Genomic DNA, 233,490 nt, shown 5'->3' with positions numbered 1-233,490 from the left:
AGACAACATATTGTTGGGTTGTGTTTTCTGATCCATCTTCCTACTCTGTGTCTTTTAATAGGTGAATTCAGGCCATTCACATTTATTGATATCAAAGATTGAAGATATTTTAACGCCATTCTTGTAGAGTTTTAGAGTGTTTTGATATATGTTCTATTTGTGGTGGTCTGGTTGTTTATAGGAAACCTTTCAGAACTTCTTTCAAGGCAGGCTTGGTGATGGTTGCTTCCTTCAACTGTTGCTTGTCTGAGAAGGTTTTGATGCTTCCATCTAGTCTGAATGACAGTCTAGCAGGATATAGTATTCTTGGCTGAAAGCCTTTCTCATTGAGCACTCGATAGATATCTTGCCATTCTCTTCTGGCCTGTAGTGTTTGTATGGAGAAGTCTGCTGCTAATCTTATGGGTTTTCCTTTGTAGGTGACTCTTTGTTTTTCTCTTGCAGCCTTGAGGATCCTTTCTTTATCCTTATTCCTTTCCAATCTAAGTATGACATGTCTTGGTGTCTTTAGGTCTGGGTTAATTCTGTTTGGGACCCTCTGGGCTTCTTGAATCTTTATGTCTTTGGTGTTGTCTAGACTAGAGAAATTTTCAGCTATTATGGCCTGGAGAACGCTTTCTTCCTCCCCTTCTCTTTCTTCCTCTGGTAAGCCAATAATGCGTATAGTGTTTCTTTTGAAGTCATCCCATAGGACTCTGTTGTTGTTTTCAGCATCTCTTAATCTCTTTTTGAGATCTCTTATTTCTTTTTTAGTTGTCTCTAATTCATCCTCAATCTTGCGAATTCTGTCTTCAGCCTCATTGATTCTATTCTCTCTGCCCTCTACTGCTCTGGAGTTCATCTATTTTGTTGCCCTGCTCTGATACTGTTTTAGCTTGTTCAGCTAGTTGCCTTCTTAGCTCAGCAATTTCAGCTTTCAGCTCTCTAATAACCATGCGATTATTAGAATTTTCTTCCATATTCTCATTTGTTGTTCCTGCAGTTCTGATTACAATTTTTTCAAATTCTTTACTCACTCCTGTTATTATTTCCTTAGCTAATGTTTGGATGTTGAACTCATTGTTTTGTGCTTCGCCCTCTGGAGGACTTTTAGCTGGACTCTTGTCCTGGTTCGAGTCTCCATTATTTTTTCTTGTTGTTTTAACCATTTTATATAAGTTAACAGTTTTTTCAATCCCTGAGTTGGAGTTCAGTGGTGTAAAAGCCTTCTTTTTTTCCCCCTGTAGGCTATGGTAGCCTGAGGGCTTTTAAACTATCAATAGGCTTCTTGGCTTAATCACTGACTCCTGACCAAGAGATAAAGCAGGGTGTGGCAGAGATAATCCAGTGGTTATGCAAAGAGACTTTCACAGCCCCTCAGCTATGCCACCGAGGTATAGGTCTTCTCCTGAGTTTCCCGGTTAGATCTCTGTACCCTGGTGTCCCTCCCTGTTGCTGCTCCAGATTCTGAGGGTAGTAGCAATGGAGACTCAGAGTTGCACTTGGTGAGTCTCTGGGGAGTCCTTTCCTCCCTTCAGCTGTCCCCTTGTTGGTGGAGCAGACTGGAGGTGGTGTCTTCACTGACAAACTGTCAAACTGTTAGCAGTCACTTAATCTCTCCTTAGGCCCCTCTCTCCTCTCTGTCTCCAGCCACGCGTGTTTGTACTCACGGGTGATTTACTGGGTTTCTGTGGTCATTCTAGTCCTGTCTTGTTTCGGTCCGGGTGGTCTCCTTTGGTATTCCTAGTTGATCCAGGAGAGGAGAGGAGAGGAGAGAAAGCGATCTGCTGCTCGTAGCTCCGCCTCCGGAAGTCTTGCTTCCAATTCTTGATTATTATAAGAAATGGTGCAATAACATGAAAGTGCATATAATGTTTTAAATTCATGTTTTTGCATTTTTGGAGTAAATATCTAAACAATTATAGTATATAATAGCATCTCACCACGTCTTAATTTACATTAAAATTGGGGGGGATTTGGGGGAGACTCATTAATCTGAATCTCATTCATGCTGGGAACTAAACCCAGGAGCTTCATCCATGTGAAGTATATTCTCTACCACCAAGGTACTTGTCTAAAGCCTGGGTTGTTCTTTTCCTTACTATGGTAAGCTTTACATAGGGAGAGGGTTCCATTCCCTAAACCTGGCTGATGAACAGGTTTGCCAGCAAAGGAGGAATCTCTCCTTATGGGTATCTCAGGCATACGCTACTGGTAGAAGCTTCACAAGTGAGAGTGGAGCCTTAGTGTCTCACCTTCTATCTGTGTCACTAGTTCTCTCTGTGTCTCCCACTGTCTAGAGAAAGAGGAGGTGGAGCAGTAGCAGTGAGCACTTGGAGCGGTGGAATTGTGCAGACAATAAGTTCCAGTGATAATACTGGTGGTAACAAACAGAGGAAAAATTGTACTATGAAACACACAATAAAATACAAACATAGATAGAAGTAATCCCAGTGGTATGTGGACTAACTATAATAAATACTATTTTAGCAGCAACAAATGCTGGAGAGGATGTAGGGACAGAGGAACCCTTTTACATTGCTGGTGGGAATGTAAATTGGTACAGCCTCTGTGGAGAGCAGTCTGGAAAACTCTCAGAAGGCTAGACATGGACCTTCCATATGATCCAGTAATTCCTCTCCTGGGGTTATACCCCAAGGACTCCATAACAACCAACCAAAAAGAGGTGTGTACTCCTATGTTCATAGCAGCACAATTCATAATAGCTAAAACCTGGAAGCAACCCAGGTGCCCAACACCAGATGAGTGGCTGAGAAAGCTGTGGTATATATACACAATGGAATACTATGCAGCTATCAAAAACAATGAACCCACCTTCTCTGACCCATCTTGGACAGAGCTAGAAGGAATTATGTTAAGTGAGCTAAGTCAGAAAGATAAAGATGAGTATGGGATGACCCCACTCATCAACAGAAGCTGACTAAGAAGATCTGAAAGGGAAACTAAAAGCAGGACCTGATCAAATTGTAAGTAGGGCACCAAAGTAAAAACCCAGTGGTGAGGGGTAGACATGCAGCTTCCTGGGACAGTGGGGGGTGGGAGTGGGCGGGAGGGATGGGTCACAGTCCTTTGGTGGTGGGAATGGTGTTTATGTACACTCCTAGCAAAATGTAGACATATAAATCAGTAGTTAATTAATATGAGAGGGGGAAAATCAATTGTATGTCTCAAAGTTTCTCAAAAGACAAACTGAATCTTTTTAATATATAGGCTATGTATTTGATATGCGGACTCTCTCAAAAGCCTAGACCAAGTAGACTAGAAGCATCCAATAGCACAGCTATATACAAGATACTGGATACTGTACAGCAAACAATAACAAAGGGACTTTTCAAAGTTAACCCAATTAACAAACAATGTGATGATAATATTAACTATCGATTGTCTTTTTGAACCCTAAGACAGCAGGGACCTCACATCTCCACTATAGAGCCCCTACTTCCCCCAGTCCTGGAACCCTTGGATAGGGCCCACTTTCCCATATGCATCTCCCAGTCCAAACCAAATAATACTGCATCCGCCAATCACAACCTAACCAACGCAACGATTGCCACCTCAACATGCTTCACCTCAGACTGTATCCAGAGACTTCACGTGTGGAATGACAACCCTTCAGCTTCATTACTCGGGTGAGACCTTTCCTTTTATAGTACACTCTAATTTCATCTCAGGTAGTTCACTTTCTAACAAAGTCCCAAAACCTAGATATACACCAGTTTCTGTGAGAGAGAGCTTATGTGCACACGTATCCATAAACTACTGCAAAATATATACCTGAAAGCAGAAGTACACTAGAGTTTGCAGTGAGTACCTCCCTAACACTTCCTCTCCACTATTCCAAGCTTGGGATCCATGATTGCTCAACAATTTGTTTGGCTTCATATGTTAACTCTCTTTTCAATCACCGGGTTCCAGATGCCACCAGGATGCTGGCCAGGCTTCCCTGGATTGAAGACCCTACCAATGTGTCCTGGAGCTCTGCTTCCCCAGAGACACACCTTACTAGGGAAAGAGAGAGGCAGACTGGGAGTATGGACCGACCAGTCAACGCCCATGTTCAGCGGGGAAGCAATTACAGAAGCCAGACCTTCTACCTTCAGCAACCCTCAATGACCCTGGGTCCATGCTCCCAGAGGGCTAGAGAATGGGAAAGCTATTATGGGAGGGGGTGGGTTATGGGGATTGGGTGGTGGGAATTGTGTGGAGTTGTACCCCTCCTACCTTATGTTTTTGTTCATTAATCCTTTCTTAAATAAAAAATTTAAAAAATAAATAAATAAATACTATTTTACCCAAGAAGGGTAAATAATTCCCCCCCAAACCACACATCCCTCAAATGTCACAGTAGAAATTCCACCCAAAGGAATTTAACAATTAAGAGCACTCTGTGAAAAATGATGTCCCTTCCTACATAATGTTTGCCTATGCTTTAGGTGCCTGCACCAGAATGTAAGCAGTGCATGGGAACATCCTTTGAAAAGTACCATAATTGGGAACCAGCAGTGATACACCACGTAAGGCTCACATATTACCATCTACAATCATCAAGGTTCAAATCCCCAGTCCCCACCTGCAAGTGGCAAATATCAGGAGTTTGCAGCAGGTGCATGTATCTCCACTTCTGTCTTCCTCTTTTCTCTCTTTCTTTTTTTCTCCTCCATCTTTCCCTTTAAAGAAAAAAAAAAAAAAACGCCACCAGAAATGGCACAGTTGTGCAGGACTGAGCCCCAGTGGTAGTCCTAGTGGCAAAGGCAATAAAGAAATAACTATTTTACTAGCTCACTTAATAATAGCCTTTTTGTCAATACCAGACCACCCTCTCATCTAGGGGCCTAGTTAGGGAATCCTTGGATTCCCACACAAATATGATGGGCCTAGACCTCTAATAGATCCCCCTCTCCACCATCACTGGTCACTTCCATCAGGAACATCAGCATAAGCCCTCTCCTGGGCCTCTGTAGAACCTTGCACTCACTATAAAGTAGGAATGGTAGAGACTGCCCCACTCTCCAAAGGGAGGCTGGGTCATCCTACCTTGCCACTTGAGGAATACTGGTCCTGAAAGGAGTGCAGCCTAAAATGTTCACAGCTCTGACTATAAACTGGGAGCTCCAACCAATGGAGGACACAGGGATTACGCAGTCTCCTGTACTGAATATAAATATATATGGGACCTGAGTCAGGTGAAAGAGATAAACAATTAATTTTGCTCATAGATTTTCTTCAATATTGGGAGCTACTCTGCCCTAATCCAACTTTCTATCCTTTTTCTCAACTCTGACACCATCTTCTCAGACAATATTTTTGCCTAACTCCATATGAGCTGTCAAACTCCAGCAAAAACTACAACAGCCATAGGCCCCTAAGGAGCACACCAAAAGTAGACTTCCACATTTCTTTTCACCCTAAGATCCCTACTCTCATCTACTATATTCATCTACTTTTCATTCCAGTTCATTAATCATTTTGATCTACTTTATATCTTACCACCTTTCAGCCACAAAGTTGCAGGTGCTATCATGATTCCACCCTGACTTTCCCAGGAAGACAGCCTCATTCATGTGCCCTAGACCCTCACTTCTACAGTGCCCTACCCGACTAAGGAAAGATGGAAACAAGCTGGGGGTATGGATCAATCTGCCAATGTCCATGTCCAGCGAAGAACCAATTACAGAAGCCGGATCACCCACCTTCTGCACCCCCCGAAACAATTTTGATCCATATTCCCACCAGAGGAGAAGTGATTTGGGGGGGGGGGCGGCAGAGAGAGAATGACCAAAGGGCTCTGAACTCCATCAAGACCAGAAGAGAGAAGAGAAAAAGGGAGGGATATTTGAAATATTTATTCATTCCCTTTTGTTGCCCTTGTTGTTTTATTGTTGTAGTTATTATTATTGTTGTCGTTGTTGGATAGGACAGAGAGAAATGGAGAGAGGAGGGTAAGACAGAAGGGGGAGAGACACCTGCAGACCTGCTATCACCTGACTCCCAAAGGGAGGGATATTTGAATGTAGTAATAGGTGTATGTGTGACTTGGAAAGGAAGATACGATCTTGGGGGGAAAAAATGGGCAAATATATACAAATATAGACAGTTGTAGAAATAGTTGACCCATTTCTGCAACCTAAGAACTTCCAATGGAGGGTAAAGGGATTCAGAACTCTGGTGGTGGGAACTATGCGGAGTTATACCCTGCTATCTTGTAATTTTGTAAATCAATATTAAATCACTAATAAAATTTAATAAATAACTTCTAAAATACTGTAATTCCTGGGCAGACAACTCAGTCTCTTCAACTGGTTTCCCAACAAAGGCTAAATGTTGGATTAAATTATAACTTCGGTGGGAAAAACACTCAGCCAAATGCCAGGAGCAAGTTCCAATAGGCCGCCTGGAAATAGCAGCAGGGTAGTGGAGCGTGGGAGCAACTTTTGAGGTTCCACAAGTGCATCCTGAAAGACCGGTTGGCAGAGGAGGTGTGGCTGGACACAAATAAATTTCCTTAATTGAAGACTTTGAAAGTCTGGGAGTAGGTGGGATGAGGACCAATTGCGAAGGTAATAGGAAAAACTAGAAGGCTCAGCTCCTACGCAGGCATGACACCCACCCAGCCGCCCCGCCCCCCCATGACGCAGCCACTGTTCCAGCGCGCGACGGGATTGGCCGCTGTAGCCCCGCCGTCCTGGTGACCCTGCCCTCAACACCAAGTCGGGATGACCCGGAAGTGGTTGTGAAGTGTCGCCGCGCGGCTCAGTTCCTTTTTCCGGTCGGCGTGGTTTGCGAGTGGATCGTCCGTGGTGCTGGGCCTTCCACCATGAGCGTCCCGGCCTTTATCGACATCAGTGAGGAAGATCAGGTGTGCCCCCGCCAGGGCTGGGTGGAGAGAGATCCCAGGGGTATGAGACAGGCCGAGTCCGGGCCGGGCGGCGGCGCCCGGTGGATCCCACTCCGGGGCTGAGACCCGCCGCTCTCGTGCAGAACTGGGAGGCCATGAGGCTTGTGTTTTTGACCTGGAGTTGCGTCAGCCTGCGTGCCAAAGGCCCCACCGCCCGGCTCGAAGCTCCACAGTCAGCTTTCTGCTTGGTGTCGGGGGTCTTCCAGCCCGGAGTCACTGCTGACGAAAGGGCAGCTTTTTACTGAGTGGAAATGGCATCTGCTTCCGTCCCCCCCCCCCCACCTCCAGGCACCTACATCCGGAAGGGGGGAGTGGCGAGCAACTTTCTTCACTTGGGTTAACCTGGGTAGTTCGGAGACTTTTAGACGCTAGCTAGATCGAAGTGTTTTTAATAGTATGCGATTACGAATGTGCAAATAGTTCTGTTGTCTTCGTAGGTCGTATTCTCTGTTATGCAAAAGTGAGATTCTTTGCCTTGAAAATAATGGCAGTTCCACCCCTGTACTTGCAAGTTTGCACTTTGAACCTTCCTATTAAGAGTTTGACTAAAGTGAATTTTAAGTTAAATTGCAGAACGGGGAGCATTTCGGTGAAGTTTTATGTCATTTTGTGTTATTCTGCCACACCACTAACAAATTGTAGTTGACCTAACAGAAAAGCAGATTACGTTTGGAATTGTATATGTAAATACTTCTCAGGTAAAAATTGTCAAATCATTAGCCTTGAAGAGCAAATTAAGAGAAATGCAAATCGGGCGGACAAGGTGGACAGACAAAGAAAGGAAATTCTGAGGATAAAGAGGGAAGTGCTGCCTTAACTAGTAGGATCTTATAGTCCTTGACTGTTAGGTTACCGTAAAAAAAATAAGTATTTTGTTTTTTCAACAAAGAAACAAGATTTGTAAGCAGTTCTTGTCATTGACTGCGCTTTAAATAGTGACGTCTAGCTAGGTTATGCTGTTGTTCTTTTATCGTCCCATAGCCACTTAGTCATTTGTGACCAGAGAGGATAATTAGATAAACTGTTGACTGAATGGTTCTTAGAAACACTGTCTTTGTGTCTATGAAGTAGAAACTGAACAGGTGATTTTTTTAGTCTTAATGTTACCATATTTTTGTGGTTTCTGGTATGGTGACAGTTTTATGAAATTGATGTGGAATCACTGACAGTTTGATCATCAACAGGTTCGATAAACTTCTAGGTGGTCAGACATTTGTGCATCGCTGCTGGACCCTATTTTATCTTTTCTTTTTAATTAGTGATTTAATATTGATTTACAAAATGGTAACAGGTAAAATGCCACCTCTCCCAACTCTGGAGTTCTGTGTCCCCATTCCCTCCATTGGAAACTATTAGTTCTCCTGAGATTACAGATATAGATTGACTATATTTATATATATTTGCCCCCCCTTTTATGGTCCTGCCTTCTTTTCCTAAGTCACTACTACTTCTAAGTGTCTCCCCCCACACACACACACACACACATCCTAATGGAATTGCAGTTCAGAAACCTCGGGTCATTTTCTTCCAACATTTACCCCTCTGGAAGTATGGACCAACATTTTTTTTTTTTAACCAGTGCACTGCTCAGCTCTGGTTTATGGTGGTGGTGGGGGGGGGTTGGAGCCTCAGGCAGGAGATTCTCTTTGCATAACCATTATGTATTATCTTAAATGCCATCTGTTTTCAGGTTTGATGGCCACAAATACCTTGCTATAGAAAGTTGTTGAATATTGTGCATTAGAGAGGAAAATATTCAGATATCTAGATGTGGTACTCTTTTTAACTCCAAAGATATGCATTTGGGTTGGTTTTTTTTAAGTTTTTATTAATATTTATTCCCTTTTGTTGCCCTTGTTGTTTTTTATTGTTGTAGTTGTTGTTGATGGCGTTTTTGTTAGGACAGAGAATTGGAGAGAGGAGGGGAAGATGGGGGGGCAGAGAAAGACACCTGCAGACCTGCTTCACCACTCCCCTGCAGGTGGGGAGCTGGGGGCTTGAACCAGGATCCTTACGCTAGTCCTTTACAAGTTTTTTATTCAAGGTTACTTCAAAGGCATCATCTTTTTATCTTTGTGCTTCCCAAGATGCTTGTCTCTATTGGTTCTCAAATGATTAACCTCGTCCAAAGTAACTGATATATATGGGGGGGGGCAATAAGATTTCGCTTCTTTCAAACAAATTTATCAAATCAGTTATTTCCTTTACCATATTAAAGATTTTTGTTATATATTTAAAGTCTGATAGGCTAGGATATAGGTTCTCAGGGGGATCCATGTGCACCATAAAGGGCCTGTTAAAGCAGCTGAATTTTAGAGGAAAAACTAGCTCCCGAGAAGCTGTGAGAATGAATGAAGTAGGGGGAAGGCAATACAATATGATTGAAAGCTCTTGAAATACAGTCTTACCTGGTTTGAAAACAACTATGGATTGGATTGTGGTCAGTTTTGTACATAGGTGGTAATCTTATTTATTCAACAGGCTGCTGAACTTCGAGCTTACCTGAAATCTAAAGGAGCTGAAATATCAGAAGAGATTTCAGAAGGTGGACTTCATGTAGACCTAGCTCAAATTATTGAGGCATGTGATGTATGTCTAAAGGAAGATGATAAAGGTAAAATTGTGTGAAATTTTTTACTAATCACAGAGGACCTGCTTTTGAACCTTTGTTGTGGATTATGGATTTTTTTTTTTTAAACTAGAACTTAAAAAAATGTTTCTTTTAGTAATGATAGAAAACAAGGACATCACTGACATGTGATGCTGGGGATGGAACCTGCCAGATACTTAGATACATTATTACAGTATTATTATTGTGTTGTTCCGTACATGTGTAGATGTTGAAAGTGTGATGAACAGCGTGGTTTCCCTCCTGTTGATTCTGGAACCAGACAAGCAAGAAGGTCTGATTGAAAGCCTATGTGAAAAGCTGGTCAAGTTTCGGGAAGGTGAACGCCCGTCTCTGAGGCTTCAGTTGTAAGTTGAGAAGTAAAAGAGAAGTTTCTCAAGGGTAAAAGAAAGAGTCCTATAACTTGTCGATGATGGCTTTTATTAGCTGTGAGTTCCTTTGTAATATTAATAGCATCTGTCTCTGGTTTGTTGTGAAGGCAGCTAATCTCAACCTAATAGTTGTAGTTACTGGTCACATGTGTTTCATTGTTTGTTGATCAGGCTAAGCAACCTTTTCCACGGGATGGATAAGAATACTCCTGTAAGATACACAGTCTATTGCAGTCTCATTAAAGTGGCAGCATCTTGTGGGGCCATCCAGTATATTCCAACTGAGCTGGATCAGGTGAGTTGCACATGTGGAGTATTTGTTCTGGTTATAAGAAGTCTGTTTTTTAGGGGCTGGGTGATCATGGACTTGGTAGAGCACACCATGTTCAGCGACTTGGGTTCAAGCCCCTGGTCCTCACCTGCAGTGGGAGAGTTTTCATGAGCAGTGCTGCAGGTGTTTCTCCTCTCTCTCTTTTTCACTTAGTCCCCCCCTCCAAAAAAAAGTCGCTTTAAATTAATAGCAATTATGTGTTCTTGATGTTCTAAGTTATGAAAATCTAAATTTTGTCAATTTCATTGTAGGTTAGAAAATGGATTTCTGACTGGAATCTCACCACTGAGAAAAAACACACCCTTTTAAGGCTACTATATGAGGCACTTGTGGATTGTAAGAAAAGGTATTCAGAACTAACTGAACTAACAAAACTTAACAGGCCTTATAAGTCATTGTGCCTTTTAAAATTTTTAAGAGAGGGAGAATATGATTTTTTAAAAAAGAGGTCAGCATACTGTCCAGTTCTTGTATATGGTGGTTCTGGGATTCAATCTGCGGCCTTTAGTATGCAAATCCTATTTATTCACATAGAGAGTGAGAAGACCAGAGTGTCATTCTGTCACATGTGATGCCACGTATCTTACCTGAGGACCTCATATGTTAAAGTCCATTGTTTTCTCCTTTGTGCCACCTCCCAGACCACACTGCTTTTTAAAGATACATAGGGTGAATGAGTTTGTTTCTCCTGGAGTTACTATACATTTAGTTCTGTAAATCTTATTAAATTGGGGTAAGGCGGTAGCACAGTGGGTTAAGGGGATGTGGCGCAAAGTGCAAGGACTGGCATAAGGATCCCAGTTTGAGCCCCCAGCTCCCCACCTACAGCGGAGTCGCTTCACAAGCTGTGAAGCAGGTCTGCAGGCGTCTCTTTCTCTCCCCCTCTGTCTTCCTCTCCTCTCTCCATTTCTCTCTTTCCTATCGAACAACGACGACATCAATAGCAATAAAACAAGGGCAACAAAAGGGAAAATAAATAATAAAAAAATTAATTAAAAAATCTTAACTAAATTGAAGATGACTGCAGCTTGAAATAACCCCCTTTAATTTTCTTGTTGAAAAGCAAGATGTATTTTTGTCGGAAGAATGTAATGGGGCTTTGACGTCTTAGTATGAGGTCATGCTGTTGCTTTTTATTTCATGGTGGCCTGGGTTTATCAGAGTTTCAAGAGTCAGTGCAGTATAATGTCCCTGAGATGAAATTCTATAACAGGATATAGTAAATAAATGTTAATTAGGCTTCTAGGTCTTAGATTTCTGAATTTTTTATTCAGCCCAGCATATGCTTGACATAACCAGTTTTAGGATGGCCTCAAAGCAAGAGTTTTGGCCCAGCTTTGAGAATTTGTGTTGAAAAATAATTCTTTTTTAAATTTCTCTTTTTTACAGAGTGGTTACTCTTAGAAAAGTAATTGGGGCTGGGTGGTGATGCGCATGGTTAAGTGCACACATTACAGTATACAAGGACCTGGGTTCAAGTCCCTGGTCCCCAATAGCAGGGGGAAAGCTTCACAAGTCATAAAAAGAGAGAGAGAATTCAGTTTAAGAAGTGAATTGATTCAAATATTGGTGTCTAAAATTTTACTGGGGTACAGTCATGCGTACATATTGTTTGGCTGCTTTCATTAAGACTTGAACAGTTGCAGTGGAAATTAAATGTCCTACAAAGCCTCGGCTATTTACTTTTGGTCTGGGTGGTGTTCAGGCTCACTTGTTAAAATGCGCAAGGACCTGGATTCAAGTGCCTGATCCCACATACAGGGGGAAAGCTTTGCAAGTGGTGAAGCAGGGCTGTAGGTGTCTCTCCCTTCTCCTCCTACCCTCTTGATTTCTGCCTGTCTCTATCCAATAAATAATGGGAATTAAAATTTTTTAAAAATTACTTAACTATTTACTTTTCTGGCTCCTCGCTGAAAGTTTAGCTATCCTTGGCTTAGACCTCCACCCAATTCCCCTCCCCCCCCCCCTTCTCACTCTGGGTCCTGATGGAATTGGAGTTCAGAGCTCTCTTGTGATCCAATTTATTTTCTGTTGAGACACTACTCCCATATTTGGGTTGGGTCTTTCCCTTCTCTGGCACTATGTATTTTTAGAATAGCACTTGTAGTACTTAATACCTTCTGTTGAATGGTTTACTTACCTAGTAAGCTTCTCAAAATCTCAACTTGAAGGAGTGCAATTATTTTGTGCTCTTTTATTGTGGCTATAATTGATCATTACATATTTTTTCAGGACAGTTTAATTGGAAAGACTTTAGTAGAATTACTTCAATACTTGTTGACTCAGCTTTAGTTAGACTGTTGCTATGGCGCAAAACTTTTCCCATGGTGGACCTTTGTGCTTGGTCTTCCCTCTAAAAGGTCATTCTACTCCCTTCTTTTATCATCAGCACTGTTCATAAAGAATTAGTTTAAATAGTTTATTTCTTTCCTGTCTCTGTTCCTGTTACTGTTAACATCACTATTTCCTTTATGTACTTGTTATTTTTCCTTAGTTATCTCTTTTGAAAAGAAATTCCATATCTTCCCCTAGAGAGGACTCTGTGTGTGTGTTTTTGGGGGGGGTGATGGCCAGGTAGTGGTGCACTTGGTTAAGTGCAAGGATGCAGATTTGAGCCTCTGCTCCGTACCTGCAGGGGGGAAGCTTCACAATTGGCGGAGCAGGTCTGCAAGTGTCTCATCTTTCTCTTTTCCTACCTCCCCCATCTCTGAATTTCTCTATCCTATCCAATAAAGAAATGGAAAAAATGGCCCCAGGAGCAGTGAATTGTGGTGCCAACACCAAGCCCCAACAATAACCCTGGAAGCAAAATTAAAGAGAGGACTGTGTCTGTATTTGTATATATTTGCATTTAGTAAATATTTTGAAAACTGTTTTCTTTCCAGTGATGCTGCTTCCAAAGTCATGGTGGAATTGCTAGGAAGTTACACAGAAGATAATGCTTCCCAGGCTCGAGTTGATGCCCACAGGTAACATTATACACTGCTATTGTAGTGGTGACTGTCAGCAGCTGAGAACTATTTGTATAACTGTAATCATGTTTGTATTCATCAGTAATCCAAAACCATTTGGTGCTGCATGCTCTGTAGTGATTCCAATGTGAATATTAAAAGTCAGTAGTTAGTAATGGAAGAACCATAGATTGCATATAAAATAGATGCTAGTGATGATTTCAACCTAAGAAGTAGAAACTAATTTTGGTTCTGTTTTGCCTTAAAATTTAAAAATATGTGGATGATATTAGATACTTAGGTAATATTTTCTTGAGAAATTGATGCCTAGTAAAAATAAGGGCTTTAGGACTTAAATCTGAGAATTCCAAGTAAGAGCAGGTATTCCAGGCCAGAAGGAGAGAAAGTATAGGGGAAGGGACAAAGAGAAACCACAGTGGAATATTATAACTCAAGTATAAATTGGCAAAACAGTGCTGAAAATAATAAACAGAGCCTAGTGCCACCAAGTTGCAGCTGCTACTATGATGCATCCTGACTTCCCCGGGCAGACAGTCTCAGCAATGAGTCCTGGAACCCCACCTCCCCAGAGCCCTATTTTACTAAGGAAAGATAGAAACAGGCGGGGGTGGGGGGTTATTGATTGACCTGTCAATGCCCATGTCCAGCAGAGAAGCAATTACAAAAGCCAGACCTTCCACCTTCTACACCCCATAAAGATCTTTGGTCCATACTCCAGAGGGATAAAGAATAGGAAAGCTTCCAATGGAGGGGATGGGATATGGAATTCTGGTGGTAGGAATTGTACCTCTTATCCCACAGTTTTGTCAATCATTATTAAATCACTAATTAAAAAAAAAAATCCTGACTTTAAACAGTTTTACTTAATAGCAGTAAGAATAAAATTTAACTTAAGATGACTTCCTTATAGGGTTCTTGTCAGCCTGTTAGTACAGATGGGTAGTTAGATGGAAAAGATCTTTGATTTCGAGTGCAGATTGCCTGCATTCAAATTATTTTACTTCAGTTAACTAGCATTTATCAAGCAAATTATCTTTCCTGGCTAATCCTGTTTTCTTATTGTTAAAATGAGCATGATGGATAATAATATGTATCACTGTAATATTAAATGAGAGAATTTATATGTCAAGCACTTAACTTGCATTCTGGCATATGCCAAGATTTGTTTGTACTTAGTTTCTCCTTTGATTACCTTTATTGTGCTTTTTCTTTTTTTTTCCTTTTTTTTCAATTTTTAAAAATATTTTTATATTTTCCCTTTTTGCTGCCCTTATTTTTTCATTGTTGTAGTTATTATTGTTGTTATTGATGTCATCGTTATTGGATAGGATGGAGAGAGGAAGCGAATATATCTGCAGACCGGCACCTTTTGTGAAGTGACACCCCTGCAAGTGGGGAGCCAGGTGCTCAAACTGGGATCCTTATGCCGGTCCTTGCGCTTTGTACCACGTGCGCATAACCTGCTGCACTACCGCCTGACTCCCTGTAGTGCTTTTTCTCTAGTAGTTTTTGTCTACGACTTTTATTTTGTTAACTGATAATATGGTTTTGCAAATTGCAAAAAAAAAAATAATAAAACCTGAATTTCAAGACGCTGACTTGGGTTTTTTGTTTCCTAATTAAGGTGCATTGTACGAGCACTGAAAGATCCCAATGCATTTCTGTTTGACCATCTCCTTACTTTAAAGCCCGTCAAGTTTCTGGAAGGCGAACTTATTCATGACGTAAGTAGTTTATCCTTAGTGTACAATAATTGTCCTCTGTTCCTAAACCTAATCTATTGAAAAGTTCTTCTGTTAATCAGCATGATTGTTGGAGTGATACAGAAAGAGATCTGATACAGCTCTGTATCAGATAAGACCAGGTGTGCTCAGGGTGATATGCCATGGAGGCTCTATCTATATCAGAAATAGACTGAAATGTAGAAATAGCTTTTCTCCAGCTAGTGAACACTTACCTCCTTTTCTTCATCTCCTTTCTTGCTTGGCTGTTAGGAACGAAGAGTACAGTTATCTTTTTAATGCCTAGTATCAGTTGGCCCAGATCAGGGCGGCAAGTCTAATATTTAAATGGCACATGAACATGCTTTCCAATCGCAAGTATAAATGTATTTTGCATTATTTCCCATTTGTGCTCTCCATGCCCTCTTTCAGAGTAGATCATTTCAAGTTCACTGCATTATTTCATCTGTGTGAGCCTAATGAAATCAAATAGTTTAGATGGTAATTAAATCAATCTGAATCTTTTTCACACAGTGATAGAAATGAAGGGACTTTTATTGTAGGAAGCCATTGTCTTAAAAATATCACTGCAGTGGGTTAAGCACACATGGCGCAAAGCACAAGGACCGGCGGAAGGACCCCAGTTCGAGTCTCCGGCTCCCCACCTGCAGGGGAGTCGCTTCACAGGCAGTGAAGCAGGTCTGTAGGTGTCTATCTTTTTCTCCCCCTCTCTGTCTTCCCCTTCTCTCTCCATTTCTCTCTGTCCTATCCAACAACAAATGACAACAATAATAATAACAACAACAAGGGCAACAAAAGGGGGGGGAAATGGCCACCAGGAGCAGTGGATTCATGGTGCAGGCACTGAGCCCCAGCAATAACCCTGGAGGCAAAATAAAAAATCACTGTAACACTGCCAGGCTCGAGTAGTGGCTCTACCTGTGGACTCTGAGACAGACAGAGCTTTCAGGTTCAAAACCTGTCCTTCCCAGAAGCTGGTGGTTCACTACAAAAAAAAAAAAAATTATATATATATATCACTGTAAATTTAAATTTGGTGTTAAATAATGTATTTTTCTCCTTTATCTGTATAGCTCTTAACCATTTTTGTGAGTGCTAAATTAGCATCATATGTCAAGTTCTACCAGAATAATAAAGATTTCATCGATTCACTTGGTAAGTTTGGGGTATATACTTTGGAGGGATAGAAAAATGTGAATGTATTAGTCTACAACTATTGTCTACTGTGCGATCTAGCAGCTAAGATGGTGACCCAGTGTGTAGATTACCTTAATTGATGATGTATGATGAAGGAGCATCAAAAAATAGGTAGATGATGTGAAAGATTACTCAGAATGAATTGAGAATTAGAAATTTTCCATATAGTAATTGTTATCCCTATAATACCATGATTTATCGGAGGTAAAGTTACAGCATGAAGCAGGTGCTTCCTTTGGCCTTGTTTTTTTTTTTTACCCTCCAGGGTTATTGCTGGGCTCGGTGCCTGCACCATGAATCCACCGCTCCTGGAGGCCATTTTTTCCCCTTTTGTTGCCCTTATTGTAGCCTCATTGTGGTTATTATTATTGCCATTGTTGATGTTGTTCGTTGTTGGATAGGACAGAGAGAAATGGAGAGATGGGGAGAGAAAGATAAGACACCTGCAGACTTGCTTCACTGCCTGTGAAGCGACTCCCCTGCAGGTGGGGAGCCAGAGGCTCGAACCAGGATCTTTACGCCAGTCCCTGCGCTTTGCACCACATGCGCTTAACTCACTGCGCCACCGCCTGACTCCCCCCCTCCCTTCTTGGTATTTTTAAAGTTTCTAAATGCAGGAATGAGCAGAAAAGACGGGAATTACTTTTGGCTACATTGTTGTCTTTTAGACAAAACGTGATCATTAAGAGAAAAACAAAAAAACCTTATTTGTTTTATTCGTTAAAGTGCAATGGTAATGATGTGTGTGCACTTTTTCCTAAAAAGCTCTAGTCAAATAATTTTAACAGTTTTTTCGTCTAATGTCAGATTTTATACCCCTTTCATAAGCCAAACTGACAATTATAAATGTTGCTAAACACAAATCTAAGTGAAGGTAAAATTATCAATAGAAATAGAGATGTAATGAGTTTACGTAAAAGGAGAAAAATGTTTTTAGCTCCATGACGGTATACCTGAGTTTTCTTACTAATGCATCTTTCGTTAACACATAGGTACAATTTCTTATTCCTTCATGATAGATAATCTGCTCACTCCCACCACCAATTTAATTTTTCACCTTCATGCACTGGGTCCCCTACGCCCTTTCTATCTTTCTGTCCCCCCCTCCCCCGTAATCTTGCTTTGCTACAGTGCACTGAACCCAATGCAAATTTTGCCCTGTGTTCTTCCTTTTTTTTCTGCCCTTTTTTTTAAGTTTTAAGTGGTTGTATTTTCCATGTTAAAACTGGATTGTTAGTCTTCCTGGTTTTTTTGAGATGTAGATTAAGAACACATGTATAATATACTTGATTGTATACTATATTTATTGATTATACTATTAGTCTTTAATAATCATTAACTCATGTCACCTCTAAAATTTGTATTGGAATTACAGGAAGATGGACTTATTTTAGATTTGGTAAGGCATTTGAAATACACCAGGATAAAGTAGCTGCAAATATATTTCTGTAGAATGCTTTGCCAGGTGCACTAGACCCAGAACACCACATTCTGTCCCAGTTAATTTGTTTTGTGGCATGAAGCTATGTGATGGAATGTTAATGTCAGCAACCTCTTTATTTACGCACTGAGGAAAAAGGAGTAGTAATTAACACTTTGACACTCCCCCTATTGATGTGTAATTGACTGTTTCAAAGGAGCAGTGGTTCATAAGCTATTGCATGCATTAAAATTGCGTTTTCTATATTGCAGCATTTTAAGGCAGGGGTCAGTGACAATGCAGAAATTGTTCAATGATGCACATTTTTTTATTGCTGCATTAAGGTTTTGACATATTAGTAATGAATAAATGTTTCTATAAAATTAGACTTTTTATAACTTTAGAATTGAAATATGACAGAACATTGTGACTTCCACTTTGAAGGAAATGTTGTAGTTTAACAGAACAAAGCATAGCTTCCTATAGGTCTTAACTCATACTTCAGTAGGTTATTAGTTTGTTTCAGAGAACAAGGATCCTTGAGGCTTTAAGTGTCTTTGGGGAATGTTTGTTTTATTTCAAAGTTAGTGTCTTCATCAGTTTGAAACTATTTAAATGCAGGTTTCTGTTAAGATCAGTAATGGTTTGATATGACTTGTTTTAGAACATTGGGTTTTGACTTATGGTAAATAATTGTATAAAAAGAAGCAGTAAAAAATTTCAGTGGTGTTTTAAATTATACTTAGAAATTTTGGGAGCTAAGATGATATATGCTTCTGCGGTTAAGCTAATAAGGCGTTTCTTGTATTCAAGAATATCAAGAAAATTATTTAGCATTATCTGATAGAAAAAACACATTAGCACCTCTGTTATTATGCCAAATGGAAATTAAATCTTCTTTTGTTTATTGAATATTATATATATGCAAATCAGCAGTCATTAGAAATTTGTGATACTTTGGGGGAAATGTTTTTGGTGTATTGGTTTTTTTTTTTTTTTTTAGTTTTGCTGCTGTTTTGTTTTTAGTAAACATTCCTTAGAGATGAAATTCTAGATACAAATTTCTATAGTCAACAGGTGGCATCAGTTTATCAAGAGTTTGTTTTGTTAGCACTGACAGTTTGACCAGCGTTATTACATGTCAAATGAATTGCCCTAACATGTCCACATGTAATCTGATGTTACCCACTTGCTACCTTCTTGCTTCAGAAAATTAATCAGTATCTAATTTGCATTTGTTAATTAGGGTTAATGTGCACTAATTGATTTTTTGATGCTTGTAGATTTCTTTGTTAGCAGTACTTACTTGGGTACCTCATTCATTTGAGTTATGATCGTGTTTTGTTGAATCTGTGCCAAGTAGAAAGTCTGCATCATAATTATAGCTAATTAACAGACAATTATGACCTATAGGAATGTCCTTCCCTAGTCTCCGCTAACATGTAAATGTTATAAATACTCGATTTTTTTTTTTTTTAAACAATACAAACTCAAGACTCTTAATAGAGGGTATGCAGAGTTTTCATGGTTTGAAGGTTCGGAGAAAAGGAACATTAATTCTTGATTAATTTTAGAAACTTAAGCCAGCATCAAATCAAGTATGGATGATTGTAAGCTATGATTGAACTTCTACTTAGGAACAGGTATTGATTTGGGTGGTCAGGATTTACAAGAATTAGTTTTTAGTTTATAAATGAACATGTGCCTGTTGATCATGGACCTGGCAAAGCACACATTACAATGCTCAAAGACCCAGGCTCAATCCCCCCACATGCTGGGGGAAGGCTTAATGAGTGGTGAAGCAGTGGTGCAGGTGTCTCTTTCTTCCTCTCTGTCTCAGCCTTCCTCTCAACTTCATTCTCTGTCCAAAATAATAAAAAGCTAAATAAATGGACTTTTTTTTCCCCCCCAGGCTTACAGCTCAGTGCCAGCACAATGAATCCACTGCTCCTGGCAGCTGCCTTATTAAACTACTTTTATTCCTCTTCTTCCTTGTACTTATCCTTCTACTCCTTTTTAATAGGATAGAGAAATTGAGAGGGGTTAGAGAAGATACAAAGATAGGTAACTGCAGCCCTGCTTCACTGCTCTTGTACATGAGGAGCTGAGACTCGAACCAGGTTCCTTGTGCATAGTAAGGGGTGTGCTCAACTGAGTACATCACTGCTTCGCTTCTGAACCTGTATTTTAGGCTGAGTGTGGCCACATGTGATAGTTAAGTCACTTAATCTCTCTGTTCCTCTATTATAAAGTGAAAAGGTCAGAACTAGGCAATTTGTTTCCTTTTGAAGTCTAAACTATTGCTTAGGACCAAAGTAGTTATTAACAGTACAATGTTAAAATGTAAAAATGATAAAGCAGAATTGAACTATTTGTACAAGTTTCTACTTCTGCCTCAGAGAACAGTATCTTTAGCCTCAAACTATTAAATGAGAAACGCATTTCTGCCTTTTCATTTTTTAAATATTAAACCTAGAATAACCTGAGAGGAGCTAGAATATTTAACTGAATGTGTTTATGAAAATATTTAGGCTTGGTGAAATAGCTCACTGCTTTGCCATCTTGTGCAGCTCAGATTCAAGTCCAGACCCCACTGTGTAGAAGGCTTTAGTGTGTGGTCCAGGTGGTGGCACAGTGGATAAAGTATCAGACTCTCAAGCATGAGGTCCTGAGAGTTCAGTCCCTGGCAGCACATGTACCAGAGTGATGTCTGGCTCTTTCTCTCACCAATGTTTCTCATTAATAAATAAAATCTTTAAAAAAATAAAAAGAGAGAGAGAGAGAGAGGAGTATTCGGGCGGTAGCACAGTGGGTTAAACACACATGGCGCGAAGCGCAAGGTGGCATAAGGATCCGGTTTGACCCCCTCCCCCCCGGGCTCCTCACCTGCAGGGGAATCGCTTCACAAGTGGTGAAGCAGGTCTACAGGTCTATCTTTCTCTCCCCCTCTCTTGTCTTCCCCTCCTCTCTCCATTTCTCTCTGTCCTATCCAACAACGATGACAACAACAGCAATAATAACTACAACAATACAAAATGAGCAACAAAAGAGAAAATTAATAAATAAATATTTAAAAAAGAAAAGAAAGCTTTGGTGCTGTAGTCTTTTTCTCCCTCTGCTTCTATCTAAAAAATAAATATTTAAATTTTTGTATAGTACTGACAGAACAAATAGATAAGGAATACTCTGTGTAGGTTTTAAGAATAAACTTAAGTAATTTAAATAGAAACTGTTCTTATGAAATATACCTTGCACATTTTATCTCCTAAAAGTATAAACTACAGTCCATTGCTTAAAATCTGAGCCTATGGCCTGTAATGCTGTAATAAAGAATGTAGTTCTGTGGGTGGGGAACCTCTAAAATATTCCTTAATGGATGGGGTTAGTTAGGTATGCAAATAGAAGTTTTGCGAAGATTAACTCTATAAAGTTGGTGTGAATACTCATTGAGTTTCACCATGTTTTTCAGGCCTATTACATGAACAGAATATGGCCAAAATGAGACTACTTACTTTCATGGGGATGGCAGTGGACAATAAAGAAATTTCTTTTGACACAATGCAGCAGGAACTTCAGATTGGAGCTGATGATGTTGAAGCGTTTGTTATTGATGGTAAGGCAGCTGTTTTTTGTGTTTTTTTTTTTCTTCTATCACATCAAATATTAAAATAATTTATGTGGCACTGCATGTCCAACACAAGGTTTCACATATGAACTCTATTGCTAACCCCAGCCAAATCTTCTTTAAAAAAAAACCAAAAAAAAAACCACAGGTGTACAAAGACTGAGTTCTATTATTTTGTCTTTGCTGCTTCCTTTGGGATTGGGTATTGAGCCCAGGCCTTATGCATGCAAGTCTTATTCAACTAAAACCTAATTCCTTTTTAGTAGAGACATATGTTTTAGATGAGATTATATTTGTTGTAGTGAAATTTTAATGGAAATACAGATTCTGTTTTTGGAGTGGTTATTCTGTCACTTGAAATCACACAGAACAAACATCTTTGGGTGTACCACAAAGTAGTTAGAACATAGATTTTAGCATCGGTCTTGGATTTGAGACCAGGTTATTTATGAAACTACTATTGTAGTGTAGTTTGTGGTTGTGAGGATTGAATGCATAAAAACAGATTAAAGGGGCCAGGCGGTGGCGCACCTGGTTAAGCGCACACATTACAGTGTGCCAGGACCCAGGTTTGAGCCCCCGGTCCCCACCTGCAGGGTGAAAATTTCACGAGTGGTGAAGTGGGGCTTCAGGTGTCTCTGTCTTTCTCCCTCTCTGTCTCCCCCTCCCCTCTCAATTTTTCTTTGTCTCTATATGATAATAAATAATTTAATACAAAATAAAAACAGATTAGCCATTTTGGTAACTGACACATAGTAAACTAATCAGCAATGATTATGTTCTTAGTCCTATAAAGATAATTTAATAATTTCTTATTTAAGAAACTAGTTTATTCCCTCATAAGTGATTTAGGGAAGAAGACCTAGAGTTCTTAATTAAGAATTGTATGTGTAACTTGGGGGAAAATAGCATAATGGTTATGCAGAGAGACTTACCATGCCTGAGGCTCCAAAATCCCAGTATCAACCCCCCCCATACCACCATAAGTAGAGCTGACAAGTGCCCTGTTTTTTTGCTTTTGTTTTTGTTTTCCTTTATGGAGTATTAATGGTTTATAATCAACAGTAAAATACAATAGTTTGCACATGCATCACATTTCCACATAACAATACAACCCCCAAGTGCCCTGATTTAGAAAAAAAAAATTATATGTACTATTGAATATTGATTATCCTAGTAGCCATAGGAGAACTGCATGGCCTTCCTGTTTGTTGCATCATATTGCTGTGCTTAAAAGATTCAGAGCCAGTTTGTAAGTAGTGTTGAAAAGCTATGTTTTATTATCCTTTACTTGGTCATAGTTTCATCTGTTAGCTGCTTTCCTTGGGAGTTTTGCATGTAATATACCGTGTAAAAATATCTTTTTCAGCTGTAAGAACTAAAATGGTCTACTGCAAAATTGATCAGACTCAGAGAAAAGTAGTTGTCAGGTAAGATACTTTATACTTTGATCATTTTATAAAACAATTTACTTCTGATTATTTCATGTAAGTATTTAAAGAACTAAGGTGTTCATATCAGTTCACTGTAGTTAAGTAGTTGCTATTTATCATGATTTTATTGAAGTTCAGACTGAATGTGATTAGCTTATTTAATGAAAGTCCTATTTTCCAGCACATTTCATTTAATGGCTGAGCATTGGCTAGAATACTAATGACTTTTGTGTTTGGTTTATGTAGTTCAGGAAAATGAAAGGTTTAGGATCAGTCTGGTAAAGATTATTTAAAACAAGCTTCTAATTTTTCTCTTACACTTCTAATTTTTTCTTATGTATATTTACCTTGCTTTTACTAGATGCAATTGTGTAGTATTATAGAGCAGTACCAGATGATTAAAAGTTGACTAATACTTCTAATTTTTTAATTTTTTAGTCATAGCACACATCGGACATTTGGAAAACAGCAGTGGCAACAACTGTATGATACACTTAATGCCTGGAAACAAAACTTGAACAAAGTGAAAAACAGCCTTTTGAGTCTTTCTGATACCTGAATTTTTATGCTTATGATTTTGTGCTTTTGGGGGGTGAAGAGGCTTCAAGTCATAGTAAAACATTATAAACTGAAATTTGACTATAGTCTGGGTTTATTGTCTCAATTTGACAAGAAATCACACATAATCCGTATTTTGTAGTGATGGGTCTAAAAGGTAAAAGTGTTGATGAAAGGATACTAGAATGAAAGTAAGGGAATTGAATGCTGTCTTAAACGAGCCATTTGCTGAACAAAAACAATAGTGATAGTATCACATCATCCCATCAGAAATAGTTGGGAAAGGGCTACAACTGCACAGTTTAAAATCCAAACCACACTGGTATTTTAATCTGTTGTTTTTTCCAGCATCTCTTCTGCTTTTCTCTTTTTAGCTTGATTGTCATTTTCTAAGCTTACGAGCTTTTCGATTTTGTTTATTTGATTTGTTACTAGATTTTGCCAGTCATCTTTAGTAAGTGATGCAGTGAAATCAGTAGTATCTTTAGTTTGAATCACCTGACTTGATTTCAGAAGGTTTGTTTTTACCTAGGAAAGACCAAAAAATTAATGTATCACTAAATTATTATTCATCTTCTTAAGTGTGAATCACTAAGGAAACCATCAAGCGTCTGTGATTATGAGTATATAGCAAAACCACCATTTTCTTCCATGGTTATCAACAACTACCATTGTCATTTTGACACAAGAAATTTATAAAATGTAAGTTTGTAGGCTTATGTAGTAACTCTTTTAAGATTACTAATATATTCCAAGGATCCTACAAAAAAAAAAAATTAAAGGTCTTGAGCATTCTACATTGAAAAAAAAAAAACAACATACAGATAAAAATCTGTTCTGTCTTATACTCCCCTTCCTTTTCTTTCCCAAACATGCCTATGTTTTGTATCTTCTTTGAAAGCCAGGGGGAAATTAAAAACGTTAACGGAAATAAACTGCCATATAAAACTGCCTTTTACTTCATGCTTCCTCTCATGTATCAGAGCACCATTGTTGAAGAAACAGGAAAGAACAGTGACGTATTTAGAAATTGGCATGTTTCCAAGGCACTGCACTGGTTCATACTTTAAAATATATATTTTTATTTTTAAGGTTTTTTTTTTTAGTAGGAAATATAGCATATAAAGTAACTGAAAACCATAGTAATCCAGAGAAGATACCTGTTAATGCTTTCATATTATGTACTGCTAGTCTTAACTTTTTCTATTCTTGGCATATTTGATAATTCTATAAAATTTGATATTTTTTCCTCTGAGCTGTTTCCTGGGTCATTAAACTTTCACAGACAATATTTATTGGCTTAAAAATAAACTCCTTTTATGGATGTTTGATAATTTATCTTCTACTTTTGTTTCCTCTATATAAGTTTCTTCGGGGGAAAATGTCTGTGACAGTATTCAGATAAACTCCAGTTAAATGTGAAAATTACATTTTAGAAACAGAGCAAGCAGGATAAGGATGAAAGTCACCTAAGATCCAAAATACCATTAAAATATTTTCACATGGGGGTTGGATGGTGGTCACCAGCAGAAAAGCATGTTCAAGTGAGCAGTACTGCAGGTGTCTCCCTATTCCTTTTGTCCTCTATCAAAAGAAGGGGAAGTAAGAGGGCCCCCCCCAAAAAAAAAATACCCAGGCTGGCTAGATAACTCACCTGCTAAGGTGCCTGCTTTGCCCAGTGTGTGACCCAGGTTTGAGCCCACAACCCCTTCACTAGAGGAGGAAGCTTTGGTGCTGTCTTACCTTCTGTCACATTTCACCACCAAAATGGTGATGCCCCCACAATGACAAAAACTTACATATATTTAAAACATTTTGGGGGGCTGGGCAAGTAGTGCATTGGGTTAAGCATAAGGACCGGCTCAATGATCCCGGTTCGAGCCTCCAGCTCACCACCTGCCAGAGGGTCACTTCACAGGTGGTGAAGCAGATCTGCAGGTGTCTTATCTTTCTCACCCTTCTCTCTTCCCCCTCTAGATTGCTCTCTGTCCTATCCAACAATGTTAGCAATAACAACAATAAAGAACAAGGGCAACAAGAGAAAGCCTCCAGGAGCAGTGGGTTCATAGTGCAAACCCCCAGTAATAACCCTGGAGACACAAAAAATTTTGGATCATATATCATTTGCTGGTGGTTTGGGAGGTGACCAGTGGTTAAAGCAGGTGGGGCTAGATAGAATAATGGTTATGCAAAGAGACTCAGCCTGAGGCTCCAAAGTCCCAGGTTCAAACCCCCCACAAGCCAGAGCTGACCAATGCTCTAGTAAAAATTTAAAAAAGGGAGGATTGGGCGCACCAGGTTAAGGTCATATAGTGCAAAGCGCAAGGATCCCAGTTCAAACCCCCAGCTCCCCCCACCTTTGGGGGGGGGGTTTGCTTCACTGTCTGCAGGTTTCTATTTCCCTCTCCCATCAATTTCTGTACAATCAAAAAAAAAAATTGAAAAAATGGCCACAGGAGCACTGGATTTGTAGTGCCGGCACTGAGCCCCAGCAATAATTTTTTTTATAATTTTTATTTATAAAAAGGAAACATTCCAACAAAATCCCAAAACCTAGATATAGACCAGGTCCCATGAGATAGGGCATATGTTCACATGTATCCATAAATTAGGGCAAAATATATACCTGAAAGCAAAAGTACACAATAGTTTGCAGTGAGTCAATACGCAATTCATAATAAAATAGTGTCTACTTAGCTACCCTCCACCTATTTCCTATTATACTTCCCTTACTCCCAAGCTATCTTTATCAAAGCAAGGACTGCAAAAGCTGAGTAAGGGCAAGAGACTGGCATACTTTAACAATGACTCTGTAGTCACTATCAGGCCACCCCATCAGTTGGGGTCCTATTTGGGGAGTCCTGAGATTGCCAAACAGACATGATGGGCCTAGACCTTGACTAAAGGCCTCTCTCCATTGTTATTGGTCATCTATATCAGGAACAACAAAGCAAACCCCTCTGTGGGCCCCCATAGGACCTTGCCCTCAACTTGGATCAACAATGGTAGAGAATGTTCCATTCTCTGAAGGGAGGCTAGACAACATACTCTGCTACACCTGAGGAAGATGGGTCCTGATATTAGGGCAGCTTGGAATGTTCCTACTCATGACCACAGAATGTGAGCTCAGATCTACAGGGATACAGAGGTCACATAGGCTCCTAAGCTGAATATGGGCCCCAGATCACATCAAATTGATGGGGTTTACAGTCAACAATACTTATGCACCTTCATATTTGGGAACTACTCTTCCTAGATCCAGCTTTCTGGTCCTTTTTCCAGAAATTTCCAAATTCCTAAGAATAACTATTACAGAAAGAAAAAAAAGGTTTTGGATTTAGTTGGGAGAATATGAATTTGCTCATGTCTACCGGGATTTAGCAGAACTTGTATGGATGGTATGCATACAAATATGCTTAAGTATATTCTGTAAACATAAATAGAGTTCATTTATAATAAAGGTTGGGAAGTTTTATGTGACAAGCCATTTAGAATAAGCCATAAAGAGGCCTCAGGGGGAGCCAGGTGGTCCACACAGTATGAAGTGCAAGGATCCTGGTTCCAGCCCCAGGCTCCCCACCTGCCAAGAGGGATGTTTCACAAATGGTGAAGCAGGTTTGTAGGTGTCTTTCTCTCCCCCCTCTCAATCTTCCCTTCCTCTCTCAATTTCACTCTGTCCTATCCCATAAAAATGGAAAAAATCCGATGCCAGGAGCAGTGGATTTGTAGTGCCAGTACCGAGCCCCAGTGATAACCTGTAGCCAAAAAGAAAAATAGAGCCCACTGAATTGGATGTGTGTCTTGCTATGCATTACAGTCCAAGTTCAAATCCCTATACCACAGGAAAGTGCTGGGGTACTGGAGGGACCTCCAATACTATGGTGCCTCTATCTGAATGACAAAATGGTAAATCTTTCATGTGTTGAGTCCCCAGCTTGGAAAAAAAAATTTTTTTTAATGTCTCTTGGGCCAAATTACTTCCCTCATAAATTGCTTATTGTGTTGCAACACAAAAGCAGCTACAGACAATAGGGAGAAGGGTAAGTGTAGCTATACTGAAAAAAATATATTGCTAAGCAAGACAGTAAACTGCTGTTAGGCCTACCAGTTGCCATTTTGACAGCTGGTCTAAAAAAAAACTAGTAAGTGGGGGAGGGAAGGATGGGACAGTAAGTAGTGCAGCGAGTTGAGCGCACATAAGAATCCCGGTTCAGGGGAGTCGGGCTGTAGCGCAGCGGGTTAAGCGCAGGTGGCGCAAAGCACAAGGATCGGCATACGGATCCCGGTTCGAACCCCAGCTCCCCACCTGCAGGGGAGTCGCTTCACAGGCGGTGAAGCAGGTCTGCAGGTGTCTTTCTCTCCTCTCTGTCTTCCCCTCCTGTCTCCACTTCTCTCTGTCCTATCCAACAACGACAACAACAATAATAACTACAACAATAAAACAACAAGGGCAACAAAAGGGAATAAATAAATAAAATATTTTTTAAAAAATAAGATTAAAAAAAAAAAAAAGAATCCCGGTTCGGATATGAGGGCGATCTCGCTGCGATATGTGTCACCCCATTGTTCACCAGGGTTGATTCTGCTGATCTGGCTGGCTAGGTGGGTGTCCCCTTCCTCCCTCACCTCTCCATGTGCGTCCCTCCAGAAGCTGTGCCCTCGGTGGAAGAGGACGGCCTTCTCCGAATAGAGAGGGACCGGTCTTCAGTAGAGGGAATACGAGTAGCTGTGCTCCCCTGCTAGAACCTCCAAATAAGCTCTCAAGTATCCCGGTTCGGAGTCAGGCGGTAGCACAGTGGGTTAAGCTCAGGTGGCAAAGCACAAGGACCGAGTAAGAAAGAATCCTGGTTCCAACCCCCGGCTCCTCACCTGCAGGGGAGTCCCTTCACAGGCGGTGAAGCAGGTCTGCAGGTGTCTTTCTCCCTCTCTGTCTTCCCCTCCTCTCTCCATTTCCCTGTCCTATTCAACAACGATGACATTAATAACAACAATAGTAACTACAACAAAAAACAAGGGCAACAAAAGGGAGTAAATAAATATTAAAAAAGAAGAAGAAGAATCCCAGTTCGAGCCTCAGGCTCCCCACCTGCAGTGAGGTCGCTTCACAATTGGTGAAGCAGGGCTGCAGGTATCTCTATCTTTCTCTCCTCGTCTCTGTCTTCCCTTCCTCTCGATTTCTCTCTGCCCTGTCCAACAACAAGACAGTAATAGCCACAACAACAATAAAACAACAAGAGCAACAAAAGGGGAAAAAATAGCTTCCAGGAGCGGTGGATTCGTGGTGCAGGCACTGAGTCCCAGCGATGACCTTGGAGGCAAAAAAAAACCCCAAAAACTAGTAAGCAACATGTTCACAAGCTCCCTGAAGCGATTAGACTGGTCCAGGTTAACCCAGGGTTGCAATAGTACTTGTAAGTAGAGGCCAAAAAGAATGAACTTGCCCCACATTAGAAGCTAATTGCTGACCAAGCTTAAATTGGGACAGCGCTGCTCTGCTTGCTAAAGGGTTTTTTTAAAAAATATTTATTTTATTTATTTATTCCCTTTTGTTGCCCTTGTTGTTTTATTGCTGTAGTTATTGTTGTTGTCGTTGTTGGATAGGACAGAGAGAAATGGAGAGAGGAGGGGAAGACAGAGAGGGGGAGAGAAAGATAGACACCTGCAGACCTGCTTCACCGCCTGTGAAGCGACTCCCCTGCAGGTGGGGAGCCGGGGTTCGAACCGGGGTCCTTATGCCGGTCCTTGTGCTTTGCGCCCTCTGCGCTTAACCTGCTGCGCTACAGTCCGACTCCCTTTTTTTTTTTTTTTTTTTAAGCACTGCTAAATTCAGACTTATGGTGAAGCTGAGGGTTGAGCCTGGGACTTAAAATGATTTTGAAAAGCTACTGTATATTGTGTACTATTTACTCATCTGTAAAATAGCTGTACCTTACAGGCTATTATAGGAATATTTTGAAAACATTTTAAGTTCTCTATAAATTCCTCAAAATAACATTTAACTGCAAAAGAAGCACTAGGACTCTATGCAAAACAAAAACCTATTAAGCTAATTATAAAAATAAGCTTCAGAAGATATGACACATCTCAAACTGAAAATACAACTGTAAGTATTCAACTTAATGATGTCTAGCTTGAATACTCAAGGTTTTTTGTTTTTGTTTTGCTTTATTCTACTAAACCAGTGGGGCAAGGTCAAAACAAAACAATAAACAACTGCTTTAATTACCATATGTGGAAGATGTGTATATGAACATAGAAAGCTAAAATATTTGGAAGTTTGTCCCATACAGTTTCTTTCATAAATAAGCTTTCCTGATTACAGCTATCTGTTGCAGTTAACACTGTAATTTTTTTGGTTTTTAGACTTTGGAAAGTACTATCCAAAGTTTTAAAGACTAAGATTTTTAGAAACAGTTTATGAATTTTACTAAGTAACTTGTTGGTTATACTTGTTTTTCATATAACAATTGGACTCCTGGCATCAAAATGTAAATACTTTGCTTAGTACATATTCATACTTACTATTAATGAGCCTTTCACATACTGTAATCTGAAATTTAAAATAAACTTAATCCTTCAAATTAGTTTCCAAGATAATAGATCTACTACCTTATAGCACTACTACTGATAGACACATTATCTTAAAAAATCTTTTATTAAAGTGAAATTTTTAAATGCTAATTCCTATGTTTAGGTGACTTCAAAAAATGTATAATACACTACCTCACATTCTCCTTCCCAAAACAGGCTGGATTACATCTATTTGATTTATACACTGTGACTTTTTCCTGCTGTTTTCCATCAACCTTAATTGTGAAAAATGGTGCCATGTTGCCCTTTTGATATTATTTTGGAGACCAGTTAGGCCTTAAAGCATCCAGATGCATACAGTTCTACACATATCTGTAGAATTAGCTCACTAAGGTCGGCTCTGCAATATTTTTAATTGACTTACATGTTCTGTGGGAAAAGAAGAATCATAAAAAGTCTTTGCAATTGCATTCCTCTCTTCACTGGACTCTCCCTTGGGATCTGGATGGATACTTGAGTTATTCAAAGTGTCAGCAACTCTGTGAACACTAGTAGTATCTGTTTAACAAAAAGGAAATGGCAACCATTGAATTTTTATTTTCCAGGTTCTCTTTTTGTGACTGAAATGCTTATGTACCTAGAGAATAATTTCTAGTTTTACTTTAAATATTTTCATCGACTTTGATCTTGTATTAGGCATTTCACTTCAGAAAACAATTTAATCACTGCTATTTTATAAAAGCCTACTGGGCAGGGAAGATAACATAATAGTTATGCAAAGAAACTTGATGCCTCAGGTTCCAAAATCCCAGGTTCAATCCCCTGCACCACCATAAACCAAAGTTCAATAGTGCTATGAGGAAGGGGGGGGGGGGAGCCTGCTGATAATATTGAGGTGAATGAAATAGCATTAATTTACCCCAAAAGACTCACAGGAAGTATTATCCTTACTGTACTGATTATTGCATTGCCCACACATGCAAACATTTATACAGTGAACATCTCAGTGATTCGATTTAGTGGAGAAAATCTAAATCCACTAAAAGTTACAAAGTATATTTAGGGGTGTGGTTATGGAAGGACTCATGCCTGAAGCTCTGAGGTTCCAGGTTCAGTTGCCAGAACCACCATGATCCAGACCTGAGCAGTGCTCTGGCCTCTTTGCCTCTCATTAACGTATTGAATATATGTACATATATATGTGTGTATATGTGTATTTTTAAATTGGTCATGATGAGAAGGCAATTAAATTTCTAGTAAGGGATCATTGGGCTTTTTTTTTTTTTTTTTTTTTTTTTACCAGAGTTCTGCTCACCTCTCTGGTTTATGGTGGTGCGGGGAATTAAACTTGGAACTTAGGAGATCATTGGACTTTTAAAAATAGATTATAAGGGGGTCGGGCGGTGGCGCTGTGGGTTAAGCGCACGTGGCGCAAAGCGCAGGGACCGGCTTAAGGATCCCGGTTCGAGCCCCTGGCTCCTCACCTGCAGGGGAGTCGCTTCACGGGCGGTGAAGCAGGTCTGCAGGTGTCTATCTTTCTCTCCCCCTCTCTCTGTCTTCCCCTCCTCTCTCCATTTCTCTCTGTTCTATCCAACAACAAAGCAATGTCAACAATGGCAATAATAACTGCAACCAGGCTGCAACAACTAGGGCAACAAAAAGGGGGAAAAAATGGCCTCCAGGAGCGGTGGATTCATAATAACCAGCAATAACCCTGGAGGAGAAAAAAAAGAAAAAAAAATAGATTATAACAATTTAGAGGAACATGTCAGCTTTGAAGGTAAAGAGGAACTTTATTTTACAAGTTGGATTTCCACAGATTACTAGACTTATACCTTTATATCACTAAGGTCTAATGTAGAAGAAAAAAAACTCCAAGATTATAAAGATGAGATCAGCCAATCACTTGACTAAGAGCACATGACTTTCAAGACTCAAAATTTATGGGAAATCATTAGTAGACTTTATTAGGGAAATATAATTTGCAAAGTGAAGTTTTGCAGTGTTTTTGCTGTTTCCTATTTTCCCTACATGACTTTGCCATTCATGCTAATCAACAAGAGACTTACTTTGCTTTTAAATCCTAGTTTGTCTTTAAAATTGTTAAGTCTGAGTGCCATCAAAACATTCTTTGTAGTCTGCATTCCTGCATGCAATCCTGATCAAGTTTTCATCAGTGTGAGACCACGTATACAATGGTGGTCCCTAAAAAGAGGCTGCAGTTTAGTAGGCTATTACAGTTAGGTTTGTGTAATACTGGTGTTTGCCTCCTGTTGGATTCCTCCAAACTTACCTGTCAGTCATTAAACATCACACAACTGTACTGTGGAAAGTGTAAAAAAAAAAAAAATCCATTAAGCTTTAAGAATGTCTTTTAAATGGGGGACAGGTGGTGATGCACCTATTGGAGCAGGTTCAAGTCCATGGTCCCCACCTGCAGGAGGAAAGCTTCACATGTGGTGAAGCAGTGCTACAGGTGTTTTACTCCCTATCTTCCCCTTCCCGCTCAATTTCTCTTTGTTTCTGTCCAATAAATAAATACTTTTTATTTATTTATTTATTTCCCCTTTTGTTGCCCTTGTTGTTTTTTATTGTTGTAGTTATCATTGTTGTTGTTATTGATGTCGTCATTGTTAGACAGGACATAGAGAAATGGAGAGAGGAGTGGAAGACTGAAAGGGGGAGAGAAAGATAAGACACCTGCAGACCTGCTTCACCACCTGTGAAGCGACTCCCCTGCAGGTGGGGAGCCGGGGGATCGAATTGGGATCCTTACACTGGTCCTTGTGAAATAAATACTTTTTAAATGTCTTTAACAACCTGAACAACTTAGACTATGAGATTGCTGTTAAGGAAAATATTTTCTACATGTTCATATTTCTTAAACTAGTGTTCATTGTTATCAAGCTAATTTGTACACCTCTACATGATACACACAGTATATTATTTTAAAATATTTTGGGAAGTGTATGAACTGCGATGTATCAATCATCAGGCTTCAGTGTCTGTCAGTTTTAAATCAATAATAAAAGATGAAACATTAACAAACTAAATCATATATTTCAGCTATTTGCCCTTCCTGTTTTTTTCCCCTTAAATCACTTTACTGGGGGACTAGGGTTAGAGTACAGTTGTTGATGTATTTTTTGTTGTTGTTCTGTAGTATTTTTAAAGCAGAAGTTAGACTTTATATTTTCCATGTGGTGGTTTTAAAACAGTAGTTTGTTACCCAAAAATTTTAATATTTGAACATGGTAAGCTAGGTATGTAACACAGACTTTTAAGTGTTTCAGATAGTGACAAATATTCATGGCACACAGTGTTTTATGCTATATATCTCAATATTATTTTTAAAATGAGAAAGTTATAGATCTGTTCAAGAGATAAAATGAGAAAATTAGGAAAAGAGGTAATTAGGGAAAGGTGACAATATTATAGAAACTAAAATGGGTCCTGAAGAAATTTTTTTATAGATAAATAAGAAGATACTGATAGAAATATATATATACATCCTTTTTTTTTTGAGAGAGAAAGAGAGACATACATAGAGACTTGAGCCCTGATCAGCTTTGATTTATGATGCTAAGGGAAACCTGGGATCTTGGAACCTTGGGCATGAAAGTCTTTTGCATACTAACCATTATGCTGTCTACACAGTCCCTGACAGAGAAGTCTTATTAACAACTTCATTGCATTTGGTCTAAAAATAAAAATCAGTCTCAAATTATGTATGTTTCTGAATTTAAATTAGTGACCTGTCCTGTGGTATTTTTGTTAGCTTTAGTTCCTAAATGATGAGAATGTTTTAAATTTACAAAAGACAACTGTAGCTCAGTGCATGTTGATAATGCAAGCTCAGGTTTAGGTGAAAAGATATCAGGCCACTTCTGTAACTAAAACCCTTCTTTTTCAAATGCAAATACTTGTAGAATATTATAGCCATCTGAAGACTTTTACAAAAATTAAATGTAGAAATACAGACAATGAAAAAAATTAAACATACACTGTATTTTCTTACCTGGTCCAATGCCTTTCTTGCCATCACCTATACCATCATTTTTACAAAATGTCATTGAAACAATCTTCTTGTTTTCGGATGGACCTACTGACCTCTCTTTTAGCAACGAAGTAATGTCACAAGCTGAAGTAGTCACTGTTTGATTTTCAGTTTGATTTACATTTAACCAAGGACTAGGACCTAAACACTTCACATGTACTGGAGTTTTCTCAGTTTTTTTATCAGAAGCTGAAAGATCAAAGGTTGACCTTCCACTTCTGTTTACTACATTTCCAGATGGCTCTCTGTGAAATGAGCATGATTTTTCCAGTTGTACTTCACTGTCATTTTTTCCTAAGACAGCATCATTTAATGTCTCTTTTTTCTCTGTGTTATTTAACAATGTACTTGGTCTTTCATTAACGTTCATAAAAGAGAAGATATCATTTTTTATGACTTCTGTTATCTGATTCTCATCAATCTGACTCTCTTTGCTGGAAAACTGTAATTCTGTGTAAGTTTTTGTGTGAAGTGCACTTTTCTCTTCTTTGGTTTCTGGAGTATGGATATTGTCATTGTTAACTTGAATATGGGAAATAGATGCATTGTTTTCTGAATATCCTAAGAAGTTCTTAAAATGACAGTTTTGTATATTATTCAGACTTTTCCACATAATGCTTTCTCCAGAGCTTGAGTTGGGCTTCAGCAACACAGGTGTAATATTAACATTTTTATACGAATTTTTAAGTTCTTGCAAATTATCACTGAAAGCTGCAGATGAAATAGGCTGGTCGTTTACTGTATCACAGGAAATTATCAGTTCAGATTTCCCTGAAGTTTCCTTACAGATGTGAAAGAAATTTGAAGTTTGTTTAAATGGCAATATGCTTACTTCACTTTTTTTATTTAGCAAGCCCATTTGCTTTATTTCACACTGTTTATTATCTAACATAGCATTGCTCAAATCCTGTAAATTATATTTCTGACACTGAACAGGGGCCTTTTTTACATTTTGAGATGAATTCAAATCTGCTTTTGTTTGGTCACTATTTGTCATCGTCTTTTCTGTATTTTCTTGAATCCCTGGAAGCAGTCTGGATTGTTGCTTAAATGGCTCACCTTCAGAAACATTTTTTTTGTGATCTGTATTGTGAGACATCTCATTTAAGATGCTATTTTCACCTTCTGGACATACATCTACATGATGATGACCTAATCCTTGTATTTTTTCTGTTTCTATTGAGATACTCGCCATTAAAAATGAGTTATTTGATGATTTAAATTCGGTACATTCATTGTCTTTGTCCAAGAATAGCTCATCTGTGATTTCTGTAGTAACTGTTTTTTGAAAGTCAGTAACATTCAATATTTGTCCTTGACTAAATAATTCTTTTTCTATAAAGTTTTTGTTAAGGGAAGTTTCACTTTGATTTTCATCTTGAGGTTTAGTAGTCTTGATTTCATTCTTGGAGCATTGTCCAGAAAGTTGTAAATCTGTCATGATGACAACAGTAAAAAATTATATAGTAAAATAAATTTTTTTTAATCTGAGCACTGTTCAGCTCTGGCTTGTGATGATGCAGGGAATTGAACCTGGGACTTTAGAGCCTCAGGCATGAGAGTCTCTTTGCATAACCACTATGCTATCTACCCCTGCCCCTATAATCTATTTTTATTTTATTTTTATAATCTATTTTTATGAAAGACATTCAGCCTTAAATATTTCACTGCACAATTATTATGCATGTATGACATCAACTTTACCTAAATACCGAGTTTTCCTTTTCACAAAAAGTATGAATGTAGTATGTTAAGATTTAGCCTGATCCACACATTTTTATTTCATAATAGCAAAAATATTTCTCTGATTTACACAGGAGGAAGTTGAGCATATTACACAATAGTCTTTACAGAGGGCTCTGAACTCTAATCCCATCAGGACCCATAGGGAGAGAAAAAAAAAGGTGGGGGTGGGGGTAGGGAGAAAGAATACTCAAAAGTAGTAGGTGTGACTTATAAAGGAAGAGAAGGTAGAACCATAGAAAAATAAATATAGATAGATAGCTATAGAAATAATAGTGTCATATCTGTGGAGAACTACAGCAATTTCCAGTGGAGGGAATGGGGAAGGGGACACAGAATCTTGTGGTGGGAAAGGTAAAAGGTATAGAATTATATCCCTATTATCTTATAATTTTGTAAGTCAATATTAAATCACTATTAGAAGTTTTAAAAATAAATAAAAATTTAAATAGGTTTTTATTTCATTAGTTTGTTGCTACCTTTGGGTCATACAGTACAATTCTATATAAAGACATAGCTGATTAGATAAAAACTAAACCATTTATACTCTGGCATCTACTACCTAAATTCAGATATTGCTAGTCTTTTCAAAGCTGATAGTCAAACTTTAATTCACTATCTTGTGAAAAATTTTAAAATTTTGGAATAGTTTTGCCCAAGTGTATCAGAATAGGTACTTAATGAGATTAAGTCAGAAACAAAAGGGATGATCTCACTCATAGACAGAAGTTGAAAAACAAGATAGAAGGGAAAACACTAAGCAGATCTTGGACTGGAGTTGGTGTATTGACCAAAGTAAAAGATTGTGGTGGGTGTGGGGGACGGTTCAGGTCCTGGAACATGATGGCAGAGGAAGACCCTAGTGAGGGTTGTATTGTTATGTGGAAATGTTACCATATACAAATTATTGTATTTTACTGTCAACTGTAAATAATTAATCCCCCAATAAAGAAATTTTTAAAACAAAAAAGAATAGTTACTTAATAGGGCCAGGTTGTGGCACACCTGGTAGAGAGCACATGTTACAATGTGCAAAGACCTGGCTTAAACCTCCTGGTCCCCACCTGCAGGGAGAAAGCTTCATGAATGATCTAACAGTGTCACAGGTATCTTTCTCCCTCTCTCTTTTTCTTTTTCTAAAGATACAAATTCTATCTTTTTAAAATTTATTTACTGGGTAGAGACAGCCTGAAATCAAGAGGAAAGGGAGTGATAGAGAGGAAGAGAGCAGCCCTGCTTTCCCCCTGCAGGTGGGAAGTGGGGGCTCAAACCTGGGTCCTTGCATATTTTAACATGTGCACTCAACCAGGTGCGCCACCTCCGGGTCCCTTTTTTTCTCTTTTTTCTCTCTTTTTCTTTCTTCCTCTAACCTCCCCCTTCCCTACATATTTCTGTCTGTCTCTATGCAATAAATAAAAATATATTTAAAATTTCTTCTTTAAAAAGTTACTTAATAGGGAGTAGGGCTGTAGCACAGCAGGTTAAGCGCAGGTGGCGCAAAGCACAAGGACCGGCATGAGGATCCCGGTTTGAGCCCTGACTCTCCACCTGCAGGGGCGTCACTTCACAGGCAGCGAAGCAGGTCTGCAGGTGTCTATCTTTCTCTCCCCCTCTTTCTTCCCCACCTCTCTCCATTTCTCTCTGTCCTATCCAACAACTACGACAACAATAATAACTACAACAATAAAACAACAAGGGCAACAAGAGGGAATAAATAAATAAAATAAATATTAAAAAAAGTTACTTAATAAAGACATTAATTTTGTTCACCTGATTTCTAACCATAGTTTTCAAAATTTCTGTATAGTTAAGATAGTCTAGAATAAATAGTTCCTTTTTTTTTTTTTTTAAAGTTTCTGTTTTAAGGAGATTTGTTTTTGTTCATTTTTTCTACAATATCACCACCAAGTGGCTGTTCAGCCTAGAATTAAACATTTCATTCAGTATCATTATTAAGCAACTTTTTAATAAAAAAAGATGTACAGGTTAGTTGAATTATTTCAGTATCTGTAGAGGGTTATTTGAACTAAGCAAAGTCATTGGAAGATTAGTGACAACCCAGCGAACATTCTCAGTAAACAGTGAAGGCAGAAATTACAATGCCCAGAGCCAAAAAATAAGTAATGAGAAAGGAAGGCAGGAATGTATTTTTTTTTAAAAAAAATATTGACTGTAAGGATAACTCAAACAAAGCTTTTTTTAAAGACATACAAGTAGAAAGCATTTCTCCAATTGCACTATAAGATCCTCAAAGCAAAAGTTATGATTAATAATCCCTTTAATTCCACAGATGGTATATACAGTGCAGCTCTTAGGCAGATTCTGTATGGGAAGCGGGGGAAGGTCAATAATGAATTTGAATCTTATATTACCTTCTTTGATTGTTTCTTCTAGAAATGGATCTTCTTTCTTTTCCTCATTTTCTCTGTCTTTACCATCTAAACAAAAATGCATGTCATTTTCTTCCCTTATTTCTTGCCCAGGATTATATTTATCTCTGGTGGTCATTTCTGATATTTTCACTGACAGCTCACTGTTTTCACTATTTACTTCTGGAAATTTCTAGTGTAAAATGAAAAATAATCCTTTTTCATTATATATATACATATAAACAGATTGCTAAAAAATAAGTTTAAGATTAACCAAGTGACACTACTCTTTGTAGGAAAATCATTTGAAGTTCATTTGGCATAGTCTACCATATTTAAACACAATGGAGACCTTTAAGATGTTTTCAAACATGTGGCTCAAGTTGTATCATACATCATATATGTTAAAATAATTACTCCTTCATTAGATACAAGGGAGTTATGGCATGAAAACTATTGTTTGTATACTTAAAATAAATAATGTCAGTTCAACGTCCTTCCCTCTCCTCCCATATACTGAGCACATAATAGAGAAAAAGGAAAGAAAAAAAGAATGAACAACAAAATTGTAGGGCTTAATATTCAGAGTTATCACTGGGGTTCAGTGCTGGCAATACAAACCCACCGTTCCCGGTGGCCTTTCTTCCTAATTTTTTTTTATTAGATAGGTCAATGTGTGAGAGAGAAAGACACCTGCAAACTTGCTTCACCACTCGTAAGGGAGCTTGAACCTGGAGCCTTGCGCTGGATAACAGGTATGCTTAACTGGGTGTACCACCACCAGGCTCCCATATTCAGGAAGATTTGAGATTTCTTATAAAGATACACTAATGAAGACATTGTCACATTGGCTTAAAGATAGACATATAATCAATGGGACAAAAAGCAGAGTTCAGAAATAAACCCACATATATTTAGAATGACTTATTAAAAAAAATACAAAGATAACTGTGGTCTGGGAGGGCACAGTGGATAGATACAGCATCAGACTCTCAAGCATGAGGTCCTAAGTTCAATCCCCAGCAGCACATATACCAGGGTGATGCCTGGTTCTTTCTCTCTCCTCCTATGTTTCTCATTGATAAATAAATTAAATCTTTAAAAAAATATATAAAGATACTACAGGAGAAAAAACTTTTTTATTTCTTTATTGGGGAATTAATGTTTTATATTCGACAGTAAATACAATAGTTTGTACATGCATAACATTTCTCAGTTTTCCATATAACAATACAACCCCCACTAGGTCCTCTGTCATCCTTTTTGGACCTGTATCCCCCCCTCCCCCCATGCCAGAGTCTTTTACTTTGGTGCAACATGCCAATTCCAGTTCAGGTTCTACTTGTGTGAGAAAAAGTCTTTTCAACAAATGTGTGTAAAGGGCACCTGGAAATCCATGCTCCATACTGTCTACAGAAACTATAAATGTATTACAGACTGCATGTTTATACTTTTTTTCTTTTTAGTCAGAGCTCAGCTCTGGCTTATGGTGGTGCTGGGACTAAACCTGGGACCTTACCCATTATGCTCCTGGGTTGTCAAAAAAGTCATGATGCATTTTTGCATAAAAAAATATGCCAGGACTTTTCCAACCCAGTATTTCCCTAGCACTTATATTCATTTTTTTTTAAGTTGAGAAACTGAAAATATAAAGCAGAGATAAAGTAATCAAAGATGGTCCCAATTTCTTTGTCTGTACTCAGATGATAGTTGAATATTACCTGAAGTTTCTTGTCTTCCTCAAACTTTTTCTGATCACATAATTTGTTATAATGTTCTTGTAACTTAATATGAGTTTCATTAAGTGCTGAAAAGTCATTTTTAATCTCCTTAATTTCTCCATTAAGTTCTTCAACCTAATGTAAAATTTAACCAAAATGAGGTTTTATGTACTGTATGAAAATGCTTTACTAACAGCAGTTTTAGAACACAGTAAGACATGAAAACAATCACAAAGAAATTAAGAACTACCATTTAGGTCCACTTAAGGACTGGGATGTGACTCAGCAGGTAAACCACATGTACCATGTGAGAGACCCTGGGTTTTATCCTTAACACCACATGGGAGCATCAAAGCACCAAAGAAACTCCTTGATGATGGAACAATACTCTGGTGCCTTGCTTCTTTTCCAAAAACACAGAGAAAAATTGAACTAGGAAGACAGCTCAATAATATTAGTATGCATGTGGCCCTGTGTTCCACCCCAGGCACTGGAGTGGTGGGAAGTAAAAAGAACCACCATTCATTGAATTGTGCGAGCACTTAATAAATATAATTTCAGGGGGCCAGGTGGTAGCCCACTGGGTTAAACGCACATAGTATGAAGCGCAAGACCCACTCAAGGATCCTGGTTCAAGCCCCCAGCTCCCCATCTGCAGAGGTTCATTCACAAATAGTAAAGCATGTCTGCAGCTGTCTTTCTCTTCCCTTCTCTATCTCTCCCTCCTCTCTCAATTTCTCTCTATCCTATCCAATGGAAAAAAATGGCCTCCAAGGGCACTGAATTTGTAGAATAGCCCCAGCAATAACCCTGGAGGGGAAAAAAAGAAACAAAACATAATTTCATACTTAAAAATTCTATTTTTCTTTTTTTAATTTTTATATTTATTTATTTTCCTTTTTGTTGTCCTTGTTTTTTAAATTGTTATTGTAGTTATTGTTGTTGTTGTTAGTAATGTTGTCATTGTTAGGACAGATAGAAATGGAGAGAGGAGGGGAGACAGGGGGAGAGAAAGGTTGCCTTCATTTGACTTTTCTTGTTTCCTTGCTTTGCTTATTTACACCATATGATTAAGATCATAGGTATTTTCCTTTTCTATAAATAGTCCTATTACTTTTTTTTTGTCATTTCTGGAGCTTCACTCTCCAGGCTGACTTTTTCAGATACGCAGGCAGAGAGAGAGACAGAGGGAAAGATACCATAATAGCAAAACTCACCCCAACGTATGAATGGAGTCAGGCTCATTCTAACAGTATTATTATTTCTCCAAGAACTGGTTCAGTGGTGGTGAATTTCTTCAACTGTTGCTTACCTGTTAATGCTCTTCATTACTGCTTCAAATCTGAATGATAAGCTAGCTGAATAAAGTAGTTACAGAAGGTCTTTTCCATTCAAAATTTCTGATATATCCTGCCAACCCTTTCTGGCCTTTAGCTTTTTTGTTGGGAAATCAGCTGATTTTTCTGGCTCCCTTGTAGGTAACTCTTTGTTTTTCTCTAACTACATTTGAAAAAGTTCTCTTTATGTTTGATCTTTGCTATTTTAATTATTATGTATCTTTCTTTTCTTTTCTTTCTTTTTTTTCTTTTCTCCTTTCTTTTGGCCGCCCAGGTTATCACTGGGGCTCAGTATCTGCACTACAAATCCACTGCTCCTGGAGGCTATTTTTTCCCTTTTGTTGCCCTTATTGTTCGTTGTTGCTGTTATTATTATGGTTGTTATTGCTGTCATTGTTGATAGGACAGAGAGAAATGGAGAGAGGAGGGGAAGACAGAGAGTGGGAGATATAGACACCTGCAGATTTGCTTCACCACTTGTGAAACAACCCCCCTGCAGGTGGGGAGCCAGGGGCTTGAACCGGGATCCTCGAGCTGGTCCTTGCACTTTGCACCATGTGCGTTTAACCCGCTGGCTACTGCCTGACCCTCTATTATGTATCTTTCAGAGGCAACTGTGGTGTCTTTTTCCTAAAACTATTTTCTTTTTAAAAAATTATTTATATAGCACAGCTATATACAAGATACTGGGTACTGTACAGCAAACCCTAACAAAAGGACTTTTCAAAGTTAACCCAATTAACAAATAATGTGATGATAACATTAACTATCGATTGTCTTTTGGAACCCTAAGACAGCAGGAACCTCACATCTCCACTATAGAGCCCCTACTTCCCCCAGTCCTGGAACCCTTGGATAGGGCCCACTTTCCCATATGCCTCTCCCAATCCATATCAGATAATATTGCATCCGCCGACCACAACCTAACCAACGCAACGATTGCCACCTCAACATGCTTCACCTCAGACTGTGTCCAGAGACTACACATGTGGAATGACAACCCTTCAGCTTCATTACTCGGGTGAGACCTTTCCTTTTATAGTACACTCTAATTCCATCTCAGGTGGTTCACTTTCTTTTTTTTTTAATATTTTATTTTATTTATTTATTCCCTTTTTTTGCCCTTGTTGTTTTATTGTTCTAGTTATTATTGTTGTTGTTGTCATTGTTGGATAGGACAGAGAGAAATGGAGAGAGGAGGGGAAGACAGAGAGGAGGAGAGAAAGATAGACACCTGCAGACCTGCTTCACCGCCTGTGAAGTGACTCCCCTGCAGGTGGGGAGCCGGGGTTCAAACCGGGATCCTTATGCCAGTCCTTGTGCTTTGCGCAACCTACGCTTAACCCGCTGCACTACAGCCCGACTCCCAGGTGGTTCACTTTCTAACAAAGTCCCAAAACCTAGATATACACCAGTTTCTGTGAGAGAGAGCTTATGTTTACACGTATCCATAAACTACTTACTGCAAAATATATACCTGAAAGCAGAAGTACACTAGAGTTTGCAGTGAGTACCTCCCTAACACTTCCTCTCCACTATTCCAAGCTTTGGGTCCATGATTGCTCAACAATTTGTTTGGCTTTGTATGTTAACTCTTTTCAATCACCAGGTTCCAGATGCCATCAGGATGCTAGCCAGGCTTCCCTGGATTGAAGACCCTACCAATGTGTCCTGGAGCTCAGCTTCCCCAGAGACACACCCTACTAGGGAAAGAGAGAGGCAGACTGGGAGCATGGACCGACCAGTCAACACCCATGTTCAGCGGGGAAGCAATTACAGAAGCCAGACCTTCTACCTTCTGCAACCCTCAATGACCCTGGGTCCATGCTCCCAGAGGGCTAGAGAATGGGAAAGCTATCATGGGAGGGGGTGGGTTATGGAGATTGGGTGGTGGGAATTGTGTGGAGTTGTACCCCTCCTACCCTATGGTTTTGTTAATTAATCCTTTCTTAAATAAAAAAAATTAAAAAATATTTATAAAAAGGAAACACTGACAAAAACAGGATAAGAGGAGTACAACTCCACATAATTCCCACCACCAGAACTCCGTATCCCATCCCCTCCCTTGATAGCTTTCCTATTCTTTATCCCTCTGGGAGTATGGGCCCAAGGTCATTGTGGGATGCAGATGATGAAAAGTCTGGTTTCTGTAACTGCTTCCCTGCTGAACATGGGCATTGACAGGTCGATCCATACTCCCAGCCTGCCTTTCTCTTTCCCTAGTGGGGCGGGGTCCTGGGGAATCGGAGCTCCAGGACACATTGGTGGGGCTGTCTGTCCAGGGAAGTCTGGTTGGCATCATGCTAGTATCTGGAACCTGGTGGCTGAAAGAAGAGTTAACATATAAAGCCAAACAAGTTGTTGACTAATCATGAACCTAAAGGCTAGAGTAGTGCAGAAGAAGAGTTGGGGGGGGGGGGGTCCTCCATTCTGTAGATAGCTAGTAGGCATATTCTAGTTATATTCCAAAGGGCCTGTGGCTATACTAGTTTTTTGTTTGTTTGTTTGTTTTTCCCTGAGCCTGAAATCTGATATACAGGTGGATCCAAGTTATCGTATGGGGAAATGACATCATGGCTAGAAAAAGGAACAGAAAGTTGGATCTGGGAAGAAAGTATGTCCCAAATACGGAGAAGGTGTATAAATATTGTTGACTGTAAACCTCATCGATTTGATGTGATATGGAGCCCATATTCAGCTGAGAAGCCTATGTGACCTCTGCATCCCTGTAGATCTGAGCTCACCTTCTGTGGTCATGAGTAGGAATGTTCCAAGCTTCTCCCACTATGAATCCACTCCTGGTGGCCTTTTTTTTTTTAATCGGATAGGACAGAGAGAAATTAAAAGGGGAGGGGAAGATAGAGAGAGGGGGGCCGGGTAGTGGTGCACCTGGTTGAGTGCACGTTACAGTGCTCAAGGACCCAGGTTCGAGCCCCCGGTCGCCACCTGTAGGGGGAAAGCTTCACAAGTGGTGAAGCAGGGCTGCAGTTTTCTCTCTGTCTCTCTCCCTGTCACCCCCTTCCCTCTCTTTTTCTGGCTGTCTCTAACAAATAAAGATTAAAAAGAAAGAGAGAGAGAGAGAGAGAGAGCGAGAGAGAGAGAGAGAGACCTACAGACCACTCTCCCCTGCAGGTGAGGATCTGAGAGATCGAACTGGGATCCTGTGTGCTTAACCCAGTGTGCCACCACCTGCCCCTCCACACACATACATTGAACATTTTTAGAAACCAGGGAGAGGGGGCCACACCAAGCCTGGAGGCAAAGAAAAGAAAAAGGAGGGAGGGAGGGAAAAGAAAGAAACCAAGGAGATAGTAACAGCAATGGCACAACAGATATTCATGTCTGAAGCACCAGAAGCCCTAGGTTCAATCCCTGACACCACCATAAACCAGAGTTGAATGAACCATACTCTAGTTTAAAAAAAAATTTTTTTAGTGTTGATATAATTAATGATAATTTTTAAAGTACCAATCTAGCATATAAGGTGGCTGGGGGTTTAACCTAATATCCCCGTTAAACAAATCTCGCACTCTACTGCTAAGACACCGTCCCATACTTCAAAATACTTTTTGAAATTTGAGTGAAGCTTATCAAAGTAATGAGTGAAGTCTTCATGTCTCCAGAATATGAATTAAAAGAGCATATTAGCTATAGATGAATTTAAAATTCAAGAGCTACATATATGACAATTTATATTAAAGTAAAATAGAAAGAAAAAAAAAGGAAAAAGCTGACTGCCAGGAGTGCTGGCACTGTGTCCCAGCAATAACACTGGTGGAAATAAAAAAAAAAAAAAACAGTGACTTTTTATTCTATTAATTCTTGTAAAATAATTGAAAGACATTGAAAACATATATATTAAAATAGAAAAATCAATTTGGGGATCATCATATACTTAAAAGTAAACTTTTTTATTTTATAACTTAAAAGAAATAGCCATGTTTATAGCATTAACCCATAATAAAATGTTAGTGTTATAGAACTTGACTATACTATGAACATTCTCAACAGCTTAAACACACCTCAACAAAACTGCTGAAGAAAGCTAAATGGGCCTGTTAACAATAGTACCCATAAAATTCTTTCAGTCATTTGTTTAAAAATAGTATGCAATGGTTTTTGAAAAACTAATGAATTTTTCTGTTACATATGAAAACTCAATCAAATTTTAAATATATATGTGTGTGTTTTCATACATTTGAAAATTCTATTAGTTTTAACCTTTAAAAATAGTTCACTTCTTGAAAATATATAGGCAAGAAAAAATGTTGCTTTATTTCTGTATACTTTTTACAATATTTTCTCAGAATTTAATCATGATTTTTAATGTCTAAGAGTATTTAAGATATTTTAACATTTACTATTAATAAACCTACATGCTTTTTCCAAGTTTCTAGTGCTTTTTCTTGCTCATTTTGAAGATTAAGGAACTTTTCTTCGTTTTCTTTTACCTTCTCCCTTTGTAGCTCATTATCTCTTTCAAGGGTCTGCAATAAAATTAATTATCCAAAAAATAATCAATACCACATTAATGAATTTTGATGTGTTTTATGTTGCCTGGACCTTAGCTTCTAACATGCTGAAAGTGCCATACAGATCAGTGATAATGTGCTACCTCAACAATAATTTTCATAAATTAACAGAAAGGTGCTTATAGTTTAGTTAACAGGAAATAGGGGGAGGTTATGAAAAAGAAATGGCTATAAAAGGGCATAAAAACATTGCCATTATTCAGATTCACTGCATAAGTTTTAATGTACTAAAAAATATAAAGTACAGCAGAGAAAAATATAAAGTGTAGCATGATCCAACATAACCCAACTAAAAAAAAAAATTAACTGCCAAGAATACATTTTTAGTATCTACTTTAGTTTAGAAAACAGAAAACACATACAGTTTTAATTTTTAACAAAAATATCCTCTTAATAGTTTCAACATTTACTAACTTACTACTTCATAAATTAACAATTACCACTGCACTACCTTTTGTCTCAAGAAATCATTTAAAATATTTTAAAAGTGGGCCTGGGAGGTGGTACAATAGACAAGGCTTTGAACTTTCAAATATGAGGTCTTGAGTTCAATCTCCAACATCGCATATGCCAGAGTGATGCTCTAGTTCTCTCTCTCTCTCCTTCTCCCTCTTCCTCTCCTTCTCTCTGTGGTCTATTTCAGTAGATCCAAAAGTTCAAAAGGGAAATGAAGGAGAGATTAAAGGGGGATTGAAGGCCAAATGTCCTATGGTGGAGGGAGATGGCACCAGAGAAATATGAGGCTATTTTACCCCTATGACAATAGTCTTGTAAAAATAACCTTTCCTCAATAAAAACTTTAAATATTAAAATAAACATTATAAATGTTTTAGAAGTACAATTTCATACCTCTTAAAAATATGCTACCATACTTACTAACAAACTCTATGAGCCCTTGCTTTACCTGATTTACAGAAGGTGGAGACACTGTCAGTCAAGTAAAATATTCCGACCATGGTTCATTTAAAGTTACTACTGGTTTAGTGACCAGCTCACAGAGTGACAAGAGCTCTAACAACCATTCTTCCCTGGTGCAAGTTGTCTCCAGCACTCTACCAGATCTCCCCAGTCTTAGCTATCTCTCAAACGCTCCAATTTCCTGCCAAATAGTGACTGTGTGGAATAGGAAAGGGAATGTGTGAAGGTCCAATAGTTGATTGTACAGACCTTCTAATTTGGGGCATCAGTTATGTACCCTACTTTTATAGGGGTTTGATGCTTCTAATTCCTGACTATGTCTGTAATCTTTGATTTAGGTTTAGGTAGTAGAGCTGGGGACTGTACCTGGAACCATGGAGCATTAAGCACTCAAGTTTTTTTTTTGAATAATCATTTTGTTATCTTCCCAGCCCCTTTGGTTTAGGTTTATGCTTTCTCACATAAGATAATTAAGTTATGGGCTGGGCAGTGGAGCTCCTGGTTGAGTGCACACATTGCCAAGTGCAAGGACTGGGGTTTGAGTCCCAGAACCCCATCTGTATGTAGGCTAGACACTTCACTAGCATTGAAGCATCTCTCTCTCTTTCTCCCACATCCCTCCAGGATTACTACTGGGGCTTGGTGCCAGCACTACGCATCCACTGTTCCTCGTGGCCATTTTATTGGATAAGACAGATATAATTTGAGAGGGAAGGGGGAGACAGAGAGAAAGATAGAAGAACCAGATGGTAGTGCACCTGGTTAAGAGCGTACATTACAGTATGCAAGGAGTGGGTTCAAGCCCCTGGTACCCACCTGCAGGGGGAAAGCCTCATGAGTGGTGAAACAGGACTGTAGGTTCCTTGTGCTTCATACTATGTGTGCTTAACACAGTGCACTAATGGCCAGCCCCGTCTCTTCCTCTCTATTTCCCCTTCCCTTCTCAATTTTTCTCTGTCCCTACCTAATAAATAAGTAGTCCAAATAAATAAATAAATAAGAAAAAGACACCTGCAGATCTGCTTCACTGCTTGTGAAGCATCCCTGCATGTGAGGAGCTGAGGACTCAAACCCAGATCCTTTTGTGGGTCTTTCTGCTTAGTACTTTGTGTGCTTAATTGAGCATGCCGTCGCTGGTCCCCAGCCTTGGTCTTTCTCTTTCCCTTCCTATCTCCAATCTTAATTTCTCTGTCTTAGCAAATAAAATAGAAAGACAAAAATGAAAAAATGGGTGCCAGGAACAGTGGATTCATAGTGTAAGTGCCATGCCCAGTGATAATAACCCTTGTGGGGGAAAAAAAATTGTATTGGTTGCATCTGGATAAACAAATATGAAAATCAGTTCTATTTCTTTTTCTACCAGTACATAATGGCCTACTTTTTTTTTTTTTTTGCCCAAGGTTATTGCTGGGGCTTGGTGCCAGCACTATGAATCCACTGCTCTCTCTCTCTCCTTTTTATTTTTTCCATTGTATTTGATAGGACAAAGAGAATTGAGAGGGGATGGATACAGAGAGAGGGAGAGAGAAAGACAGATATTGGCAGACTTGCTTCGCCACTTGTGAAGTGTCACTGCTGCAGGTGGGGAGCAGGGAGCTCGAACTCTGGTCCTTTTGTAGATCTTTTCACTTAGTACAATGTGCATTTAACCGGTGTGCCACCACCCAGCCCCCTGAAAATCAGCTCTAAAAATTGCACATTGTAGAAAGCCAAAATAAAGCCATCTGTCAATGTTTTATTTTCACCTTTAAAGATTTATTTATGAAATGGAAGAAGGCACACACACAAAAAAAGGAGAGAATCAGATCATCACTCTGGTAAATGTGATACCAAGGATAAATCCTGGGATCTTGTGCTTCAGAGTCCAATGTTTTATCCATTTAGCCACTGCACCATAGGATAGATGGACACACACACACACACACACACACACACACACCAGTGCTGTTAGTACAATGATATACCTCAAACTAAGCAATTAGATTAGTTAATAGTACTGTAACTATAGAAGCACTTAATAATTTCTGTTAATAATATGAGTAGAGTGCTCTGGAAGGTGACACAGTGGATAAAGCATTGGACTTTTAAGCATGAGGTCCTGAGTTCAATCCCAGGCAAGACATGTACCAGGAAGGTGTCTGGTTCTTTCTCTCCTCCTATCTTTCTCATTAATAAATAAATAAATATTTAAAAAATTATATGACTACAGCAGCATAACTATACTTAAATCTGGACGGAACTATAATTAGGTCACAGTAGAAATTATTCTCTATCAGGAGAATTTACATTTCTGCACTAAATATGCACTGTAAGTAAGACAGATGGGGACGTGATTGCAGACCACTAAAAAAACAGTGGGACATTGTGTACAGGTAGAACTAAAATGCTTTTTGCGAAAACACTTGCAGCATAATCCCCAGCAACAGTTCAATGTTAGCATTTTGTTATATATACCAGAGATTCTCTGACACCAATCTGTAAACAAGTACTGATCCATGACAAAATTTCACAATTCCATGGACAGAAAAATGTCATCATAGGTCATCAAATGTCTTTTCTTATAATAGACTGTCCATTATCCTGATATTGTATCCTTAGGATGTTCTTGGTGTTAAAAACGTTCTCTTTCATAAAATGAAAGTGATTATAGGTGGTATTGCTTATTTTTAATGTCCTTACAAAATACTGATAATTCTATACCATTTTTTCAGTAAATTTTAATACATTAAATTTAATTTCTCTATGTACTATCAAGACTCAGGTAAGATGCTAGAGAAAGGTATTTGGGTTACCTAAGGTACTGGTAGTGATAGGTCCTGAAACCATATTTAGTCTTTAACTCAAGGGTATATATGTCTATACAATTCAACAATACACACACAGTGGACTTAGCACTCATGAAGGATAACTTAAATTTTTTATTATTATCTTTATTAATTTATTGGATAGACAGCCAGAAATCAAGAGGGAATAGGGAAATAGAGAGGGGGAGAGACAAAGAGACACATAAAGCACTGCTTCACCACTTGCAAAGCTTTCCCCCTACAGATGGAGACTGGGGAGCTTGAACCTGGGTCCTTGCACATTGTAATGTGTGTTTAACCAAGTGCACTACCACCTGGCTCCTCATGAAGGATAATTTAAAAGTTGTAGTCTTTATAAAACTTACCTAATGTTAAGTGGCAGGTCTCACTGATCTAACTTGAACAATGTAATATGAAGCTCAGGAGTTGGCACATTTAATAAAGCAAAGAATTCTCAAACCCAAGGTTCTGAGTCTAATACACAGCATCACATAGGTCAAAGTGATACTCTGGTGTTTCTCTCCCTCTCTCTCTCTCTCCCCTTTTCTCTCTCTTCTCTCTCTCTCTCCTTCCCTCCCTACCCACTGCCCCCCCTCTACCCTGCCTCCATAAATGAATAAGTATTTAAAACACACACAGTGGCAGCCCAGGACTCTCAAACATGAGGTCCTGAGTTTGATCTTTGATACTGCACATGCCAGATTGATGCTGTGGTTCCTTCTCATCTTCTTTCTGTCCCTCTCTCCCTCATGTCTTCTCCTCTTCACCTTCCTCACTCTCATTAATGAATATAAATTTTTTACTATTGTAGAAATAGTGCTGGAATAGAATCAGAATGAAGATTTAATCCTAGTATTGCCACTAATTATAAGGTCTTGAGCTACATTGCCGACACTTTGTAGACATCTATTTCATTAGGAAAGAAGTTGGTTGAATGGGCTAAACAATCTGTTTCAAATCTATTAAATTCATGAGACAATCTTGATTTACATTACTCAAAAAATATCTGTATAAATCATATGCTTCTTAGGAGAAGATTCAATGTAGAGAAATAGTTCCAGTTATGCTTCTATATGTAGGGATGACTGAGAAGGTGGGGGAGAGGAGATGCTTGCTTCTAACTGGAAGAAAAGAGAGAGAGAGATCTGCCCCTAATTCCTGGGAACTCTCTGATAACTGGCTTATAATGTGAAAACAATTATTTTTTTACTTTCAGTTTAAAATTTTGACAACAGTCATCTGGGAGGTGGCACAGTAGATAAAGCACTGAACTCTCAAGCATGAGGTCCCAAGTTTAATCCTTGACAGCACATGTACCAGACTAATGTCTGGTTCTTTCTCTCTCTCTCTCTTATTTTTCTCATTAATAAATATATAAAATAAAAATAAAATTTTGACCACAACTCAAAAACAAAGAAAAAATTAATTCAATTTATCATAAAATGCAGTTAATAGAATTGAACATTTAACTAATAATTTAAATGTTTAAAAAACCACTCAGTTGCTTAGACATTGATATACAGCTGATAAAGGAGACCACTGTCAAATTCAAAATGGGGCCAGGCAGTGGTGCAACTGGTTGAACACACATGTTACCATGTGCAAGGACCTAGTTTAAAGTGCCTAGTCTCCACCTGTAGAGGGGAAAGCTTCACAAGTGATGAAGCAGTCCTGTAGGAATCTCTCTTTCTTTATCACCCCCTTCTCTATATATTTCTCTCCATCAAATTAAAAATGATAAATATTCACATACCTATAGACATCTAATTTAAAAAAATTAATATTTATTTTCCCTTTTTGTTGCCCTTGTTGTTTTTTTATTATTGTTGTTGTTGATGTTGTCATTGTTAGGACAGAGAGAAATGGAGAGAGGAGGGGAAGACAGAAAGAGGAAGAGAAAGAGAGACACCTGCAGACCTGCTTCACTGCCTGTGAAGCAACTCCCCTGCAGGTGGGGAGCCAGTAGCTCAAACTGAGGGCTTGAACTGGGATCCTTAAGCCGGTCCTTGCACCACGTGCGCTTAACCTGCTGCGCTATCGCCTGACTCCCAGACATCTAATTTTTGACAATGGGAACCTAAACTATTAAATGGAAAATGGAAAGTCTCTTCAACAATGGTGTTGGGAAAATTGTGTTGAAACATACAGAAGAATGAAACTGAACCACTACATTTTACCACACACAAAAGTAAACTCCAAATGGATCAAGGACTTGGATGGTAGACCAGAAACTATCAAATACTTAGAGGTAAATATTGGCAGAATTATTTTCCATTTAAATTTTATAGGCATCTCCAGGCAACAATAAGATACCACTTCACTCCTGTAAGAATGTCACACATCAGAAAAGGTAACAGCAGCAAATGCTGGAGAGGGTGTGGGGTCAAAGGAACTCTCCTACACTGCTGGTGGGAATGTCAATTGGTCCAACCTCTGTTGAGAACAGTCTGGAGAACTCTCAGAAGGCTAGAAATGGACCTACCCTATGACCCTGCAATTCCTCTCCTGGGGATATATCCTAAGGAACTCAACACATCCATCCAAAAAGATCTGTGTACACATATGTTCTTGGCAGCACAATTTGTAATAGCCAAAACCTGGAAGCAACCCAGGTGTCCAACAACAGATGAGTGGCTGAGCAAGTTGTGGTATATATACACAATGGAATACTACTCAGCTGTAAAAAATGGTGACTTCACCGTTTTCAGCCGATCTTGGATGGACCTTGAAAAAATCATGTTGAGTGAAATAAGTCAGAAACAGAAGGATGAATATGGGATGATCTCACTCTCAGGCAGAAGTTGAAAAACAAGATCAGAAAAGAAAACACAAGTAGAACCTGAAATGGAATTGGCGTATTGCACCAACTAAAAGACTCTGGGGTGGGTGGGGAGAATACAGGTCCATGAAAGATGATGAATGACATAGTGGGCGTTGTACTGTTAAATGGGAATCTGGGGAATGTTATGCATGTACAAACTATTGTATTTACTGTTGAATGTAAAACATTAATTCCCCAATAAAGAAATAAATTATAAAAAAAAAAAAGAATATTCACCAAAGAAGATATCCAAAAGGCCAACAAACATAAAAAAATGCTCTAAGACATTGATTGTCAGAGGAACACAAATAAAGACAACAATGAGATACCACTTCAGAAACAATGACAACAACAAATGCTGGAGAGGTTGTGGGGGTAAAGAAACCCTCCTGCACTGCTGGTGGTAATGTCAATTGGTCTTCCCCTGTGGAGAGCAGTCTGGAGAACTCTCACAAGGCTAGAAGTGGACCTACCTTATGACCCTGGAATTCCTTTCCTGGGGATATATCCTAAGGAAACAAACATACCCATCCAAATAGATCTGTGTATACGTATGTTCATAGCAGCACAATTTGTCATAGCCAAAACCTGGAAGCAACTGAGATGTCCGACATCAGATGAGTGACTGAGAAAGTTGTGGTGTATATACACAGTGGAATACTACTCAGCTATATTCACCTTTTTCACCTCATCTTAGATGGATTTTGAAGGAATCATGTTAAGTGAGATACTCCAGAAAAAGAAGGATGGATCTGGGGTGATGCACTCATAGACAGAAGTTGAAAGATAAGAACATGTCGGGTTGTGTTGCAGGGGACAGAACTCGACTGGAGCCAACCTGGGCTGCTGCTTACTCAGTGACGCGGGAGAGAAACCAGGAACTCTTGGCTGAGAGGGAACGCAATGCAATTCTCTCTATTGATAAGATACAATGCCTTTTTAATATCTCTTTAACCGTAAGTGGCAAGTGGGAAAAGGAAATGGCTAGGAGAGGGGGTGGAGCAAAAAAAGAGTGTGAACATAGAAAGCTTCCATAGCAGCTGTTGCGAAGGTTCTAACCAATGGTATTAAACCAATACCCTGCAGACAGGGAGGGTCTCAGGCAAAACAGTGATTATGTAAATAGACCACAGCATCAAGCAATGCAGGGGACCTGGCGTAATGACCAACAAGAACAGAAGGGAAAACATAAAGCAGAACTTGGACTGAGTTTAGTGTATTGCACTAAAGTAAAGAAATCTGGAGATTCGACTTCCGGAGGCGGAGCTACGAGCAGCAGATCGCTTTCTCTCCTCTCCTCTCCTCTCCCGGATCAACTAGGAATACCAAAGGAGACCACCCGGACCGAAACAAGACAGGACTAGAATGACCACAGAAACCCAGTAAATCACCCGTGAGTACAAACACGCGTGGCTGGTGACAGAGAGGAGAGAGGGGCCTAAGAAGAGATTAAGTGACTGCTAACAGTTCGACAGTTTGTCAGTGGAGACACCACCTCCAGTCTGCTCCACCAACAAGGGGACAGCTGAAGGGAGGAAAGGACTCCCCAGAGACTCACCAAGTACAACTCTGAGTCTCCATTGCTACTACCCTCAGAATCTGGAGCAGCAACAGGGAGGGACACCAGGGCACAGAGATCTAACCGGGAAACTCAGGAGAAGACCTATACCTCGGTGGCATAGCTGAAGGGCTGTGAAAGTCTCTTTGCATAACCACTGTATTATCTCTGCCACACCCTGCTTTATCTCTTGGTCAGGAGTCATTGATTAAGCCAAGAAGCCTATTGATAGTTTAAAAGCCCTCAGGCTACCATAGCCTACAGGGGAAAAAAAAAAAGGCTTTTACACCACTGAACTCCAACTCAGGGATTGAAAAAACTGTTAACTTATATAAAATGGTTAAAACAACAAGAAAAAATAATGGAGACTCGAACCAGAACAAGAGTCCAGCTAAAAGTCCTCCAGAGGGCGAAGCACAAAACAACGAGTTCAACATCCAAACATTAGCTAAGGAAATAATAACAGGAGTGAGTAAAGAATTTGAAAAAATTGTAATCAGAACTGCAGGAACAACAAATGAGAATATGGAAGAAAATTCTAATAATCTCATGGTTATTAGAGAGCTGAAAGCTGAAATTGCTGAGCTAAGAAGGCAACTAGCTGAACAAGCTAAAACAGTATCACAGCAGGGCAACAAAATAGATGAACTCCAGAAAGCAGTAGAGGGCAGAGAGAATAGAATCAATGAGGCTGAAGACAGAATTAGCAAGATTAAGGATGAATTAGAGACAACTAAAAAAGAAGTAAGAGATCTCAAAAAGAAATTAAGAGATGCTGAAAACAACAACAGAGTCCTATGGGATGACTTCAAAAGAAACAATATATGCATTATTGGCTTACCAGAGGAAGAGAAGGGGAGGAAGAAAGCATTCTCCAGGCCATAATAGCTGAAAATTTCTCTAGTCTAGACAACACCAAAGACATAAAGATTCAAGAAGCCCAGAGGGTCCCAAACAGAATTAACCCAGACCTAAAGACACCAAGACATGTCATACTTAGATTGGAAAGGAATAAGGATAAAGAAAGGATCCTCAAGGCTGCAAGAGAAAAACAAAGAGTCACCTACAAAGGAAAACCCATAAGATTAGCAGCAGACTTCTCCATACAAACACTACAGGCCAGAAGAGAATGGCAAGATATCTATCGAGTGCTCAATGAGAAAGGCTTTCAGCCAAGAATACTATATCCTGCTAGATTGTCATTCAGACTAGATGGAAGCATCAAAACCTTCTCAGACAAGCAACAGTTGAAGGAAGCAACCATCACCAAGCCTGCCTTGAAAGAAGTTCTGAAAGGTTTCCTATAAACAACCAGACCACCACAAATAGAACATATATCAAAACACTCTAAAACTCTACAAGAATGGCGTTAAAATATCTTCAATCTTTGATATCAATAAATGTGAATGGCCTGAATTCACCTATTAAAAGACACAGAGTAGGAAGATGGATCAGAAAACACAACCCAACAATATGTTGTCTACAGGAAACTCACCTAACGCAACAAGACAAACAGAGACTTAAAGTGAAAGGATGGAAAACTATCATTCAAGCCAATGGCCCACAAAAAAGGGCAGGAGCAGCTATTCTCATATCTGACATGATAGACTTTAAAATAGATAAGATTAAAAAAGATAGGAATGGACACTACTTAATGCTCAGAGGATCAGTCAATCAAGAGGACTTAACAATTATTAATATCTATGCACCCAATGAGAAGCCATCTAAATACATCAAACTTCTACTGAAAGAGCTACAGCAATATATTAACAGTAACACAATCATAGTAGGGGACTTCAACACCCCACTCTCTCAACTTGACAGATCATCCAGGAAGAAAATCAGTAAAGACATAAGGGAGCTAAATGAAGAGATAGATAAACTAGAACTATTGGACATTTTCAGAGTCATTCATCCCAAGAAACTGGAATACACATTTTACTCAAATCCACATGGATCATTCTCAAGGATAGACCATATGTTAGGCCACAAAGACAGCATCAGCCTATTCAAGAGCACTGAAATCATCCCAAGCATCTTCTCAGACCACAGTGGAATTAAACTAACACTTAACAATCAACAAAAGATTAGTAACAGTGCAGAAATGTGGAAGCTCAACAGTACACTTCTTAACAACTTCTGGGTCAAAGAGGAAATCAAGGAAGAAATCAAAATGTTTTGAGAGTTCAATGAAAATGAAGACACAAGCTATCAAAATATTTGGGACACAGCTAAAGCAGTCCTAAGAGGGAAGTTCATAGCTATACAAGCACACATTAGGAAACAAGAAAAGGCACAAATAAACAGCCTGATTGCACATCTTAAAGACCTAGAAGAACAACAAAGGAACCCTAAAGCAACCAGAAGGACAGAAATTACTAAAGTTAGGGCAGAAATAAATAGCATTGAGAATAGGAAAACCATACAAAAGATCAATGAAAGTAAATGTTGGTTCTTCGAAAGAGTAAACAAAATCGAAAAACCTTTAGCCAGACTCACAAAACAAAAAAGGGAGAAGACACAAATAAATCGGATAGTAAATGAAAGAGGAGATATCACAACAGACACTGCAGAAATTCAACATATCATGCGAGGCTTCTATGAACAACTATATGCCACCAAGTTAGAGAACCTGGAAGAAATGAATGATTTCCTAGATACCTACCAACTTCCAAAACTAAGTAAAGAGGAAGTGGATAACATGAACAGGCCCATCACAGCTAATGAAATTGAAACAGTTATCAAAAATCTTCCCAAAAATAAAAGTCCTGGACCAGATGGTTTTACAAATGAATTCTACAAAACTTTCAAAGAAGAACTAATACCTCTACTTTTAAAAATCTTCCAGAAGATTGAAGACACTGGAATACTCCCTGCCAGCTTCTATGAAGCCAACATCACCCTGATACCAAAAGCAGACAGGGACACAACCAAAAAAGAAAACTACAGACCAATATCTCTGATGAACATAGATGCGAAAATATTGAACAAAATTCTAGCCAACCGGATACGGCAGTATATCAAAAAAATTGTTCATCATGACCAAGTGGGGTTTATCCCAGGCATGCAAGGTTGGTTTAATATACGTAAATCAATCAATGTGATCCACCACATCAACAAAAGCAAGACCAAAAACCACATGGTCATATCAATAGATGCAGAGAAAGCCTTTGACAAAATACAACATCCCTTTATGATCAAAACACTACAAAAAATAGGAATAGATGGAAAATTCCTGAAGATAGTGGAGTCTATATATAGCAAACCTACAGCCAACATCATACTCAATGGTGAAAAACTGGAAGCATTTCCCCTCAGATCAGGTACTAGACAGGGCTGCCCACTATCACCATTACTATTCAACATAGTGTTGGAAGTTCTTGCCATAGCAATCAGGCAGGAGCAAGGAATTAAAGGAATACAGATTGGAAAAGAAGAAGTCAAACTCTCCTTATTTGCAGATGACATGATAGTATACATGGAAAAAACTAAGGAATCTAGCAAGAAGCTTTTGGAAATCATCAGGCAATACAGTAATGTGTCAGGCTATAAAATTAACATTCAAAAGTCAGTGGCATTCCTCTATGCAAACACTAAGTTAGAAGAAATTGAAATCCAGAAATCAGTTCCTTTTTCTATAGCAACAAAAACAATAAAATATCTAGGAATAAACCTAACCAAAGAAGTGAAAGACTTGTATACTGAAAATTATGAGTCACTACTCAAAGAAATTGAAAAAGACACAAAGAAGTGGAAAGATATTCCATGCTCATGGGTTGGAAGAATTAACATCATCAAAATGAATATATTACCCAGAGCCATCTACAAATTTAATGCTATCCCCATCAAGATCCCAAGCACATTTTCTAGGAGAATAGAACAAATGCTACAAATGTTTATCTGGAACCAGAAAAGACCTAGAATTGCCAAAACAATCTTGAGAAAAAAGAACAGAACCGGAGGCACCACACTGCCAGATCTCAAACTATATTATAGGGCCATTGTCATCAAAACTGCTTGGTACTGGAACATGAACAGACACACTGACCAGTGGAATAGAATTGAGAGCCCAGAAATGAGGCCCCACACCTATGGACATCTAATCTTTGACAAAGGGGCCCAGACTATTATATGGGGGAAGCAGAGTCTCTTCAACAAATGGTGTTGGAAACAATGGGTTGAAACATGCAGAAGAATGAAGCTGAATCACTGTATTTCACCAAATACAAAAGTAAATTCCAAGTGGATCAAGGACTTGGATGTTAGACCAGAAACTATCAGATACTTAGAGGAAAATATTGGAAGAACTTTTTTCCGCATAAATTTTAAAGACATTTTCAATGAAACGAATCCAATTACAAGGAAGACTAAGGCAAGTATAAACCTATGGGACTACATCAAATTAAAAAGCTTCTTCACAGCAAAAGAAACCACTACCCAAATCAAGAGACCCCTCACAGAATGGGAGAAGATCTTTACATGCCATACATCAGATAAGAGTTTAATAACCAACATATATAAAGAGCTTACCAGACTCAACAACAAGACAACAAATAACCCCATCCAAAAGTGGGGGGAGGAATTGGACAGAATATTCACCACAGAAGAGATCCAAAAGGCCGAGAAACACATGAAAAAATGCTCCAAGTCTCTGATTGTCAGAGAAATGCAAATCAAGACAACAATGAGATATCACTTCACTCCTGTGAGAATGTCACACATCAGAAAAGGTAACAGCAGCAAATGCTGGAGAGGGTGTGGGGTCAAAGGAAGCCTCCTGCACTGCTGGTGGGAATGTCAATTGGTCCAACCTCTGTGGAGAACAGTCTGGAGAACTCTCCGAAGGCTAGAAATGGACCTACCCTATGACCCTGCAATTCCCCTCCTGGGGATATATCCTAAGGAACCCAACACATCCATCCAAAAAGATCTGTGTACACATATGTTCTTGGCAGCACAATTTGTAATAGCCAAAACCTGGAAACAACCCAGGTGTCCAACAACAGATGAGTGGCTGTGCAAGTTGTGGTATATATACACAATGGAATACTACTCAGCTGTAAAAAATGGTGACTTCACTGTTTTCAGCCGATCTTGGATGGACCTTGAAAAAATCATGTTGAGTGAAATAAGTCAGAAACAGAAGGATGAATATGGGATGATCTCACTCTCAGGCCGAAGTTGAAAAACAAGATTAGAAAAGAAAACACAAGTCGAACCTGAAATGGAATTGGAGTATTACACCAAAGTAAAAGACTCTGGGGTGGGTGGGTGGGTGGAGAGAATACAGGTCCATGAAAAATGATGAATGAAATAGTGGGGGTTGTATTGCTAAATGGGAATCTGGGGAATGTTATGCATGTAAAAAAAAAAAAAGAAGTAGAAACGCAAAGCAGAAATTGTCTGAGTTTGGAGTATGGCACCAAAGTAAGAAAGCAGAAGTATACTAGAGTTTGCAGTGAGTACCTCCCTAATACTTCCTCTCCACTTTTCCAAGCTTTGGGTCCATGATTGCTCAACAATTTGTTTGGCTTTGTATGTTAACTCTCTTTTCAGTCACCAGGTTCCAGGTGTCATCAGGATGCCGGCCAGACTTCCCTGGATTGAAGACACCACCAATGTGTCCTGGAGCTCAGCTTCCCCAGAGACCCACCCTACTAGGGAAAGAGAGAGGCAGACTGGGAGTATGGACCGACCAGTCAACGCCCATGTTCAGCGAGGAAGCAATTACAGAAGCCAGACCTTCTACCTTCTGCAACCCTCAATGACCCTGGGTCCATGCTCCCAGAGGGATAGAGAATGGGAAAGCTATCGGGGGAGGGGGTGGGATATGGAGATTGGGCGGTGGGAATTGTGTGGAGTTGTACCCCTCCTACCCTATGGTTTTGTTAATTAATCCTTTCTTTAATAAAAAAAAAATAAAAAAAAAAGAGAAAAGAAATCTGGGGGAGGTGGGGCCTTCGGGTCCTGGTGCACAATGGTGGAGGAGGACCTAGGTGGGGGTTAGAATGTCTTACAGAAAACTGAGAAATTTGACAAATATATCAATAACTGTATTTACTGTTTACTGTAAACCATTAATCCCCAATAAAAAAATTTAAGCTTAAATTCAAAATTATCTCTAAACTGAAGAGCTGAATGCAACTAAACAGGTAGAAGTCATTAGATGGAATTATATTAAAACATTAAATATATAAATATAATATTAATAAGTAAAATATTTTTAAAGTGTATATGTGTGTATGCATATAGAACCTGGTTCTTTTCTTTTAGCATCTTCAATTCTCCTTCTATTTCAGTATTAGCTTCAGTCTGTTGCTGAAGTAACTGCTGCATATGTTGGAAAGAATTGATGATATCCTTTAAGAAAAAGTACAAATATTCTGTCAGTTTAGAACAAAGTTAAGGTCTTTCCTAGTTCATTTTAATATTTCCTACTCTTAACTTACTGTCTTTCTAGTTTAACTTCATCACTTTAACAAATTATGCCAAAGTGAATTAAAAGTTAATTTACTAATTTCTTTAAGATCTTTATTACATGATTTTTTACAAAACACTATTTTCAAGTGTTCCCAAGTAACTAAGGTTTTTTTTTAATGGACCTTGGATTCTGAGACATTATTAAAAATGTGAAGAGTTCAAAACAAACTTTTGTTGGTGTTGCCCCCAAAGAATAAATATACTGTTAATAAAAATTGAAGTTATTAATGAGCTGAGAATCATGCCCTTAGGATCATGCCCTTATGATCAGGTAGAGTGAAAAGCAGAAATGAAGACATAAAAGAATTATCTTTCATATACCTTCTTTTAATAGAAGAATTATAAATATTAAACAGATTCAAACAAGAGTATAATTTTCTATAATCTTATGGTCTAAGCATATATAATTATCTGCAAGTTTACCATTGGCCTAACCCAAGAAGAAAATTTATAATTGCTTTATTTTTATTCTTTTCATTTATTTTGAGAAGTTAAAACTATTCATTTATGGGAGTCGGGCTGTAGTGCAGCAGGCTAAGCACAGGTGGTGCAAAGCACAAGGACAGGCATAAGGATCCCGGTTTGAACCCCGGCTCCCCACCTGCAGGGGAGTCGCTTCACAGGCAGTGAAGCAGGTCTGCAGGTGTCTATCTGTCTCTCCTCCTCTCTGTCTTCCCCTCCCTCTCTCCATTTCTCTCTGTCCTATCCAACAATGACAACAACAATAATAATAATAACTACAACAATAAAACAACAAGGGCAACAAAAGGGAATAAATAAATAAATAAAATAAATTAATAAAAACTATTCATTTATTTTTATGAGAGAAAACTGGTACATCACTCTGGCATATGTGATGAGGGGATCAAACTTTGATCCTTATGCTTGAGGAGAGTCCAGTACTTTATCTATTGTGCCATACTCCAAATTGCTTGAAAATGTGTTAATATATTATTTTTTCCAGGTTTACTGAGATAAAAATTGACACGATGACTTAATATACACCTGTACTGTATGATTACTACAGTAAGGTTAATTAACATCATACCACTTCACATTGACAATTTTCTGTGTGGTGAGAGCATCTGTGAACTACACTCTTAGCAACATTTAAGTATATAATTATTTTTAACTAAAGTCATCATACTGCACATTGAATCCCCAGAACCTATTCATCCTCTAACTGGAAGTTTGTATCTTTTAATCAGCATCTATTCAGTTCCCCTCTGATTTACTTAATGGTAGTATGTGTGAGACCTAGCCTATAAAAGTACACAGGTGGGGGCTAGGCAGTGGCACACTTGGCTAAGTGCATATATTACCATGCCAAAGGACCAGGGTTCAAGCAGGGGGGATGCTTCATGAGCAATGAAGCTGGTCTGCAGGTGTCTGCCTCTCTCCCTATCTCCCGGCTTCTTTCAATTTTCTCTCTGTCCAATCCAAGAAAGGGAAAGAGGAAAAAAAAAAAAAGCATACACATGTACCCAATACCAGCAATCAACTCCACTTGTTATCTAATGAAGTTTATTACCCACTTTGTGTCTATTTTTTTAATATATTTACTGTCTATGGCCATACCACCCTGAACACGCCCGATCTCGTCTGTCTACTATATTTACTGGCTTCCAAAATATCTTAGGATTGCTTGCCTGCTTTTCTTTTTGAATATTGGTAAGTTCTTCATTAATCTTCTTATTTAGTTCCAATTCCTTAAAAATATGAATAGTTTTAAAGGCATGATATAAAATTTGGCAAATACTACATTCAATTTAGTACTTAACACATTCAGGAGTATCATGACCCATTATTTCTACTGAGTAGTGATATTTGTTTTACTGTGAAAAAAGTGACTCTGGTGAACTGAAGACAGTCTTAAATATTCAATACAGAGTTGGTTGAATAGCTCCCTTCATAGTGTGCTGATTTGCCATGTGTACAGCCCAGGTTCTAACCTGGCCCCCACTGCATCGAAGGAAGCTCCAGTGCTGTGGTTTCTTTCCCTCTCTGTTTCTATCTCTAAAAATGAAAGAAAAAAAAAAACACAAGCTGGTATAAACATTTAAATATTTAAAGCTATAGAATTTGTTATCTCCAAATGTTTTTATGGAGGCATCATTGTATCATAAGATTAAATGATATAGCATAATGAAAATAAAATGGTTATGTCAGACTTCTTTTTGTCTTTAGGTCTTGCTGGTAAGGATAAAAATAACTAGTAATTATTCATCAGGGTATAACTAATAAAGTAGCTAATAAAATTCAAATAAAATACAAAAGTTCAGATTACTTTTTACTATGAATATTAATCTTACAAAGAAAGAATATTTTGCATTGAAATCCTATAATTCTCACACATTCCACCAAAAGCATTAATTTTATAAACATGAATACATTTAATTAAATACCAAGTTGAATCTTTGCTGAAGTTCTTGAAACTTTTGTTCCTTAATTGTTAAATTGTTTTCTTCTTCGATTCTATGTTGAGATGTAACTCTGGATTTTATCAAGTCTGCAGTTACATTTTTTAGCTCCTCAACAGAAGAAATATCAAACAAAAAAATCAGCATACTGATGTCATCAAAGTAGTTTCATAACCAGTCATGATAATTTATTAAATTGCATATATCAAGGTAATTGGACGGTTCATCAAGGCATATTCTACCTAGCTTCCTTACAAGATGGGAATGCTATTTCTGGTCACAGAATGAGCAAAGACAAAAGTTAAAAAAGGGTAGAATGCACAATCTTTACTCTTAATAAGAACATACTAGTAGGGAGGTGACTCAATTATTGGCCCAAGCAAGAAGACTGTGGTTTCTATTCCTATCACTGAAAATAACTGAGCAATGCTCTCAAGTCTCTTTCTCATAAAATAAATACACCTTGAAGAAAAAAAGAAAATGAAGAGGACGAGGAGAAAAGGAGGAAGAAGAGGATGAAGAAGACACTAAATGAACTAACCAATCAGAGTTTTCATTCATAATTCGACAAAAATCTTCTTAGATAAAAGTTAACATGAGGACAGGTGGTGGTGCACCTGGTTGAGTGCATGTGTTACCATGAGCAAGGACCTGGGTTCAAGCCTCCAGTCCTCATCTGCAGGGGGGGAAGCTTCATGAGTGGTGAAACAGTGCTATAGGTGTTTCTCTGTCTCTTTCTTTCACTGCCTCTCTCCCTCTCCCCTCAACTTTTCTCTGTCCTATCAAATAAAATAAAATAAATTTTTAAAATTTAATAAAAGGTAATCAATTCCTATTTTCATTGGCATCTTAAGAAAAAAATTATTCAGAGATATTTATAATACAATGTGTTGAACAGGGATGTGGAGACAGCATAACAGTTATTCAAAAGACTTTCACGCATGAAGTTCTAAGGTCTCTAGTTCAGTCCCCAGCACCAACATAAGCTAGAGCTGAGCAGTTCTCTGGTATGTAACTACCTATATAACTATCTCTCATTAAAAGTAAATAAAATATTTTTAAAACAATGTGATGAACACTATTACAGGAATATATAATAAGTATAAGGAGTTTGAGGTGAGGGGCCAGGTTGTAGCACACCTGATTGAATGCACATGTAACAGTGTACCAGGACCTGGGTTTGAGTTCTCGGCCCCCACCTGCAGGGGAAAGTTTTGCAAGTGGTGAAACAAGTCTCTCTATCTCTTTTCCTCTCTATCTCCCCCTACTCTCTCAACTTCTGGCTGTCTCTATACAACAAATAAATAAAGGTAATAAAAATATTTATTAAAAAAGAGTTTGAGGTGACATAAAGAAAGCATTACACAGAAAAGAGGTATTTGAACTATGTTTTTAAAGATAATAATTGCAAAAAAGTAAAAAGAATAGACATCCTAGGTTAAAGGATTCTATATGTACAGAGACACAGAAACATGAAAAAATGTATTTTTCAAGGAAATGAAACTAGTAGAACTACAGCTGCTAAGAAGTTATAGTAAAGAAAAAGAATGTTGATAATTTTGAGCTATAAATCTGGAAATAATTCTAATACTGAATTTACAGGTCACCTAATGAGTTTTAATTTTGCCCTACAAGTAGTGAGGAATTACCCTCTTAAATATCATAAATAGAAGAATGATAAAAAAAAAGTGCATTTAGGAGGTCAGGGTGTAGTGCAACAGGTTAAGCACACATGGCGTGAAACTTGAGGACCGGCTTAAGGATCCCGGTTTGAGCCCCCAGCTCCCCACCTGCAGGGGGGTTGCTTCATAAGCAGTGAAGCAGGTCTGCAGGTGTCTATCTTTCTCTCCCCATTTCTGTCTTCCCCTCCTCTCTCCATTTCTCTCTGTCCTATCCGGCAACAAAAACATCCATAACAATAATAATAATAATAACCACAACAATGATAAAAACAAAGGCAACAAAAAAGGAAAATAAATAAATAAAATATTTTAAAAACACAAGTGCATTTCAGTAAAATAAAAATAGCATTACTACAGAGTATGTAATTGAAGGGAATTTAAAAGACACTTCTTTGAAGTTATCAAAATAAATTTAGTGGACATCATCCAAATACATTAAAATCCTTTGTTAAGCTGGAACTGCTTTACATGCTCATTCTTAAACTAAACACTGGTATGAGGAATAGATATGACAAAATTATAGAGATATGTAGGATAGTTTCCAAGTTGTCACAATGACCACTATAAAAAATTTACATCTAACACTATAGTATTTATAGACTATTTAAAATATCACTGGCTCTACATTTTAAACAGTACAGAGTGAGGATAAAGAGAGAATTAGTATTTAAGCTGCTTAACATTGAGTAATTTATCTATAGTCTCCGGGTTTCAGTTCTCTTTCCAAGAAAGAGAGGAAAAAGTTGAATCCCATTAATGAGATTCAAACTGTAATCTAAGAAGTCCTAGAGATTCCATGGAACCTCTCCAAGGCTGCTAATAAAGAAGGAAAAACCAATAGGTCTGACTCCATTGTTCCTCCAATTCTCCATAACTTGAAGAACAAGCTCTACATTATTTTTTAATTTAATTTAATTTTTACCAGAGCACTGCCCATTTCTCGCTTATGGTGGTGTGGGGGACTGAACCTAGGATTTTAGAGCCTCGGGCATGAGAGACTCTTTCATACCATTATGCTATCTATCCCCACTACATTATTTGTTTTAATACTGACTTTCCATGACTTAACAATGGGTACTGCAGCTTAAAGAAACATAGAAAGCCATATTAGATAACATGTATGATTTCAAGAAATTCAGAGATGGTCTGAAGAAGATAAATAATTTTGAAAAAGTTATCACCATAAAAAGAAGAGGAGGAGGAGAAAGAGAAAATGATGAGTCAAAAGAAAATGAATTTCAGGGCTGGGTGGTGGCGCACCTGATTGAGCGAACATGTTACAATGTGTAAGGACAGAAGTTCTATAATGTTAATTACAGAAGCACTGTAATCTGTGCCCTTAACCAGGTGTGCCACCACCTGGTCCCCAAACAGACTATTATTGATGACACAAAAGGTTATAGTCAGTTTGTGGAACCAGGCAGTGGCATACCTGGTAGAGTGCACATGTTAAGTTGCATAAAAATGATAGTATAGGGGCCGGGTGGTTTACACCTGGTTGAAAATATGTGTTACAGTGCACAAGGACCCAGGTTTGAGCTCCCAGTCCCCATCTGCATAGGGAAGCTTCATGAGTGGTGAAGCAGGGCTTCAAGTGTCTCTATCCCTCTCTATCTTCCCCTTCCCTCTTGATTTCTGACTGTCTCTAACCAATAATAAATAAAGATAATAAAAAATCTAAAAAAAAAAGATAGTATAATGCTGAGGGTTTAATCACAGATTGGACCAGTTGGTGTCACTTTTCAAGACAACAACAATGAAAGCCCTGTATATCACCAATAAATAGATATTTAAATATGAACAGATCATGTGATTTTTCTCACCAATAATGAGGCAAAAAAAAAAGCTTAACAGATGATCTGTCACTAACATGTTATCTTTAAAAGGAAAAGCAGTCATAATAAGTTATAATAAGTCTGTTATAATAAGCAGTCATAAATATGTGCATTTAAAAATAAGGTAATTATTTTTTATTTTATTTGTGTATTTATTAATGGCTAGAGACAGAAAGAAATTGAGAGGGGAGAGGAAGACAGAGGAGAGAGACAGAGAGACATCTGCAGCCCTGCTTCACCGCTTGTGAAACTTTCCCCCTGCAGATGGGGGACCAGGGGCTTGAACCTGGGTCCTTGTGCACTGTAATGTGTACGCTTCACCAGATGTGCCACCACCTGGCCCCCAAAACAAGATAATTTGAAGTATGTCGTGTAAAGATATCTCACTCTGTGGGTTGTCTTTCTATTTGAGTGATGGTACCCTTTGCTGTGCAGAAACTTTTCGTTTTGATGTATTCCCACTAATTTATTTGTGTTTTCTTTGCTGTTGGGCTTGAATCTTTGAAGACATTTTTGAAGCACAGATTGAAGTGTTCTGTCAATGTTTTCTGGTATGTATTTGATAATCTTTGTTCTAATGTCCATGTTTATTTATTATTGGCTAGAGACAGGCTTTTGTGAGCACAGTGATAATGTGGTGGTCTACATAAAGAACTCAGTAAACTTAGAAAAAAAACTCCAGGAGCTCCAGTTGTGCAATCAGTTAGCGTGAGGTACTTTAAAACAAACAAACAAACAAACAAAACCACACACACACACAAAGAACTCCACTAGAAAATGGAGCAAGGGCACGGACAGAAACTTTACCAAGGAAGAGTATCAGAGAGCCAACAAACACATGAGAAAGTACTAAAATTCACTGATTATCAGAGAAATGCAAATAAAAACAACAGTGAGATACCATTTCACTCCTGTAAGAATGTCATACATTAAAAAGGATAGTATCGGGGCCAGGCAGTAGCCCAACGTGTTAAGCGCACATGCCGCCAAGCACAAGGACCCGTGTAAGGATCCTGGTCTGAGCCCCCAGTTCCCCACCTGCAGCGGGGGGTGGGGGTGGTCGCTTCACAAGTGGTGAAGCGGGTCTGCAAGGTGTCTTTCCCCCCTCTGTCTTCCTGTCCTCTCTCAATTTCTCTCTGTCCTATCCAACAGCAATAATAACAATAACAACAAGGGAAACAAAAGGGAAAAAATGGCCTCCAGGAGCGATGGATTCGTAGTACAGGTACCAAGCCCAAGTGATAACCTTGGAGGCAAAAATAAATAAATAAATAAATAAATAAATAAATAAATAAATAAGGGCAGGGACAGAGAATATAAAGTTAAACTTGGGGGGGCCCAGCAGTGGTGCACACAGTTGAGCACACACATTACCATGCAAAGGGACCCAGTTTCAAGCCTCTTCTCTACACCTGCAGGAGGGAAGCTTCACGAGCAGTGATGAGGTCTGCAGGTGTCAAAATTTACCTCTCCCTTTTTTTTTTTTTTGCCTCCAGGGTCATTGCTATGGCTCAGTGCCTGCACCATGAATCCACTACTCCTGGAGGCCATTTTCCCCCCTATTGTTGCCCTTGTTGTTGTAGCCTTGTTGTGGTTATTATTGTTATTGTTGATGTCATTCGTTGTTGGATAGGACAGAGAGAAATGGAGAGAGGAGGGGAAGACAGAGAGAAAGATAGACACCTGCAGACCTGCTTCACGTTTGTGAAGCAACTCCCCTGCAGGTGGGGAACTAGGGGCTCGAACTGGGATTCTTACGCCGGTCCTTGTGCTTTGCGCTACGTGTGCTTAACCCGCTGCGCTACCGTCAGCCTCGACCCTCTCTTTATTTTTTTTCCCTTTTGTTGCCCTTGTTGTTTATCGTTGTGGTGGTTGTTATTATTGTTATTGTTAACATGTTATCATTGTTGTCATTGTTTGATAAGACAGAGAGAAATCGAGAGAGGAGGGGAAGAAAGAGAGAGGGAGAGAAAGATAGACACCTGCAGACCTGCTTCACCGCTTGTGAAGTGATCCACCCTGCAGGTGGGGAGCCGGGGGCTGGAACCAGGATCCTTACGCTGCCTCGCGCTTGGCGCCATGTGCACTTAACCCACTGTGCTACCCTCTGGCCCCTCCCTCTCCCTTTTATCTCCTCCTCCTCTCAATTTCTGTGTTGTCAAATAAAACAGGATGGATGGATAGATGGATGGATGGATGGATGGATGGATGGATGGATGGATGGATGGATGGATGGATGGATGGATGATGGATGGATGGATGGATGGATGGGAGGAAAAATGGTCACCAGGAGTGGTGGATTCATAGTGCTGATACCAACCCTGGTGGCAATAAAAACTTTTTAATGACTTAAATAGGATAATTCTGTTATAAATTCAAACTCCAAGAATATACTAAAAAAAAAAAAACCCACAGGAACAATACAGATAATAAATCATTCTGTCTCATATGCCACATAGTCACTGATTTAACACATTTATAACCAAGAATTTATTTATCTTATTTACATCATAGATAAATATTAAAATATTGGGAGTAAGCAGTAGCACACCCGGTTAAGCATCATTATCACTCGCAAGGACTAGGGTTTGAGGCCCCGTTCCCCACCAGCAGGGAGAACTCTTCATGGGTGGTAAAGAAGATCTGTAGGTGTCTTTCTCTCCTCCTCTCTGTCTCCCTCTCCCCTCTCAATTTCTTTTTCTTTTCTTTTTTCTTTTTTATTGTAGTCCTTGTTGTTGGATAGGACAGAGAGAATTGGAGAGAGGAGGGGAAGACAGAGAAGGGGAAAGAAAAGACAGACACCTGGAGACCTGCTTCACCGCCTGTGAAGGGACTCCCCTGCAGGTGAGGAGCGGAGACTTGAACCAGTATATTATACGCAGGTCCTTGCGTTTTGCACCATGGGCGCTTAATCCGCTGTGCTACCACCCGATGCCCCTCCCCTCTCAATTTCTATCTGTCCTAATAACTAATGAAAATAAGAAGGAAAGGAAGAAAGAAAGAGGGGGGGAAGAAAGACAGAAAGAAAGAGAGAAAGAAAGAAAGAAAGAAAGGAAGGAAGGAAGAAAGAAAGAAAGAAAGAAAGAAAGAAAGAAAGAAAGAAAGAAAGAAAGAAGTCGGGCGGTAACGCAGCCAGCCCGGCTCCCCACCTGCAGGGGAGTCGCTTCACAGGCGGTGAAGCAGGTCTTCAGGTATCTGTCTTTCTCTCCCCGTCTCTGTCTTTCCCTCATGTCTCCATTTCTCTCTGTCCTATCCAACAACAATGTCAATAATAACTACAACAATAAAACAACAAAGACAACAAAAGGGAATAAATAAATAAATAATTTTAAAAAAGAAAGGAAGGAAAGAAAGAAAGAAGGAAGGAAGATAGAGAAAGAAAGAAAGGAAAGAAAGAAAGAAAGAGGAAATGACTACCAGTGGGAGTGTTGGATTCATAGTGCCAGCAGTGAGCCCCAGCAATAACTAGGGTGGCAATACATTAATAAATATTAAAAACACTGGCTGACACTTAAATCGATTATGGATACTATGGGTATAAACTCACATCTAGAAGTCAGGGGGGTGGCTCACTCCATAGAGTGCACACTATTACCATATGCAGGGACCCAGATGCAAAGCACATTTGTAGGACACTTGATGAATATTTATACTACCACACAGTATTTATTCAAACTCAGGTTCGAGACACTGGTCTCCACTTGCTTCATGAGGGGTGGCTTCAGGTGGGAACTATGCTACCTTCTAATCAGCAGCTAGATTTTCTTTGTGCCAGCACGGTTAGTGTTGGAGCTCTGAGTCTGCACAACTCCACTGCTACTACTCTTGGCAGCCATCTTGTTTTATTTTTCTTGATGGAGGATGAGAAGCAGAGAAAAATAGAGAGGGAGAGACAGAGAAACACTGCAGCACTGCTCGACTACTTGTGAAGCCTTCCCTCATGAAGCAAATGAGGACCAGGGTTATGAACCTGAGTCCTTGTGTGTGATAATGGTGTGCACTCTAGAGTGAGCCACCACCTGACTCTGAGACGTGTATCCATAGTCAATTTAAGCTCCTCAACTATTCTATTTTAAAAAAACAAAACATTTGGAGGCTGGGTGGTGACACACTTGGTTGAACTCACAGGTTACCATGTGCAAGGACCCAGTCCCCACTTGCAAGGGAGAAGCTTCATGAGTTTTGTCCTATAAAGTAAAAAGAAATGGGGGGGGGAGGGGAATGGCCACTGGAAGTGGTGGATTTATAGTGCAGGTACTAAGCCCCAGGAATAACCCTATGGCAAGTGGAAGGGAAAGAAAATAATAAGAGGAGGAAGGGAGGGACGGAGGAAAGAGGTGGGGGAAATACACTAACTGCTGTGGAAGTGATTCTGAGATAAAAGTGCAGAACTTGCAGGACAGAGGTCCTAAATTTCATCCCTGGCACTACATATGCCAAAGTAAAGCTCTAATTCTCTTATTTGGTCTCTCTTACATGCTCTCTCTCTCTCTCTCTCTCTCTCTGTGTGTGTGTGTGTATTTGCCTCCAGGCTCAGTGTCAGGAATCCACTGCTCCTGGAGGCTATTTTTCCCCTTTTGTTGCCCTTGTTATTTTATCATTATTGTGATTATTATTGTTGTTGTTATTAATGTCATTGTTGTTGGATAGGACAGAGAGAAATGGATAGAGGACGGGAAGACAGAGAGGGGGAGAGAAAGATAGACACCTGCAAACCTGCTTCACCGCTTGTGAAGTGACCTCCCTACAGGTGGGGCGTCCGGAGCTGGAACCAGGATCCTTATGCCGGTTCTTGTGCTTTGCACCATGTGCACTTAACCTGCTGCACTACCGCCCGACCCCCATAAATATATATTTAAAACAATGCATTGCTATTAAAAATATGTTCATCTTTTTTTACACAATAGTGTTTCTAAAAACTAAAGTTCAGTTTTGCTTTTTTGTGCAAAAAAATCATTTTAAAGGAAAATTGTAATAATCCTTGAAAAAAATTATAGTAGGGTTTTCCCCATGAAAGATATACCTGTAGTAAGTAAATGAACATTTAAAAATCATTTATAAAGTAACTTATATGACATGCTTTATTTAGTGCTCTGTTATAAATTCACAACTAAAAGTCAATGTCCTATTACTAAAAGTCCAGTTAAACTGAGGATCTGGGTATGGATGAAATTGATATTCATAAAGTGGGTCACAATTCTACAAACTAATAGAGGAGGACTGACTTTCTAAGTTGCTTTTTCTTTCTATCAAGGCTACAATACAACAAATGTATGACTTCCTTTTTAAAAAAATCTTTTTATTTATTATTGGATAGAGACAGAAACTGAGAGTGGAGCAGGAATAGTGATAGGGAAAGAGATAGAGACACCTGAAGCCCTGCTTCATCGCTCATGAAGCTTTCCCTCTGCATTGTGGGGATCATAGACTGGAACCTGGGTCCTTGCATACTGTAATGTGTATGCTTAACCAGGTGTGCCACTGCCTGGCCCCTGACTTTCTTTTTAATAACTGAAGACTTGAAGCTGTTTTAATCAAATAAGTTTTATAGGTGATACAAAAATGTATCCATTCCTATTACAAAAATTGTTATAAAAAAAAAGAACAGAAAAGGGGTGAAAAGGGTTGAAAAATCCAGTATATGGCAGACAAAAGCAAGCATTTCTCATGTCTGTCGTCTTCTCTTAGATATTAATTACTTAATCTTAAGTACATAATAAATTATAATCAGAGGTCTCCATGAAAAGATTTTCCACGAAAAATATGCTTTTGATTTGATAGCCTTTATAGTTTTTAAATATCCTGAACTTTTAGTACATTGTTTTCAAACCATTTTATTCAAAGCTGTTAGTACAGCAAATAAACAGTACATGCTTTGATCTCATTAAATTACAACTTATAGTTCCTAGAGTCATAAATATTGTGCCCTTTCCTCCTTCACCACTCCTTTTCTGGTATGAGGTAGTCTGTTAAATATCACTATCTCCTTGAGTGCTCTGACGTTTACTCAGACAAATAACAGAAGTTATGAATGCAGCTCGCAGATAGCATCGAGAATTTTTCATGTGTGCTTGCCATAATGGTGAGCCCAACATTTAAAACTGTGATATCTAGTTTTATTTAACAGCAAAGTTTGTTCTGTTTAACTGCTCTACAAAAAAAAAAAAATGGGTGGGGGATAGATAGCATAATGGCTATGCAAAAAGACTCTCATGCCTGAGGCTCCAAAGTCCCAAGTTCAATCCCTCACACCACCATAAACCAGAGATGAGCAGTGCTCTGGTATAAATAAATAAATATTAAAAAAGCAAAAAAAAAAAAAATCCATTTTATCACAACCAATAACTTAATTGTTAGGAATAAAGTCACAGAACAGTATGAATCTTTTCTCTAAGAACTACTTGACAGCATGGCCATTTACTAGTTTTCTAGAGAGACAGAGAAATCCACTGCACGATATGACAATACATTTGGATAACCCTTGCCAAGACTCCAAGACTAACAGGAAAAGGAGCACAAATGTACATGAGTAACACTACTTCATTTGTTAATGGTGAAATTATTCACCTTTGTATATACATTTGCAGAGAGTATGCCACCATGGTTTTACATGAGTCCCATTTACAGATAAGTGTTGTATTGTTTTTTCCTTTCTACTCTTTTTTTAGGGTAGAGGAAGAAAATGAAAGAAATGTCATCAGCAAAGTCTCCTTCAGTGCACTGGTGCCAGACATGAATCAGGACCATGCACATGACAAAGCAACACACTATCTTAAGTGGGCTAGTTTGCTGACCCTGAGTGAGTCTTAAAATATATAAAAGCCAAGACCAAGTAGATTAGAAGCATCCAATAGCACAGCTATATACAAGATACTGGGTACTGTACAGCAAACCATAACAAAGGGACTTTTCAAAGTTAACCCAATTAACAAATAATGTGATGATAATATTAACTATCGATTGTCTTTTTGAACCCTAAGACAGCAGGAACCTCACATCTCCACTATAGAGCCCCTACTTCCCCCAGTCCTGGAACCCTTGGATAGGGCCCACTTTCCCGTATGCATCTCCCAATCCAAACCAAATAATATTGCATCCGCCGATCACAACCTAACCAAAGCAACGATTGCCACCTCAACATGCTTCACCTCAGACTGTATCCAGAGACTTCACGTGTGGAATGACAACCCTTCAGCTTCATTACTCGGGTGAGACCTTTCCTTTTATAGTGCACTCTAATTTCATCTCAGGTAGTTCACTTTCTAACAAAGTCCCATAACCTAGATATACACCAGTTTCTGTGAGAGAGAGCTTATGTGCACACGTATCCATAAACTACTGCAAAATATATACCTGAAAGCAGAAGTACACTAGAGTTTGCAGTGAGTACCTCCCTAACACTTCCTCTCCACTATTCCAAGCTTGGGATCCATGATTGCTCAACAAATTGTTTGGCTTCATATGTTAACTCTCTTTTCAATCACCAGGTTCCAGATGCCACCAGGATGCTGGCCAGGCTTCCCTGGATTGAAGACCCCACCAATGTGTCCTGGAGCTCAGCTTCCCCAAAGACACACCCTACTAGGGAAAGAGAGAGGCAGACTGGGAGTATGGACCGACCAGTCAATGCCCATGTTCAGCGGGGAAGCAATTACAGAAGCCAGACCTTCTACCTTCTGCAACCCTCAACGACCCTGGGTCCATGCTCCCAGAGGGCTAGAGAATGGGAAAGCTACCATGGGAGGGGGTGGGTTATGGGGATTGGGTGGTGGGAATTGTGTGGAGTTGTACCCCTCCTACCTTATGTTTTTGTTCACTAATCCTTTCTTAAATAAAAAATTAAAAAAAAATAAAATAAATAAAATAAAATAATACAAAAGATTTAAATATATATATAAGTACAGTTTACTATGTTACAGTGAGGTATATATTTAATAAAAAAGACATGAACTATTAGAGAAATTTGAGATATAATCTTTTATAAACACAAAAACTAATGAAGGATATAGACTATCTTAATACAATCACTGATACTGTGATTTTAAGAAGTAGTGTATAATGTGTGTGCATGCATTGGTCTCTACTTCTTGTTTCCAGAAAAGTTACTAAAACATTAAAAAATTTCTAGAGAGTAAAAGAACTGAATAGACAGTTTTCTAAAGAACAAATATGCATGGCCCACAGCCATATGAAGAAATAATCGGGGGCTGGGAGGTAGCACACCTAGCTAGGCACACATAGTACTAAGCGCAAGGACCCACACAAGGATTTGTGATTTAGCCCCTGGCTTCCCACCTGCTTCATGAGCACTGAAGCAGGTCTGCAGGTGTCTATGTTTCTGCCTTCCTCTCTATCTCTCATTTTCTCTCTGTCCTATCCATAAAATGGAAGAAAAAAAAAAAGTCTACCAGGAGCAGTGAATTGTAGTACTGGCACCGAGCCCCAACAATGATCCTAGAGGCAAAAAAAAAAAAAAAGAGCTCCACCTTACATCATTATAAAAATGCAATTTATTTTTTTTAATTTTTCTTCTTTTAATATTTATTTATTATTCCCCTTTGTTGCCCTTGTTTTATTGTTGTAGTTATTATTGATGTCGTTGTTGTTCGAAAGGACAGAGAGAAGTGGAGAGAGGAGGGGAAGACAGAGAGGAGGAGAGAGAGATAGACACCCGCAGTCCTGATTCACCACCTGTGAAGCAACTCCCCTGCAGGTGGGGAGCTGGGGGCTCAAATCCAGATCCTTAAGCCGGTCCTTGCGCTTTGCACCACCTGCGCTTAACCATTTGTGCTACTGCCTGACTCCCGAAAAATGCAATTTAAAACTGACAGGGACTGAGGTTACACAGGCTCCTGTGCTAAATGTGAATATATATAGGAGCCCTATGTCAAATTAATGGGGTAAACAGTTAATTGTATTTATGTGCTTACTTCAAGTTTGGGAGCTACTCTCTGTCCTAATTCAGCTTTCTAGCTCTATTCTCAACTCTGACACCATCTTACCAAACAATATTTTTAGCCCACCTTACATGTCAACTATTAAGCTCAGGCAAAAATTACTCAAGTCATGGGCCCCATGGAATATACCTAAAAGAGATATCCTAGCTTCTTCCCACCCGAAAGCCCTAATTTCATCTGCTCTATTTCTACCTTTTGGTTCCTGATTATTAAGCAATTTGTCCTGCTTTATATCTTACTGCCTTTCAGCCACAAAGCTGCAAATGCTACTATAATTCCAATCGACTTCCCTGGACAAATGACCTCACCAATGTGTCCTGAAATTTCACCTCTCCAGAGCCCTACTCTAGGGAAAGATAGAAACAGGCTAGGGGTATGAATCGACCTGCTAATGCCCATATCCAGTGGAGAAGCAATTACAGATGCCACAACTCCCACCTTCTGCTCCCCAAAAAGAATTCTGGTTCATACTTCCAGAGGGATAAAGAATAGGGAAGTTTCCAATAGAGGGGATGGGACAAAGAACTCTGATGGTAGGAACTGTGTGAAAATATTATCTTATAATCTTATAAATCATTACTAAATCACTAATAAAAAAAAGAAAAGTGCAAATTAAAACCATGCTGAGATTCCATCTCACATAAGTGAGAATGGCCTACACCAGCAAAACAGGAAATGACAGGTGTTGGTGAGGTTGTAAAGAAAAAGAGGGGGGCTGGGTGGTAGCACAGTGAGTTAAGTGCACATGACAAACACAAAAATGTGAATAAGCTGAAATAGTTTTGCTTGGATTTGCTTAAATTAGATGGCTTAACTTTTTTTTTTTTTTTTTTTTAACCAGAGCACTGCTCAGCTCTGGCTTATGGTGGTGTAGGGGATTGAACCTGGGATTTCGGAGCCTCAGGCTTGACAGTCTCTTTGCATAATCATTATGCTATCTACCCCCACCCTACTCTTCCATCATTTAATCTCTCCAACAGGACATTAATATTATTGTCAAACCTTGCCAATCTTTAGAAGAACGCTGTCTACAATTGGCCAAGAGAAATACTGACAAAACATATATCAACTAAAGGATAATTGTGGTCCCTATGATAACCCTAATTAGAAGCATCAAGTAAGTAAATGCAAAAATCTTGGAGTCAGGTGGTGATGCACCTAGTTGAGCGCACATGTTACAATGAGCAAGAACCCTGGTTCAAGCCCCTGCATGAGCAGTGAAGCAGGTCTGCAGGTGTCTCTCTGTCTCTCTCCCTCTCTGTTTCCCCCCTCCTCTCAATTTCTGGCTGTCTCTATCCAATAAATAAATAAAGATAATTTAAAATTAAAAAAACAACTTTAGGTTAAATTAGACCTCACTAAAAACCTATGTCTATTTCCTCCCTAACTTGAGATCACACTCCGTAAACCTAATATTGGCTTGGATACAACAACTGATATATAAGACCTTAACAACTGGGAGAAAGTCTAAGTTTGTCAGGCAAAGATAGGACTACAAAAACTGCAAAAGAGCAAAAGACTGGCTCACTTAATGATGGTGATTTTGGCTAACATCAGGCCATCCCATTAACTGGGGTCCTAGCCAGGTAATCCGTGGATTCTCCCATAGATAGTAGATCTAAGGAATCTAAGAGATCCCTCTCTTTACCATCAACTGGTCATTTCCATCAGAAATGTCATCAAAAGCCCTTCTGTGGACCCTTCCAGGACCATGCCCTCACTATGAACTGGCAATGTTAAGGATTGTGCCACTACCTGAAAGAAGGTTGAGTCGTCCTATTCTGCCACTCATAGATTGGTCCTGTGGTTGGGTGGTGGCACACCTGGTTGGATTCTTATGCATGAGGTCCCACGTTCAATCCCTGGCAGCACATGTACAACAGTGATATCTGGTTCTTTCTCTCTCTCCTTCTATCTTTCTCATTAATAAATAAAATCTAGAAAAAGAAGAAAAAGAAGAAGAGGAAGAGGAAGGAGAAGATGATTGATCCTGTGATGAGTGCAGCCTAGAATGTTCCCAGCTGTGACCTTGGACTATGAGCTCAGGCTAACAGGGACTTGGAGGTGGGCTCCAAGTCAGATTGATCGATGTTTGTCAGGCAGCCAGCCCCTGCTCCACCCTCCATTGCTGACACTATGGCCTATTTATATAATCACTGTTTCACCTGAAAGATTCCCCACCCATTCCTTTGATCTATCTTCTTTCTACCTCAAGACCCGCCCTGCCTGCAGGGTACATCAATCCCACCAGTTAAAACCCTAGCAACCATTGCTACGGAAGCTTTCTACCTTCCTGCTCTTTCTTTTCTCCACCCCCTTTCCCAGCCATCTCCATTCCGACTTGCCACTTCTGGTTTTACCCTATAAAGCCCATTTCTGTTCCTAGTTTCGCTCTCTTTTCTCTCCCGCATCCCAACCTGGAGAAGGGCTGGCGTGCAGAGCAGGAGGTGGCCATTGCAGTTTGGCGGCAGATGTGGTAAACAATTAACTCTGTGTGTGTGTGTGTGTGTGTGTGTGTGTGTGTGTAATTTTTTTTTCAAGTTTGGGAGCTATTTTCTACTATAACCTGGCTTTCAAGTTCTATTCTGTACTCTGATATCATTCTCGCAGATAATACTTCTAGTTCACCTCCATGTTAGCTATTGAGCCTACACAAAGATTAATAATAAAGTCCTGGACTCCTAGGAACACACCAGAAATAAACATCCTAGCTTTTTTCCATCCTAGGGCTCCTATTCTCATTTACTCTATTCCTGCTCTTTAGTTCCTGTTTATTAAACATTTTGTCCTGCTTTATATCTTACTGCCCTTCATCCACAAGGTTGCAGATGCTATTATGATTACATCCTGACCTCCCTAGGCAGATGACCTTGCCAGTGTGTCTTGAAACCTTACCTCTCCAGAGCTCTATCCTACTAGATAAAGATAGAAACAGGCTGGGGGTATGGGTTGACCTGCAAAGGTCCATGTCCAATAGAAAAGCAAATAGAGGAGCCAGGTTGGTTGAGTGAACATGTTTCACTGCACAAGGACCCTGGTTCGAGCCTCCAGTCCCCACCTGCAGGGGAAAAGCTTTGTGAGTAGTGAAGCAGCTCTATTACTCCCTTCCGTCTTGACTTTTGGCTGTCTCTATCCAATAAATAAAGAGAATTTTTAAAAAGAAGAAGAAAAGAAAAAGCAATTACAGAATCCATAACTCCTTCCTTCTGCACCTCAAAAATAATTTTGGGGGGCTAGGCAGTAGTGCAGAGGGTTAAGTGCGTATGGCACGAAGTGCAAGTACTGGTGTAAATATCCCAGTTTGAGCACTGGCTCCCACCTGCAGGGACGATCACTTCACAAACAGTGAGACAGGTCTGCAGGTGTCTATCTTTCTCTCCTCCTCTCTGTCTTCCCCTCCTCTCTCGATTTCTCTCTGTCCTATTCTACAACAGCGGCAACAATAACAGTAAAAACAACACAGGCAACAAGGACAACAAAAATGGGAACAAAGGGCCTCCAGGAGCAGTGGATTGTACTGCAGGCACCAAACCCCAGTGATAACTCTGGAGGCAAAATAATAATAATAATAATAATAATTTTGGTCTGTACTCCAGAGGGGGGAAATATCAGGTGAATAACGATGAAATATTCTTTTTTAAAATATTCTTTTTTTTTTAAATATTCTATGGGGGGGATTAGTGTTTTACAGTAAATACAGTTGTTACTACAGAATATTTGTTTTTATACCATCACTGAAAAGAGAGAGAATCTGGAAAACCCCAGTGGAAGGTCTGTTTCTTTCTTTTCTTTTCTTTTTAGATTTTATTTACTTATTCATGAAGAAGATAGGAGGAGAGAGAGAAATAACCAGATGTCAATTTGATACATGTGCTGCTGGTTATTGAAATCAGGACCTCCTGCTCGAGAGTTGAAGGCTTTATCCACTGCACTATCTCCTGGACCACGACACTGTTTCTCTCATCTGAGAGGGAAGAGGAAAAAGGAATACTTGTAAGTAGTAATAGGTATAGGTGTGACCAGAAAGAAAGTGAAGGCCCACAGAACTAAATAAAAATAGGGGGAAATATATATACTTAACTTATATATATTGAAGCTACATATATGACCTTGGAGAATCATGGCAGTTTTTGCTGGAGAGGAATGGGGGCACAGAACACTGGTAGTGGGAATGGTGTGGAATTATGCCCTTATTATCTTAAAATTTTGTAAGCCACTATTAAATCACTAATCAAACATAATCAAAGAAGTTATGGGAATCTCTGACTTTGAGTGAACTACAGTGGTTACCACTGGAGAGGTGTGAGGGACAGAACTATGGTGGTAGGAGTAATGTGGAGTTACAGCCTTATTCTCTTGGCACATTTTTTCTTTTTTTGATAGAGACACAAGAATTTGAGAGGGGTGGGGTATATAGAGAAAGAGGAGGCTGGGCGGTAGCACAGCAGGTTAAGTGCACGTGACGCAAAGTGCAAGAACTGGCATAAGGATCCTGGTGCAAGTCCCCGGCTCTTCACCCGCAGGGGAGTCACTTCACAGGCGGTAAAGCAGGTCTGCAAGTGTCTATGTTTCTCTTCCCCTCTCTGTCTTCCCCTTCTCTCTCCATTTCTCTCTGTCCTATCCAACAACAATGACAACAATAACAGTAACAACACTGATAAACAACAAGGGCAACAAAAGGAAAAAAATGGCCTCCAGGAGCAGTGGATTCATAGTATAGGCACCAAGCCCCAGCAATAACCTTGGAGGCAAAAAGAAGAAGAAAAAGAAGGAGAAGGAGAAGGAGAAGGAGAAGGAGAAGAAGAATGAGAAGAAACAGTGAAATACCTACAACAGTGTTTCACCACTCATAAAGATTCCCCCAACAATATGGACTAGGGGCTTGAGCCTGGGTCCTGGCACATAGTAATGTGAGCTTAACCAGGTGTGCTACCGCCCCGCTATACCCTTATCTTATAATCTTGTAAATCACTAGTATAATAAAAATAAATAAAATAGTAAAATATTTATATGATATATATTTCATGGAATACTGCTCTGCAATCAAAAAGGATGATATTGTATCCTTTGAAATCAAATGGATGGAACTGAAGATAATTATGCTTATCAGAATAAGGAAAGAGGTGAAAGACAACTACCTGTCACAACTATGGTAGATATCACTGGGAGTGTGGGGACCTGACTTTTGTGGTAGGCACAATGTGTCACTATATTTTGTAATCTTGTAAGCCACTATTAATAAAAAATTTTTAAAGTTGGGAGTCCAGTGGTAGCACAGTGGGTTAAGCGCATGTGGTGCAAAACACAGGGACTGGCGTAAGAAGCCGGGTTTGAGCCCCCAGCTCCCCACCTGTAGGGAAGTCACTTCACAAGTGGTGAAGCAGGTCTACAGCTGTCTATCTTTCTCTCTCCCCTCTCCGTTTTACCCTCTTCTCTCCATTTCTCTCTGTCCTAACAACAATGACATCAATAATAACTGCAACAATAAAAAACAAGGGCAACAAAAGGGAATAAATAAATAAATATTTTTTAAAAATTTTTTAAAATTTAAGTTTTGAAAAACAAAGTTCACAGAGATTTAAATAAGTTTCCTGAAAGTTAATGTGGCTTTTGGAAAACCCACACGTAGCCAAAGGATGGGAACTGGTTGCCAAAGGGGTTAAGCAGGTGGTTAGAGGGTTGGAATTTTTATTCCAAACCCCCCCACATGGGGGGGCAGGTAATGAGGCACCTAATTGAGCACACGTTACCATGTACAAGGTCCCAGGTTCAAGCCCCTGGTTCCCACCTGCAGGGGGGAAGCTTTGCAAGTGGTGAAGCAGTGCTGCAGGTGTCTCTTGTTAGCGAGCAAAAATCAAACCACCATCCACTGCGAGGAAGCAAAAGATGTTTATTCACGAATTCAAATCCGGGCCGAGTGGTGACTGACAGCAGTCTACCAGCTCGACCTTGAACAAGGCTCAAACCACACAATTTATAGAAATTCAGACTACACTCACAGAGGGGAAACACATCACCTTATCAGCCTATATCTAATAACATGCTATAGAAAACGCAAAATCCAATCATTTCAAACTTAGCAAAAACATGATCCATTCAAAGCAAAGCGCGGGCTAGTTTCAAGCATTGCAAAATCACACAACCAACAGAATCTAGCCAGGTAGGGTCACCACATCCCCCCACCATCAGCTGCCCCTTCCTAAAAAATAATTTCCTAGTGCAAAGGCCCTGATAAGCTCTGCCTGTTTGCAGGGTCTTGGTAAACAACTGGTGGCTTACTGATTCTTGGTAAACAACCGGTGGCTTACTGATTAGGTCCTGTTCTTCAAGGGGGAAAGGACAAAGAATTTTCCATCTCACACTACAAACAACTTATACTAAAAAGAACTTAAAAACTTCTACATAAAAAGAGAACTTCAAGGCTACTGCCTTTTATATCTCTCTGTCTCTATCCCCTTTCTCTCTTGGTTTCTGGCTGTCTCTATCCAATAAATAAATTAGCATAATGTTTATGCAAATAGAATGTCATACCTGAGGCTCTGAAGTTCCAGGTTCAATACCCTGCACCACCATAAACTAGAGCTGATCAGTGCTCTAGATATATATATATATTCAGTGCTGTGGAATGGAATACTACTCGGCTATTAAAAATGGTGATTTCTGTGGTCCAGGAGGTGGCACAGTGGCTAAGGCACTAGACTCTCAAGCATGAGGTCCCGAGTTCAATCCCCGGCAGCACATGTACCAGAGTGATGGCTGGTTCTTTCTCTCCTCCTATCTTTCTCATGAATAAATTAATAAATTCTTTTTAAAAAATGGTGATTTTTACTGTTTTTACCCCATCTTGGATGGAGATTGAAAGAATCATGTTAAGTGAGATATGTTAGAAACAGAAGGCTGAATATGAGATGAAATCGAAAAACAAAATCAGAAGAGAAAACACTAAGCAAAACTTGGCCTAGAGTTGGTATATTGCACCAAAGTAAAAGATTCTAGGGTGGGGGGAGGGTTCCGATCCTGGAATTTGATGGCAGAGGAGGACCTACTGGGAGTTGTATTGTTATGTAGAAAACTGGGAAATGTTATTCATGTATAAACTATTATATTCAGGGAAGGGGTAGACAGCATAATGGTTATGCAAAAAGACTCTCATGCCTGAGGCTCCTATGTCCCTGGTTCAATCCCCCACACAATAAACCAGAGCTTAGCAGTGCTCTTGTTAAAAAAAAAAAAAAAAAAACTATTGTATTTACTCTTGACTGTAAAACATTAATCCCCCAATAAAGAAATTTTTTTTTAATTAAAAAAAAAGATAATTTTAAAAAGCCCAAATTTCACTTCTCTACTCATCTCCTTGGGACTAGAGCTTGAGCTCATTCACTAATGGTCAATGATACTAGTCATGTGCCTATAATGAAGTCTAAAAACTCCAAACTAAAGGTTAGAAGTGTTAAGCCTGGGTGGGGGAGATAACATAATGGTTATGCAAACAGACTCTCATGCCTGAGGCTCCAAAGTCCCAGCTTCAATCCCCTACACCACCATAAGCCAGAGCTGAGCAGTGTTCTGGTGTTTCAATCTGTGTCTCTATCTGCATCTCTCAAAAATAAAATAAATAAAATATTAAAAAAAAAAAAGAAGAAGTGTTAAGCCTAACACAAAATTGACAGGTGGTGTGTTTGGAGAGGGCATGAAACCTTTGCCCATGCACTTCCTTGTCCACTTATTCTGTGTATTCCTGAGCTATATCCTTTTATAATAAACCAGAATCAGAAGTTGGGCGGTAGCACAGCAGGTTAAGCACACGTGGCGCAAAGCGCAAGGACAGACATTAAGGATCCCGGTTTGAGCCCCAGGCTCCTCACCTGCAGGATTGGGGTGGGGGGGAGTCGCTTCACAGGTGGTGAATTAGGTCTGCAGGTGTCTTCCTCTCCCCCTCTCTGCTCCCCTTCTCTCTCCATTTCTCTCTGTCCTATCCAACAACAACCAACAACGATGACATCAATAACAACAATAATAACTATAAAAATAAAACAAGGGCAACAAAAGGGAATAAATAAATATTACAAATAATTTTAAAATAAATAAATAAACCAGAATCTATTAAGCAAAATGTTTCCCTAAGTGGTCTACCTGGGGACTGCTGGGGCTCACATAGGGTGGCTCCAGCCAGGAGGCAAGCAACCGATCTTCCCTCAATAGCTCAAGGGCTCAGTGATTCAGAAAGGAAGACTCGAGTATTTTGGTACAAACACTCGTTTTATTTGGGGGTGGGCTTGGGTTTATATAGAGATTTAAATGAAGAACATTTTTCAAATACATCAGAAATTATAGGTTTCTTAAAGGTCAGCTTGCCCCTATGGTAGGGGGCTGGTATGACAAGAATTGATGTGATACATAAAGGTCAAGACAATTATTCTCCATGATGCAGGCAAGTTAATTATCCAAAGGCAAGGGATTAAACCAGTAAGGTGAGGTAGAGAAAAGAGAAACAAAACTTGATGTGAATCATAGATATCAAAGGACACAAGGAAATAAAATTTTGGGTCTTTCTCTGTCTGGTGTTAGGGGTGTATGATAGAGTGTGTTCTCCTTTGTGATCAAAAGGTGAAGTGGATGTGTGAACTTTGAGTGACTATCATGAACTTTGAGTGAACCTTAAAGCAGGCAGCCATATGGCCTGCTAGCAGGAAGAAACTAAGTGTGAGAGGCCTGTAGGATTTCTGTGAGCTTGAGAGACTAATAATGAGAAATTGAGTCTGGGAGACTTTTCCCTCTTGGCTCATCTCTATGAGGAGAGAGGCTAACAAGTGGGGTGTCTTTCCAGAACTCCATCTGAGGATGGGAGAACTTCCCTAAGCTCTACCAAGCTTTCACATAGTCCTTCAGGGGACCAAGGAAGCTTTTGATTTACAGCCAATCCATCAGAAGCACAGGAAATAGACTGGACATGCATTTTGGTCCCTAGAGAAGAAGTTTATCTTATTAGAATGAGAATAACCCGTGGAATCTAACATTTCTTTTTTGTTGTTGTTGTTTTAGTAGTTATTAATGTTGTCATTGTTGGATAGGACAAAGAGAAATGGAGAGAGAAGGGGAGACAGAGAGGGGGAAGAGAAAGAGAGACACCTGCAGACCTGCTTCACCACCTGTGAAGCGACTCTCCTGCAGGTGAGGAGCCGGGGTTCGAACCTGGAACCTTAAACTGGTCCTTGTACTTTGCGCCATGTGCGCTTAACCCACTGTGCTACTGCCTGACTCCTGAATCTAACACTTCTAATTAATATAACTGAATTATATGAAAAATGAAAAATCACTTGATGGTAAGGGAGAAGGGACTTATGTTAGAATAGGAAACAAAATCCTAACTTAGTTAATATGAATATCACTCAATCATGAAAATCACTAATAAGGATATTTAAAAAAAAAGAACTAAAAAGACCTTACTATAACTGTTATTCTGATCTATTTAGTATTTATATATTTGAAGTTTATATAGATAAAGTTATTTTAATAATTCTGAGACTAGAAATTTTTTTCCCTGATATTAAAAAAAAAGCTTTGTATTATTAAGAAACAATCAATACAGTAAGCCTTAATATATTAACAGCTATTGCCACATACAACTGAACAGTTCTTATTTGGTGAAATGAACATTTTATAATCTATACAAATATCAACTATAAAATTATAGAGCGAGGAGGGAAGAGAGACAGAAAGAGGTGCAACAACGATACCCCACTATCTCTGGAGTTCCTGTGGTATGGTAAATGATGCTCCTAAGTGATACTGGAGATAAACCCATGGCCTCATGCACAGTTTAGGCATGTGCTCCAGTCACTGAGCAACCTCCCAGCTCCCATAACAGTCATCTTTTATTTATTAATTTATTTTATTGCCACAAGGGTTATTACTGGGGCCTGGGGCCTACACAACAATCCTTTAAAGGGAGTAGGAAAAGGAAAAGGAGGTCACTCCCTACAGAGAGCACAAGATCTTACCTCCTTTTTTTTTAATGCCTTTCTGTCAGTGGAGATAGTTTTATTTGTAAATAATGAAAAATTAGATTGGTCCTAACCAAATTGGTTTAATCAATAGGATCTAGAAGTCAGGCAACTGTAGTGTTAGTCACTACAGAGACTCCAACATGTCAACAGAGAACATATTTTAATAGAACGCTTCACCATGTTATCCTTTTTTTGGTTCTAATGGTTATAAAATGACTGTTAGTAACAGAAGGGGGTATATTCTTCTGGTTTAAACCATCAAAGTAATTTGTCTACTTTTTCTTTCTTTCTTTTTTTTTTCTCCTCCAGGGTTATCACTGGGGCTCAGTGCCTGCATTATGAAGCACTCCTGGCAGCCATTTTTTCCCCACTGTTGTTATTGCTGTTATTGTTGTTGTTGTTTTTGGATAGGACAGAGAGAAATTGAGACGGGAAGGGAAGATAGAGATGGAGAGACAGAGAGACACCTGCAGACCTACTTCACTGCTTGTGAAGCAACCCCCTGCAGGTGGGGAGCGGGGAGGAAGAGAGACACAAAGAGAGACACCACAGCACCAGAGCTTCTTTCAATGAGGTGAGGGACAGGCTTGAGGTGAGGAATGAGCTCAAACCTGGGTCATGCACATGACAAAGCAACACACTATCCCAGTGAGCTATTTGTCAGTCTCATTTGTCTACTCCTGAATCAATTACCATAACCAGAGGAATGAAATACATGTATGCCCTTCTGCCTATTTAGGACTTATATCTAAAGCTAGCAACATCAAAACAAAAAAAAAGTCTAGATGAGTTTAGGAAGAAGAAAAGGCATATTTATGCTTCACTCATGATACAGTAGTCTTATGAGACTATTTCTAATTACTCAAATATATTTAATTCTATATTTAATCAATTATTTGCACCTGCTGTTCTCCTAGTCTAAAACATTATTCTATTCCATCTCATTTCTTTCTAATTCCAATGTAATAGTCACTTGACATTTTCTTTTCTTATTTGTTTATTTATTTATTTATTTATTTTGGTCTCCAGGGCTATCTCTGGGGCTTGGTGTCAACACTATGAATTCACTGCTCCTGGAGGCCATCTTTTTCCCATTATGTTGCTGTTATTGTTTTTGTTGGATAGGACAGAGAGAAATGAAGAGGAGGGGAAGACAGAGCGGGGGAGAGAAAGACAGACACCTGCTTCACCGCTTGTTAAGTGACTCCCCTGCAGGTGGGGAGCCAGGGGCTTGAACTGGGATCCTTAAGCCGGTCCTTGTGCTTTGCACCATGTGCCCTTAACCCGCTATGCTACCAACCGACTCCCATTATTTTCTTCATATAAACTAAGTTCACATATAATAGTTAAATTGTTTTACTTATGTGAATTACAAATTTCAAAAAAGCAGGAATATTTCTAGTAGTTTTCATAAAACTATTTTAAATTATAATCTTTAAGTAATATTAAAAATTATATGAATCATACCTTCTTTAAACTGCATATTTCAGATTCTTGTTTTTTATTTAAAGCTGAAAGTCTTTTATTCAACTGTATTGCTTCCTGCACTGTAATATGAAAGATACTTTGGAAAAAAATTTACAATGTACATGGACAGCACCACAAGCATAGACAAGGAAGAAAGCTTCATTGCAATGTATAATTAATTATTACAGAATTTAAATTACTATTCACTAAGTTTCCATTTCTTTTTTTTAAAGAATTTATTTATTTATTCATGAGAAAGATAGGCAGAGAGAGAAAGAACCAGACATCACTCTGGTACCATGTGCTGCTAGGGATTGAACTTGGGACCTCATGGTTGAGAATCCAGTGCTTTATCCACTGCACTACCTCCCGGATCACTAGGTTTCCATTTCTATTACAAATTTCAGATAAGTTCAGTTTATTCACTATAAATAAACATTTCCATATAAATATATCAGTAAGTTTAAGTAAGATAGCACCTACCATTTTGTTCTAACTTCTCATGATTCTCTTTTACCATTCCAAATTGACCTGTGATAGTGGCATAGTATTTCTCAATTTCATTTAGTTGCTTCTGATGATCTTCTTTAGCTAGATGATGTAACTGAACTTTCTGTTCCTATTTGAAGAGTTGTTTTAAATGTTACATATAAATATCACATAAACATGTAAGCCTACATATGTTAATACATATATGTTAAACATATATAAAAGCTTTAAAAATATTTTTTATTTATTTATGAGAAAGAGTATCGCCCTGATATGTATAATGTTGAAAATCAAATTCAGGGGGTTATATATGCAAATCTTGTGCTCTCTATCACTAAGCTACCTCCCTGGATTACTTTTCCATTTTTGTACTGTTGCTATCAACATAAATGTCATGAAAAGTATTCTCTATTCACCACAGAAGAGATCCAAAAGGCTGAGAAACACATGAAAAAATGCTCCAAGTCTCTGATTGTCAGAGAAATGCAAATAAAGACAACAATGAGATATCAAAAAAAAAAAAAAAGAAAAGTATTCTCAAAGTATACCAATGGGAGAGAATCTTAGGAAACCTTTCTAAACCTACGTAAAATTATAAAATTAAAGAACATTTTTTCTTATAAAAATAGTCAATTAAGGTTGTATTTACATATATATATATATATATATTTTAAATCGACTGTTATCTATAGAAAAGTTAGTCTGCAGGGACGGGACGCTTAATGCAGCAGGTTAAGCGCACATGGGACAAAGCACAAGGATCTGGGTTTGAGTCCCTGGCTCCCCACCTGCAGAGGGGTTGTTTCATAAGTGGTGAAACAGGTCTGCAGGTGTCTTTCTCTCCCCCCTCTCGATTTCTCTCTGGCCTATCCAACAACAATAACAATAGCAATAACAATAACAAGGGCAACAACAAAAAAGTTAGTCTGCTCCAGCATTATGAAAAGTTCATTTTTATTGGTGTATTGCCCCAAAGTAAGAGACTCTGGGGTTGGGGAGAAAATACAGGTCCAAGAAGGATGAAGTATTGTTATATGGAAAACTGAGAAATGTTATGCATGTACAAACTATTTACTGTCAAATGTAAAACATTAATTCCCCAATAAAGAAATTTTAAAAAAAAAGGACTCGGTGGGGGGGAGAGTATAGGTCTTAGAAAAGGACAGAGGACCTAATGGGGGTTGTACTGTTATGTAGAAAACTGAGAAATGTTATACATGTACAAACTAGTGTACTTACTGTCAAATATAAAACATTAATCCCCCAATAAAGGAATTTTTTTTTAAGTTCATTTTTAAATGCTTTAGTGCCTCTCTCCCCCATCAATAGTCACTTCCATCAGGAACATCATCATAAGCCCTCTTGTGGGCCTCCCCAGGACCACTATAAAGCAGCAATGGTAGGGACTGCCCCAGTCTCCAAAGGGAGGCTAGGGCATCCTGCCCTGGCACTAGAGAAAAGATGGTCCTGCAATGAGTGCAGCCTAGAATGTTCCCAGCTGTGGCCATGAACTGCAAGCTCAGATCAATAGGGACTCAGAGGTTACACAGGCTCTTATGGTAAATATAGAATATATATATATGGGCCTGGGTCATGTGGATAAGGTAAACAGTTAATTTTACTTATAGATTGTTTTCAAGAATTGGGAGCTACTCTCTGCCCTAATCCAACTTTTTAGCCCTTTTCTCTACAGTGACACCACACCGTCTTCTCAGACAATGGTTTTGACAATTCCATGTTAGCTATCAAACTCTAGCAAAAAAAAAAAAAAAAAAAAAACGATAGTCATAGGCCCCTAAGAACATACCTAAAATGGACTTCCTAGCTTCTTTTCACCCTAAGATCCCTGTTCTCATCTACTCTACTCCTCCATTTTGATTCCTGTTCATTAATCATTTTGTCCCACTTTATATCTTGCTGCCTTTCAGCGACAAGTTGCAGATGTTATCATGATTCCATTCTAACTTCACTGGGCAGAAGACCTCACCAATGGGTGTTAAAACCTCACCACTCTAGAGCCCTATCCCACTAGGGAAAGACAGAAACAGGATGGGAGTATGGATCGACCTGCCAATGCCCATGTTAGTAGAGAAGCAATTACAGAAGTCAGAACTCCCGCCTTCTGCACTCCAGAAAATAATTTTGATCCATACTCCAATGGGAGAAAAGTGATAGGAGGAAGATGATGATAGGCTCTGAACTCCAACTCCATCAAGAACCAGAGAAAGAAAAGGAAAAAGAGAGGAACATTTGGATGTAATAATAGGTGTATGTGTGACTTGGAAGGAAGATGGGACTCTAAAAAAAAAGGCAAATAGAGACAAATATAGACAGATGGTTGTAGAAACAATAGTTAGCAAATATCTGCAACCTTGGGAGAACTGTCATAGCTTCCACTGGAGGGAATAGGGATCCAGAACTCTGGTGGTGGGAGTGGTGTGGAGTTGTACACTTGTTATCTTGTAATTTTGTAAATCAATACTAAATCACTAATAAAAAACACAGAAAAATAAAGAGAGTAAATGCTTTAGTGCATTCATTGTATTAGTAATGATCAATGGGATCACTTGTTCAAGGGAAGGTTTGGGTAATCTTAGGCTTAGAGGAATTTTCAATTCACAACTGTATTAATCTATACAGGGATAGAGCAGCACCTCTACAAAAAATAAACAGAAATAACAGCTTGCTGAATTCTCAAGGAAAAAATACATTATTACTACTTCTGTGCTTACCTATGAGAGATCATGAATTTTTTCTAAAGTTTAATATTATTTTTAAATAGTTGCAACACTTGACTTTATATTGCTCCCCTTCCCAAAGTCCTATCTTGACATTAGTGGTCATATTATTCCCTGTCTTGATCACAAAGTCAAATTACATGAAAGGATAAATTTACTATTTATAATAAATGTATGAATAAAATTCAATTAATATAACTACTTGATGCTGTTCAGTACTTTGAACAAAGAAAAGGTCTGAATCATATAAAAGAGATATAAAACTAATTAGAAAAAAATATTTTTATGTTTAAGCCAACTATCTAAAATATAAAGGAGCCAGATGCAAATAATCCAATAGAGCACACACCCATGTGTGAAGCACTGGATTCAAACCCCACCACATGGAAATACCATAGATGGTACCAGGGGAGTCTCTACTTTCTTCCTCTCTCCCTCTCCCTCTCCCTCTCTCTCTTTCCCTCCCTCCCTCCCTCCCTCTCTCACTCTCTCTCCCTCCCTTCCTCCTCTCTCTCTCTCTCTCTCCATAAAGAAGAAAAAAAGATAGAAAAAAATCAGACCTGGAAGGCTAGTCACTCAGTGCAAGGCCCTGAGTTCTTTCCAAGCACAGCATTAAAATATACATATACGTCCAAAATGAGAAAAACTATTAAATGTGCACATGAATATATATGTATTTTTATGCAAAGTGATTTAGCACACTGTCATAGAATAGTAATAGAATTCAAATACTAAATTAGCAGGATCTTAAAAAGCAGTAAGTCACAATAACAAAATGTTTTAAAGTAACCAAAATTATCATAAGTATATAGCATATTTCCATTTTTTAAAAGATTACAAGTTTCTGTTTGGTCAAATTTTAAAGTGGAATAAAATAAAATGCATTTTATGTTGCCTTTGATCTTAAACTTGTAGCCTTATCTCCCAGGTCAAAGAGCACATTATTCAATTTCACTATATTTTGTGTAAAACCACTGTAGCGTTGAAGATGACTTTCAGTACCAAATGTCATGGTACGTAAAGCTAAACTGGAATCTAGTTTTTCAGCTTCTTAATTAAAATCATAGTTTTAAATAGTTTGACAGTATTGTCTTTATTCTTTCCAGTTGACCAGTGATCGAATTTTTACATCTTTTATTCAATCAAGCTTAGCAATCTTTCTATGGCTCTTTTATTTTCTAATGTACAAAAACAATTTCAAGAAGCAAAATATTTTGCTTTGTATTTAATGTTTAAAGAGTGCTCTCTCATTTGTTACTTCTCAGAAGTAGTGCATATAAAGATCCCTTAAAAATTAGCTTTATTTACCTTACAGTCTGCTCCAAGAATATTGAAAAGCCACATGTGGTGTGTTACACCAAAGTAAAGGACTCTGGGGAAAGAAGGGTAGGGAAGGGACCTTGGGGCCCTGTTAAATGATGATGTAAAAGGACTCAAGATGTAGGTGAGAGTGTTCTACAAAGAACTTTCACAGGAAGATGAGAAATTGTACCTACGTGTCAACAACTGCATTACAAATCATTAAGCCCACAATAAAATAAACAAAATAAAATAAAAGCCACAAACCCACCAAAGATTTCTTTTTTTTTTTTTTGTATTTTCCCCACCCACCCACCCACCCCAGAGTCTTTTACTTTACCCACCAAAGATTTCTAAAGGTTTCAGTGCATATGGGAAAACTTGCTTACTCGAAAAAATAAAATAAAATAAAAAATAAGGGAAAAACATTCTTCTGAACCAAACAATATGGATAAAAAGAGAGAACATCAAAGGAATTATTCCATAAAGTGTTATGTTGTAAAAATACAAATAAACAATTTTAAGGTACTATAGAACTATGTACAATAAATACTTGTTGAATGATAAAGAATGAGTACTATGTCCCAAGTGGAATATTCAAATGATATTTCATATTATTTTATTTTTTTCAGGCTATATTTAGTAACCGATAAATACCTAGAAAAATACTAAAGTAAGAGACTTTTGAGTTTTTAACAGCTTTCTTTTTATAATTTTTAGTATTTTATTTATTTATTGGATAGAGACAGAAATTGAGAGAGAAAGGGAAGGTAGGGGGGAGAGTCACCTGCAACCCTGCTCCACCTTTTGTGAAGCTTCCCTCTGTAGGTCAGGCCCAGGAGCTTGAAGCTGTGTCCTTAAACATGGCTATGTACACTATGTACACATGGCTATGTACAATCTGCCTGGTCTCTGAAACTCCAGAATCTTATTGTTCTTGCTTCTTTAACATAAGACCTCTATCAAAAATTTAATGTATAAAGTATATAATCTGGACTTAAATTCATAATATAATTAAACTATACTTGGAACTGTCATCTAGTCATTTAAAGAGGATATGCAGGGGAGTCACTTCACAGGTGGTGAAGCAGGCCTGCAGGTGTCTTTCTCTCCCCGTCTTCCCCTCCTCTCTCCATTTCTCTCTGCCCTATCCAACAATGACAACAATAATAACTACAACAACAGAGGATACTGATATTCAGTTTCAACTTTTGTTTTATGATTGAAGTCACTTATTTTTAAAACATTTTTATTTATTTATTTATTTATTTATTTATTTATTTATTTATTTATTTATTATTGGATAGAGACAGAGAGAAATTGAGGGGGGATACAAAGATAGAAAGAAAGAGACAGACAGAGAGACACCCGAAGCTCTGCTTTCCTACTCGTAAAGCTTTCCTCTGCAGGTGGAGACCAGGGCCTTGAACCTGGGTCCTTGAGCATTTAATGTGTGCACTTAGTCAGATGCACCACCACCTGGCCCCATAGATGACACTTTTAGATTAACAAAAATAGGGAGTTGGGCAGTAGCGCAGTGGGTTAAGCACATGTGGTGCAAAGTACAAGGACCAGCTAAGGCAGTGAAGCAGGTCTGCAGGTGTCTTTCTCTCCCCCTTTCTGTTTTCCCCTCCTCTCTCCATTTCTCTCTGTCCTATCCAATAACAACAATAATTACAACAATAAAACAAGGGCAACAAAAGGAAATAAAATAAATATTTTTTAAAAAAAAAAAGATTAACAAAAATACTATTTACATTAGTACTAATTTAGAAGGTAGATGTACATTGATATTTCCTTACCATTTCACTCACTTTCTTCTGTAAAGAATATTTAGAAACCTTGAGAAGAACAAAGAAAATTCTCATTAAAATATTTTAATTATGTTACAGTGTTCCTTATATTAAATTTTTATATATAAAATGTGGCATTTACCTTCTGTGCACTAGTTTTGCTTAGTGATATTTTTCCAAAATATTATTTACATGATTTTCTTCCACATAATAAAAGTAATTTATTAATTGTTATATTCAGCACGTACTTGTAGAGCACCTACCAGAGTCAGCTTCCTAGGATCCTAGGATCTAACAGACAAGACAAACTTCTTACTCTTAAAAAGTGATCTGTCTATTAGCGGTAATCATGGAAAAGACAATAAAATGAGTAAAAAGAACATCAGACAGGGAGTAACAATAACTCTGAAGACAAATAAAGTTAGATTAATTCAAGATAGCAGCCAAAAGGAAAATTAATTCATTTCCTCACAGAGGCACAGCATATCTAAAGTTACATAAGGAATTTTAACAATTAAGTTACGCTTCCTTGAGTCCTGCATACGTTGAGATCACACAACAAAAAAAAATGAAGAGATAGAAACAATAAAATATAGCAAGTAAAAATAGAGATAAATTCTTCCTGAGGAGGCTACCCCATCTGAGGAGTATGAAAGAGTAGTGCCATGCATCCAACACTCCAGTCTTTCAATTACACACAGTAAACATGAGTCCCTAGTCCCACATGAAGGGTTGGCAGGGGGCGGTGTACCCAAGAAGAATATGTTTTAAGTGAGAAAACAACTAATGTGATCTTGATCTAGGAACATGAGTCCAAAAGGGATTCTGTTTCAAGCTCATCTGAGCTCTGAGCTCTTTTCTCTATGGGTCTTTCTTTTTTTCTTCCTTCCTTCCTTCCTTCCTCTTCTCTTTCTTTCTTTCTTTCTTTCTTTTTCTTTCTTTCCTTTCTTCCTTTCTTTCTCTTTCTCTCTCTCTTTCTATGTATTTTGTAGTTTTGATCTGTTGATGATATCAAAAGAACACAGGAAATGCTTAATTGCCCATTCACAGATGACTTGTTAAAGAAGTTAAGGAATACTACTCTATGATTAAGAAGAAAAAAAAAAAAGGGAGTCGGGCGGTGGTGCAGCAGGTTAAGTGCATGTGGCGCAAAGCGCAAGGACCGGCAGAAGGATCCCGGTTCAAGCCCCCGGCTCCCCACCTGCAGGGGAGTCGCTTCACAGGCGGTGAAGCAGGTCTGCAGGTGTCTATCTTTCTCTCCCCCTCTCTGTCTTCCCCTCCTTTCTCCATTTCTCTCTGTCCTAGCCAACAACGATGACATCAATAACTACAACAATGTTAAACAACAAGGGCAACAAAAGGGAAAAGAAAGAAAGAAAGAAAGAAAGAGAGAGAGAGAGAGAGAGAGAGAGAGAGAGAAAGAAAGAAAGAAAGAAAGAAAGAAAGAAAGAAAGAAAGAAAGAAAGAAAGAAAGAAAGAAGGAAAGAAAGAGACTTCCAGGGGTGTGGTCATGGAGCAAGAGCAACTGAAAAACCATGTTCAGAGGGGAACTGAGAAACTATGCAAAGACAATTTGGGCCACAGTGGACACTGGGAAGCCATCAGCTTCATTTGGTGTCACAGGGCAGCAGCTGATCCCGAAAATGTGGAGAAAGCAGTACACTTTTCTGAGTCAAAAGCTGTTCTCTCCACTCTAAGTATAAAGGCTGCCAGAGTCTATAATAAAGTCTGAAACATATACATCAATGAAGTACTATGCAGTTATGAGAAAACATAATACTTTGTACTTTATTACAACATGGATGGAACCAGAAGCATCACACCAGACAAGATAAATCTGAGAAGGGCCAATTTTGCATAATCTTCCTTACATGTTGTATATAAAGAAAACAAGTGAGATAACAAAGCCAAATGAAAAGAAGTTCTTAGGCTGTGGACCCATGCAGCTGCAATGCACTAGAATTGCATGTGAAAGCTCCCAAATTTGATTCCTGGAACTCTTAATTGCTGAAACTGTGCATTGCTCCGATTAAAAAACAACAGCAGAAATAGCAGCAGTAGCAGTAACAACAACCACTCTTTGACTCTGAAGATACAACTGACATCACCAAAAAAGAAAAAAAAAAAAAAAAGTGGTGTAATGTACCATAGACCCCTGACTCTCCAGAGCCCTGGCCCACTAGGGAAAGATAGGGACAGGCTGGGAATATGAATCAACCTGCCAACACCCATGTTCAGCAGAGAAGCAATTGCAGAAGCCAGACCTTCTACCTTCCACACCCCTTATGACCACAGGTCCATGCTCCCAGAGGGATAGAGAATAGGAAAGTTTTCAAGGGAGGGGATGGGATAAAGAACTCTGGTGGTGGAAATTGTGTGGAACTGTACCCCTCTTATCCTATGGTCTTGTCAACATTTTTTATTTTATAAATAAATTAATAACAATAAAAACTAAAAAAAAAGAAGAAGAAAAAAGTCTGAAACAAGGCAATATAAACCCATACAAGTGAAAAGATGCTCCCTCCCCCACCACAAAGATATTAAAAAAACAGACACAGTGCCACCTACTGGCTGAACAACAGATACCACATCATGGAAGCTCAAAAAGAATTTGTCAAATTATCAACGGTGGGGTTCAGAGAACTTCTTATGAAGGAAATTCAAGACTTCAGCCATAATATACAAACACAAATTCACAATATTAAAGAAATTTTCACCAAAAAAACTACAAAATTCACATATAGGACAGATGTAGATAGCATAATGGTTATGCAAAGAGACTCTCGTGCCTGAGACTCCAAAGTCCTAGGTTCAATCCCCTGCACCACCATAAACCAGAGCTGATCAGTGCTCTGTTTAAAAAAAAAAAAAGGATTCACAAAGAAACCTGGCAGTATCTCACCAGATTAAGTGCACATAGTACAAAGCACAAAGACCCATGCAGGATCCTGGTTTGAGCACCCAGCTCCCCACCTGCGGTGAAGCAGGTCTGCAAGTGTCTATCTTTCTCTCTCCCACTTGTACCTCCCCCTCCCCACTCTCTGTGCTATCCAAAAAATTAATGGCTACCAGGAGCAGTAGATTCATAGTGCAGGCACCAAGCCTCAATGATAACTCTGGAGACCAAAAGAAAAAAATCTTTGAATGGGAATTCATAAAGTTAAGGAGGCTCTCATGAGAATGAGGGCTAATATTAGAGGTCTTGTAAATTGAGTAATTCAGTGATAAAACATAGTAGCAGGGCTAGAAGATAAAACCACTACACTCTGAGTTTAAGGCTGTTGGAAAGAAAAGACCCATGAAAAGTGAAGCAGTCCTGGGTCAAATAGCAGACTCCATCAGAAAAAAATAACATAAAAATTATTGGAATTCCTGAAAAGTACTAGGAAAGAGGAGCAGAGGTTATATTCAAACAAATCATACAGGAAAACTTTCCACACCTGGGAAAGGCTGAAATTATAAGCATAGAGGAAGCTAAAAGAACACCCAGGGTTTATAACTCAAAATAGCCGACACCATGACACATTATTGTAAAAATTTCCAAAGACAAAGAAAAGCTAAGGTAGACCACTACAGAAAAGAAGAATTTGACATACAAAGGCAGAACCATCAGACTATCTCTAGATTTCTCACTACAAACACTAGAAGTAAGAAGAGAATGGAATGAAATATTCACTGTACTAAAGGAGAGAGATTACCAACCACGGGTTCTCTAACCTGTAAAGGTGATCCTTCTTGTATGGAGAATAAATTAAAACATCCCCAAACATACAGAAAACTGAGTAATTCACCCACCACCAATGCTGTCTTGCAGGAATTAGTGAAAAAAGTCCAACATGAAAAGAAGCAAACAAACTCCAACTCTAAATGAGTTCATCAGTGATAGAGTAGAAGTAGAAGCACAAACAACAGCAACAAGAGAAGAAAAGATATAGGAAAAATGAAGACAAAAGAGACAGAGTGCTTATGAAAAAAGTGGGTGAACCAAAGCCAAATATCAAAAGGCTACATATTAGACCAGAAAATCTAAAATCCCAATTAACCACCTTGCTTGGGACCTGACAGAAAACTGTTGGTTGGGAAGAGAGGGAAGATTTCTGGTTGACTACACACATGGGTAAAACTCAGGAGACAGAGAGAGAACACAGGGTGAAATTTGGTCTGGGGGTGGACTTCTGCTTCAAATCCAGGAACTCTGGGGAAGGAACAGAAGAGAGGTGCTTGGGGATGGGGGCGAGGGATCCTAGGTTGGGGGTGAAAGTGTATTGCAGACATTCATGATATGGAGACAGGAAACAGAGCCCATGTGTAGATAATTGTGCTGTTAACCATTAACCTCCAAATAAAATGGGGAGGAAAAAAAAAGGTCAAAGTGGACAGAACTGCAGGTGATTATGCTTAGCAACATAAGTGAAGAGATGAAAGACAACTACCAGATGGGTTCATTCATTTGTGAAATCTAGAGAACTGGAATATATGGTGAGGGCAAAGAATTTTAGTGGTGGGTGTAGTGTGGAACTATACCCTGCAACCCTACAATCTTGTAACTTACTATTAGTCACAGAAATAAAGTTAAATGAAAATTAAAAAAACAGATGGTGCTAGTCTGCCACTATCTTGACTAGAAGACTTAACTTTTTTTTCCTCCTGTCCTCATTTTTTAAAATATATCTACCCTTGCTGACATATGAATAGTCTTAACATCATAAAAATCAATTTGAAGAGGCCGGTGATAGCGCAGTGGGCTAAGTGAACATGACATGAAGTGCAAGGACAGGCATAAGGATCCTAGTTCCAGCCCCCGGCTCCCCACCTGCAGGGGGCGTCACTTTGAAAGTAGTGAAGCAGGTCTGCAGATGTCTTTCTCTCCCCCTCTCTGTCTTCCCTTCCTCTCTTGATTTCTCTCTGTCCTGTCCAGCAACAACAACCATAATAACAACAAGGGCAACAAAATGGGAAAAATGGCCTCCAGGAGCAGTGGATTTGTACTGCAGGCACCGAGCCCCAGTGATAAGCCTAGAAGCAAAAAAAAAAAAAAATTCAACTTGACCAAATGAAAAGTACCCGGATTAAATACAATTTCTGGGTGCACTTGTGAGGGAGTTCCTGGATGCAATTAGATTTGAAATGACAAACTTAGTAGATAACTCTTCTCAGTGTGGAAGGGCCTTATCCAATCTGCTGAGAACCTATTATAAATAGACAAAATGCAGAAAAAGTATGAATTAATTATATTTTCTATTCTGCAGTGTCTCTGAGACACTAGTCTTCTCTTACCCTTGGACTTAGATTGACATCAGAGGCTCCCCTGGTCCTCACATCTTTAGGCTTTAAAATGAATTTTCTCACCAGTTTTCCAGAGTCTTCAGATTAAGATCATGGCATTTCTCTGTCCTCATAACTGTATAAACCAATGCCTCACAATAATTATATATGTGATAAATTAAATATAATGATAATCACTTACTACTGAAAGTGATCTAGAAATTTAGCATAACTGATACAAAAAAAAATCACAATATAAATCTCTAGAGAACTAGAAAAAAAATCTTAAAATTTGGGAGTCAGGCAGTAGCTCAGCAGGTTAAGCACACATGGTACAAAGCGCAAGGACCAGTATAAGGATCCCAGTTGAAGCCCCTGGCTCCCCACCTGCAGGGGGGTCCCTTCACAGGCAGTGAAGCAGGTCTGCAGGTGTCTATCTTTCTCTCTCCCTCTCTGTCTTCCCCTCCTCTCTCCATTTCTCTCTGTCCTCTATAACAATGACGACATCAATAACAATAATGACTACAACAACAATAAAAAACAAGGGTAACAAAAGGGAAAGTAAATAAATACATATAAAATTTTTTTAATCTTAAAATTCATTTGGAACAATAAAGACCTTTAACTCAAAGAAGTTTTGAGTAAAATTAACAATAAAAAATTAAAAAATAATTCCTGAAGATAGTGGAGTCTATATATAGCAAACCTACAGCCAACGTCATACTCAATGATGAAAAACTGGAAGCATTTTCCCTCAGATCAGTTAACAGAAAGGGATACCCACTATCACCATTACTATTCAACATAGTGGTGGAAGTTCTTGCCATAGTGATCAGGCAGGAGCAAGGAATTAAAGGGATACAGATTGGAAGAGAAGAAGTCAAACTCTCCCTATTTGCAGATGACATGATAGTATACATATAAAAACCTAAGGAATCCAGCAAGAAGCTTTTGGATATCATCAGACAATACAGTAAGGTGTCAGGCTACAAAATTAACATTCACAAGTCAGTGGCATCCCTGTAAGCAAACACTAAGTTAGAAGAAGTTGAAATCTAGAAATCAATTCCTTTTACTATAGTAACAAAAACAATAAAATATCTAGGAATAAACCTAACCAAAGAAGTGAAAGACTGAAAATTATGAGTCACTACTCAATAGGAAAAAGAAAAAAAAGGAAATAGAAAAAGACACAAAGAAGTAGAAAGATATTCTATGTTCATGGGTTCAAAGAATTAACATAATCAAAATGAACATACTACCCAGAGCCATCTACAAATTTAATGCTATCCCCATCAAGATCCCAACCACATTTTGCAGGAGAATGGAATAAATGCTACAAATGTTTATCTGGAACCAGAAAAGACCTAATTACCAAAACAATCTTGAGACGAAAGACTAGAACTGGAGGCATTACACTCCCAGATCTCAAATTGAATTATAGGGCCATTGTCATCAAAACTGCTTGATACTGGAACATGAATAGACACACTGCCCAGTGAAATAGAATTGAGAGCCCAGAAGTGAGCCCCCACACCTATGGACATCCAATCTTTGACAAAGGGGCCCAGACTATTACATGGGGAAAGCAGAGTCTCTTCAACAAATGGTGTTGGAAACAATGGGTTGAAACATGCAGAAGAATGAAACTGAACCATTGTATTTTACCAAATACAAAAGTAAATTCCAAGTGGATCAAGGACTTGGATGTTAGACCACAAACTATCAGATACTTAGAGGAAAATACTGGCAGAACTCTTTTCCGCATACATTTTAAAGACATCTTCAATGACATGAATCCAATTACAAAGAAGACTAAGGTTAGTATAAACCTATGGGACTACATCAAATTAAAAAGCTTCTTCACAGTAAAAGAAACCACTAACCCAAACCAAGAGACCCCTCACAGAATGGGAGAAGATCTTTACATGCCATACATCAGACAAGAGTTTAATAACCAACATATATAAAGAGCTCGTCAAACTCAACAAGACAACAAATAACCCCATCCAAAAATGGGGGGAGGACTTGGACAGAATATTCACCACAGAAGAGATCCAAAAGGCCGAGAAACACATGAAAAAATGCTCCAAGTCTGATTGTCAGAGAAATGCAAATAAAGACAACAATGAGATACCACTTCATTCCTGTGAGAATTTCATACATCAGGAAAGGTAACAGCAGCAAATGCTGGAGAGGGTGTGGGGTCAAAGGAACCCTCCTACACTGCTGGTGGGAATGTCAATTGGTCCAACCTCTGTGGAGAACAGTCTGGAGAACTCTCAGAAGGCTAGAAATGGACCTACCCTATGATCCTGCAATTCCTCTCCTGGGGATAGATCCTAAGGAACCCAACACATCCATCCAAAAAGATCTGTGTACACATATGTTCTTGGCAGCACAATTTATAATAGTCAAAACCTGGAAGCAACCCAGGTGTCCAACAACAGATGAGTGGCTGAGCAAGTTGTGGTATATATACACAATGGAATACTACTCAGCTGTAAAAAATGGTGACTTCACTGTTTTCAGCCGATCTTGGATGGACCTTGAAAAATTCATGTTAAGTGAAATAAGTCAGAAACAGAAGGATGAATATGGGATGATCTTACTCTCAGGCAGAAGTTGAGAAACAAGATCAGAAAAGAAAAAACACACACACACACATACACACACACGTAGAACCTGAAATGGAATTGGTGTATTGCACCAAAGTAAAAGACTCTGGGGTGGGTGGGGAGAATACAAGAAGGATGACAGTGGACCTAGTGGGGGTTGTACTGTTATATAAGAAACTGGGGAATGTTATGCATGTACAAACTATTGTATTTACTGTTGAATGTAAAACATTAATTCCCCAATAAAGAAATTAAAAAAAATTTTTTTTAATCTTAAAATTCATTTGGAACAATAAAGACCTTTAACTCAAAGCAGTTTTGAGTAAAATTAAAAATACTGAAGGCATCATATTTACGAATTTTAATATATTTAAAAGCTAAATATAAACACATGCAAGCACTATGATACTGGCATAAACACAGATACACTAACCTCTGTGGGAAAACAGAATCCCAAATAAATCTATACATCTATAGCCAACTGATCTTTTATAAAGGTACCAAGAATACATAATGTGAATAAGAAAGTTTTTAATAAGTGGTTTTGTAAAAACTGAGAAAACTATGGTGTAATATTATGCAGGAATATTATCTAAGCATTAAAAAGTTCTATAGTAGGAGCAGAGTAGTGACCCAGGAGATAGAGTGCACATATTACCATGCACAAAAACCTTTGTTCAAGCCTGGGTGGTGGCGCACCTGGTTGAGTGCACATGTTACAATGCACAAGGAACCAGGTTTGAGGCCCCGGTCCCCACCTGCAGGGGGAAAGCTTTGCAAGTGGTGAAGCAGGGCTGCAGGTGTCTCTCTGTCTCTCTCCCTCCCTATCTCCCCCTTCCTCTCGACTTCTAGCTGTCTCTATCCAATCAATAAATAAAGATAATAATAAAAAAAAAACCTTTGTTCAATCCCCCAGTCCCTTCCTGCAGGGTGAAAGCTTTACAATCAGTGAAGCAGTGCTGAAGGTATCTCTCTTTATCTATCCCTCTCTACCTCCCACTTCCTTCTCAAATTCTCTGTCTAAAAGAACAAAGAGGGAGCACAGCTGGTTAAGTGCAGGTGGCACAAAGTGCAAGGACCAGTGTAAGGATCCCAGTTGGAGCCCCCGGCTCCCCACCTGCAGGGGAATTGCTTCACAGGCGGTGAAACAGGTCTGCAGGTGTCTCTCTTTCTCTCCTCCTCTCTCCATTTCTCTCTGTCCTATCCAACAACAACAATATCAAGAACAACAACAATAAAACAACAAGGGCAACAAAAGGGAATAAATAAATAAATATTGTCTTTAAAAATCTTTTTAAAAAAGAATAAAGAAATAAAAAGAAAAAAAAACATCAGGAGTAAATTCATCATACAGGCACAGCAATAACCCTGGAGACAACAACAAAAAAAGTTATATTTTTGATTGTTATAAAAAGTATATATTGTGGTCTGGGAGGTGGCGCAGTGGATAAAGCATAAGACCCTCAAGCATGAGGTCCTGAGTTCAATCCCCGGCAGCACATGTACCAGAGTGATGTCTGGTTCTTTCTCTCCTCCTATCTTTCTCATTAATAAATAAATAAAATCTTTTTTTAAAAAAAGTATATATTATACATTGAGAAAAAATGCAGAGGAATTAAACTGTATCCTTATCGCTAACTGCATATCAAATCAATCAAAAATGGATTAAAGACTTCAGTATACAGGCCAGGTGGTGACATAACTGATTGGGTGCACATGTTACAATGTGCAAGGACTGGAGTTCAAGCCCCCAGTGCTTACCTGCAAGGGGAAAGCTTTGAAAGTGATGAAGCAGTATTACAGGTGTTTTTCTGTCTACCTCTCTATCACTCCCTTGCCTCTCAATTTCTAGCTGTCTCTATTCAATAAATAAAGTTAATACCCAAAAAATAAATTAAAAAACAAAGACTTCAGTATAAGACTTTAAACCTTAAAATGTAGGGGAAGATATTCTTGACAATAGTCTGAACAATGATTTTTTAAAAATATTATAGTGCCTGAAAGCAAAAGTATACAAGAGCATGCAGGGAATACCCCCCAACACCTCATCTGCACTATTCCAGTTTTTAGGTCCATGATTGTTCAACAATTTGTTTGGCTTTGTATGTTAACTCTCTTTTCAGCCACCATGGTCCCAACGCCAGCATGATACCGACCAGACTTCCCTGGACCTACGACCCCACCAATATGTCCTGGAGCCCCGCTTCACCAGAGACCCACCCTACTAGGGAAAGAGAGAGGCAGACTGGGAGTATGGATCGACCACTCAACGCCCATGTTCAGCGGGGAAGCAATTACAGAAGCCAGACCTTCCACCCTCTGCAACCCACAACGACCCTGGATCCATAGTCCCAGAGAGATAGAGAATGGGAAGGCTAACAGGGGAGGGGATGGGATATGGAGATCGGGTTATGGGAATTGTGCGGAACTGTACCCCCTCTTATTCTATGGTTTTGTTAATGTCTCCTTTCTTAAATAAAATAATAATAAAAAAATATTATAGTGATATTGCACCAAAGGAAAAGACTCTGGGGTGGGTGGGAGAGAGTACAGGTCCAAAAAGGATGACTGAGGACCTAGTGGGGGCTTTATTATTATATAGGAAACTGAGAAATGTTATGCATGTACAAACTATTGTATTTACCGTCGAATGTAAAACATTAATCCCCCAATAAATAAATTTTAAAAAATAAATAGATAAAAATAGGGAGGGGGGTCGGGCGGTAGTACAGCGGGTTAAGCGCATGTGGCACAAAGCGTAAGGGCGGGGATAAGGATCTGGTTCGAGCCCCCGGCTGCCCACCTGCAGGGGAGTAGCTTCACAGGTGTTGATGCAGGTCTGCAGGTGTCTGTCTTTCTCTCCCCCTCTCTGTCTTCCCCTCTTCTCTCCATTTCTCTCTGTCCTATCAACAACAAACGGCATCAACAATAACAATAACCACAACAAGGCTACAACAACAAGGGCAACAAAAGGGGGGGAAATAGCCTGCAGAAGCAGTGGATTCATGGTGCAGGCACTGAGCCCCAGAAATAACCCTGGAGGCAAAAGGAAAAAAAATAGGGAGCCGGGCAGTAGCACAGCAGGTTAAGCACACGTGGCGCAAAGCCCAAGGACCCGCATTAGCATAGGGCTAGAGCCTACAGCTTCCCACCTGCAGGGGAGTCGCTTCACAGGCGGTGAAGCAGGTCTGCAGGGGTCTTTCTCTCCCCCTCTCTGTCTTCCCATCCTCTCTCCATTTCTCTGTCCTATCCAACAACTACGACATCAATAACAACAACAATAATAACTACAACAATAAAACAAGGGCAACAAATAAATAAATATAAAAAATAATAAAATATTACAGTGAAAGGACAGATAAAAAAAAGGAAATCCTGACAGGTGAGATTGCATAAAACTAAAAAGTTTCTGGGGGTCGGGCGGTAGTGTAGCGGGTTAAGTGCACAAGGCATGAAGCACAAGAACTGGCATAGGGATCTCGTTAGAGCGCCTGGCTCCCCACCTGCAGGGTGGTCACTTCACAAGCAGTGAAGCAGGTCTGCAGGTGTCTATCTTTCTCTCCCCCTTTCTGTCTTCCCCTCCTCTCTCCATTTCTCTGTGTCATACCCAACAACAACATTAATAACAACAACAATAATAACCACAACAACGATAAAAAAATAAAAAGCAAGGGCAACAAAAGGGAAAAAATAGCCCCCAAGAGCAGTGGATTCGTGGTGCAGGCACCTAGCTCCAGCAATAACCCTAGAAGCAAAAATAATAATAATAATAAATAACTAAAAAAACTAAAAATTTCCTGTACAGAACTTTGATAGTGGGTGTGGTGGTGGAACAATACATTGTAATCTTATAATCATGTAAGAAACTATTAATAAATTAAAAATTAAAATATATATAAAATTTCTGTACAGCAAAGAAAAACTCTGCAGCATAATATGACAACCTACAAAATGGTAGAGTTATTTGTAATCCATATCTCTAATTAGGAGTTAATATCCAAAATGTATCAAGAACTCAAATATTCAGTAACAAAAACAAGAAACAGCCCAATTTAAAAAATGGATTGAGGACCTAAATACACATTTCTCAAAAGAAAATACCCAGTGACCAACAGGTAAATAAATATATGCTCAGCACCACTTAGAATCAAGGAGCTCCAAATCAAAAACACAATGAGGTGTGATCTCATAGAATTCTATGATCAAAAAGAGACATAAGGGGCAGGGGTAGATTGTGTAATGGTTATGCAAAGTGACTCTAATGCCTGAGGCTCCCAAGTTCCAGATTCAACACCCACCCCCCACCCCGGCACCAATCTAAGCCAGAGCAAGAGACTGGCATACTTTTGGCCACAGCATCATCCTGGACCCTACTCCGGGAATCCTGGGATTCCCACAAAGACATGATGGGCCTAGATCTCTAGCAGATACCTCTCCCTGCTGTCACTGGTCATCCCCATCAGGAACAGCATAGTGGACCCTATTGTGGGCCTATATAGGACCTTGGCCTCAATGTGGGTCAACATTAGTGGGGACTGCCCGATTCTCCAAAGGGAGGTTGGGTCGACATACTCTGCCAAATGCAAGCTCTGACCTGCAGTGATGTGGAGGTTACACAGGTTCCTGTGTTGAATATGGGCCCCAGATCAAATCGATGGGGTTTACAGTTAACAATATTTGTATGTTTTTCCCATATTTGGGAGCTACTCTCTTCCCTGATTCAGCTTTCTAGTCCTTTTTCCAACTCTGACACCATTTCTCCAGACAATGTCTTTGGCCCACTTGCATGTTAGATGTCAAGCTCAGACAAAAACTAGTAAAGTCATGGGCTCCTTGGAATATACCTAAAATAAACCTACTAGCTTTTTTCAAAATGGAGACCCCAAATCTCATCAGTATACTTTTACCTTTAGGTTCCTGATTATTTAACTATTTGTTCTGTTTTATATCTGAAAGCTTTTTCAGCTACCAAGTTGCAGATGTTACCATGATGCCATCCAGACTTCATTGGACGGATGATTTCACTGATGTGCCCTGGAACCCCACCTCCCCAGACCCCTGTCCCACTAGGGAAAGATATAACAGGCTGAAAGTGACCTGTCAAGGCCCATGTTCAGTGGGGAAGCAATTACAGAAGCCAGACCTTCCACCTTCTGCCCCCATAATGATCCTAGGTCCATGCTCCCAGAGGGATAAAGAATAGGAAAGCTCCCAAATGGAGGGGACAGGATACAGAATTCTGGTGGTGAGAATTGTATGGAATTGTACCCCTCTTATCTGACAGTATTGTCGATCATTATTAAATCAATAATTAAAAAAAAGATATAAAATATTATTGAGAATGTAGATAAAAAGAAGATCCTGGGGGGCAGGTAGTGGCACACCTGGTTAAGCACTCACATTACAATGAACAAAGACCCAGGTTCAAGTCCCTGGTCCCCACCTGCAGGGCAAAAACTTTAAGAGTGGTGAATCGGGAGTCGGGCGGTGGCACAGTGGGTTAAGCGTACGTGGCGCAAAGCGCAGGGACCGGCGTAAGGATCCCGGTTCCAGCCCCCGGCTCCCCACCTGCAGGGGACTCGCTTCACGGGCGGTGAAGCAGGTCTGCAGGTGTCTATCTTTCTCTCCCCTCTCTCTCTGTCTTCCCCTCCTCTCTCCATTTCTCTCTGTCCTATCCAACAACAAAGCAACGGCAATAATAACCGCAACGAGGCTGCAACAACTAGGGCAACAAAAAGGGGGGGAAATGGCCTCCAGGAGCGGTGGATTCATGGTGCAGGCACGGAGCCCAGCAATAACCCTGGAGGAAAAAAAAAAAAGAGTGGTGAAGCAAGTGTCTTTCTCTCTCCTTCTCTACCTTTCCCCTCCCCTATCAATTTCTCGCTGTCTCTATCCAATAGTAAATAAATAAAAGGGAGCCAGACGGTGTGGCAGCAGGTTAAGCACACGTGGCTCGGAAGTGCAGGGGCCTTCATGAGGATCCCGGTTCGAGCCCCCGGCTCCCCATCTGAAGGGGGGTTGCTTCACAGATGGTGAAGCAGGTCTGCAGGTGTCTATCTTTCTCTCCCCCTCTCTGTCTTCCCCTCTTCTCTCTATTTATCTCTGTCCTATCCAACAACGATGACATCAACAACAATAATAACAACAACAAAGATGACGATAAACAACAAGGGCAACAAAAAAAGGGGGGAAAGTAAATTAAAAAAGAAAAAGAAAATAAATAAAAAGAAAATTCTTGTACTATCTTAATCAGACTAAAGGAAGAAAGTTTACCATTTGCTTAACTAAATCCACACTTAACTGAATTATTTAATTTGACAACCATCACAAGTTTCCCTGTACATGTGTGTATGTGTGTTGCGTACTGCTCTTTGTAATTAATGTTATTTACATAGTAATATCTTGAAATGATGTTAATATCTTATCCACTAACAATTTTTTGTTTGTTTGTTTTCTAACAATCTTTAGTTTACTTTCTATCTCATTTTATTGCTAGTCTTGCCTACTAGAAGCACAAAGATAGAGATTTTTGTTCTTTTTACTTATTATTGCATCCCCAATGGCTTAAAACAGTGATTAACACATAGAAGTTCTCCAATAAGTATATACCAATCACAGTTAGCTGTAAATCTCTGTGTTCCTTACGATATTAAACAACTTAAGGGCAAACGTTATGCTCTTTTTGTTGTTGTTGTTGCTGGGGCTTCACCATTCTAGGATGACTTTCTCAGAAGACAGACAGGGACAAACACCACAGCATGAAAGCTTCCTCAAGGTGAGTTAATTTGCCAGGCCATGATGTTTTATCTCATCTCTGTATTTACAGAAAATAATGACAGTACTTAGAAAATGATTCAATTGGGAATTGGGCGGTAGTGCAGTGGGTTAAGCGCACATGGCACAAAGTGCAAGCACCGGCATAAGGATCCTGGTTCGAGCCCCCGGCTCCCCACCTGCAGGGGAGTCGCTTCACAGGTTGTGAAGCAGGTCTGCAGGTGTCTATCTTCCTCTACCCCTCTCTGTCTTCCCCTTCTCTATCCATTTCTCTCTGTCCTATTCAACAATGACATCAATAACAACAATAATAACTACAAGGGCAACAAAAGGGAAAATAAATAAATATAAATGAATTCAGCAAAAAAAAAAGAAAATGATTCAGTTAATACTATTTTAATTCCTAAATACAATATGTCAAGTTATATTACTGTAAGAACTAGGTGGTGGCATACCTAGTAGAGCACCCACATTACCATGCACAAGGAGCTGGGTTTAAGCTCTTGGTCTCTACCAGCATGGGGGAAGCTTCATGAGAAATGGAACAGTGCTGCAGGTATCTTTCCCTCTCTGTTGTATGCTTTACATTGGGTTCTAGTTCTCCCCCGCCAAGAGAATTAGATCAGTCCAGTTAATTTCACGGCCCGCTTGGCCCTGCCCCTAGGGACCCCACCAGAGTTGAAGAGTTCCAGAGTTAGAGAGAGAGTTGCAGAGTTAGAGGGTTCCTGAGTTCGAGAGTAAGAGAGAGTGCTTGTGCCGCCGCAAAGAGACAGCAGAGTTCTGTTTGGTGATTAGTTTGTCTTAGTTTATGAATCGTTGTTCCTGAATAAAGAAATACAGCTTCCCTGCCCAGCCGTTGTCTCCGCGTCTCTGTTACCTGCCCGTGAAGCTAGCCCGGCCGGCTAGAGCCTCCGAATTTTAACAACACCTCTCTGTCTCTCTCTCCACCTCTGTTTCTCAACCACTAAAAATAACACAACCACCAGGAATGGTGGAGCCAGATGAATACATACTTGAGTTGTTGGTATACAGACACCTATCACAGGGAGATAAGAAACAGTATTCATGTATCGAGTTTGTGTTTCTATTTTTTTTTTAACCAGAGCACTGCTCTGATCTGGTTTATGATGGTGCTAGGGATAAAACCTGGGACTTTGAAGCCTCAGACATGAGAGTCTCTTTGCATAACCATGACAATATCTACCCTCTATCCCCATGTATCAGTAACTGTCCTATATCCACTATTTTCCCAATAAAATGGTTTGGGGGGGAAAAAAATATATATATATATATATATTATTTTTTAAAATAAAGGATAAAGTAAAAATCCTACTAAGATGAAAGTCAAGGCCCTAAGGGGGGAAAAAAGCAATAAATTATACATTATTATAAGTTTTTTAAAATAGTTATTTATTCCCTTTTGTTGCCCTTGTTGTTTTATTGTTGTTGTTCTTGATGTCATTGTTGTTGGATAGGACAGAGAGAAATGGAGAGAGGAGGGGAAGACAGAGAGGGAGAAAGAAAGATAAACACCTGCAGACCTGCTTCACCACCTGTGAAGCGACTCCCCTGCAGGTGGGGAGCCGGGGGCTCCAACCCGGATCCCTATGTCAGTCCTTGCACTTTGTGCCACCTGTGCTTAACCTGCTGTGCTACTGCCCGACTCCCAATTATAAGATTTTGAATTTCTGCCAGTTATTGCTTATTAGTCTGCATATTCCGTGGTACTTTCTAATGCAATGCTAAAATACTAAATTATTTTTTAAGTAGCACTAAATTACTTTACCTGTAATTCTTTTAATGTTTCCTTTAATCCTTCTAGCTCTTTTTCTTTTATTTCTGTAGCAAGTTGATATTTTCCCTTTAGGTAGTAAAAAAAAATTATTTTTCATCAATACTATTCAATACAATTGACACTAATTAATCAAAAAATATAAACACTTAAGAACCAAAATCTCCCACCTAATACTTTGCAGGCTCACATCTGCCTACAACTTAGACTTGTATCTGCACTACAAATTACAGTTTTAGTGACTTCAAAGTATCATAAAATTGTAATAAGACACTTTAAAGATAACAAATATCACAAAGTAGAAATTATTAAAATAATAAATCACTATCAGCACAGAATTCCTGAGGACTTATATAAGCACTATATAATTAGGTATTTGATTCATATAACTAGAAATAAATATAATCTATTTAATAAGATATATATAGAGATCCTGGAGTCAGGCGTTGGAGCACCTGGTTGAATGCACACAGTACCAAGCAAAAGGACCCTTGTTCAAGCCCCTGCTCCCCAACTGCAGGGGATGGAAGTGCTTCACAAGCAGTGAAGCAGGACTGAAGGTGTCTTTCCCTCACTATCCTACCCCTCCCTTCTTAATTTCTCTTTGTCCTATCCAATAAAATGGAATGAAAAGGGAAAGGAAAGGGTGAGGGGGGGGGTAGGGAATGAGAGGGGAAAGGTGGGGTCCAGGAGGTGGCGCAATGGACAAGGCATTGAACTCTCAAGCATGAGGTCCTGAGTTCAATCCCTAGCAGCACATGTGCCAAAGTGATGTTTAGTTCTCTTCTTTTATCTTTCTCATTAAAATAAATACATAAAATGTTAAAAAAAAAAAAGAGGGGGTCGAGCAATAGAGCAGCAGGTTAAGCGCATGTGGCGCAAAGCGCAAGGACTGGCATAAGGATCCTGGTTTGAGCCCTGGCTCCCCACCTGCAGGGGAGTCGCTTCACAGGCGGTGAAGCAGGTCTGCAGGTGTCTATCTTTCTCTCCCCCTCTCTGTCTTCCCCTCCTCTCTCCATTTCTCTCTGTCCTATCCAACAATGACAACATCAACAATAATGACTACAACAACAAAACAACAAGGGCAACAAAAGAGAAAATAAATATTATCAATATTATAAATGATACATTAATATAGTAAATCATGTGCTATAAATAAAATAATGGAGATTAATTGCTAGGGTTTTTTAAACATTGCTTCTTTTCCAGTTGATATGAATACAGATACAAAAAATATCAATGTTTTTAAAGGAAATTACATTGAAAAAGTACTGAAATATATACTTATTAGAAACATCACAGTCAAATAGAAGGAGGATTAATTTGGGGACTAAAGAGATCTGGATTCCACTTCCCAACTTTGTCACTTCAAAATGGGAATTTCAGCAAGTCATTTACTTTTGGTAGGTGTCAGTTTTCTCAACTACAAAATACCAGAGGTCCTTTCTGTTTCTAGGGTGTCCCCCCCCCCAGGGTTTTAAGTAACTTAAAGCATACTTAAATGCATTTAATTATTAGTTGTTTCATCACATTAGGATGGAACATTAGTAATAAAGTAATGGTTTAAATTACTGCAAAAAATAATAAATACCTTTTCCTCTTCCAAGGCACACATCTTCACTTGTAACTGAGAAAAAAATTGAAACACAAGCAATTAAACTGTTAAAGATTTACACTGATTAATAAAAATACAAGAGATTCAGAGCTCTTGTCCTGAATATGAGCACCAGACCAAATCAGTGGGGTTTACAGTTCACAATATTTACATACTTTTCCCATATTTAGGAGCTACTCTCTTCCCTGATCCAGCTTTCTAGTCCTTTTTCCAACTCTGACACCATCTCCCCAGACAACACCTTGGGTCCACCTGCATGTTAGCTGTCAGGCTCAGGCAAAAATTAGTAAAGTCATGGGCCCCTTGGAATATACCTAAAATAGACCAACTAGCTTTTTCCAAAATGAAGACCCCCAACTCTCATCTGCTATATTCTTGCCTTTAGGTTCTTGATTAGTCAACAATTTCTTCTGCTTTATATCTTAATGCTTTTTCAGCCACCTCATCCCAGATGCTACCATGATGCCAACCTGACTTCCCTGGGCAGAGGACCTCACCATCGTGTCCTGGAACCCCACCTCCCCAGAGCCTTGCCGCACTAGGGAAAGTGAGAGAGAGATAGGCTGGGAGTATGGATTGACCTGATAATGTCCATGTTCAGCGGGAAAGCAATTACAGAAGCCAGACCTTCCACGTTCTGCACCCCCTAATGTCCCTGGGTCCATGCTCCCAGAGAGATAAAGAATAGGAAAGCTTTCAAGGGAGGGGAGGGGATATGGAGTTCTGGTTATGGGAACTGTATAAAATTGTACCCCTCTTATCCTATGGTCTTCTCAATATTTCTATTTTATAAATAAATAAATAATAAAAAGATAAAAATACAGATATTTCACATGTGCATATTATTTAAAATTCATGTGAATATGCATTTACATTGAGAAAATGAAACAGAAAATATGTAAAAGGAAAAAACCAATCACTAGAAGAAATGAATAAACAATTTAATTCCACTAAATAGAAATAGCAATCATTCCTGAGGTTAATAAATTAGTAAAGAAGGGGACCGGGAGGTGGCGCACCTGGCTGAGCGCACATATCACAAAGCACAAGGACCCAGGTTCAAGCCCCTAGCCCCCACCTGCAGGGGGAAAGCTTTGCCAGTGGTGAAGCAGGGCTGCAGGTGTCTCTCTGTCTCTCTTTCTCTCTATCTCTCCCTTCCCTCTTGATTTTGGCTGTCTCTACCCAATAAGTAAAGATAATAAAAAATGTAAAAAATAAAATAACTAAATTAGTAAAGAATCCTTTTTATGAAATAATATAAGGAAACAAACAACAAAAAGCAAGATTAAGAAACCTAGGAGTATTTTCTCCTCTACCTTATAAATGACTGTATATTCTTTAAACATTTTTTATTTTATTAAAGACAGCAAAACAAAGGCAAGAACATTGCACTATATGTAGTGCCAGGACCTCATTATTCAGGATATACACTTTACTTCTGAGTCACTATCCTAACTCCCTGAGTGTTCCTATCTTGCCAAAAATCCCCTTATGATAACAGACACAAACTTGCTCTCTCTTGACCACAGTATGCTACAGATTTTCCTTCTGCTTACTTACCTTTCAGTTAAAACTATCATACCATTGACATGAATCTCACTAAAAGGAAAAAATTCATTATCTGCTTAAACAAACTCACAGTCCCACTAAAGTGTGAAATACCAGTTGACTACATATATACATACACAGACTTTTTTTTTTTTTGAGGGGCAGGGAATGGCAGTGGCTATAAGGAATAAGGAAAAAAAAAAAGTTCCAGAAGATATTTTCAACAAGGATATTTCTTACACTTATAATTTCTAACCAGGGATTGAAGTGAAATTTGAGATTGTCAGGAACAGTTAAAGAATTCAAAATGGGGCTGGGTGGTGGTGCACCTGGTTGAGTGCACATGCTACAATGTACAAAGACCTGAGTTCAAGCTCTGGGTCCCCATCTGCAGAGGGAAAGCTTTGCAGGTCTCTCTCCCTCTCTGTCTTCCCCTTCCTTCTCAATTTCTGGCTGTCTCTATCCAATAAATAAATAAAAGATATTTTTTAAAAAGAGAATTCAAAATAACTAAAGGACTTGATATTTATTTAATTTTTTCAACTTTTTTCCTACTAGCTTTTCTTAGCTGTCGAAAGTTAATATTTATGGAAATTTCAGGGGGGGGGGTTTGCTTCCAGGGTTATCAGTAAGGCTCTGTGCCTGCACTATGAATCCACTGCTCCTAGAGGCCTTTTTTTTTTTCCATTTTATTGGAAAGGACAGAGAAAAATTGAGAAGGGAGAGGGAGACAGAGAAAGGGAGAAGGATAGATATCTGCAGACCTGCTTCACCGCTAGTGAAGGGATCCTCTGCAGGTGGGGAGCAGGGGCTTGAACCCAATCCTTGTGTGGGTCCTTGCACTTAGTACAAGTTGCACTTAACCTTCTGTGCCACTTCCAGCCTCCTGGATATATCTATATCTATACCGATCTATACCTATATAGATATATATGTAACAAAGCTTCAACACTCTAGCTAAAGAGAGAAATGGAAATAGTAAGAATAAGCACACACACTAAAGCCTAGGAGGTGATGTAGTGGATAAAGAACACATACTAAGTTAATTTATTTAGGAGATCTCTAAGTATATAGTTTCTCCAATTTTTCTCCTTACTTAAATCATACTACTATATTAGACTCTTCAATTCAGATGTGATTCAAACTAACTTTATCCACTTCATGCTTCTAATAATACTTTTTTGGTCTTCAGTGAGTAAAGAATACAGTTTATGTTAATATTCACGAAATGAAATACAATGTTAAAGAAATTACAATAGTTTTCTATCTTTATAAATTACCTGTTTTTTAAAAGCTGTCATTGCTTCTTTGTGTTGCTTTGATAATGTTTCCTTTTGATTCTGAAGAGTTTCCTATTTAAAAAATAAAAAGTTTTGGCAAATTCTAGCATCAAGTAAAAATAAATAAATAAATAAATAAACAAACATAGTAATTGCATATACTATTTTATTCTCTTGAAGTGTGACTTTAAACCATTATTATGACTTGAGGGAAAGAATGCCAGAGATTAAACCCATGTGAGTTATGTGCTTTACCACTAAACTTCATCCCTGACCTTCATGACTTTTTTTAAGTGTCATGGAATCAGCAGACACTAATTTTGCTTTCAATTGCTTCCACAGAATAAAACTTACAGCTTTTTGTTTTTGTTTATTTTCTTTTTTTTTCCTTTATTGGGGGATTAATGTTTTACATTCAACAGTAAATACAATGGTTTGTACATGCATAATATTTCTCAGTTTTCCACATAACAATACAAGCCCCACTAGGTCCTCTGGCATCCTTTTCCAGGGCCTGTACTCTCCCCTTCACCCACTCCAGAGTCTTTTACTTTGGTTCAATACACTTTTACTTTGGTTCAATACACCAACTCCAGTCCAGGTACTTATTTTTTTTAAAGATTTTATTTATTTATTAGTGAGAAAGATAGGAGGAGAGAAAAAGAGCCAGACATCACTCTGGTACATGTGCGGTCAGCAACTGAACTCGGGACCTCATACTTGAGAGTCCAACGCTTTCCCCACTGCGCCACCTCCTGGAGTACAGTTCTTACAGCTTTTTAAATACAAAACTCATGGACTGTTCCACAACTTTATTTAAAAAAAAAAAAAAAAAAAAAAAAAAAAACCTCTTTCATCAAAAAAGTTATTAAAGGTAGTCCTAGCGCAGCAGAGTGGCGGAGCAGAAGCGTGCTGGGCCCATAAAGGTAGTCCTAATAGAGCCAACAAGATGGCTCACTTGAATAGTGTGTTTGCTTTGTAACCAGTACAACCACTGCTGGACCTCAGCCCGGGAAGCACCTGACAGTGACAGAAGCTTTGGTGCTGTCTTCCTCTCTGTCTCTATCTGGAGAAAAAAAAAATACGAGAAAGGGAGAGAAAGAGAGATAAACATCTGCAGGATTGCTTCATCACTTGTGAAATTCCCCCTTGCAGGTGGGAACTGAGAGTTCAAACCTTAGTTCCTGCACATGGTGATGTGTGCATTCAATTCAGTGCATCACTGTCTGTCCCTATGATTCCTTTTTTTTTTTTGCCTCCGGGGTTATTGCTGGGGCTTGGTGCCTGCACCAAGAATCCACTGCTCCTGGAGGCCATTTTTCCCCCTCTTGTTGCCCTTGTTTTAATTGTTGTTGTGGTTATTATTGGTGTTTTTATTGCTGTCATTGTTGTTGGATATGAAATGGAGAGAAATGGAGAGAGGAGGGGAGACAAGAAGGGGGAGTGAAAGACACCTACAGACCTGCTTCACCGCTTGTGAAGCGACTTCCCTACAGGTGGTGAGCTGGTGGCTCAAACTGGATCCTTTGGCTGCTCCCTGCATTTCTCACCATGGGTGCTTAAACCGCTGTGCCACCACCCGACCCCCAATTCCATTTCTTTTTCCCCTCCCTTACCTACCTTCTTAGCAGAAGTTGTGTATTCTAGGCCCAAAAAGGATGAAAGAGGACCTAGTGGGGGTTGTATTGTTATATGGAAAACCGGGAAATGTTATGCATGTACAAACTATTGTATTTACTGTCCAATGTGAAACATTAATTCCCCAATAAATTTAAAAAAGAAAAAGAAGTTGTGTATTCTATGGATCCAAGATGTCTTCTAAATATTTCTTCTTCTTTTGTTAAAATCAGTAACAATTATTGTAATTTAAAAACTAGGTCCAGAAGTGACAATCACTTTCAAATGTTTGCAATTTGACTCTATACTTTTAAAAATATATAATAAATTATCAATTTAAAAAACAAATACCTCTTGACTAATGATAAATCTAAAGTTTTTTTTATTTATTTTATTATTTATTTATTTTGCCTCCAGGGTTATTGCTGGGACTCAGTGCCTGCACTATGAACCCACCGCTCCCGGAGGCCTTGTTGTTGTTGTTGTTTCCCTTGTTGTTGTTATTGTTTTTTATATATTTATTTATTTTCCCTTTTGTTGCCCTTGTTGTTTTTTATTGTTGTTGTAGTTATTATTGTTGTTGTTATTGATGTCGTCGCTGTTGGATATGACAGAGAGAAATAGAGAGAGGAAGGGAAGAACGAGGGGGGAGAGAAAGACAGACACCTGTAGACCTGCTTCACTGCCTGCAAAGCTACTCCCCTGCAGGTGGAGAGCTGAGCTTGGCGCCAAGTGCGCTTAACCCGCTGTGCTACCGCCCGACCCCCGTGTTGTATTATTGTTATTGTTTTTATTGCTGGATAGAACTGAGAGAAATCGAGAGAGGAATGGGAGAGAAAGATACACACCTGCAGATCTGCCTGCTTCACCACTCTTGAAGTAACCCCCCCCCAGGTGGGGATCCTTAAGTCAGTTCTTGCACTTTGCACCATGCACTTAACCTGCTGCCCTACCACCCAGCCCCCAAGCTTAGTTTCATTATATCACTATTGTCCTATTTCTCCTCCCTCTGCTCTTCCAAGATATATATCAAAATTGTGCCTTAATTAATAGTATTTTTATGCCTATGTAATTTTTATTCAATGCTGAGCCATACAATTAAACTATGTTAATATTCAATTCTCATACAACTTAATTTTCTCTGAAGTTAGCATTTATGTTAAAATATTTTTATTCCCATAGCTGTTTTTTTTTTTAATAATACTCCTAATCCCTGGCTATGAACTGACATCTTTGTAGGCAAATGTCTTACAGGTATTGGCTGCAACATTCAGAATGGCCCATCGGAACTTCTATTTCATTTTACAATCTCTCTAAAACCAAAAACTAAGAACACCTAAGTTCAACAGTCCAGCAAAAAAAAAGATTTTATATGAGTTTTTAAGTGCTGCTATAGACATGCATTCTACTTTTTTTTCTTACCAGAGCACTGCTCAGCTCTGGTTTATGGTGGTTGGGGGGTGGGCAGGGGTTTGGGGATTGAACCTGGGACTTTGGAGCCTCAGGCATGAAAGTCTCTGCATAACCATTATGCTATTTCTCCCGCCTCTTTCTATTTTCTATACTGTTCCTTTTTAGATCAAGACTACTTCAATTATTTATGTTTGTCTTGGGAAATTCAAAAATTTACTTGTACAGTTATAACTCAGAATTTTTAATTGTTGCTAGAAAATGTCTTTCCATTTATCCTTTAATTGAAATGCTGGCTTATGTAACTGCTGTCACCTGGTACAGTTTCACATTTAGATAAAATAGGTATTTTTTTTAAATAGGTATTAGCATACCTCATCCTGCATCTTCCACCTTAAATGTCTCAAGAATTTAATGAGAAAACTTAAGGGCCTTAACTTTTCCTTTAACTCCATTCTTTTTTTTAAATTCTTTTTATTAATTTATTATTGGATAGAGACAGAAATTGAGAGGGGAGGGGGAGCTAGAGAGAGAGAGAGACAGAAAGACACCTGCAGCCCTGCTTCACCTCTCATGAAGCCTTCCCCCTGCAGATGGGGACCAGGGGCTTGAACTTGGGTCCTTATGCACTGCAGTGTGTGCACTTAACCAGGTGCACCACCATCTGGCCCCATTTAACTCCATTTTTATACAATAGCTGCATATATTTTTGCTGTGTTCTAAAGAAGAAAGTTCTAAGACTGACTCCATGTATCTGCTTACCATATGAACTTGGAAAGAACATGAAAATTCCAAAGCAAGTTTAGAATTTATCAGAATAAAGTATACTACTTAGGGTATAATGTATACCAGTGTGGTAAATCTATCATTCCTGATACATTATAAACCATTCAATATTTTCTAAGGTTGGTTACTAGGAGATAAGATGTTTCCAGGAGTGCAAGGGTATAGCTCATCCTGCAATGCAATTGCTTTACTAGGTTTGAGAACTTAAATTCAAGCCCCAGAAACTCAAAGAACATCATGAAAAGTAGCAAGGGAAACCCATAGACTGTAAAACAATAGTATGGTCTTGGGTGGCAGAGAGGAGTGAAGGAGGTCTGCCAGGAGCAGTGGGATCCTGTGATCCTGCAGGTGCAGAGCTCTGGCAGCAAATAGTAATAAAAAATTTAAACATGAGCAGGAATTTTGTGACCCCCACCAATGTGTCCTGGAGCTCCAATTCCCCAGAGCCCCACCCCACTAGGGAAAGAGAGAGACAGGCTGGGAGTATGGATCGACCTGTCAACGCCCATGTTCAATGGGGAAGCAATTACAGAAGCCAGATTTTCCACCTTCTGCACCCCATAATGACCCTGGGTTTATACTCCCAGAGGATTAAAGAATAGAAAAGCTATCAGGGGAGGGGATGGGATACGGAGTTCTAGTGGTGGGAACTGTACCCCTCTTATCCTATAGTCTTGTCAGTGTTTCCATTTTATAAATTAATTAATTAGTTAATTAAATAAACAACTCAACAGTTCACCTATCTCCCCCGTCTCACAGGTAGGACTTTCCAAATTAGTATAAAGCCTACTTACTTGTACCTAAGCAAAGTAGCCAGGTTCTTAATACATTAACTGAACATGACTGGTATCATCAGAGCCCAATTGCTGATTACAATCTTCCCCTATATTCAACAACAAACAAACAAACAAACAAAAACCTGCTTCTTGTCTAAGGACAATATTAGTAGCAACCAAACTAGCAGAGGCCTCTCTTGACATAAGGATCTGGTTTAAACTTCATTGCTCTGTATGATGTACAGCTCCTGTTGTTTACTGAAAACACATTTCTCAGCAAGCATGCTTATCTCCTATAAACCTTTTCATTATTTTCTCCCTCACAAATTTTCATTCAGTTCTACTGACTCCTTGGGATTAGAAAACAGCTCATTCAGTAAAGCACTGACTTTGGTGTGTTCAAGGCCTTGGGTTCAAATCCTACTGCAGCAATGGGGACATTATACACTAATATTACCTTTAAAAATAGTCCATGATTTTTTAATACAGTATGAAATAGTGAGAGTTTCTGACTTCATGTAGGATTCCCAAAGTAAAATAGATAACGGATTTAAATGTGTTAATATATCCTAAGGAGATGACTATCATAAAATCATACTAAAAGGACAACATTAATATAAAAGAAAATAACTATTTTTTAAATCTTTATAACATAGAGGTAACATTAGCCAGGTCCTAGTCCCAATGATACCCCAAAAGAGGAATCTTTCATAAAGTTTCAAAGACATTATTTTGGAGTGCTGGTGTTTAATTCAAGTTGTAGACCATAAGATAATCTCTAGCACTTTCAGGATAGACTTGTGCACAATTCCACGGGTCCCCAGTTGACTTTTTCCATATTTTCCATTTGAGGTTGATATATACAGACAGAAAATGGGAGAGACATCACAGCAACACCCCCCAATACACACACACAGGTTATGGTGCTCCTGGGTGATGTCCAAGCTCAGCGTGTATGTTACACATGACAAGACACTTATCTTACCAAGTTGAGTTAGTTATCTACTTACCCCAAGTTTTTAATTTTTAGCTGTAAGACATAAAGAACACCATAAAAATGCTAATGTTAAGATTAACTAAGGTTAATTAACTAAGGTGAGAGAGAGAATAAAAGCTAGTATTTTTTTTGGCATAGTAACAGCAAACCAGGAAAATATGTCACTACTCTGAGGTTGCATTTCTTTAAAAACTCCTTTTGATTCATCATCTTTAACACACAGTTTCTTTTTTTTAATTACATACACACTTTTTTATATATGAGATAGTTCACAGTAGTTTACAGAGATATCCTCAAATAAAACATGAAAATATCCTAACAATGTTATTATTAGTTTTCTGGAAGCCCAAAGTTTTCACTGGAATTTTCCTGAGGTTTGAAATGATGCACAAGGGCGGAGGGTAGACAGTATTATGCTTATGCAAACAGAATCTCAGGCCTTGAAGCTCTGAAGTGCCAGGTTCAATCCCCTGCACCACCATAAGCCTGAGTTGAACAGTGCCCTAGTAACAAAAGTAAATAAAATAAAATGATGCACAACCCCCCAAATAAGTTTAGAAAGCTTTAAATTTTTTTATATTTATTTACCCTTTTGTTGTCCTTTTTTATTGTTGTTGTATTTATTGTTGTTGTTGTTGGATAGGACAGAGAGAGGAGGGGAAGACAGAGAAGGGGACAGAAAGATAGACACCTGCAGACCTGCTTCACCACTTGTGAAGCTACTCCCCTACAGGCGGGGAGCTGGTGGCTCGAACCTCCATGTGAACTTAATCTGCTGTGCTACCACCCAACTCCCTTAAAGTTTTTTCAGTAATGAAATATGTTTTTAAATAAAAGCCAAAAATGCTAATCTTTTTTTTTAGTTTACTTATTTTTTATTAAAAATGCTAATCTGAAGAGACAATACTCACCATTTGCCATTTAAGTTCTTGGGTCTCCACAATAATTTTACCAATCTGTTCTTCATATTGAATTTCTGCTTCCTAGAGACAAAAAGAAGAAGAATCATGGCATTAAAGCTTCCAGTTTAAGTTCTTTTAAGAGAAATATAAAGAGCATATTCCCACGTTCACTACAAGAAAAAAAAAAAAAAGCAGGGGGATTTGGGCAGTAGCGCAGCAGGTTAAGCGCACGTGGTGCAAAGCCCAGGGACCTGCATAAGGATGCCAGTTCAGTACCCTGGCTCCCCACCTGCAAGGGAGTTGCTTCACAAGCTGTGAAGCCTATCTGCAGGTGTCTATCTTTCTCTCCCCCTCTCTGTCTTCCCCTCCTCGCTCCATTTTTCTCTGCCCTATCCAACACCGATGACATCAATAATAACTACAATAAAACAAGGAAAAATAAATGGAAAAATAAATAAATAAATATTTTTTTAAAAAAGAAAAACATTATTTTAAAAAAGCAGGATGGATTTTAAATTAAATAGATGAATCCATCAGAGAACTGAAATACCAAATCAATCTGAACAGAGACACATGCCTGCAGGGAGAAATAACATGCAAAAGGTGAGGGTAGCTAGCATAAGGGTTATGCAAAGAGACACTTGTGCTTGAAGCTCCAAAGTCCCAGGTTCAATCAATCCCTTGTACCACCATAAACCAGAACTGAGCAATGCTCTGGTAGAAAGAAAGAAAGAAAAAAAGAAAGAAAGAAAGAGAGGAAGGAAGGAAGGAAGAAAGATGGAGAGAGGAAGGAAGGAAGGAAGGAAGGAAGGAAGGAAGGAAGGAAGGAAGGACAAACATCCCCAGTATTTCCATACGTGGGACATTTGTCACTGAATGAGGTTAAGTCATAAGAAAGAGATACAAGAAAGCTCAGCTTAAAGTCTTTAAATGAACTGCTAAAGGAAGGATGTAGACTTTTTCAAGAACTGAGTCTCCTGGGGGACCCAGAAATGATGATTTACAAACTCTACCAGCTTCTTTCTAGAAACCCGCCAGATGCTTACAACAAACAATGGAAAGAACCCTCAGAAAGCTTTCCCCAGTGGTACTGGTCAGAGAGGACAAAAGTAGTCAGGAAATATCTGCCACCAATAAAAACTGAACATTGACAGACCCTTCTTCCTTAGCTCTCCTAAGGAACAAACACCTACATATACAAAGGGAAGACAATAAAAAATTAAATCATTAATTAAAAAAATTAAAGAAGACCTGTGGGAACCCACTATGATTGCAAGGGAAAAGCTGGGAAAACAACGCAGCAACAGCTCTGTCTTTGAGGGAGAATCAGGAATGCATGCTCATTCCTGATTCCTGATTGGAACTCATGTTAAGACATCATCCTGGGAGAGGATAGATAGCATAATGGTTATGCAAAGAGACTCTCTTGCCTGAGCCTCCAAAGTCCCAAGGTTCAATCCCCTGCATCACCATAAACCAGAGCTGAGTAGTGTTCTGGTGTAAAAAAGAAAAAAAAAAAAAAGTAAATAAATAAGACATCATCCTAAAGTAGAATTTAGGAGACAGAGTTAGAAAAAGAGAACACAGGGTGAAGCTTGGACTGAGGGTGGTGAACTGCACCAAAGCAACAGACACTGGGGTGGAAATGGAACAGGGAGCCCTGGGGAAGTGGGAGTTTGGGTTCCTTGATGAGGAGGATAAGAATATGTAGCAGACACCTGTCATGCAGAACTGAGAAACCATACACATATATAGGCAGATGTGCTGTGATTCATTAGCCACCCCCCAAAAAATTTTTTTAAAGACATCATCCTGAGGGGCCTGGTAGTGGTACACCAGGGAGAGTGCATATATTACCATACATGAGGGCCTGGGTTCAAGTCCTCATTCCTACCTGCAAAAAGGAGAGCTTCACAAGTGGTGGAGCAGTGCTATGGACGATTCTCTCCTTCCCTCTCCCCACACCTCATTTCTCTTTTCTTTTCTCTTCTTTTCTTGTCTTTTCTTTTCCCTTGCCACAATGGTTATCACTGGAGTCTAGAGCCTGCACTATGCACTATAAGTCCACTGCTCCTGGTGGCCATTTTTTCCCTTTTATTTTTTCCTTTCTATTTTTATTTGACAGGACAGAGAGAAATTGAGAGAGGAAGGGAGATAGAGAAGGAGAGAGAATAGACAGACATATGCAGACCTACTTCACCACTCATGAAACATTGCCCCTAGAGGTGGAGAGTGGTGGCTCAAACCCGGGTCATTGTGCAGGGTTACATACACACTTAATCAGGTGCAACAACCCTTGCCCCACCCCCCCATTTCTATAAAAAAAAATTTTTTTTTTAAGAAACAGATGGCCACTGAGAGCAGTGCATTCATTGGGAAGGCACTGAGCCCCAGTAATAACCTGGATGGCAAAAAAAAAAAAAAAAAAAAAGTCATCCTGAAACTCAGGTATACTTGAGAATGGGACTTAATAATATCAGAGAATACCTCTCCCCTACCTACCTACCTACCTACCTAGCATCTCAAGTCAACAGAATGGGGAGATAATAGCAGAGAGAACTGCAAAGACAGACTCTTAGAAAACAATAGTAAGGGTGCCTGGTGGTAGCACACCCAGTAATGCACACAGGTTACCATGTGCAAAGACCTGGGTTCAAACCTGTCTCTAACTGTGGGGGAAAGCTTTACTAGCAGTGAAACAGTATTACAGGTGTCTCTTATTTTCTCTGCCTCTCTGCGTCCCCCTTCCCTCTCAATTTCTGTCTCTATCAACAACAACAAAAGAATAGAAAGAAACAGGAGCTGGGCGGTGGGACAGTGGGTTAAGGGCACATGGTGCAAAGCGCACAGACCAGCATCAGGATCCCAGTTAGAGTCCCTGGCTCCCCACCTGCAGGGCATTCTCTTCACAGGCAGTGAAGCAGGTATCTATCTTTCTCTCCCCTCTCTGTCTTCCCCTCCTCTCTCCATTTCTCTCTGTCCTATCCAACAATGACAACATCAGTAACAACAACAATAACTACAACAATAATGAAAAACAACAATGGCAACAAAAGGGAAAATAAATAAATATATATATTATTTATTCCCTTTTGTTGCCATTGTTGTAGTTATGATTGGTGTTCTTGTTGTTGGATAGGACAGAGAGAAATGGAGACAGAAGGGGAAGACAAAGAGGGAGAGAGAAAGATAGACACCTGCAGACCTGCTTCACTGCTTATGAAGTGACTCCCCTGCAGGTGGGGAGCCGGGGGCTTGAACCTGGATCCTCACGCCAGTCCTTGCGCTTTGCACCAAGTGCGCTTAACCCGCTGCGCTACCGCCTGACTCCCAAATAAATATTTTTTTTAAAAAATCACCACCAAGAATTATGGATTAACTGTGAGGCACAGATCCCCAGAGATTACCCTGCTGTCATCTCATATTATTATTATAGTAATAATAATAATAATAAATAAAATAAAGAAAGAGCCCCCACACTTATGGACATATAATCTTTGACAATGTTGCCCAGACTATCAAATGGGGGGGGGGAATCTCTTCAACAAATGATGTTAGACAAATTGGGTTGAAACATGCAGAAGAATAAAACTGAACCACTACATTTCACCAGACACAAAAATAAATTCTAAATAGATCAAGGACATGAATGTTAAGACTAGAAACTATCAAATACCTAGAAGAAAATATTGGCAGCACCAGCAGTCTTTTTCATCTAAATGTTATAGGCATCTTCAACAATACAAATCCAATTGCATGGAAGACTAAAACAAAAACAAACCAATGAGACTACATCAAATTAAAAACCTTTTGCACAGCAAAAGAAACCATCACCCAAACAAAGAGACCCATTACTGAATGAAGATCTTTACATGCCATTTATCAGACAAGATGCTAATAACCAAAATGCGTAAAGAGCTCACCAAACTCAGTAACAAAAGAACAAAATGGGGAGAGGACATGAACTGAATATTCACCAAAGAAGATATCCAAAGGGCCAACAAACATATTAAAGAAATGCTCCAACTCATTGATTGTCAGAGAAATGTGTCATACATCACAAGCGATAGCAACAACAAATGCTAGAGAGGTTGTGGGGTCAAAGGAACCCTCCAGCACTGCTGTTAGGAATGTAAATAGGTCCAACCCCTGTGAAGAGCAGTCTGGAGAACTCAGAAGGCTAGAAGTGAACCTACCCTAATACCCTGCAATTCTTCTCCTGGGAATATATCCTAAGAAGCCAAAAACACCCAGCCAAAAAGATCTGTTTACCTATGTTCACAGAATCACAATTTTTTAATATTTTATTTATTTATTTTCCCTTTTGTTGCCATTGTTGTTTTGTCGTTGTAGTTATTGTTGTTGTTGTTATTGATGTTGTTGTTGTTGGATAGGACAGAGAGAAATGGAGAGGAGGGGAAGACAGAGAGGGGCGAGAAAGATAGACACCTGCAAACCTGCTTCAGCGCTTCTGAATCGACTCCCCTGCAGGTGGGGAGCCAGGGGCTTGAACCGGGGACTTGAACAGGGATCCTTACTCTGGTCTTTGCGCTTTGTGTCACCTGCGCTTAAACCGCTGCGCTACTATCCTACTCCCTGCAGCATAATTTTTAATAGCCAAAACCTGGAAGCAACTGAGATATCCAACAATAGATAAGTGGCAGAGAAAGTTGTTATATATATACACACACACACAATGGAATAATACTCAGCTATTAAGAATGATGGATTCATCTTCTTCACCTCATCAAGGATGAAGCTTGAAGGAATCATGTTAAGTAAGAGAAGCCAGAAAGAGAAGAATAAATATGGGATGATGCACTCATAGACAGAAGTTGAGAAATAAGAACAGAAGGGAAAACACAAAGTAGAACATGGACTGGATTCAGTGTATTGCACCAAAGTAAAGGACTCTGAGTTGGGGGGTGGGAATGTTCAGATCCTGATACACAAAGGTGGAGGAGGATCTAGGTGGGGGGTTAGAATGTTATGTTATGAGGAAAACTAAGAAATGTTACACATGAACCAACTACTGTATTTTACTAACTATAAACCATTAATCCCCCAACAAAGAAAAAAATTAAGAAAGAAGAAAACAGCATTAAAACTCAACATCAAGTAGAGTCAAACTGGAAGTAGAAGTAGTTAACTTAGAAAGCTCTTATTATTAAAAATTAATAATAAAAATAAAAAGCAACCAAAGGAAAGAAAAAAGAAAAAAATCTTAATTTTGTTTTTTATTCTTGAAGTAGCCCACACCATAAACACAGGTATCACTATAGAAAGCAAAGATTATGTGATCCAGGAGGTGGTGCACTAGAGAAAGCATTGGATTCTCAACCATGAGGTCCTGAGTTCAATCCCCAACAATACATGTACCAGAGTGATGGCTGGTTCTTTCTCTTTCCCCTTCTATCTTTCTCATGACTAAATAAACAAATTCTTAAAAAAAAAATTATGTTGAAAATTTCAACAAGTAGAGATGAAATCCTAGTTAGCAGGTATTGAACATACGCCCCAAACACACATACACAGAGGCGAGGCCACCTCTACAAAGACTGGGAGTTCACACACACACACACACACACATACACACACACACACACACACACACACACACACACACACACACACACATTTAATTCCAGATACTTAAAATCTCTACCAAGTCACTAACTGATCTTTAAGAGTATTTCTTAGTAAATTAAACTCAGCAACTTCAGTGGTCACACAAAACAAACAAACAAAATATGCAGGGGGCCAGGCAGTAGCATACCTGGTTAAACACACTCATTAAAGTGTGCAAGGTCCCAATTTCAAGCCCCTGGCCCCCACCTGCAGGGGGAAAGCTTCACTAGTGGTGAAACAGGTATGCAGGTTTCTCTATGTCTCTTTCCCTTTCTATCACCCTCCTCTCTCCATTTCTCTCTGTCTCTGTGCAATAATAAATAAAATAAATAAAAATATTAAAATGCGACTTAAAAAATAAAGTTATTTCCAAAAAAAGTCACTAAACAACAAAAAGTACCAATCCTGTAGAGGAAGAAACTCTGATCCTTCATAGTTGCCATTTATTTAAAATGTCCATGTCTAGTTCTGAACAAAAAATTACAAGGCGGGGAAGCAATTACAGAAGCCAGACCTTCCACCTTCTGAAACCCACAATGACCCTGGGTCCATACTCCCAGAGGGATAGAGAATGGGAAAGCTATCAGGGGAGGGGAGGGGATATGGAGATCGGTGGTGGGAATTGTATGGAAGTGTACCCCTCTTATCCTATGGTTTTGTTAATGTCTCCTTTCTTAAAAAAAACTACAAGGCATGTAAATAAGCAGAAAAAGTGTGACCCAAAAGGGGGGGGATAGAAACTTCCGGGGGTTGGGCAGTAGCACAGAGAGTTCAGCGCACCTGGTGCGAAGCAGACCAGCGTAAAGATCGGCTTTGAGCGCCCGGCTCCCCATCAGCAGGGGGGGTCACTTCACAAGTGGTGAAGCAGGTCTGCAGGGGTCTTTCTCTCCCCCTCTCTGTCTTCCCCTCCTCTCTCCATTTCTCTCTATCCTATACAACTACAACAACATCAATAACAATAATAATAATAGCCACAACAACGATTAAAAAAAAAAAAGGAACTTCCCATGAGCAAGGATAAATGGTGCAGCAATGCTGTGGAGTCTCACTTCTCTCTCTTTCTCTGTCTCTCTCTTGTCTCTGTCTCTCTCTTTCTCCTTTCTCTACCCAACCCCCTTAAAAAGTGTGTGGGGGTGGGAGGGAGTGTGTGTGGAGAAGGGGACCTATCCTACTAGAGAAAGGTAGAAACAGGCTGGGAGTGTGAATCCACCCATCAACGCCATGTCCAGCGGAGAATTACAGAAGCCAGACCTCCAGCCTTCTGCACCTCACAGAAATGTTTAGTCCATACTCTCAGAGGGATAAAGAATGGGGAAGCTTCCAGTAGAGGGGATGGGATGTGGCAGGCTGGTGATGGGAGTTGTGTGAAATTGTACCCCTCTTATTCCACAATCCTGTCTATCAGTACTAAATTGTTAATTTAAAAGGCGAGAGAGAAGCTGAAAAATAATAAAACATAAAACAGTGTGGTCCGGGAAGTGGTGCAGTGGGTAAAGCATTAGACTTTCAAGCATGCGGTCCTGAATTCAATCCCCAGCAGCACATGTAACAGAATGATATTTGGTTCTTTCACTCTTTCCTTCTATCTTTCTCATTAATAAATAAATAGGAGCCTGATGGTGGCACACCTGGTTGAGTACATGTTACAGTGCTCAAGGACCCAGGTTCGAGCCCCCAATCCCCACCTGAAGGGGGAAAGCTTCACAAGTGCTGAAGCAGGGCTGTAGGTGTCTCTCTGTCTCTCTCCTTCCGTATCACCCCCTTCCCTCTCAATTTCTGGCTGTCTCTATCTAATAAATAAATAAATATAATAAAAAATTAAAAATAAATAAATAAAATATTAAAAAAGAAAAAAAAAACACAAAGCAGAACTTGGACTGGGTTTGGTGTATTGCACCAAAGTAAAAGACTCTGGGGTGGGGGTGGGGGAGGGTTCAGGTCCTGGAACAAGATGGCAGAGGAGGACCTAGTTGGGGGTTGAATTGTTAAGTGGAAAACTGAGAGATGTTACACATGTACAAACTATTATATTTTACTGTTGACTGTAAACCATTAACCAATAAAGAAAAAATAATAATAAAAGAGGGGTGGGGAAAAAAACAGGGGGAAGGGGTGGGAATGCACTTGGGAGTTTTCTCAGCAATACTGTGCATGCACAAACTCCAGATTTCACTCCCTAGTATAGCATTAAAAATAATAAATTGCTGGGGGTCGGGTGGTAGCATAGCAGGTTAAGTGCACATGGCGCCAAGCACATGGACCAGCTTAAGGATCCTGGTTCAAGCCCTGGAATCCCCACCTGCAGGGGGGTTGCTTCAAGCAGTGAAGAAGGTCTGCAGGTGTCTATCTTTCTCTCCCCATCTCCCCTCCTCTCTCAATTTCTCTCTGTCCTATCTAACAACAATATCAATGGCAACAATAACAATAATGTCAACAAGGGCAACAAAATGGGGAAAAATGGCCTCCAAGAGCAGTGGATTCGTGGTGCAGGCACTGAGCCCCAGCAATAACCCTGGAGGCAAATAATAATAATAATAATTTGCTTTGAGTAGTTAGTAACAACAAATCCCAGCTTCAACCTAGGGTCTCAGACAAGCATATCTATCCAGCCCTCTAACAGTTGAACTATTTCCCATGCATTGAAACAGTACTTTAAAATGTAACTGGGAAATAGATTTTTAAAATAACTTGGAGTCTGTCCCATACATTTTAGACATATTTATCATAAATATTTCATAATTAACTAATTCAAGAAACTATCTACAAAAGTAATTACTATTTTCTGTGGTCTGGGAAGTGGCACAGTGGATAAAGCACTGGACTCTCAAGTATGAGATCCTGAGTTCAATCCCTGGCACCACATATACCAGAGTGATATCTGATTCTTTCTCTCTTCTCCTCTCTTTCTCATAAATAAATAAATTATATATATATATATATATATATATATATATATATATTAATTACTATTTTCTTAGACAACTTGGGAAACTGAATTGAGCAATTTTGTAGGAGGTAAATTATGAGTTTTAAAAAAGTGAATAAAGTACCCTGATACAGTTTTGGCTGCTTGGACATGTCCTTCTCTACTTTGTCCCTAAATCTGTTCAGGGTCAAGAATTGAAGAGGCCTGACCAATACACAGCCCATCTTGTAAAACTACAGCCTGAAGCAAGCACTTTTAAAAAAGCATGACACTTTCTAAAGGTTATAAAGAGTAAATAAGCCATCAAATTACTCCTCTTTTATTGTTTTTATAAAAACACTTAAATCCTTGTAGTCCTAAGGCAGCTAATAAAAAATAAACACTTTAAAGGAGCTATCTTCCTGGACACTTTATGGAAGTTACAGATAGAATTTTCTTACTAAATTTATTTTCTCAATGACATGTAATAATAATTATTAATAACTTTTGAAATAAACTTAAAGAATAAATAGAAGATAAAACATTAGAAACATGAAGTTATATTGAAATCCTAATATAGCAAAAACATTAAAATGTTACTTTTTGGTAATATGGGTAACACTCACTTTATCAGTTTTCCATGTATACATGCAGCCAACAAATCATGATAATTACAAAGGGGTATGATTCCACCTACAGCAAAACTAATTTGACATGTCACTAAGATGCTGCTTAATGTTATTTATACATGTTTCTTAAGCATTATCCAGTTTTCATTTATAATTTCCTTAGAAAATTATTGCTATTTCAGAATGCTCGTTTCCATCTCACTTTTTATTTATTGCTAATTTAAAATTCCAGAATTTACTTCTGTTTTGATATTTAATACATTTAATTTGTCCTTTCTCTGAACTCCCATAATTTGAACATAATTATTTTTCTAGACAATACATACTTTGAGAGTACAGTAATTAATTTTCATGGTATGCTGTGCCTATTAAATTTTAAGTTCTCTTAGGACAAGATTGAGAAGCAGTCTTTTAAATGTTATCAACCAGATACCAGATACATTTTTTAAAAAATATTTATTTCCTTTTGTTGCCCTTGCTGTTTTATTGTTGTAGTTATTATTATTGTTGTTATTAATGTTGTCGTTGTTGGATAGGACAGAGAGAAATGGAGAGAGGAGGGGAAGATAGAGAGGAGAAGAGAAAGATAGATAACCTGCAGACCTGCTTCACCGCTTGCAAAGCGGCTCTCCCCTTCAGGTGGGGAGCTGGGGGCTCAAACCGGATCTTTATGCCGGTCCTTGAGCTTTGCGCCACCTACGCTTAACCCGCTGTGCTACAGCCAGACTCCTTGCTTTTTTTTTTTTTTTTTTTTGCCTCCAGGGTTATTGCTGGGCAAGCGTCAACCCGGCTTTGACCTAGCACGTTATGATTGGGCCCTCCTCAATCGCTATTGAACAGGCCATGGCCGGTGCGCCGCTATGTTCCACCGCTGGGGAGCCAGAGACAACCCGAACTGCCCCTGCGGCTACAGACAGACTATGACCCACATAGTCAACGACTGCCACCTCTCCAGATTCAAAGGAGGTCTTGAAACTTTACATCAGGCTCAACCTGACGCTGTTGACTGGCTACGGAAGAAGGGCAAACACTAGAAGAAGAAGAAGCTGGGACTCAGTGACTGCTCCTGGAGGCCGTCCCCCCCCACCTTTTGTTGCCTTTGTTGCTGTAGCCTTGTTGTGGTTATTATTGTTGTTGTTGATGTCATTCGTTGTTGGATAGGACAGAGAGAAACTGAGAGAGGAAGGGAAGACAGAGAGGCGAAGAGAAAGATAGACAACTGCAGACCTGCTTTAACACCTGTGAGGCGACTCCTCGGCAGGTGGAGAGCTGGGAGCTCGAACTAGGTCTTACGCCATGTGCGCTTAACCCGCTGTGCTACTGCCCAACCCCTGAGTCCAATGTTTTATCCATTTCACTACCTCTTCCATTTCACCACCTCCTGGGTTGTTCCTGTAACTTTTTGACATGATATTTTAAGTACTTCCTTACTTTGTAGCACTATGAGATGCCCAACACTAGAATAAGCCATATTTCCAAGGGGATATATCTCCTTTTATTAGACAACAATATTTAGAACCTAAAATATGTTCTAAACTTCTAAAGGGGTATCACTACTTTTGGGAACTTTTTAAAAATTTTATTTATAAAATGGAAATATTGACAAGACTATAGGATAAGAGGGGTACAATTCCATACAATTCCCATCCCCAGAACTCTGTATCCAATTCCCTCCTTGATAGCTTCCCTATTCTTTATCCCTCTGGGAGTATGCACCTAGGATCATTATGGGGTGCAGAAGGTGGAAGGTCTGGCTTCTGTAATTGCTTCCCCACTGAACATGGGTATTGACAGGCCTGTCTCTCTTTTTCCTTAGTGGGGCAGGGATCTGGGTAGGCGGGGCTCTTGTGAGAGAGCTAGAATATATATATATCTGTATACACCACACACACCACTACTTTTGTGTCTTTCTACTTGTACATAATTGTTACAAATTCATAACACCATCTCCAACCCTAATCCAGCATCACATACTTCAAATGCCCCTTCTAGCATTTCCTTCTGAATTATTTATAACTTCTTCCTTCTCCCAAAAGAATTGTTTTTACCTAGATCTCATTTATAACTTGCTTGTTCAACCCTAGCAAACATGTAAAGTTGTTTCAGAATAACTAACTCATATCCCCATAAGAAACAAATTTACAAATTAGAGATAATACCAATGTACCTTTTTTCTTTTTTTATATTTATTTATTCCCTTTTGTTGTCTTTGTTGTTTATTGTTGTAGTTATTATTGACATCGTTGTTGTTGGATAGGACAGAGAGAAATGGAGACAGGAGGGGAAGACAGAGAGGAGGAGAGAAAGATAGACACCTGCAGACCTGCTTCACTGCCTGTAAAGCGACTCCCCTGCAAGTGGGGATCCAGGGGCTCGAACCGGGATCCTTACGCCGGTTCTTCTGCTTTGCGGCCACCTGCGCTTAGCCCACTGCGCTACCACCTGACTCCCCCTTTTTTTTCTTTTCTTTTGTCTTAGAGCATCTATTGAAAACAGTTTTTTTTTCCCACCTCCTCTTTTTTTTTTTTTCTTTTTTTATTTAAGAAAGGATTAATTAACAAAACCATAGGGTAGGAGGGGTACAACTCCACACAATTCCCACCGCCCAATCTCCATATCCCACCCCCTCCCCCGATAGCTTTCCCATTCTCTATCCCTCTGGGAGCATGGACCCAGGGTCATTGAGGGTTGCAGAAGGTAAAAGGTCTGGCTTCTGTAATTGCTTCCTCGCTGAACATGGGCGTTGACTGGTCGGTCCATACTCCCAGTCTGCCTCTCTCTTTCCCTAGTAGGATGGGTCTCTGGGGAAGCTGAGCTCCAGGACACATTGGTGGTGTCACCACCTCCTCTTTTCACTGCAATTTCCACATACACTGATGAAAAGACTAACTTTCACATTTTGCTTTTCACACTTCCATCTCAGGATTCTCCCCAAAATCTGGTTGATTTTGCACAGACTTCAGCACTTCTGATATAAAAATTTATGGGTTTTAGGGAGTTGGGTTACCACAGCGCTTAACCCGCTGCACTACCACGCAAATCCCTTTTAAATTTTTTTTTAATTATGGGTTTTAACAGAAAAATGATGCCCAACAATGTTTCTAGCAAGATACATGATTCCATAAAAAATAGACCCATAACTACCAAAAATTATCTGTGCATTCCACTAATAGTTAATTCCTCTATTAACCCAGATCCAGTGATAACCTTGGCAATAAAAAATATTTTTTAATTATTAATATCTGGGACTGGGTGGTGGTGCACCTGGTTGAGCACACGTTACAATGCTCAAGGACCAGGGCAGGGGTAGATAGCATAATAATTATGCAAACAGACTCTCATGCCTGAGGCTCCAAAGTCCCAGGTTCAAGCCCCTGCACCAACACAAGCCAGAGCTGAGCAGTGCTCGGGTTAAAAAAACAAAACAAGTGGAAGTCTGGCAGTAGCGCAGCGGTTTAAGGGCACGTGGTGCAAAGCGCAAGGACCAACATAAGAATCCTTGAGACCCCAGCTCCCCCCACCTGCAGGGGAGTCGCTTCACAGGTGTTGAAGCAGGTCTGCAGGTGTCTTTCTCTCCCCCTCTCTGTCTTCCCCTCCTCTCTCCATTTCTCTCTGTCCTATCCAACAACGACGACATCTATAACAACAATAACTACAACAATAAAATAAGGGCAACAAAAGGGAATAAATAAATAAATATTAAAAATATATATGTAAGTTCTAAAAAAAAAAAAAAAACAAGGGAGTTGGGCAGTATCGCAACGGGTTAAGCGCACATGACGCGAAACAAAAGGACCATAGTAAATAAAGATCCCTGTTCAAGCCCCCGGCTCCCCACCTGCAGGGGGGTCGCTTCACAGGCGCTGAAGCAGGTCTTCAGGTGTCTATCTTTCCTTCCCCCTCTGTCCATTTCTCTCTGTCCTATCTAACAATGACAACATAAATAACAATAGCAATAACTACTACAACATTAAAAAACAACAAGGGCAGCAAAAGGGAAAATAAATATAAAAAATATAAAAAAACAATGCTCAAGGACCTGGGTTCAAGCCCCCAGTCCCTACCTTCAGGGGAAACCTTTGAAAGTGGTGAAGCAGTGTTGCAGGTGTCTCACTCTCTCTGTCTTTCTCCTACTCTATTGTCCCCTTCCCTCTTAAAAATTGAGGGAAAAATATATATACATAGTTATAGATAGATAAATATCTAGATAGACGATGGATAGAGATAAACATAGAATTAGCCCATATTGTTGACCTTGGGAGAACTACTGATGTTTCCAGTGGAGGGGATGGGACACAATTCTAATAGTAGGAACTGTATGGAATTATATCTCTATTATCTTACAATTTTGTAAATCACTAGTAAAAATACATCTTCTCTGACACATATTTCTTTAATGTAATGGCTCATAGAAAACCAACTATTCATAGATTTCATAATTGAAGTCAATTTAGCAAAATGGAGTAATCTGAAGCTTATATAAGAAACTCTAGTTACAAACACCCCACTGTATTGTGTTTCTTTATTCTTAAGCAGTGTTTTCTGCTGTTCTTTCACCAGAATTTATTGATAGGCTAAGGACTTAGTTATCATATTTTTCTGTGTATCATGATTTTTACTTCAACAGAAAGAAGAACTATCTCCTAAATGATATGTTTTAATTTTTTAGTATTTTATTTATCTATTTGGGTAGAGACAGAGAAATTGAGGGGGGAAGTGAGAAAATAAAGAGACAGTGATCTGGTAGGATAAAGTGTTGGACTCTCAAGCATGAGGTCCTGAGTTTGATCCCCGGCAGCACATGTACCAGAGTGATGCCTGGTTCTTTCTCTCTCCTCCTATTCCCCTCATGAATAAATAAATAAAATATTAAAGAGAGAGAGAAAAAAGAGATACCTAAAGTACTGTTTCACCACTTGTGAAGCTTTCCTCTTGTAGGTGGGGGCTAGGAGTTTGAACCCAAGTCCTTGTGCATAGTAGCATGTGCACTCAACAAGGTGCACCACCACCTAGCCCCTAATTTTTTTTTTGTTATAAACTAAGAACATTCTCTTTCTTTCTTCCTTTCTTTCTTTTTAAAGATTTTATTTATTTATGAGAAAGATAGGAGGAGAGAGAAAGAACCAGACATCACTCTGGCACATGTGCTGCCGGGGATCAAGCTCGGGACCTCGTGCCACTGCACTACCTCCCGAACCACACTAAAAACACTTTCAAACATTACGGCTATCTATATTTAGTTGAGTGTTATGTGATAATTCTATTATTTTAAAATAACTACGTAAAGTTATAGAATTTGGGTTTAAAAAAAGGGGTGGGTATATAATATAATGGTTATACAAAGAGACTCTCATGACTGAGGCTCCCAAGTCCCAGGTTCAATCCCCTGCACCACAATAAGCCAGAGATGAGCAGCACTCTGGTTAAAAACAAACAAACACACCAGAATTTTGGTCCATACTTGCAGAAAGGGAGAAATGTTATGGGAAGATGATTAGAGGGCTCTGAACTCCAATTCCATCAGGACCCAGAGAGAGAAGGAAAAAAAACACTTAGTAGTAGTAATAAGGGTAGATGTGACTTGCAAAGGAAGACAGGACCATAGAAAAGGTGGGTAAGGGTTGGGTAGTGGCACACCTGGTTGAGTGCACATGTTACAATGCAGAAGGACCCAGGGTCCAGCCCCTGGTCCCCCTACCTGCAGGGGGAAAAGCTTCACAAGTGGTGAAGCTGGGTTGCAGGTATCTCTCTGTCTCTCTTCCTCTCTATCATGCCCTTCCCTCTCAATTTCTGGCTCTATCAAATAAATAAAGATAAAAATAAATAAATAAAAGGTGGATATATATATATATATATATATGTATATATATAGTAGTCAACCCATATCTGTGATGCTAGGACAACTACTACAGTTTCCAATGGAGGGAATGGAGACCCAGAATCTGCTGGTGGGAACGGTGTGGAATTACACCCGTTATTTCATAAATTTGTAATTCAATATTAAATTATTCATTTAAATAAATAAATAAATGGCCTACCCTTCTCATGCGTAATTCTTCTAATGCCTCCAGCAAACTTGTTTTGAAATCTAACAGCTGAATAGAAAACAATGTCTCTGTGGAACTTTGAAGAGAAAAGACAGACGATGATGACTCCATCTTAAAATCACTCTCCATATTAGCATATATTTCCTGAAATATAAAAAGATTTTAAATGAAATATTCATCTAGATTTTTCAAGTAAAAGCAGTTACCATAAAAATGTAAATACATATTATCTTCCAAGTTCAGTACTAACAAGTTTTTTTTATTTTTTTAATATTTATTTATTTATTCCCTTTTGTCACCCTTGTTTTATTGTAGTTATTATTGTTGTTATTGATGCTGTTGCTGGATAGGATAGAGAGAAATGGAGAGAGGAGGGGAAGACATAGAGGGGAAGAGAAAGATAGATAGCCTGCAGACCTGCTTCAGCGCCTGTGAAGCGACTCCCCTGCAGGTGGGGAGCAGGGGGCTCCAACCCAGATCCTTGAGCCACGTGTGCTTAATCTGCAGCGCTACTGCCCGACTCCCAACTAACAAGTTTTGTCATCAAACACTTAGCAACAATGATCCTGTGTTGTTTCTGTATTGCCTTAGTTCCCACAGTAATTAAACTTTCTTCCCCCAAATACCCATCTCCTAAAGGGTGGTAACTTAATAGTGCAGGCAACATATGGTTCTTCTCTAATTGCTTCATGCCAAGGTTGAGATACTGTGTTTCCTATATTTTGCTTTACTATATAAAGCATTTTTTGTTTTGTTTTTTGTTTTTTTCCAGAGCACTGCTTAGCTCTGGCTTACAGTGGTACGGGGGATTGAACCTGTGACTTTAAAGCCTCAGACATGAGAGTCTCTTTGCATAACCACTATGCTATCTACCTCCACCCAAAGCACTTTATATGTAATATTGACAGCTAAAAGCAATATAAAATAAAAGCAATATAATCTTAAAGTCCAACAAAGTTAGAAGCATCATCCCAGGTAACTGCCATTTATTTTATTTTATTTATTAGTGATTTAATATTGATTTACAAAATTACATGTCAATAGGGTTATAATTCCACACCATTCCCACCATCAGAATTCTGAATCCCCAATCTCTCCACTGTAAACCACCAGATTTTCTAAGGTTGCAGGCATGGGTTAACTATCATCTCTACAACTATCTGTCTACATTTGTACATAACTGCCCCCTTTTTCTTCCATATCCAGTCCTCTCTTCCTCTCCAAACCACTCATGACCCAGTTACTACATCCAAACGTCCCACCCTTTTCCCTCCTCTCTCTGAGGGTCCTGATGGAGCTGGAGTTCAGAGCCCTCCTATCCATTTCCTCCTATCATAATTAAGGATGTTATAGAAAAGATCAGGGGGCCATGTGGTGGTGCACCTGGTTAAATGCACACCTTACAGTGAACAAGGACCCAGGTTCAAGCCCCTGGTCCCCACCTGCAGAGGGAAAGCTTCACAAGTGGTGAAGTAGGACTGCAGGTATCTCTCTGCCTCTCTATCTCCCCCACTCCTCTCAATTTCTCTCTGTCTCTATCCAATAATAAATTTAAAAATTAATTAAAATATTTTTTAAAAAGAAGAAAAATCAGTACTAGGCCTTAGATGTTGCCTCACAAAGACTATACAGAAAAAAAAACATTTTATTTTATTTTTTTTATTTTTTATTCCCTTTTGTTGCCCTTGTTGTTTTATTGTTGTAGTTATTATCGATGTCATTGTTGTTTGATAGGACAGAGAGAAATGGAGAGAGGAGGGGAAGACAGAGAGGGGGAGAGAAAGATAGACACCTGCAGACCTGCTTCACCTCCTGTGTAAGCGACTCCCCTGCAGGTGGGGAGCCGGGGGCTCAAACCGGGATCCTTATGCCGGTCCTCGCGCTTGGCGCCACCTGCGCTTAACCCGCTGCGCTACCGCCCGACTCCCAAAAAAAAACATTTTAAAAATAAAATTAGTATGCTTAAAATGTTTACGGGCGAGTTGAGCGGTAGCAAAGCGGGTTAAGCGCACATGGCGCCAGGCGCAAGGACTGGCATAAGAATCCTGATTCGCCCCCAGCTCCCTACCTGCAGGGGGGTTGCTTCACAAGTGGTGAAGCAGGTCTTCAGGTCTCTCTTTCTCTCCCCCTCTCTGTCTCCCCCTCCTCTCTCCATTTCCCTCTGTCCTATCCAACAACGACGACAACAATAATAACTACAACAATAAAAAACAACATGAGCAACAAAAGGGAATAAGGAAATAAAGAATCTGTCGATGGAACAAATATGTGACTAAGAAGTCATGTGGTTGCAGAAAAAATTATTTGAAAGTTATGAACTTTTATTTCTTAATTTCTCTAAATTTATAACCTGCTCTGAAGTTTTATCTTGTAACTTCCATGTAAACAATTCCTATATATGTATCTTTAAAAGTATTTAGTAGGAGTCGGGCTGTAGTGCAGCGGGTTAAGCGCAGGTGGCGCAAAGCAAGAGGACTGGAGTAAGGATCCCAGTTCCAGCCCTGGCTCCCCACCTGCACGGGAGTCACTTCACAAATGGTGAAGCAGGTCTGCAGGTGTCTTTCTCTCACCCCTGTGTCTTCCCCTCCTCTCTCCATTTCTCTCTGTCCTATCCAACAACAATGACAACAGTAATAACAACAACAAGCACAACAAAAAGGGAATAAATAAATATATTTTTTAAAGTATCTACTGGGAGTTGGGCAGTAGTGCAGCCGGTTAAGCGCACATGGCACAAAGCGCAAGGATGGGCATAAGGATCCCGGTTCGAGCCCCTAGCTCCCCACTTGCAGGGGAGTCGCTTCACAAACAGTGAAGCAGGTCTACAGGTGTCTTCCCCTCCTCTCTATTTCTCTCTGTCCTATCCAACAACGACGACATCAATATCAAAACAATAACCACAACAACAATAAAAAAACAGGGCAACAAAAGGGAAAATAAATAAATAAAATTTTAAGAAGTATTTACTATAACAATAACTAAAACAACAACAAAAAAGGCAACAAAAGGGAAATAAATATATATATATAATTTTCTTTAAAAAAGGTTTATAACAAATAGTATTTACTTGTGGGGCTGTGGGGGCTGGGCCCTAGCGCAGCCGGTTAAGCACATATGGTGTAAAGCCCAAGGGCGGGCGTAAGGATACTGGTTCGAGCCCCCAGATCCCCACCTGCAGGGGGTCGCTTCACAAGCAGTGAAGCAGGTCTGCTTGTGTCTATCTTTCTCTCCTCCTCTCAGTCTTCTCCTCCTCTCAATTTCTCTGTCCTACCCAACAATGACAACAATAACAACTACAACAAGGGCAACAAAATGGAGAAAAAATAGCCTCCAGGAGCAGTGAATTCATAGTGCAAGCACCGAACCCCAGCAATAACCCTGGAGGGGGAAAAAGAAAAGAGTATTTACTTGGGGGCCGAATGGAAGCACAGCTGGTTAAGAGCACATGGCGCGAATTGCAAGGACAGCTCAAGGATACCGGTTTGAGACCACCCAGTTCACAAGCGGTGAAGCAGATCTGCAAGTGTCTCTCTCCCCCTCTCTGTCTTCCCCTTGTCTCGCGATTTCTCTCTGTCCTATCCAACAACAACAAGAGCAACAACAACAAAACAAAAAAAAAAAGGGGGGGGGGGAATGGCCTCCAGGAGCCATGGATTCTTAGTGCAGGCAACCAGCCCCAGGGATAATCCTAGGGGCAAAAAAAAATTTTTTTTTTTTTACTTATGCCAGAGAGAGTTCACAATGGATAGAGCACACACCTCGCGGTTCACTCAGCCCAGGTTCCTGGCCACATATGGACAGCTACAGCACCAGGGGAAGTTCCAGTACTGTGGTGCCTTACCCACAACACACAAAGTCTGTCCCCTCTTACTAGCTGTCTGGCTTATCTGGGTTTCAATTTCTTCCTCTATATAACAGGCATACCACTACTTGTTTCACAGAGTGTAAGGGTTAAATGAGGTAAATGCACTAATAACCTGGGGGGGGGGGGGGAAGGGCTCAGTAGTTAGTGAACAAGAAATGAGGATGTTTATATGTACAAAACCTTCCCCTTTTGGGTCACTTTAAGGAGACATATAACATTTGAGGCTTCATCCCTATTTTACTCCTAACACATCAAAATTAAAGATTGTAACTTTTATATCTCTTTGTTGCTTTATTATAGGAAATTTCCAAAAATGCATAGCCCTTCCTCTATTTTGTACCACAATATGAGTACCTAAACAAAGATTACACATAAGAAGTAATTTGGGGGGGGGAAGAAGTCATTTAAAAATACTGACTGTATCTCTATTTTTTAATATTCAGTTTCAAATATTACCAATAAACTCTTGCAAGTAGTTCACTTATTTACAATAATCTATAGTAATAGTTACTATTTATAATACATATAACAGTATAGTGATTGTATAACAAACAAAATATATTAATAAACCTAATATAAATGCTTAAAGCATTGTTGAGGAATTCACAATATTTATGATTCTACTTTATAAGTATTCAAGGTACTTGAGTTTTTTTCTAAGTGCATTATAAAAATCTGTACTCTTATATCTAGATATCATTTTATTATGAGCAATTTTAGGGCTATAAAGGCCTTTATATCTCTGGAAGTATTTATTAATAATTACTTCTTAAATACTCTCCAGTGGAAAGTAAGTTAGCCTATAATCCTGATAAGGGTCAGAGTAATAACACAAAATGGACAAATTACACTGTCATTCTACTTAAATTATTTAAGTTATTTAATTTGACCTGTAGAAAGTCTCTTGTCTTCTCATCATGCCTGACTTTTAAGTGGGAGGTCTTCATTCATGATGATCCTTTAATAGAAGCAAAGCTTTCTCCATTTAACCCATGGTGTTATCAATCATGTACAGGGATAAATGAGCCTGTAAGATTTTGCCAGTATCACAAATGACACTGTGACCTGAGGCCAACATCTTTATTTGCTTCTCCAGTGATTCACTTCAGCAGATATTAACCAATTTTATAATCCATGAAAGGCAAAATTAAAGGACACCATCCATAAAACAGAATAATTCCTATCAGCAACAAAGTGATGTGTGTATTATCTTATAAATTATATGGCCATACAGTGTGGTAATGTAATGAAGTAAAGATGGTAATAATCAAATGCCTAGGGCAAACGCTAATATGCATTTAATCACAGAGCATGAAACCATTTGTCACTACAGTTGAATGCATGTGTACATAAAATACATGAGTCACGTCCTTATTGTTATACTATAACAGCATCAATTTCACACTATCATTTCACATAATAACAATTGGTAGACTTTGACATTAGCTAAATATACAAAGAGTATAAATATAACCATCAAAATAGCTTTACAAATACAAGAAAACAATTTTATTTTTCAGTAACTAAAACGTTTGTCCAAAAAAATATTGTTAAAGAGCTATACTACCCAAGTTACCTCTTGCTTTCTGTAAATAGTCTATAAATTGGCTTTATAACACTGTCTTTTATCCTTAGGGAGTCTTACAACTTGAATTGGGTGCTAAATCAATCTTAGAATGATATATCATTTGTAATTACTAGTATATTTACATGTAAAATATTGATAACATTTGTCCTAAAAATTAAGCCCGTATGTGAAAATAGATTTTAAATATATATGTATGTTTATATACACACATATATATAATTACCAAGGCATTACCTAATATATCTATAACTAATTATCTGATACTGCATTTCTACAAAATCCATTGGAAAATTTCCTTAAGTTCAACAGGAGCATAATATATATATATATATATATATATATATATATATATATATGTAATATATACATTTCCAAGAGCAGATTCTCTCTGGAAATTAAAAAACTAAGGGCTCTTTGATGTTCTATATCAATGTTAAACCAGAATTGATTACATTTGCATTCACTCAGTCTTGTACTAGAATTGATTGTACTAGTTATTATATTTTAAGTTCCCTGACCAATGATCAAATTTCAATCAATTTTGTATCTTACACTACCTAAAACAGTAATTTTACAAAAGTCAGGTACTCATGCATTGAGATCATTCATATCATTGGAAAAGAAATTAAAAGAACTCTTGAAAACCATCAGTATGAGAAATCAGAGTGTTTCCTATAACTGTGATAAATTTAAAGAAAGATATCATGATGTCGTTTAAAAAAAAAAAACCTGAAGTAAAACAATTATGTATTGAAGTTACAGGCAAGTGCTCAAATGGATTTTTAAAACTAGACTTCTTACATAGGACAATAAAGAATATGGTGAGTGCTCTGGTTAAAATAAATAAACAAAACTTCAGTTAACCAGTTTTTAACTCCAAAGTCTAGAAAGAGCAATAAAGCACTTATTTAAATAATTATAATCGCCCTGGTCAGGAAGGTTTGACCAAGTAACCAAATATGCCAGGATTTGGGGGGGGGGGGGGGAGAGAAAGAGATCTGGACTGGAGAAGTATCATAAGTTATTTAAAAAAGATTATCATGTGTGAGACTGAGACCCCAGGTTCAGTCCCCAGTACCACCATAAGCCAGAGCTTAGAAGTCCTCTGGTGTGGTCTGGGAGGTGGCGCAGTGGTAAAGCTTTGGACTCTCAAGCATGAGGTCCCAAGTTCGATCTCCGGCAGCACATGTGCCAGAGTGATGTCTGGTTCTTTCTCTCTCCTCCTATCTTTCTCATAAATAAAATCTTTAAAAAAAAAAAAAGAAGAAGAAGAAGAAGAAGAAGAAAATAATAATAAGTCTTGCAGCTGAAGAAGTAACACAGCAAGTAAAGCCAGTACTTGCAAGCATGAGGTCCTGAGTTCAATTAATGGCATCACATATGCCAGAGTGGAGCGCTCTCTCTCTCTCTCTCTCTCCTTAATAGAAATAAGTCATTCAAATAAATAAATCTTTAAAAAAAAAAATTAAGTGTTGTGGGGCCAGGCGGTGGCGCACCCGGTTGAGAGCATATGTTGCAATGTGCAAAGACCTGGTATTCAAGCCCCCTGTCCCCACCTGCAAGGGGAAAGATTTGCAAGCAGTGAAGCAGAGCTACAGGTGTCTGTCTCTCTCCCTATCTCCCCCCTCCTCTCAACTTCTAGCTGTCTTTATCAAATAAATAAGTAAAGATAATTTTTTTAAATTTTTTATTTAAGAAAGGATTAATGAACAAAACCATAAGGTAGGAGGGGTACAACTCCAAGATAATTTTTTTTTAAACTAAAAAATTGGGTGGGAGTAGATAGCATCATTCTTATGCAAAGAAATTCTCATGCCTGAGGTTCCAAAGTCCCAATGACAAAAAAAAATTTTTTTAATTAAGTGTTGGAAGCAACACTGCGACAGATGACTGATAATGGCACAGTTTGAACTTGCCACAGCAAGAATATCTAGCCTAGTCAGGTATTCTCTCCTCTGAGACATGCCAGTATATTGATTTAGACATTATTTTTTTAAAAATTAAGTGCTACCTCAGACAAAACACCAGACATACAGAAGAAATATGATAGTCAGGCTGTAGCACAGTGGGTTAAGCACATGTGGTGCAAAGCACAAGGACTGGCCTAAGGAACCTGGTTCCAGCCCCCAGATCCCCAGGCAGTGAAGCAGGTCTGCAGGTGTCTGTCTTTCTCTCCCCTTCTCTATCTTCCCCTCCTCTCTCCAATTCTCTCTGTCCTATCTAACAAAGACGACATCAATAACAACAACAATAATAACTACAACAATGAAAAAACAACAAGGGCAACAAAAGGGAAAATAAATAAATAGAAAAAAATATGATAGAGGGGCCAGGTGGTGGTGCACCTGGTTGAGTGCACATGTTACAATGCACAAGGACCCAGGTTTGAGCCCCTAGTCCCCACCTGCAAGGGGAAAGCTTCACAAGTGCTGAAGCAGTGCTTGCAGGTGTCTCTCTGTCTCTCACCCTCTCTATCCCTCCCTTCCTTCTTAATTTCTGACTGTCTCTATCCAACAAATAAATAAAGATAATAAAAAAATTTTTTAAAGAAAAGAAAAAATATGATAGAGGGTCTGGAGACAGCACAGTAATTTACACAACAGACTTTCATGCCTAAGGCACAAAGGTCCCAGGTTTAATCCCCAAATACTACCACAAGCCAAAACTAAGTCGAGTTCTGGTAAACTAATAAAAACAAACAAAAACCCAGAGAAAATATAGAATGAAAAGGGTGCTCTAGGAGCCTGGTGGTGGCACACCTGGTTAAGCACATGTACTACAGTGCTCAAGGAACTGGGTTCAAGGCCCTGGACCCCACCTGCAAAGGAGAAGCTTCACAAGTGGTCAAGCAGAGCTGTAAGTGTCTCTCTGTCTCTTTCCCTCGCTCTATCTCCCCCTCTCAATTTCTTTTGTCTCTATCCAATAATAAATAAATAAAAATATATAAAAGGGTATTCTAAGTGATCCAAGAGTTCAAAGCACACAGCGCCAAGTTTTCATTTATTTCATCTATAAATAAGGATGCTAAATTAAGTTTTTATTTTTGACTGCTGATTTATAGATATTTTGTCTCACTACCAAAATAGTTACAAGTACAACAGCTAACTACCATAGCTGGTGTCTAGTGCTACTCCTACCAGTAAAATTCCAACTTAATTAACCAGTGGAGAAGATATTTTAGCATAAATGGCTAAATTAAGGGCTATACTGTTTTGCAGAAACTTATTACAAGGAGATGAGAATTTGTACTTGTGTGTCAACAACTCCTCCCACCAACTCATAAAGCAGAGATTGGGGGGGGGAGCTAAATGACACCTACAGATATGTCATCTTTGACAAGGGTGGCCCGACTATGAAATGGGAGTGTCGTCAACAAATGGTGTTAGAAAAACTGGGTTCAAACATGCAGAAGAATGAAATTGAACCATTATATTTCACAAGACACAAAAATAAACTCCAAGTGGATCAAGGACTTGGATTTTAGACCAAAAACTATCAAATACTTAGAGGTAAATATTGGCAGGACTTTTTTCCACCTAAATTTTAAAGGCATCTTCAATTACAAAGAAGACTAAAACAAAAACGAACAAATGGGACTATGTCAAATTAAAAAGCTTCTGCACAGGAGTCGGGCGGTAGTGCAGCGGGTTAAGCGTACAGTAGCACAAAGTGCAAGGACCAGCATAAGGATCCTGGTTGGAGCCCTGGGCTCTCCACCTGCAGGGGAGGTCCTACAAAGGTAGTGAAGCAAGTCTGCAGGGGTCTCTCTTTCTCTCCCCCTCTGTCCTCCCCTCCTCTCTCCATTTCTCTCTGTCCTATCCAACAATGACGACAACAACAATAATAACTACAACAATAAAAAAAACTAGGGCAACAGAAAGGAAAATAAGTAAATAAATAAATATTTTTTAAAATTAAAAAAAAAAGCTTCTGCACAGCAAAAGAAACCATCACCCAGGGTTGGAGGTAGATAGCATAATGGTTATGCAAAGAGACTCTCATGCCTGAGTCTCTAAAGTCCCAGGTTCAATCCCCCCACCCCACCATAAGCCAGAGCTGAGCAGTACTCTGGTAAAAAAATAAATGAATAAATAAATAAAGTAAATACATACATGTATACATAAATAAAATTAATTAATCAATTAATTTTAAAAGGAACCATTGTGGTCTGGGAGGTGGCACAGTGGATAAAGCGCTTGACTCTCAAGTGTGAGGTCCTGAGTTCAAGCCCCAGCAGCACATGTACCAGAGTGATGTCTGGCTCTTTCTCTCTCTCCTCCTATCTTTCTCATCAATAAATAAATAAAAATCTTTAAAAAAAGAAGGAAAGAAAGAAAGAAACCATCACCGAAACAAAGAGACTCCTTGCAGAATGGATGATGTTTATATGCCATATATCAGACAAGAGCCTAATAACCAAAATATATAAAGAGCTCAACAAACTCAGCAACAAAAGAACAAATGACTCCATCCAAAAATGGGGAGAGGATATGAACATAATATTCACCACAGAAGAGATCCAAGAAGCTAATAAGCATATGAAAAAATGCTCCAAGTCATTGATTGTCAGAGCAATGCAAGGACCGGTATAAAGAACCCAGTTCGAGCTCTTGGTTTCCCACCTGCAGGGGGTCGTTTCACAGGCGGTGAAGCAGGTCTGCAGGTGTCTGTCTTTCCTTCCCTTTCTCTGTCTTCCCCATCTCTCTTGATTTTCCTCTGTCCTATCCAACAACAACAGCAATAATGACAACAATAACAACAATAATAACAAGGGCAACAAAAGGAAAAAAATAGCTTCCAGGAGCAGTGGATTTGTAGTGCAAGCACCTAACCCCAGTGATAACCCTGAAGGCAAAAAAAAAAAAAAGAGAGAGAGAGAATAAGGGGGAGCCAGGTGGTGGTGCACCTGGTTGAACGCACATGTTACAGTGCACAAGGACCCAGGTTCAAGCCCCCAGTCCCCACCTGCAGGGAGAAAGCTTCACAAGTGAAGTTTCACAAGTGAAGCAGGACTGCAGGTGTCTCTCTGTCTTTCTATCAACTCCTTCCCTCTCAATTTCTGGCTGTCTCTATCCAATAAACAAATAAAGAGAGAATAAGGGAAGGGCAGGTATAGATAGTATAATAGTTATGCAAAGAGACTCTCATATCTGAGGCTCCAAAGTCTCAGGTTTAATCCCCGCACCACCATAAACCAGAGCAGAGCAGTGCTCTGGTAAAAAGGAAGGGAAAGGGAGTCAGATGGTGGCACAGTAGGTTAAGCGCACATGGCATGAAGTGCAAGGACATGTGTAAGAATCCCGGTTCCAGCCCCCCCCACACTCCCCACCTGCAGGGGAGTCGATTCATAGGCAGTGAAGCAGGTCTGCAGGTGTCTCTCTTTCTCTCCCCCTCTCTGTCTTCCCCTCCTCTCTCCATTACTCTGTCCTATCTAACAATGACGACATCAATAACAACAATAATAACTACAACAAGGGCAACAAAAGGGAAAATAAATAATAAATAAAAAAGAAGGGGGAAAATGAGAGAATAGAGAACACTTACATTGCAGAGTTTGGGACCTACTTTTTAGGATTAATTGAAATCATATATATGAAAGTGTAAGTCCAGCACCTGTCATTTAACTATTTAACTATGATATCTACTACTGTCACAATAACTATGCCTGGTAATACTGAGTGCTATAGGCTTAAAAATAAAGGGCTGGTAGACAACATAGTGGGTATGCAGAAGGTTCATGTCTGAGGCTCTGATGTCCCTGGTTCAAACTCCAGAATCATCATAACAGAGCTGAGCAGTGCTCTGATTAAATAAATAAATATTATAGCACTAGTAGTTGGGATCCACGGTGAAAACTAAAAATTGAAAAAAAAAAAATTAAAAAAAAAAAAAACCTATGGTGGTCCAGGGGGTGGAGCAGTGATAAAGCTTTGGACTCTCAAGCATGAGGTCCTGAGTTTGATCCCTGGCAGCACATGTGCCAGAGTGATGTCTGGTTCTTTCTCTCTCCTCCTATCTTCCTCATGAATAAATAAATAAAATCTTTAAACAAAACAAAAAACTGGTGTATTGCACCAACGTAAAAGATTCTGGGGTGGGTGGGTGGGGAGATTACAGATCCAAGAAGGATGACAGAGGACCTACTGGGGGTTGTATTGTTATATGGAAAACTGAGAAATGTTATGCATGTACAAACTATTGTACCTACTGTCGAATGTAAAACATTAATTCCCCAATAAAGAAATTAAAATAAAAAAATTAAAAACTATGCTGCCACCCAGTGGGCGCTATTGTATAAAATTGATACTAGCTCCCTTCCAATACCAAGGTCAGCAGCAGTATAAAATTATTTTCTTAAGCTACATTTAACATACTCCTCCCATTATCAAAGTGGAAGTGTAATTCAATAATTACTTCAAGTTAACCCAGAAACCTGGGAGGGTTATCATAAATATTTTACTTGGACAGAGAAACAGCAAAAAAAAAAAAAAGAAAGAAAGAAAGAAAGAAAGAAAGAAAAAGAAAAACTGAAGACTGCAGAAGAAATCCTACCCATCTATACTTTCAAGTTGAAAATTTTCAGTAAGGATTTTTCCTCTCACTTACAAAACAAAGACAGCCACAGGCGTTTATCACAAATAAGTCAGAGTAGCACATAATCAAAAGTTTAAACTATTTCACTAATTTCCTATTAATATTTTTTGTTATGTATTTTATTTATTTTAACATTTTAAAATTATCTTTATTTATTGGATAGAGACAGTCAAAAATCAAGAGAGGAATGGGGACAAAGGAGAGAAACAGAGAGACACCTGCAGTACTGCTTCACCACTAGCAAATCTTTCCCCCTGCAGGTGGGGACCACAGAATTGAACTCGGGTCCTTGTGCACTGTAACATATGCATTCTTTTTTTTTTATTATTGTTATTTATTGGGTAGAGACAGCCAGAAATCTAGAGGGAAAGAAGTGATAGAGCAGCACTGTTTCAACACTCCAAAAGTTTTTCCCTGCAGGTGGGTACTGGGGTCTCAAACGCTGGTCCTTGCATATTGTAACATGTGCATTCAACCAGGTGCGCCACCACCTGGCCCCCAGTTATGTATTTTATTTATTTTGGTTAAAGACAAGAGAAATTGAAAGGATAGGGGAGACAGAAAGGGAAGGAGGGAGGGAGAGGGAATGCACATAGTAAGGGGCCAGGTGGTGGCACACCTGGTTGAGCAAAGGTTACAGTGTACAAGGACCCAGGTTCAAGCCCCTGGTCCCCACCTGCAGGGGGAAAGTTTCACAAGTGATGAGGCAGTGCTGCAGGTGTCTCTCTTCTCCCTTTTAATCTCCCCTACCTTCTCGATTTCTGGCTATCTCTATTCAATAAATAAATAGATACTTTTTTAAAAGATTAAGGCAATGCCACACATAATTTAAAATCCAGCATTGCTGGTACCAACAGGGACGTCATTTTATTGCCAAGGAAATTCCATTTCAGTTTGTTTGACAGCAAATCACTTCAAAAAGAATAAACTACTACAGGATTTTTTTAAAAAAGTGCTAGAAGAACCGTAGCATTCTAAACATCCCGCAAAGCAACTCTTAACAAAGAAATCCAAGATTCATCAATAATACTTGAAACTTGGCTTGCAAGTTTTCACAAGAATGGTCAACATCATTACACTGTGCTCAGGACACAAGCACGGGGTTTAGAAACTTCTCTGAGGCAGTCGGGCGGTAGCGCAGCGGGTTAAGCACACATGGCACAAAGAAAGACTAAGGATCCCGGTTCGAGCCCCCGGCTGCCCACCTGCAGGGGCGTCACTTCACAGGTGGGGAAGCAGGTCTGTAGGTGTCTGTCTTTCTCTCCCCCTCTCAGTCTTCCCCTCCTCTCTCCATTTCTCTCTGTCCTAACAATGACGACAACAATGATAACTACAACAACAATAAAAACAAGGGCAACAAAAGGGAAAATGAATAAATATATTTTTTTAATTTAATAAAAAAAAAGGGGGGGAAGTCGGGCTGTAGCGCAGCGGGTTAAGCGCAGGTGGCGCAAAGCACAAGGACCGGCATAAGGATCCCGGTTCGAACCCCGGCTCCCCACCTGCAGGGGAGTCGCTTCACAGGCGGTGAAGCAGGTCTGCAGGTGTCTATCTTTCCTCCTCTCTGTCTTCCCCTCCTCTCTCCATTTCTCTCTGTCCTATCCAACAACGACAACAACAATAATAACTACAACAATAAAACAACAAGGGCAACAAAGGGGAATAAATAAAATAAAATAAAATAAAGGGGCCAGGTGGTGGCGCACCTGGTTGAGCGCACATATTACAGTGCGCAAGGACCCAGGTTCGAGCCCCTGGCCCCCACCTGCAGGGGGAAAGCTTTACAAGTGGTAAAGCAGTGCTGCAGGTGTCTCTCTGTCTCTTTCCTTCTCTACCACCCCCTTCCCTCTCAATTTCTTTCTTTCTCTATCCAGCAAATAAATAAAGATAAAAAAATTTAAAAAAAAAGAAAGAAAAGGAACTTCTCTGTGACGGCAGGCCCACATTGCTACTCAGTAGCCTCCTCACTTTCCTCTTTAGGAAAAGTGAGAAGCCCAGGCGCAGTGAATGGAATATTCTAGACACCACAAAATAATCCGGAGTCTCCCTGCCAAGCCAACCCCTCTACAAGCAAACACTCAAATGGCTCCTGAATGGAAACCTGCTTCTAAAACTGTCCAGGTAACAGCAAGTTCCTTGTTACCTCAGCCAAGTGCCTCCGGTTAGCTTCCTCACTTCCTGTTCACTCCCCTGCCCCGCCCCCCGCATTTCCGTTTCCGGCCTCATCAAATGTGACTCAGGAATCTTGAGCAGGAGGACAAGGTGAAGATACAAACTCTTCAAAGGATCTCTGAATATTCAGATGTTTTCCTCTGTGAACTTAAAGTAAAACACTTTTTGGTATATCAACGTGTGTGTGTGTGTGTGTGTGTGTGTGTGTGTGTGTGTGTGTGTGTGTGTGTGTGTGTGTGTGTGTGTGTGTGTGTGTGTGTGTGTGTGGTGCGGGGTGGGGGAGGGGGATGTCTTGAGGGTTATAGCCAACCCGGTAGAGCGCACACACTACCCTGCACAAGGACTCAGGTTCAGACACCTGTCCTCACCTGCAGGGGCGAAGCTTCATGTGCGGTGAAGCAGTGCTGCAGGCATCTCTCCTTGACTTCTCTCTTAATTTCTCTCGCCTATAAAACAGGGGGGAAAAAAGGAAAAGAAATATCCGCCAGAAGTGGCAGCAAACTCCAGCAATTATGCTGATAGCAGGAGGGAAGGATGGGGCCGATGGTGGCACGCTGGGTTAACCGCACATGTTACCATGCAAAAGGACGTGGGTTCAAGCCTCTGCTTCCCATCTGCAAGGGGGCACGCTTCACAAGCAGTGAAGTAGGTCTGCAAGCATCTCTCTGTCTCTGTCTGCCTCTCTACTCTCAATTTCTCTCTGTCCTGTCCAATTAAAAAAAAGGAAAAAGTGGCCCCCAGGACAGGTGAATTTATTATCTATTGTGACAGAATCCCCGCACTACGATAAATCAGAGCTGAATAGTTTTCTGCTAAAAAAATAAATAAATAAAAAATAAAAGGAATCTGATTTAATGGAAAACACCTTTGTTCCAATTTTGAAAAAAAATAATGTTAACGTTGAAGAAAAACTATGAAAAAGAAATGTTCTCGTGGTCCAGGAGGTGGCGCAGTGGATAAAGTGTTAGACCCTCAAGCATGAGGTCGGGAGTTCAATCCCTGGCAGCACATATACCAGAGTTCTATCTGGTTCTTTCTCTCTACCTATCATTCTTCATAAATAAATAAAATCTTTACCAAAAAAAAAAAAATGTTCCCGTGGTGCGGAGGTGGCACAGTGGATATAGAAAAATCCTTAGACTCTCAAGCACAAGGTTCTGAATTCAATCCCCAGCAGCACGTGTACCAGAGTAATGTCTGGTTCTTTCTCCTTTCTCATTAATAAATAAAATATTGGGGCCAGGTGGTGGTGCACCCGGCTGAGTGCACATGTTACAGTGCACAAATACCTGAGTTCGAGCCCCTGGCCCCCACCTGCAGGGGGAAAGCTTCATGAGTGGTGAAGCAGTGCTGCAGGTGTCTCTCTGTCTCTCTCCTTCTCTATCTCCCCCGTCCTCTCAACTTCTGGATGTCTCTATCCAGTAAGCAAATAACGATAATAAAAAAATAAATAAAATATTTAAAATATCTATTTTCTTCCTTTTGCACACTATCGTAACTGCCACTTTGCTTCAATACACTTTCTCATTCTTTAAATTCCAGCTTGCAGGTCACCTCCTGAAATGTCAGTACCCCCGCCATTCCCATCAAAACAGAATGAACCATTTCCTTCTAGCTACAATCCCTATTTGTATTGTATCTATCTTTACTGTATTTTTTTTAAAATACCAGAGCACTGTTCAGCTCTGGTTTATGGTGGTGGGGGGGAGGAATTGAACCTTGGACTTTGAAGCCTCAGGCACGAGAGTTCGTTTGCATAATCATGCTATCTACCCCACCCCCTTTACTGTATTTCTTTTTTTTTTCTTGCCTCCAGGGTTATCACTAGGCCTCAGTGCCAGCACTAGGATTCCATTGCTCCTGGAGGCCATTTTTCCCATTTTGTTGCCCTTGTGGTTCCTATTTTTTTTAAATATTTTATTTATTTATGAGAAAGATAGGAGGAGAGAGAAAACCAGACATCACTCAGGCTCATGTGCTGCCGGGGATCGAACTCGGGAACTTATGCTTGAGAGTCCCAAGTTTTACCACTGCGCCACCTGTGGTTCCTATTGTTATTGTTATTATAGCCGTTGTTGGATAGGACGGAGAGAAATTGAGAGAGGAAGGGGAAGACAGAGAGAGGGAGAGAAAGACACCTGCAGACCTGCTTCACCGCTTGTGAAGCAATTCCCCAGCTGGTGGGGAGCTGGGATCTCGAACCAGGGTCCTTGAGCAGGTACTTGTGCTTTGCTCCCTGTGCGCTTAATCCGCTACGCTACCGCCCAGCACACCCCCCCCCCCCCCCCGCTTTGTTGTATTTCTTATGCTGCACTGTAACTGCTTGTACTTCCTCTTAGTATCAACTATTAGGAGTTCACAATCCTACCCTCAAGACAGGAGCTATAATCATACTTTTCAAAACTTTTTTAAAAAAAAATTCTAGGGGCGGAGGCCAGGTTAAGCGCTCATGGGGCAAAAGCTCAAGTACCTGCTCAAAGATCCCGGTTCAAGCCCTGCCCACCTGCAGAGGGGGTCGCTTCACTAGTAGTGAAGCAGGTCTGCAGGTGTCTGTCTTTTTCCCGCCCTCTCGATTTCTCTCTGTCCTATCCAACAACAAGACAGCTGTGGCGACAATAATTCTTCTAGCGTTTGCCCTTCTTCCGTAGCCAGACAGCAGCGTCAGGTTGAGCCTGATGTAAGTTTTGAGACCTCCTTTGAATCTGGAGAGGTGGCAGTCGTTGACTATAGTCATAGTCTGTCTGTCTGTAGCCGCAGGGGCAGTTCGGGTCGTCTCTGGCTCCCCAGCGATGGAACATAGCGGCGCACCGGCCATGGCCTGTTCGATAGCGATTGAGGAGGGCCCAACCATAACGTGCTAGGTCAAAGCCGGGTTGACGCTTGCAGGGGTCTGTGATGAGGTGTTTGTTTTTTACTTCAGCTGACTGCCAACTCTGTTTCCAAGATAATAATAATGAGAATAACAACGATAAACAACAGGGGCAACAAAAGGGAAAAAGTGGCCTCTAGGAGCAGTGGATTGTGCAAGCACCAAACCTGAGCAATAACCCTGGAGGCAAAAAGAAAAAAAAAATTCTAGAGGCCAGGTGGTGACGCACCTGGTTGAACGCACATGTTACAATGCTTAAGGACCGGTGTTCGAGTCCCTGGGGGAAAGCTTTGCAAGTGGTGAAGTAGTGTGACAAGTGTCTCTCTGTCTCTCTTCCGTCTCTACCACCACCTTACCTCTCAATTTCTGGCTGTCTCTAATAAATAAAGGTAATTTTAAAAAATTAAACTAAAAAAGTTCTATTTACTTTAATGTAGGAAATAAAAGGAGAGGGAGGGGGGAAAGAGGGAGAGACAGAGAGAGACACCAGAGCACAGCTCAGCTCTGGTTAATGGTGGTACTGGGGATTAAGCCAGGGACCTCAGAGCCTCAGGCATGAACGTCTCCCCAGCCATTCGTACTTAGTTTTAAGTCTTTAAATGACTAGCACAATGAAAGGTACATACATAATAAGACCAAATTACTGGGTTCAAATTCTGATTTTGCCATTTACTAGTTAATGACCTTGGGTAAAGCATCAGACCTCTGCTTCAAAATTCATATCAGTAAATCAGGATAGTGACATATGAACGCCTAAGCTATAAATTTGCTAGATATGATTTAGAAAGTTTGTGGTACTATGCCTGGCAGATAGTAAGCATTCAATAACTCATTACTGTTAATATGATAATAATTTTAAAATAACTAAATAAATAGAGTTAGTGTGTGTATTTTAGGTTTGTTTTTTACTTATTTATGAATGAGAAAGATAGGAGGAGAGAGAGAAAGAACCAGACATCACTCTGGTACATGTGCTCCCAGGGATCGAATTTAGGACCTCATGCTTGAGAGATTAATACTTTATCCACAGCACCACTTCCTGACCTGGATCACTGTTTGTTTTTATTATTTTTAAATTTTTTATTTTCTTTATTATTAGATAGAGACAGCCAGAAATTGAGAGGGAAGGAAGAGAGAGAGAGAGACAGAGAGACATCTGCAGCTCTGCTTCACCACTTGTGAAGCTTTCCCCCTGCATTTGGGGACCAGGGGTTCGAACCTGGGTCCTTGTGCACTGTAACTTGTGCACTCAACCAGGTGTACCACCACCTGACCCCTGTCTGTTTTTAAGCAGATCACTGCTCAGCTCTAATTTATGGTGATGCCGGATTGAACCTGGGAGTTGGGAACCTCAGGTATAAAAGTCTCTTTAAATAACCATTGTGCTATCTCCCTGTGTAAACTGTATTTTAGGTAAGTTTGATATCTGAATCCAATTACAGTTGATAGAAATTTCTTTCTTAGGGCAGGGGTAGATAGCATAATGGTTATGCAAACAGACTCTCATGCCTGAGGCTCTGTCAAGTCCCAGGTTCAATGCCCTCACAACCATAAGCCAGAGCTGAGCAGTGCTCTAGTTAAAAAAAAAAAAAAAAAAAAAAACTATATAAAGAAAAAGAAAGTTCTTTCTTATTTTTCTGCACTCTCCCTTTTTCTCCTTTTATTTCTTTGCCCATAAATATGCAAAGTATAAAGTTTTCCTCACTAAATTGTCTGTGTATTTTTTTCTGAATCAAGTGTAAATATTATAATACAGAATCATTTTTACACTCAACATATGAGTAGATTAAAGCTTCAGAATGTCTTAATCCAATCTTAACCATAATTGTCAGAGAATGAAAGTGTGTCATTTTTAGTTGATGTAGTAAAGGGAGTGTGCCTATTTACATGTCTCCCAAACTAAGTTCTCTATAATCACAGTTCTCATGTCCTATATTAATAGGCCTGTAGCTAGTTAGAGTTTGTCATGAATAAGCATAATGACTCCCTGAGGGAATAACAGGAGACTTTATCTACATTGAAAAATAATGTTATGTGCACACAGCAAATGAACAGGTTTCTCTAGCCTACATAAACATGATAGTGATACAAGTGCTGATAACTTGTTGAATTACAGCAGTTATCACATTCTGCTATAGTTACTTGTTTCCATGCTTGCAGGAAGGGACTGTGTCTTATTTTTTTGTATCTGCAACCTCAGCATATAATGTGCATTTAATAAATTTTTGTAAACTTAAACTCATATTCCTCCAAAATTGGTTGGTTGTATCTTTTCCCCTGACTCAACTGAGAGATATGAGTGGATGCATAAGCAAGTCATCTTAAGAGAAAAGAAAAAAAGTGGTTTTGATCAGGAAAATTAAATCTCAACATATATATACACATGCAGAGAGACAGAACCTCATATCTGAAAAAAAAAAAGTACTTCCATTATTCAATCTGAATAGTGAATTTTTCCCATAACTATGTCCCAAGCTGCAAATAGAAAAAGAAGCAACTATCTAGATAATAAATTCAGTTTTCCCTATAATTTTCTTTCTTTATTTTTGCCTCCAGAGTTATTGCTGGAGCTTGGTGCCTGCACTACAAATGCACTGCTCCTGGAGGCCATTTTTTCCCTTTTGTTGCCCTTGTTGTCTATCGTTGTTGTTAATATTATTGTTGTCGTTGTTGTTAGATAGGACAGAGAAATTGAGAGAGGAGGGGAAGACAGAGAAGAGGAGAGAAAGATAGACACCTGCAGACCTGCTTCACTACCTGCTTCACGCCCCTGTAGGTGGGGAGCCAGGGACTCAAACCCAAGTCCTTACACAGGTCCTTGCCTGGGTACTTGTGCTTTGTACCATGTGCGCTTAACCCTCTGAGCTACCGCCCGGACCCCTCCCTCCAACTTTCTTCAATTGCTAACGGACATATCTTTAGCATCTGATTTTATTCTGTTCATGTTAATGCTATTTAAAATTTTATATGATGTTCATAAATATATACTACCATTTATATACCTAAAGACTACTTACAAACTTTTCAAGGACACAGACTCCCTTCATTTCAATCACAGTAAATCCCTCTGACATTAATAGGAATTCCACATAAGTAGGAAAAGGATGAAAGACCTCTTAAAACTTATATTGCTATAAAATATACTAAAATGTTTGTTGGGTTCCTTCCTTCAGAGTTCAGCAAGTCAAGTATAAGAAACTGTCTCTAAAATGTGGATGTAAGTTAATAGAAATTTAAACACAAAGCCAACTAGAGGTAATATTCTGAAGAGAATTCTTCAGGTCAAATTTCTTTGACATTCAAATTAAGTCATTTAAAAACAGTTTCATAGGACCTAGCAAGAGAGGCTTGGCTCAATCTTAAGAAAAAAACCACATTCCTATATTGCAGTTAATTTCTGTCTTTTTAAAAAGTTTTTTTCAATCTTCATTTACTTATTGGATAGAGACAGCCAGAACTCAAGAGGGAAGGGGGCGATAGAGAAGGCGAGAGACAAGAGAGACACCTGCAGCCCTGCTTCACCAAAGCAAAGCTTTCCCCATGCAGGTGGGGAACGGTGGCTCGAACCCGGGTCCTTGGGCATTTCAATATGTGCGCTTACCCAGGTGTGCCATCACCCGGCCCCATTAATTTCTGCTTTTATGTCTGTCCACTCCCACCACATCCCACCTTTTGACCAATCCTTTCCTTTTTTTTCTTCCTTCCTTTTTTTTTTTTTAAGAATTTATTTATTTATTCATGAGAAAGATAGGAGGAAAGAAAGAACCAGACATCACTCTGGTACATGTGCTGCTGGGGATCGAACTCACGACCTCATGCTTGAGAATCCAGTGCTTTATCCACTGAGCCACCTCCCGGACCACGACCAATCCTTTCTTTTGTTTGTTTTTGTTTTTATTTATTTTTATTTTGGATAGAGACAGAAATTGAGAAGAGGAAGATAAAGAGGGAGAAAGAGACACACCTGCAGCACTGATTCACCATTTATAAAGCTTCTCCTCTGCAGATGGGGACCTGGATTTGAACCTGGATCCTTGCACATATGTGCTTCTTCTTCTTCTAGCGTTTGCCCTTCTTCCGTAGCCAGTTAACAGCATCAGGTTGAGCCTGATGTAAAGTTTCGAGACCTCCTTTGAATCTGGAGAGGTGGCAGTCGTTGACTATGTGGGTCATAGTCTGTCTGGAGCCGCAGGGGCAGTTCGGGTTGTCTCTGGCTCCCCAGCGATGGAACATAGCGGCGCACCGGCCACGGCCTGTTCGATAGCGATTGAGGAGGGCCCAACCATAACGTGCTAGGTCAAAGCCGGGTTGACGCTTGCAGGGGTCTGTGATGAGGTGTTTGTTCTTTACCTCAGCTGACTGCCAACTGTTTCCAAGAGTCTGGAACAGAGAAGTTCAGTGTAGGCGTAGGGGACCAGATTGGGTGACGAGACGTCAAGCGTTGGACAGGGTGGGCGAAGATATCCGCGTATATTGGCAGGTCCGGTCGAGCGTAGACGTGGGAAATGAACTTAGATGATGCCGCATCTCGACGAATATCTGGCGGGGCGATGTTGCTAAGAACTGGCAGCCATGGAACCGGGGTGGAACGGATGGTTCCAGAAATTATCCTCATGGAGGAATATAATTTGGAATCGACCAAGTGGACATAGGGGCTACGGAACCATACCGGGGCACAGTATTCTGCAGTGGAATAGCATAATGCCAGAGAGGATGATCGTAGTGTGGGAGCGCTCGCGCCCCATGAGGAACTGGCCAGTCTTGCAATGATGTTATTCCTCGCGCCCACCTTTGCTGCAGTTTTTATGAGATGTTTGTGAAATGATAGAGTGCGATCGAGAGTAATGCCAAGATAGACTGGCTGGGCTTCATGCCGGATTCTCGTACCGCCAAGCTGCAGATTAAGCTCACGAGAGGCCGAGGCATGGTGCAGGTGGAAAACAGATGATACCGTTTTTGCAGTGCTAGGGATTAGTCGCCATTGTTTACAGTAATCAGGTATCAGAGACATGTCTTTCGTGAGTGTTTCCTCGAGGATGTCGAACTTGGATGCCTGAGTTGCACAGCACATGTCATCGGCGTAGATGAACTTCCTTGAAGAAGTTTCTGGGAGGTCATTGATGTAAATATTAAATAGCATAGGAGCCAGAACAGAGCCCTGGGGGAGGCCACTTGAGACAGGTCTCCATCTGCTTATATGTGTGCAGTCAACTGGATGCTCCACCAGTTGGTCCCTTAACCAATATTTTGAACAACCAATTGCTCCTCTGAGGAGATTTGCTCCTCTGAGGAGATTCACTCCAATTAATTAATTTTACAGGTTCCAGGGCTGTATTCAGGTACAACAGTAAGGAATTTTAAAGTTGAAAAGAAATAAAATTCTTATGTGTAACTACAATTCTCAGGGTTGACAAATAAGAAAAGCAAAAAATTCAACTATTTTTCTCAAAGCCAAATAAGCTAATAATTAATTTCAAGCCTGTGTCTCCTTTTAGATCCTATTTAGGGTTTGCAAATCACTTTAGCAAAGCCTTTTTTTATTTTTATTTTTATTTATGTATTTATTTTTTAGCAGAGCACTGCTTAGCTCTGGCTTCCAGCTGGGGGATTGTCAGTGGAGAGGGGGGTTTTAACCTGGGACTTTGGAGCCTCAGGGATAGGAGGCCCTTTGCATAAACATTATGCTATGTACCCTCATCCTGCAAAGTCTTCTTTTCTTGTTATAAAGTAGTAAACTAATTTGATCCAAGATAACAGTGGTGTTGGGAGCCAGGCAGTGGATTAAGCACTCATGGCGCCAAGCGCAAGGACCAGAGCAAGGATCCGGGTTCGAGCCCCTGGCTCCCCACCTGCAGGGGAGTTGCTTCACAGGCAGTGAAGCAGGTCTGCAGGTGTCTATCTTTCTCTCCCCCTCTCTGTCTTCCCCTCCTCTCTCCATTTCTCTGTCCTATCCAACAACGACAACATCAATAACAACAATAACTACAACAATAAGAAAACCAGGGCAAAAAAAGGGGGGGGAGAACTGGTTTAAAAAAATAAAGGGTGGAGGATAGATAACATACTGGTTATGCAAACAGACTCTCATGCCTGAGGCTCCAAAGTCCCAGGTTCAACCCCCTGCACCACCATAAGCCAGAGCTGAACAGTGCTCTGGTAAAAATAAATAAATAAATAAATAAATAAATAAATAAAAGATAAGAGTAATGTTTAGTTCAGATTGCTCTTTGTGAGTGAATTTCTACGCTGTGAGCAGGAAATCAGTTATCCCACTGCACGGCACATCACCATGCTCAAGGACCCTGGTTTAAACCCACCTGCAGGGAGTAATATAACCTAACATATCTATTTCCTCATACACTCTCTTTTTATTATTGTTATCTTTATTTATTGGCTAGAGACAGCCAGAATTCGAGAGAGTAGGGGAGAGAGAGGGAAAGAGAAAGAGAGACACCTGCAGCCCTGCTTCACCGCTTGCAAAGCTTTCCCTCTGCAGGTGGGGACCAGGGGCTCGAACTGGGTCCTTGAGCATTGTAAAATGTGCACTCAACCAGTTGCACCACCACCGGGTTCCAACCCTCATACACTCTCAATATCTCTCTATCCTATCAAAAGGGGGGGGAGTGTCCGACCGTAGTGTAGTGGACTAAGCGTACATAGCTTGAAGGGCAAGGACCGGCGCAAGGATATAGGTTCAAGCCCTGGACTCAGCCAGAGTGATATCTGGTTCTTTCTCTCTCCTCCTGTCTTTCTCGTAAATAAATAAAGTCTTTAAAAAAAAAAAATTTGGTCCATACACCCAGAGGGATAAAGAATAGGGAAGCTTCTAATGGAAGTGGATGGGATATGGAATTCTGGTGGTGGGAATTGTATGGAATAGTACCCCTGTTATCTTACAATAACAATAATCATTATTAAATAATAAAAAATAATATCCAGTGGTCCAGGAGGTGGTACAGTGGATAAAGCACTGGACTCTCAAGCATGAGGTCTTGAGTTCAATCCTTGGCAGCACATGTACCAGAGTGATGCCTGGTTCTTTCTATTCGTATCCCTCTCATCAATAAATAATTATTTTTAAAAATAAAAATAATATCCATCTTATAAAAAAGAGAGAATCAGAATCTTAAATTATTGTGGCTATTTTATTTTTTTAAAGAATTTATTTATTTATGAGAAAGATAAGCAGAGAGAGAAAGAACCAGACATCACTGGTACATGTGCTGCCCAGGATTAAACTCAGGACCTCGTGGTTGAGAATCCAGTGCTTTATCCACTGCGCCACCTCCCGGACCACTGTTGTGGGTTTTAAATATGATATGATGCATATTAACGTATTGTCAAAATAAAGAAAACTCCCAGGCTCAATCCTTCTCACCATCATAAACCAGATCTGAGCAGTGCTCTGGTTATATGTATATGCAGGGAGTCTGGCGGTAGCGCAGCGGTTAAGTGCACATGGCACGAAGTGCAAGGACTGGAGTAAGGATCCCCACCTACAGGGGAGTCGCTTCACAAGTGGTGAAACAGGTCTGCAATAGTCTTTCTCTCCCCCTCTCTGTCTTCCCCTCCTCTCTCCATTTCTCTCTGTCCTATCCAACAACGATGTCAATTATTATGTCAATAATGACAATAATAACTACAACAACAATAAAAAACAAGAACAATAAAAGAGAAAATAAATATAAAAAGTTTTCTTAAAAGAGAGAAAATTGCCTCTAGGGAGGAAGGTGAATGGGGAAGAATATGTATATGTATGTATCTATATTCTGTCTACAGCATATCTATATAGACAGAAATAGATGATAGGATGGGATGGGATGGGATGGGATGGGGTGGGGTGGGGTGGGGTGGGGTGGGGTGGAGTTTGGGATGGGATGGGGTGGGGTGGGATGGGATGGGATGGGATGGGATAGGATATGGGGGGGTGGAGCAGTGGCACTGGATTAACCACACATAGGGCTAAGTGTAAGGACCCACGCAAGGATCTATCTTTGCCCATGAAGCGACTCTCCTGCAGGTGGGGAGTCCGGGGCTGGAACCAGGATCCTTATGCGGGTCCTTGTGCTTTGCCACGTGCACTTAACCTGCTGCGCTACTGCCCGACCCCCTTGTTTTAATTTTTTAAAGATTTTATTTATTAATGAGAAAGATAGAAGGAAAAAGATAAACAACCAGACATCACTCTGGTACTTGTGCTGCCAGGGATTGAACTTGGGACCTCTTGCTTTAGAGAGTCCAATGCTTTATCCACTGCACCATCTCCCGGACCACTTAAGTCTTTTCTCTTTTCTTTTTCTTCTTCTTTCCGCCTCCAGGGTTATTGCTGGGGCTCAGTGCCTGCACTACCAATCCACTGCTCCTGGCAGCCATCTTTTTTCCATTGTTGTTGCTGTTGGATAGGACAGAGGGAAACCCAGAGGGGAAGGGAAGATAGGGGGAGAGAAAGATAGACACTTGCAGACCTGCTTCACAACTTGCGAAGCAGTGCCCTGCAGGTGGGGGCCATGGCTCCAACCGGAATCCTTGTGCTTCGCACTATGTGCATTTAACCCGGTGCGCTACCGCCTGGCCTCTTCTTTTTTTTCTTTTTTCCCTATCATTTTATTTGATAGGATAAAGAGAAATTGAGAGGGGAGGGGAGATATGGAAAGACACCTGCAGATCTGCTTCATCACTTGTGAAGCGTCCCCACTGCAAGTGGAGAGCGGGAGCTCAAACCCTGGTTATTGCACTGATCTTTGAGCATAGTACTATGTTGACTTAACTGGGTGTTAAGTCAACATAACACCCAGCTCCCTATATATTTTTTTCTGGTAATATAAATCTAGTATATATGTGCTTTTTTGTCTTGACACTCGTGGCAAAAACTTTGTCATTAACAGTACAATTATGATATAGTACTTGACTTTTAATTTTCTTTTCAAAATTATGAGAGCAATTCTTATTCTGCCCAGTGTTGAAATGCTGTAAAGATAAATGAGTTAATGTCTGCTAACTGCACTGACTACCTTTATAAAAGAATACATTATAAATATAAGTGATTTTAATTAGGAAAACTGTAATTAGTAAAGATAATGATATCTGCTGTTCTTCAGATACAGGTAGCACTAGATTAAAGTTACTAAGTCACACTGTCTGCAGATACTCTAATTATATTACTACATATAAACTTAAGTTTTTAAAACTACATTAATTTGGAGTTCATTTTTTAAACTTTGCCGATTTAAAATACAGGCTTGGAACTGAGAGAAGAAAGATGCATAGACTGTTCAGTTGGTTGGATCTGTTACATTAATTTCACAATCTGTGAAGGAGTAAGTGGCCCCTTGAATAGTAATGGAAAATTAGTTTCTTTATTTCTTCATTAAAACTGGGGGAGTAAAATTAATACTCTCCTCAGCATTTCCAAATTAATAGAATATATCTTTATGAAAATGATGAATATGCATGCCTACTTTCTTTTTGGTTGAGAGGCTCTCTAACTTACAGAATGACTGAACTTAAAGCTGAAACTTAGAAATCATCTTATTAAGGAAACTGAGATTCAGTGAGGCTGAATTCATTACTCAAGGTCACACAGTTAAGGACAGAGCAAAACTAGAAATATTTGTCTCTAGCACTTAGTCCATTGCTCTGTCAAATACATCAAACTGTTTTAAAAAGGGGGCTGGGGAGACAGCTTAATGATTATGCAAAAGATTTTCATTCCTGAGATTCTGAGGTCCCAGGTTCAGTTCCCAGCACTATCATAAGACAAAGCTGAGCAGTGCTCTTGTTTTTCTCTTTTTCTCTACCTTTCTCTATATATCTGTCATTAAAATAAAGAAAGTATGGGGGCTGGGCAGTGGTGCAGCAGGTTAAACGCACAGGGCCTGAAGTGCAAAGACCAGTGTAAGGATCCCAGTTCAAGCCCCCCGCTCCCCACTTGCAGGGGGGTTGCTTCACAAGTGGTGAATCAGGTCTGCAGGTGTCTAACTTTCTCTCCCTCTCTCTGGCTTTCCCTCCACTCTCGATTTCTCTCTGTCCTGTCCAGCAACAACAACAGCAATAACAACAATAGTAAACAACAAGGGCAACAAAAGGGGGAGGAGCCTCTAGGAGCAGTGGAAAGAAATGGAATCAGTGTCTTGGTAAAAGCTAAACTTGGGCAAAACTTTGAAAACAAGACTTTCTTTAGTCTCCCCACCCAGGTTCTGGATTAACTCATACCTTACTCCACAACCTTTCTTCATAAAAACTCGTCTGGAGGGATCAGGTGATGGCTTACCTGGTTAAGGGCTCAAATTAAAGTGCACAGTGACCCAGGTTCAAGCCCCTGGTTCCCACCTGCAGAGGAAAAGCTTCATGAGTGGTAAAGCAGGGCTGCAGGTGTCTCTCTCTCTCTCCCTCTGTATCTCCTCATCCCCTCTCAATTTCTCTTTGTCTCTATCCAGTAATAAATAAATAAAAATATTAAAAAACAAAAAAACTCCTCTGGATTCTATCTTACTGTTTACTGTATGAATAATGTGTATCCATACACACACTCACCCATTATTCACATCTACGCAAGGAAATACAGTATTGGAGGTAACTAGACATATTGTAGATAATTTCATAAAATATACAAGTATTGAATCATTGTTACACACTTGAAACTACTAATAATATATCATGTCAATTTTTTTTAAAGAATTTCTTTATTTATGGGAAATATAGGAGGAAAGAGAGAAAGAACCAGACATCACTCTGGCACATGTGCTGCTGGGGATTGAACTTGGGACCTCATGCCTGAGAATCCAATACTTTATCCACTGCGCCACCTCCCGGACCACAATGTCAAATTTTTTTTAAAAAAAGATTTTGCTTATTAATGAAAAAGATAGGAGGAGAGGGAAAGAACCAGATATCACACTGGTACATGTGCTGCTAGGGCTTGAACTCAGGACCTCATGCTTGAGAGGTCAGTGCTTATCCACTGAGTCATCTCCCAGACCACACACACATCTCAAATTTTTAAAAAGCATGTTCTTGGAGTTTGTTTGTTTGTTTTACCAGAGCACTGGTCAGTTTTAGTTTATTTATGGTAGTGCCAGGGGATTGAACCTGGGACTTCAGAGTCTCAGGCATGGCAGTTTGTTTGCATAATCATTATGCTATCTACCCCACTCAGGCCTCTTCTTTATCTCTCCCTGACTGAATCTTTTCTTCCATGCTCAGACATTTCTGACATTTTTTTCTATCATTTCACTGCTTTTCTTTATACATAAATACATTGTTTAGTTTGTGCTGGCTTTTTTTGTTGTTTTTGTTATCTTTATTATTATTTTTTTTTACTGGATAGAGACAGCCAGAAATCGAGAGGGAAGAAGGTGATAGAGGAGAGTCTGAGAGACACCTGCAACACTGCTTCACCTCTTGCAAAGCATTCCCCCTGCAGGTGGGGACCGGGGTCATGAACCTGGGTCCTTGTGCACTATAACATGTGTGCTCAACCAGGTGAGCCACCACCTGGCCCCTGTGCTGGCTTTCACACTTTATCACACTGTCATAAATATATATATATATATATATATGCTCTTGTATCCTTCCTTTTTCTTAGCATTTCATATCTTAAAAATTGTTATATGTTGCCTTCATGTATTTGTTTTTTTTTGTTTGTTTTCTTTTCTTTTTAGAACTGGGATCTCCTAAACGTGCAGCTTCACTACTGTGGGACTGACATTTTAACTCAAAGACAGAAAGAGGGAGAGACACAAATAACCTGGGCTTCCCCCAGTGCCACAGCACCTCCTGTGTGATGCCAGGGTTTGAACTGGGGCTGCACACATGGCAAAGCACATGCCCTACCTGGTGAAGTATCTCTTCAGTTTATGAAATTTATTTCTACTTATTGAAGTATTAATAGGTGTAGGTATGACTTAGAAAGGAACGTGGGTGGGGGCTGTAGGGAAGAGTAGTGCAGCGGTTAAGTGCAGGTGGCGCAAAGTGCGAGGACCGGCTTAAGGATCTCAGAGCCCACAACTCCCCACCTGGGAGGGGTCGCTTCACGTAGGTGAAGCAGGTCTGCAGGTAGCTATCTGTCTCTCTCCCTCTCTGTCTTCCCCTCCTCTCTCCATTTCTCTCTGTCCTATCCAACAATGATAAACTGGTAAGCTATTTTGCTGGCCCTAGCCTCTCTCTTGTATTCCATGTATTTAGTAATCTATTATCACAGTATCTAATTTCTTTTTTTAATATCTATTTATTTATTCCCTTTTGTTGCCCTTGTTGTTTTATTGTTGTAGTTATTGATGTTCTTATTGATGTCATCATTGTTGGGTAGGACAGAGAGAAATGGAGAGAGGAGGGGAAGACAGAGAAAGGGAGAGAAAGATAGTTGCTTGTGAAGCAACTCCCCTGCAGGTGGGGATCCAGGGGCTGGAATCCAGATCCTTGCACCAGTCCTTGCACTTTGTGCCATGTGTGCTTACCCCGGTGCGCTACTGCCCGACTCCCAGCATCTTAATTTCTATAGCTTTGTAAATCATACAATGTTGTGTATTTTTATATGATAAATTGATTGTAACTTCCCTCTAACATAGCCTTCATCAGAAGTTTCTTAGTAATTCTTGGCCTTTTGCTTTTCCAAATCCACTTGAGAATTATTTTGTCAACTTTCTTTTTTTTTCTTTTTCTTTTTCGCCTCCAGTGTTATTGCTGAGGCTCGGTGCCTACACTACAAATCCACTGCTCTTGCGGCCATTTTTTTTTTTCTGTTTGTTTGTTTTTTCGATTTTGGGGATAGCACAGAGAGAAACTGAGAAGAAAAAGAGTGTGTGTGTGCTAAGTGAAACGATCCCCCCTCCCCACTGCAGGTGGGGAGCCGGGGGCTCAAACTGGGATCTTTGAGTGGGTACTTGTACTTCGTACTATGTGCACTTAACCCAGTGCACCACCACCCAGCCCCCTGCCTATTAATATTTGTATTGTATTGTATTGAAATCGTTTATATTGGGAGTCAGGCAGTAGCGCAGCGGGTTAAGCGTGGGTGGCGCAAAGTGTAAAGATCCGGGTTCCAGCCCCCCCCAGTCTCCCCACCGGTAGGGGAGTCGCTTCACAAGCGGTGAAGCAGGTCTGCAGGTGTCTTTCTTTCCCCCTCTCTGTCTTCCCCTCCCCTCTCCATTTCTCTCTGTCCTATCCAACAACGACGACAACATCAATAATAACAACAATAATAACTACAACAATAAAACAAGGGCAACAAAAGGGAATAAATAAATATTTTTTAAAGAAATTATTTATATTGGGGAGAGTTGAACTTTTCTATACTTGAACAGATCATTTCTCCTCATTTATGTAGATTTGTTTTATTATCTTCTCAGTAAAGCTTCATAATTTTTAGAGAATTTTTAAATATATTTTTAAATTTTATTATCTTTATTGGATAGAGACTGTCAGAAATTGAGAGGGGAGGGGGAGAGAGAGAGGAAGAGAGACAGAAAGACACCTGCAGCCCTGCTTCACCAATTTCTCTCCCCCCTCTGTCTTCCCCTCCTCTCTCCATTTCTCTCTGTCCTATCCAACAGCGATGACATCAATAACAACAACAATAATAAGTTACAATAATAAAACAAGGGCAACAAATGAGAGTAAATAAATAAAATAATAAAAATTAAAAAAAAACAACATTAAGCAATCTCTGTCTCTAATGTCTCTCCATGTCATTTATATATGCTACAGCCAAGCTGATAGTATCATAGTTGTCGGGCTAGCTTCGCCGGCAGGAGAGAGAGATGACCAGGGAGGGACTCATGGCTGAGTGGTACGCAGTTCAGTCTTTATTCATGTGGAACGCAGTGCAATCTAAGCTATCTCTAATCACAATCTTGTCCTTATATATCCTGAGGTGGAAGTGTCAGGTCCGAAGAGGATGTACATAGGATAGGTGGTGGGGAGAAGGAAAAAATGAGCAAAACAGTGAGGATTAAACCAATGCCCCGGAGGCAGGGAGGTGCTTAGTTTATAGTGGTTATGTAAATAGAATACAGTGTTTAGCATGGGGGATTAAACCAATGAAACAGAACAGGTCTTAGAAGCAGAATTTAGAAGCAGACCAACCCATAGTAGAAATCCTGTGATGCTACTCTCTATTAAAAAATTGTCAGTATTCTACTGGCTCAGTGATCTTGAATTTACTGAAGATTATGTAAGAGAGATGGAAAAGAGATTTTACTAAAATCCTAAACTCTATCTACTGAGTTAAGAACAAATTCTTCTTCTGGAGGTAGCATTGGATTCTCAAGTATGAGGTCCTGAGTTCAATCCCTGGCAGCACATGTACCTGAGTGACATCTGGTTCTTTCTCTCTCTAATCCTATCTTTCTCTTATGATATGCTTTTACTCAGCTCCTCCTCTTTAACTGTTCCCATGAATTAAAGTTCATTTCAAATATTCCTTCTTCTAAAGTGTTTGCTGATTCTACTCTCTACCACTTATCCTCTAAGCATAAATGTGACTCTTAAATTATTATTTCATCCCCACCTGCAGGGGAGTCGCTACATAAGCGGTGAAGCAGGTCTGCAGGTGTCTATCTTTCTCTCCACCTCTCTGCCTTCCCCTCCTCTCTCCATTTCTCTCTGTCCTATCCAACAACGACTACAACAAGAATAATTGCAACAATAAAACAAGGACAAAAAAGGGAATAAATAAATATATACTTTTAAAAAAATTATTATTTCATTTTGTCTTTTTTTTTTATACTTGTATGCTATCTTCCGTCCTTTTTGAACTGCATTTTCAGGTAAGGAGAGTATAAAAGAGTTCAGATTTGGGAGCTAGACTGATTTAGCTAATAGATAAATATAATCTTTTTTTTTTAGAAAGTTTTACAGAAATCACTTGGCATTCTTTTGACTCTTCTCAAGTAATAATTTTGTAACTTGTACATTGTTTATAACATTATGAGACAATGACATTAATTTTAATTGACATTAAAAAAGAACAAATTCTTATGTCATACACTACACAATATGGCCACATCACATATTTCCAATGTTAATTTAGTCTCTACTTTCCTACACAGTATGATTAAGTGAAAGTCACTTAGTCATTATTTTCTCAGTCATGACCCATAATTTCTCACCTCCATGTTGTAATAATTCAGTGATGAACCCTCATATCACAGCAGTGCCTCAAATCTCACCTCTGTTGCTCATGGCGGATATCTCATTAGTCACTGTATTCTTTCCCACTGAGCTGGTGGCTTCTGTCTCAGCGACAGACAGCCACGACCAATGAACTAGAATTGGCACTGGAAGTGAAATTAACTTGATATTCCTGTAATAACCCTTTTGCCTGATATGCATTTACTCAGCTCCTCCTCTTTAATTGTTCCCATGAATTAAAGTTCATTCCAAATATTCCTTCTTCTAAAGTGTTTGCTGATTCTACTCTCTACCACTAATCCTCTAAGCATATATATAATGTTTTTAAATATTTATTTATTCATTCCCTTTTGTTGCCCTGCATATATATATATATATGTATATATATATATATTCTTAAATTATACTCTTAAATTCTTATTTAATTTTGTTTTTTTAAAATACTTGTATGTTCTCTTCTGTCCCTTTTGAACTGTGTTTTAAGATAACAAGAGTATAAAAGATTTCTGATTTGGGAGCTAGACTGATTTAGCTAATTCCAGACATGTCCTGGTTAGTTGTGAGTACTTGAGTAAATTGACATCTTTGTATTGCAGTAGCCTCATCTGTAAAAAGTATGTACCAGTTGGAAAGTTGTAAATGTTCAATAAGAAAATATACCAAATCTAAGTGTCACACACATATTAAGCCTTAAGAATATATATATTCTTCAAAAATTAAGCAATGATTTATTGTATAAATTAATAGCACTAAGAATCCACTGCTCCTGGCAGCCATTTTTTCCTTTTTTTTTTCCTTTCTACTTTATTTCTATTTGATAGGACAGAGAGAAATTGAGAGGAAATAGGAAGTAGAAAGGGAGAGAGAAAGATAGACACCTTCAGACCTACTTCACCAATCATGAACTGTCCTCCCTGCAACTGGGGAGCAGGGGCTTGAACCCAGATCCTTTCTCACGGTGATATGTGTGATGAACCAACTGCCCCACTGCCTGGCCTCCTAAATTAATATTTCTACTTCTAGGTGTATACCCAAGAAAACTGTAAACAAAAGTATACATGAATATTGATAATAATTTATAGTAGCCATGATGGAAGCAATTCAAATACTATTAGCTGACGAATAGATAAATTAAATGTAGTATAACCACAGAAAGAAATAGCATTTAACCATAAAAGTAAAAAAAATATTAGAGCTGGGTAGTGACACACCTGGTTGAGTGCACATGTTACAATGGGCAAGGACTCTGGTTCAAGTTCCTGTCCCCACCTGCAGGGGGAAAGTTTTGCCAGAGATAAAGGAGTGCTGCAGGTGTCTCTCTTCCTATCTCCCTCTACCTTCTCTATTTCTGGATGTCTTTATCCAATAAGTAAATATAATAAATAAATGAATAAACAAACAAATGAAAAAGTATTGATTCAAGTTACAACGTGGATGAATTTTGAAAGCATTATCTTAAGTGAAAGATGTCAGTCATAAAAAGATATATGGGGGAGAGTCGGGCGGTAGCACCGGGTTAAGAGCACGTGGCGCGGAGCACAAGGACCAGAGTAAGGATCCCTGTTCCAGGCTCGGGCTCCCCACCTGAGGCAGTGAAGTAGGTCTGAAGGTGTCTTTCTCTCCCCGTCTCTATCTTCCCCTCCTCTCTCCATTTCTCTCTGTCCTAACAACTATGACATCAATTACAACAACAACTACAACAACAATAAAAACAAACAAACAAAAAAGACATATGGGTAGTGCAGAGGGTTAAGCGCACATGGCAAGAATCACAAGGACCGGCCTAAGGATCCTGGTTCCAGCCCCCGACTCCCCTACCGCTTCACAGGCTGTGAAGCAGGTCTGCAAGTGTCTATCTTTCTCTCCTCCTCTCTGTCTTCCCCTCCTCTCTCCATTTCTCTCTGTCCTATCCAACAACAATGACATCAATAACAACAATAATAACTACAACAACAATAAAAAAACAAGGGCAACAAAAGGGAATAAATAAATAAATATTTTTTAAAAAAACATAGCTGAGAAGTCTTCTGGTTAAAAAAAAAAAGAGATATGACTCTCAATGTAGAACAACAATGGCAGATACTGCCCCACTCTCCAAAGGGAGACTGGGTCAGCATACTCACCACTCGAGGAAGATTGGTCCTATAATAAGTGCAGCCTAGAATGTTCTTTGAATGACCATGGAATCCGAGCTCAGACCTACAGGGATGCAGAGGTTCCACAGGCTTCTGTCCTGAATATGGACCCCAGATCAAATCAATGGGGTTTACAGTTAGTAGTATTTATAACTTTTCCCATACTTGAGAGCTACTCTGTTCCCTGATTCAGCTTTCTAGTCTTATTCCCAACTCTGACACCATTTCCCCAGACAATACCTTTAGCCCACCTGTATGTTAGCTGTCAGGCTCAAGCAAGAGTTAGTAAAGTCATGGGCCCTTTGGAATACACCTAAAATAGACTTACCATTTTTAAAATGGAGACCCAAAATCTCATCTGTTATATATATATATATATATATTTTAATTATTTTACTATCTTTATTTATTGGATAGACACAGCCATAAATCTAGAGGGAAGGGGGGAACTAGCGAGGGAGAGCAACAGAGAGACACCTGCAGCCCTGCTTCACCACTCACAAAGCTTTCCCCCTGCAGGTGGGGGTCGGGGGCTGGAACCTGGGTCCTTGTGCATTGTAACATGTGCGCTCAACCAGGTGCACCACCACCTGGAGCTTCATCTGCTATATTGTTACCTTTAAGTTCCTGATTTTCAAACAATTTGTTCTGCTTTATATCTTAATGTTTTTTAGCCACCAAGCTACCATGACACTAAGTGAATTCCCTGGGCAGATGACCTCACCAATGTGTCCTGGAACCCCACTTCTCCAGTGCCCTACCCCCATGAGGGAAAGACAGAAACAGGCTAAGAATATGGATTGAGCTGCCAATGCCCATGTCCAGTGGAGAAGCAATTACAGAAACCAGACCTTCCACCTTCTGAACCAAATAATGATTGGTCCATTCTCCCAGAGGGATAAAGAATAGGAAAGTGTCCAATGGAGGGGATGGGATGCAGAACTCTGGTGGTAGGAATTGTATGAAATTGTACCCCTCTTATCTAAGGGACTTCTTGTTCAGAATCAAATAAACAAATAAATAAAGGCATGACTATAAAAAGTCCTGGAATAAGGTAGTAGTGCACTGGGTTAAGGAGAGAGAGAGAGAGAGAGAGAGGCTAAAGCACAGCTCAACTCTGATTTATGGTGGTGCTCAGGATTAAACCTGGGACTTCAGAGCTTCAGGCATGAAGTTTTCACAGCCATTCATACTTACTTTTAAGTCTTTAAATGGGTAGCACAATGAATGGTACATACATAATAAGTAAGAGCAAATTACTGAATACAAAATCTGATTTTTCCATTTACTAACTAATGACCTTGGATAAAGCATCAGACCTCTGCTTCAAATTTTATATAAGTAAATCAGGATAATAACAGTATGAACCCTAAGCTATAAATTTGCTACATATGATTTAGAAAGTTTGTGGTACTATGCCTGGCTGATAGTAAGCATTTAATAACTCATTACCATTAATATGATAATGATTTTTAAATAACTCAGCAAATAAGTGTGTACATTTTAGGTTTGTTTGTTTGATTTTTATTTATTTATTTTTGAATGAGAAAGATAGGAGGAGAGAGAGAAAGAGCCAGTCATCACTCTGGTACATGTGCTGCCAAGGATTGAACTCAAGACCTCATGCTTGAGAGTCTAATGCTTTATCCACTGCACAACCCCCTGGACCACTGTTTGTTAGTCTTTGTTTTAAGCAGATCACTGCTCAGCTCTAATTTATGATGGTGCCAGGACTGAAGCTGGGAGTTGGGAACCTCAAGTATGAAAGCCTCTATAAATAATCATTATGCTTTTATAGAGAATAAGGAAGGTTCCTTACTGTCTTAGAGTTTAAGAAGGCAATAAATAGCTATTATTATAATGAAGTTATTTGGGAATTTGGTTGACTTTGAAAATCCCATGGTTAAGATTTGCTGTACCGGGAGTCAGGCTGTAGCACAGTGGGTTAAGTGCAGGTGGCACAAAGCACAAGAACCGGCATAAGAATCCTGGTTGGAGCCCCCGGCTCCCCACCTGCAAGGGAGTTGCTTCACAAGCGGTGAAGCAGGTCTGCAGGTGCCTATCTTTCTCTCCCCTACTCTGTCTTCCCCTCCTCTCTCCATTTCTCTCTGTCCTACCCAACAATAACAACAACAACAAGAATAAGTACAACAATAATAACTACAACAATAAAACAAGGGCAACAAAAGGAAATAAATAAATAAATAGATTTACTGTACCATACAAGACCTTACCATGATTTATGTCATTTAATGCTATTTACAAATAACTATATGTTATATACTGACAAGACCAGTTGCTTCTGGTCTCTCTGGTCTAAGATTATAGATCATTTAATATTTCAAGGAAAAAAATCATTATTATTGTACCAAAGTAAAAGACTCTGGGGTCAAGGTCTGGAAACATGATGGCAGAGGAGGACCTAGTGGGGGTTGTATTGTTATAAGGAAATGTTATGCATGTATAAACTATTGTATTTTACTGTTGACTGTAAATCATTAATCCCTCAATAGAGACATTTTTAAAAGGTCACTATTAGAAATGCATAAGTAATTTAAGCTCAGTGTTAAAATTTGATCAGGTCATTAATTTGAAATCTTAAGTGCTTAGACTGAAGGAACATATACTCATAATTGAGGTCTATGCATTAAAAAGTTCTGAGGCCCCATAGGTCCCAGGTTGAAAATCCATCACCATCATTAACTAAAGATGGCAATGCAAATATTTTCTTAAGTTTGTTATTAATCTTTCTTTCTTTCTTTCTTTCTTTCTTTCTTTCTGTCTGTCTTTCTTTCTTTCTTTCTTTCTTTCTTTCTTTCTTTTTTTCTATGTGCCCCAGACATGAAACAACTCTGGCCACTGATCCAGGCATCAAGCTAGGATGAACAAAGGACTGTATCGTCTCTGCCCCTGACTGATATAAGATAACACCGCCAGTGAGGTGTCTCTTTGCCCAATGGCAGGGCAGTTAAATTTACTTTTTTTTTTTTTTTCTCTCACCAAAGCACTGCTCAGCCCTGGCTTATAGTGGTGTGGGGGATTGAACCTGAGACCCTGGAACCTTAGGCAGGAAAGTCTCTTTGCATAACTGTTATGCACTCTACCCTACCCAAATTATTTACTTATTTATTTATACCAGAGCACTGTTCAGTTCTGGGTTTTTTTTTTTTTGGGGGGGGGCTGAACCTGGGACTTTGTAGCCTAAGGCATGAGAGTCTCTTTGCATAACCATTATGCTATCTATCCTGGCTTAAATTTACTTATTGGGAGTTGGGCATAAGGATCCTGGTTGGAGGCCAGGCTCCCCACCTGTAGGGGAGTCACCTCACAGGCGGTGAAACCGGTCTGCACTTGTCTTTCTCTTCCCCTCTGTCTTCCCCTCCTCTCTCCATTTCTCTCTGTCCTATCCAACAATGACATCAATAACAAAAAAAAAAAAAAAAAAAAAAGGACAACAAAAGGGAATAAATAAATATTAAAATAATTTTTTAATTTCTTTTTTAAGGTGTACTTATTTATTTAATATGGGGGAGGAGGGAAGGGAAAGGGTCGGAGCGCCACCACTCAGGCATATGCAAAGCTGGGGATCAAACCCTAGGTCTTATGCATGCAAAGCCTGTCTATGCTCTATCCACCTAGTCACCTCCCAGGCCACTTTCTTTTAATTTTATTGGTGTCTTACAATGTCTAAAAATGTTTGGTTTTTATGAGGATATATATTTCTTTTCCTGTACCATTGTTAATTCTGTTTTTACTAGAACACTCTTTAGAAGATACTCATCTGGGAGTCAGGCGGTGGTGCAGTGGGTTAAGCGCACATGGCGCAAAGCGCAGGGATGGCGTAAGGATACCGTAAGGATACCGTAAGGATACCGTAAGGATACCGGTTCAAGCCCCCGGCTCCCCACCTGCAGAGGAGTAGCTTCACGGGCGGTGAAACAGGTCTGCAGGTGTCTATCTTTCTCTCCCCCTCTCTCTGTCTTCCCCTCCTCTCTCCATTTCTCTCTGTCCTATCCAACAACAAAGCAACGTCAACAGTGGCAATAATAACCGCACGAGGCTGCAACAACTAGGGCAACAAAAAGGGGGAAAAATGGCCTCCAGGAGCGATGGATTCATGGTGCAGGCACCGAGCCCAGCAACAACCCTGGAGGGAAAAAAAAAAAAGAAGAAGATACTCATCTATATATTTTTTCTAAATCCTTTATGAGGTCATTTTTTCCATTTTATTCATTTTTTTTGTTTGTTTTGTTTTGTTTTTGCTAGAGGACTTCTCAGCTCTGGCTTATGGTGGTGCAGGGGATTGAACCTGAGACTTTGGAGCCTCTGGCTTGAGTCTCTTTGCATAACCATTATGCTATCTGACTTTGCCCTCATCTTATTCATTATGACAGCTGGAGTTCATTTAGGCATAAGATGTGAGAAGGGCAACTCTTAAAATTACATTTTAAAAATATTGTGCATTACAACAGAATACATGTAAAGACAATACTAAACATGCTCAAGGAATCATCATTTCATAAAAAAAAGATTTCTTATGACATAAATATTTAAACATTTCTTTGAATCCATTTTTAAAAGATTGGGCTGTGTTTATGGCCATACCACCCTGAACACACTCAACCTCTAAAAAGATTGGGCTGTGTTGGTGTTACAATGGTGAACATAGCTGCCTTCCAAAAAAAAAAAAAAGGCTATGTGAAAAGTTAGTTTAATAATTTTTTTTTTTTCAGTGCACTGTTCAGTACTGGCTTATGTGGTATTGTGGCTTGAACCTGGGACCTCAGAGCCTCAAACATGAGCATCTTTTACATAATCTTTTATGCTATCTCCCAGGCCCATTAAATAGCTTCTATATTGTTTAAATATCTAGAAAGGGTACATATTGCTTTGTAATTAAATAATTGACCCCTTCCCCTGACACATTGAAGGAAGCTTCAGTGCTGTGGTTTTTCTCTCTATCAATCTGTCTGTATCTAATTTTTTAAAAAGAAAAATAAATGAAAATTGATTTTTTTAAAGAAAAATAAAGCCTTCATTAGATGAGAGTCTGATGCTTGTATGTTACAATCAGATATTGAACTTCATCTTTTTGTGATGAAAAGAGAACAAAAGAAACTCATCATGAGTCACAGGGTGTGAATCGTAAGTGCAATTACTGATGATTACATAGAATTCTAATACCAAAAGAGTTAATGGAAATGCTAGAAACCAGAAATCCTGGTTTCAGAGCTCTCTGTATTCACTTACAAAATTTCCTTAGACAAATTTCTGCATCTCTTGGACAATACATTTAACAAAGACCGTAGTGGCTCAAAAAGATGGAATTATAAGTTAACATATAATACTATTAAGAATTGAACTGAAAACTCCATGAACAGTTTCAACAACTCCAGTCATCACTAACTCAGGAAATCTAAAATGTTTCCTCAGTCTAAGTCTCCTCTCCAAGGTTCAGCTATTGTGTCAGTATGCATACATTCTCGAAGGTCCATTGAATGAATGTAGTGGAATATCAGAAGTTAACATTTTAGGAAGGAGAGTTATTTTATGTTACAGAAAGTGAAACTGAAATAATACTGTATTTTAAAAAGCTTAACCTTCCATTCAATTTCTACAACTTCTGAATAAGTTATTTCTCTTTTAACATCTCCGTTCTTTTTGCATATATGTGCATACGTAATAGTATACATGTACACAAATGGTCACAAAAATGCATGTTCTGTAAATGTATGTTAACTAACATTCATGCAAATACTGTGTTTAATGTAGGTATATTCATTGATGTGAGTAACTACATGCTTGCTCACAAGCATAGTCTCAGGTTGATCTTTAGGAGACCTTAATGAAAATGAATAATAGAGTGTCAGCCAGTGGTATAACTGGCAGATTGTACATGTTACAAGCACAAGGACCTTGGGCAGAGGACCCCACCATGTGTCCTGGAGCCCCGCCTCCCCAGATCTCTGCCCCACTAGGGAAGAAGAGAGACAGGCTGGGAGTATGGATCAACTTGCCAATGCCCATGTTCAACAGAGAAGCAATTACAGAAGCCAGACCTTCCAACTTCTGCACCCCATAATGTTCCTAGGTCCATACTCCCAGAGGTATAAAGAATAAGGAAGCTATCAAGGGAGGGTATTGGATATGGAGCCCTGGGAGTGGGCATTGTGTGGAAATGCACCCCTTTTGTGGTACGTGAGGTGGCGCAGTGGATAAAGCATTGGATTCTCAACCATGAGGTCCCAAGTTCAATCCCCGGCAGCCCATGTACCAGAGTGATGCCTGGTTCTTTATCTGTCTCATGAATAAATAAATAAATTCTTTTTAAAAAAGAGAGAAAGAAATGTACCGCTCTTATCCTGTAATCTTGTCAATATTTTCATTTTATAAATAAAAATTTAAAAAAAGAAATGAAAAGAAAATGAGAAAAACAAATTTTTCTTTTTTAAATTTATTTTAAAGATTTTATGTATTAATGAAGAAATATAGGAGGAGAGAGAGAAAGAATCAGACATCACTCTGGTACATATGCTGTCGGGGATTGAACTCAAGATCTCATAGTTGAGAGTCCAACACTGCACCATCTCTTGGACCACAAAAAAAATTTTCCAAAATAATAACTGCGAAGTAGTAAGGGAGAATGAAGAGGAAAGCAACAAGGTATAGTTGAGAAATAGGGAAAAGGGAATTTCTTTTTTTTTTTCTTTCTTTCTTTTTTTTTTTTTTTACCAGAACACTGCTCAGCTCTGGCTTATAGTGGTGCAGGGGATTAAATCTGGGACTTCAGAACCTCAGGCATGAAAGTCTCTTTGCATAGCCATTATGCTATCTATCCCTGCCCTTGAGTTCATGAAGGTAGGGATTGAGGACTTCAACCTGTGCATGGTAAGGCATGGATGAGTCAGGTGTGCTACCACCAGCCCCTTGATTACTTTTTTTGTTTTTTTGGTTCCAGGCTTATTGCTGGGGCTGGGTGCTTGCACTACAAATCCACTACTCCTGGAGGCCATTTTTCCCATTTTGTGGCCCTTGTTATTGCTATTAGATAGGACAGATAGAAATAGAGCAAGGGGGAGTCCGGCGGTGGCGCAGTGGGTTAAGCGCATGTGGCGCAAAGCGCAGGGACCGGCATAAGGATCCTGGTTCGAGCCCCCGGCTCCCCACCTGCAGGGGAGTCGCTTCACGGGCGGTGAAACAGGTCTGCAGGTGTCTTTCTCTCCCCTCTCTCTCTATCTTCCCCTCCTCTCTCCATTTCTCTCTGTCCTATCCAACAACAAAGCAACGTCAATAATGGCAATAATAACGGCAACAAGGCTGCAACAACTAGGGCAACAAAAAAGGGGGAAAAATGGCCTCTGAGCGGTGGATTCATGGTGCAGGCACCGAGGCCAGCAATAACCCTGGAGGAGGAAAAAAAAAAAAAGAAAGAAATAGAGCAAGGAGGGAAAGACAGAGATAGGGAGAGATGGACAGACACCTGCAGATCTGCTTCATCACTTGTGAAATGACTCCCCTTCAGGTAGGGAGCCATGTGTATTTAACCTCTGGGCTGCTGCCTGGCCCCTGTATTTCAAATATTTCTAATACTACTCACATTATGACATGAAACATGAAGACCATGAACCCAAACAACTTCACACGTTCTTTTTTATTGCTTTTTAATTGTTTTCTTATTAACTATCACTGTTGCTAAATGATAGAATTAAACATGGTGGGGGGGGGGGGCCAAGCAGTGGCTCATTCAGTAGAGGTTACATGTTACAAAGCACGAGGACCCCAGCTCAAGCTCTCACCCCCACCTGCAGGGCGGAGGAAGGAAGCTTCACAAGTAGTAAAGTTGTGTTGTAGGTCTCTCTCTCTTTCTTTCTCTCTGTCTCTCTCTCTCTTTTGCCTCCAGGGTTATCCCTGGGGCTGGGTGCCTGAACTACAAATCTATTTTCACTACGAGGCTATTTTCCCCATTTTGTGGCCCTTACTGTTGTTATTGTTGCCACTGCTGTTGTTATTGTTGGATAGGACAGGGAGAAATCCAGATAGGAGGGGAAGACAGAGAGCAGGAGAGAAAGATCACCTGAAGACTTGCTTCACCACTTGTGAAGCGACGCCCCTCCCCACATGTGGGGGGAGCCAGGGGCTTGAACCTAGATCCTTGAGCTTGGTGCCATGTGCGCTTAACCCACTGCACTACCGCCTGGGCCCCTCTTTCTCTTATCTCTCACTTCCATCTCAATCTCTCTGTCTCTGTACAAAATAGATAAAAGTAAGTAAAATATTTTTTAAAATAAATATGAGCATTTGTTAAAAGCTATTTTTAGAGAATCATAAACAAATATCTAAAATAAAACCTAGACCCTTTACCTATTTGTTGAATATGAAAATACCTGCATACAGATACACAGTCAATCTTAAAGAGCAGGAGTCTTGGGGGCTGGGTGGTGGTGGTACACTGGGTTAAGCATACACAGTATGAAACACAAAGATCTTGGTTCCAACCCCTGACTCCCCATCTGCAGGGGGTCACTTCATGAGTGATGAAGCAGGTCTGCAGGTGTCTATCTTTCTCTTCCCCTCTCTGTGTCATCTTCACCTCTCTCAACTTCTCTGTCTTATCCAGTGGGGGGTGGAAATGGCTGCCAAGAGCAGCAGATTTGCCCACACAGAGCCCAAGATAACTTTGGAGGCCAAAAAATAAGTTAATAAAAGAGTAGGAGTCTTTGATTTTCCACCTGCTGAAATTACAGGGACAAATTAAAGCAGAAAACAATTGATGTGAAAAATGTCAAGGCTAAAATGTCACAGAAATATCAAGTTCAGTTAAGTTGCATCTCCTATTGTGAATAGTCTAATGAGAACACCATCACTGTATCTTTAAGAATGTAGATGTGACCTCATACTGCAGTTTCATAGCTGCAACTTTAACATTTTCTGTCACACCTCTTGAGTCTATATCCATGCCCACACAGTAAACTGACTTTTCATTTCATTCTTGAATTCACACAGGTAAGTGGGTGGGTATGTGCTCAAACTCAGAAATAAACTATGCATTAATCCAAGTCCATTAATCTCAATGCTCTTGTTGTTGTTTTTCTCTTGAAATTAAGTTATACTAAATCTTTATCTATTATCTTCCAGTACCAGGTAATAACTCACTGGGCATGGACCTAAGACGGCAGCCATGGAACCAGAAACCATCCCCACTTCTAATTACCCACCTGCCAAAAAAAAAAAAAAAAACAGAACCTAATCATGAGGTTTCTTTCTTTCTTTTTTTTTTTTTCTTTCCTCCTCCAGGGTTATTGCTGGGCTCGGTGCCTGCACCATGAAGCCACCGCTCCTGGAGGCCATTTTTTTTTCCCCCTTTTGTTGCCCTTGTTGTAGCTTCGTTGTGGTTATTATTATTGCCCTTTTTGACGCAATTCGTTGTTGGATAGGACAGAGAGAAATGGAGAGAGGAGGGGAAGACAGAGAAGGGGAGAGAAAGACACCTGCAGACCTGCTTCACCGCCTGTGAAGCGATTCCCCTGCAGGTGGGGAGCCGGGGGCTCCAACCGGGATCCTTAACGCCGGTCCCTGCGCTTTGCGCCACATGCGCTTAACCCACTGCGCCACCACCCGACCCCCAATCATGAGGTTTCTAATCCAGAACACCATTCATATATACATTTTTTTCTTTTCTTTTCTTTTTTTATTTCTTTTTTTTTTTTTAAATATTTATTCCCTTTTGTTGCCCTTGTTGTTTTATTGTTGTAGTTATTATTGTTGTTGTCGTTGTTGGATAGGACAGAGAGAAATGGAGAGAGGAGGGGAAGACAGAGAGGAGGAGAGAAAGATAGACACCTGCAGACCTGCTTCACCGCCTGTGAAGCGACTCCCCTGCAGATGGGGAGCCGGGGTTCGAACCGGGATCCTTATGCCGGTCCTTGTGCTTTGCGCCACCTGCGCTTAACCCGCTGCGCTACAGCCCGACTCCTTTTCTTTCTTTCTTTTTTTTTTTTTCTTTTTTTTTTAACCAGAGCACTGTTCAGCTCTGGTTCATGGTGGTGCGAGGGATTGAACCTGGGATTTTGGAGCAGAACATTATATTAAACATCCTTTACAGAACAGATGAGCATTCTGTTTGTTTAATGATAAAAGCAAAACTTAGCAAGTAAACCTTATCTGATCTCTAAAGTTGATACGTTGAAGACTTTTGCACTCTGTGCAATCATATCAAAGTATGTAGGAATTTAATGCTTGTCTCTGATTACTCATTAAAAAATTATTTCATACATTACATATAGGAAAGAGAGAGAGAAGAGAAAATTTTACATGAGACAAAGAAAGAGAGAGAGATGTCAGACTGCTACTTAGTACGTGTCCTGATTGGTCCTAGTTACGTTGAACAAACAGCAGAGAAAATTGACCACTATTACTTCTTCCCTTTTTAAAAAATATTTATTTATTTCCTTTTTGTTGCCCTTGTTTTTATTGTTGTTATAGTTATTATTGTTGATGTCGTCATTGTTGGATAGGTCAGAGAGAAATGGAGGAGGGGAAGACAAAGAGGGGGAGAGAAGATAGACACCTGGGAGTCTGGCGGTAGCGCAGCGGGTTAAGCGCAGTTGGCGTAAAGCACAAGGACTGGCTTAAGAATCCTGGCTCCAGCCCCCGGCTCCCCACCTGCAGGGGAGTCAATTCACAATCGGTGAAGCAGGTCTGCAGGTGTCTCTCTCTCCTCCTCTCTGTCTTCCCCTCCTCTCTCCATTTCTCTCTGTCCTACCCAACAACAACGACAGCAGTTAAGAACAACAATAAACAACAAAAGCAACAAAAGGGAATAAATAAGTAAATATTTTTTAAAATCTTAAAAAAAAAAGGGGGGGGTCAGGCGTTGGCGCAGTGGGTTAAACGCATGTGGCACAAGGCGCAAGGACCAGCGTAAGGACCCCTGTTGGAGGCCCCGGATCCCCACCTGCAGGGGAGTTGCTTCACAGGCGGTGAAGCAGGTCTGCAGGTGTCTATCTTTCTCTCCCCCTCTCTGTCTTTCCCTCCTCTCTCCATTTCTCTCTGTCCTATCCAACAACGAACAACATCAACAATGGCAATAATAATAACCACAAGGAGGCTACAACAACAAGGGCAACAAAAGGGGGGAAAATGGCCTCCAGGAACGGTGGATTCATGGTGCAGGCACCGAGCCCAGCAATGACCCTGGAGGAAAAAAATAAAAATAAAAATAAAAATAAAAATCTTAAAAAAAAAAAAAAAAAAAAGATAGATACCTGCAGACCTGCTTCACCACCTGTGAAAGGACTCCCCTGCAGGTGGGGAACGGGGGCTCCAACCGAGATCCTTATGCCAGTCCTTGCACTTTGCGCCACGTGTGCTTAACCAGCTGCTACCGCTGGACTCCCACTTCTTACTTTTTTTTAATGGCCAGCAGGATTATTGCTGGTACTCAATGCCATTGCTACAAAAATCTACCATTACCAGCAGCTTTGTTTTTTTCCCTTTTTCTTTCTATTTTATTTTGATAAGAGAGAAACTGAGAGGGGAGGGAGAGATACAGAGAGAGAGAAAGAAAGATAGATATCTGCAGGCCTGTTTCACCACTTGGTGAAGCTTCTCCCTGCAGGTAGGGCCTGGGGGCTTGAACCTGTGTCTTTATGCATGGTAATGTGTGTGTTCAACTGGGTGTGCCACCACTATTGTTTTTGATTAAAGATACTGCAAGACATTAGAATGTGTTGATTTTTAAAAAGCAAAGGGCGTACAAAAAAAAAAAAAGTAGAATTGGCAATGTTGAACAGAGTTGTTACTCTTTCTCTGCTGTCTAATCTCACGCTATCTTTAGTTCCATAAAAATTGAAGTTTGTGAGTATATTTCCAAATGCTATAATATTTTTAAGATTCATTATTACAGGGAAACACTCAACGATATAAACTTACCACTGAGAAACAAACTTTCATTTCTGTATCTGCCTCCCCTCTCAAACAATATACTGATATTTGATGTGAGCATAAAGCCTCCTTTGTTTTTGTCCAAATACCCAGATATGTGGGTGGATGCATTCTACCATGGAATGTCATCAAAGTTCATATTTGAGGAATCCACAGTATGAGGCATTTGACTTGGTCATATCCCTTCTCCAATACAATGTGAAGTATTTTTCCTTTTTCTTACCAGAAAATAAATTTTTTCCACCAAAAAAAAAAAAAAAAGATTCCTTTTTATTAACAACATTCTGCTGGGTACTATGGAAGATGTAAAGATGTAAAGTGATGTGGTCTGGGAAGTGGCACAGTGGATATAGCACTGGATTCTCAACCATGAGGTCCCAAGTTCAGTCCCTGGCAGCACATGTACCAGAGTGATATCTGATTCTTTCTCTCTCTCCACCTTTCTCGTGAATAAATAAAAAAATTCTTTTAAAAAAAAAAGATGAGTAAGTTATTTCTCATCCTGGACAAGAACTTCACAGGCTCACATTCTCCTCCAAAATAGAAACTGTGGTGGTCCAGGAGGTAAGCTAGTGGCTAGAGTGTTAAACTTTCAAGCACAAGGTCACAGTTTTGATCTTCTGCATCAAACGTACTAGGGAGACACTCTGATTTATTCTAAGACTTTCTTTTTTTTAAATTTTTTAAATTTATTTATTTTTATATTTATTTTATTTATTTATTCCCTTTTCTTGCCCTTGTTGTTTTATTGTTGTAGTTATTATTGTTGTTGTCGTTGTTGGATAGGACAGAGAGAAATGGAGAGAGGAGGGGAAGACAGAGAAGAGGAGAGAAAGATAGACACCTGCAGACCTGCTTCACCGCCTGTGAAGCGACTCCCCTGCAGGTGGGGAGCCGGGGTTCGAACCGGGATCCTTATGCCGGTCCTTGTGCTTTGCGCCACCTGTGCTTAACCCGCTGCGCTACAGCCCGACTCCCTTTCTAAGACTTTCAAGCACAAGGTCACAATTTTGATCTTCTGCATCAAGCGTACTAGCGTGAAACTGATTTATTCTATCTCATAAATAAATAAAGCAAATAAATATAAATCTTAAAACAAAAAAGCAAAGACTATGGTGTTCACCTGTCTATTTCAGGGATTAGTGGTGCAATTCAGAGTGAGTGAGTAGAATAGGGATTCTAGGGCAGAGGGTAGATAGCATAATGGTTATGCAAACAGATTCTCATGCCTGAGGCTCCAAAGTCCCAGGTTCAATCCCCTGTACCACCACCATAAGCCAGAGCTGAATAGTGTTCTGGTTAAAAAAAGAAAAAAAAAAAAAAGAACAGGGACAGGGATTCTAGTGAAAATGGTTCCTATTCTAGGATGTCAACAAAAATCATTTCTAAACTCTTCAAAGTTTGATCTCAATTGCTTAAGAACAACAAAGAAAATTGAGGAAAAAGAGAAGATGCATCAACTATTAAAAACTGGTTGGGTAGGTGTGAGTAAATAGCTTAATTATTATGCAGAGACTCTCATGCCTGAGGAGCCAAAGTTCCAGGCTCAGTCCCCAGTACTACCATAAGCCTGAGATAAGCAGTGCTGTGGTAAAGTAAGCAAAATAAAATTATACAAAAAGTATTATATAATACGTTACATATAATTTACATATAAACTGGTTGGAGACCTAAGTGGTAGCACACCTGGATGAGCACATACCCTGGCCCCCACCTGCAAGGGAGTTTTATGAGCAGTGAAGAAAGGCTGCAGGTGTCTCTCTCTTTCTCCTCCTCTCTTTCTCCACCCCCTCTCAATTCTTCTCTGACCTATAAAATAAATTAAATACATATTGTGGTCTGGGAGATGGTGCAGTGGATAAGGCATTGGACTCTCAAACATGAGGTCCTGAGTTCAATTCCCAGCATCACATGTACCAGAGTGATGTCTAGTTCTTTCTCTCTCCTCCTCATTAACAAATAAATAAAATCTTAAAAAATAAATAAATATTTAAAAAATAATATTGTTTTAAGAAAAGTAACAAGCTGAATAAAAAAAGGTTGACAGATTACTGTTGAGGAAAAAGGGTTTGGAAGAAGGAGAAAAAAAGTACTATCTAAAAGGAATCAAGGTAATTTGCCATGTTCTAAGACCTGTCACTACGTGGGAGCACCATGCAGGACAGCAAAGGGTAGCTCTGCAAAAAGTAGCGTGATGGGGCCCAGAAGTGGCACACCTGGTTAAGCCCAAGTTAGTTAGTACATGTGACCATGTTCAAGAACCCAGGTTGGAGTCCTGCTCCATACCTGCAGGGGGAAGCTTCAAGAGTGATCAAGTAAGTACTACAGATGTCTCTGTTTCTCTCCCTCTTTATCTCTCCTCACCTCTCAATTTTTCTCTGTCCTATAAAATAAAGAGAAAGAAAGAAAAAAAAAAAAAAAAGCTGCCAGGAGCAGTGGATTCAATGCTCAGGCACCTAGCCTCAGTGATAGACCTGGTGGCAATGAAAAGGGGGAAAAAAAAAAAGTAGAGTGTTTCTGTGTCTTCTCTCTGTGTCTGACTTTCTCTCTGTCTCTTTCTGTCTGAAATTAGAAGAAAAAAAAAAAAAGAAAGTCAGGAGCAGTGGAATCTTGCAAGCATAAGGTCTCCCCCAGCAACAAAAATAACAGTACTGATAACAACAAAGTACTGATAACAAGTAAAATTCTAAGTTTCTATAAATACCTCTCCAAGTACATGGTAAACCTTAAACTTACTACCATAAAAAATATTGCAAAACACAAGAATTCACATGCAAGTATTAAATTAGCAGAATGACGAGATCATCAGACATCAAACGGCCTTTTGAAATTTCCATTGTACACTCTCAAGGATGAGAATATAGACAGCATGGTTTATTATCATAATAGAAATAGTCTTCTGGGAGCTGGTCGGTAGCACAGTGAGTTAAGCTCAGGTGACGCAAAGCGCAAGGACTGGTGTAGGGAATCCCAGTTCCAGTCCCTGGCTCCCTACCTGTAGGGGAGTCGCTTCACAAGCAGGTCTGCAGTTGTCTATCTTTCTCTCCCCCTCTCTGTCTTCCCCTCCTCTCTCGATTTCTCTTTGTCCTATCCAACAACGATGACATCAATAACAACAACAATAATAACTACAACAATAAAACAACAAGGACAACAAAAGGGAATAGATAAATAAATAAATAAATATATTTTTTAAAGTCTTCCATTCACTTAACCACTTGATCCTCCCAACCATCCAGTTCAGAGACCCCTTGAAAGGAGTTGGAGTCACCCCCAAAGTGGTAGGCTACACTGAGAACCAATATATTCGATTAAGTTTAAGGTCACTTCCCAGTTCAGATGACTAGGAAAGTGTATTTTTTTCTACTTTTTAAAACTATTATCTTTATTTATTTATTGAATAGAGACAACCAGAAATCAAGAGGGAAGGGGGTGATAGGGAGAGAGACAGAGAGACACCTGCAACACTGCTTCACCACTCACAAAGCTTTCCCCTTGCAAGTAGGGATCGGCAGGTGCTCAAACCTGGATCCTTGCACAGTTATTTATTTATTCATTTATTCATTCTACTTTTTTCCCATTTAGTGGGGGATTACTATTTTACATTCGACAGTAAACACAATAGTTTGTACATGCATAACATTTCTCAGTTTTCCACATAACAATACAACAGCCACTTCCGTCATCCTTTTCCAGGATCCTTGCACATTTCCAGGATCATGTGCACTCAACCAGGTGCACCATCACCCGGCCCCAGAAAAGTGTATTATCTCTGATAAGAGTTTTGTTTTCCATTTGGAGTTGATTTTTGTTTCCGGTGAGATAAGGTGGTTCAGTTTCATTCTTCTGCATGTTTCAACCCAGTTTTCCCAGCACCATTTATTGAAGAGAGCCTCCTTCCTCCATTTAATACTTTGGGCCCCCTTATCAAAGATTAGATGTCCATAGGTGTGCGGGTTTAGTTCTGGGCTTTCGATTCTGTTCCACTGGTCTGTGTGCCTATTTTTGTTCCAATACCAGGCTGTTTTGATGATGATGACCCTATAATATAGTTTGAGATCTGGAAATGTGATTCCTCCATTTCTGTTTCTTTTCCTCAAGATTGTTTTGGCAATTCTGGGTGTTTTCTGGTTCCAGATAAATGATTGTAGTTTATATTCTATTCTCCTAAAGAAGCTTGGTGGAACTTTGATGGGTATTGCGTTAAATTTGTATATGGCTCTGGGGAGAATATTCATTTTGATGATATTTATTCTTCCAATCCATAAGCATGGGCTGTCTTTCCATTTCTTGGTATCATTTTCTATTTCCTTGAATAATGACTCATATAGTTTTCAGTATACAAGTCTTTCACTTTTTTGGTCAGCATTATTCCTAGGTATTTTAGACCAAGGAGAACAGAAGCAACCAGTGACACAGCTATATACAAATAATGTCAAAGGACATAAATTATGGTGATATTGGGTATTATACAGCAAATCCTAACAAAGGGATTTTTCAAAGTTAACCCAATTACCAAATAATGTGATATAACAATAACTATCTATTGTCTTCTTGAACCCTAAGACAGCAGGAACCTCATATTTCCACTATAGAGCCTATATTTCCCCCAGTCCTGGAACCTTAGGGTGGGGCACTTTCCTGCATGCTTCTCTTAATTCATACCAAATAATATTGCTTCCGCTGATTCCAACCTAATCAATGCAACGAGTACCACCTCAGCATGTTTCACTTCAGACTGTGTCCAGAGGCTTCAGGTGTGGAATGATAACTCTTCAGCTTCATTACTCGGGTGAGACCTTTCCTTTCATAGTATTCTCTAATTCCATTCCAGGCAGTTCACTTCCTAACAAAGTCCCAAAACCTAGATATAGACTGGTCCCGTGAGATAGAGCCTATGTTCACACGTATCCATAAACTAGGGCAAAATATATACCTGAAAGCAAAAGTACACAATAGTCTGCTGTGAGTACCCCTAACATTTCATCTGCACTATCCCAGGCTTTAGGTCCATGATTGTTCAACAGTTTGTTTGGCTTTGTATGTTAACTCTATTTTCAGCCACCAGGTTCCAGATGCCAACATCATGTCGACCAGACTTCCCTGGGCAGTCGACCTCAACAATGTGTCCCAAAGCTCCACTACCCCAGAGACCCACCCTACTAGGGAAAGAGAAAGGCAGGCTGTCAGTATGGATCGACCTGTCAACACCCATGTTCAGCGGGGAAGCAATTACAGAAGCCAGACCTTCCACCTTCTGCATCCCACAATAGCCTTGGGTTCATACTCTCAGAGGGATAAAGAATAGGAAAGCTATCAGTGGAAGGGATGGGATACGGAGATCTGGTGGTGGGAACTGTGTGGAGTTGTACCCCCTCTTGTGCTATGGTTTTGTTAATGTCTCATTTTTTAAATAAATTAAAAAAAAAAAGAGTTTTGTTTTCCTTGGCGGACGACCCTTTCAGAGACAGTAACCTAAGGTAACCAACCCCAAGATCTTTAGCCTAGTGGAACCCAAAGTAAAACGCTCGCAACGCAGGGAGGGCGATCTGCTTGCTCCAATGATTGATTTTTTTTTTTTTTTTTGATTAATTGAAACTGCTCCCCGGCTTTTGCAGAGAACCCGGGTCCAAACCCGGAATCCAAAACCAGCCGCTGGAGCGCGGAGGCAGAGCCAGAACTGGCCACAGGCGGCTGGACTCGCCCAGGGTTGAGCATAGAAGCTGCAGGCGGTCGCGAAGGTGCAGAGCCGGCTCCTAGTGGACGCCCGCCAACTGCCCGCCCTCCGAGGTAGGCCTGCCCCCGGGAGGAGGAGGCAGCCAGGTGTCCCCAGAGAGCCACCGCCTCTTTTTCCCACTGCTCTGCTTGGCGGCCTCTGGAGATCCAGGCCGGAACTCCGGGTGCGAGTGGTCCAGCAGCTGGGGCGCCCCCTCTGCGGCCGCGCTTGCTCGGCGGGTTGCGGCTCCGCGCGGAGCGAGGTCCCGAAGTCCCCAGCAACCTTGAGATTTGGGCGGCACGGAGACCGAGGACCTGGCGGCGGCTGGGAACATCCAACTGCGGGACAGCGAGCCTGCCACTGGAGGAACATGCGCCGGGAGCTGCAGGTGCTGGGGCGGCGGGGGCGGGTTACCTGGTGCGGACCAACCAGCCGAGCGAGCTAGGAATCCGGAGAAAGGCAGAGTCGCTGAGGCGGCAGGTGCGGGCTATGCCGCGGTCCGCCGCGTCCCGGGCGCGGCACTTGTCCCCGGGCGGGAGTTCTCTGGGCCGCTCGGCGGCGCGGGTCGGCCCCGGTGACCGAAACCGCGCGGGGCGCAGTCAGTGACTCAGTTCCATAGAAACTCAAAATTGCTGAGCAAGGGGCGCTTAAAAAAAAATTTTTTTTTTTAAACTTCGTTTGTTGTTTTGTTTTAGTTTGCTTGGTTGTTGCCAGACTATGTTTACACTTCTGGTTCTACTCAGCCAACTGCCCAGAGTCACCTTCGCGTTTCCCCATTGCTCAAGAAGTTTGAAGGAGCCTAGACATGCAGAAGAAGGTAAGCATCCCCCAAAACCCTCCTGGAAACCAAAGCCGCGTCGTACAGAACTCGGAATGTGTGTGAAATAACATGCCGCCATCCATCATAAAATCACTCGGATCTTCTCTAGTTTGTGATCTGTTTTATAATGTTGTTGTTTACTGTGTTAGTTCTGTGAATACAAATTTATTTCTTCGTGGGCTCAGGCGGTAGCTCACCTGGTTGATTTCATAGGTTAAGGTGCAAAAGAATCTGGGTTCAAGCCCTAGGACCCATCCCACATGGGAGAAAGTTTCACTAACCATAAAGTAGTGTTGCAGATGTCACCTGTTTCTTTTTATGTCTTCCCTTTCTCTTTCATTTTCTCTCTGTCTCTGTTCAACAGTAAATACAACAACAACAACAAAACTATATAAAGACTGCTTTGTGGTTAACTGAAAGGAAAAGCCATCTCATTATTATTAAAAAAAACAAAACAAAAAACAGTGAGTGTAGTCTTGGTAATTGTAATAAGCACAATTACTTGTTCTTCCTGGAATTGTAGCCAGAAGTCCAGGGTCTAGCCTGGACTTGTTATGAGACCCTGAGTAAATTACTTAACCTCTTTCAGTCTGAATTGCTCTGCCTGTAAAGTGATAGGGGTTGTGGAGTGGAATGGTTCAGAGGTCCTGTTAGCTTAAAACTGTCTGATTGTCTAGATAAAGTCAAATGGTTTCAAAAGATTAGGTTTGGGACTTCCTAACTTGAGAGTTCACCCCTTAACTGTTCCTGTACTATTAGACTCCTTCCTACCTACATTTTCAAAACCAGATCTGTGGGGTTTGGTGATAGCTGTCCCAACAGAAAGCACACTTGGGTTTGAACCCCTAACATCGGGGAAACAGAATGTACACCAGGTGCTGTGGCATCTCACCATCTGTCTCTATATATTTACCTATGTTTTTTTTTTTTTTTGCCTCCAGGGTTATTGCTGGGGTTCAGTGCCTGCACCATGAATCCTCTGCTCTTGGAGGCCATTTTCCCCCCCTTTTGTTGCCCTTGTTGTTGTAGCCTTGTTGTGGTTATTATTATTGTTGTTGTTGATGTCGTTTGTTGTTGGATAGGACAGAGAGAAATGGAGAGAGGAGGGGAAGACAGAGACAGAAAGGAGAGAAAGATAGACACCTCCAGACCTGCTTCACCACCTGTGAAGCAACTCCCCAGTAGGTGGGGAGCCAGGGGCTCGAACCTTGCACTTTGCACCAAGTGCACTTAACCTGCTGCACTACCGCCCGACTCCATTACCTATGTATTTTAAATTTAAGAAACAAAATAGTCTTCCAGGAGCAGTGGGATTATGCAGGTGTGAAGCAGATGAAAAAGTAAAGAAACTGTAGAAAAATAAGAGAAGGAATAAAATGGCTTTGGTTCACTCTTAGCATTCTTCTTTCAGTCTTGTCATTGTGCTTCCCTACTAGTGTCAGTACTTGGGACCTACTTCCTGGCACATTTCTGTCTCTCTTTGCTTCTGATCAGGTCCTGCTTTTGGTTCATTCTCACTGGGAACAATTTGTTACACTAATGTCCCTGTATGGCTCATTAATCACTAATATAGTTTAATGTATTAAACTTTATAGAGAGGTGTGTTTGTGTTAATAAATATCTTAATCCCAGCATGGTGGAGTGTCTCTAACAAGACCTGTGACCTGAAGCAGTGACTGTTCACATTCATCTGAATGAATTATAAGGATTAAGGCAGTTTGCATCTTGCAGACATCTATCATGGGGAAATGAGAGGTTGTACCTAAGTGTCCAGGTATACTGTATGTAAGTAAACCATTCCTCTCCGAAATAAGGTGAAAAAAAAAAATTAGTCATGGACAGTGAGGGTCATTGGTGCTAAAGTTACTGTGTAAATTCCAAAGACCTACATCTTGGCGTCTTGTTCCAGCTGTTCCTTTCTAGGAACAAACCCCTTCCCTGGAGGGTGTGTGTGTGTGTGTGTGTGTGTGTGTGTGTGTGTGTTTTGTTGTTCTTTTAATCCTCATTTATAAAGAACTAATAATAAAGAATACCCTGGTTGCTCCCTTTATCTCTTAAGAGAAGATGGCTTTGTCTGAAGTAATATTTCTTTTCAGTTGCTTTGTCCCACCCTCTTTATAGCTATAAAATTTTTTTTTCTGGGGGTCGGGCGGTAGCGCAGCGGGTTACAAGGACCAGCCTGAGGATCATGATTGGAGTCCCCAGCTCCCCACCTGCAGGGGAGTAGCTTTACAGGTGGTGAAGCAGGTCTGCAGGTGTCTATCTTTCTCTACCCCTCTCTGTCTTCTCCACTCTCTATTTCTCTCTGTCCTATCTAACAACGACAACATCAACAACAATAATGATAACTACAACAACAATAAAAAACAACAAGGGCAGGGGGTCGGGTGGTGTTGCAGCAGATTAAGCGCATGTGGTATGAAGCGCAAGGACCAGCGTAAGGATCCTGGTTCAAGCCTCTGGCTCCCCACCTGCAGGGGAGCCACTTCACAAGCGGTGAAGCAAATCTGCAGGCGTCTTTCTCTCCCCCTCTCTGTCTTTCCCTCTTCTCTCCACTTCTCTCTGTCCTATCCAACAACAATGACATCAATAACAACAATAATAGATACAACAACAATAAAAACAACAAGGGCAACAAAAGGGATAATAAATAAAATTAAAAAACAACAACAAAACAATGGCAACAAAAAGGAAAATAAATAAATATAAAAATATTTTTAAAATAATAATAACTACAACAATAAAACAAGGGCAACAAGAGAGAATAAATAAATAAATATTTAAAAAAGATACTAAAGGATATCAAACTATGGAAGGAATTTAGAGGTCATACTTTTGGAGGGGGGGAGGGGTTATGAGGAAGATAGCACAGTGGTTTTGTGAAAACTTTCATGCCTGAGGCTCCAAAGTTCTAGATTCAGGGTCAGGCAGTGGCGCACCTGGTTGAGTGCACGTTACAAAGTTCTAGATTGACCCCCCTCCCCCCTCCCCCCACTCCCCCCCAAACCACCATAAACTACAGCTGAGCAGTGCTCTAAGGAAAAAAAAAAAGGAAGACATTTTAGTGGGAAGCTTCGAAATATTTGTGGGAGATGTACCTAAGAGATCTTATATATTTAAAAAGCTCTTTTATTTTTTTCAGTTACTTACCACATTGTTAAGGCATATATGTCTTGGGCTATGCAGTGACTTGATGCTAGATACTAAAAATGTAGAAAGCAAGGTTGTGGGAGTTGGGCGGTAGCGCAGCGGGTTAAGTGCACATGCTGTGAAGTGCAAGGACCGGTGTGAGGATCCCGGTTTGAGCCCCCAGCTCCCCACCTTCAGGGAAGTCGCTTCACAGGCGGTGAAGCAACAACAATAAAAACAACAAGGGCAACAAAAGGGAAAATAAATAAATAAAATTTTAAAAGAGAGAGAAAGAAAGAAAGAGAGAGAGAGAGAAAGAAAGAAAGGTTGTAGGTTGTTCCCTACCTACAGGGGGAAAAGCTTTGTGAGTGGTGAAGAAGCAGTGTTGTAGGTATCTATCGCTCTCCCTATGACCTCTTCTCCTTTCAATTTCTCTCTATCTCTATCCAATAAATAAATAAAGATAATAATAATGAGAAGAAGAAGAAGAAGAAAAGTTGTGGGTTGTGATCCCAGACATGGAGGAGGCAGAGTATATGTAAGCAGATAATCATTATAAACTCTGTGACAGAGGCAGGAACAGAGAAGTGAAAAGCAAACAGTGAGTAGCAATAACTTTGCCTCTGAAGAATTGCATGACCAAAAGCCAGTATTCTGTACCAGCAAATGAGATATCATAATTGGAGATATTAAAAGTAATCAGGAAAACAAGAGAATTTCAACTAAATCTCCATAACTCAAGGGTGGAGTTGAAATGACTTAAAAAGAAATTTATTAAGAAAACGGGTGGGGGTGGCACCTGGTTAAGCACACACATTACAGTGGGCAAGGACCTGGGTTCAAGCCCTCGGTCCCCACCTGTAGGGGGAAAGCTTCACAAGTAGTGAAGCAGGGCTGGAGGTGTCTCTCTCCCTCTCTATTTCCCTTGTCAATTTCTGACTATAGCCAATAAATAAATTTGATGTCTGGGAGCCGGGCGGTAGCACACCGGGTTAAGCGCAGGTGGCGCCAAGCACAAGGGCCGGCATAAGAATCCCGGTTCGAGCCCCCAGCTCCCCACCTGCAGGGGAGTCGCTTCACAGGCAGTGAAGCAGGTCTGCAGGTGTCTGTCTTTCTCTCCCCCTCTGTCTTCCCCTCCTCTCTCCATTTCTCTCTGTCCTATCCAACAACGATGACATTAATAACAACAACAACTACAACAATAAAAAACAACAAGGGCAACAAAAGGGAAAATAAATAAATATAAAAAATATTTTAAAAAATAATAATAAGTAAATAAATTTGATGTCTGTAGCCAATAAAGAGAGATAATAAAAAGAGAGAGGGGAAGGAAGGAAGGTACTCTCTCCATAAGAATTAAGGACGGGACCTAGTGGAGGTTGTATTGTTATGTGGAAATGTTATCCATGTACAACTATTGTATTTTCTTGTTGACTGTAAACCATTAATCTCCCAATAAAGAAAAAAAAAACCTTAAGGATGTTTTATAGAAAAGATCAGGGGGCCAGGTAGTGGTGCACCTGGTTAAGTGCACACACTACAGTGAACAAGGACCCAGGTTCAATCCCCTGGTCCCCGCCTGTAGGGGGAAGGCTTCACAAGCGGTATATCAGGTCTGCAGGTGTCTCTCTGCCTCGCTCCCTCTCTGTCTTTCTCCCTTCCTCTCAATTTCTGGCCATCTCTATCTGATGAATAAAGGTGATAAAAAAAGATTTATTAAAAAACAAAACATAGGGGGCGCTGGGTGGTGGCATACCCAGTTAAGTGCATTTATTACCATGTGTAAGGACCTGGGTTCAAACCCCTGCTACCCACTTACAGGGGGGAAAGCTTCACAAGTGGTGAAGTGGTACTGCAGGTATCTCTCTCCCCTCCCTTTCTATCCCCCTTCTAATTTCTCTCCGTCCTATCAAAGAAAGAAAACGTGTGGGGGTGGGGAAGGGCAAGATGTAGTTCAGTGGTAGAGTGAATACCATGCATTCTTTTATATCCTTTGTTTCACCCCCAGTCCTTCATAAATTAAACAAGAAAAGAAAGAAATAGAAAAGGCAGAAGAGAAAAGGCCAGGAGATGACACACCTGATTGAGCGCACATGTTACAATGTGAAAGACCTGGGCTTCAAGCCCCGGTCCCCACCTATAACAGGAAAGCTTTGCAAATGGTGAAGCAGGTCTGCAGGTGTCTCTCTGTCTTCCCCTCTATCTCCCCCCTCCTTCTTGATTTCTGACTGTCTCAATTTGTGGTTTTTTTGGGTTTTTAAAATTTTTTTATTTCTATTTTTTATATTTTCCCTTTTGTTGCCCTTGTTTTTCATTGTTATAGTTATTATTGTTGATGCCATCGTTGTTGTTGGCCCCTTTTCTGATTGTCTCTGTCCAATTAATGAAGATAATAATAATAATAATAAGTAAAAAGAAAATATGGGAATTACCAGGGACAGGTAGCATGAAGACCTGAATTGGATCCCCAGCATTGCATGTGCCAGAGTAATGTTCTGGTTTTTACATCTCTCTCTCTCTTTTTTTTTTTTGTTGTTGTTATTTATTTTCCCTTTTGTTGCCCTTGTTGTTTTGTTGTAGTTGTTGTTGTTGATGTTGTCATTGTTGGATAGGACAGAGAGAAATGGAGAGAGAAGGGAAGGACAGAGAAGGGGAGAGAAAGAGAGACACCTGCAGACCTGCTTCACCGCCTGTAGGTGGGGAGCTGGGCCCTAGAACCAGGGTTCTTAAGCTGGTCTTTGCACTTTGCACCACATGCGCTCAACCTGCTGTGCTACCACCCGACCCCCCCACATCTCTCTATTTCTCTCTCTATTTATTTATGGGGGGAATTGAGTTCAGGGCCTCATGATTCAGAGTCTAATACCTTATATACTACGCCATCTCCCAGTCCACTCACTGATCTCATTGACAAGTAAATAAATTTAGAAATAGAGTGTGGTCCAGGAGGTGGCGCAGTGGATAAAACGTTGATCTCTCAGGCATAAGGTCCTGAGTTCAATCCCTGGCAGTACACGTACCAGAATGATGTCTGGTTCTTTCTCTCTCATTAATAAATTAATAATTTTTTTAAATTTAGAAATAGGAAACATGAGGAGACAGGAGAGAAGAAAATACTGGAATATCTGAATTGGTGAATTAGAAACAGCAAACAACCTTTTAGGGTGGTCTAAGAAAGGAGAACAGAGCTAGGCAGTGGCAAATCTGGTAGAGTACATACATTACAATGTGCAAGGAACAGGGTTCAAGCCCCCAGCTCCCTCCTGCAGTGGGGAAAAGCTTCACAAACATTGAAGCCGTGCTGCAGGTATCTCTCTCTTTTTCTCTCTCTATCTCCTTCACTATGAATTTCTCTTTGTCTCTATCCAATAAATAAATGAAATGTTAAAAAGACAACCCAACCAAAAAGAAAAAGTAAAAGGGGATCAGGTAGTATAAAGCACACACGTTACTATGCACAAGAACCCAGATTCAAGCCCTGGTCCCTACTTGTAAGGGGGGAGCTTCATGAGCTGTGGAACCGTGCTGAAGGTATCTCTTCTTCTCTGAGCCTTTCCTGCTCTATATCTCTATCTCTCACCCTCTATAGAAAATATGAACAAACGAAAGACATTCAGACATAGTAATTTGGTGTAGCTATGATTTAGAAAGGAAGAGAAGGCAGGACCATAGAAAAAATGGGGGGGGGGAATACAGGTAAATAGATAGATATAGGCAGACAGAGAGTTATAGAAATGATAGTCAACTCATATCTGTGACCTTGGAAGAACCACTGCAGTTTCCAATGGAGGGAATGAGGACACAGAACTCTGGTGGTGGGAACAGTGTGGAACTAACTGTACCTCTGTTGTAATTTTGTAAACCAGTACTAAATCACTAATAATAATACAAAAAGAATAATCCAATTTCAAGCCAGCTTAGCATAAAGTTTGATACCTCCAAATGATTACATTAAAACAAGTGAGATGGGGGCCGGGTGGTGGCACACCTGGTTGAGTGCACACCTGGTTGAGTGCACACATTACAGTGCACAGGACCCTGGTTCAAGCCCCTGGTCCCCACCTGCAGAAGGGAAAGCTTCATGAGTGATGAAGCAGGACTGCAAGTGTCTCTTTGTCTCTCTTTTTTTTTTTAATTTTTTTTTTTTTATTTAAGAAAGGATTAATTAACAAAACCATAGGGTAGGAGGGGTACAACTCCACACAATTCCCACCGCCCAATCTCCATATCCCACCCCCTCCCCCGATAGCTTTCCCATTCTCTATCCCTCTGGCAGCATGGACCCAGGGTCATTGTGGGTTGCAGAAGGTAGAAGGTCTGGCTTCTGTAATTGCTTCCCCGCTGAACATGGGCGTTGAATTTGTCTCTCTTCCTATCTCCCCATTCCTCTCAATTTCTAGCTGTCTCTATCCAATAAAAATAAAGATAATAGGGAGTCAGGCAGTAGCGCAGTGTGTTAAGCACACGTGGTGCAAAGCGCAAGAACTGACGTAAGGATGCCGGTTAGAGCCCCGGGCTCCCCGCCTGCAGGGGAGTAGCTTTACAGGTGGTGAAGCAGGTCTGCAGGTATCTGTCTTTCTCTCCCCTCTCTGTCTGCCCCTCCTCTCTCCATTTCTCTCTGTCCTATCTAACAACAATGATATCAGTAACAACAACAATAACTACAACAATAGAACAACAAGAGCAAGAAAAGGAAATAAATTTTAAAAAATTAAAAAAAAAAAAAGTGAGAGGATTCCCCACTTATCACTATTAAGGAGTCACTTTTACATAGTTGATTTATATAAAATTAAAAACATATCAATAATGTCTAATACAGGATTTTTTCCCCAAAAAACATTTTATTAGTGGGATTGTCTACAGTACAATTGTTGACACATGGGTACAATTTCTCATCTCCCTGTGACAGGTATCTGCAAAACATTCTCACCTTCAACTTAGGTCCATTTCCACTATTATACACTTGGACCCAACACTCTCTCCAACCCCCCTCCAGCTCCTCCTCCCTCCAGAGTCCTTTGCTTTTGTACAATACACCACACCCAGTCCAAGTTTCATCTTCTGTTTTTTTCTTTATTTATTTTTGCCTCTAGGATTATCTTTGGGATGGGGTGCCTGCACTACGAATCCACTGCTCCTGGAGGCCATTTTTCCCATTTTTCTTGTTGTCATTATTATTATTGTTATCATTGTTGTTGGATAGGACAGAGAGAAATAAAAAGAGGAGGGGAGACAGAGGGGGAGAGAAAGACAGACATCTGCAGACCTGCTTCACCACCTGTGAAGCGACCCCCTGAATGTGAGGTTCCAGGGGCTCAAACCAGGTTCATTACACCCGTCCTGTCCTTCACGCCATGTGTTTAACCAGCAGTGCTACCACCCGACCCCCTTTTCTTTCTTTTTTTTTTTTAAGATTTTATTTATTAATAAGAAAGATAGGAGAGAAAGAAAGAACCAGACATCACATTGGTACATGTGCTGTCAGGGATTGAACTCGGGACCTCATGCTTGAGAGTCCAGTGCTTCATCTACTGCACCACCTCCCAGACCACTTTTTTTTAATTTGTTGACAGTAACCTTTTAATTTACTGTGAATTAACCATACATACGTATAGGCTAAGTTAGATACAGAAAAAATACAGCTAACTATAATTATAGAGACAAAATAAAAACTACCTGATATTAATTATTACAACGTGTTAAAATCCTTAAACTGGGGACCGGGCGGTAGTGCAGCAAGTTAAACGCATGTGGCGCAAAGCACAAGGACAGGTTTAAGGATCCAGGTTTGGGCCCCCTGCTCCCCACCTGCAGGGGGGTTGCTTCACTGGCGATGAAGCTGGTCTACAGGTGTCTTATCTTTCTCTCCCCCTCTTTGTCTTCCCCTCCTCTCTCCATTTCTCTCTGTCCTATCCGACAACAATCACAGCAGTAACAACAATAACAACGATAAACAACAAGGGCAACATAAGGAAAAAAATGGCCTCCAGGAGCAGTGAATTTGTAGTGCAGGCACTGAATCCCAGCAATAACTTTGGAGGCAAAAAAAAAATCCTTAAACTGAAAAATGGAAAAAAGGAAGAGTATTTGGATATTATTATTTTTTTTTTTATTTTTTTTTGCTTCCAGACCTGCACACCTGCTTAATTGCTTGTGAAGCGACCCCCTTGTAGGTGGGAAACCGGGCTTGAACCAGGATCCTTACGCCGGTCTTTGCCCCTTAGCACCATATGCTCTTAACCTGCAGCGCTGCTGCCTGGACCCTGGACATAATTATTTACTGGAAACTATCTGTCAAGTATGATACAAAATAAAATTAAATTCAACAGAAAAAAGAGAGAAAGAAAAAAACATGGCCACCAGGATTGGTGGGCTAATGCAGGCACTTAGCCCCAAAGACAGCTGGTAAAATAAATAATGAAAAAAGAAAAAAGGAGACTAGGAGTGGGATCAGAATCTGAAGAGGCAGTTATAAAAGTACAAAGGCAGGGAGTTGGGCGGTAGCGCAGTGGGTTAAACGCAGGTGGCGCAAAGCCCAATGACCGGTGTAAGGATCCCTGTTGGAGACCTTGGCTCCCCACCTGAAGGGGAGTCGCTTTATTCTCCTGAAATCATAATAGAGGTAGGGAAAATGTGAGAAGTTACTGAAGGTCTAAGGTTAATCACTGATCAAACTGGAACTTTCACACTCAGGGAAGTAGTGAACAGTAGCTTCTGGAAGGCACATTTTAATACAGGGATAAGGACTTTTCATGGCGTAAACATTATTTTAGGATTAATCAAGATATTGATCACTGTTTTATTTTGTTTTCCTTTAAATTGAAAGTAATTTTATCGGACCAGAGTGATAGCACAGCCTGTTTGAGCATCGATTTCATGCTTGAGGTCACAAAGGCCACAGGTTCAATCCCCAGCATGGCATTATGTCAGAGCTCTGGTCCTCCTTTTTTCCTTTTTCCTCTCTCTTCTCTCATATTAAAGGAAAAAAAGGAGGAGGAGGAAGGACAGCTAGGGATTTTTTTTCATTTTTTTTTATATGCGATTAACAATGGGTTAAAAGATTGTAAGATAAGGCCAGGCCATGATGCACCTGGTTAAGCGCACATGGTACTATGCTCAAGGAACTGGGTTCAAGCACCTGCAGGGGGGACGCTTCACAAGTGTTGAAGCAGGTCTACAAATATCTATCTTTCTCTCTCCCTCTCTTTCTCCCACCTCCCCTCTCAGTTTCTCTCTGTCCTATCTAATAAAATGAAGCGGGAAGTGGGGAAATGGTTGGTGCCAGGAGCAGTGGCTTAGGTATGGAGCCCTAGCAATAACCCTGGAGGCAAAAAAAAAAAATTAAAATTGTAAGATTACTGTGTATAGTGAGGATGGGGATATTTTTATTTCAAATGACCTACTTGAACCAAAAACTACCAGTGTCATGTATAGATTCTATAGGGTACGCCAGTGCCCAGCCCTTTTATTCAGTAAAATGTAATGATCTAGGCTTATTTGTGACATAGCCAGACAGAGCCAAATTTCTGGCTCTCTCATTATAGAAGTAGATTTCATGCAGTAAGTAAAACTAATTTAAGCAGGCTGTCAGTTGCTTTATCACTAGCTTAGTACTTCAGATCTGTGCAAGCCAAGTAACTCCAGGCTATATGTGTGAGTTGCTTCAACTGGCAGAATTTAGATCCAAGAGTTCCTTCCCACTTTAGGAAAATTGACCTTATTCATTCATTTATTGTTTTTAACTTTTTATTTTTTAATATTTTTTAATATTTATTTATTCATTCCCTTTGTTGCCCTTGTTTTATTGTTGTTATTGATGTCGTCGTTGTTAGAGATTGGAGAGAGTACTGATTCATAATTTTCAGTATACAAGTCTTTCACTTCTTTGGTTAGGTTTATTCCTAGATATTTTATTATTTTTGTTACTATAGTAAAAGGAATTGATTTCTGGATTTCAACTTCTTCTTAGTGTTTGCTTACAGGGATGCCACTGACTTGTGAATGTTAATTTTGTAGCCTGACACCTTACTGTATTGTCTGATGATATCCAAAAGCTTCTTGCTGGATTCCTTAGGTTTTTCTATGTATACTATCATGTTATCTGCAAATAGGGAGAGTTTGACTTCTTCTCTTCCAATCTGTATCCCTTTAATTCCTTGCTCCTGCCTGATCGCTATGGCAAGAACTTCCACCACTATGTTGAATAGTAATGGTGATAGTGGGTATCCCTTTTTGTTACCTGATCTGAAGGAAAATGCTTCCAGTTTCTCACCATTGAGTATGATGTTGGCTGTAGGTTTGCTGTATATAGACTCCCCACTATCTTCAGGAATTATTATTTTATTTTTTTAATATTTATTCCCTTTTGTTGCCCTTGTTATTTTATTGTTTTAGTTACTATTGATGTTGTTGGCTAGGACAGAGAGAAATGGAGAGAGGATGGGAAGACAGAGGGGGAGAGAAAGATAGACAACTGCAGACCTGCTTCAGCGCCTGTGAAGCGACTCCCCTGCAGTTGGGGAGCCATACTCCGGTCCTTGCGCTTTGCATCACGTGCGCTTAACCCAATGCGCTACCGCCCGAATCCCCCTAATTTTAAATTATTATTGTAATTGATACTCTATGTCTGTTGGCCAACAAACTAGGAATAAATGACCAGTTTGAAGTCATTCACAAATAATGCCAAGCCCATGCTCTCTTAATAATCTTAAGCTGTCTTTCAGCTGCCAACTTTAACATACTCTTCCTTTAGTACTGGTTAATAGTGAGAAATACCAACACTTAAATTCTTTCAAGCATTGGCTGTAGTTTTTAGAGAGTTTCTCAATTTTAGTCTTGGTAATGTTAACTTAACCAAAATCACTGAAACACTGTGTGACACTAGAATGAATTTAAAGTTTGTGGATTTTGAAAATAGTGCCATGAAATGGTAATTTGCCTCTGTGTCAACCTGGGCTTAATTTTTCATGTTTACCATTTGCATCACCAGAAAATGTAGAGGAATCTTTTTTTTTTAAAGAATGTACACTTTTTTAAAAAAGAATTTATTTATTTATTCATGAGAGAGATAGGAGGAGAGAAAGAACCAGACATCAGAGAGGAGGGGAAGACAGAGAGGGGGAGAGAAAGATAGACACCTGCAGACTTGCTTCACGGCTTGTGAAGCGACTCCCCTGCAGGTGGGAAGCCGGGGGCTCGAACCGGGATCCTTATACTGGTCCTTGCGTTTTGCGCCAAGTGCGCTTAACCCACTGCGCTACCGCCCGACTCCCCACTCCCGATTTTATAAGTGAGAAAATGGAAGCTCAGAGATGTGTGACTTTTTCCAGGATACAGCTAGACCAAATCAAAACGAAGAATCTGCCCTTCCTTAGTCCAGTACCCTGTCCATTATTCCAGATAATTTTTCTCGTCAAGATAATAATAATAAAAACCTTTTAGGGAGCGAGCCCAGTTCTTTTTCTCTCGTTTCCTATCTTTCTTATTAATAAATAAATAAGAATCTTTTAAAAAGTTATAAAAGAAAAAAAGAACCTGCACCAGAGGAGGCCTCACAAGAAGTGAAGCAGTACTACAGGTGTCTTTCTTGCTCTCTCCGCCTTTGTTTGCCCCTTCCCTCTCAATTTTTGATGTCTCTATCATAAAATAAATATATATTTTAAAAGAAAGAAAAAAAGAAAAAAAGAATATCTGTGACCATCACATGTGAGCACTATACAGTGGAGCTGTGTTGTGGTGTGTATCTTTTCTTTTGTCTCTCTCTCTCACTCTGTTTCTCATTCTCTCTCTCTCTCTCTCTCTCTCTTATCTCCAGGGCTATTGCTGGGGCCTAGTGCCTGCACTAGGAATCTACTGCTCCTGGAGGCCATTTTTCCCATTTTGTTGCCCTTGTTATTGTTGGATAGGACAGAGAGAAATAGAGGAGGGGAAGACAGAGAGGGAGAGAGAAAGACACCTGCAGACCTGCTTCACCGCTTGTGCAGCAACCCCCCCTGCAGGTGAGGGCTCAAACTGGAATCCTTATGTCAATCCTTGGGCTTAGCCCTCTCATTCTCATTAATAAGGGGAGGAGGGGGAGGAGGAGAAGAAGAACAAGAACAACAACAATAATGGGGGGCCAGGCGGTATCGCAGCTGGTTAAGCGCGCAAAGCACAAGAACCGGCTCAATGATCCCAGTTGAAGCCCTCGGATCCCCTCACTTAAGGGGGGGGGGTCGCTTCACAAGCGGTGAAGCAGGTTTGCAGGTGTCTTTCTCTCCCCCTCTATCTTCCCGTCTTTTGATTTCTCGCTGTCCTATCCAACAACAACGACAGCAATAACAACAATAATAATAACGACGGGCAACAAAAAGTGGGGGGAAAAGCCTCCAAGAGCAATGGATTTGTAGTGCAGGCATCTGGGTGACAAGTCTAGCAGATGGAGACCTGTCTCAAGTGGCCTCCCCCAGGGCTCTGTTCTGGCTCTTACGCTATTCAATATTTACATCAATGACCTCCCAGAAACTTCTTCAAGGAAGTTCATCTACGCCGATGACATGTGCTGTGCAACTCAGGCATCCAAGTTCGACATCCTCGAGGAAACACTCACGAAAGACATGTCTCTGATATCTGATTACTGTAAAAAATGGCGGCTAATTCCTAGCACTGCAAAAACGGTATCATCTGTTTTCCATGCCTCGGCCTTGCGTGAGCTTAATGTGCAGCTTGGCGATACGAGAATCCAGCATGAAGCCCAGCCAGTCTATCTTGGCATTACTCTCGATCGCACTCTATCATTTCACGAACATCTCATAAAAACTGCAGCAAAGGTGGGCGCGAGGAATAACATCATTGCAAGACTGGCCAGCTCCTCATGGGGCGCGAGCGCTTCCACACTACGATCATCCTCTCTGGCATTATGCTATTCCACTGCAGAATACTGTGCCCCAGTATGGTTCCGTAGCCCCCATGTCCACTTGGTCGATTCCAAATTATATTCCTCCATGAGGATAATTTCTGGAACCATCCGTTCCACCCCGGTTCCATGGCTGCCGGTTCTTAGCAACATCGCCCCGCCAGATATTCGTCGGGATGCGGCATCATCTAAGTTCATTTCCCACGTCTACGCTCGACCGGACCTGCCAATATACGCGGATATCTTCACCCACCCTGTCCAACGCTTGACGTCTCGTCACCCAATCTGGTCCCCTACGCCTACACTGAACTTCTCTGTTCCAGTCTCTTGGAAACAGAGCTGGCAGTCAGCTGAGGTAAAGAACAAACATCTCATCACAGACCCCTGCAAGCGTCAACCCGGCTTTGACCTAGCACGTTATGATTGAGCCCTCCTCAATCGCTATCGAACAGGCCATGGCTGGTGCGCCGCTATGTTCCATCGCTGGGGAGCCAGAGACGACCCGAACTGCCCCTGCGGCTCCAGACAGACTATGACCCACATAGTCAACGACTGCCACCTCTCCAGATTCAAAGGAGGTCTCGAAACTTTACATCAGGCTCAACCTGACGCTGTTGACTGGCTACGGAAGAAGGGCAAACACTAGAAGAAGAAGTGCAGGCACCGAGCGCCAGCAAATAACCCTTGAGGCAATAATAAAAAAAAGAATTAGGAGGGTATTGGGAGGGGCTAGGCGGTGGCATTAATGCGCTTAGTATGAAGTGCTTGGACTCGCTCATAGATACGGGTTCGGGCCACCAGCTCCCCACTTTTTTTCCACCACTCTAATAGGAATATTTTCTCTTAATTTTGTCTGTGTTTGAAACCTCTTTCTCTCTCTGTTTTACTAGTCTTTACATCAAAAGAAGAAGCAAACCTTTTCATGCAGAGACACCTCTTATATAACAGATTTGATTTGGAGCTCTTCACACCTGGTGACCTAGAAAGAGAGTGTAAAGAAGAAATCTGTAATTATGAAGAAGCCAGAGAGATTTTTGTGGATGAAGATAAGACGGTAATTTGATTAATGATGTTAACCAAGTAAACTGTATTTAACTGTACTTAAGAAAGTAATGTTTTCTGTTGTTATAAAATTTTTAAAATTTTTTTTGTATTTATTTATTCCCTTTTGTTGCCCTTGTTGTTTTATTGTTGTAGTTATTATTGTTGTTACTGATGTCATTGTTGTTGGATAGGACAGAGAGAAATGGAGAGAGGAGGGGAAGACAGAGAGGGGGAGAGAAAGACACCTGCAGACCTGTTTCACCGCCTGTGAATCGACTCCCCTGTGAGTGAGGAGCCGGGGGCTCGAACCCGGATCCTTATGCCGGTCCTTGCACTTTGTGCCACATGCAGTTAACCCGCTGCGCGACTCCCATAAAATTTGTACTTTAAATAAATTAGAGTCATGTACCTATTATCTCTTTTTAGTTCTTTAAAATGTTAATTAGCCTATTTTGATTTGGCTCCAAACTTAATTATCCAGGTTATACTAATTAGCAGAATTTTAATTATGTTGTGCTTTCATGTGTTTAATGATTATTATATTCAAAACCAATCATGAAGCAGAGCAAATTGAACTTCAAGATGTTATTTGAGTCAGTTCTGTGACTCAGACTTGAGTCACTTGAGGAGAAAGCAGTTTCTCTGGTTGGTAAAACCTTACCTTTTTTTTTAAATGACATATTTATATTTCAAATATTCATTAACAATCTACTATGCATCAAGTACTTTACTAGATATTAAGGATGCAAGATATAGCCCCTGATTCAAGAGTGTGTTGTTCAGTATGTGTAATTTAAGCTTTTAGAACTCTCCTATAAAATATAATTACATCGGGGGTTGGGTGGTAGCGCAGTGGGTTAAGTGCACATGGTGCAAAGCGCAAAGACTGGCATAAGGATCCCGGTTTGAGCCCCTCCTCCCCATTGTAGGTGAAACACCTGCAGGTGTCTATCTTTCTTGACTCCTCTCTCCATTTCTCTCTGTCCTATCCAACAACAGTGACAACAAAACAACAACAATAACAACAACGGTAAACAACAAGGGCAACAAAAGAGGAAAAGTGGCCTCCAGGAGCAGGAACTGAGCCTCAGCAATAATGGTGGAGGCAAAAAAAAAAAAAAAAGAATAAAACTTTCTTTAAAAAAAAAATATATAATTACGTCCTGTCTGTCTTTTTAATTTTTTTTATTTATTAATTATTGGATAGAGACAGAGAGGAATTGAGAGGGAAAGACAGACACCTGCAGTCCTGCTTCACCACTCGTGAAGCTTTCCCCCTGCCGGTGGGGACCAGGGCGGTGAACCTGGGTCCTTGAGCACTGTAGTATGTAGGCTTAACCAGGTGTGCCACCACCCAGCCCCTGTTTGCTAATCTTGAAAAGGTTCAAAACAGATGGCACTGTTTCTGTGGCAATCTGGCATATTCTTGGAGAATGCTGAATGGCCCAAATTCTTGGCTTTATTAGATTAAATAACCCTGGTTGTTTTTGCCTTTCTCAAAATTACTAAGCTTTGATCAGTAAGCACTTTTCCTGGTGTCCTTCAACTGCAAATGGTAATCATCTGGCTCTTTTTTATATATAAATTATTATTACTATTTTTTGTTGTTGTTTTAAATATTTATTTAATTTATTCCCTTTTGTTGCCCTTGTTGTTTTATTGTTGTAGTATTATTACTATTATACTTATTTGTTTATTAGATAGCAACAGCCAGAAATTGAGAGGGAAGGGGGAGTCAGAGAGGGAGAGACACAGAGAGACACCTGCAGCCCTGCTTCACCACTTGTGAAGTTTTCCTCCTGCAGGTGGGGACGGGGGGCTTGAACCCTGGTCTTTGAGCATTATAACATATGCGCTCAACCAGGTACACCACCACCCGACCCTGATGATCTGGCTCTTTATTCCTCCATAATTTGCCATTTTCCCAGTCTACATGTTTCTATCACATTTATTTGAAAAGGAAAAATGGGACCAGGCGGTGTCACACCCAGTTAAGCGCACATACTACTAAGCACAAGTAGCTGCGCAACAATCCAGGTTCAAGCCCCCTGCTCCACACTTGCACGGTGACGCTTCACAAGTGGTGAAGCAGGGCTGCTGCAGGTGTCTCTCTTTTTTTTAAACATTTTAAAAAAATATTTATTTATTCCCTTTTGTTGCCCTTGTTGTTTTGTTTTTGTGGCCATCACTGTTGTTGCCGTTGATGTCGTTGTTGCTGGATAGGACAGAGAGAAATGGAGAGAGGAGGGGAAGACAGAGAAGGGGAGAGAAATATAAACAACTGCAGACCTGCTTCACCGCCTGTGAAACAACCTTCCCGCAGGTGGGGAGCCGGGGGCTCGAACCTGGTTCCTTTTACCGGTCCCTGTGCGTTGCGCCACGTGCGTTTAACCCGCTGAGCCACGGCCTGACTCCTCGTTCTCTTTTCTTTTCTTCTTCTTCATTTTTTTTTTTTTTTTTTTGCCTCCAGAGTTATCGCTAGAGCTTGGTGCCTACACTACGAATCCAGTGCTCTCAGCAGCCATTTTTTCTATTTTTTTAAAATTAATATTGCATAAGACAGAGAAACTGAGAGAGGAGGGGGAGATAGAGAGAGGGAGAGAAAAATAAACACCTGTAGACCTGCTTCACCGCTTGTATGGTGACTACCCTGCAGATGGGGAGCCGGGGGCTTGAGGCGGGAGATCCTTGTGCTTTGTACAATGTGCACTTAACCCGTGTGCCACCGCCCGACCCCCTTCCTCTCACGCTTTATCTCCCACTCCCCCTCTCAATTTCTCTCCTATAGAATAAAACGGGGGAAAAATGGCCGCCAGGAGCAGTGGATTGGTAGTTCTGGCACCAAAGCCGCCACCCAAAAAGAAAGGAAAAACAAAGTATATACTTTGTAGTTGTACCTGTAAAAGCTATATTTTATTTATTATTAATAAGCTTTTTTATCTTTATTGGATAGAGACAGCCAGGAATTGAGAGGGAAAGGGGTAATAGAGAGAGAGAGACACCTGCAAGACTGCTTTACCACTTGCAAAGCTTTTCTCCTGCAGGTGGAGATCAGAGTCTTGAACTCCTCTCTTGCACATTGTGACATGTGCACTCAGACAGGTGCGCCACCACCCGACCCCGGTTTTATTTTGTTTTTTCACAAGCACATTGAACTTGGTCTCAGGGATATCTTGGCAGTTCAGTTAAGAGCTTCAAGTAATAAAGTAATATCTCCTAACACTGAGGACCCACTGAGCTTAGAAAAATTCTTTAAAAAAAAAAATTATTTATTTATTTATTTTCCCTTTTGTTGCCCTTTTTTTTTGTAGTTATTTTTGTTGTTGTTATTGATGTCATTGTTGGATAAGACAGACAGAGAGGGGGAGAGAAAGATAGACACCTGCAGATCTACTTCACCGTTTATGAAGCGACTCCCCTGCAGGTGGGGAGCCGGAGGCTTGAACCCGGATCTTTCCTTAACCTGCTGCGCTATGGCCGGACTCCCAGAAAAATTTTGACTCCTTCTCAAACATGATAATGTGTCACAACATCAACTTCCAGCTTTGGTATTTACACTGACTGTAGTTTCCCCTGAAGCCTGAGAGGGAGAATAACAGAGAATAGAAGTAGAGAGCTGACATGGTGGTAATCTCCTGACCAGTGTCAGGGTTGAGAGAAACCATCCCAGCGGTGGTGGGTGACAGAGCTTTTATTAGAATGAGTCATGCCCTTCAGGATGAATAAACTGCCTGTGGCACATGCCAAGACTTTACTGCCTCAAGTCTAGGTCATTGTGACTAAAAATAATAATAATAATAATAATAATAATAATGAAATTAAGTAAACTGGGAAATTTTGCCTTTCTTTCAGATGACATTTTGGCAGGAATATTCCGTCAAAGGAATAACCACAAAATATGGTAAGGCAGGAATTGATGAGATAACATGTTTTTCTGACCTTCTCTCTATTATAATACATTTTAATTTCATTGTTTGAGTTTGGTTGTTGCTTATACAAACACACCTTATAAATCCAAGGAAGATTTCTTAATTATATGCTGGGCTATCTTAGACAAAGAAGGCCACATTCATCTATTTACTGAAAATCAAGTTCGGTGAGATACTGAGGAAATGAGATAATAGGCTTAAAGCTGCCTTCAACAAGTCAGTTAAGTCAAGACTTGCACAGAATACAAGCAGGGCTCCACTAGGTTCAAGTTGTAATTTTCTTTTCTTTTTTTACCATTATAAGTGATTGGGATATTTAAGTCACAAGATAAACTAACATGAGATAGAATCAAATAGTTTCTAGAGAGGGGAGATCTTTTTATTTTACTTGCGTTGATCATCTTTAGCAGCTCTCTTACATGGCTTGTTGTCAGCTATTATTTCATTCACCTGAAGTAGGGCGCCAGCTATTTGGGAGATTATATTACAGAGCAACATTGGCTGTACTTCATACATTTACTTTGGTGGCTAACAAAATTTATCTAGTTGAGTAAAGAATATATTTATCCTGTTTAGTATTAAATACTACCAATTCAATGTGAGCTCTTTTCAAAGAAATGGAACTGTAAGTAGAACTTTTAGGAAATGTCATATGAAATTCTTTTAGGTCAGGCTGACAGCACAAAGACCTTTTAGAGAAGTCTGTTTAATTATTAGATGCTTGATAGTGTGCTTAGACCCAGTGTTAAATTTATTGAAATCATCTGTAATGATTTTGAGTTGTTGCAATTATATTATTTTAATGATTTCTCTTAAGATGAAGACAGGAAGAAAATTGATGTTATGGGCATTTTGACTGGAATAATTGCTGCTGGAGTGTTTTTGGTTGTTTTGGGATTACTTGCTTACTACCTCTGTATCACTAAGTGTAACAGGCAACGACACCCAGGGTAAGTACCAAGTGGAAAATATTTCATTCATTATTATACATTCTATATTGCTATTTTTATTTATTTATTTATTTATTTTCCCTTTTGTTGTCCTTGTTTTTTTTATCGTTGTTGTAGTTATTATTGTTGTTGTTATTGATGTAATTGTTGGATAGGACAGAGAGAAATGGAGAGGGGAAGGGAAGACAGAGACGGGGAGAGGAAAATAGACATCTGCAGACCTGCTTCACTACTTGTGAAGTGACTCCCCTGCAGGTGGGGAGCCAGGGGCTCGAACCAGGATCTTACACCAGTCCTTGCACTTTGCGCCACGTGTGCTTAACCCACTGTGCTACCACCTGACTCCCTATATTGCTGTTTTTAAATGAATCAAGCAAATGACTGCCTATTTAAAAAATTGTGTAAGTTTGAAATTACCTTAGATAGATAGGAAAATTACAAAGAAACAGACTGGTCCCAATAAAAAAAATAATTAATTTTTTAAAATAATATTTATTTATTTATTTTTTAAAGATTTTCTTTATTTATAGAGGAGGAAGATGGGAGGAGAGAGAAAGAACCAGACATCACTCTGGCACATGTGCTGCCAGGGATCAAACTCAGGACCTCATGCTTGAGAGTCCAAAGCTTTATTGCTGCACCACATCCCAGACCACTATAATTTTTATTTATAAAAAGGAAACACTAACAAAAACCATAGGATAAAAGGGGTACAACTCCACACAATTCCCACCACCAGAACTCCATATCCCATCCCTTCCACTGATAGCTTTCCTATTTTTTATCCCTCTGGGAGTATGGACCCAGGGTCATTATGGGGTGCAGAAAGTGGAAGGCCTGGCTTCTTTAATTGCTTCCCCAATGAACATGGATGTTGACAGGTCAATCTATACTCCCAGCCTGTCTCTCTCTTTCCATAGTGGGGCAGGGTTCTGGGAAAGCGGAGCTCCAGGACACATTGGTGGGGTTGTTTGCCCAGGGAAGTCCGGTTGGCATCATCTTAGCATCTGGAACCTGGTGGCTGAAAAAAGAGTTAACATATAAAGCCAATCAAATTGTTGACTAATAGTGTAATAGTGCAGATGAAGATTTGGGGATCTCTGTTTTGTAGGTAGTTAGTAGGCTTATTTTAGTTATATTCCAAAGGTCCCATATCAGATGTCAGGCTCAGAAAGAGAAAAAAAAATTTTTTTAAAGGCTATACTTTATACCATTTCCCCCATTGATAATCTCTTACCTTTACAGTTGTCAAAACTAAGAAATCAACATTGGTACATTACTTTTTTTTTTTTTGCCTCCAGGCTTATTGCTGGGGGTAGGTGCCTGCACCATGAATCCACTGCTCCTAGAGCCCATTTCCCCCCCCTTTTGTTGCCCTTGTCTTATCATTGTTGTGGTTACTATTGTTGTTGTTGCTGTCATTGGATAGGACAGAGAGAAATGGAGACAGGAGGGGAAGACAGAGAGGGGGAGAGAAAGATAGACACCTGCAGACCTGCTTCACCACCTGTGAAGTAACTCCTCTGCAGGTGGGGAGCCAGTGTCTCCAACCGGGATCCTCTCGCCGGTCCTTGCGCTTCGCGCCAAGTGCGCTGAACCCGCTGCGCTACCACCCGACTCCCGGTACATTACTATTAACTAAACTCCAGCCTTTATTTAAATTTTGACAATTTTGCCACTAGTGTTCCCTTAGTGCTTCAGGATTTACTCAAAGTACCATATTGCATTTAATTGTCATGTCTTCCCAGCTTCTTATAGTCTGTGATAATTGTTTTGTTGCGAAATTTAAGATTTATGTAAACAATTTAATTATTCCATTCCTTTTTTTATTACTCAGTGATTTATATGACCACAAATTAATAGGAGTGTACATAAACACCATTCCCACCACCAAAAGACTGTGTCCCATTCCACCCCCCCACCCCCTATCCCTACACCCCATCACCTACTTCTGCACAATCTGAATATCTACCCTCACCCTCATCCAAGAGTTTTTACTTTGGTGCCCTACTCCAAATTTAGTCAAATCTTGCTTTTAGTTTCCTTTCTGTTATTCTTTCTCAACTTCTGCTTATAAGTGGGATCAGAGTAAGTCAGAAAGATAATGATTCCATTTCTATGTTCCTTCAAGAAGTTTCACAAGTAGAAAGAACTTACATTTTGTGTTAATCCCTGGTGCCATATGTGTCAAAGGGAGTTCAAGCTAGTCTGTCTCTCTCTTCCTCATTTTAAATAATAAAATGAATCTATAAAAGATTCAGATATTTCAACTTGATTTTTCAGTATGTATCTTTCTTTTTTCTTTTTGCCTCCAGAATTATCACAGGGACTTAGTGCCTGCACTATGAATCCACTGCACCTGGCAGCCATTTTTTTCCCTTGTTGTTGTTGTTGTTATTGTATTGTAGTTGTTATTGTTGGATAGGACAGAGAGAAATCAAGAGGAGGTGGAGACGGGGAGAGAAAGATCTGCAGACCTGCTTCTCCACTTATAAAGTGACCCCCTGCAGGTAGGGAGCAGGGGTCTCAAACCAGGATCCATGCCCTTCCTGCCACATTCTCTTAACCCACAGTGCTACTGCCCGGTCCCCCCTTTTTTTAAAATTTCTTTTTTTTTTTTTCTCCAGGGTTATTGCTGGGCTCGGTGCCTGCACCATGAATCCACCGCTCCTGGAGGCCATTTTTTCCCCCTTTTGTTGCCCTTGTTGTTGTAGCCTCTTTGTGGTTATTATTATTGCCATTGTTGATGTTGTTCGTTGTTGGATAGGACAGAGAGAAATGGAGAGAGGAGGGGAAGACAGAGAGGGGGAGAGAAAGATAGACACCTGCAGACCTGCTTCACCGCCTGTGAATCGACTCCCCTGCAGGTGGGGAGCCGGGGGCTCGAACCGGGATCCTTACGCTGGTCCCTGCGCTTTGCGCCACATGCGCTTAACCTACTGCGCCACCACCTGACCCCCTTAAAATTTCTTAATGAGAAAGTTGGAGAGAGAGAAAGAACCAGACATCACTCTTGTACATGTGCAGCTGGGGATTGAACTCGGCACTTCATGCTTGAAGTGCTATCTCCCAGACCACTTTTTTCTTATCATTTATTTATTTATTATTGGATAGAGGCAGAGAGAAACTGAGAGGGAAGATAGAGAGGAAGAGAGACAAGAGAGACACCTGCAGCCCTGCTTTACTACTCGTGAAGCTTCACCCAGCAGATAGGGACCAGGGGCTTGAACCTGGGTCCTTGAGCACTGTAATGTGTGCACTTAGCCAAGGCGTACCACTTCCTGGCCCCAGTATCTTTCTTAAGCAGGACACAGATCAAAGTGTCTCCACATTATTCCCAGAAGCAAGACATCCCATAGTTTTTCTGAATTCCAGAGTTAAAAGATCTGGTCATGTGGTTATCCAAATAAAAGCAGAGTAGCTATATTTTATTTCAACAAATTGTATTGATATCTTAATGGATGGCACCCAGGGTGCTCCATGGATGATGGGGCACAGTGCTATGGTGTCCTCTTTCTCTTTCTTGCTACAAAGAAAGAAGGAAGGAAGGGAGGGAGGAAGGAAGAAAGAGAAAGAAACTAGAAGAAAGAAAGAACCAGAGAGAAAGAAACCAGAAGTGACTCAAGTAGCTATTCAGATGTCACATATCTGTAAGGACCTGAGTTCCTTGCCCAGTGTTGCATTAAAAATAAATAAATACCGGCAGTGGGTTAAGCGCATGTGGCACGAAGCGCAAGGACCGACATAAGGATCACAGTTCGAGCACCCCGCTCCCCACTGGCAGGGGAATCACTTCACAGGCCGTGAAGCAGGTCTGCAGGTGTCTGTCTTTCTCTCCCCTTCTCTGTCTTCTCCTCCTCTCTCCATTTCTCTCTAACAACGATGTCCTATCTAACAACGATGACATCAATAACAACAACAATAACTACAACAACAATGTTAAACAAAGGCAACAAAAGGGAAAATAAATAAGTAAGTACCACAAATGTTCACACAGTAGAATCTCAGCATCTTTAAAAGTTTTCATAGGGGGAGTCGGGCGGTAGTGCAGCGGGTTAAGCGCACGTGGCGCAAAGCTCAAGGACCGGGCTTAAGGATCCCGGTTCGAGCCCCTGGCTCCCCACTTTCAGGGGAGTCACTTCACAATCGGTGAAGTAGGTCTGCAGGTGTCTATCTTTCTCTCCCCCTGTCTCCCCTCCTCCATTTCCCTCTGTCCTGTCCAACAATGACAACATCATTATCAACAACAATAATAGCTACAACAATGAAATAACAAGGGCAACAAAAGGGAATAAATAAATAAATAAATAAATAAACAACAAGTTTTCATAGAGCGGAGGGTAGATAGCATAATAATTATGCAAACAGACTCTCACGCCTGAGACCCCAGCGTCCCAGATTCAATCCCCGGCACCACCGTAAGCCAGAACTAAACAGTGTTCTGGTTAAAAAATAAAATAAAATAAATTTTAAAAAGGCTTTCATAGGGAGTCAGGTGGTAGCGCGGCGGGTTAAGCGCACCCGGTGCTAGCTCAAGGACTGACCTAAGGACCCTGTTCCAGCCCGGGGCTCCCCACCTGCAGGAGAGTCGCTTCACAGGCGGTAAAGCAGGTCTGCAGGTGTCTTTCTCTCCCCTTTTCTGTCTTCCCCTTCTCACTCCATTTCTCTCTGTCTTACCTAACAACGACGACATCAGTAACAACAACAATAAAAAAACAAGGGCAACAAAAGGGAAAATAAATAAATATAAAAAATATTTTTAAAATAATAATAAAAGCTTTCATGACCTAAGGTTCCAAGTTTCAGTCTTCAGCACCACCAGAATCCAAAGTTGAGCAGAGGTAGAATAAGCTAATTAAAATTAAGAAAAATCTCAGCATCCTTTTAGGATAGCAAGATACCTCACCTGGGAGGCTGCTGCTTCATCTTGCATGCAATCCCGTTTTGAGTCTGGCTCATACCATACTGAGAGAAGCTTTAGCACTGTAGTATTTTCCCTTTCTCTCTGTTCATTTGTCTCCATCTGAAAAAGGTGACCCAGAGAGTGAAGCCCCAGTGATAACAAAAACAAAACAAAAAAAACTAATCTTAGTGAAAATAAATGAGTAAAAAATAACCTTAGTTTAAAAAAATTTTTTTTAGTTTTAATTTTTTTAAAGCTTTATTTATATGGGAGGGGGGGTCCAGGAGGTGATGCAATGGTTAAAGCATAGGACTCTCAAGCATGAGGTCCTGATTTCAGTCCCTGGCAGCACGTGTACCAGAGTGATGTCTGGTTCTTTCACTCTCTCCTCCTTTCTCATTAATAAATAAAATATTTTAAGAGACAACACATGCCAGAACATCACTTTGGTGTATGCAATACTGGAGATCAAACTCAGGAACTCACACTTGAGAATCAAATGTTTTGTTCACTGTGTCACCTGCCAGGCCACTAACCTTATTTAAAAAAAAAAAAAAAAGCACCAGGTTCTAAACAAGCTTTTTGAAATAGATGCTGATATATCCCTATTCACACTTTCAGATTGTGTGAACCAGCTCATGATGGTGACTAGGTAATGAAGTAATTGCAGAAATAGTTGGCAGATGGAGGCACTATAATGGTTCTGCAAGAGGTTCTCATGCCTAAGGCTCCCAAGTTCTAGCTTCAACCCTCCTCCCTTCCCTGCCCACCTCCCCCAACACCATAAACCAGAGCTGAGCAGTATGTTGGGAAAAAAAAAAAAAGAAGTGGTCCAGGAGGTGGCTCAGTGGCTAAGGCACTAGATTCTCAAGCATGAGGTCCCAAGTTCAACCCCTGGCAGCACATGTACTAGAGTGATGTCTGGTTCTTTCTCTCTCTCCTATCTTTCTCATTAATAAACAAATAAAATCTAAAAAAAGAAAAGAAAGAAAAAGAGTTGTGATCTGGGAGGTGATACAGTGGATAAAGCACTGAACTCTCAAGCATGAGGTCCCGAGTTCAACCCGCAGCAGCACATGTACCGGTGTGATGTCTGGTTCTTTCTCTCTCTACTCCTGTCATTCTCATTAATAAATAAATTCAGCGGGTTAAGCACATGTGGCTCAAAGAGCAAGGACCGGCTTAAGGATCCCGGTTCGAGCCCCCGGCTCCCCACCTGCAGGGGAGTCACTTCACAGGGAGTGAAGCAGGTCTACGGGTGTCTATCTTTCTCTCCCCCTGTTCCACCCCCCTCCATTTCTCTCTGTCCTATCTAACAACGACAACATCAATAACAATAATAACTACAACAACAATAAAAAAAAGACAACAAGGGCAAGAAAAGGGAAAATAAATAAATAGAATTTAAAAAAACTTTAAAAAATAAAAAATCTAAGAAAAGAAAAATTATTAAAAAGAAAAGAAAAAGAAAAAGTTATGGTGGTTGTACAATGTGAATGTAATCAAAACCACTGAATTATGTACTTAAAATGGCTACAATGACAACATATAGATAGATAGATAGATAGATATTACCACAATAATGCTTTTCTATTTATTTTTTAAAGATCTATTTACTATCATGAGAGAGAGAGAGAGAGACCAGAGCATGACCCTGGCACATGCAATGCTGAGGATCAAGTTTAGGAACTCATGCTTAAGAATCCAACACTTCCTGGACCATAATAAGGTTTGTTTGTTTATTTATTGTTAAAGTAAAATTTTAAGACAACAGATGTGGAATTAGTATTCATTTATTGATGGATAAGCTGAAGCCATGAGAATAGGTAGATTCTTTGAGTGTGATGGAGACTTACAGGACATTTATAGTAAGGTTAAAGAAGAAAGACATGCCAACAAAGAAGGCAGAGGTTAGAGCAATATAAATTGTAATTCTCTCCCCAAGATGAACAGCTCTTTGAACCATTACTATGACCTATGGGCATGGGATGCAGAGTTTTTTAGAAGCTTCTGTATATTCTGCAAAAATAGGATAAACAAGAGAAAGTATAAAAGAATATCTTTAGGTTTTCTTCTTTTTTTAATTTTTTATTTTATTTTCCCTTTTGTTGCCCTTGTTGTTTTTATTATTGTTGTAGTTATTATTGTTGTTGTCATTGTTAGGACAGAGAGAAATGGAGAGAGGAGGGGAAGACAGAGAGGGGGAGAGAAAGATAGACACCTGCAGACCTGCTTCACCGCCTGTGAAGTGACTCCCCTGCAGGTGGGGAGCCAGGGGCTCGAACCGGGATCCTTACACTGGTCCTTGCGCTTTGCACCACCTGCGCTAGGTTTTCCTTTTTTAAAATATATTTTATTTATTGATGAGAAAGAGAGAGAAAGAACCAGACATCGCTCTGGTACATGCTGTCAGGAATTGAACTCAGAACCTCATGCTTGAGAATCCAGTGCTTTATCCACTGCACCATCTCCTGACCACTAGGTTTTCCTTTTATATTGAGATAAAATTCAGGTTATAACATGATTGAATTTGTGTATATGGAGAAGTGATTATCACAATAAGTCAAGTTAAAATCTATCATGACAATTTAAATTTTTTAATATTTATTTACTTGATAGAGACATAGAAGCAGAATAACTTTAAACAATTTTGTAATATTATTTATTTATTTATTTGATAGAGACAGAGAAGCAGAGGGAAGGTGGAGATAGCGAGGAAGAGCGAAAGATACACCTGCAGCACTGCTTCAGTGCTCATGAGTGATGAGAACTTTTAAGATCTGCTTTTCAGCAACTTCAAATATGCATTGCAGTGCTAATAGCACTAGTTCCTATGCCGTACAGGACATCCCATCAATTATTAATAGTATTTAGTAACTGGCAAGTTGTACCTCTTTTTTAATTTTTTTTCATAAGATTTTATTTATTTATTAATGAGGAAGATAGGAGGAGAGAGAGAAAGAACCAGACATCACTCTGGCACATGTGCTGCCAGGGATCGAACTCAGGACCTCATGCATGAAAGTCCAAAGTTTTATCACTGTGCCACCTCCTGGACCACCAATGTACCTCTTAACTCCACTCCCTTTAACCATTTTGTCCACCCCTGCTCGCCTGCCTGTTGCCACCTGTTTAATTTTTCTTTTAAGCCAACTATCTTTGAAAGCTGACAAACTTCTATTCACTTCCCTTAGTAGACAGGAAATGAGCAAGACATTTACATTTTCTAAAATGGTTGGCTAAGATTTGACTCAATGTCTATCAATTGATAGAGTCCTGGAAGCTCTCAGGTTAATGAAGAAGTAGGCAGATATTGTCTTTAGAGACTCTTCTTATCCTTTATCTTTTCATCCCCCTCCCAATCCACAATGTCTTCCCTCTCACCTCCCAAAAAAAGTTCATGTATGCCCACATGTTTAGTGATTTACTTGAGTTCTGTGAGCACCCAGCTATTATTCAGTGTCCTCATGTGTCTCTTATTTCATCACCTGTTTTTCTGTACTTTTCTGCATCACTGCTTCTTCTTACCTTACACCTTTTTATTGTGGAACCTAGCCTCTTCCCTATGTGTGGGTGGAAACAGAATTCAAAGAGTTAGGTGCCATGGTTATGCATGTTTTCTTCATATGCTATTATAAACTTTAAAACCCCTGGCTAACTAGCTCTCATTTTAAAAGTCAGACTAGTTATATTTAAGGTTAGTATGCTGAGGCTAAAATTTAAATATTGTCATCTTTTCATCTACTCTCCTAAGAAATGCTACTAGCAGACTTATTGGTTATATCTTTCTCTCCATTTTATTTGTTATTATTATTATTATTTATATTTATTTATTGCTAATTTGGAAGTATGAGAAGGGTGGTGAGGGGCTCTGAGAAAGAATAAGTTTATCAAAAAATTTTCTGTCATTGCTCTGTAAAATCATGCCAACTGCGAGGCAGGCGGTAGCACAAAGCGCAAACCTGAGTAAGGATCCCAGTTCGAACCCCCCCGCAGGTGTCTATCTTTCTCTCCCCTTCTCCGTCTTCCCCTCCTCTCTCCATTTCTCTCTGTCCTATCCAACAAAGACAACAATAATAATAACTACAACAAGGGCAACAAAAGGGAATAAATAAATATTTAAAAATTTCAAAAAAATCATGCAAACTAAGAGGAAATAAGGATTTCCATGTCTTAATTTCTGTATTTAATGAAGGAATAGAAATAATATGGTGTCAGTTTATTTGTGGTGTTATTGGTACATACTTTCTCATTTTAAGCATTTAAAAAAAAATCAATGTAGGGGGCTGGGTAGTGGTACACCCAGTTAAGCACACATAGTACAAAGTGCGAGGACTCATGCAAGGATCAGGGTTTGAGCCCCTGTTCCCCACCTGCAGGGGATGCTTCACCAAGTCTCTTTCCCTCTTTACTTCCCCCTCCTCTCTCAATTTCTCTCTGTCCTATCCAATAAAATGAAAAAAAAAAAAAAAAAAAAGGCCACCAGGAGCAGTGGAATGGTAGTGTCAGCACCAAGCCCCAGCTATAACCCTGGAGGCAAAATAATAATAATAAATGTAAAAGTGAGTTGGGAAGTGTTGCTGTGACTCTCGGGCTGACTTTAATGTAATTAGTACATTATTCCTGTATCTTAAATTTTAAACGTCAACATGAAAACTTTTATTTGTTTAAATAAAATACTTGTCTCTCCTGTTCCCTTAGGCAAACAAATAGAACTTTTCATCACAAGCTAATAATCTAACAAGTGACTAGTCTACCATGAATGCATTCTAGATTTCTGACAGAGGAGGAATTGTATGGATCTCTCTTCTTTTTGCCTCCGGGGTTATCGATGGGGCTCCATGCCTGCACCTGAATTCACTGCTCCTGGAGGTCATTTTTCCCCATTTTTGTTGCCCTTGTTATTTTATTTATTTATTTATTTATTTATCCTCCAGGGTTATTGCTGGGGCTCAGTGCCTGCACCATGAATCCACTGCTCCTGGAGGCCATTTTCCCCCTTTTGTTGCCCTTTTTGTTGTAGCCTTGTTGTGGTTATTATTGTTGATGTTATTTGTTGTTTGATAGGACAGAGAGAAATGGAGAGAGGAGGGGAAGACAGAGGGGGAAAGAAAGACACCTGCAGACCTGCTTCACTACTTGTGAAGAGCGACCCCTCTGCCAGTGAGGAGCCAGAGGCTCGAACTCGGATCCTTAAGCTGGACCTTGCACTTTGTGCCATGTGCCCTTAACCTGGTGTGCCACTGCCCAGCCCCTGACTTTGTTTTTCTTGCAGCAATTTTTCTCTTCCTTCACTCCAATTTCAGATCTTATTACTGCCTAAGGAAATTGATTTATTTATTCTCTTTTGTTGTCCTTGTTGTTTTATTGTATTATTGTTGTCGTCGTTGTTGGATAGGAGAGAGAGCAATGGAGAGAGAGGAGGGGAAGACAGAAAGACACCTACAGACCTGCTTCACCGCTTGTGAAGCGACGCCCCTGCAGGTGGGGATAGGAAAGCTTGAACCGAAATGCTTAAACTGGTCCTTGCACTTCGTACCACCTACGCTTACCCTGCTGTGCTAACGCCCAAGACTTTTTAAGGGGCAAGTAGAATGATTCAGTTTAGAAACTTTTACATTATTGTGGGAATGTTAAACTGTCTCTTGCTGGGATGAATACTGTAAATAATGTTATTGATAGGGGACTGCCTATGAATTTTAAAAAAATATTTATTCCCTTTTATTACCCTCTTTTTATTGTTGTAGTTGATGTCGTCATCGTTGTTAGATAGGACAGAGAGAAATGGAGAGAGGAGGGGAAGACAGAGAGGGGGAGAGAAAGACACCTGCAGACCTGCTTCACTGCCTGTGAAGCGATTCCCCTGCAGGTGGGGAGCTGGGGGCTGGAACCGGGATCCTTACGCGGGTCCTTGTGCTTTGCGTCACGTGCACTTAACCCGCTATGCTACTGCCCGACTCCCATGATTTTTTTTTTTTTGCCTCCAGGGTTATTGCTGGGGCTTGGTGCCTGCACCAGGAATCCACTGCTCCTGGAGACATTTTTATTTTCCCGTTTTGTTGCCATTGTTGTTTTATCGTTGTTGTGGTTATTATTGTTATTGATGTTGTTATGTAATTAGTACAATATTAAATGTACATTATTTAATGTACTAATTACATTAGAGTCAGCCCAAGAGTCATAGCAACACTTCCCAAGTCACTTTTACATTTATTATTATTATTATTTTGCCTCCAGATAGGACAGAGAGAAATGGAGAGAGGAGGGGAAGACAGACAAGGGGAGAAAGATAGACACCTGCAGACCTACTTCACCGCCGGTGAAGCGACCTACCTGCAGGTGGGGAGTCAGGGACTCGAACCAGGATCCTGATCCCGTGCTTGTACTTTGCACCATGTGCACTTAACCCTCTGAGCTACCACCCAACTCTCTGCCTATCAATTTTAATTACTTTATCAACCATTACTGTAGGATGTTAGTCTATGTATAGAAACTTCACAGATAGTTAAGGGCACAGTGTAAACAGATCAATTTACTACAATCTAAAATGTAGTTTGTAATTTGCAAGTGATAAAAAAAAAATGAAAAGTACAGGCTGGGGAAGTAGGGAACTCAGTTGGTAGAGCCCAAGATTTGCATGCCTGAGGCTCCCAGTTCAATCCCTGTCCCTGCATGTACAGGACTAGTGCTTTCGCTTTTGTCTCTCTCATGTGAAACTCTATCTTATATAAAATAAATTATGGGGCCTAGGCAGTGGTGCACCTGGTTGAGTGCACATGTTATTATGGGCAAAGACCCAGGTTCAAGTCCCTGCTCCCCACCTGCAGGAGGGACACATCACAAGTAGTGAAGCAGCTCTACAGATCTCTATCTTTCTTTTCCCCTCTTTATCTCCCCCTTCCCTTTAATTTCTCTCTGTCCTGTCCAATAAGACGGAAAGACAGAAAATGAAAAAGAAAAGAAATGTCCACTGGGAGTGGCGACTTTGTAGTGCCAACACTGAGTCTCAGTAATAACCGTGGTGGCAATATAAATAAATATTAAAATAAATAATTTTTTTTCACCAGAGCGTTGCTCAGCTCTGGCTTATGGTGGTGCTGGGAATTGAAACCTGGGACCTCAGAGTCTCAGACATGAAAATCTTTTGCATAACCATTATCCTAACTTCTTCCACCCACTTTTTTTTTTATTATTATTATTATTTATTTGATAGAGACAGCCAGAAATCAAGAGGGAAGGGGGTGATAGAGAGGGAGAGAGACAGAGAGACACCTGCAGACCTGCTTCACCACTTGTGAAGCTTTCCCCCTACAGGTGGGGACCAGGGGCTCCAAACCAGATCCTTGCTCACTGTAACCTGTGTGCTCAACCAGGTGTGCCACAACCCAGCCTCCTCCTTCTTCTTCTTTTTTTTTTTTAAATTGTAGGTTCAAAATGCCAGATTCATGGGTCAAGGAGGTGCCTTGGTGGCAGAACACATTCTTTGTCTGTGTGAGACCCTGGATTCAATCTCCAGCATGACATAATACTAAGAAAGATAAAGACAAATAACACACCATAAGTTATAGAGTAGTATAATTTGATCTCTGCCTCCCCCACCCCCATTCCATGTCATACACAATAGAAAAAATAGCATTTTTGCTTAGTTGACAAGTTTTGTGAAGATAGTGAGACTTGGTCAGTAGAAGAGGCAAAAAGGATAGTCTAACAAAAGGAACAATACCCATCAACACACACAGAAGGGATTAAAGATTCATTGTGGGAGCCGGGTGGTAGCGCAGTGGGTTAAGCGCATGTGGCGCAAAGCACAAGGACCGGCTGAAGGATCCCAGTTCGAGCCCAGCTCCCCACCTGCAGGGGAGTCACTTCACAGGTGGTAAAGCAGGTCTGCAGGTGTCTATCTTTCTCTCCCCCTCTCTGTCTTCCCCTCCTCTCTCCATTTCTCTCTGTCCTATCCAACAATGATGACATCAGTAACAACAACAAAACAACAAGGGCAACAAAAGGAAATAAATAAATATTAAAAAATATTTTTAAAAGAAGATTCATTGTACATACAGAGAAGTGTTAAGAGACTCCCTTGGCAAAAACAGAGAACTATAAGAAAATAGTGCAGGGGTAGATAGTTTAAAGTTTATGCAAAGAGATTCTCATGTCTGAGGCTCTAAAGTTCCAGGTTCAATCCTCTGCACTACCATAAGCTAGAGTTGAGCTCTGCTTTGGCTTAAAAAAAAAAAAAAAACTAACAGGGGCCAGGTGGTGGTGCACCTGGTTGAGCACATGTATTACAATGCACAATAATGCGGGTTCAAGCCTCCAGGGAAAAACCTGCAGGGGGAAAGCTTTGCGAGTGGTGAAGCAGTGCTGCAGGTGTGTCTCTGTCTCTCTCCCTCTCTATCACCCCCTTCCCTCTTGATTTCTGGCTGTCCTTATCCAATAAATAAAGATTTTAAAAAAATTAAAAAGTAACTAAACAAAATAAAATAAAGGGGCCAGGTGGTGGTGCACCAGGTAAAGTGCAAACATCACAGTGCGCAAGAACCCGGGTTCAGGCCCCTGGTCCCCACCTGCACGGGGAAAGCTTCACAAGTAGTGAAGCAGGGCTGCAGGTATCTCTCTTGTCTTTCTCCTTCATTTCCCCCTCCTCAATTTCTGTCTCTCTCTATCCAACAATAAATTTAAAAAATAAATAATAATAATAAATTTCAGGTCAAGGGCAGAGTAAGGGAGGTTTTGGAAAAGTGACACAGGACTTAGAACTTGCTTGAGTGGAGAACAGACTGTAGGTTAGACTCTTGTAGAGAAGAATGACCCGATGGAAGTTCTTTCTAGGAGAGAAGGGCCAGTCAGCAGGACCACAGGAGGCAAACAGGTGAGAGATGGGCATCAGCTGTTGTGATTATCTCTGTGGCATCAATTGCCTGAACTTGGAATTGTGCCACCTTTCAACAAAGCCTGGATTTGGTTTCACATCATACTTTGAGAAAGTTTTAATTCAAGAGCAGAACGAAAAGGGAATTAGCAAGTCTTGAGTCCTAATTACAGTGTGCCAGATGCTGCAAGATGATTTACATACAACATGTCCTCAGCTCACACAAAGCAATTCTGTTGAGGTAGCTATTATTGTTCCCATTTTTATAGTTGGGTAATGGGGCTTTGTTCATATGAAATAACAGAATCAGGTCTCATATTCTTGTCTGATTTCAAAGCTCTTGATCCTTCATATAGCAAGACTCTTGAGAAGTGAAGCTAGATAGCACGATGGTTATGCAAAGAGACTCACATGCCTAAAGCTACAAAGTCCCAGGTTCAGTCCCCTGCACCACCATAAACCAGAGGTGAGAAGTGCTCTGGTTTTAAAAAAAAAATACTTTGGAGGTTTATGGTTAAAATAAAGCTACTCTTTTTATACATTTTTTAATTTTATGTATTTATTATTGGGTAGAGACAGAGAGAAATTGAGAAGGGAAGGGGAGATAGAAAGAGAGAGAGACACCTGCAGCTCTACTTCACCACTCATGAAGCTTTCTCACTGCAGGTGAGGGGGGCAAGAGCTTGAACCTGGGTCCTTATGCACTGTAGTGTGTGCACTTAGCCAGGTGTGCCACCACCTGGTCCCCAAGCTATTCTTTTAAAAAATATTTATTTATTTATTTATTGGATAGACAGAAAAAAACTGGGATGGAAAGGGCAGACAGAGGGAGAGAAAGAGAGATACCTATAGCATTGCTTCACCCTTGTGAAGCTGCTCCCCCTGCCCCACAGGTAGGGAGTGGGGACTTGAACCTGAGTCCTTGCACATATGTGTGCTCAACCAGGTGCACCACCACCCAGCCCCAATAAAACTGTTCTTATGGGTGGGGGTATAGCATAATGGTTATGCAAAGAGACTTTCATGCCTGAGGCTCTCAAGTCCCGGGTTCAATCCCCCACACCGCCATAAGCCAGAGCTGAGCAGTGCACTGGTTAAAAACAAACAAACAAAAACTGTTCTTATATTAGCTAAATTCAGTTTTTATTAAAATAGTTGAAATCTTTAAAGAGTGACTTATGAGAGAGAGAGAATGAGCAAATGAGAGATGAGAAAAAATGAGACAAGAGACAGACCAGAGCACTGTTCAACTCTGGCATAAGTGATGCCACCAGGGATTGAATTTGTAGCTTCTGGGCCTTAAAGCATGCAAGTTCTGTGTTCCAACAGGCAGAGCTAGCTATCTCCTGACCCTTATTAGAATCTTAAAATATTGCTATCTTGGAGGTCGGGCGGTAGTGCAGCTGGTTAAGCGCAGGCGCAAAGCACAAGGACAGGCTTAAGGAGAGGCCCCCCCCTCCCCACCTGCAGGGGGAGTCGCTTCACAGGCAGTGAAGCAGGTCTGCAGGTGTTTATCTTTCTCTCCCCCTCTGTCTTCCCCTCTTCTCTCCATTTCTCTCTGTCCTATCCAACAACGAACAACAACAACAATTATAACCACAAGGGCAACAAAAGGGGGAAAAAATGGTCTCCAGGAGCAGTGGATTCAGGGTGCAGGCACTGAACCCCAGCAATAACCCTGGAGGCAAAAAAAAAAATTAAAAAAAATTATTGCCATCTTAACCTTAAAATGTTTTTCCTGGGGCCAGGTGGTGGCATACCTTATTAAGCACACACATTACAGTGCACAAGGACCCAGGTTCAAGCCCCTAGTTCCCACCTGTAGGGGGAAAGCTTCACAAATGGTGGAGTAAGACTACAGGTGTCTCTCTGTCTTCCTCTCCCTCTCTACCTCTCTCACTCCTCTCAATTTCTATCTCTATCCAATAATAAATAAATTTAAAAAATTGTTTTTCCAAAACAACAAGGGTGACCAAAGGGAATAAATATTTTAAAAATAATAAATTTTTTTTAATTGTTTTTCCTGGCAGCCTGAGAAGTGGCACAGCAGGTAGGTCATCAGATTCAGAGGCAAAAGGTCCTAAATTCAATCCCTGATATCATATATGCCAGGATGATCTAAATCTCTCTATATATTTAGTAACTTAAAAAAATAATAATAATGTGGGGCTGGGCAGTGATGCACCTGGTTAAGCACACAGGTTACAGTGCACAAGGACCCAGGTTCAAGCCCCCAGTCCCCACCTGCATGGGGAAAGCTTCACGAGTGGTGAAGCAGGGCTGCAGGTATCTCTTAATCTCTCTCCCTTCCCTCTTGATTTCTGGCTGTCTCTATCCAATAAATAAAGATAATAAATTTTAAAATAATAATAATAATGTTTTACCTAGGCCTAAATTGTGTCTCTTTGTTTAGTTCTTCAGTTGCCTACACAAGAAGGGACAGGCATGCTCCCTCCATCATATTCAGAAGACCTGAAGAAGCTTTCTTATCTCCACCACCACCTTCAGTGGAGGATACAGACTTACCTTCTTATGAACAGGCAATGGCACTGACCAGAAAGCACAGTGCTTCACCACCACCACCATATCCTGGGCCAATGAAAGGGTTTAGAATATTTAAAAAGTCTATGTCACTGCCCCCTCATTAAACCCATCTTGCTATCTCAGTGCAACAGGAGATTCATGCTATTTGAATGTTTTGTTTTTCTGAACCAACGAGGGCGTGTCATTTCAGTTCTTTATGACAGTCTGAGGAAGGATTAAGTATATCTACTACACATTAGAACTTCTATAGGTACATAATTATCAGTTTTATGAGAAATTATAACTCCATATCCTACAAGTATGGAGGAAAAAGAAGAGGGTGACTTTTTATTTTAACGGTTTAAAAAAAATAAAATCAGGGGCTGGGTGGTGGCATACCTGGTTGAGCGCACGTGTTATAAAAAATATATATATATTTGTCTGGATGTCATTGCTAAAAGTGGCTCTATCCTATGTATGGATAAAGATGGTAGTTTTTTTTTATATTGAGTATTTAAAGATTAGCATTTCTAATCAATTGATAATCCCAGGTAATAATTTGGGATCCAGTGGCTATATATCCAGTGGTGCTGCTTCTCTGCTGCAGGCACTCCTACGTGGTGGCCCAGTGCTTGAGCTTAGCTCCTTGCGCATGGTAACGTGTGTGCTCTGCTGGCTGAGCCAAGTACTGACCCCCTCGTGTCTACTCTTTACTAGGATTTTTGTTGTTGTTGGAAGTACTTCACATAATTTAGCATTTCAATATCAATCTGTAGCTTTAATAAACTCTCTTGGTTTTATACTTTAAATTGTTGCACGGGACTCACCATATCTTGCAGATTTTAGCTGATCATTCTTGCTGTCAATTGTGTTTCATTATGGAGAATGGAGTCAGTAGTTTTCTTTTGTAAGAAAAAACGAGCACCACAGGAAGCACTCTACTTGCTATGGAGTTCATTCTTCAGAGGGCACATGGTCACAGTGGCAAAGATTGTTATACTAGAAATATGTAGACCTCAAATCTAGGAATGACCTAAATTATGTGTGTGTGTGTATATATATATATATATATATATATATATATATATATAGCCATATACAATAATTTATCTGGAAAATTTCTTGAACCTTATAAATAATAATGTAAGAACCTAGAAAGGTGGTTTACAGGGGGCTGGTGGTGGCGTACCTGGTTGAGTGCACATGTAAGTTATAATGCACAAGGACCCATGTTCAATCCCCTGGTCCCCACTTGCAGGAAGAAACCTTCATGAGTGGTGAAGCATAGTTGCAGGTGTCTCTCTGTCTCTCTCCTTCTTTGTATCCCCTTTCCTCTCAATTTCTGGTTGTCTCTATCCAATAAATAAATAGAGATAATTAAATTTGAAAGAAAGAAAAAGAAAAAGGGGCCAGGAGATAGCTCACCTGGTACACTACATGCTTTACCATGGGTTCAAGCCACAGCACTACATGTGAATACCATAGCCTTGAGGGAAGCTTTATGGATAATGGAATTTGGAGATGATGTAACAGTGCTAGGTGGAACAAGAAGTATTGAATTCTTAGGTCTCTCTCAAATACTAGAAAAAGAAAAAATTTGTCCCTTGGGTAATGGTAACATGTGTATGTATAGGGCCCAGGCACTGTATTTAAAAAAGTTATTTTCTTTCTCTTATAAAAATAGTAATGGTACCAGTGTAAGGATCCTGGTTCGAGCCCCTGGCTCCCCAACTGCAAGGGAGTCACTTCACAGGCAGTGAAGCAGGTCTGCAGGTGTCTGTCTTTCTCTCCCCCTCTCTATCTCCCTTCCTCTCTCGATTTCTCTCTGTCCTATCCAACAACAGCAATGACAACAACAATAATAATAATATGACGACAACAACAAGAGCAACAAAGTGGGAAAAATGGCCTCCAGGAGCAGTGGACTCATAGTGCAGGCACTGTGCCCCAGCAATAACCCTGGAGGCAAAATAATAATAATAATGGTTAAAGTTAATATCAATGCCTGTATCTTTTAATATCAGCACAAAAGAAAAATACCAAAGGTTTTCACTTTAATCTATAATCTATCTCTTATGTACATGACCATTTTCCTTAAGAAAAGAGTGGGATAGAGAGGGAGGATGGAAGAAGAAGAAAAAAAAGTCAATAGTATATTCAATTTTTGTTGTAAATGTATACAAATTTATGTCAGTGGGTATGTGTGGGTTTTCTCTTTGTATGAGCTCAAGAAATAACATACTTCAATGGGAGTTGGGCGGCACGTGGCAGGAAGTGCAAGGACCAGCAGAAGGATCCTGGTTCTAGCCCTGGGCTCCCTACCTGCAGGGAAGTCACTTCACAGGCAGTGAAGCAGGTTTGCAGGTGTCTATCTTTCTCTCCCCATCTCTGTCTTCCTCTCCTCTCTCCATTTCTCTCTGTCCTATTCAACGACAGCAACAACAACAATAATAACCACAACAATGATAAAACAACAAGGATATTTATAAAAAGGAAACAGTGACAAAACCATAGGATGAGAGGGGTACAGCTTCACACAGTTCCCACCACCAGACCTCCGTATCCCATCCCCTCCCCTGATACCTTTCCTATTCTTTAACCCTCTGGGAGTAAGGACCCAAGATCATTGTGGGATGCAGAAGGTTAAAGGTCTGGCTTCTGTAATTGCTTCCCCGCTGAACATGGGCGTTGACAGGTCGATCCATACTCCCAATGATGTCTGGTTCTTTCTCTCCGCCTGTCTGTCTCATGAATAAGTAAAAAAAAAAAAAAAATTAAAAATTATTAAAAAAAAAAAGAAATGACATACTCCTAAGAAACAAAGCTTTGTTCATATTTTTGTCACACACAGAAATAACCTACTATTTTGGATCATTAATAAAATTTTATCTTATAATTTTTAAGTAGGTGAAGCAAAAAAATGTATTTGATAATTCCTTCCAATTAAAATGTTTAGAAAGTATAAATCAGGGGTACAGACATAACAAGACAGTATAAATCAGGGGTGCAGAGATAGCATAATGTTGATACAAAAGACTTAAATTGACGCTCTGAGGTCTCAGGCTCAATTCCCATACCACAAGCCAGAGATGAGTAGTGCCCTGGTCTGTCTCTCTCCCTCTCCCTTCATTAAAATAAAATAAAATAGTTTTAAAAGAAAGTAAGTCACAGTACAGTACCGTGTATGTTTATATTGCTCTTTTTTTTTTTTTTCCTATTTGCACTGGGACCTCACAGGTCTTTTTAATTTATTTATTTTTTACATTTACTTATTTATTTTCCCTTTTGTTGCCCTTGCTGTTTATCTTTGTTCTTGTTATTGTTGTCATTGTTGTTGGATAGGACAGAGAGAAATGGAGAGAGGAGGGGGAAGACAGAGAGGGGGAGAGAAAGACACCTGCAGACCTGTTTCACCGCCTGTGAAGTGACTCCCCTGCAGGTGGGGAGCCGGGGCTCGAACTGGAATCCTTCAGCCGGTCCTTGCACTTTGCGCCACCAGCGCTTAACCCGCTGAGCTACGTCCGACTCCCTACAGGTCTTTTTTAAAAGTCCATGTGGGAGCTCTATGCATGATGCCAAGAGGAAGCTCTATAAATAGTGGAGTGGTGCTGGGGTGTCGCCCTTCCCCTCTCCCCTCTGTGTCTGCATAAAGTCACCTACATTAATAATAAGTAGTTTACTACTAGTGGCCTGGAAGGTGACATAATGTGGCATAGAATTCTCAGGCATGAGAGCCACTTGGTAGTGCAGCGGGTTAAGTTCACATGGCGCAAAGCGCAAGGACCGGCACGTGGATCCCGGTTCCAGCCCCTGGCTCCCCACCTGCAGGGGAGTCGCTTTACAGGCGGTGAAACAGGTCTGCAGGTGTCTATCTTTCTTTCCCCCTCTGTCTTCCTTTCCGCTCTCCATTTCTTTCTGTCCTATCCAACAACGACGACATCAATAACAAAAATAATAACTACAACAATAAAAAATACAAGGACAACAAAAGGCAAAATAAATATTAAAAAATCAGCGTAGGGTTAAGCGCACATGGCGCAAAGCGCAAGGACCGATAGAAGGATCCCGGTTCGAGCCCCCGGCTCCCCACTTGTATGGGAATCACTTCACAGGCGGTGAAGCAGGTCTGCAGGTGTCTCTCTTTCCCCCTCTCTGTCTTTCCCTCCTCTCTCCATTTCTCTCTGTCCTATCCAACAACGAACGACATCAACAATAACAATAATCACCACAACAAGGCTACAACAACAAGGGCAACAAAAGGGGGAAAAATGGCCTCCAGGAGCAGTGGATTCATGGTGCAGGCACTGAGCCCCAGCAATAACCCTGGAGGCAAAAAAAAAAAAAAAGAACAGGGTCTGATTTAAGAGTATTATTTATTTATGTGAGAAAGAGAACCAGGTCCCTCTGCCACATGGGATGCTGGGATCACACTCAGGACCTCGTGCTTGAGAGTCCAATATATCACCCACTGCACCACCTTCTGGGTTCTACAATCTTTCATTTTTAAGAGTTACTTAAAGTTTTTATATGGTGGGGAGTCAGGCGGCAGTGCAGCGGGTTAAGAGCACGTGGCGCAAAGCGCAAGAACCAGCGTAAGGATTCCGGAGGCCACAGCTCCTCACCTGCAGGGGAGTCGCTTCATAGGAGGCGAAGCAGGTCTGCAGGTCTCTATCTTTCTCTCCCCCTCTCTGTCTTCCCCTCCTCTCTCCATTTCTGTCTGTCCAATCCAACAACGACGACATCAATAACAACAATAATAACTACAACAACAATAAAAAGACAACAAGGGCAACAAAAGGGAAAATAAATAAATAAAATTTAAAAAAAATTTCTATGGTGTTATAAACCAATGATAAATTAATTTTTCTCCCTACTAGGGCTTTGAACCTATACTATTCCATTACTTTCAGGGAATATTTATTTGTATTTGTGTATTAGGAGAAACTATCACTTATCCAACTATTTTTTAGAGTTTTATTTATTTATTATTGGATATATACAGACAAGTTGAGAGGGGGTGGGGAGAGAGAGAGATGGAGAGGCACCTGGAGCCCTGCAGGGGCTTGAATCCGGGTTCTTCAGCATTGTAGTGTGTGCGCCTAACCAGGTGCATTAACCCCCTCCCCTCCCCCCCATCCCACTTCTTCTAGCGTTTGCCTTTCTTCCATAGCCAGTCAACAGCGTCAGGTTGAAAGCTGTCAGGAGCTGCTTGTTGCTGGCTTTGAAAGTGACTGGGATCCATGTGGATTCAGTCGGCTAGGAAGGATCGTCAGTTTCCCCAATGAATGGGTACTCACGGGATGCACCACGGGAAGGTCGATCCAATGCATCCCACTAATCCAACTATTCAGATCAGTGACAAACTTCCATAGTCAGCTGAAAGAAATTTTTTACTTGGGGCCAGGTGGTGGTGCACCTGGATAAGCATATACATTATATAAGCACAAGGACCCTGGTTCAAACCTGCAGGGGGAAAGCTTCATAAGTGGTGAAGCAGAGCTGCAAGTGTCTGTCTCTTTCCCCCTTTCTCTTCCCCTCTCAATTTGTTTCTATCCAATTATAAATAAATAAAAATATATTTTATATTTATTTATTTTTATATTTTATTTATTTTCCCTTTTGTTGCCCTTGTTATTTTTCGTTGTTGTTGTAATTACTGATTATTGCCCTTGTAGTTGTTATTGATGTCGTCGTTGTTGTATAGGACAGAGAAATAGAGGAGGGGGAGAGAAAGATAGACACCTGCAGACCTGCTTCACCACCTGTGAAGCGACTCCCCTATAGGTAGGGAGCTAGGGTCTCGAACCAGGAGCCTTACGCTGGTCCTTGTGCTTTGACCATGTGCACTTAACCCGCTGGGCTACCGCCTGACTCCCTAAAAATATATTTTAAAAAGAAAGATTTTTTTTTTTTTACTTTCGAGTCACTTTGCCTCTGAAAGATACCAGCCTTCCTCACCTCATCAAAATGTTCCATGCAATCATAATTTCTGTAAAAATCTGTACATCCCACAGCAAACTTGTAGAAAAATATCAAACCTCCAGAGATAAAATGAAAGCCCTAGCAATATGCAATTGCATATGATTGGCCAAAAGGCCACATACCTAAATTCTGCCAGATTATCAGAAGTCATGGTCATTGTTCTTGACGCCACACCTTCCAGATTAGTTATTTATTCTTATCATTTTATTGTCTTTTCTAGGGATGCATTGCCATGGACAGGTTAATTGTTTCAGATAGAAAGAAATATATCACAGCACCAAAGCTTTCTCCAGTGCAGTGGGGGCAGGATTCCTACCTCTGTTATGCACATGACAAAGCAGGCACACTCCCAAGTGTTATCTTGCTGGCCCTCAGCAAACTTTTTTCTCCTTTTTAAAATTTCAGACAGAGAGAGACAGAGAGAGAGAGAGGGGAGAGAGTAACATCACAGTACTGCTCCACTGTTTGTGGAGTTTCCTTCAGTGCTGTTAAACTCAGTCCTCACCCATGGCAAAATGTGTACTTTACTGGGTGAGTTACCTCACAGCAGCAAAATTACTTTTTTTGTTCTTGTTCACCTCTGGGGCTTTAACAGTCCAGGTTAACTTTTTCAGAGAGACACAAAGGTAGGAAAGAAACCACAGCACCAAAGTCTCCTACTATGAGATGGGGCCCAGGCTTGAACCTAGGTTGCACACATAACAAAGCATCGTACTGTCCAAGTGAGCTATTTAGCTAGATCTCCAGTTCACTGTTAAACTGTGCTTCTTGTCCAGACCTCTCAGTTTCCTGTTATTCAAATTTGCTTCTTGCAGACCCTGATCAGTTGGTTAGTTGATCAGACTAAGCCATTTATCAGAACTCGAGCCCATTCATATCCATAGCTCAGATCATGTCTTCTATGGAAAAAATTAAGTATCCTTATGGAAGCTCTGCTCACTGAGAGGAATGTGACTAATCACTGTCTTTCAGTGACACCTCCAAGTGGTCAGGGATGCATTGGATCGACCTTCCCATGGTGCATCCTGTGAGTACCCATTCATTGGGGAAACTGACCATCCTTCCTAGACGACTGAATCCACATGGATCCCAGTCACTTTCAAAGCCATTAACTGGCTACGGAAGAAGGGCAAACGCTAGAATAAGAAGAAGTGGCTTCCAAAGAAGCAGGTTCAAGGACCACAATTCTGAGTGTGCTGCTGTCTTCCTAAATCGTAGGGGGTACGGCAGGTAACAAGAGACGATTTAGTACGGTCATACTTGGAGACAAAGAAAATGAGAGTGGAGCTAATTTCATTTGTAATATTTTAACTTCTGGTGGTGACCTAAGAAATCAAAATCAGGGAGTCTCAGTGAGTTAAACGCAGGTGGCGCAAAGCAAGGACCAGCGTGAGGATCCCGGTTCCAGCCCCTGGCTCCCCACCTGTAGGGGAGACGCTTCACAGGTGGTGAAGCAGGTCTGCAGGTGTCTATCTTTCTCTCCCCCTCTCTGTCTTCCCCTCCTCTCTCCATTTCTCTCTGTCCTATCCAACAACAATAACATCAATAACAATAAAACAACAAGAGCAACAAAAGGGAATAAATAAATATTTTTTAAAAAAATCAAAATCATAGTCCTGGCAAAGACAGGGTTTATAGTTCTTACACACACATACACACACACGTCATAAAATAAAGGGTAAAAAGAAGATTAAGGCCCCTTCTTCTAGCCAACTTTTTAAAAATATATCTTTTTAATTTTTTTAAATATTTATTTTCCCTTTCGTTGCCTTTTTTATTGTTTTTGTACTTATTATTGTTGTTGTTACTGATGATAGAACAGAAAGAAATGGAGAGAGGAGGGGAAGACAGAGAGGGGGAGAGAATGACAGACACCTACAGACCTGCTTCACCGCTTGTGACATGACTCCCTTGCAGGTGGGGAGCTGCGGGCTTGAACTGGGATATTCATGCTGGTCCTTGCGCTTTGTACCACGTGCGGTTAACCTGCTGCGCTACTGCCCATCTCCCAAAAAACTATCTTCATTTATTGGATAGAGACAGAAATCAAGAGGGAAGGGGGAGATGGAGAGGAAGAGAGACACCTACAGCCCTGCTTCACCACTCTGACCTTGGATCTTTCTAATTAACGATTGTTTTATTAACACTAAACTGTATGAACTTAATACATTTCTACATGGCAACCCTATATTCTGCGTTTCCAAAAGAAAGACTTTCCCAAGGTAGAGAAAGATTTCACCTTTACACAGGCTTCTGTGAGATATCCAGAACAGGTTTTCCCAAGTCATTTTGGCAGGTATATTACTATTATTATTTAAATATTTATTTATTCCCTTTTGTTGTCCTTGTTTTATTGTTGTAATTACTATTGATGCCGTCGTTGTTGGATAGAACAGAGAAGGAGAAATAACCCTTCGATTGAAGAAATCTATTTACAGGGCAGGGCAAAAATCTAACTATAGAGAATCTGAGAGTTTTGTCACATGAATAACCCTCTCTTTATAAGAATCTCCATCTTCTTTCACAGACACTTATCCCATTCCTTAGTTCATCTTGCTTCATTTGCTTTAGAATCTATATCCATGAGAGTTGGGCCCTAGTGCAGCAGGTTAAGTGCACGTGGCGCAAAGTGTAAGGACTGGCGGAAGGCCTGGTTCTAGCCCCCAGCTCTCCACCTGCAGGAAAGCCGCTTCACAGGCGGTGAAGCAGGTTTGCAGGTGTCTATCTTTCTCTCCCCGTCTTTCCCTCCTTTCTCCATTTCTCTCTGTCCTATCCAACAATGATGGCAATAACAATAACAACAACAACGATAAACAACAAGGGCAGCAAAAGGGAAAAAATACCCTCCAGGAGTAGTGGATTCTTAGTGTAGGCACTGAGTCCCAGCAATAACCCTGGAGGCAAAAACGGAAAATGTAGACAACTACGTGGAATTTTGGAATGATACTAGGTATAACTACATATATATATGTTTATTTATATTTGCCTCCAGGGTTATAGCTGGGGCTGTACCTGCACTGCGAATCCACTGCTCCTGCAGGCCATTTTTCCCCATTTTTTGCCCTTCTTGTCGTTATTATTATCGTTGTCATTGCTGTTGTTGTTGTTGGATA

The 233,490-nt window shown here is 40.0% G+C and overlaps 3 protein-coding genes and 1 non-coding gene across 4 annotated transcripts; 2 read left to right on the top strand and 2 right to left on the bottom strand.

Annotated features, from left to right (window-relative positions):
* The first annotated feature begins 6,699 nt into the window (after positions 1-6,699).
* On the top strand, positions 6,700-23,249 carry EIF3M (eukaryotic translation initiation factor 3 subunit M). Its single transcript, XM_007530096.3, has 11 exons — positions 6,700-6,856; positions 9,377-9,509; positions 9,733-9,871; positions 10,067-10,190; positions 10,478-10,572; positions 13,112-13,195; positions 14,823-14,922; positions 16,014-16,095; positions 21,027-21,170; positions 22,552-22,612; positions 23,054-23,249. Exons 1-11 carry the CDS (start codon positions 6,815-6,817, stop codon positions 23,172-23,174), a joined length of 1,125 nt encoding a protein of 374 aa, XP_007530158.1. The 5' UTR covers positions 6,700-6,814; the 3' UTR covers positions 23,175-23,249.
* Positions 23,250-23,396: 147 nt separating this feature from the next.
* Positions 23,397-135,487, bottom strand: CCDC73 (coiled-coil domain containing 73). The gene is made up of 17 exons (XM_007530105.3): positions 135,312-135,487; positions 120,121-120,192; positions 113,624-113,695; positions 110,772-110,807; positions 109,175-109,249; positions 92,741-92,779; positions 86,896-87,031; positions 86,413-86,492; positions 62,450-62,575; positions 61,694-61,753; positions 59,820-59,924; positions 45,308-45,418; positions 39,595-39,729; positions 37,877-38,066; positions 33,723-35,195; positions 30,129-30,262; positions 23,397-23,701 (listed from the first exon to the last, which is right to left on the bottom strand). Exons 1-17 carry the CDS (start codon positions 135,447-135,449, stop codon positions 23,501-23,503), a joined length of 3,183 nt encoding a protein of 1,060 aa, XP_007530167.1. The 5' UTR covers positions 135,450-135,487; the 3' UTR covers positions 23,397-23,500.
* A 37,011-nt stretch (positions 135,488-172,498) lies between these two features.
* On the bottom strand, positions 172,499-172,639 carry LOC132534211 (small nucleolar RNA SNORA48). The gene has a single exon (XR_009545883.1). It is a non-coding gene; the product is annotated as a small nucleolar RNA SNORA48 (small nucleolar RNA).
* A 15,389-nt stretch (positions 172,640-188,028) lies between these two features.
* PRRG4 (proline rich and Gla domain 4) lies at positions 188,029-225,197 on the top strand. Its single transcript, XM_007530104.3, has 5 exons — positions 188,029-188,148; positions 203,065-203,228; positions 207,071-207,119; positions 207,965-208,097; positions 224,286-225,197. Exons 1-5 carry the CDS (start codon positions 188,049-188,051, stop codon positions 224,518-224,520), a joined length of 681 nt encoding a protein of 226 aa, XP_007530166.1. The 5' UTR covers positions 188,029-188,048; the 3' UTR covers positions 224,521-225,197.
* Positions 225,198-233,490: the final 8,293 nt, after the last annotated feature.

The sequence above is a fragment of the Erinaceus europaeus genome, chromosome 17 (genome assembly GCF_950295315.1).
Source record: "Erinaceus europaeus chromosome 17, mEriEur2.1, whole genome shotgun sequence".
Taxonomy (NCBI): domain Eukaryota; kingdom Metazoa; phylum Chordata; class Mammalia; order Eulipotyphla; family Erinaceidae; genus Erinaceus; species Erinaceus europaeus.
This window is presented reverse-complemented; position numbering and strand designations above follow the sequence as displayed.

Coding starts and splice junctions, on each gene's coding strand:
- EIF3M (XM_007530096.3), top strand. CDS start 6,815: ATGAGCGTCCCGGCCTTTATCGACATCAGTGAGGAAGATCAG. Junction 9,872..10,066: donor CCGTCTCTGAGGCTTCAGTT/GTAAGTTGAGAA, acceptor TTTGTTGATCAG/GCTAAGCAACCTTTTCCACG. Junction 21,171..22,551: donor TGAAGCGTTTGTTATTGATG/GTAAGGCAGCTG, acceptor TATCTTTTTCAG/CTGTAAGAACTAAAATGGTC.
- CCDC73 (XM_007530105.3), bottom strand. CDS start 135,449: ATGGAGAGTGATTTTAAGATGGAGTCATCATCGTCTGTCTTTTCTCTT. Junction 62,576..86,412: donor AAATATGCAGTTTAAAGAAG/GTATGATTCATA, acceptor TCTTCTGTTGAG/GAGCTAAAAAATGTAACTGC. Junction 35,196..37,876: donor AGAAGAAACAATCAAAGAAG/GTAATATAAGAT, acceptor TCATCATGACAG/ATTTACAACTTTCTGGACAA.
- PRRG4 (XM_007530104.3), top strand. CDS start 188,049: ATGTTTACACTTCTGGTTCTACTCAGCCAACTGCCCAGAGTCACCTTC. Junction 207,120..207,964: donor AGGAATAACCACAAAATATG/GTAAGGCAGGAA, acceptor ATTTCTCTTAAG/ATGAAGACAGGAAGAAAATT. Junction 208,098..224,285: donor AACAGGCAACGACACCCAGG/GTAAGTACCAAG, acceptor CTCTTTGTTTAG/TTCTTCAGTTGCCTACACAA.